The sequence below is a fragment of the Schistocerca piceifrons genome, chromosome X (assembly GCF_021461385.2).
Source record: "Schistocerca piceifrons isolate TAMUIC-IGC-003096 chromosome X, iqSchPice1.1, whole genome shotgun sequence".
In the NCBI taxonomy this organism is placed as follows: Eukaryota; Metazoa; Arthropoda; class Insecta; order Orthoptera; family Acrididae; genus Schistocerca; species Schistocerca piceifrons.
Window position 1 is genome coordinate 873,949,606 of NC_060149.1, and position 288,358 is coordinate 874,237,963.

General features: G+C 40.6%; 1 protein-coding gene and 2 non-coding genes across 4 annotated transcripts; 1 reads left to right on the forward strand and 2 right to left on the reverse strand.

Moving 5' to 3' along the window:
- Positions 1–44,302: 44,302 nt before the first annotated feature.
- LOC124721678 (exonuclease 1) lies at positions 44,303–211,023 on the reverse strand. Of its 2 annotated transcripts, XM_047246751.1 has the most exons (11): positions 210,780–211,023; positions 207,380–207,499; positions 165,954–166,215; positions 113,805–114,020; positions 112,098–112,382; positions 103,511–103,652; positions 100,392–100,499; positions 100,018–100,294; positions 90,396–91,134; positions 53,360–53,514; positions 44,303–44,857 (listed from the first exon to the last, which is right to left on the reverse strand). In XM_047246751.1, the coding sequence occupies exons 1-11, from the start codon at positions 210,938–210,940 to the stop codon at positions 44,845–44,847; spliced, it is 2,478 nt and encodes an 825-aa protein (XP_047102707.1). In that variant the 5' UTR covers positions 210,941–211,023; the 3' UTR covers positions 44,303–44,844. The 2 variants fall into 2 exon arrangements, with proteins under 2 accessions (XP_047102707.1, XP_047102708.1); XM_047246752.1 differs by lacking the exon at positions 210,780–211,023 and having other exon boundaries at positions 207,384–207,496.
- Trnat-ugu lies at positions 194,914–194,987 on the reverse strand. Its single transcript has one exon. It is a non-coding gene; the product is annotated as a tRNA-Thr (tRNA).
- Trnat-ugu lies at positions 195,336–195,409 on the forward strand. Its single transcript has one exon. It is a non-coding gene; the product is annotated as a tRNA-Thr (tRNA).
- Positions 211,024–288,358: the final 77,335 nt, after the last annotated feature.

Consider the following 288,358-nt stretch of genomic DNA (forward strand, 5'->3'; position numbering starts at 1 on the left):
AATTTTCTTGCTTGCCTTGTCTGTTTCTTGCATTTGTCTCTTCCAACATGCCCACCCCACGTATCCCAGCGTTAGATGCAACGTAGACAATGCAGATGTTTCAGTTTTAGAGCCAGCAAATAGCCTCGCTGCGAAACACGGTATAACAGCTCCTGGCGAACCAAACTACTAATGCAGTCCAAGCAACGCCTACACCAGCACAAAATGCTATACCGCCTTTTCGACAGTTTCATGAACTGGATGCGAAAAATTAGGGCTCATACAGAAGCATGTAGACAGTCGTTTTTCCTTCGCTCTATCTGCGTGTAGAACAGGAAAGGAAACGACTAGTTGTGGTACAGGGTATCCTCTCCCACGCAGCGTACGGAGGCTTGCAGAGTACGTATGTAGATGCAGAAGGAGGTGCCTTTCCGCTGGGTTCCAGGACACATGGGTATTGCTAGATGTAGCAGTCAAGGAGGCATGTCGTGATCCTCAGATACTTCACTGTGCCATCCCCCTACATGCTATCGTGTCACTGTTGACGTACAGAGTCATGTTTCGATGGGAAGAAGAGTGGCTGGCAGTGGCAGACAATAAGCTGCCTCTAGTAAAGTCTACAATGTGGCTGAGGTGTACATCCCTCCCATGCAGGTGGGATGAGATCTTCCTTTCAAAGGCCACACAATCCTTTTCTGGCGAAAGGACCCTTCAGTGTGTGGTGGCTGAGGCGTTCAGATCACTGTGCATCACATTTTATTAGACTGCGTTTTATTTTCAGTTCAGAGGGCAGCTACAGATTTGCCGACAAATCTGCCCCCTATTTTAAGTTAAGCTGAACGAATATGGTGAGAGGTTTAAGGAAGTGGCCAGCCAGTCACATTTCACTGTGGCATTAGTTTAGCTCCTCTTTTGTTTTACTTACGTTTGAATCCCAGGCATAGCATCTTTCGCACTTTCTCCGTTGTCTCAAGACGTGCTAGATACAATAATTGTGTGGGTCATCACAAATGAGGTGGCAGCCAGTGAAAGTCTTCTTGTCGGTATCCTCCTCTCTATGTGACAACAGTTTTAGCCATGTTACTCACATTCATTTTTTTTTTAAATTTGTACGACGCTGATAACCTCGCCGTTGAGCGCCCATTAACCCCCCCCACACACACACACACACACACACACACACACACGAGTCTCAGAGACCAATACTGCGAAGAGACAAACGTGCTCCCAGCAGTGTCTCATTAGCCCAGTGGTTCTTTACGTCTTGCGGTGCAAGAGCAATGTGTGTTGTCAATAAGGGTGCTGCTGTCCAGTGTACTCGAGTTCTTATTTTCAGTTTTATTTAATGGAACTGCAAACTGCTAAAAAAAATCCTCAACAAAAACCGAAGACAATCTCAACACATCAAGTCTTCTCACAAGCTCAACAGTCAACACAGTAAGATGTGTTAATGGTCATCGGTATGCATGCAACAACATGAGCTACCAATGAGTTCCAAAACGCTCCGCGTGAAAACGGCATTATTCCGGGGCTTGTACCTAGGGTTCTACAGGTGGTATAAAAGCATGGTCAACTGCTTTGGATAGCCCTCGGGATAAGCACCATTTATGTAACTAACAGAAGGGTCTTCTTAGTGTAACTATCCTATAGTACAAGGTCAAAGTTTGACTATTACACACTTACCCCAGCTTAGGCAAATGGAGCAAATAGGTTGGTTCTTTTGCATTAGATGTCGTCTACGGTGCACCTTAAGGGGCTTATGACTTATGAAGCCACCATTTAGTTCATAACTGAAACCTGAGAAAACCCGAAAAAAAGCGTTTTTTATCAATTTTTCGCCAGCAGCAGTGGATCTAGAAGCGCAATCTCCCCATTTTCAAAAATCTTTGCCTACTGTGCACTACAAAAGTTCCGCCTACCTCAGTACGGCGTCTGATCACCAGCCCGTGTTTCTGCATACGTAGATACTGTCCAGACGATGTTAAAAGCAGCGTTGAAGAAAACCACCGTCAATACTAACGTTAGCAAAGTCCGCGTAAACTCTGGTAGCAAGCTGTCCTGTAATATCTTATAACAAATTTCGGGTGGAGGGCGATTTCTACATCTCTTTAGAAAAATGGCAAAATTCTGCAACGAATTGTTTTATTTCTTTAGGTTCAAAAATAAACACATGCCATCAGCCCGAATTACTTAGCTAACCAGATCACTGTTCTCAGTTCACAGTCATGCCATACATTTCACACACAAAGCAGCTAGAAATGCACTTAAGTCCGACCCTATTGAATACGCGATTTCACAGTCAATACTCTGCTACTATATATGAGCTTCACATTCGGTCATTTTCAGAGGATTTCTTAAACAGAAACTGCTCGCCAAATATTCCATAAACGTACATGAAACATGCCACGTGGAATTTTAATAAGGCCGAAAGTTCACACGCGGTTCTCCTTCAAAAAAAAAAAAAAAAAAAAAACTTCCAAACTTCATGACACAGTCCGTAAATGCAACTGCTATTCTGGCCATCAATCTGGACGCGAGAAGCCAATTATTTCTTCATTTTACACATAATGAAGACGGAAGAGTTCATCATGACCCGCATGTCCGATAGCTGACTAGCGACTCCTCTTCAGTCTGCTTCTCTCCCAGTATAATTACCTAGCAGTGTGCGGGTATTGCTTAACTCTGATTGGTTGTTCAAAATGACCAGCAAATCAAAACAATCCTTCGAGTTCTTTTTCGCGCTAAAACTTTCTTACGCCAATTAACATTTACAGACGCATTTATGTCACTTCATCATGCAAATATTAATAAAATGTTTAAGAAAACCAAACGAAAAGAAAACTAATCTTGAAATAACTTTAGAAAACTGTTACTCTGCAAATGGCCATTCTAGCTGCCTTTTTACAAAAGCTACGTCATCAGCACGGTGGGGAAATTACATTTTTCATTGCAACTTGCTTGCTTAACATATTACCATGACATAGTTACGTAATGTTTAACATGAAATAATATTGAATTTTTTCGTACGTCCCACATACACACTCTGACTCATTCTCATTTACTCACACAACAACACATTAAATAAATACTGATCTTTTCTGAATTTTATATTAGGAAAATGAAAAATATTTAACATTTCTAATTATTAAAATTAAAACAAATTGACCTAACATTTTGTGTACTTCAGTAAATATTCCAAATGATACTAAAAGACAAACTGTTATGAATCCTAACTGACTTTAATCTTACAAGTGTCGGTTTGGGGTGTTTTAGGCCATTTTCTCTAACTATGAAAGTATTCCCGCTAGAAAGCTGAGTTTTTTTCACGATCTCCTTTTTAATAATGAAGGGCAGTATATTGACTTTTAACTACATTGAATAGTATTTAATATAGTTTATTTAGATTCTTAGGGTTCTTGAATATACTGTCGCTCGAATTGACACAGGTGCCGCTTCCCACGGCTAGGTTAGCGACAGGTGCGAATGCGTCACGCTAAGATACAAGCGGCTGTTTCTGTCACCGACAACAGCTACAAAGCTACGACCCGTACTGCAAAATAGTGCAATAAATGCTATTGCGTTTTGACTCGCGACATTACAAACCATATTTTCCTAGAATTCTCCCAATAAACCGAAGTCGACCACTCGCCTTCTGTACCACATCCCTCACATGCTCATTCTATTTCAAATTGGTTTACAAAGTAACGCCCAGATATTTAAACAATGTAAGTGTGTGAACCATGACACTACTAATGCTGCATCCAAACATTAGGGGTTTGTTTTTCCTACTTACCTGCATTAACTTACATTTTTCTACATTTACAGCTAGCTGTCATTCATCACACCAACTACAAATTTTGTCTAAGTCATCTTGTATCCTCCTACAATCACTCAGCTTCGATACCTTACTGTACACCTCAGATTTCTGCACACCCTGTCTGCCAAATCCTTTATGTATGTAGAGAAAAACAGCAGTCCTGTCACACTTCCCTGTGGCACTCCTGACGATACCCTTGTCTCGTATGAACACTTCTCATCGAAGACAACATACTGAGCTGTATAACTTGAGAAGTGTTCTAGCTGCTCACATTTACGTGAACCCATTATATATACTCATACTTTCTTTAACAGCCTACAACACTTCCCAGAAATCTAAAAATATGGAATCTGCCTGGTGCCCATCATACATAGTTCGTAGTATATCATGTAAGATAAGTAAACTGTCAAAATTTTACTGAGTGACAAGCCCTGGTGTAGCAGGGGAAAGAAGAAAATCAGTAGAAAAATGCTTTTATTGGAGCACAAAAAATGCGGATATCTTCCTGTTGGTTTATAAGACTCTAACTGAAAAGTGGGATACCAGCTGCCTCAATCTACCTCCCTCTGAACATTTAAAAATGTTTACAAAAATTTTGGCGTATGAACATATTCGCATTTTTATATGTTGAGAGACAAGGAGACAGTGGCAATGGTAAAGAGATGGAAAATTAATAAATATTGGACGATAGTAGACTACGGTTGTGCTATAGAAAGAATCATGGAGGTATTTGCAATGTGAGGGAAAGAGAGGGACACAGTGGCAGTGGAACATAGCTGACAGTGACAGAACAGCGCTAGGAAAAGAATGAAGGAGACAATATCAGTGGAAGAGGAATAAAGAGAAGGAGAAAGTGGAAGTGGGTGACAGCCAGTGATAATAAAAGGCAAATTATACGACAATGACAATGAGGAAGAGAGAGATAGTGTCAGTGAGAAGAGACAGCAGGAGTGTGAAGGAATGAATGAGATAGTGGCAGTAAGATAGAGTAAGAAGAAGACAGTGACAGAGGAGACAGTAGTAGTAGTAGGACAGAACGAAGGAGACTGTGGCAGTGAGACAGGAGAAAATGACAGAGAGATACAAAGAGTTAATGTCAATGAGTTCTTCTGAATGAGTGAGAGAGAAAGGACAACTAGTAGTGGGTGAGTATGAGCGACTTACAGTGATGGATTAGCGCGTGTGAGAGAGCAGTTAGGGGAGGTTATGGGTGTGAGAGCCGCATGTCAAAAAGAGTGTGCATATGTTCACATGCCAAAATTTTTGGGAGAATTTTTAAAGGTGCCGAGCAAGGTAGGATGGGGCAGACAGTACCCCACTTTTCTCTTAGACTCTTAAACAGGAGCATATTCGCCTTTTCTGAACTCCAATACGAGCACTTTTCCGCTGATAGATGTTTGCTTTACGAAAGTATAATAGTATAGGGGAACTTGCGGACACAGTAGGTCACCGACGACGTCATCAGTGACATCATGGGCTTTCCCTACCTCCAGCCTGCCCCCTTCTGAAAGAGGCCAATTGCCCTATGTAAAAAATCGCGAGAAATTCAAAAAATAGAACAACTGCGCTGGTGTATTTCCTATGGAAAGAGGGTGGTTGTCCTAAGTATAAATTGGCAGGAAATTTAAAATGGCGCATTGTCATGCTGGCTGACTTGAAATGCTGCCGTGGCTCTATGACATCACAACTCAGCTCAGATCTGTTGGGCTACTTTTATAACACTGAAGAATTCCGGCATGCTGGTCCACACTTGAGATACTGGCTGAGTCCTACTGTAAGCTACTATTCACTAAGACGTGTATGATCACTGCTTCTCCTAACTCTAAGTTTGAGTCCTTCCACCTGCATCTTTATTTAAACAAACACCAGGAGGGACAGACCCTCCAGATGCACTGCCTCGACTTATTCCCTGTGTTGAAGTCGAACCTGTATGCTTTGTAGCATGAACACTTGCATCTTTATTTAAACAAACCTTTTCATGGAGAGCTCCCTTTCCATGGTTGGGAAGCCTGCCATCGCATACCACTCCTGCTCGCCCAGAAGGTTGGTCAGAGATGTCAACTGCCTAACTCACCTAAGGCGTAAGAGTCAGACAGTCGGTAGTCGACCCACCGTCAATCAGTGGAAGCTTCGGGCAGAGAGGGACACCACATGCATACTACTAATTTGATAACCTAAAGGTGCGGTGTACACTTCTTCGGTGTCTCTGAATCATATAATAAATATAATTTGTTAAAGTGCTATGTTTGTAAAATTTACCACTAAAGTAAATTGGTGTGGAATGGATGATGGCTGATTACCGACAATGTGTAGCAACAACGTTTGAGAATAAAGTGCACTTATACTTACTGACAAGTTGAATCGTAGCCATCAAAACGTGTCAAATATGTATGATGGGAAAGTGCGATATTTTCTACAAGAACTGTAACCAGTAGCATACATGTGCACGACACTTCGAGAAGAAAAACTGAACTACCTTCATACCAGACTGCAGCTCCAACTGACTGCACATAACTGTATCCTCGCTTCCGACGCAGCACAGGCCACCAAGTCCATCTGGTGGAGGGAATTTGAAAGACGTGCCTCGAGAGTACAGCCAGAGGGCTGACAAGAATACGGTGTGAAACCTCTAGCGATCGCATATGACTAATGCACGCCAGCACTGAAGCTTACCCTCGAGCTCACCGGGCAGTGAGCTCTGGCTGCTGGGACGCGCATGCGACTCCCAAGATGAGTTGCCACTGAATAAGAGTTTGCAGAGTATACATAGGAGATTTTCTAAGGGTTCCATAAGACTGGATTTCTAAGTCGGACGTTGAAGTAATGCAAGCAAAGTGGTATCATTTCTACGGAAGTTATATCACATTTACTATGAGTTATTCAAAAATGGGAACAGCTATTGAATAGCATATCGGTATACATTACCGCATCAATTCTGTGTTACACAATGGTGAAATCAACGAATAACAAATTGAAGTCAATGAAGTTTCCATCTAAATAAGTGTTTATTCCTTTCCAGATGTAGCCTTATGCTTTGAAAACGAATATTGTACCGACAACATTGAAATTTGCCGTGTAGTTCACCTCTCCACCTCTTTTCATACCAAATACAGTGTCGCCATTCTGGATTAAATGGACTGGACAAGCTCTTGAGGTTGAAAGAGATGAAATACATGATATTACTCTGTCTCCAAAAAGGACATATGACGTTTTCCAAAAGTGAGCAGCCAATTAGCGATGTAGATCTTTGGTTGTATGCACCAACTCAATGATACCTAGTACAATAAATTTTATTTTTCTACTATAACTTCGAACTCACAGAACAGGTGTATATCTGACATACAGTAGTACTATACATTGAATTATCACGTTAAGGGATTCGCATTTTTACAACAGTTCCAAAACCACCACAACCTGGAAGCTGAACATTCCATAAACACTTATGACGAGCAGTGCAATTTTTTGAACCGATAGACCATTTTTCGTCTTTCTTGAGAAGCACGCAGATGCACAAAAGGTGGGAATGCAGAACACAGACAATGCAAACATGCTGATGGTGATTTAATCCAGCAGCCCTTAAAATTACATTGAGCTAGCAAGTTCCAAACACTACGGTCACAAACTTTAAGAGGGTGAAATTACTACCTTGGACACCAAATACAATATTGATCAAGTCGGACAGAAGTCATTTATAGGTTTCTGGAGATGCAAAACATCAACGTTCTACAAAGTTCACGTCCGATTACAGCTCGCAAATTATGGTATGTTCACATAATAGCTATAAAATGATCGTCAGTGACGGTAAATGTATGAGACATCCTATAAGAGTAATAGCCCATTACTTTCAAACAGCCGCCACTGCCAGACTGCAGCCCACAATGTACCCCGTATTTAACACAAACCAGAAGGCAGGAATGCTAACTCTGTGGTCCAACAAATACTTGATAACATTATCGAAGAACAGTTAAGATATGTCCACGATAGGTAGTCTCTCCATAGCGATACATATTGTAGAGTACAAGCCGTACAGGTTCACTACACTAGAACACTTAAAGTTTCTTGACAGAGACCTATATTCGTTCTTCCATTGTTGCATATGCAGGTGGAATAACAGAAGGGGTCAACTAGCAGTGCTATAAGATATTCTAGACGATGTGTTGTATGCAGGCTTCCAGAGTATACACAGTCGCCTTCCTCAGGTTTGATGCTTAGCAGAAGTGGCATTAGATAATTTAACAACAGACACCTCTCATTTCTGATTAACTGTAAGGGTGTTTGTAAAGAAAAATGTGCTATAATACAGACATGTGGGTCACTTTGGCTCAACTGGTATAGAATCATACTGGCATTTGTAGCAGTAGATTCAATAGATTGAAACATAGTAAACCACTGAGCACTGACGTCGCCCTGCAAGTACTAGACTCTGCATTCTTACACTAGGCCCCATGGTGAATTCAGATTTGAATAGGTTCCCAGCTAACTGTAGGATTCACAGCCAGCTGTACCACTGTGACCCACACACCCTTACGATGGGTGGCACACGCCTTGGTGTGATGGAAATTTGATATATATGTAGAAAAAGAGTTAAACTGCAATCCTTATTCCTACAAACAGAATGTGATTGATTATGATGATGATGATTTGAGGTGAGGGGCGCTCAACATCATGGTCATCAGTGAACTGACGAAAAGTCAGCATGCAAATCTCATGGGTGGGGACGAAGGCTGTCCCTACAAGCAGAACCATTTATAATATATTAAAGTCTGCCTCCCTTCCCCACCAATTTAGGGATGAGGCGTGACAGTTCACAAAATTTCACCACTCTTGTAACCCTGGAATCAGTATCTGCAACGATGGTGAGCAGATCTCCACCGAGACTGATGGCTACCCTAATATCAGTATATAGGACACACATTGCCATAATGTGCTGAACTGAAAGTGGCACACCAAAAGTTTCACAGAGTGGTGGATCTTCCCGCCAGAGGAGGAAGCCATATGTTAAAGGGCTATGTCTGATGTGCAGTCTGGTAAGCAGAACAACCTTCCAGTGATGAGGCTGACATGAAGTCTGCCATGCCTGTGTGGTCGATTGGATCAATCACAGTTAGTTTTTTGTCACCTGCAGCCATTCAGTCTACCACTGACACATGATGCCTCTGTCAGAAAATGAGACGATGGCATGTAATGGGATGGGACATTGATGGACAGCACCATCCCGAGATGCTTCCTTGGAAGTTTTATCAGCCATGTCGTTTCCCTGTATGTGGCCAGGTATCCAGCGAAAGATCATCTCCTTGCGACAGTGCTGGAGCCACTGTAAGGAGTCATGGATGAGCTGAACCAGCTGGTCTACTGGATACATTTGGTGAAGTACTTTTAGTACACTAAGCGAGTTGGAACAGACAAGAAACGTTGCATAGTGATGTCTGTGAATTCTCTCCAGTGCCATCAGAATCCCATATAATTCTGAATTATAATTGGGAGAAGTTTAATTCACTGGAGCTTGTTCCTCTGAAGAGAAGACCAGTAGTGATGCCAGAGTGACACCATCTGCCGACAGATGACACTGTGGAGGGCATCCAAAGGAATGTAGGAGCAAGCAGATTAAGGTAGGAGGACTGCAGCCTTGGCAGTAGAATTAGCAGCTTCATTTCTTGTCAGACCAGCGTGACAAGGAACCAACATGAACATCACAGTGGCTCCCTCAATAGGCAGCTAGTGAAAGCTTTCTTGGACCTGGTGTACAGCACACAGAGGATCTGAATAGCACTGTACTGGTTGCCCTGATAGAGAGCAAAGAGTCCTGCTGTAAAAATCGGGAAGTGTTGTAGAAGCCTATACCAAAAATGGTTGGTGACAATGACAAAGGCACATCCGACACCACAGTCAGTTTTAGAGCCATCAGTGTAGACGAAGGTGCTACCGCTAAGTTGTGTGCAAAGGCAGAGAAACTTACAGCACCAGACTGAATCCGGAGTAGTGTCTTTGGGAAGCAAATGAAGTCAAAGATGGACAGACGCCACTGTACATAGCCAAGGCGTTGGAGGGTTCACACCCATTGGGAAGGTGGCAGGTGGCGTGAAATTAAGCTGCAGGAGCAGTAACCGAAAGTGAGCTCTCAGAGGTAACAAAGAAGAAGGGTGCGCCCGCAGCTGGTGGTCACGAGAGTCATCAAAAAGGAGGGCATACAATGGGTGGCCAAGCATGGAAGACAACACACACTCCCATGCGCGAGAGAGGACTCAAACATCCGGCGGGAGTGGCCACACAGTCAGTGACATGAAATGGCATGCGAATCTGCTGAGGAAAGCATCATGCCAGTATGACAGCAGTAGTTCGACAGCTTCTGCAAAGAGACTCTCAACCAGGCTACTTTAAAAGGCACCAGTGGCCAAATGTATTCCACAATGGTGGAACGTGTTAAGATGGCGAAATAGTGGTGGACGTGCAGAGGAATAAATGAGGCAACCATAGTCTACTTTCGAACAGATAAGGGATCAGTACAAACAGAGGAGGGTGATACGATCTGCTCCCTAGGAAGTACCACCTGGGACATGCAGGACATTGAGGGACTGGCTACAGCATGTGTCCAAGTAAGACACATGGGAGGACCAAGAAAGTTTCCTATCAAGCACGTGCCTCAGGAATATCGTAGTTTCAGTGAACAGGTGCAAGATGTAAAGACAATGGAAGAAACCCACTGTGCTGCCAGAAATTCATAAAAATGGTTTTTTCAGTGGAAAAGCAAAAGCCATTGTCGATGCACTACAAGTAAAGACGATCGAGACATCGCTGAAGATGCCACTCAAGGAGATGAGTCCGTGGAGAACTGCAATAGATCGTCGTCAACGAAAAACGAGCCTGAGATGCCTGGCAGGAGGTAGGCCATAATAGGGTTAATGGCTGTAGAAAAGAGGATGATGCTCAGGATGGAGCCTTGAGGCATCCCATTCTCCTGGATAAAGGTGTCTGACAAGGCTGAACCCAATCGTACCTTGAGAACTCGGCCTTTTAAAAATTCCTGAAGAAAATGGAGCAGGAGGCCTCAGAAGCCATGTGTATAGCGCAAGGAGGATACCAGTCGTCCAGCAGATGTCATTGGCTGTCTCCCAATCAAAAAGCACGGTTACAGTCTGGCATTTCTGCAGAAAACCGTTCATGACTTGGATTGACAAAATGACAAGATGATCAACTGCAGAACGGCGGGCACAAAATCCACATTGTGCAGCAGTTAGCAGCTTGCAAGACTCCAGCCACAATACCAGTCGGCCATCAATCATACATTCTATCACTTTGCAAACACAGCTGGCGAGAGAGATACGATGGTAGCTAGAAGGAAGGTAATTGTCCTTACTGGGCTTAGGTATGGGTATCACAGTGTTTTATGTCAGGATCTGGAAAACATGCCATCTGCCAAAATGCGACTGAATTTATGAAGGAGGAAGTGCTTGCTGCAAGAGAAAAGTGCTGGATTTGAAAATCATCTGGCCCTGGTGCAGAAGACCGAGAGACGGAGATGAGGTGAGAGCTTGGTCAATATCCCCTGTAGTAAAGGCGGAATTACAGCATTCATGATTCTGAGAGGAGGATGGTATCACCTGAACCTCATCTACTCGTTTCCTGGGAGGAAGGCAAGGTGGTGCTCGAAATCTCCGCAAAATAGCGGCCAAAGGTGTTAGAGATAGAAATAGGCTCCACAATATAATTTGCTATGGTCAGGCCTGAAATCGGGGAACGAATCTTGGTCCCAGAGAGACGATGGAGGTTGACCCACATGACGGAAGAGGGAGTGAAACTGTTAAGGGAACTAGTAAAGGAAATCCAGCTAGCTTTTTTGCTATCTCGAAGAATATGATGACACTGCGCACACAACTTTTTATAACGAATACAGTTCACCATCATAGGATAACAGTTAAAATTCAGAGCACGTCTCTGCATGCAAATCACTTTATGGCATGCATCAGTCCACCAGGGGACCGGAACACGGCAAAGAAGAGGTGCAAGGTATGGAAATTTATGCACTGGTAAAGATAACGTACATAACGAACTCTACCTGGTCATCGCAACTGGGGAAATGTTATTTGTCGAAACTCGCCAGGGAGGAGTAAAGACTCCAGTCAGCTTTAGGAAGCTGACAATTGAGTTTACATGCAGGTGGGGTAGGAGTCGGAAAACTGATGGCACATGTGAAATGGTTGCTCAAGTACATGCCAGAAAGAATGGATCACTTGAGATGATGGGCGTGCTGGGCAGTTCAGAACAAGAGGTCCAAAAGGGAATAGGTGTGCATGAAGTCTGAAAGGAGCATGGGTGCTCCAGTGTGAAGATAAATGGCGTGAAGTGAATGAGAAGGTCAGCCAAGAGGGAACCTATGGGGCAGGTTCTCGAAGAGCCCCAAAGGGGATGGTGGGCGTTAAGTTCACCGAGCACCAAAAATGTGTGAGGGAGCTGACAAATAAGCTAGAGTAAATCTGCCCTGGTGACAGCGAATAATGAAAGGTTGTAGACATTACAAAGAGAAAAAGTGAAATGAGGAAGGAAAATGTGGACTGCAACAGCTTGCAGCGAAGTGTTCAATGAGATGATTTGGCTATGGTTGTCATCCCAAATGAGTATCATGACTCCTCCATGAGAAAGAATGCCGTCCTCTGGGGGAAGGTCATAGTAGACCAGAAGGAAAGACAAGAGGTCAAGGTGGTCGTGAGAACGCAGTTTCGTTTTTTGAAACCAGAAAATAACCAGAAGCTGCGATTCCAAGAGCAGCTGTAATTCCTCCTTGTTGGATCTAATGCCACCACCATTCCACTGCAGAAGATGATGATGATGTTTGGTTTGTGGGGTGGTCAACTGCGGAGTTATCAGCGCCCATTCAAATTCCCAACACTTGCTCAGTCAAATCTCGCCACTTTCAGGAATGATAATGAAATGATGAGGACAACACAAACACCCAGTCATCTCAAGGCTGGTGAAAATCCCTGACCCCGCTGGGAATCGAACCTGGGTCCACTGCAGAAGAGCCATAACAGGGAAGGGCAGTCACCAAGTGCCAGCCTTCGAAGACTCACTGCTACAGAGTGCAGAGGCTGGAGGACCCTGTTCCATGAAATCTACAGAGGCATCAACATTCTACTTGGGTTGGCCTGTGGATTCCAGGGCAGAAAAACGGTAACCAGTGCATACTGGCGAAATTGAAGTCAGCCAGATGAGAGTATCACGTGGCGAAACCACCGAAGATTTCCAAGTCAGGTAAGACCATTTTCCTTTGTCGATTTCTTAAAGCCTTTATGGTTAGCAGACGAAGACACTGACGTTTGTTGGCTGGAGGGACATACAGAGTCTTCGCGGGAGTATTCCTTTTGCCCTTTCCAACTTGCCAGTTGGGTAGCAGGTAATTTCGCCGCCAGGGGCGAAGATTTGGTGGCTTGTTGCACTTCTGTGGGAGAAGGAGAGAGGTATGCTACCGTGATGCTGGCCTATTTCACAACTGCAGCACTGAATTGGAGGTAACAAGCCTGCATGGCCATGTCCTTTGTGGGGCGAGGCATAGCAAGAATGGTACTATAGTTGCTGGATGCTAAAATGCAGTGCTTTCAAGTAGCCAAAAACTTGCGAGTAACAGGGCAGGGTACTTTTCCTTCATCCAGATCTCCTGGTCGGGATGAGTCTGCATGGTCACCATTACAATTGATACAGCGGGGAGAAGGAAGCAGGCAGTCATCCTCATGAGCATCTCTATCACAAAAGAAAGCTCTGGCCGTGTTTTGACAGGACACACAAGTGTGGTTACAATGTCGACACCGGCAGCAATGCATAGGGTCTGGAATGTATGATCGGATCATGATGACTTCATAGCCTGCCTTAATCTTCAATGGAAGCACTATTCGGTCATATGTGAGGAAAAGAGTGCGTGTCAGCATTAAGTTTGCATCAATCTTTTTCAGTTGCCAATGGGTCGCAGTGACACCCTGATCAAAGAGATAATTTTGGGTTTCTCCCTCAGTCTGACCATCAAGCAGCCAAGTGTAAATAAAACCATATGAAGAATTCAGTGTATGATGGCCTTGCTACGAACAGGATAGCTGTGGTGGAGGAAAGCTGTAAGCAGTTGTTGGCCTTGAAAATCACAATTGGTGTCCAGTGCCAAATTCCCATTATGGAGGCAAGAACAGAATTTCACAGGGCCTGCAATTGCATTAACAACTTTCTGAATAACAAACGGATTAACTGTAGTGAAAGACTGACCTTCTTCAGTACGTGACACCATGAGGAACCGAGGTGCAGCTGCGAGAGTCACTGAATCTTTAGCCTCACTCTGTTTACCACTTAGTAGACAATGTCTGAGATGAAGATGACTGTCTCATTCCGAAGAAAAGAAAAGTCTCTCAAATGGCGCACTGCTTGCTACTGGAAGGCCCCTCAGAGGGGGGGGGGGGTCACCCACCTTATGTGATTGTTTACACCTCTCGAACTTTAGACCCAGTGATCAAGTGGCTATTTGGAAGGTAATAGCTCAGGCAGTCACCCATACCTGGACCTATACAAGGGGTCGAAACGAGGCTGGGAATTATGCACTACCCAGTCACCTGTTATGCTTCAAATGCGTGGGCTGGCCTTCAGGTTGAGGGACTGTTCTGATACTGGGCTGCCAAAACTTCAGAGTGGATTCCCGAAAATACCCAAGACTTGTTCTCCAAGGAGGGGACAAAAAATAGCACATGGATAGACATCCAGCATGAAAGAGAAAAGGTGCTGCAAAGGCTGGCGTCCTGTGGTAGCCAAACATGACCTCGTCAAAGAGTGGTGAGCCTCCCGCAGAGATTCCCACTACATGCATCACTGGCGCCAATAAGTCAGAATGCAGACAAGCTCTCTCACTCACCACCTGATATTTTGAAGCAGGACACATGATTGTTTCTAGAACCTGACTTTCCACAATATCCAAAGACTGTACCACTCATCAAGTCTCTGCTAAGCCATTATGGAGTGCTGTTGTTCAACATTACTTGTCAGTTGACCACCAATGGATCTAAGCTTGTTAATGTTGGTTTAGCATCTGACATAGACTTTGAAGTTACAGTGGAAATAGAGCATGTCTGTTAGGGCACTAAGGTGCAGTTCATTGATATGGAATGGGATCAGCTATGCATCAAGCTGAAATACATTGAAGACTGCATGACAACCAAGCACAAACCATTCACTCAATACATCAGTAACTTTGGCAGCAATAGTGTATCCATCGTCAGCACATTTTAGAGTGATACAATGAAGTTAACATCCCAAGAATCAGCACAATGTGTATATTTAAAGCATCCAAGTGTCACAAACCTGCAAGGCCTGAGTACTGCAGATCAACAGGCAGAGAATGATTCTATGGTGAAGGTACGTTAAACTGCTCCTCAATGGTACTGTTAGGTATCTATTGGAACATGGAGTGCATGATACGGATGATGAGTAAAGTGTGTGTATATAGGTGTGTATGTGTACTATACCTAAGTGTGCTAGTATTATTCCTATAAACAGAGATTCCATACAAGCAGCAGTTTTACAAATGGCATTCCTTAGTCTATTAGTGCTCCAGTTGGTTTGCGTGAAATACATGCTGAATTTAAAGCACATGAAAGCGGTTGTTTGGAAAGTACTGCCCAGTGATGAATGAGGCTGATGTAGAAAAAACAGAATGATGTTTTTTTTGTAATGATCATTATTTATTTTCCACAGTTCACAAAGTACAAAATGTATATTAAAAATCTATAAAAGCTGTATATAATGTTTTTTACAAGTTGCATATTGTTTTACTCCATCATACTCATATCCTGTGAGACTTTGACAGTTCAGATGTTGGAGAGAGAGCCTTTACATTTGCAATACCAGACAGAGAGAGAGTTCACAGTCCAATTACTGCTGCTATGTCCGAGACACTCAGCAAATTTTACTCTAGATGAGATTTTTATCCTGAAAGGTCTAAGAATTATATCGTCTTGTACAGCTTCTCACAGTTCCATCCAACATATGACCATTATCAAGTATCTACCATCTTCCTATCACAACCCTACAGCAGTGGTAAGAGTCTGTGACACATGCAACTGTCAGAAAGGTAGATTTCCAATGAGGTGGTAAACAAATGTTTGAAGCATAGATATTGAAGCATACATGACAAATCACAAACGTACGTGTCATACAGCTGACCCACACAAAGCGTTTGTGGCAGGGGGAGGAGAGACAGCCCATCACAAGTGTGCAGGCAGTGCAGCACTATAGCTGAGAAGTATAGCATAGCACTTTACTCAGAAACAGTTACGGAAGGTGTGGAACAGTTCCTTAGATGGATGGCAGAGTATAGTACTGTAGCCGAATGCTGTTTCAGATGCAGTAGTACAGTGCTTTAGGCGGATGGTATAATATAGAGGCAAACTCAAACGCAGTTCCAGATGGGGTGGTACAGTGCCTCCGATGGGTGGTGGAGTATACCACGAAAACACGGTTTTATACAGGGTTGTACAACCCATTAGCCCGATGGTGTATTGTTGTGCTGTATGCGAATGCGGTTAAGGGAGTATGCGGCCCGTAATATGGCGATGCTCATGAAGAGCAGTCTCCTCTTCCTCCTGTCCCCCTCTGTGGCCACAAACATCTTGGGCGGTTCATCCATTCAATACATGTTTGTAATTTGTCATGTATGCTTGGGCATGACAATGTGACTGCAGGAAGAATACTGGGTAAAATCAGCAAGAAACCATCTAAAAGGGCCGTGAACAAACCATGTAACTAGGGGTAGGCTGAAGTTAAAACTATTTCTCTGATTGAATAACTGTCTGGAGTATTGCAGCAATTCTGTTCTTCTTTGATGTACATGATCAACTGTAAGTTTGTCTCACTCAATGTCAGTCCAGCCATCTTGTTCTTGGACTTACATTGCAATAGGTTCTTCTATATGTTGTTTTATTACAATTGCCTATTTTCTTAGAATTTCAAACATCTATTCACCACATTATTGGAAATCTACTTGCCTGACAGCTAAATGTGTCACAGACTCTTCCCACTGCTGTAGGAACGTGATAGGACGGCAGTTGCTAATGGCCATATGTTCAAAAAAAACTCTGAGAACTGTACAAGAAAACATAGCTCTCAGACCTTTCAGGGTAAAAAGCTCATCTCATGTATAATCCACTAAGTGTCATGGACACAGCAGAAGCAGCTGGACTGTAAAGTCTCTCTATGGCATTACAAATGTACCGTATGAACTATTAAGGCCCTCCCTCTCTCTCTTTCTCTCCAACATCTGAACTGTTAAGTCTCCTATGATAAGTACGATGGCGTAAAACACAGTGCAATTAGTAAAAATGTTATTTATTAAATACAACTTTTATAAATTTCAATAAAAATTACGTACTTTGTGAACTGTGGATAATTGATAACGATCATTAAAAAGAACATTGTCATCCTCTTTTTTCTACATCAACTGTATTCATCACTGTGCAATGCTTTCAAAATGACTGTTTTTTGTATGCTTTAAATTAAGCATATATTTCGTGAAAACCAATTGGAGCACTAATAGACTTAGGAATACTGTCTTTAAACTCCACTTGTATGAAATTTGTATTTATAGAAGTAATACTGGTAGATTCGTAATCCTCATCATACACTTCATGGTCCAATAGATACTTTACAATATCATCGAAGAGCTGTTTAGCATACCTCTGCCACAGACTGAGTCTCGCCATTATAATAAATATTGTATTGCACAGGTCATGCAGGCTCAAGACGGGCGTTTTAAATAAGCACATTGTGCTGGCCCTCAAGATGTTACCGTCATCGTATCATCCCCCAACACGTTAAAGATGGAACTGTCGTTGCTGAAAAAGATACTGGTGTGTTGAGTGAGTGATTTGTACTCCTGTTCTGTAAAGCTTAGCATTACTGTTTCGCGAAATAAACATCCGCACATCTCTGTAATGCTTTTTAATCAGTAGAATCAATGCGTTATATTCTTGCACAGTTATTTCTGAACAGAGAGATGAAATTTGGATCTTGCCTGCTTGTCAAATGAGCCTGAAAATTTTACGTATATATCTGCCATATAACCTCTTCAAAAACAACTATGCCATCAAACGGAAGTCACACCACCTATCAAACGGCCGGCCGATGTGGCCGTGCGGTTCTACGCGCTTCACTCTGGAACCGCGCGACCCCTACGGTCGCAGGTTCGAATCCTGCCTCGGGCATGGATGTGTGTGATGTCCTTAGGTTCTACATCTACATCTACATCCATACTCCACAAGTCACCTGACGGTGTGTGGCGGGGGGTACTTTGAGAATCTCTATCGGTTCTCCCTTCTATTCCAGTCTCGTATTGTTCGTAGAAAGAAAGATTGTCGGTATGCCTCTGTGTGGGCTCTAATCTCTCTGATTTTATCCTCATGGTCTCTTCGCGAGATATACGTAGGAGGAAGCAATAAACTGCTTGACTCCTCGGTGAAGGTATGTTCTCGAAACTTCAACAAAAGCCCGTACCGAGCTACTGAGCGTCTCTCCTGCAGAGTCTTCCACTGGAGTTTATCGATCATCTCCGTAACGCATTCGCGATTACTAAATGATCCTGTAACGAAGCGCGCTGCTCTCCGTTGGATCTCCTCTATCTCTTCTAACAACCCTACCTGGTACGGATCCCACACTGGTGAGAAATATTCAAGCAGTGGGCGAACAAGTGTACTGTAACCTACTTCCTTTGTTTTCGGATAGCATTTCCTTAGGATTCTTCCAATGAATCTCAGTCTGGCATCCGCTTTACCGACGATCAACTTTATATGATCATTCCATTTTAAATCACTCCTAATACCTACTCCCAGACGAATTCACAGAATTAACTGCTTCCAGTTGCTGACCTGCTATAATGTAGCTAAATGGTAAAGGATCTTTCATTCTGTGTATTCGCAACGCATTACACTTGTCTACATTGAGATTCAATTGCCATTCCCTGCACCATGCGTCAATTCTTTGCAGATCCTCCTGCATTTCCGTACAATTTTCCATTGTTGCAACCTCTCGATATACCACAGCACCAGCCGCAAAAAGCCTCAGTGAACTTCCGATGTTATCCACAAGGTCATGTAAGTACATTGTGAATAGCAACGGTCCTACGACACTCCCCTGCGGCACACCTGAAATCACTCTTACTTCGGAAGACTTCTCTCCATTGAGAATGACATGCTGCGTTCTGTTATCTAGGAACTCTTCCATCGAATCACACAATTGGTCTGATAGTCCATATGCTCTTACTTTGTTCATTAAACGACTGTGGGGAACTGTATCTAACGCCTAGCGGAAGTCAAGAAACACGGCATCTACCTGGGAACCCGTGTCTATGGCCCTCTGAGTCTCGTGCACGAATAGCGCGAGCTGGGTTTCACACGATCATCTCTTTCGAAACCCATGCTGATTCCTATAGAGTAGATTTCTAGACTCCAGAAAAGTCGTAATAATCTAACATAATACGTGTTCCAAAATTCTACAACTGATCGACGTTAGAGATATAGGCCTATAGTTCTGCATATCTGTTCGACGTCCCTTCTTGAAAACGGGGATGACCTGTGCCCTTTTCCAATCCTTTGGAACGCTACGCTCTTCTAGAGACCTACGGTACATCTCTGCAAGAAGGGGAAGTTCCTTCGTGTACTCTGTGCAAAATCGAACTGGTATCCCATCAGGTCCAGCGACCTTTCCTCTTTTGAGCGATTTTAATTGTTTCTCTATCCCTCTGTCATCTATTTCGATATCTACCATTTTGTCATCTGTGCGACAATCTAGAGAAGGAACTACTGTGCAGTCTTCCTCTGTGAAACAGCTTTGGAAAAAGACATTTAGTATTTCGGCCTTTAGTCTGTCATCCTCTGTTTCAGTACCATTTTGGTCACAGAGTGTCTGGACATTTTGTTTTGATCCACCTACCGCTTTTATATAGTTAGGTTTTAGTTCCAAGCCGGCCGTCGTGGGCGAGTGGTTCTAGGCGCTACAGTAAGGAACCACGCGACTGCTACGGTCGCAGGTTCGAATCCTGCCTCGGGCATGGATGTATGTGACGTACTTAGGTTAGTTAGGTTTAAGTAGTTCTAAGTTCTAGGGGACTGATGACCTCAGAAGTTAAGTCCCATAGTGCTCAGAGCCATTTGAACCATTTTAGTTCTAAGTTCTATGGGACTGATGACCTCAGATGTTAAGTCCCATAGTGCCCAGAGCCATTTGAACCATTTTTTTCCTATCAAATGATTATTACCAAGCAAACCTTTCACAGTTACAGTGGCACACTTCTTTGATTTCATAAATTACGCTATGCAAGGTGGTTACTACGCTTTGTATGACAAATTCAAAATGTGTCAATGTCATCAGCAACATTCTCACCATGTGTAAAACAGAATCGAAGCTGTAATGTGTACCAAGATGCTGTCCTACAGTCATTCCCATTTTTCAAGAAGTAAGTCTCGTATGTTTTCCGACTTCTGTAGAAATGCCCGACTTAGAAATTCAGTGGAAATGTCTTATGGAAGCCGTAGAAAAGCGAGTATGAGCAATCTGCGAAGCTTTATGCAGTTGCGAGTCATGACGTCAGTGGTGATCTACTTTGTCCACGATGCTCCTAGAATACCTACTTACGAAACCAAGCTGTATCACTATACAAACGTCTCTGAAGAGCTTCAACTCAACCATCAATGACACAAATCTGAGTTTAGTACATCATGTAGGACCAATATACATTGAGATGACAAAAGTCATGGGATACCTTCTAACATAGTACAGCAAGTCGAAGTGGCATGGCCCCGACAAGAAATATTGAGCCGTTGCTTCTGTAGCTGTCCATAGTTTTGAAAGTGTTGTGGAGCAGGATTTTGTGCATAAACTGACCTCTATATTATGTCCCACAAACGCTTGATGCGATTCACGTCAGGCGATTTGGGTGGCCAAACCATTCGCTGTTGTCCAAAATGTTCTTCAAACCAATTAAAAACAACTGTAGCCCAGTAACATGACACGTTGTCACTCACGAAAATTCCTTCATTGTTTGGGAACATGCGGTCCATGTATAGCTACAAATGGCATCCAACATAATCATTTCCATGCAACAATTTGTTCAGCTCGATCAAAGAGTCAAGTCCATTCTGTGTAACTGCAGCCCACACTAATATGGAACCACCACAAGCCTGCACAGTGTCTTGTTGACAACTTTGGTCCATGAATTCATGGGGTATGTGCCACATTTGAACCTTACCATCTGCTCTTACCAAATGAAACTGGGATTCATCGGACCAGGCCACGATTTTTCAGTTGTCTAAGATTCAAATGATGTGGTCACAAGCAGAGGAGAGATGTTGCAGGTAACATCGTGCTGTTAGCAAAGCCAGTTGAGTCGGTCGTCTGTTTAACATAGCCCATTAATGTCAAATTACGCCGCACTGTCCTAATGGATATGTTCGTTGTACATCCCACATTGATTTCTACAGTTATTTCACACAGTGTTGCTTGTCTGTTAGCACTGACAACTCTATGCACTCGCTGCTGCTCTTGGTCATCGAGTGAAGGCGTCGGCCACTGTGTTATCTGTAGCAGGACATTTTATTTCTATTTTGGTTATCAGTCGTCTGACTGTTTTGATGCGGCCCACCACGAATTCCTCTCCTGTGCTCACCTCTTCATCTCAGAGTAACTCTTGCAACCTACGTCCTAAATTATTTGCTGGATGTATTCAAATCTCTGTCTTCCTCTACAGTTTTTGCCCTCTACAGCTCCCTCTAGTACCATGGAAGTCATTCCCTCATGTCTTAGCAGATGTCCTATCATCCTGTCCCTTCTCCTTTTCTGTGTTTTCCACATATTCCTTTTTCTCTGATTCTGCTTAGAACCTCCTGATTCGTCTGTAGCGCCACATCTCAAATGCTTCGATTCTCTTCTGTTCAGGTTTTCTCACAGTCCATGTTTCACAAATATACAATGCTATACTCTAGACGTATATTCTCAGAAATTTCTTCTTCAAAGCCGATACTTGATATTAGTAAGCTTCTCTTGGCCAGGAATGTCCTTTTTGCCACAGCTAGTCTGCTTTTGATGCCCTCCTTGCTCCGTCCGTCATTGGTTATTTTACTGCCTAGGAAGCAGAATTCCTAACTTCGGCTACTTTGGGACCATCAATCCTGATGTTAAGTTTCTCGCTGTTCCCATTTCTACTACTTCTCACTACCTTTGTCTTTCTTCGATTTACTGTCAATCTATACTGTGTACACGTTAGACTGTTCATTCCGTTCAGCAGATCATGTAATCCTTCTTCAGTTTCACTCAGGATAGCAATGTCATCAGTGAATCTATCATTGATATCCTTTCACCTTGAATTTTAATTCCACTCCTGAACCTTTCTTTTATTTCCATCATTGCTTCCTCAATGTACAGATTGAACAGTAGGGGCGAAAGACTACATCTTTGTCTTACACACTTTTTAATACGAGCACTTCGTTCTTGGTCGTTCACTCTTATTATTCCGACTTGGTTGTTGCACATATAATATATGACCCGTCTCTCCCTATAGCTTACCCCTACTTTTTCAGAATTTCGAACGTTTTGCACCATTTTCCATTGTCGAAAGCTTTCTCCAGGTCGACAAATCCTATGAACGTGTCTTGAATTTTCTTTAGTCTTGCTTCCATCATTAACCGCAACGTCAGAACTGCCTCTCTCGTGCCTTTACTTTTCCTAAAGCCAAACTGATCGTCATATAGTGCATCCTCAAAAAAATGGTTCAAATGGCTCTGAGCACTATGCGGCTGAACTTCTGAAGTCATCAGTCGCCTAGAACGTAGAACTAATTAAATCTAACTAACCTAAGGACATCACAAACATCCATGCCCGAGGCAGGATTCGAAACTGCGACCGTAGGGGTCGCTCGGCTCCAGACTGTAGCGCCTAGAACCGCACGGCCACTCCGGCCGGCAGTGCATCCTCAATTTGCTATTCGATTCTTCTGTATATTATTCTTGTAAGCAACTTAGATGCATGAGCTGTTAAGCTGATTGTGCGATAATTCTCGCACTTGTCAGCTCTTGCTGTCTTCGGAATTGTGTAGAAGTCAGATGGTATGTTGCCAGACTCATATTTTCTACACACTAACGTGAGTAATAGTTTTGTTGCCAGTTCCCCCAATGATTTTAGAAATTCTGGTGGAATGTTATCTATCCCTTCCGCCTTATTTGACCTTAAGTCCTTCAAAGCTCTTTTAAATTCCGATTCTAATACTGGATCCCCTACCTCTTCTAAATCGACTCCTGTTTCTTCTTCTATCACATCAAACAAATCTTCCCCCTCATAGTGGCGTTCAATGTATTCTTCCCACCTATCCGCTCTCTCCTCTGCTTTTAACAGTGGAATCCTCGTCGTGCACTCTTAATATTACCACCCTTGCTTTTAATGTCATCGAAGGTTGTTTTGCCTTTCCTGTATGCTGAGTCTGTCCTTCCGACAATCATTTCTTTTTCGATGTCTTCACATTTTTCCTGCAGCCATTTCGTCTTAGCGTCCCTGCACTTCCTATTTCCTTCATTCCTCAGTGACTTGTATTTCTGTATTCCCGAGTTTCCCGGAACATTTTTGTACTTCCTCCTTTCATCAATCAACTTAAGTATTTCTTCTGTTAGCCATGGTTTCTTCGCCGTTACCTTCTTTGAACCTATGTTTTCCTTCCGAACTTCTGTGATGGGCTGTTTTAGAGATGTCCATTCCTCTTCAACTGTACTGCCTACTGACCTATTCCTTATTGTTCTATCTATAGCCTTAGAGAACTTCAAGCGTATCTCTTCATTCTTTAGTACTTCTGAATCCAACTTCTTTGTGTATTGATTCTTCCTGACTAATGTCTTAAACTTCAGCCTACTCATCATCGCTACTATATTGTGATCTGAGTCTATATCTGCTCCTGGGTACGTCTTACAATCCAGTGTCTGATTTCAGAATCTCTGTCTGACCATGATGTAATCTAACTGAAATCTTGCTGTATCACCCGGCCTTTTCCAAGTATAGCACCTCCTCGTGTGATTCTTGAACAGGGTATTCGCTATTACTAGCTGAAACGTGTTACAAAACTCAGTCAGCCCTTATTCTCCTGTAACTTTTTCCTCTACTCCTTCCCCTACAACTGCATTCCAATCCTCCATTACTATCAGATTTTCATCCCCCTGTACATACTGCATTTCCCTTTCAATATCCTTATACACTTTTTCTCTCTTCATTTGCAGCTTGCCACGTCGGCATGTATACCTGAACTATTGTTGTCGGTCTTGGTTTGCTGTCGATTCTGATAAGAACAACCATGTCACTGAACTGTTCACAGGCACGCTCTTGACAATGTGGATGTCGGAATACTGAATTTCTAACGATTACCGAAACAGAATGTCCCATGCATCTAGCTCCTACTACCATTCTGGATTCAAAGTCTGTTAATTCCTGTCTGGGGGCCATAGTCATGTTGGAAATTTTTTCACTTGAAACACATGAGTGTAATTGACAGTTGCACCAGTGCACTGCCATTTTATATCCTGTGTACGTGATACTACTGCTATCTGTAAATGTGCATATTGCTATCCCATGACTTTTATCAGCTCAGTGTATAAGGGGAATAGTTGTTAAGTGAACATCCTGATCAATATAGTTCCTCTGCGCTAAATCTCTGTGGTAGTAATTAGGTACCCCTGTACATGTTTGCTGATACTGGCGTTATCAGCTTCCTTCCACTCTGGGTAATTTCGAAAATGGGAGATTTTGTTGATTTAAAGTTGAGTATCTTAAACATCGCTTTCGATCAGCGTTTAGTTCTCCATGAATCTGTACATGGATCTCAAAATGTGCATTGCACATGCGTTGCTATAGAACATGCACTCCCAGGTATTCAAATGGTTCAAATGGCTCTGAGCACTATGGGACTTAACAAATGGCTCTGAGCACTATGGGACTTAACTTCTGAGGTCATCAGTCCCCTAGAACTTAGAACTACTTCAACCTAACTAACCTAAGGATATCATACATATCCACGCCCAAGGCAGAATTCGAACCTGCGACGGTATCAGTCGCGCGGTTCCAGACTGAAGCGCCTAGAACCGCTCGTCCCCCGTCTGCCAGGTATTCACACAGTTTATCACGTACGCTTATTGTAAAGAATCAAACAATGACAGAAGAACACATTGCACGACAGTTACTCACTCTGGCTTGACGAAGACAGACCAATTCCTTACGACAAAACTGCACGTAGAACTTCTTGTAAAAGGAAATCAGAGAGATATAAAGCATTAATAACAAAATTAAACAAGGTAGTGAGGTAGGCCTATTCTTATTGGATCAGGAACCTCACAATGAATTTTGAGCCACACTCTTGTCTTTCATATTAGGTTATGACAACACTCATCGTATTAAAATGGTTCGTTTGCATCCGTTGCTATCAATTGTGAAATGCAATTGTAGACTTTTTTGTGGAGCATCATTTAACAACACTAAAGCATTTTATACTATCCAGAGCAATGAGCGGCAGATGGCACTTTAGACATATGACGAGGCAGCGCAGCATTGCCTCTGCAGCCGCTGCTGGTTCCCAGCTAATGGGTCATGGAGAGATGTGCATGTGGAGTTCAGAGACAGTCAGACTGCGAAGAAATATGTCGCACAAATATTATTGCGTGGAACAGTAACTTCCGACGAGTGAGTCAGAAAGTGAAATACGTTGTGGCTATGCTACCATTACACTCACGACTTCAGTATTCAGACGAAAATCGCTACAGATAGTTATGGAGTGAGTCGTACTGATCGCCAGACGTCGCATTCAGACGACGACACTCGGTTTACTGCTAGATCACAAGCGTAGACCTTGCAGAAAATCTCGATCGTAAGACGAGACTGCCTCCAGAGACTGCTGCAGCCTCCAATGTTGCTAGATTGTGCAAATAGATGGACTTGAGTTTTATCAGCGCAGTCATGTTATTCGCCCCACGTTGGGATCAGTGTGGAATTACACTCTGCAGCGGCCGGCGGCCGGATTTATGTCAAAGAGTATACAGAGAGCTCACTGCCTGGCAACACTACAACCAATGCCAGCATACTGCCCAGCCACGATATGAGCACTGCCCTCAACCGCTACCGCCCCTAATATCGCCACTGATATCTATACCATTGTGTTGCAGCACGCTCACACCGAGGGAAACGGTGCGTGGGCCTTGACTCTTCCGTTTGCTGACACCAACCTACAAAAGGGTACTGCTAGGCAGCCAGCTGTTGCCAATGATGTAACTCAGGCTATGTTGGGTGACTTGCTGACAGCAATTGCAACACAGTACGCTAAATTTGAAGAGTGGGAGGCAAGTAAAATACAAAATTAGAAGTACAGAGTACTGGATTACGCGCATATTTGGAAGCACATAGTTCAAAATTAAGTTCAGAACTAACAAAGAAGTTTGAGCAGCAATTGTGAGCACTGGAGGAGGTCAAAAAGTCATTTTCAGACGCCGCTTAGGTGCACAATGAAAAGTTCTTTAGTTGCGTAGACTCTCAGGCTCTAGATTTAAGAAGACAGCGAGAAGTGTCAGACTAAATGGTTCTTGACAGCAAGGAGGCCTCGGGGGGAGAGAGAGAGAGATTATATTTATCTTTCTGATCTGTTAGTTCTATCCCGTGAGATTTTTTCTTTTTAAAAAGACAAAAACACTAATCAGCTACTGAAGCATCTTTATCTTCTATGGTTTGCAGGGGTTACGACCCCTGGGGAGGTGGGTATGCATGCATGGCTGTCTTCACTTACACGTTGTAGCTACGCAAGGCGTCTAAATTTGTTTATATTTAGTTTGCCCCCCACCCAAAACACCCCATTTCCAGCGCTTGTCCCGTTAGTGTCATTAGGCTTCTTGTGGAAAGTGTGTGTGTTTGTTTTTGTTTCCGCCATATTTGTGATGTCATGGGTCAAAGCAGACGGGCGGGATCGGACGCTTCCGTATTTCCCAATCAACAACATGCTACATGGCAGCTGATCTCAAAAGGTCTACTGCGTAAATGTAAATTCAAAGGTGAAAATTAAGCTTGTAAATAATCCTATGCTGAATTATTAGTATGAGACATATTTACATACACACCCGATAGGGAAGTTTGTGCAGAGGTGCTTAAACTAGTAAATCCTGCTCTCCAGGAAGTGTTAACAATTCCAAAAACTGTCAATACATTTGTTGCAGCACAGCAATCTTTTAATGAACACGACTTGTCTTGTATAAAACAGCATTACTATTCATATCACACTAAGAATGACTGGAACACAAGTTCGCTTTCTCACGGTACTCGGGATTCAGTCCATGACATGAAGTACATATAAGAAAGCCCTCTCCTGCATTTTTCTGTCTGTATGTGAAGGCTAATCTTGGGAACTACTGTACAGATTCTGATACAGTTTTCACTACTAGAGAGTCTGATTTGCAAGGGAGGTTTATGTCTATACCTCATTACCGCTACAACAGATAAGTCAATGCGAAGCCAGAATGGGTCGCTGGTAATATACACATAGTGTTCACAGTTCATCTTACACACTTTTAGAGGCTATAGAGGGGACTTAATAGATCAAAATTTACACAGGAACCCATGTCCGGAAACGGCATCCAACAACATTACAGAGTGACAAAGTTATAGGTGGCAGCGCTTGCAAATGTATGTATACAGGGTGTTACAAAAAGGTATAGACAAACTTTCAGGAAACATTCCTCACACACAAAGAAAGAAAATATGTTATGTGGACATGTGTCCGGAAACGCTTACTTTCCATGTTAGAGCTCATTTTATTACTTCTCTTCAAATCACATTAATCATGGAATGGAAACACACAGCAACAGAACGTACCAGCGTGACTTCAAACACTTTGTTACAGGAAATGTTCAAAATGTCCTCCATTAGCGAGGATACATGCATCCACACTCCGTCGCATGGAATCCCTGATGCGCTGATGCAGCCCTGGAGAATGGCGTATTGTATCACAGCCGTCCACAATACGAGCAGGAAGAGTCTCTACATTTGGTACCGGGGTTGCGTAGACAAGAGTTTTCAAATGCCCCCATAAATGAATGTCAAGAGGGTTGAGGTCAGGAGAGTGTGGAGGCCATGGAATTGGTCCAAATCCATCGGTCACCGAATCTGTTGTTGAGAAGCGTACGAACACTTCGACTGAAATGTGCAGGAGCTCCATTGTGCATGAACCACATGTTGTGTCGTACTTGTAAAGGCACATGTTCTAGCAGCACAGGCAGAGTATCCTGTATGAAACCATGATAACGTGCTCCACTGAGCGTAGGTGGAAGAACATGGGGCCCAATCAAGACATCACCAACAATGACTGCCCAAACGTTCACAGAAAATCTGTGTTGATGACGTGATTGCACAATTGTGTGCCGATTCTCGTCGGCCCACACATGTTGATTGTGAAAATTTACAATTTGATCACGTTGGGATTGAAGCCTCATCCGTAAAGAGAACATTTGCACTGAAATGAAGATTGACACATTGTTGGATGAACCATTCGCAGAAGTGTACCCGTGGAGGCCAATCAGCTGCTGATAGTGCCTGCACACGCTGTACATGGCACGGAAACAACTGGTTCTCCCGTAGCACTCTCCATACAGTGACGTGGTCAACGTTACCTTGTACAGCAGCAACTTCTCTGACGCTCACATTAGGGTTATCGTCAACTGCACGAAGAATTGCCTCGTCCATTGCAGTGTCCTCATCGTTCTAGGTCTTCCCCAGTCGCGAGTCATAGGCTGGAATGTTCCGTGCTCCCTAAGACGCCGATCAATTGCTTCGAACGTCTTCCTGTCGGGATACCTTCGTCCTGGAAATCTGTCTCAATACAAACGTACCGCGCCACGGCTATTGCCCCATGCTAATCCATACATCAAATGGGCATCTGCCAACTCCGCATTTGTAAACATTGCACTGACTGCAAAACGACGTTCGTGATGAACACTAACCTGTTGATGCTATGTACTGATGTGCTTGATGCTAGTACTGTAGAGCAATGAGTCGCATGTCAACACAAGCACCGAAGTCAACATTACCTTCCTTCAATTGGGCCAACTGGTGGTGAATCGAGGAAGTACAGTACATACTGACGAAACTAAAATGAGCTCTAACATGGAAATTAAGCATTTCCGGACACATGTCCACATAACATCTTTTCTTTATTTGTGTGTGAGGAATGTTTCCTGAATGTTTGGCTGTACCTTTTTGTAACACCCTGTATACAGCATAATCCCTTGGTGATGTTACAAACTTTCAAGGATGATGGAATAGATAGATGTATCAATTTGAGGTAAGAAATGAACAAGTTGAAAGTTACAAATGAAAATCATTCTGATACCTCTGACAGCGCATACATGTATCGGTACTGTTGTTGCTAAGAATGTATGGTATGCAACTTTTAGAGAAAGAAGCAAGAAAGAGGCAAGAAAAAAATTTCCAGTAACAATGGGCTATGAAATGCATACCTGAGGAGCTATAAGCACTTGGTCATCTTCACTAGTGTGAAACACATCTCTACTGAACACGTGCTCATAGTTCTTAAGGTATGCATTTTAGAGCCAATGTTTACTGCACATTGTTTCTTGTTTTGGTCCACACTACCACAACTGAAAGTTACCTGCCATTCAGTCTTAACAACAGTATGATACATTTATTCCACTATCATGGGAATCAGAATGGTCTTTGCTTATAATTTTTGACTCGTTCGTTTCCAGTACAGGGAGCCTCATCTCACAATGATTCATTTATCCTCCTCCATCATCCTTGAAAACTTGTAATATCATCATGGAATCATCCTGCACATTACATACATTTACAGGCACCAACCAATATTAGTTTTTTGGACAACATGGTTGTGCAGAGAAGCAGCGATTAGTATGATTAAGCAGCAATTCAAGAACAGTCTTAATCGCATTTATTATTGTTATAATACCGCCAACTGGTTTCAACCCGATGTAGGGGTCATCTTCTGGGCGTTTACACCATTGGTCAACTGCTGGTGGTGTCACTCCTATCTACATAACGGCAGGAAACTATAGGGATAGAAACCGGTTGGCGGTATTATAACAATAATAAATGCGATTAAGACTGTTCTTGAATTATTGATATTCCCTATTAGTTTGATGCTTTGTAGTATCGTCAGATCGCCTTTCCATATGTGGGTTTCTACATACAACTTGACCTACTAAATCCTCTCTGCAATGTCTAGGAGTGTGTAACATGAATTGTGAAACACTCTGTATAATCTGCAGCACCCATACAGCACATCTCAAGCTTCACAGGAAAATTCACCAGTGCAGCCTCAATGTAACAAAGCTTTTTCAAAGCATCTTTGCAGTCAGTTCCCATATAAAGAAAAGGAAACATAATGTGTGTGTTTGTGTGTGTGTGTGTGTGGGGGGGGGGGGGGGGGTTGAGGTGATATGAACATGGACATGTGGCACAGAGGTCTACCGCAACTATATTCAGAAAGCCCTGTCAGTTGACTCAACAACGCTAACATAGCTTAGATGTGCTTCAGCCACATCAACATAAATCTTTTTATAGCACTCACAAAAGTTCTCTCTTCCATTAATAATTCAAAAACATGCAACAAATTTTCTTGTTGACACTAGACGGTCACTTCCTGCCATGAGGATGTCTATGTTCAGATTTTTTCACTGCCACTCCAGCCTACATCAAAAAGACTAAAATACTATAGTAAACTATAAATGTTGCATGATGAAAGCACAATAACAATACTGTACGAAGAAATCTGTCCTTCACTTAGCTTTTTAGTAAACATATTTGGAATGGATATTTTCAGTTTTTGGGTTTCAAATTATACATGGTGATAAAATCGCATCTGTAACTGCACTGGCTGATGATCTTGAATCACTCACACTGAATTCTCTGATCTCTTTTCTCCAAGTTAAGGGTGTATCAACAATTATGAGGCTACTATTCAATTAAAATCTTCTACAATGCCTCATTGCTTCCATGCTTGACCAGTCGTAGTAACACTGCAACAGCATCTCAACAAAGTTAAATCGTGTAGTGAAATAAAGTATTCTCACAGCTATCACCTGTAGTCGACAGGAAGCCCCCTGGTAGTTCTACAGAAAGCAAATGGTTCCCTATGCATTTGTACTGATTTCAAAGGAACTACTGACATCCATCCAATTTCATGACCAGAAGAATTAATGTCAAAACTATCTGATGCCTAGTAATTCTCCAAAATAGATCTCGCCAAAGCCTGTTTGCAAATGCCTCTAAAAGGACAGTCATATCAATTCATGGTAATTACCTGGAACTTCAGATTGTATAGACATAACAGATTAACTTCCAGAATTATTAGGGCATGAATAATTTTCTAATGCTGCTTGGAACAAATAATTCGAAAGATTCTGAACATGGGTAACTACTTGACTGATACACAAGGATGTGCTGAAAAGTGATGCCTTCAAACTCTTTGTGAAAATCCTTAAAGCTTTTTAAATAAAACAAACATTATTAACATTTTACATCTTTAATCTTCACGTCTACATATTTATTTCTCAACAGTCACCCTGGCGATGAACACATTTCTCACAATGAGAGCCAAGTTTGTTAATACCATCACTGTAGAATTTTCGACTTTGTTGACGGAGCCACAACCTCAGCTCTGCTTGCACTGCTTCAGTACTATCAAATTGAAGTCCTTGAAGGTGTTCTTTAAGTTTTGGAAACAGATGAAAATCAGATGGGGTCGAGTAGGGACTGTATAGAGGCTGACTGATGACAGTGAACCCAAGGCGTCTGTCACAGATATTGCAGTGCTCATATGTGGTCTGCAAAAGGAAAGGATGCTCCATGTGTGGATGAACTCTTTGAATTTGAAACTCAATTACAGCACACTGTTTCTCACACACTGATATAGTTACGTTATGCACCACTATGTTACATACTACATTTCCAAGCCCTCTAGTGGCAGAGGACTACAAATATGGAGACATGAAGAATAAAGATGTAGAATGTTAACAATGTTTCTTTTAGTTAGAAAGCTTCAAGAGTTTTCACACAAAAAATTTGGGGCACTACTTTTCAGCATGCCCTCATAACTGTCACTGGTGCAACAAGAGAACAACATCTGATAAACTAATGTAATATGCTCTTCAACGCATTATCATAAATGGACTAAAATGTGATCAGTTCAAAAAGAAGCGGAATACCTAGGAAACATCTTCAGTCACAGAGGTTTGCAAAAAGCCAACAACATGTAAAAGAGGTAGACAAAATTCAAATGTCCGCAGACTTAAAAGATTTTCAAATACTTCTTGAAAAACTAATTATTATGCCAAATTTGTACCTAATGCTGCTCAGACTGCCAAACCACTCAATAATTTATACAAGATGTTTCTTGTGCAGAAAGTATGAATGATTCCAGCAGTGCTAGGCGGCTTTTCAAAAATTAAGTGTCTTAAGTCCGCTCCTTGTCTAGTAATATATAAGCCATCCAATTGACGCCCACTCATACATTTTAGTATGGCATTGAGACACAGGTGATACTATTCCACAGAACTGGCAATAAACAGTGCATTGCATACACCTTCAACTTGGATAAATTATTTCTAAATTCAAAGTGAAGCTCTTCTGATCTCGTGTAACACTCAGAAGTTTCACACATCTCCTCATAGTACAAAATTTCACCTAACTGACGATCACAAAGCTTGTGGCTGGGCACCTCCAATGACACACCTTCTTCCTAAGCAATTACAGTAACACAATTGACTATTGATTGACAATGCAATAAATACATGCCAACACTTTGTACAGATTCCTCATGGGGCTGGTCCCACATTTGAGTCTTTCTGTAAATGATGTACTCACAAACTGACAATTCCTTGCAAAATCGTTTACAAGATTTTCATCCCAATGCAGTCAAAGTTGTGTCTGCTACCAGGAGGATCCACTACTATGACAAATGACCAAGCACATTCAGTATGGTTGAACAGAGCACCTCCTGTCCCATACCGTTTAAAACTTTTAATACCTATGTCTCTTTTAAAAACAGAATAAAAGTGGTCCAAGGAGTACAGATACTGGCAACAAATGACGATGGAAAATGCTCGGTGGTCATCTGGCTATCTCTGCATCAGTGCATCGTTGAGCTTCTACATGTTGACTACAGGAAGATGATGAGAATAAGGTTCCCCCAAGACTGCATGCCTACTGCCCTGCCATCACGCACAGACAAGCGAAAAGACCGCTCCTGTGAAACCTGTGAGGCTATTTGAGTTGCCCCATGACAATGCTTCCATGCTTGGCTAACATTACTGTGGCTGTGGAAATGTGTACATGTCTACTTCCAGGATAACTGGCCGATCCGGATCAACAGATACGTGAAAATCCTGCATATACTCTTAGTGCGAATACCTAACACCACAGCCTGAGATTCTGTCAGTTCCCTATAAAAAAATAATTGCTGTAGAAGGCACCCTAGAAACCAAGTGAGAGACAATGGCCCACAATATGTTTACAATTTGTTTCTGGCATTCTGCACAAGAAACATCATAATCCACCTTACACAAGTGTCATTCCATCCAACCTCCAGTTGGGAGGCCGAGAAGTTCATCCACACATTCCAGGATTCCAGGTATAAATGTACATGATGATTGTGGCCACATCAAAATCAAAGGTCCTACTCAGTTCCATGCCTTATAGAGTGCCATACCAATCCAGGGGCAGACCCTGGTAGAACTGCTAAATGGTCATTGACAATGGATGTTTCTGAACCTCACATGATGTCCCCAGATCCTCTTGCTGGCCTGACTACCCACACCTCCCCTCCCCCTCCCCTTTTCAAGCTGGAAATTATGCTACCAGGAGGGGTAATTCCAGGGTGGTAAAGCCATATCTCTGTTTTTGAACAGCAAGATCAATAGCCTATGATCATTGTGGTATTGATAGCTACGATGCCACAATGTAGGTGCACTCCGACACCTACACCAGCAACAGCGCCCTCTAGCCGGCGCTGTACAGCTCTACGAGCGCCGCTCCAGATTCACCCCATTTGATTCCGAGCTGACGACCAAGCAACTTAGCCTTTACTTCATAAGGAGATAGCCATTACAGACTTTGTTACTTCAATGATAGTTTGGCCAACTACTAGTTGCTATTAGCGTTGATGCCTATCCAGCTTCGCACCTACGTGCTCTTCAGTGCAAAGTTAGGTATGTCATTGACTACTATTTGCTGTTAAATGTTCTGTAAAGTTAAACACAGTACCGAAGCATTTCACCTTTTCCTGCTCCTACTCACTTCCTACATTCGGCCTACCCTTCAGTTTACTGGAGCAGACCCTCGCACCGCCTTCCAGATGGGATACAAAAAAGTGGCAACAAGGGTGGGATTTAAAAAAAATTTTTTACCTCTCCTATAATTTCTTTTTTTGCTTGGTACTGGTTTATCTTTTTTGTGATATCCCCGTGTGACTGTACCTAAGTGCTCCCACCTTTTGCTTTAAGATTTTCATTTGTAACAACCAAGGCTTCACAACAGGAACAGGCTTCATTGTCCGATCTTGTCAGTTTCCAGGCTCAGAAAATTACGCAGCTGCTTACTGCCATAAATGGACTGGTCACACTACAAACTGCAGCTACTACAGCGCCTCTGACGCCACCGCCTGTACTGACACCGTCGCCGCCATTTTGGGCCTTCAATCCTGACGTCGAACGCTGACCAGAATACATCACCCAGCTCGAGGCACACTTTGCAGCATACAACATACCAGGTACAGAGCAGCATGCCTTTTTCATTGCTAATGCGGGTGTTGTGTTACACTGTGTGTTCATGAAATTGTTTCCCACCACACACCCAGAAACTAAAACTTACGACAAAGTGATTGTTGCTTTGAATTCTGTTGTGTACATAGTTCCGCGTAGTCAGCGTGTACACAACTTTCCCACTAGAGCGTGCTCCGCTAAGCACAACAGCGCAGGCGCAGCGCTCGTCCGTCTCCGCACTACGAGATGGCGCTGTCTTAGAGATGGACCAAATTCTGCTTCCGCCGATCCGCGTATTAATATGTCTCGCATCCAATGAGATTGCTGCTAACGTAGAACCTTTTCTCCTCGCGGATCACACTCACGCAGTGATACCTGAACGCGCAAGGTATTATAACGAGTGTACAGACCTCCGATTAGTCAGTCTGCATTAGTCTGTAGTCAAGTTTCAGTCTGCGCCTAATAAGATTACCGTATTCTTGTACATAGCCATGAAGATAAATGAATAGACACTTAGTCAAGTATCAGAGATATGTGAGAATAAGATTAATGTACCAAGACCAAAGGAACTTCAGACTGTCAATTGTAAACAGCATCCAGAATCAAGTTACGTACTGTCTATGCTTTTCATTATTTTAATAAATGTGTGTGAAAATTAATCAAGTTCTGTTTAAAGTTGGTCACCGTCAATCTGATACTCTAAGAGTGCAAGTGGCTTTTGTATCGTCTGACCTACCGACAGAAGATAAACACGCCACAATAAGACCATGAGACATATTGCCGACACTTGCTTACTTCGTTAGAGCCACAAATCAAATAATCTGATGGTGTGTGTACCGATGGTCTTACAGTACGCACACCACAAATTCCCACTTCTGTGACAGTGTGTAAATGTGGTAGCTGCACGCTACAAATTCTTTTGCCTCCGGCGTGGCCCTACTCAGTCCAACAAATCTTGGTTAGTGTACCTTCAGGGAATAGCTTCTGATTGTGACTTTAATTGCTCATGTGGATGCTCATATGCGGATATAATGATTAAAGACGCTATTGCACAGAATGTGGCAGATCACCGCATCCGCAAACAAATCCTAAGATTTAAAAACCCGTCTTTGCAGGAAGTAGTGGACTTGCTACACAGACAAGATACATTAAACATGGCTACTTCCACGTTCAACATGACCCCAGGTGTGTGTACTGTTAGCGCGGCACAACACGTGCCCTCCAGCCTGGCCCCAGCACAGCCAGCCACGCCGCTTGCGTGCACGTAAAGAAGTTTCACTCCTGGCACCTACACAGACACTGAAATCATGTCCGAACTGCTTTTGTGCCCACCCACGGGACAGTTCCCCATCCCATCAAGCACAGTGTTATTTTTGTAATAAGAAAGGACATGTGCAAGCTGAAGAACCTCTAATTCACAACTTGTCTCCTGTTTGCGTGACTTGTATGGGCGTCACCGCAACGGAAACCGCTGTAATTATGGTTCACTTCAGCCTATGGACGTTAATGCCATTTATTGAAAGCCTTCTGCTTCACGTGCTTCTACAGTTCGTTGTGTGAATTAAGTTTTACCAGACACTTACTCTCGCATTCAGTGCGATGTGAGGAAACTTTTTGAACATTTGTGGACGTTCTGTTCGCATGCAGCTGTACACTGGTGTGTCAGTTTCTTTACTGAACAAATCAACGTATGACTTGCTTGGTTCGCCCCCACTTCGTCATTCACATTTCACACTGACTGCATTTACTGGACAGGAAATCTCAGTGCTCGGTGTGTGTAGTTTGCAGACCACATATAGTGCAATGATGAAAACTGTGTCTTTTCATGTGCTCCACTCTAGTGATGCTACGAACATTTTTGGCATGAACGCACTTGAACTTTATGGCCTCACAATTCAGGACAATGTACTTTGCATCAACACTAGTGACCATGCAATGTTGCTGCCCTATGCGATGATTTTGCTGAACTCTTTTTTGATGGCCTTGGTTCTGCCACAGATTTTGCAGTGCCTGTTGTAGTTAAAGACAATGCCATGCCTATTTTCCAGCGTGCATGCCTGGTACCGCACACACCTCGCGATACCGTAGCTGCTGAACTTACGCATTTGCATGACAGTGGTGGCATTGAACCTGTTTCTGCTTCCCCACAGGCTTCGCCTATAGTGTGTGTGTGAAGAAACCAAATGGTCGTCTCCATATTTGTGCTGACTTTAAGTCTACAGTAAATCCCTAGACAGTGGTAGCTACGTTTTACTTACCGCGTCCTGAGGCTTGGTACGGGAAAAATCTTTCCCACGATTGACTTGTGGGACGCATACTTTCAAATTCCGCTTGAGGAACAGTCGCAGTGCTATTTTGTGATCAACACCCACCTTGGATTGTTTCGCTGCCTTCCGTCCAGTTGTGCTTCGGCTCCTGTTATTTGTCAGTCTTAGTTGCAGCAGTTGTGTGCCACTGTCCCCGGTTGTTCCAATTATCTGGACGATATAGTTGTATCAGTTCGCACCCATGACGAACATTTGCAGAATTTGCGTGCCCCCCCCCCCCCCCCCCTCCATGAACCATGGACCTTGCTGTTGGTGGGGAGGCTTGCGTGCCTCAGCGATACATATGGCCGTACCGTAGGTGCAACCACAATGGAGGGGTATCTGTTGAGAGGCCAGACAAACATGTGGTTCCTGAAGAGGGACAGCAGCCTTTTCAGTAGTTGCAGAGGTAACAGTCTGGATGATTGACTGATCTGGCCTTGTAACATTAACCAAAACGGCCTTGCTGTGCTGGTACTGCGAACGGCTGAAAGCAAGGGGAAACTACAGCCGTAATTTTTCCCGAGGGCATGCAGCTTTACTGAAATGGGAGATAAGATACTGCGTGGAGAGTTTGACAGAGCACTGAAAGACCTGAGTAGAAACAAGGCCCCAGGAGTAGACAACATTCCATTAGAACTACTGACAGCCTTGGGAGAGCCAGTCACGACAAAACTCTACCATCTGGTGAGCAAGATGTATGAGACAGGCGAAATACCCTCAGACTTCAAGAACAATATAATAATTCCAATCCCAAAGAAAGCAGGTGTTGACAGATGTGAAAATTACCGAACTATCAGTTTAATAAGTCACAGCTGCAAAATACTAACGCAAATTCTTTACAGACGAATGGAAAAACTGGTAGAAGCCGACCTTGGGGAAGATCAGTTTGGATTCCGTAGAAATGTTGGAACACGTGAGGCAATACTAACCTTACGACTTATCTTAGAAGAAAGATTAAGAAAAGGCAAACCTACGTTTCTAGCATTTGTAGACTTAGAGAAAGCTTTTCACAATGTTACTGGAATACTCCCTTTCAAATTCTGAAGGTGGCAGGGGTAAAATACAGGGAACGAAAGGCTATTTACAATTTGTACAGAAACCAGATGGCAGTTATAAGAGTCGAGGGGCATGAAAGGGAAGCAGTGGTTGGGAAGGGAGTGAGACAGGGTTGTAGCCTCTCCCCGATGTTATTCAATCTGTATATTGAGCAAGCAGTAAAGGAAACAAAAGAAAAATTCGGAGTAGGTATTAAAATTCATGGAGAAGAAGTAAAAACTTTGAGGTTCGCCGATGACATTGTAATTCTGTCAGAGACAGCAAAGGACTTGGAAGAGCAGTTGAACGGAATGGACAGTGTCTTGAAAGGAGGATATAAGATGAACATCAACAGAAGCAAAACGAGGATAATGGAATGTAGTCAAATTAAGTCGGGTGATGCTGAGGGAATTAGATTAGGAAATGAGACACTTAAAGTAGTAAAGGAGTTTTGCTATTTAGGGAGTAAAATAACTGATGATGGTCGAAGTAGAGAGGATATAAAATGTAGACTGGCAATGGGAGGGAAAGCGCTTCTGAAGAAGAGAAATTTGTTAACATCGAGTATAGATTTAAGTGTCAGGAAGTCATTTCTGAAAGTATTTGTATGGATTGTAGCCATGTATGGAAGTGAAACATGGACGATAAATAGTTTGGACAAGAAGAGAATAGAAGCTTTCGAAATGTGGTGCTACAGAAGAATGCTGAAGATTAGATGGGTAGATCACATAACTAATGAGGAGGTATTGAATAGAATTGGGAAGAAGAGGAGTTTGTGGCACAACTTGACAAAAAGAAGGGACCGGTTGGTAGGACATGTTTTGAGGGATCAAGGGATCACAAATTTAGCATTGGAGGGCAGCGTGGAGGGTAAAAATCGTAGAGGGAGACCAAGAGATGAATACACTAAGCAGATTCAGAAGGATGTAGGTTGCAGTAAGTACTGGGAGATGAAGAAGCTTGCATAGGATAGAGTAGCATGGAGAGCTGCATCAAACCAGTCTCAGGACTGAAGACCACAACAACAACAACAACAACAACACTTACTGTACTTCTGCAGGAAGGACTCAAGTGTAACAGAGACAAGTGCAAATGTTTTCAAACTGAGATTCAGTAAATGAAACTTCCTGGCAGATTAAAACTGTGTGCCCGACCAAGACTCGAACTCGGGACCTTTGCCTTTCACGGTCAAACGCTCTACCAACTGAGCTACCCAAGCATGACTCACGCCCCGTTCTCACAGCTTTACTTCTGCCAGTACCTCGTCTCCTACCTTCCACACAGCTTTAATCTGCCAGGAAGTTTCAAATTGAGAATTTGCTTGCTAACTGTTGCTCTTGCGCGGAGCATCAATCTTCTCCCCGCCAGCGCTTCTTTGCGTGACACACTCCTACTGCGCCTTGGCAGCGCTTTCATATTGATGTTGTGGGTCCTTTCTTGGACACCCGCTGGGTGATAGTTATTGATGCATACAGCTACTTTCCTTGTTGTGCCCATGTCTTCTACTGCATCTGCCAGTACTGTTTGGGTTTTGACATCTATTTTCTGCATTGAGGGCCTTCGTGAAGTTATTGTCTTTGACAATGGCCCCGCAGTTTGAAGCCTTCTGTGCTGCTAATGGAATTCGCTATCTGAACTCAGCCCCATTCCACCTCCAGTCGAACGGTGAGGCTGAACGCTTTGTGCGTAAGTTTAAGTCGCAGATGAGCAAGTTGCGCACCACGCACGCTCGCGAGTCTACGCTCGGGACTTTCCTTGCTTCCTATCACTCCCAGCCGCGTGGCACCCGCTCCCCAGTAGAATTGCTACATGGCCATGCCCATCAGTCATTCCTGCAACTATTGCACCTGCCGCTGTGCGCTCCCACCGCTTCGCCTCGTCTTGGCTTGGCACTGCATGATTTGGTGTTCTATCGCGTTTTCTCTGGCAGGCAGTGCTGGGAGCAGGGGCGCATTCTTTGCCAGCATGGCCGCACCTTATTTGTCATTTCTGGTCCCTCTGGCACTGTCAAGCAATGCCGGGACCAGATCCGTTTGTGCCGTCCTCGGTTTTCTGCCGCTGGTTGTTTTCTGGCAGTATTGGAGGCTTCTGCCGCGGCAGCCCACAACTCCACCGATGGTGCCTCGGCCCCTCGTGTCTCCGCTGCGGGCGCTCCTGCCGGTCCGGTCGCCCGCACCAGACGGATGCCTCTCGCCACTGCCATGGCCCCACCTCCGGCCGCTGCTGTGTTCCTCCGCAGTGCTGGAACCGATGGATGCTGAGGCTACCGTCACACTGCTGCTGCCGTCGCCCATGGAGGTCGTTGCTCCACCTCCTCATCCAAGCATACCCAGTGGTGGTGCGCGGCCTGGACAGGTTCTCCACGGGGCATTTTCCTTGGCCCCTCGCAAGCAATTCGGGGACAGAGGTGGGCAGTGCGCCACGGCAGTTCCACTCCCCACCCCTTCAGTTGCGCTGACCCTGGGTCCCTCCACCCGCTGTCGGAAACCCTACTCAACGATGTTGCGTCATTTCAGGGGGGAGGGATGTGGTATCGATAGCTATGATGCCACAACGTAGGTGCGCTCTACTAGGTTGGCACTATGACACCGACGACAGTGCCCTCTAGCAGGTGCTGTGCAGTTCTACGAGTGTCGCTCCAGATTCATCCCATTTGATTCCGAGCCAATGACCAAGCAACTTAGCCTCTACTTCATAAGGGGCTAGCCATTACAGACTTTGTTACTTCAATGATAGTTTGTCCAACTACTAGTGGCTATTAGCGTTCATGCCTATCCAGCTTTGCACCTACGTGCTCTTCAGTGCAAAGTTACGTATGTCATTGACTACTATTTGCTATTACATGTTCTGTAAAGTTAAATGCAGTACCGAAGCATTTCACCTCTTCCTGCTCCTACTCCCTTCCTACATTCGGCCTACCCTTCAGTTTACAGGAGCAGACCTATGCGCCACCTACCAGGCGGGATACAAAAATCATCACTGCCACGGACTTCAGCAACCATAGCAAGATGGTGTAAGAAGGCTGGCACATGGGACGAACCACTAGAGTCAGATGGTTAATAAAACTTGCTGTCCAGTGGTGTGAAATCACTTTAGACTGTGCTGCATTTCATTGATGACTCTTGCCAACACCGTGCACTGTTCTAACTCGATGTGATTTAGGACACTCTTATGGTTATTTATTTGGACTGTTTACTTGGCAGCTGCTTAGACTGCAAGAATACTGACTTTTGGTAGATCTTTGGCTGGTTATCTATCATTTTTATGATGTCAATGGGTGGATTAGTTTTAGTAAGCTATCAGAGTAGTTTGGTGTTGTACAAACTGTAGTGAAATAAATCACTTATGTTACACAGACCAGGTGTTACAATAATGGATAAGTGAATGTGTGTGCCTTACACAATCACGGTTTTCTTCACGCTAATGTTAAGACAAATTTCTCTACTGGCATCAGGTAACCTATTAATGAAACGGTGGACCTACAATTTAGTGGGGTCTATCAAAGCAGCATCACCAACATGTAAGAGCTCATGTACCAGTACCTTACTTTAGTTTTGTTTTTAGAGGCAACACCAATGAAAAGTTTGCCATCAGTCGTGTACAGATAAATGCCCAATGCCAGAAATTTTAGGAACCAGTACATACCTTCATTTGACATAGTTCATTACAGGGAATGCTTGTGATAATTTGACACTAATACATACGGTATCTTGCAATGTCTTCACTGAAGCAATTGCAGCTTTGTAGCCTGAGAGCAAGTAGATGTCCCAATTGTGACCCGATTCTGTATCTTTAACAAACATGCATGTACAAGTAGCATTTTTATGAATGTAAAGAGGATGATATTTGATGAAAAGAACCTTTTACAAAATTAGTTCTCCTTTCTATTCCACTCTCGTATTGTTTGTAGAAAGAAAGATTGTCGGTATGCCTCTGTGTGGGCTCTAATACCTCTGATTTTATTCTCATGGTCCCTTCTCGAGATATACGTAGGAGGGTGCAATACACTGCTCGACCCCTCGGTGAAGGTATGTTCTTGAAACTTCAACAAAAGCCCGTACTACTGAGCGTCTCTCTTGCAGAGTCTTTCACTGGAGTTTATCTATCACCTCCGTAACGCTTTTGCGATTACTGAATGATCCTGTAACGAAGCGCACTGCTATCCGTTGGATCTTCTCTATCTCTTCTAACAACCCTATCTGGTACCAATCTCACACTGGTGAGCAGTATTCAAGCAGGGGGCGAACAAGTGTACTGTAACCTACTTCCTTTGTTTTCGGACTGCATTTCCTTAGGATCCTTCCAATGAATCTCAGTCTGGCATCTGCTTCACCAACGATTAATTTTATATGGTCATTCCATTTTAAATCACTTCTAATGCCTACTCACAGATAATTTATGGAATTAACTGCTTCCAGTTGCTTGCCTGCTATATTGTAGCTAAATGATAAAGGATCTTTCTTTCTATGTATTTACAGCACATTACACTTATCTACATTGAGATTCAATTGCCATTCCCTGCACCATGGGTCAATTCGTTGCAGATCCTCCTGCATTTCATTACAATTTTCCATTGTTACAACCTTCAGTGCTGATGGATGTCATGGCTGTGAAATGAGGGTCGGGGCATGTGTGCGTATGCAAGTATTGAAGTCCTCTTTCTCGAATGGACGTTATTTCTGGCACAATGGCATAAAGGAGGGAGGAGTGTTGGGACACACCCACGACAACACCTTGAATGAAGTTGCCCAGTTTGTTTGTTTATCAATGCAAACTGTCTAGTGTCCCTCAAGGCATGATGTACCATTCACAGCCATACTACATGGAGTAAGAACAGTGGTCATAAACAGATTCTGACCAACAGGGACTAAAGAAGAGTGTCGTGGCCTAGTAATAACTTAGTTTCAAACCAACAGGAATTGCTGTTGTCAGTGAATCCAGGTCCATCTCAACAAATTTCCAGGCAAACACCGGAAAGTGGACAACATGCAATGGATGTTTGGAGTCAGGTATCTCACAAAATGGCATGGCTCACAGTAGCATGCAAAGCAGAAAAACTTCAATGAACCAAACAATAAAAACATTTGACTGTAGCTTACAGCAGGTGTGTAATACAGTAAGAAAAGTCGCAATTTTGTTTAAATGATGCAACGAGTCAAGTGCACTGGATATGGAGGTGGAGGGGGTGGGAGTGTTTTTTGTACGATGATGGGGACCCACTCATTTGGGTTTCCGTGACCATGAACCAGGCTGTTTATTTCAATGTTCTTGTGACCAAGTGTCGCCCTTCCTACTACATCTTTATGCTGAACATGTTGTGAACACTCTCGTCTTCCAAGAGAACAATACCCCAGTTCACAGTGCTGCACAAGTAAGTTCCTGGTTTGACAAACACTTGAGCATCCTATAGCCTCTTGACTGGCCCGTTGTATCACCTGATTTTAATCTCATAGAAAATGTCCGGCACTATGTGGAACAGTGGGTGAAACACAGCAATCAATATCCTAACAATTTAGCAGTTCTACAGGATCTAATATTCAACATGTCACTCAGCTCAATATCTGAAGAAATTTGTGGATTCTCTTCCTAGTCAAATTGAAGCAAATATCAAGATCAGAGGCAATGTTACACAGTATTAGTATATGTCTGCTGGAGATAAACTTTTTGTCTGTTGTGCAGGTTCATCCCTTTGGGAATGGTTCCTGTTTGTGAATGATGGACTATTGGTTCTGTTAGCGACTAAACATTTCTGCCAAAGTCCCACACACCTGAGCAAACAAAATGCATGTGGGATGAAGCATATGTGCCACAGGTTTCTTGCTATCAACTATGTTAGACAAGCATCCACTCAATGCACGTCTAATTTTGCCATTTTTGAATACAGATAGTTAAGCCAAAACTACTCTTTGCAGCATACACATCATCATAATGACTAAACGGGATCACAGAAGGAAGCTCAGAGCTTCAGTATAAAGGACTAAAAGCACTGCCAGTACCCAGCTCAAGAATTCTGGGTTTTACAAACTCATATAGGACTGATTATTTCCTTTTGGTGCTAACCCCTTAGCATCTTCCAGAGTGCAAATATAGCTCAGAAATTTTGCAGATGCTGTGAGACAGTGAGTCAGGATAATAGTGATCTGGATATGGATCTGAGAAGAATAAAATAAGATGTAAACTGAAATATGAGGAATGGGCGTTCGCAATATAATTTGGTTGTTTAGCAGCTAAGGTTATCAAAAAATTTATATAAATACTGACAATATGCTTCTTTTTTAAAATGTTCTTACTGACATTACTGGGGCAAAAAGGGTCAATAAGAATGGTCTTGGGCTGTATTGCAAACAAACTGGTCAGGGCATCCTACAAATGTTTAATGAGTTTTGTTTTCACATATAACATTTGCACAATTAATTATAGAGACAACTTTTTCTCAGAGTCTGTTACATCAGTACATCTTCTAGTTCATTCACAGTAGCTTTGCATGTAAATGTCTAGTTTTTTTCTACATTGGTGTGACTCTCACATTTTTTTCCCTATGCTGTACTGAGACAAGTGCTATAACACTGTATTTGAAATATTTACTCACGCTGCCATGAACACAAATACTTAGGAAAGAACATATTTACTTATGCTACCCAATCTTGTATAGGAACATAGCAATAATAGCAAACAAGTAAGTGACCATCATTTCACACTACCACACATAAAAAATGTAAATTATAAAGTAGACACTACAACAATACTGCAATAGTGAAAAGTCAATACACAAAATTACAAACATGATTAAACACAAAGATACAATAAAAGTAACTGTACAGCAATTTGATGGTACCAGGATCTTGAAATAATAGTTTTTCACGTAGATTCCACCACGAAATATGATAAATGCACATTACAGCTGTTTCCTGCAAGAGAAAAGAAATTATGTAACCGGAAAACTTTTCATAAAGAAGTTTATCATAATACACTGATAGATAACCCATTTATTTCTAATTTACATAATGATAGCTCTTGCCTGAAGACAACTGAATGCAGGTAATATGTGCATGGAGCATTTACACTATTCAGATGAGAATGGCACTTTCCAAGAAATGATTGAACAAAAAGTGCCAATGGAATTTCTTAGATTTATAATATAATTGATTATTGTCTGGGACAAAAATATTTCTCACAGTTATATCTTCTTGAAGCTTCGTTTTGGTATCTGCCCAAACTACATAGGGATCAAGTAGTTGTAAGTGATCATGGAAGTGTATTGTCCAGAGAGATTCAGCACCCTTTGGTTTTGTTAATTATAACTGCACGTTAGTTGAAAGACCATAAAATAAACGGCGATTATTGGTCATGATATTTTTGTTCACAATGGACATTACGGGCTTCAAAATTTTGTCTTCATATTAATTTGTGGTATATAGGAGCAAAATACTTCTAAGCTTCTACTGCTTATGAATGTGTAATTGCATTTATATTGATGCTTTTATGAACCACACATGATTTTATGAGCTATGTCATGCCTTTCTCATGGAGACTGGTATCTTTAACTTAATTCTTACAATATCATGATTTCAGTGTTAATGATTTGCAAAACCACTGTTCAAATGATTTAAAAAAAAATTTAAAAAAACATGAATTTTTTATTAAATAGACACCAAAAAATCAATTAAAACCCAACTATATTTAATTAGAAAAATTTAATTAACATATAAAATGTTACACAGTTAGCCTTACACGAATTAAAAAGAGCCACCATATTTGTTGAAGGCATCTATTTACTGCCACAATAATTTATTTTATTAATATTGTGTTTTTACATTTCTTGCAAGCTTTGACTTTATATAGAATTGTAATGACAGTAAAGTACAATTTAGTTTCAATGCATACATTTATAGATCTTCACTAACTTCTCTGGTCTTTTCTCTCCCAAAGTATTTCTAAATTTTGACAAAACAAACCTGTAGGTAGAGAAGATTCTCTAAATGTGTGCAGCGGTGGCAGGGAAAGAAATACGGCACTAATAAAGCAGTTGTAAGAATGGGTTAGTGTTTCGAGTAAATTAATCATAAAAATTTAAACTGAACTATTTAATCATCAATATGGAAAAAATCTCCCTTAAAACCAACACCACCTATAAAATCCCAATTTTATCCAATGGGATGTTTTTTTAAGTACCTGGTTTTTTCTCAACTCTGGTTTATTGGTTACCTGGAACCCACAGTATCAATAAACCACTCCTTCAGCCCATTTCCGTATTGTGTGCAAGACAGCATTTATGCAGTGCACATTAGCATACACTATAAACTGAATATTGTTTATGACTAATCATAAATGATAGGGAGGGAAATGACACTATTGTATCTCATTCTCTCCCACGTGTAATAATAATAATAATAATAATAATAATAATAATAATATGATCTTATTATTGAAGGCAAAATTCCACGTTTATTATTTCAACGAAGGAACAAAGCCTTAAATCCTATGCTATTGATGCAATCAATGTGGACCTGGAAGATACATTTTAGCATATTCTGTTGGTGAAGAACTGGTAATAAAACCTCAGTTGTGGTATAAATACATATGTAAACAAATATTAGAGGTATTCTACAGTCCAATATTGTCAGTCAGTGGCTGTATCTAATACAGTGTATGAATCTGAAACATTGCCTTGCGTATGTCTACAAATTGGAAGAAACATTACAGTCAAAAGTTTCACAACTAAATTAAGACTGAAAACAAAATGACGGTGTCAGTGATCAACTTTTTTCTCTCGTGTCAGCACGTCATTGCCCTGTTGTGAAAATATAAACTTCATGTATCTTCATACAAAATAACCCAGCCAGAAAGCCAAGCACATCAAAGAACCCACTACTTCTGGGACATCAGGAGCCACACTGGCCCTAGTTTGAATTTGCCTGGTGGATTATTGATGGACATTGCTGTGCTGCTCAGTCTGGATGAGGTTTTTAGGGAGTTTCCCCACATCCAACTGGGTAAATATTGGGCTGTCCCCCACACCTCACCTGAGATACACGTTATGCAAACAGTTAGAAAATATTCTCATACGTGAACTTGAGATTTACTCTAGATGTAGACAGATGGGGTACATGAATTCTGGGGGAAGTGGCGGCAAAGAAAGGGCATTGTGGTGACGTCACGAAGGGCATCCGTCATCAACTGCCATTAAAATTGCCACAACCGAGATAATATGTCGACTCCATAGAGAGACAAGATGACAATGATGATGAAGAAGTAGTTTATATGAAATGTTTTTACTTTTTACCAGAGTATCAGAGAGAAGTTAAAACTGTGGAACACATGGGAGTTTAAGCCTCACATAATGTAAGCCTTCATGGCCAGAAATGTTAAAATTATTATAATTTTCTCAATTATAATGCTATAGTTCAATGGATTTCCCTCAAACTGAATAGGTCCCTCATTATCTGTAGACAACAGAATTATGGGAAAAGGGGATGGGGGGGGTGGGGTCATTTATGACTTGGATTGATGCATACACTGGCTTGCTGCTGACAATGAATTTTCATGGCAAGGTACATCTGTGCTAGGTTTTGACATCACATGTTCTTGAAATCTGAATACAGGTGACCAATTTCATGCTGCTGTTACTGTCACATAATGGGTATATGCTGCACTTCTCTTTCAGTACCATAAACTAAATACTATTGGGCTTAACATCATCTTCCTCCTCCTGATGAAAATGACTTATGTTTGGCTGTCTCTAATGCTTCTGCTTAGCCTATCATGGCTGCCAAGATTTAAGCCTTTTCAAATTAAATTCTGTGGTTTCCTGACCTGACTGCGGAGTGTGTTTCACTACAGTTGATCTATCTGTATCTCCTCTTGGACAGTTGGCTTTATGTTCCTCTACATACTTGCTCAGAGTCAGCCTGAAATTTATAATGGTTGGTGAGAATCCTTGGCCAACTGTCAGTATTCCCCATTACCTTGCTCATGGAATTGTACACTACAGTGACACTCAGCTTTTGCAAGATATTTCTTGTACAGTCTGTGACATAAATAACGAAGGGTTAAGATACCACTGATTTCACAGCCTGTGATGTCTCCATGAGGGTCATAACACTTTTTATATGTCTAAGGAAAAGTACTCATTCTTTAACAATGCGCTGGTGACATATTCTAGTCGTCCTACAAGATTTTCCTCACTGTCAGAGTTTCTATGATTTGTTACACAGTTTGTGGAGTGATGGCATAAAGAAACTAGCTGTTTTTATGAACGCGCGAATAAAGCAATCTGAAGAATCAATTCACCATGGAAGAGGCAGACAACATATTAAATTTTTGGATGTATTAAATTTCAAGAAATGAGGTGGCCACTTAGGCCAAGAAGCATATAAAAATCCACACACAGATCATTACATATATTGGGATTTAAATCTCCATTTGTGGCAAAACCACGAGATCATGAAAAATTCAGTAGACAGAGTGAGAAAAATCTGTGGGTGTTGCTAAAAGAACAAGGAGATATGCTGTTCTTGTATGGTCATGGAGTCTACAATGAGTATGAAGTAGAACACCTGTAATGGCACCATTTGCTGAACTGACTGCAGGCATAACACAAGATATTTGTAGGAGTAAATAGTTGCAGGTGTATAACAGGCTAAGTACTGCCTTTCTTCACGTATGATGGTTGACCCCACTGTGAAAATTTTTTTGGCATGGGCGAACATGTTTTACAACGGGTGGACAATGTCCTTGTATGAATACACAGGTCAGCCGTGAACTCATGCTACAGTAATGTGCATAAGGGATAAAGTGAGACTAATATCTGCACTAAGACAGTACTACATCACTGTTTCTTTCACACGGCCACGTGTACACTGGTATTTGTGTCACCCAATTTGTCCTCCAACAAAACTCCGTTTGAATTAGAGAACATTGTGAACTTCCATAGCCAATGGCCTCACTACAGTGGTAACACCAGTTTCCATCAGATCACCGAAGCTAAGCAATGTTAAGTTCAGCTAGCACTAGGATGGGTGACTGTCCGGGTCTGCTGAGCACTGTTGTTAAGCAGGGTGCACTCAGTCCTCGTGAGGCCAATTGAGGAATTACTTGATTGAGAAGTAGCAGCTCCAGTCATGAAAATTGGAAATGGTAGGGAGAGCAATGTGCTGACCACGCGCCCTCCATATCTGCATCCAGTGATGCCTATCAGCTGAAGATGAAACAGCAGTCAGTCGGTACCGTTGTGCCATCTGAGGCCTGTTACACTAAACTGCCAAATGAATGGACAAGTATACTAGAACTCGCATCCACAAATGATGGACTTTTGTGACTCAGTGATACAAACAGACGTACTGTAAGAGTGACCGAATCACGGGGGTAACTGAGGAGAGATCAGATTAACATATGGTTCTTTTCAGTTGCTGCAGAAGCTACAGCATGGAAGATTGACTAACATGGCCTGGTAACATTAGCAACCACGGCCTCGCTCTGTTGATAATGTAATGAGCTGGAAGCAAGGAGAAACTAGTTGTTACATTGAAACTTCCCGGGAGATTACAATTGTGCCGGGCCGCGACTTGAACTCGGGACTTCTGCCTTTCGCGGGCAAGTGCTATACTGACTGAGCTATCAGAGCACGACACTCGACCCGCCCTCACAGCTTCAATTCTGCCAGTACCCCGTCTCCTACCTTCCAAACTTCACAGAAGCTCTTCTGCAAACCTTGCAGAACTAGCACTCTTGGAAGAAAGGAGAACTCATTCTAGTTGTTATATTTCCTGAGGACATGCAGCTATACTGTACGACTTAATTATAATGGCATCTTTTTGGGTAAAATAGTTCCCTATTTGGATCTCCTTACAGGAAGCACAATAAGAGGATGTTGTCACAAAGATCAACACATCTGGCATTCTACGAGTCCGAGTGTGGAATAGTAAATCCCTCAACTGACTATGTATGAGAAAAGGATAGGCTGAAGTTAGTTATACTGGGAATTAATGAAGTGTGATGGCAGGAAGAACAGGTTTTCTAGACAGGTGAGCACAGGATTATAAGCAAAATCGAATAGGAATAATGCAAGGATATGTCTAACTATGAATAAGAAAATCGGAATGCAGGAATATTACTATGAATGCATAGCCAAACAGAAAAAAAGCAAACATGCACCATAATAGTACAAGTTTATATGCTAACCAGCACCACAGGTGATTAAGAGAACATACAATATGACTGACTGCAGTGCTCCGCGAGCCGGGCAAGCAGGTGTATGGTGCGCCACTGAAGTCACAAGACGACAGCACCACCAGTCTCAGATGCACATGCAGCCTCTCAATAGTGCATCCTACTGGACAGCCGACGATTTACAGAATCGAACTCGGCCGGTAGAGTGCACTAAGGAGAGGCTGCACGCGCATCCAAGAGTGGGGGTCTCCAGCAGTATCACACTGTAAAGCTTGATGCCCGAATTGCAGGTGTGGAATCTTACCCGGGTTACTACGGCGATAAAAGAAACTATTCAGGTAGTTCAGACAGATGAAAATTTAAGGGCGGTGTGGGATTGGAATTCAATTGTAGGAAAAGGAAGGGGAGGAAAGTAGTTGGAGAATGTGGACTGCAGAAAAAGAACGAAAAGGGAAGCCCTCTGGTAGAATTTTGCACAGAGTGCTAACACATGGTCTAAGTACCGTCGAAGGAGGTTCTAAACACGGATGATGTGCAGTTCTATAGCATCGACTGCACACTGACCGGTGCAGCATCGTTGAACGGCATCAAGAAGGCAATGACCTGTGGGCCAAAGGAAAGAGTGAGCAGGAAGACACAGTTCAGCATCCCATGTCAATGCCGACATAACCAGCTGCCTATCGCTGGTACGGTGCAGTCCAGTCATAGACTTTGAGAGCGTTAGCACTGATTAATAGGATGGCAATACTTAGCCTGCTTTCTGCGAGTAGTAATGGTGCACAAAATTGCAAGTAGAAGACAAAGGAAGCACATAAGGCACCTCATAACATGAAGTTACGTTTCTTTCCTTTTTAGAAATAAAGTGTTCTATTAATCTGCTAGTGTTATGTACCCGAAAAGTGGATGTAGATTGCAGAGGATATTTGCGTGGAGAGCTGCGTCACACCAGACTTTGAACTGGAGACCACACCACCATTTGAACTTGAGGTAAAATCCACCTGTAGTACTGGAAAATGAGCCCTTGGTAGTTCACTGCACTGTGCATTTCCTATGCCATGTGTACCAAACACATTTCAGTTTGTATGCATGTCACTTTTTGAACAGCAAAATGGCAGAACAGCTAGTGTATTTGCACACTGGTCCTCTTGGTATCTAACCAACACACTAGTTTTGACAGGGACGTGTGGTATACACTTTTGCAGTTAATGGCAGTGAAGACTAGCTATAACATGTCCCTATGGCTATAAATCTGTTCAGCAGACATGTTTAACTCTTGTGCGTGTATCACAGACATGTTGAAAAACTTGTACTGGTGGACGCTTGAAAATACACATCAACTATCTCACAAATATCTACTAACAAAGTTTCAAGAAATGTTGATATGCAAGAAATCTATGGATATACTGCAGTCTTTTATGTATCACTCCGATAAAGACTGCAGTAAAAAGTTTAGACTACTGTAATTACAGTATGCACAGAGGCATTTAATCAGCAATTCCTCATGTACTTCATACACAGATGGAATGAGAAGAAACATGCGGTACAACGGAAAGTATATTCCGCATGGCAGAATGGGCTGAAGAATATGAATGAAGATGGACATGTGAGTACAACTGAGAAGATATGCTAGTCTGTGTTGAGGCAGCATCATGCAAGTATTGCTACTTGTGGTGACATGGTTACTTAACATGCAGTAACACTGTAATATGGAACTCAGTAACAGTGATTTGTGTAATATGTTTTGTTTTGTTTTGATTCCAGGAATTTGCAAGTACAAATATATTCCTTAGAATATATAAAACATTTTAGCATCTTGTGCTCCACAGGATGTTTGTATGATAAATACTTTTACATGTAAACAACATCGTGACAGCAATGTGAGTTCACTATGATGCTCCTCAAACCACTGTAGCACAGTTCTGACTCAGAGATGACCATTATACTGCTGGAAGAGGATGTCACACACAAAGGGATGCAGACGGTCCACAGCTGTCAGCGTGTCTTGGATTACTACCACAGGTCCCATGCAAGCACAGGACAATGCCTCCCATAGCATAATACTGCTCCCACCAGCCTGCGACCTTGACGCATTGCACATTTCGAGCCACCATTCACCTCGATGACAGTGTTTGTGGAGACGACCGTCGAACTAGTGTAGCAGAAATCTGCTTCACCCATACAGCCAACACATTTACATTGATTGATGATCGAATCTCAATGGTCCCATGCCCACTGCAGTCGTATTGGCGATGTCATTGGATCAACATGTGAACACGTAGGGGTTGTCTGCTGTGGAGTTCCACATTTAACAATGTATGATGAACAGTGTGCGTGCACCAGCATTGTGCTCCTCCAGTGGAGATGCTACAGATCACTACTATCCTACTTGACAGAGCAGAGAGACCTCCAAACTCCATGTTCTTTGCAGCCCATATCTTCACTAAGGTGATCCCCCGTGTCTGCTCCACTTACATACTTTTGTTACTGTGTCATGTGCCCACAGCGCCACCATGTGGAATCCAACATCACAGTGGGCAGTGGTCATAATGATTTGGCTGATCAGTGTATAAAGTAATGTTGTTTATGGTAATGAGAGAAGGTGAAGCCTCGTGCCACACTTGCCCATTTCCATGAGACACTGTGAAGAAATGTGAAATTTAACCCAAGACATAGGTGTTAAATATGGTGATCAGAAGGTTTACACCACCACCATTTCTACCAATGCCAACTAGATACTAGAAGATTTTTTTAACCACCAGGATTCAAACCAATAAACTATGACTCAACGACCACCCACCAAGGATAATTTCTCGTTTTACATAAAACCCGATATAAGTGTGGCCCGAGAATCTGCACTGAGGAACTAATTAGTAACTACAGAAAAAAAGCAACAGCAATTTTGATGCACTAAGCAATGCTTTTTTTACAGTATTATAAAACCAGTTTTTTACTCTGCAGTCTATACTGTATTTTACAGCTTTCAGTTTCTAACTTTGTTCGTAGCTCTATCGAATGAACATTTAAAATCTATGTATTCTAGAAGTCAACTTATTTCAGGTCACATTTCTCTGAAAAAACCATTACTCACACAGCCAGATCACAAAATAAAACTAAAATGGTACAAATGCAGACCAACACAGCTGAAAATGATTTGCACATTTTGTTAAATAATTATTTTTATCACAAGACATGTGAACAAACCTCGTATCTAATGCTGTGATATAGTAAACTGAGGTACTTACTCCTTTTGACATGCAAACAAGGTTAGAAGATTCTGCTGGAGCAGGGATTTTTCCCTTGGTCGATCCTTCTTGTTCAGCCCTTGCTTCCGACAACTGCCAATGCTCCTTGACAATGGACGCAGGGCAGGTGATTTTTTAACACTGGAAATTACGCCCTGAAAGAAAATGGATATTGGTATAAATAATGGATGCAGACAATACTTTAAAATATGGATCATCAAATATGTTTACATTTCAAACTTACTCTACTAAGGAGTATGGAAATGGAACATATAGAAACCTACCGAAAATACGCAAAATGGGAAAGGTAACCACTTACCTGCAGAGGATTGGTGGGTGGCACACAGGAGCATGTAATAGAAAAAGGTTAACACTAGTTTTTGAGCTCTTGCTCTTATTTTAGTAGGAGTTTGTGTGAATGTGTGCTCAAAAGCTAGTGTTAACCGTTTCCTATTACGAGTTTCTGTATGCCATTACGTGTTTTTTCATCCAAGAATTTCCATTATTATTTTAACATACATAATTTTGTATAAAAATTTCCCAAAAGAATTCAACAAATTTTTCCCAACCGAGTTATACATTTTGTACTCAAAGCATGAAGCAACTTATGAAGCTTATCAATTAACTAATAGTTCGAGCCACAAAACTCAAAGACTTGCATGTATTAGCCCAGACTGATGCCAGCACGTAGTAGCTTTTTTGCTGACTTAACTGCCAGTCAATCCTATGAAAAAGTTCCCCATTACAAAAGTAAGACATTTCATGTTTACATCTTCATGGACACTACCACTACAGTCTGCAAAAATTTAAACAACAACTTATAACTGTTGTGACTCGCCGATCTTTCAAAGTGCCGCCGCACAGTTACGTGCATCCTCTACATGCGGCGCTGTCTGCCAGCCATGCAGCAGCAGCGCCACCTAAGTGGCCAGCCAGCCAGCGGCCACTAGACTCGGACTCAGTTTAGGTTTTGACTGGTAAAGTGACACATGTCTTACTCTGTTTACTTGATCTGTGACTCATGTATTGCATCGTCCTAATCTTACAGAATGAGATTTTCACTCTGCAGCGGAGTGTGCACTGATATGAAACTTCCTGGCAGATTAAAACTGTGTGCCCGACCGAGACTCGAACTCGGGACCTTTGCCTTTCGCGGGCAAGTGCTCTAGTATCTGAGCTACCGAAGCACGACTCACGCCCGGTCCTCACAACTTTACTTCTGCCAGTATCTCGTCTCCTACCTTCCAAACTTTACAGAAGCTCTCCTGCGAACCTTGCAGGAGAACTTCTGTAAAGTTTGGAAGGTAGGAGACGAGATACTGGCAGAAGTAAAGCTGTGAGGACCGGGCGTGAGTCGTGCTTCGGTAGCTCAGATGGTAGAGCACTTGCCCGCAAAAGGCAAAGGTCCCGAGTTCGAGTCTCGGTCGGGCACACAGTTTTAATCTGCCAGGAAGTTTCAATAACCTTACACTTATTTTATGACACATAATGTACATATCTGTGAAAACAATCTGGAAGTTTGTGTCTCTTAAAAAAATGTGGAACTGGTTGAAATCACCATCCCATAGTCAAGTGAAAATAAAACAGAAGATCCCCATTTAGAATCACTGAATGTTTTTTTGTTTTCCATTCTCATGAAATCACCTGAATAATTGAAAACAGTAATCATATATCGCCTGTTAAATGCTTTGAGGTAGCAGATGGTAAGTTCAAAAGTCACTTGCCAAATCTTTGAAGAGAAAATGATAACAGGGATGGGGATTAGGGCATACTCTTAATAATCTCTGAAAATATTACTTAATACCCTTAACATCTTTAATTCTACAGAGTAAAATTCAAGAAAATAGTGTAGCAGTTCCCGAATGGCATCTCACTTGGTATCTCTGGAGCAGAATATGGAAAAGAACTTTCAAAAGCATATAAATCAGGCATAATGGCCTTGTAAAGCTGTCCTCAACCTGGAGGTTGGCTTCAAAAATACACTGCTTTACACGGTACGGAATTTTTAAGTACTCATCTCCCTTCAATCGCCTGTGTATCTGGGCCCGTAAAGCTGCATGTGGTTTCTGAAACATGGTATGGTTTGTTATTTTTCACAATAACAAATCTTTGCCACAGGTGAAACAATATGTGGAAAAAAAAAAAGAATGAAAGATAACTGGAGAAACATTGAGAAATGACTGGGTGCTGCAATTCAGGTGTGGTTCAAATTGGGAACAGTGTCTGCAGCAGGCATAACACAACAGAATGGAAGAGGCTTTTACACACTCACATCTGGCCTTCAGTGAAATACTGATCTACTGGTTAATGATCATAATTTGCAAACCCTTAACCAATACGATTTCTACAGAATGTATACATTATGTAATCAGTGAATCATGTTCAACTAACTGAAACTGTGCAGGGTCTCTTTTTGATTACTGTACTGCAGCACATATGTAAATTGAAAAATAAGAAAGGACAACGCAAGACCTTTTGACTGTGCGACTGGAAGGAAAGAAGGGAGGGAAAAAAATAGGGCTTAATTTTCTGCCAAACTCGAGGTTATTAAGGATGAAGCATCACCCTCGACTGGAAAAGGATTATTTTGTTGCATTTGATCTAGTAATATGTCCACTGATAGGTTCGTTAACAGATGTGTGTGGGAGTGTTGTAATGATTGATACACCATCAGTTTCATAATATAGTCAAGCACACATTACGTAACACTGACTTTCATGTCCTTATGAAGTTGGCTGGCATACAGAATGACAATATTTGGTGAGTCTAAACGCACTCAAGATTAGGAAATACTGATTCATAATTTTATAAGGAAGAAAGATTACAGCCAAATCACGTCACCACCATCAAGCACTTTGGAGACTAGTTGCTAGGTCAGTCGAACTAGAATGTATGATGAGATTTAGGGACACTATGGTAAACATAATTCTGGAACATTGGAGGGGGACAGCCGCATTCATTTAGAATATATGTCCATTCTTAACTAATGTCTCACTTAAATTAGTATATTAAAGAGATTTCTACATAGCTTGTGTATATTGTGTAAGAGTATTGTCAGCTAGAAGAATGGCTTCTATAACAGAGAGAAGAGCAACACTATCTGATACAGCCAGTATTCAAAAATGTCACAATAATGGAAAAGAAGATGTGCATTCATGTACAGGCAAAAGATTCCTTGGTTCTTGCTATATGAACATGTCACAAACCTAACATGGTACACATACAAAAACTCTGAACATGTGACATGGCTACTTGTCAACTTTTTGTTGTCTCTGAAGATTGTGATAACTTTTTTGCCCTAAGTTGGCATCAATTTTGATAACAGTTAACCACATCATACCTTGATCACTACACATGTATGTATTATGGATGTCAGCCTTTCAAGGTCACAGCAGTCTGCCTTTTATGATACATCAATCTATCATTTCTTTTCCTCATGGTGATTAACCCATTAGTTCACAGCATAACATTAATGGTGCACATGACACGACTAGATTTTTACTGATTTTTTGAACAATGAACTTCTATAACCTTGTTATATTCATTTAAGGATTGTTCAACGTTTTTCTTCTTCATTCCCCTATTAGTCACTGTGAGAATCAGTCCAGTACTGGGAACACTAAAACTAAACTAAGCTAAACTCCGTCTGAAAGGTCTTGGAAGACCCTAACAGTACTGACTGACTGCTGTGGCAACTGAAAACTGAATTTAAAACATTTTGAATACAGCCACGTATTTAGAATATGGTTAGTACGACAATTAAAATACTTTAATCATTCAGGTTCAAAAACAGTGAACAGTTCCTTTATACACCTACAATCACATACCATTTACTTAAATTTATGCAACATTATTTGTACTGCAGGGACAAATCCTGAATTTTCAGTGTTACATAAAAGTGCTTCTAAGAATTAATGAGAATAATTTTTACATGTTCGTCTATTATTCCTACTGCTGTTTAATTGTTTATTCTTCTGCGGCAGGTATTCTGTGAGAATCATATCCCCCAAAACTGCTCCCTTCCACAGAAGAAGGAAATGCAAAAAGAAGAAAGTGCTACTATTCATTCCACCACACACAAGGAACATTATTTGTTCCTGTGTAATTGGCATGACAACTCCTTTGTCAAATTACCTTCCACTAGGAAAGTCGAATGTGCTCAACGACTATGATATGACTTTCAAAATGGTAGAGAGCATCAGTCTGTAGTTGTTTCCATTCTAACTTTATTAAAGCAGATACAGATTTTGGGCCATATTTCAGAGTTGTTATACATGTCCTAGTATGTCTATACCTGTTGTTTGGACTCCTGTCCCAGTTCATTAAGGACTAAAGGTTTTAGTAGCCAACACCTGGATTTGCTTTAATACAGTTAGAACAGAAATGACGTCTGATTGCTGCTCTCTACCACTTTGAAATACAACTAGTGTGAATTAAGTAACTAATTTTAAAAGATATCCTTAGGAGTCGAGGAAACACACTGTTGTTCCCTGACCTTCCATCCTGACGAAATACAACAAAGACATGGGTGGAACTTATTAAATGGATCAAACTGTGAATCAGTTGAGCATAAATAACTGTAATAGTTTCAGTTGATTATTGAATACCACTGTAGACAATGTCTGGATACTTTACCACAGAAATGGAGATACAATGCCTCGTGTAAATTTTCAAATAGAAATTATGTAGTTACTTATGAAGAGGTATCCTATGCCGCCAAAAGGGCCTAGATAAATCCCACACTCCAGTACAGTAGCAGGCGTGTTTTGATTAGATGAAATGAAATGTTACACCACAACTTAGTCTGGAGCATTGTACAGCTTGGCACCAATGCAGCAAATTGATGGGATAAGGAGTGAGGTGCTATTATCATGGCATCTATATAGCGTGAAGTAAGAAGATATATTCAGAGTGCAAGGGTATTTATTCAGCACACCAGTGCCAAAAACTAGGTCTTCCACCACTTCTCAAAAGCGAAGTTGAGACATCTTTCAACTACAACAGGGTATGCACAAAAGCTGAATGGATGAGAAGCCACTACTGCTTCACGGTTGCGAGCAAGCAGGTTACCTTGTTTTTGTTTCTGGGCTAAGATGATGGTGAGAGAAAAACATTAGCTGACCTGGTTCACATAAATAGTACTTGAATTAGACACTCCCTATCAGTGTGCTCAGATGTTCTCAGACAGCATCCAGGTGTGTAAGTGAGGTCAAACTACACGACCAGTGTCAACCTCTAAATTCGAGACAAAGACTGTTCACATTGCAAAGTGATGCAGCTAGTCACCTACTCTGTACTTAGGTTTCAAAAGCTACATGCATCTGTCAGAGCAGAAGGTTGTATATGGGCTACCTGGCATCTTCACACAGCTGAATCACCTACTGGATGACTACCTCCCAGACAAGATATGTGTTTGAGTCTGGAATGGTTGCTGACTGGCCACCCTGTCGCTTCACTCCTTGTGGACCACCTCATCACTGGCCCCAGCCTAAAGCAAACAAATGCCTCCTATGTTGATCATTTTGGGGGCTATGCTTTGGACACACCTTTGGTATGACGTCACAGGTGGCAGACTGCTATTCACACCACTCTCCAGTTTTTTTAAACAGTTTTAGGTTTCAAATACTTTTTTAATAATTGGTTTTGGTAATACTTACTCTAAAAGTAATTAGAAGTGGACTTATATTCACATTGGATTATCTTGTACCATTACAGCTTTGAGAAGGGTGTTATATGTGAGTGTGTTTATCAGTATGTCATATCCTTCATTTCAATTATTGCTTCACAGCCTGTGCCATATTGATCCTTCCCACCAACATCAGCTTTTCTGAATTCAGCAGGTGGGAACTTTCCCTGCACTACATCCTACATTCCCATAACCCTCCTGGTCTCAGCCTTCGTTAGTCACTGTCCTCACCCATCCATCCCCTTCCCTGTTCCCATTCCAGCACTACAGAGCTGTCATTCCATCACTACACCCAGTCTATTAATTTATCTCCTTTTCCGCAACTTCCCCCTCCCCTCCCCACCTCTCACCTACCCTCAGTCTAACCTGCAGCATATCGCTGTCTGCCATCCCCACCACACTATTGCTCCTCCTCCCCCTCCCCACTCCAGCCTTCTCCTTACCCCTACCCAGTTGCCATTCCCATCATGTCCTGGTTCTGCTGCTCACAGTGAGGTTTCAGTTGCCTGAGACTGCAGTCGTGTGTGTGAGCTGCGATTGCACGTGTGCGTGTGCGTGTGTGTGTGTGTGTGTGTGTGTGTGTGTGTGTGTGTGTGTGTGTGTGTGTGGGGGGGGGGGGGGGGGGGGCAAGTTTGCTCGCACGCGTGTGTCTGCCTTTTGTTGACGAAGGCCTTAACGGCTGAAAGCTATAATTGTGTGAGACTTTTCATTGTGCCTATCTGCAACTTAGCATCTCGGCTATATGGCGAGTAGAAACTTTCCTTCTCATAATATTGTTACATTCCTTCCTGGATTTTCCATTGTTTGATTTTTGCGATTAAAAGCAAAGTAGTCGTAACTTAAGAGTTAGCTACAGGGGTTCCATAAATTCAACAATTTCTGTGTATGAAATTTTCTTGGGTTTTATAAGGTTCTTTTGTATTACTGTTACAGCTTCTTGTACGGGTATGTTTGAGTAAAGATCGGTGATATCAAGTGATGTAAACTGAGCATCTTGAGGAGCTTTCTGGTTCTTAGTTCTTTAGCTAGTATCATGCAGTCTTTTTTAATGGAATATATTCCTTCATATGTATAATTTTTTCATCACTATGTTATTCAGTTTTTGTGACAGTTTGTGTGCTGGGCTATTTGTAGAGTTCACCATGGGATGTATAGGATTTTATGTCTGTGGCAAATTGTGAAGTGTCAAGTACTCGTTGTTGACTATGTCTTAGATGTGCTTGCTTATGCTGTCATAAACTGTGGGTTCCATGTTGTTTCCTGCTCCTATCTGCATGTTAAAAGCTTTCTGTTTAGTAACTCCTCCTCCTTGTGTGAATGCCTTATGTCAGTTTTTAACCAGAGTTTTTCTGCATTAGGCTTTATAAGTTTTGCTATGCTGCTGCTAGAACACATTTTCAGAGCACTGGAGATATATTCACATTAAAGAAAAAATGAAAATAAAATATTAAACGAAAAACTTGAAAGTGTATCAGTGAATTTCTTCAAATATTTCGATAGTATACTTAAATAAAAATAGTAACACATAGAAATAAGCACAATTGTAAAATCGATATAAGTAAATTATTATTTAACTTGTTAAGATAAATAATCACTGTACAAAAGCATATCATACTCTACAGAAGACCTATAATGTTATCTGTCAACTATTTGTAGGAACATCTCTGTGTAACTGATTTTTTTTTTTTTTAAAATGCAAGATATTTTCTATGTTTAAAGTGTACAGCAAGTTATATGTGATGTTTAGTGTGAGTGAGACTCCATACAAATAGACCGTAAGAAAACTGTTAAGTACAAATTCTTCACAAAAAGATTGACAACCAATGAAAAATTTCATGTTTCTTATATATTGCAGTAAAGTCAATGAAATGAAGCAGACCCCCCCACATATCAACAACATCACACTGAAATGGCACAAAAAAAAAAAAAAAAAAAAAAAAAAAAAAAAAAAAAAAAAAAAAAAAAAAAAAAAACGCTCTTGATTCTCTCTCCATATGATCACCCCCATCCCAATACGATATTGCTGGCTCTTATCCCCGCAGTATTTCTTTTCAGTTAGTAAGTAATGTGTGTACCAGGTTTAGCTGATATGCTCTAGGGGTTTAGTAGTAGTTTTTTACTCATGGCTTTGCCTGGATACACATTACATATTTTACATATATTTCATTTATTTCATACATATTTGTACACATATTTCACCTGTATCTCTAGCAAACCCCCCCCCCCCCCCCCCTCCCCATGAACCATGGACCTTGCCGTTGGTGGGGAGGCTCGCGTGCCTCAGCGATACAGATGGCCGTACCGTAGGTGCAACCACAACGGAGGGGTATCTGTTGAGAGGCCAGACAAACATGTGGTTCCTGAAGAGGGGCAGCAGCCTTTTCAGTAGTTGCAGGGGCAACAGTCTGGATGATTGACTGATCTGGCCTTGTAACATTAACCAAAACGGCCTTGCTGTGCTGGTACTGCGAACGGCTGAAAGCAAGGGGAAACTACAGCCGTAATTTTTCCCGAGGACATGCAGCTTTACTGTATGAATAAATGATGATGGCGTCCTCTTGGGTAAAATATTCCGGAGGTAAAATAGTCCCCCATTCGGATCTCCAGGCAGGGACTACTCAGGAGGACGTCGTTATCAGGAGAAAGAAAACTGGCGTTCTACGGATCGGAGCATGGAATGTCAGATCCCTTAATCGGGCAGGTAGGTTAGAAAATTTAAAAAGGGAAATGGATAGGTTAAAGTTAGATATAGTGGGAATTAGTGAAGTTCGGTGGCAGGAGGAACAAGACTTTTGGTCAGGTGATTACAGGGTTATAAATACAAAATCAAATAGGGGTAATGCAGGAGTAGGTTTAATAATGAATAAAAAAATAGGAGTGCGGGTTAGCTACACCAAACAGCATAGTGAACGCATTATTGTGGCCAAGATAGACACAAAGCCCATGCCTACTACAGTAGTACAAGTTTATATGCCAACTAGCTCTGCAGATGATGAAATAGATGAAATGTATGACAAGATAAAAGAAATTATTCAGGTAGTGAAGGGAGACGAAAATTTAATAGTCATGGGTGACTGGAATTCGTCAGTAGGAAAAGGGAGAGAAGGAAACATAGTAGGTGAATATGGATTGGGGGGAAGGAATGAAAGAGGAAGCCGCCTTGTAGAATTTTGCACAGAGCATAACTTAATCATAGCTAACACTTGGTTCAAGAATCATAAAAGAAGGTTGTATACCTGGGAGAATCCTGGAGATACTAAAAGGTATCAGATAGATTATATAATGGTAAGACAGAGATTTAGGAACCAGGTTTTAAAATGTAAGACATTTCCTGGGGCAGATGTGGATTCTGACCACAATCAATTGGTTATGAACTGCAGATTGAAACTGAAGAAACTGCAAAAAGGTGGGAATTTAAGGAGATGGGACCTGGATAAACTGAAAGAACCAGAGGTTGTAGAGAGTATCAGGTAGAGCATAAGGGAACAATTGACAGGAATGGGGGAAAGAAATACAGTAGAAGAAGAATGGGTAGCTCTGAGGGATGAAGTAGTGAAGGCAGCAGAGGATCAAGTAGGTAAAAAGACGAGGGCTAATAGAAATCCTTGGGTAACAGAAGAAATATTGAATTTAATTGATGAAAGGAGAAAATATAAAAATGCAGTAAATGAAGCAGGCAAAAAGGAATACAAACGTCTCAAAAATGAGATCGACAGGAAGTGCAAAATGGCTAAGCAGGGATGGCTAGAGGACAAACGTAAGGATGTAGAGGCTTGTCTCACTAGGGGTAAGATAGATACTGCCTACAGGAAAATTAAAGAGACCTTTGGAGAGAAGAGAACCACTTGTATGAATATCAAGAGCTCAGATGGCAACCCAGTTCTAAGCAAAGAAGGGAAGGCAGAAAGGTGGGAGGAGTATATAGAGGGTCTATACAAGGGCGGATGTACTTGAGGACAATATTATGGAAATGGAAGAGGATGTAGATGAAGACGAAATGGGAGATAAGATACTGCGTGAAGAGTTTGACAGAGCACTGAAAGACCTGAGTCGAAACAAGGCCCCGGGAGTAGACAACATTCCATTAGAACTACTGATGGCCTCGGGAGAGCCAGTCATGACAAAACTCTACCATCTGGAGAGCACGATGTATGAGACAGGCGAAATACCCTCAGACTTCAAGAAGAATATAATAATTCCAATCCCAAAGAAAGCAGGTGTTGACAGATGTGAAAATTACCGAACTATCAGTTTAATAAGTCACAGCTGCAAAATACTAACGCGAATTCTTTACAGACGAATGGAAAAACTGGTAGAAGCCGACCTCGGGGAAGATCAGTTTGGATTCTGTAGAAATGTTGGAACACGTGAGGCAATACTGACCTTACAACTTATCTTAGAAGAAAGATTAAGAAAAGGCAAACCTACGTTTCTAGCATTTGTAGACTTAGAGAAAGCTTTTGACAATGTTAACTGGAATACTCTCTTTCAAATTCTGAAGGTGGCAGGGGTAAAATACAGGGAGCGAAAGGCTATTTACAATTTGTACAGAAACCAGATGGCAGTTATAAGAGTCGAGGGGCATGAAAGGGAAGCAGTGGTTGGGAAAGGAGTGAGACAGGGTTGTAGCCTCTCCCCGATGTTATTCAATCTGTATATTGAGCAAGCAGTAAAGGAAACAAAAGAAAAATTCGGAGTAGGTATTAAAATTCATGGAGAAGAAGTAAAAACTTTGAGGTTCGCCGATGACATTGTAATTCTGTCAGAGACAGCAAAGGACTTGGAAGAGCAGTTGAACGGAATGGACAGTGTCTTGAAAGGAGGATATAAGATGAACATCAACAAAAGCAAAACAAGGATAATGGAATGTAGTCTAATTAAGTCGGGTGATGCTGAGGGAATTAGATTAGGAAATGAGACACTTAAAGTAGTAAAGGAGTTTTGCTATTTAGGGAGTAAAATAACTGATGATGGTTGAAGTAGAGAGGATATAAAATGTAGACTGGCAATGGCAAGGAAATCGTTTCTGAAGAAGAGAAATTTGTTAACATCGAGTATAGATTTAAGTGTCAGGAAGTCATTTCTGAAAGTATTTGTATGGAGTTTAGCCATGTATGGAAGTGAAACATGGACGATAAATAGTTTGGACAAGAAGAGAATAGAAGCTTTCGAAATGTGGTGCTACAGAAGAATGCTGAAGATAAGGTGGGTAGATCACGTAACTAATGAGGAGGTATTGAATAGAATTGGGGAGAAGAGGAGTTTGTGGCACAACTTGACTAGAAGAAGGGATCGGTTGGTAGGACAAGTTTTGAGGCATCAAGGGATCACAAATTTAGCATTGGAAGGCAGCGTGGAGGGTAAAAATCGTAGAGGGAGACCAAGAGATGAATACACTAAGCAGATTCAGAAGGATGTAGGTTGCAGTAGGTACTGGGAGATGAAGAAGCTTGCACAGGATAGAGTAGCATGGAGAGCTGCATCAAACCAGTCTCACGACTGAAGACCACAACAACAACATCTCTAGCAAATTTCGCCCTGCAGTTTCATTTTCATGCAGTTCAATGTTCATGACATCATTTCTCCTGAACTGTGTGTCATACAATGATAAAATTTTGCATGTACATCAAGTGGCAAATGTGTCTTCAATACAGTTAGTAGTAAAGAAGTAATAAATTAAAACATCATGCAGATGTGGTAGTTTTACTGCATGAACATCAAAAGTGTTGTGAGCAATAAACTTCCTTCCTTTCACCATTTCGGGGTGTGAGGGTGCGTGGGTGGGTGGTGGGGGGGGGGGGGGTGGAGGGGCGTTGGTGGTTTGTCAGTGAGAAAAATTTTCGTAAGGGTTTGAAATTATGTGTAAAGTTCGTTGCAAATTACTAAGTGTTCTCATTCTCAAATACTCCAGGAACAAAGTCTGGGCATTCGTACATAATGGGCTACATTTCTTCTTCATCCCTACCTATGCCACTTTGATATCTAGGTTGTTCTTACCCCATAGCAATTCTTTCCAGACAGTAGCGCACACACACACACACACACACACACACACACACACACACACTTTTTTATAATATGTGTGGTTATTGTGTTTTAACTATTTTTGTCACATGAGAAACACAGCTAAATAACGTTTAACTTCCAGACAAAAAAAGACTTTCATTTCATGTATAATCATAATGACTGTAAAGCACAATTTAGTCCTTTAGAAACACGCAGAAATTTATATTTCTTCACTAATTTCTCAGCTATTTTCACTCCTAAATTATTTATTAATTTTGACCAAACAAGCCCGTAGGTGGAGAAGATTCTCTCAATGGACAAAGCGCTGGGAGGACGAGAAGTGAGACTTTTCATGAAAGCAGTAAGTCCTATTAGTTAGTAAGTTTCATTTTTTTGTTGTTTCCAACTGTGTGTCTTCCACCACTTACTTGGATGCAACTGTGTTACAACTGCATCAGAAAAGAGGGTGGCAGGAAAATAATCAGAATCTACATCTACATGATTACTCTGCTATTCACAATAAACTGCCTGGCAGAGGGTTCAATGAACCACCTTCACGCTGACTCTTTACTGTTCCACTATCGAAAAGTGAAAATGAGCACTTAAATTTTTCTGTGTGAGCCTTGGTTTCTCTTATTTTATCATGATGATCATTTCTCCCTATGTAGGTGGGTGCCAACAGAATGTTTTCGCAATTAGAGGAGAAAAGGTGACCAAAATTTCATGAGAAGATCCTGTTGCAACGAAAAACGCCTTTGTTTTAATGATTGGCACTCCAATTCATGTATCATGTCTGTGACACTATCTCCCCTATTTCACGATAATACAAAACAAGCTGTCCTTCTTTGAGCTTTTTCGATGTCATCCGTCAGTCCCACCTGATGCGGATCCCACACCACACAGCAATACTCCACAATAGGGTGGACAAGTGTGGTGTAAACAGTCTCTTTAGTAGACCTGTTGCACCTTCTAAGTGTTCTGCCAATGAATCGCAGTCTTTGGTTTGCTCTAGCCACAACATTATCTATTTGGTCGTTCCAATTTAGGTTATTTATAATTGTAATCCCTAAGAATTTAGTTGAATTTACAGCCTTCAGATTTGTGTGACTAATTGCATAATCAAAATTTAGTGGATTTCTTTTAGCACTCATGTGAATAACTTCAAACTATTCAGGGTCAATTGCCACTTTTCGCACCATACAGATATCTTATCTAAATCATTTTCCAATTTGTTTTGGTCATCTGATGACTTTACAAGATGGTAAATGAGTGCATCATCTGCAAACAATCTAAGACAGCTACTTAGATTGCCTCCTATATCGTTAATATAGATCAGGAACAACAGAAGGCCTATAACACTTCCTTGGGGAACACCAGATATTACTTCCGTTTTACTCGATGACTTTCCGTCTATTACTATGAACTGTGACCTTTCTGACAGGAAGTTGCAATCCTAAAAGACATAAAACTTGCAATCCACTCTGAATGCATCTCTATGAGCCACTTTTTTCTTGTTTGGCAGTTAACTGTCCCTCTGAATCTTGGATCTAGCATATCAGCAAGATAGTGAAATGGTTCTAGTGCTAGTTCCTTGTGTTTTTTATTACTTTCTTATGGGGTTCCACATTACGACTTTCTACAAGATTGAACCATGGCTTGGCAACTTGTGCAATATTTGTGCAGTCTGACTGAAGAAGGTCCAGGACTCTACAAACCTCTGACAATTGTTTGAGAAGAAGATGAGTGGCATCTTTATTAATTATATAACATTTCATTTAGGTTAGCAGGGACTTCTTCAAAGCGCTCTGTTACAGTTTCTACACATTAAGAATAAATTAGTTGTAAGACTGAGCTATTTTTTGGAAGAAATTAATTATAAGAATTTAAATTTAACCATTTAATTGTCAACATGAGAAAACCCAAATTAACCCACTGGATTGGGTTTTCCTCAACCCTTGGCCATATATGTGAAAAAGGTATTCCATTTGAATCTAGTGACATGTGAAAGCACTGTACTGAACAGGTCACTGAATATTGTGCAGGGGCTGCTGAATTTAGTGGAATTGCATTTTTAATTATATTTACTTATAGGTCCCATAACTCCGACTTCAGGATGTTTCTGTTTCAAGCTAGAGAGTGTTCTTGGTTCACGTGAAAAAAAGTACCAAAAATTAGTTGTTGGTGACTTTAATATTAATTTTAAAAGTGATTGTGTAAGGAAAAGTAGGAAGAGCCCCTAAATTCACATTATCTGATGCACACTGTATTCTCTCCAACCACATTTTTGTTCATTCTTCATTACTATAGGGACAGTCTGTTAGTGAAAGGGTAAATGGCCTTTCAGACTGTGATTCACAAATGTTAACATTAAAAGGAATTTGTGCACATACACGTTAAATATCATAACATATTATTCAGAAAAGTTAATCCAGTGGCAATAGACTTTTTAAACTACATTAAACAGCAAAAGTGGAAAAAAGCTTATAGTGCAGATAACACAGAAAATTGTGTAATGCTTTCCTGAACATTTCTCTCTTGCTCTATGAAAACTCCTTTCCGTCAGAATGTTTGAAACACGATACTGGCACTAACAGGCAACCTGGATTGCTGACTAATGTGAAAAGGATATCATGTAGAACAAAATGGGAATTATATCAAAACATTATGGATAGTAACAATCAAGCTGCTGTAGTCCATTACAAACAGTATTGTAAAGTGCTTAAAAAAATGTCACAGAACGGCAAAACGCATGTGGTATGCAAATACAGTAATTAATCCTCAGGATAAAATTAAAATCATTTGGGCAGTTACGAAGAAAGTGTTTGGCCAATGGCGCAAGGTCAAAGATACTTAGTAAAAATGTTTTTGTTAGTGATAAGTCAGATATATGCACAGTATTTAACAACCACTTTCTGAATACAGCAGATGAATTAAACAAAACTTAGTTTCTATGGGGAATGCTTTTCAAGACTTCTATCTGAAATTCACCTCCATGATACTGGCAAAGGGAAGATTGTGTCAATAATTAACTCACTGAAAACTAAGAACTCTCATGGATCTGACAGGGTGTCTAGCAGGATAATGAATCACTTCGCTGCATATGTTAGCATAGTACTTACCCATATTTGTAATTCTTCCTTCAGGAATAGGCAGTTTCCTGAATGATTTAAGTACAGAATAGTAAAACTGCTTTATAAAAAAGGAGAAGGGTATAACATAGGCAATTTTAGACCTATTTCTATGCCATTGGTATTTGCAAAAGATTTTGAAAAGGTTGCATAGATATGCGTAATTGATCATTTTGGTTCATATAAGTTGCCGTCAAACATACAGTATGTTTTCAGAAGAGGCTTAGCAACTGAAAACACTATATTCTCTTTTCTCGGTGAGGGGATGGATGGATTAATCAAGAAGTTGCAAACGCTAGGCATCTTCTTTGATTTAACTACGGTGTTTGATTGTGTGGTTCACAAAATATTAGTGCATAAATTGGACCATTATGAAATAAGAGAAGTAGCTTTCATGCTTTAAGAACACACAGGTATTCTCCACAGTAAAAAAAAAACCAGCTATGACATAATGTCTGATTGGGGCATAGTTAAGTAAGAGGTGCCTTCAGGGGTTGGTGCTGGGACCGCTCAGCTTTCAATTAGATAATACTACGCAGAATCCAATCTGCATTTGGATCACACCTCCTTGACTCTTATGCACAGACATGAAGTACTCTGCTGCATCAATCTTCAATAGAGAGCCACAGGAATTACAATACCTTAGCAGTAATGCTCGCACATTCAAGTCTAAACCAAAGAATTTCCTCATGGATCATTCCATCTATTCTGTCGGGGAGTTCCTGGAAAAATTAAGCTGATTCCTGTGTTATATCATCAATTATGATAATAGATACTCGCAACTTTTAATTTGCATAGGATTCCTCTACATTTTATTTTGTTTATGTTAATTTCATGTATTGACCCATTCCATGACCATGGAATTTGCTCTTCAATTTGGTCCTATGGAGCTAGACGTGTAAAACAGAATGACAAATAAAAGTGTCTGTTTTCCCATGCCGTATTCTGGTATATAATCTGGTATTCTGCAGCCAAAGGCGAGCAAGCAAACTGGCATGGGCTGCCTTTCATTGACCACAGCATGCAGTCACTTTCAGCAACTGCCGTCCTGCTGGACAGTGGGTGACACTCTATGGACACCGCTGCCCAGTCGGTCCTGCTGACAGAGGCTTGCTAAGTTTCTGCGGTTCACAATGTCATCTTGAGGCTGATGGCCACCACTCCAGCAGTGACCCCACCTCGTACATAACACGAATAAAAGTAAAATTCATTCTGGGATGCTTTACAAGTGGCCTGCCACTCGATTCCAGTCCCACCACCATTCTCAATCCATGTCCTCATGAAGGAAGTGGTGCTTCATCCTGATCTTTGTACAGCCATTTCCTACATCACTGTCGGGCTCACCTCTCAGCCCCAACAATCTAGTGTCAGAAGTGACTACTGCAACGTTGGCTGCTGCCATTTATCAAGAGGATGCATTGGCTGTGATGTCATCACCAGCTCTGGCTTGTGGTTTCAGTGGTACGAGCTTGGTGAGTAGGTTTTACATTTTTGGAGGCCTTTTTATGTTGTTCTTGTATTCTATCATGACAGATAGGGCTGAGGTTTATAGGAATTTGTAGGCACAGTTTGAGAAGCCACAAGAACCTGTGCAATTGTTGACTTTTAGAGGAAATTGTCGAGAGTGCTAATTATGGCCGGTGAGGTGTCAATGTTGTAATTTGGTGGTCACGCTTTTGCTGTGTGTGTGTGTGTGTGCAGGCATTACAAGCCAGATGTGGGACCTGCTGAAGTTGTGGGCACGAGGCACATTGGTGCTCAGTGTCTCGATGGGCTACAATTTGTCATAAGATTTAATATCATTTTTATGCTACCTCTCTGTCCGACTGTTCCTGGTAGCTGTCCTTGCTTGGCTGTTACGTGGTGTAGTTTAAGAGTGTTCTATTCCTAGACAGAGGTTGTACAAATGCCAGAAACATGAGCAGTGATGAAAAAAGCAGTTGAAACATTCGTGAAACTGATGACTGAACTATCGAAGAATGCCGCATTACAAAGGAGATGGTTACTTTAATGGTAATGAATGCGAATAAGCATAGTGAACTAGCTCGGACGGTACATGCAAAAGCTTCATGAAGTGTATCTGTTCCTTCTGTGGATCCCACTGTGGCTAGTCTCATGGCTCCTTTTTCAGGTAAACCAACTGAGGATGTGTCAGCCTTTACTGAGAACCTTGAAGCTGCTCCTTTTCTGGGTATTCGGCCAGGCGAGGAACGTTTCCACATGACCAAGTTACAGTTAGCGGGTGAGGCTGAGACATATGTCATGTATCATGAGAGGTTGAATGAGGCATGCACATTTGAACAACTTAAGAAGGGACTCTATCAGTGTTACCACAAGTGGAATAGTGTGATTCTTCAGGGAACAACTTAATGGGATGTCGCAGATAGGAAACGAGTCAGTGGAAGCATTCTTAGAGAGGATCAGGAAAAATCAATGTACAAACATAAGAGTTAACACAGAATGAGAAGGCGGATAAAACTGAATCTGAAAGAGACAGAACACAGAGCACGAGATGTGTTTTTGAGAGGTCTACCACCCTATATGTTGAATAAGATGAAGAATCCAAAGGAGTTGGCTACTGCCATTCAGGTTGCTAGGCAACTAGCAGAAGTAGGCATAGCGACTTGCGTGCAGGATAAATGGAGTGTTTTTCCTCAGAAGTGAAATACTATAGGTGTGTACCACATTCTGAAACAATGCCACCAATTGCAATTCTATTAATGTGATGTGGTGGACATTGGGTGTGAGATTGTCAAACAGAAAGCAAAGTGGACAGCATCACGTAAGGGTTTGTTCACTGCCAATGGGAATTCCTCCAACCTGGGACAGCACTTCCAGCAAAGCATAATGTTACGAATGTATGTGCAGAGGCAGAGTGCTACTTGGTGGGCATGGCAAACAGAATGGTATACAAATGCTTAGTGGACACAGGTACCTAGTCTGGACCACCTGGATAAGAAGAGACTGAATTCTCCACAATATAGATTATGTGTAGTATAGGTTAATGATGTGGCATCATTGTTGTTCAACTTCTGTACTGCAACAAGAAATTTCTGGGAATATATGGAAGTATTGCTCATGTTGGGACGGGTACTGCGCACCTCTAGTGCTGAATTATCTGAATAGGCATCAAGCAGAAATTAATCTTTCACAGCACACTAACTAATTTAGTGGGAAATTTTTGTGCCTGGGAATGACTGCCGCAAATGATACATTGTTGCAAGCTTGCTGATCATGAAGGAGCAGCCAAGTAAACTGCACAAACATTCATTGAAGCTCAATTTGCATGATGAAGTACTTATGGGTAAGGGAAAGATACTCTAGGTGAATGTGGGCGATTGTAGATACTGACTTACTGAACAATATGTTACGTGTAATAGAGCCACTGGAACACAATGACCAATTGCACATTTCACATTGTTTTGTATGTAGCAGTGTGGCACGTGTGCAGCAAGTAAATGGGGATTACGAAGTTTCAGTGAGCTTGGATAATTCTGGCTCTGACAGTGGAGCTGCCAAAGGAATTATCGATTGTCAATTTGGATGCTCTAGATGAGGACAACTTAGGCTGGTCAAGTGGAGACCTTTGCCACAAGCACACCATTGATGCATCTGAATTATGTGAGGAAGTAAAGCATTTACAAGGAAAAGATACGACAATTATGGAAATTCCGTTAATATGATTCGCAGATTTGTTCAATCCTAGTAGACAATTACCAGACCCACCTGTGACACAGCATAAAATTCCAGTGGGGAATAACCTCTGGTCTGCAACGAGCCATACAGAATACTGTACTTGCAGCTGATATTGGCAGAATTCAGCCATTAAAGTTGAGGATGGTGTTATTGAGGAAAGTGATACTCCATGACGTGCACCTGTGCCAAAGAACTCATCTGACAGTGTGAAGAAATACAGGTTTTGTTGCTATTACCAATATCTGAACACAAGAACGTGATGGATGCATAGCCTGTATTGAACATAACAGAAACACTGGAAAACCTTGGTCGGTGTAAATACTCCTTCATGATAGATTAAAGAGTGGATATCACCGTATTGAAGTGTTTGCAAAAGAATGGCCAAAGACTGCATTTGTCATTCCTTGGGGACACTACCAGTATCAACTAATGCCATTTGGGCTTAAGAGTGCACCAGCCATGTTGCAGATATTGTTGGATGGAGTACTACGAGAATTAAAACTATGTCAGTCTAGTTAGACAATACTGTTGTGTTTTCTGACACTCTAGAGGATGTGCAGCGACTGGATGAAGTCTTTAAGAGGTTGTGTTTGGTAAATTTACCATTAAATACTGCAATGTGCCATTTTGTGTCCACAGAGATAGAATATTTAGGTTATGTGATAGTCAAAATGGTATGGAGACTGGCCTAAGACTGATACATGTTCTCTGCAATTGCTTGCTGTCATAAGCAACAAACCAGCTTGTCACTTTTAGTCCTATGTAATTATTGCAGAAAAACTGTCAAGAGGTTTTGCTGACATTGTTAAACTATTGTCATTTGTTAAGAAAAAGGTGTGAAATCCCAGTGGACAACTGACTGGCCAGCCACATTTGAAAAACTGAAAGAAGGGCTAACAAATAATATGATATTAATATTGCCAAATTACAAAAACAAATGCATCTTATTCTGTGACACTAGTAACTGGGATCTGACATAAAACGACTGTTCAGAAAATAACAATACTTTATTTTTTCAAACCTTATTATTAATTTTGCAAATTATTGACCCTTGTCCCCTTCAAAGTGCTCCCCTCCCCTAGTCACACACTTTTCCCAGCAATGTCTCCATTTAAGTTGGTTGGTTTGGAGTATAAAGGGACCGAACTACAGGGTCATCAGTCCCTTTTTCCTGACAGAAATGAGGTTCAATATAAAACCACACCCAATGTATGTTTGAGAAAGTAAAATGGGAAAAAGGAATGGGGAACCACACCTAAACAGAAAATGAATGGAAAGAACAAAAAAACGGGGAAAACATACACCATAAGGAAAAGTAGGAGGAGGTATTAAAACCACATAGCAGATGGTCTGGGCTGGCTGATCACAAGAATAAAAGAGGATGAGCCAGCCACTCTGCGACACACAAAAATGTCCACCCCAAAAAGACAAAGCAAGATGAACACATGTAGGGAAAAGACGAACACAAAGACAAACAAATGTAAAGAAAGGGTGACAAGAGTTAAAAATGGAGGGAGGGTGAAGGCTTCGGAGATAGGGCCAAATGCCCACCCTTAGATGGTACAATAAACCTCCCCCCCCCCTCCCCTCATGAATAAAACGTAAAACTAAATCTGCTGTTGAGGCATTGTTGCCCAATACCGAAGGCAGGTTGCTGGGAAGATAAAAAATCCACCGCAGAGCAGCTAAAATTGGGCAGTCCAGCAATATGAAGATGACAGTCAGAAGGGACCCACAGCCACACTGAGGTGGGTCCTTGCTACGGACAAAGTAACCATGTGTTAACCATGTATGGCCAATGCGGAGCTGGCAAAGGACAACAGATTCTCTGCGAGTGGCTTGCATGGATCACCGCCACACATTCATTGTCTCCTTGATACCACAGAGTTTATTTGGTGTACACAGAGTGCACCATTCAGTATCCCCTATCGCGAAAACTTTGCTCTGGTAGGCCAATCTCCAGAGATGGTTTACTGGTGGCCTGTTTGGCCAGGCGGTCAGCAAGTTCATTGCCCGCTATCCCGACATGTCCTGGGGTCCAAATGAAGGTCACTGAGCGTCCTAGGGAAGCACTGGTTGAGAGCTTTTAGGCTCACGTCAACATCTAGTAGGTTCTTGCCGGGCATTGGCACTGGAATGACAACACTTTCCCACCATTGCTATGGGAATTCACCATCGCTCCAAATGAGGTTGAAGACAGCAAGGAGGCAGCATTGGGAATCCAATGACAGATGTTTTAACATTTGCGAATGGATGTGATCTGGGCCAGGGGATATGTCAGGACAGTCAGCAAGGGCACTGAGAAATTTCCACTCGCTGAAGGGAGCATATAAGGCTCAGGGTGGTGTGGAGCAAAAGAGAGGTGTTGTCCCTCCACCCTCTGTTTGAGGGAGACGAAAGGTGAAGTGGTAATTCTCTGATGCAGCAGATACAGCTATATATTTGGAAATTCCAGATACGCCTGCTGGGTTCTGATAACCGTGAAGTCGGTGGAGCTTGGTCCAAACCTGGGAGGGAGAGGTTCATGTTCCAACGGTGAAGACATAGCGTTCCAAACACTCATGCTTCCTTCGCTTGATGAAGAGGCGAACCTGTGCTCGGGGCCATTTGAAGGCATTAAGGTTCCTCAGGGAGGGCTGACACTTATGACATTGGAGGGCCCACCTACAGTCTCTAATGGCCGCAACGATTTCCGGTGACCACCAAGGCACTGACTTCCGCTAGGGACAATTGGAGGAGCGAGGCATTGCTGATCAGCCTTGGGAAGAACTGATCTGGGCAAGTGTCCAGATGAGGGACACTGTGGTAGGGGCGGGAAGAGTTGAAAGTGGTCACTACCACACAAGTTGTTATGTGCTCTCCAGTGGATAGACTGGAGAAAGCCAAGACTGCAAACCCAGAGATCAATGGCCGAATATGTGTCATATGCCACACCGAAATGTGTGGGGACACCTGTTTTTAGGAGGCAAAGTTCGAGGTGAGTTAGTAGGTCCTCAACATCTTTGCCACGGCATTAATCTCGGCTCCACCCCACCAAGAGTTATCGGCATTAAAATCACCCAGAAGAAGGGTGGGAGCGGGGAGTTGTGAAATGAGTGCAGCCAAACATGGGATGATACTTCACAATCTGGATGGAGGTAGATGCAACAGATGGTAATTTCCTGCATTGTCCTCACCCTGACAGCCACAGCTTCTAAAGGTGTCTGAAGAGCCACAAGTTCGTTAGACAGAGGTATGGACGAAAATACAGAACAGTTTTTGTAGTACACCTGTTAGCCACGAAGGGTGGGGGTACGCATTGCTGGAAACCAGGTCTCTTTAAGGACAATGCAGAAAGCAGGTGTACTGCTTAAGAGTTAACGTAACTCAGCCAGGTGGGATAAAAAAACCACCGCAGTTCCACTGGAGAATGACGCTTTCTGTCATCTGGGGTGGCATGGAGTGACCAAGGAGGCAAATTAGGCCTCAGCATCACCTGTTGCCAATGGTTGAGTGTTGGCATTCAGTACCACTGCATCCGAGGCATTGACGACATCTAGGTCCTTAGGCGATGCCAGAATCTCAACCTTGTTCTTGGATGCAGAGCCATGGAGGAGTGCTCGTGTAGGGGGCACTGGAAGCTCCTGTTTCTTAGTGGGCCTTTTCTTTGAAGTTTTGCCCTCTCGCTGCTCCTTAGGAGCTTGCTGGGAGGGCTTCTTGGAAGTACCTTCAGGGCCAGAGGAAGACCTTGAAACCTTTCGATCGCAGCCAGTGGCTCTTTCAAACACTGGCTGGTGTCCACTGGACCACTGGGGGGGACTGTGGAAGGTAAAGTCCCAAGGGACCCCTTCCACATAATAGGAGTCAGAGGAGGCCGTTGCTTCTCCAGCAGGGGGGAGGGAACCGATGTCCTGGCATTTTGGGGGGCAATGCTTCCAAAGTAGAAGCTTTGGGAGTAAAGGAAGAAGACGTGCCCCCAGCCAACTGGATGGGGGAGAAAGATGGGCGGCCCTGAGGGTCCACTGGAGCAACCTTAGATGATGGGTGTAAAACAGCATCATTGATGGCGATGCCGTCGCGGCGGCAGCATTAGAAGATAGCATGGAAACAGGGTATAGTCTTTCATATTTGATTACTTTTGAATACATTGTGGGTGTGAACAGTGATCAATGTGTTACAAATATTTACTATCAAAAACAGTCTTGATCACAATTTATTTATTACGGTGACCGCTTTCGACCACTACTGTGGTCATCTTCAGACCAATGAGTAAGAACCTCCTTCTGGTGGTAAATCACTGGTCTGGAGACGACAACAGTAGTGGTCGAAACCGGTCATCGTAATAAATAGATTGTGATCAAGACTGTTTTTGATAGTAAATATTTCATATCTGAGTTTAGCCTCATGGTAAGATAACCTGTCCACTGTCTTGTATTTCATAATTTTGCGCTCCTTTTGGAGTACCGGGCAGTTCGGTGAGCAAGGGGAGTGATGCTGTCCACAGTTCACACAGGTGGGAGGAGGCGCACATGGAGTATTCAGATGCAGCGAACGTCCGCAGTCTCTACATGTGGCACTGGAAGGGGACCGGGAGGAAAAGTTCCCAAATTTCCAGCACTTAAAGGGGTACGGACATAGGGTTTGACATCACATCAATACACCATCAGCTTGACCTTTTCAGGTAATGAATCACCCTCAAAGGCCAAGATGAAGGCATTGGTGGCAACTTCCTTGTCTTTGGGTCCCTAGCAAACACGCCAGACGAAATGAATACCCCACCGTTCTAAACTGGCACGTAGCTTGTCATCGGGCTGTAACAGGAGGTCGCGATGAAAAATAATTCCCTGGACCATATTGAGGCTTTTGTGGGGAGTGACCGAAACAGGAATATCACCCAACTTGTCACAGGCTAGTAATGCCTGCGATTGGGTTGAGGATGCCGTCCGAATCAAAACTGACCCACTGTGCATTTTGGACAGTGCTGTCACTTCCCCAAACTTATTCTCCAGGTGCTCAACAAAAAACAGAGGCTTCGTTTCTAGAAAGGAGTACTCATCATGCAAACTAAGTAATGTGGTGAATAAGGATCCTGTCTCTCTGAAGCCCTATGTTCCTCCCAAGATGTTTCTAGGGAGGGGAATGATTTAGGGTCATACCTGTCAGCATTGTAATCAACCATTCCTTTCTTAGAGACTGCTGGGGCCATTCACTCCCCAGCAAAAGATGACTTAGTCTGCTTAACTGCAGGTCATCTGCCCTGATGCCACCCACTCCAATCAGGGGCTCTCCCCACGGGTGCCGCCCAGCCACAGCAAAGGCCACCTGTCATGATGGCCCTTGCTGCGAGTCCAGTTGCCCCCTTAAGACGGGCATCTACTCCTTGGCATACGAGGGGAGTTTACAGCTCAGGCATCGGCAGTGCGATCCCTGTGTTGTCAGGGGGCTACCACCAAATGGGTAGATGATGGCTCTACCACAGTGGACTGGCTACCGGGCTGGATATTGTGTGCAGAGAAGTCCAATATTGTTATGGGGGTGAAAGAGGACAGGACACAACGGAAGAAGATAACATAACCCGGAAAGTGTCCTCCCCCAAATAATTGAATTGCAGGTGGAGATGCAAAGCCATGATGACAAGAGGTGCAGGAGATTGAATCTAAGGGCACTATGGACAACCCGTGCACCACGTAGGTGTCCTTCCCCATACGGCCAGCACTTCTGTGGAATTTGGAAAGTGGTAGGTCAATCCATAAAATGGGACCTGCACTTATAGGGGCGAAATGTGTGAAACTCCTTTTAGTCGCCTCTTACGACAGACAGGCAGGAATACCTTGGGCCTATTCTAAACCCCAAACCCGCAGGGGGGGGGGGTCACCATTTTGCAAAGCTCTCCTTGATAGCTTTGAGATATCCTTTAAGTAAGCAGAAAATATTGTTATATTTGAAGAATGAAAGGGATTTAAAAAGAGAGGTTTCAACCTTGTTGATGCGGTACACACATCAAGTGAATGGTTTACTCCTGCTGCTGATGTTTAACATAGTATCTTAAGAAATATTTTCTTACAGGTCTATGATGAATTTGTTTTGATGCCATTCGACACTCTGAAAATAGCCTCTGGTGAGTCAGGAGAATACAGGAGAAGAGTCACTGATTTTTAGCACAAAGCTGACAAACTGACAAAGCTGAGTGTTCAGGCACATTGTTGTGGAGCAAGAACCATGAATTGTCTCACCACAAGTATTTTCTCTTTCTGCAAATTTTTCAAGTAGCTGTTGCAAAATGCCTTGATAGCCTAAAGGGTCCACTGTTTCACCTTTTCTGAACAGCAGCATCAGTTGAAGTGGAAGGGCTTCCTGGTGAAAGATCATGTTCAACTGACTGACAACCACTTAAGTTTTCCTAGTTTCATGTAAAATTTTACATTTCATCACAGTTCCAGAGAACAGCACATTTAAGAAATCGCCATTAACACTGAAACACATTGCACTTAAATAACAATATCATGAAAATAAAAAAGATATCAACATTCCAAAGACATGTGGTTACAAAGGAGGTGATGCACAAGGTAGTGCTGTCAACTGCATGTTACTAAATATCTCCATTGGCACATAACTCAAAATGTTCGGTTATTTTCTCTACAGACTTTGTGTTCTTGGTTAGGATATAAATTGCACAAAATGCCCAGTAGCATATGCATCAAGGCAGTTGAATAAAGCCTTACAAAATTACTCAGCCACGGAGAAAGACATGCTAAGTCTCATATGGTATTATCTACTTCCTTCATTACCTGTACAGTACAAAATTTAAAGTTGTATCAGATCATGTGGTGTTAAAGTGGTTATTAGAATTGAAGAATACTTCAAGCAGATCAACCCATTGGGCACTACGGTTGACTGAGTTTGATTATGAGGTAGTACACAAACCTGGCATGACACATAGTAATGCCGATGGCTTGAGCAGAAAGACTGGGGTCATAAAAGTGCTTGGTAAAGCCCTGCAAGGTGGCAAGAGGAGCAGACTTCTGATGCAGACTGCCAGTTATTTAGTACACAGCTGTATTTTGTGAAGGACAACAGGCTGTTGTGTAGAATGATGATGTTTGGGTTATGCGTTATGGTACCCACATCTTTGAAGGACAAAGTATTGAAGGAAGCTCAAGATTGTGTGTCAGCAAATCGTGGAGGGCACAGGACAAATGATCGTCTAATAGCTGAGCAATATTGGTAGAGGACACGGAGACAGGACATTGACCAGCATGTGAATAATTGAGTACCACTTGTACAACATATTGATCTCAGTCATCATTGCATACTGCTGTCACTGGAAATGGTGGGAATGGGTATTTTGGGTCCATTCAACGCAACACCACAAGGAAATTGCTATGTGTTAAGCATCATAGACCACCTTTCATGTTATGTGGAGACAGCTGCGATCCCGAATAAACAAGCAAGTTGGTGGCATAGGCAATGGTAAACAACTGGTTATTGCAGTTTCGCGTTATCAGCACAGAAAGTACAGATGAGAGCACCAACTTCATATCCAAATTAATTAAGCTGTTGTACAAACTGCAAATCCAAAACCTAAGAACTAGTCCATTCTGCCATAAAATGGAAGAATGGAACATATCCATCACATTGTCAGTAACATGTTGTTATGTGAACAGCCATCACAACAACTGGGATATTTCCCTACCTTATGTCATAACTGCGTACAATTCTAAAGGACATGACACCTTTGGGGGTCATCTCTGCCTTTTAAAGTGGTTAAGCCCAAAGTTGAGAAAAACGGAGATTTGGCGAAGTAGTTTGTGAAGATATTATGAGATGTATGGAAGTGTGTGAAAACAGTGTGCGACATTATCTAAAGGTTTTCTGCTACTGAGTAGTTGCTTTCAAGACAGCATCCCATACATGCAAACCAGTTGCGACTTTACCTGCTGTTGCTCACGCCACAGGTAATTGGGCAATGCAAGGATCTCCTTAAAAAAGAATAGATCAGTAATGTCGTAGAGTTGAACCCTACATATCTGCTTTAATGCCCAGCAACTATCTTGCTGCAAATAATAACCTGAAGCCATGATCCTGCAGTCAAATAGTCTATGCATTGGGCACAATTGTAAATTAATGAAACAAAGACACACATAAAATAAAAGATAAATGAATAATTGATAAAAACAGTTCTATTCTAATGTTTGTAATTGATGTAGATGACAGAGAATTATGTTGAATAATGTTTATTCAAGAAAGTAAAACAAATAAACAGACAGTGTTCCTATGATATCCAATTAAAATATAGACAGAAAACAACCTTATCAAGTGGAGTTAAGCTGTGTTGAGAGTGTTATGAGAATGCTAGCAGAATCCTGAAGTTAAACAGTCATCCAAGATGTGTGAAAAACTAAATCTATTCCATGATCACAATACACAAAATATCTGCCAGCTCAAAATAATTCAGAGGTCAAAGTCAGTATGCCAATTTACATAATAACACGGGAGATAACAAGTAGAAAAACATGCTCTGTCTATTCTCAGTTCTGTAAAGCAACCAGAAAAAGTTATCGAGTGTTGTAGCAGCCGTTCACCACCCAGAATCCATCACCTACATGACTGAATAATTCACACTACCTCAGGCAGGTCTGCCTTCTTCCAGAACTAATGTAAATGTGTCCTAGAAGTTAAAGTCTTGTAGCGGCCATTCACCACCCATAATCTATCACCCACATGACCAAATACCACATGATACCACAGGCAGGTCTCACATCTTCAAGAACTCAACAAAGGGTCCAGAATTGCTCCCTTGAGTGCACCACTCAAAAAAATCTCTCTTCACTTAACTCCATTGGTGTTCTGCCACTGTCTACTTTTATGGTGGCTGAATACCATCCCCAACAAATATAAATCATTCTTAAGTTCTACAGACATTATTTGACTCAACTCGTGACATTCGCCTGCTTTATTTCTTCAATGATAGTCCTCAGTGTTGACATACTGCATTGTTATACTGGCCGAAAAAAGGGGGCTGGAAGTTCAACACTAACTGCTGTAAATGATGTAGCTGACACTTGCACAGTTGCATTTCACAGTTCTTTACTTTTACTGTTCGCAACCTCACAATATTACATAGTTATATGGCCAGTTCACTATTGGTTCACTTTTGATAAGCCTCATTCATAGTTTGCAGGCAAACATCGGCATACTGCTACAATAGTTTACCGTTGAACATCTACACGCAGTAAAAACCTAACCACACAGCTCTTGCAGAATAATACGGTACATGTGACGCTATTGAACAGACACTTTCATTATTTTAACATATGACCTATTTGTGTTACACTTATTTCACAGTTAAGTTGATGCATTGCTGTTGATCTAGCCAATACAGGTTTCTCGTCTGAAAATCGGCCGTGGACTGACTGTCTCGGGACCAAAATTGGGATCTATATATATCCTCACAATAACAGGCACTGACTCTATTCATTGTTTGATGTTAAAGTTACAGAAATTCCAATTAAAACATAACTCATTCAAGTAACTAAATATATATAAAAATTCCTTCTTTTTAACAGTTTCTTCTACTACAAGGGTTAAGCCAAATCATTTGCTTAAATAATGAAATTAACAGATATAGTTATACAAACAACAAACTTGGTAATTACTTTGGAATTAAATAAGAGAATGGTAGCAGAATCCTGAAGCTAAACAGTCATCCAAGACGTGCGAAAAACTGAATCTATTTTGTGATCACAATACACAAAATATTCACCAGGAAAAAATGAAAATAAAATGAATTTAAGGAGGCAGATGGCAAAACAAGAAAGGAAGTAAAAAGATCCCAGCTTGCTTCGTCACAAACCTGAGCACTTCCCATGCCGAAAATGTTTAGTCTTCTGTAGTTCTAAAGATATTGAAAAAATTGTTCTTTCATTGGATGCGCGCCTCATTTATCGGAGACTGCCGATGTATTCAGATTTGCTTTATTAATATAACTGTGATTTATTGTAAGATTTCTAAGAGCTGAAAGATGCCATCCTTCTGCTTGTCTGACACTCTGCCATTGCAGGTGCATCATCTCTTCTTCTAAGTGATTTACTATCATCAAAATTTCCTGTACAGGGATGTACCCCTCATCCAGCCCTTTGCTGTCACATCTACTCCTGGGCTCACCTGGAGAGGCCATGACATGCCACCGGATTGTCAATTAGCATTCAGATGCAGAAACAACTTCTCCTCCTCTTGTCCTCTTGTACCAATTCTAGACAGCCAAATCACTCGGCTACATATGCATAACATTACAAGTGAATACAGAAGTACTTGAGTGGCAAGAGCAGGAGGGACAACATGTTGGTAAACTATCTGAGAATAGAATCAGTCAATGAGTTATGCTGGTGCATCCCTACACACTGAAGGGCCACATCAATGGCCATATCAAGTCATAGATATCACCTGTGAATATGAAGTTACAGTTGGTGACAATAGCTTCCATAGTTCATGTAGGACACTTTAAGCCATTTAAGGGAACTTTACACACTTTCCCACATATGCCAGTATTGTTCCAGCAAGAAAAGTTAAAGCTAAGAAGGAAATGGAAAATGGCGAGTGGAAGGTAAGAGGAGAGCCTTATGCACTCAGATCACTCAGACAGATACCGATTGGGCAGGATATATGAAGTAGTTTTAGGGGTAAAATATATGCCAATTGTGTCACTGTCTTGTTGCAGTAGGGTTATATCACATTTTTTTAAAGTTTTTGTGATAAATGTTTAGTTTCTAAGTGAACAGGAGTGTGCTATAGTGATTCGATGTTGTTGTTGTGCTGTGTCGTGTACACTTTGCATCTTATGAGTTAAGGGATAGAGAGTGATGTGAATTCTTTGTCCCCAGATGATGTTACCACCAAGAACATCCAGAATGAGTATGACAATTTTGATGATACTGCACCTCTTTGATGGAGAAGTCGCGGATGCGTGACGGGACAAAAAACTTGAACTGGGAGTGCAGTTTTTCTTGCAGGAGGACGTAGTGCTAACTAGCCACCAGTAAATATTAACGCTAACCTACAACACACGGGAAGTAATAAATGAGATATGAAGAAACATTAATAGCTGCGAGGGAAGTAATATTAGAGGCATACAGGATTGAGGCTTCGTTTGAGTGGTTAGGGGATCAATTGCATCAAGTGATTGATCAGGTGCCGTGCACATTGTTGCAATGGAAGAGGGGATGGTTAAATGCAAGTGGAATGTTATTGAAGATGGAGTTTGGTAAAGCAGATGGTGACAACATTCAGGAATTAAACAGCAAGCTGGTACAAGTGCACGGAGTAACAAATACTAACAGAGAAACTATGGAATGGCATGCCATGTAGTTGAAAAATTTGGAGCAATATACACTCCTGGAAATGGAAAAAAGAACACATTGACACCGGTGTGTCAGACCCACCATACTTGCTCCGGACACTGCGAGAGGGCTGTACAAGCAATTATCACACGCACGGCACAGCGGACATACCAGGAACCGCGGTGTTGGCCGTCGAATGGCGCTAGCTGCGCAGCATTTGTGCACCGCCGCCGGCAGTATCAGCCAGTTTGCTGTGGCATACGGAGCTCCATCGCAGTCTTTAACACTGGTAGCATGCCGCGACAGCGTGGACGTGAACCGTATGTGCAGTTGACGGACTTTGAGCGAGGGCGTATAGTGGGCATGCGGGAGGCCGGGTGGACGTACCGCCGAATTGCTCAACACGTGGGGCGTGAGGTCTCCACAGTACATCGATGTTGTCGCCAGTGGTCGGCGGAAGGTGCACGTGCCCGTCGACCTGGGACCGGACCGCAGCGACGCACGGATGCACGCCAACACCGTAGGATCCTACGCAGTGCCGTAGGGGACCGCACCGCCACTTCCCAGCAAATTAGGGACACTGTTGCTCCTGGGGTATCGGGGAGGACCATTCGCAACCGTCTCCATGAAGCTGGGCTACGGTCCCGCACACCGTTAGGCCGTCTTCCGCTCACGCCCCAACATCGTGCAGCCCGCCTCCAGTGGTGTCGCGACAGGCGTGAGTGGAGGGACGAATGGAGACGTGTCGTCTTCAGCGATGAGAGTCGCTTCTGCCTTGGTGCCAATGATGGTCGTATGCGTGTTTGGCGCCGTGCAGGTGAGCGCCACAATCAGGACTGCATACGACCGAGGCACACAGGGCCAACACCCGGCATCATGGTGTGGGGAGCGATCTCCTACACTGGCCGTACACCACTGGTGATCGTCGAGGGGACATTGAATAGTGCACGGTACATCCAAACCGTCATCGAACCCATCGTTCTACCATTCCTGGACCGGCAAGGGAACTTGCTGTTCCAACAGCACAATGCACGTCCGCATATATCCTGTGCCACCCAACGTGCTCTAGAAGGTGTAAGTCAACTACCCTGGCCAGCAAGATCTCCGGATCTGTCCCCCATTGAGCATGTTTGGGACTGGATGAAGCGTCGTCTCACGCGGTCTGCACGTCCAGCACGAACGCTGGTCCAACTGAGGCGCCAGGTGGAAATGGCATGGCAAGCCGTTCCACAGGACTACATCCAGCATCTCTACGATCGTCTCCATGGGAGAATAGCAGCCTGCATTGCTGCGTAAGGTGCATATACACTGTACTAGTGCCGACATTGTGCATGCTCTGTTTCCTGTGTCTATGTGCCTGTGGTTCTGTCAGTGTGATCATGTGATGTATCTGACCCCAGGAATGTGTCAATAAAGTTTCCCCTTCCTGGGACAATGAATTCACGGTGTTCTTATTTCAATTTCCAGGAGTGTATATCGAACCAGACTGATATGAGAATTAACTACGGAATTGACAGGATACATTCAGGCAGCTCCGGGAACTAGTAATGGGGATATGGATAAAGTACAGGCTCGACTAAACTTATTGGGTGGGATAATGGCCGTAGAGGCTGCTGTGATCTCTGGCAGACAGCCTAGGTGATGTAAGGATAGAGGTGACAGCATTTCCAGAGACCGTACATCATGCAGTATGAGAACAATTAAGTCCTATGTTGCTACCTCAATGACAGTTCCTAACTGGCCTGTGGTAGCTGCAGCAAGAATTAATGGCAGCACATAGTAGAACCAAGCGAACAGATGTAGCCATTGTTTTATCGTATATCAACAGTCAAGAACAACACTGTTACAGCTAAGCTTTATGTACTGGTTTGGTTCTGAGTTGCAAGTATGGATGTGCATTACCAGTACACTCAGATGTTATCTGACAGTACCCAGGTTTGTGACGCCGAGCTATATCATCAGCGTCAACCTCTAACTTTGAGACGAAGACGGTTTGCAGTACAAATGATTCTGCCAGTTACCTACTCTGTACTTAGGTTCCAGAAGCTACAGGCATCTGCGTGAGCAGAAGATTGTATGTGAGCTACCTGACATGTTCACACTGCCGAGTCACCTACTGGGTGACTACCTCCAGAGGGCAACCACTTCCCTGGTCGGATGTGTTTGAGTTGGCATAAACATGCCTTTGAGGTTAATCGTGCTGGGACCTACAGTATGAGTACCATCCTTTCCAGTGCTGTATTCCACAGCCCGCGGCACAAGAGCAGCCCAGACATGGCTGCCACTCATCGACTGCAGCGTACAGTCCCTGTCACCTACTGTAATCTTGCTGACATCAGCAGGTTACACTGCCTATGCACGTCATTGCCAAGGCAGTCCTGCTGATGGCAGCTTGCTGAGTTTTTGCAGCTCATTACGTCATCTTGGGGCCAACGGCCTCCAATCCAGCAGCGAGCGCATCTCTGTGCCTAATATGAATAAAAGTCTGGCGCGTGAACAGAGTTCTGGCCGCCGGCCCCTGTTACCGTCCTGTGTGTTGTGCGATATACATCACGATCGGTCAGAGTGCCCCCAGCATTGGGCCATTTATCGCAAATGTAATAAAAAAGGACACATTGCTAAAGTTTGCCGATCAGCCTCAAAAGAATCGAAGGAAGCAGGTACAGAGGACATGGACATTGACATTCAGGAAGTTTCATCGGGCCAGGCTCCCGACGCATCAGCACACAAACTCCTTATCGAGGTGTCGGTTCGGTCGTGCCGATTACAACTGCAAGTAAATACGGGCACGGCAGTTTCCTTGTTGAATGCATAAACTTACTCCGACCTTGGGTCGCCCCCATTGGCGCCAGTTTACCGGCTTCTCTGCGGTTATGGTGAACAGTTCATTCCCCTACTGGGTCAAATTCACTACCGACGTTACTTACAAATCCATCACTCGGCCTCTTACTCTTATTGTTGTCAATGATGGGAGCTCCGCTAACCTTTTTGGATTGGATGCCTTTCAAGCTTTCGGTTTTTCTATCACATACACCATACAGTTGGTCTTCGAAGACGTTCCCTATCAATCATTGGAATCTTTGACCTCTGACTTTAAGGATGTCTTTGAGGGGGGCCTGGGGTGTGTTTCAGATTTTGAAGCTCACTTAATGTTGAAGGCGTCGGGCGTACGCGTTTTCTACACGCTAGGCAGATCCCCTTGGCTCTCCGCCCTCAGGTAAAAGCAGAGCTAGACTGCCTGACAGCCCTCGGGGTCGTACTTCCCATTTCTTCTAGTGAGTGGGATTCGCCCCTCGTTATTGTCAGGAAACCCTCAGGAAAATTACGTCTTTGTGGCAATTTCAAGGCCACCATTAATTCCCAATTGGTGGTGGACACCTATCCCTTGCCTCGTTCTGATGAATTGTTCTCCGACGTGGCGGGAGGCCAATATTTTTCGAAAATCGATATTTCGGAGGTTTATCATCAGATACCACTTGATGAGGACTCCAAACGGCTGGCGGTCCTCAACACACCGTTTGGCCTTTACCAACAACAGCGGTTGGCCTTCGGACGACGCCTATCTCGACGACATAATGGTCACAGGCCGCAGCACGAAAACACTTGCACAACCTTCGAACCCTCTTTCTCAAATTCAGGCCCGTAGGCCTGCGTTGCAACCTGCCTAAGTCGAACTTCTTCAAACCGTCCATTGAGTATGTGGGCTACACCATCTCTCGGCACGGCATCCAGCCGCTAGGAAGTTTGGTCCAAGGTATCATCGACCTTCCGCGGCCCGCTTCGCTGAAGGAGTTACAAGCTTTTTTAGGCAAGATTGCCTATTACCACTGGTTCATTCCCAGGGCTTCCACCATAGCCCGCCCCCTGTACTGCCTTCTGCGCAAGGGTGTTCCCTTTGATTGGTCGCCTGCATGCGAGCAAGTGTTCACCTCGTTGAAGGGCCTCCTCATGTCAGCGCCTTGTTTGGCTACTTTTGACCCGAATAAACCATTGGTCCTGGCTACAGATGCTTCACAGTATGGGGTGGGGGTGGTCCTGGTCCATCGCAACGCGGATGGCTCCGAGCCGCCACTGGCGTTTGCGTCTAAAACTCTTAGTCCCGCACAGGCCCATTACTCCCAGGTGGAAAAAAGAGGCCTTGGCCATTGTCTACGCTGTTTCACCCTTTCTTGTATGGCACGAAGTTTCAGTTAATCACTGACCATAAGCCATTAATATCGTTATTTGGCCCCACCTCTCAAATTCCGGATAGGGCGGCCCACAGACTGCAGCGCTGGGCCCAGTTCCTCTCTAAGTACTATTACAACATTCATTTTCGCCCTACTGGACAGCATGCCAGCGCCGACGCTCTTTCCTGTCTTCCGGTGGGCCCGGATCCTAAGTTCGATCGGGAGGAGATTGTGTGTTTTCATTTGGATGTGGCGTCCCGCCAAGTGGTTGATGGCTTCCCAATCACTAGTTCTAGAGTCGCCAGGGAAACGGCAGCTGACCCGGTTCTCCGGCAAGTAGTTCATCTTGTTCAGCAGGGGTGGTCATCCTGACCTCCAGGTCGGGCCTCGGACCCTCTTCGTAATTATTTTGTTCTACGAGACCACGTCTCAGTCTTGGAAGGAGTTCTCCTTCTGGCTACCGATGATATAGCTCCTCGTGTGGTTGTTCCTGCAAGTTTTCGAAGGGAGGTCCTCACGTTATTACATAAGAGGCACTGGGGTGTTTCCCGTACTAAAACCTTGGCTCGCAGACATGTGTACTGGTCCGGTATTGACAGAGAAATTGAGCACTTGGTAGCCCCCTGTTCCAAGTGTGCGAGTCAACATGCATTTCCCAGGTCAGCATTCTCTTCATGGCTGCCTGCAACCCAGGCATGGGAACGTGTTCACATAGATTTTGCGGGCCCGTTTCTCAATGGCTTTTGGCTCATTGTCATTGATGCTTATTTCCGATTCCCATATGTGGTTCGCTGCTCCTCAACCACTTCAGAAGTTGCAATCCAGGCACTTGCAAAAATCTTTTCTGTGGAAGATATGCCAGTCACCCTGGTATCGGACAATGGACCTCTGTTTATTTCGCAGACCTTCCACGATTTTTGTAGGCACTTTGGTATTTGGCACGTTTGCTCTCCCTCCTTTCATCCACAATCAAATGGGGAAGCAGAGCACATGGTGTGCACATTTAAGATGCAGATGAAAAAGTATGTGCACAAATTTCCTGCAGAGGAGGCATTGACATTTTTCCTGATGGCATACCAGACCACACCAATGGGAGAACGCAGCCCCGCAGAGCTCCTCCACGGGCGCCAACCACAGGGTAAGTCGGTCTGGACATGTGGGTTTGGTTGCAATCCACGTTGGATACTGGTGGTGGTACTGCACCGCAATGGCCGCCGGCTCTATACCTTGCAGGCACGGGACCGGGAGGTACGTCATCACCAAAATCAGGTACGACCATGTTTGGGCACCCACCCTCCGACCCCTCAGGTGCCGGCTTCCCATTGCCGGCACCCGTGTTGTTTTCTCAGGGGACACTATCACCCCTCCCACCGGTGACTCCGCCACACTGGGATGGTTCTCAGCCTTGGCGGCCTCCAGTAGTTCCAGCACCGGCATCGGCATCGTTAGAGATGCCCCAGCGAGAGCCGGGCCCCCTCGCGGGCCCCGTTTCTCAAGAGGCTGGTTCTCCTGTGGTCGTGCCGTCCCCGTCGTCCCTGCCACTGGGTCTTGCCCCTCCCGAGGTGGAACAGGATCCGGAGTTCGACAGCTTGTCATCCGTTCTGTCCCGGGCTCTGGTGGTGGGACGACGGGAACTCCTTCGTGTGGGTCACTTCCAACCATATTCGAAGGTTCCGGCTCGAGGGTTGGCAGATCCCCCCCGACTCCAGCATTCCACTAGACGTGGAGGTCACCGCTACTGCACGACACTCAACCTTCTGACGCAGTGGATCACAGTGGCTTCACCCCCCGAATGAGGAGGAGTGCAGTAGCCACCAGAAAGATCGTGGGACGCGCACATCAGCACGGCGTGTCACGGACAGTAGTTGCCGCAAGTAAAGTCCCGTCCACCAGAAGGCACGCGAGAATTCGACCACGCCCTCTGCCAGCGGAACAACAACAACTCAGGCAGCACGGGCCGTGCCCAGTCAGTTTTACATCGGACATGCCTAGCAGACAGTTCCCGGTCTACACTATGTGAAGTGCGACGGACAATGTGAATCGTGTTAATACAAGGGCTTAAGGTTACATTTATGGTATGGTATATTATATGAAACTAGAAAGGTAAAAATACCTTTTCATTTTAAATGCTTCTTACCCAATCTAATAAACAAGACAGAAGCAATAAATGTAAAAAAATAATAAAAATAATTTGTGCACTAACAGGTTAAATGCTCGTTAATTCCTGACTGCCTAGTCCATATCATTATAAATTAATGAGCTGTGCACTGATCTGCCCACACTGCCAGGCTCACCGGCTAGTAAGGTGGTCACTGTTACTGATCACTCAGTGTACAAAACAGTTTTCACAATGTCTGCTTTTCACTTAGGCAGCATGTGATCAACATGCTGACTTCTATATTGTCTGATTGGTGTACGGTGTGTAAGATAGTTGCCCTGTTGTACTTACGTCAAAGTCGGTGTTATGAATTAAGTCAGAGAAGAACTGAGCTCTCGAATGGGATGTATCACACACGAAAGCAGCAAATGGGATAACAGAAGACACAATTTTTCCATAACTTCTACGACATAATTTATGCAGCCACAGAGCTCTGAGTCCACTTATTTTGCAGTTATTCTGAGCACTAGACATTTTCATTTGTGTGGATACACTATGTTTCTTTGCACTGTCATTAAACATTAGCTAGTCGTTGCTATGTGTGCAACACTGTCACTGGATTTATGCATTGCTTATTTTTGAATTGTATTTCTCCTTATCATGTACATGTTGCAACAATGTACAATATTTCACACTGTTTTATGACTGTAGTAACTTATCATTAGGAGAAACTGCTCTACATGATGTGATATTTATAGGAGTTAAATTACATGGTGTCAACATTACAGGTGATGTAAAAGTCTCATCAAATTACAGTGAAGTATTATATTTGAAAATGAAATGCTGCAAGATTTTGTAATATATCTTATATCAGAAATAAACAGCAATTCTAACACATCAGTGGGCTACTGAACATATAGCAGTAGTATTTTTCTTACCTCATACTGAACTTTCTGGGACTTCAATTGAGAATGCTGGTCCACATTAAAACAAGCAACATCTTCATTGGATGAAGAAGTTTTGTTGTCCTTGCTGATGTGCTGATCAGACATCGTTGTCCCATCGTTTTCTCTTAATGTTTCGCTTACGTCAGGTATTTTGTTTCCCATGATCTCTGTATCTACTTTTCTCCACTTAAATACTGATGTAAAGGGGGTCTTCTGTACCATGGGGGTTGTCGCATCTGTCAATAATTTACTACCTGTAACTTCACAAGTCCTCTTTGTTTTCATCGAGTCATCAATTTCTCCTGATAAGCTGTCATGCATTCCAATCAGTTTGAAGGGTTTCTCAAGTTCTTCTGACATGCTACTGTTTGTGCCTGTTCCACTATCGAACTGAGTTTCTGAGTTACTACGCTGGGATGCCTGAGTTTCTAAATTACTTGACTGGGATGTAAACTGACTGCTGGGCTGAGTTAAAGAATCCTCTGAGTCAACATCACACTGGACCATTTCTCTGCTTTTCAAGGCAAAAAAAGCAGAGTTGCTCATCTCCACTGGATCCGAAACATCACTTAGTTTCCCCCGCTCATCTGTACACAGAGATTTCTCACTCACTGCTGAATAAAACTGCAGGACACTGTCAGATGGTGGATTGTTTTTATCTTCAGATGAGTCTTTCTGTGCAGTTTCAGTCGTATCACTATTACAGTCAAGATTGTTGGACGTAAAATACCTAAAAAGAGAATTCAAAATCAAGTCACAAAATTTGAATGCTGTTGCAATTTATTACATACATGTAAATTGAAAAAGGACAACCATGGCAGCTTTTGACTTTGTATTCCGAATGAAGGAAGGAAAAAAAATAGGATTTAATGTTGTATCAAGCATGGGGTCATTAAGGATGGAGCATAAGCTTCGACTGGTAAAATGTTATTTACTTACATTTATCTAGTAACATGTCCAACTATAGGTTCATTAATGGATATGTGGGGTTAATGAAGTTGTACTATTACACTAGTTTTTATCATTTTATTTTACTTTGATTTTCACACAGATTACATTTTCAACACAGTATGATAAACATTCACTTACTGATGTAAGAATTGGGCATGGATGTTTACAAGTGAGGTTCATGTGATGACAAACAATTTTGCAATATATTTTCTTCAATATTGGTCTTTTTCTGTAAATGTAGATAACTAAGTATCACATGTTGCATGAAAAAATGGTATTTCCAGTAAAGAATATCGATATACAGCTATGTTAGTGTTACTTCATAATTTCTGAAACTTGAAAGCATCTAAATTTGTCACATCTCGAATCGATCTCACAAGGAATACCTTGAGCGCAGAGTCACAAGTAGAATCATTAGTAAGGCTAATTTGAAAGCGCTGTGTTAACAATTATGGGAGGAAAAATATTAGCTGGTAATGGCTCGCTATGTGCATCAGGAGGGTGACAGAAAATCAGATGATGTGCGGGGGTCAGCGGGGGGGCAGAGATCAACCTTATGGGATGTAGTATATATTACACTTCACAAAATGGACATCATTAGCATTCAAGAAATGTTCAAAACAAATCATGAACTTGCACCATGAACATCAAATGAAAAATGGTGCGCCACAGTGATAACTCAGGTTTGCAGCATCGAGATTGGAAGCGAACTCCTAGGGAGTTACAAACCGTGTAGGACACTCAGCTAGGCATCCACTCTTAAAGAATGCATTGGTGTAACTGAGTGATGATAACTGATGGAATGTGATGGCAAGCAACCAAATCCTTTAAGATGTTGCTGCAGATAGTGTGATTACATGTTTTACAAGCACAGAAAAAAAAAAAAAAAAAAAAAAAAAACAGACGTTGACTTCGTCCTGTGGTTCCAGATGGTATGAACAGCAATGTCACGCACTTTTCAGGAGTGATAGTTTGCTCTAAAGGAGTACGATTTTTATATGCACACCAGGAATCAAGCAAAAGCAAGTTATTTTCACCAGCTATTGGCCAAAAGCAGTGTTCACACCATAGTTGTAGTTCCCTTATGCCCATTTTCCCACTCTTGCCTACTGTGACGTAAATATTCCCTACTGCCCTTGCAAGATCACGTCCACAAAAATTCTTGCAGCACAATAAATTACTTTCCATTCAATTTACCATATAGATTAACAGTCGCCTAATTGTATATGAATATGGCAAGGCACTGATGTTAATGAATCTTGATATAACACTCTTCGTATCTCTAATTTCCAGCATTCCTTTCATATGCATTTCCTCTTCACATCCTGATTGGTTGGAGATGAAAACAAATTTCTTACTGAACAATGAGATAAGTTTGTTTATCTCCCCTAAATTTTTTCATGCCTATTCCACAGTTTGCTGTGCATTGTCAAATTGACATTTGGTCTGAAATTTTGTTATCTTACATCTTCCAATTCTGTAGCACTATGAATTATTTAAGAATAAAGGAGACAACTCAGTCAAAGGCAGAAGCACTGCATCATCAGTAGGTACAAAAAGGGGGGATGGAGAGAGGTAGGAGGCACGAGGCAGGGAGGGGCTGGGAGGGGGGGGAGGGGGCATCTAGCAGCTTGTAGGAGAGGGGTGAGCCATCTGTGAGCTAATTAGGAGTGCAAGCAGAAGGGGCGGGTGGCAGACAGATAGGCACACAGTCTCATAGACTAGGGAGTAAGATAACAGCACACAACTAGCAGATGTGGGGACACAAATTGGATTGGGGGCAGGGGATGTGCACGTGCATAAGCGCGCCCCCCCCCCCCCCCCCCCCCACACACACACACACTCACTCTCTCTCTCTCTCTCTCTCTCTCTCTCTCTCTCTCTCTCTCTCTCTCTCTCTCTCTGTCTCTGTCTCTGTCTCTGTCTCTATTGGGTTTCAGGGGAGGAGGGGGGGGGGGCAGGGAGAGCGGCATCTAGTTACCTTAAGTTTAGGCCCAGAAGGTTATGTGAAAAAAATGATGTGGTGTAAGGATACCTCCCATCTGTGCAGCTCAGAAAAGCTGGTGGTGGGGAGGATCCAGATGGCACGGGTTGTGATGCAGTCACTGAAACCTCATATGTTGTGTGCTCTGTGGCAAGTTGTGCCACTGGGTGGTCCTCCTTGTTTCTGGCAACAGTTTGGTGGTTGCCATTCATTCTAATTGACGACTGGTTTTGTGTCATACCAATGTAAAATAATGTGCAGTGGTTGCAGCAGAGCTGGTATATAACATGGCTGCTTTCACAGGTGGCCCGGCCTCTGACGGGGTAGGATAAGCCTGTGATGGAACTTGAATAGGTGGTGGTGGTGGTGGTGGTTAGTGTTTAACGTCCCGTCGACAACGAGGTCATTAGAGACGGAGCGCAAGCTCGGGTTAGGGAAGGATTGGGAAGGAAATCGGCCATGCCCTTTCAAAGGAACCATCCCGGCATTTGCCTGAAACGATTTAGGGAAATCACGGAAAACCTAAATCAGGATGGCCGGAGATGGGATTGAACCGTCGTCCTCCCGAATGCGAGTCCAGTGTGCTAACCACTGCGCCACCTCGCTCGGTTTGAATAGGTGGTGTTGGGTGGGTGGAATGGGCAGGTCTTGCATGTGTGTCTTCCACAGGGGTATGATCCTTGTGGCAGGGGATTGGGGATAGGTGTGGCATAGTGGTGGACTAGGATGTTGAGAATGTTGGGTGGGCAGCTGAACATCACTTTGGGAAAGGTTGGAAGTATCTTGGGTAGGATGTCTCTCATTTCAGGGCATGATGATGACAAGGGGGAGGATGGGCATGTCTTTGTGGTTGATTCTTGGGATGGATGTTTGTTTTGTTTTAGGGCGCAAAAACAACTAGGGTCATATGCCCCCATGTCAAAACTATAGAACAAGAAGACAAAGAGGAGGTAAAAAACGACAACACGTCATGCCCAATAGATGTAAGAGAAGACAGCTAAAAACAGCGACATGCAGAAAGGTCTATAAAATACACCATAAAGAAACAGAGGTCCAGAAATATTATTTAAATGGCGTTCGCCATATTGCTATGATGGATAAAAAGTAAAACACAGTCGACAGCCCATGTGTCTTTTTCTAAAACGGACGATAACTCAGACGGCAAACCCAAGTGCAAACCTAAACAGTGAAGAAATGGGCATTCCATCAGGAAATGGTGGACTGTTAAAACTTGGGCGCAATATGTACAAATTGGTGGGGGAGCACCACTTAACAAATGACGATGGCTAAAGAGGCAGTGCCAAATACGCAACCTAGTTAAAATGACCTCCTCACGGCAGAAGGGCGGAGTGGAGGTCATCCAAGCTGCTTGGAGAGGCTTAATAACCTGGGGCTTATTCCCATGAAGGGATGATCAGTGGCGGTGCCGAAGTGACACCACCTCCTGACAGACAGTAACAAAGAGATCATCAGAAGGAATATAAGAACTAGTGGCCTGAGGTACGAGGACTCAGCCTTGGCACGAGCATCAGCAACCTCATTTCCAGTCAGACCGACATGACCAGGAACCCACATAAACAGCACAGTGGCTCCATCATGAGTGAGTAGATGACAGTTTCCCTGAACCTGTTGCACTAAGGAATGGGCAGTGTACAGCGCACAGAGGCTTTTTATGGCATAGAGTGTCTGAGCAGATGACACAATCGAAAAGCTTGTGTTGCTGGATGTACTCCATGGCCTAATACAGGGTGAAGAGTTCTGCTGTACATACTAGGCAGTGTGCTGGAAGCCGATACCGAAAAATGTTGGTGCCCATGACAAAGGCACACCCGACACCACAGTCAGTCCGAAGGCCATCAGTGTACATTAAGGTACGGCCGCGACGTTCCGTGTAAAGGTCGTGAAACTGGAGTAGTGACCTTAGGAAGCAAATGAAGGCCAAGGTGTACACGGGCCGCCGCACGAAGCCAAGTTGGTGAAGTATTTACACCAACTGGGAAAGTTGTGGGGAGCAAGAAGTTAAGCTGCCGGCACAAGAGCCGAAAGCAAACTCCAGGAGGTAACGGAGAAGAGGGACGCACCCCATACTGGCGATCAAAGGTGTCATTGAAGGATGAAGCATAGGACAGGTGGCCATGCATGGCAGTTAAACGCCATGCACACCTGCTGAGGAGAAAGTCACAGCCATCGGACAGTGGTAATTCAGCAGCTTCTGCAAACAGACTCTCAACCGGGCTAGTGTAAAAGGCACCAGTGGCCAAACAGATGCCACAATGGTGGACAGTATTGAGACAGCGTAAGAGGGACAGATGTGAAGATGCATAAACAAAGCACCCATAATCTAGTTTTGAGAGGACAAGACACCAGTACAAATGTAGGAGGGTGGTTCGATCTGCACCCCGGGATGTACCATTGAGGACACGTAGGACATTGAGGGATCGTATTCAGCGAGCTGCCAGGTACGACACATGGGAGGACCAAGAGTGTTTCCTATCGAGCATGAGCCTCAGGAATTTTGTAGTTTCAATGAACAGAAGAGCAACAGGCCCAAGATGTAAAGATGGTGGGAGAAACCAATTGTGCCACCAGAAATTCATACGAACAATTTTATCAGTGGAAAAATGAAAGCCATTGTCAATGCTCCTTGAGTAAGGACAATCAAGACATCACTGAAGACGGTGCTCAATAAGACAAGTCCAGGGAGAACTGAAATGGATGGCCAAATCATCAACAAAAAGTGAGCCGGAGATGCCCGACAGGAGACAGGCCATTTATAGGCCTAATGGGGATAGAAAAGAGGACGACACTTGGGATGGAACCCTGAAGCACACTGTTTTCTTGGATAAAGGTGTCTGACAAGGCAGAACCCACACGGACCTTGACAACTCGGTCTGTTAAAAATTCTGCAAGGAAACACGGCAGGTGACCATGTAAGCCCCATGTCTAGAGAGTACGGAGGATACTAGTCCTCCAGCAGGTGTTGTAGGCTTTCTCCAAATCGAAAAACATGGCCACAGTCTGCGATTTCTGCAGAAAACTGTTTATGACTGTGCAGTCATTAGTAAATTGCAAGACTTGAGCCACTATACCAGTCAAGCATGAATCATACATTCCATACCTTGCAAACACAGCTGGTGAGAGAGATGGGGTGATAGCTAGAAGGTAGGAGTTTGTCCTTACCGGGATTAGGTACAGGTATGACAATGGCTTCATGCGAGCACCTGAAAAATGTGCCCTCTGCCCAGACGAAATTGCATGTATTAAGCAGAAAGTGCTTGCCCACAAGAGAAAGGTGCTGCAACATATGAATGTGAACAGTGTCTGGCTGTGGGGCGAAGGATCGGGATGAAGTGAGAGCTAAATCGAGCTCCTCATAGTAAAGGCAGCATTGTAGCACTCACGATTCAGAGAAGAGCCTCCTCTGGTCGTTTCCAATGGAGGAAGGCAGGGTGATAGTAGGAAGAGCTCGAAATTTCCGCAAAATGGCGGCCCAAGGTGTTGGAGATAGCAATAGGGTCCATGATGACTTCTACTCCTGTCAAGCTGGAAACTGGATCTTGGGCCCCGAGAACCATCGTAGGTTGGCTCACACAACAGAGGAGGCGGTGGAACTGTTAAAAGAACTAGTGAATGAAATCCTGCTCACTTTTTTGCTATCCTGAATAATGCGACGACTCTGTGCATGCATCTGTTTATAATGAATGCAGTTTACCATTATAGGATGACAGTTAAAAGTGCAGAGAGTAGACCTCCACAAGTGAATTGCGTCGCAGCATGCCTCAGTCCACCAAAGGACCGGGACATGGTGTGGTAAAAAGGAAGTGTGGGGAATGGAGTATTGTGCAGCGGTAAGAATAATGTTTGTAAGATAGTCCACCTGGTCATCACAACTGGGGAAATTGTGTTTGTTGAAGGTCAACAGGAAGGAGTAAAGCCACCAGTTGGCCTGAGCAAGCTGCCATTTGTGTGTGTGCGCAGGTGGGGTAGGAGCCAGCAAACACATAGCACACGGGAAACGGTAGCTCGAGTACATGTCAGGAAGAAAGGACCACTCGAGACAATGGGCAAGCTGGGCAGTGCAGAAGGATAGGTCCAAATTGGAATAGGTGTGCGAGGAGTCAGAATGGAATGTAGGTGCTCCTGTGTTAAGGCAGAAGAGATTAAGTTCATTAAGAAGGTCAGCCATGAGGGCACCTCTCTGACAGGTTATGGGAGAACCCCAAAGGGAATGGTGTGCATGAAAGTCATCAAGCAGCAGAAACGGGTGAGGTAGCTGCCCAGTAAGTTGGAGGAAGTTTGCCCTGGTGACATTGACAGACAGAGGGATATGAATGGTACAAAGAGAAAACATCAGGTGAGGAAGAAAAAGGCGAACTGCAACAGCTTGAAGAAAGGTGGTCAGCGAGATGGGCTGACTATGAACATCATCCTGAATGAGCAGCACGACGCCCCCATGAGATGGAATGCTGATCTCAGAGGGAAGGTCAGAAGGCAGAGGCAGAGGCTGAGGCTGATTCAAAGATCCTCTTCGATAGTGTCGCCAGGTGATACCCTCATCCAGCCGACCTCCACGTCACCGGTGCGCACCACCAACCGTTTTTCTGCGTTGGATCCGCAGATTGACAGTACAAGAAAGCCGACGCTTCAGTGAACGCCATGGAGCAGGATCCTCCTGCCTCTTGGCTTGGTAAGCACTCATAATTTATAACATTGATGAAGGATAGCGATCTTATTGTGATAAAATTATATAAAAGCAGTCTTGATCGTAACCAATGTTAGCTTCTGACTAGTTTGTGATAACAATAAGTTCGCTGTTCTCTGACAATGTTATATAAAATTATGAATGCTTTACCAAGTCAGGTTTTGGTAGAATTGAAAATAATTAGAGGAGTCAGGTGCCATCGTCATTGTGGCAAAACAAGTGCTGTATCATTTGAGAGATACAGAGGCGAGTGAGTGTGCCGGAACTTACCTCAGTTCACTGCTACTATCACAACGCATCTTTGCGTAGCACCTACATACCGCACCATAATTTAAGAAGTTAAAGTTGCTTTTCCAAACTTTGTCAGCATGTGCTTTAGTATGTTAATGTTTAAACTGTCAAATCTCAGGTTGATCAGATGAATATCTTTTGCCAAATACATGTTTTTAAGAAAAAAATAAGTGTCACTAAACAATAAAGCTGGGAAGCCAAAAATTGGTCATAATGTGCAGATGTATGTCAAAATTAACTGGCACAAGTTTCAATGTGATTAAAGCAATACTTTGGTCATAATCTATGTTTTTAAGAAAAATTGAAGGTGCTAAATATTAGACTTACAAATATGAAAATCTGTATGAAGCTTTAGTTAAACACAAAAATAGAAACTATGTGACCCCACTGATCTACCTCTAATAGTTTTTGAGTAATTTACTGAAAACTAAATTTGGAACAAAAACATCCTTATTTGTAGTAGATTAAGTATCTGTTATATTAATGTTACAAAGTTCTGATTACAGCATGTGATGAAACCTATTAAATAATAGAGCTATAAAACGTTTCAACACCTTGATGTTCATAACAACTGAAACAAGGTCTCTTATTAAAGTTCTGTCAGTTCCATTCTAAAAATTCTAGATGGCAAAGTTTATATCTAGGCAAGCCAATTCGTTTCCTGCGAATATAGCCATCTTAACTACATTCACACAAAAATTATGAAAATTCAAAATTAATACACAACAGTGTTATAAAATATTGTGTCCGAGTAAGCAGCTGTTTAGAGGCTACTACCAGGGGCATAGAGCAGATGACAGCAGCTGTTCCCTTGGCTGTCCACTGCGCCCATATATAAATACAGCCTGATAGGCAAGGCTTCACTTCACATCCAGCTACCGTACGATCCGCATCAGTCAAATGCCTGAGTATGCACTGTCTTGGATGACGTCACAGACAGGCTGTTAATAAACGCGCATTTTCAATAATAATAGAAAGTGAATTCGTGAGGACTGTACACTGTCCCGGATCGTTTAGATTTGTGAAAGGACTTCACTTCGCACCCAGCTACCTTATGGTCCACGTCAGTCAAACGCTGGAGTACGCGATGCCTCAGATGACGTCACAACCAGACTGTAACTAAACTCATGTTTTCAGTACAGATAGGAAGTGAAATCACGAGGACTGTACGCCATCTTGGATCGCTTAGATTTTGCAGTAGTTACTGCTAGTGTGCCGCGCATAATGTTAACAAATCCGCGTGGCAAGTGGTGACAATTATTTTTCACTTTTGTGATGAGCAGTTATTTAGATTATCATAAATAACAGGGCGAAAGACCATTTAATGGTAGACATTTATTAATAGTAAAATTGTCAGGAATATTACTATGTTTTGTGTGTGAAAGTAGATCAAGCATATCCATCAATTACAACTCAAAATATTCATTTATAATCATAGTTCCTGCTCTCTTTTTTTCTTTTACAGCATTTTGAAACTGGAACTTTACTTAGAATCACCCTGTACTTTAGGAGTAATGGAGACCATTCAATGAAAAGCCAAGTTGTTGAGAGGCACATGTATAAAAGAAAGAAAACTTGCCAGCTTTCTGAGTAATCTTTTCTCAAGCTAGAGGACACACCCAAGCATGCATGCATGCGCAAATACACAAGCACACGCACACACACGCATAAATAATTAAATTTACCTGCTTCTTATAACTTGGACACCAGCTTCCACATTTTTTTTAAATAATTTAATCCTTTTACAGGATATGACTTCCCTTTCAATGTTGCAGATATTTTGAATTTGTTCTCTGTTAATGCTCAAAGCAAAAGGATTTCGTGCCTTTCTTTGAGTCAAAACAGGTGAAAGAGCATCAGGGAGTTTAGGTTTTCTCCGCGGTGATATACAATGATTCTCTTTCTGGCTATCATCAATACACTGCTTCTTCGGATGAGGCTCTTCTTCAGATGATCTGTCATCTAAAATAAATTAGTGTAAGAGTAAAAACTTAGTGTTGACTATTAGAAAATACTTTTTGTGATTTATGAAGCCTAGTAAGTTCATTTAAAAACTTACCATCTATTATCTCTGAATCGTCCTTTAAACGAGGTGATGCATTCAATTTCTTTGCGCCATATAAGGCCTGCAGCTCTCCTGACGTATGTATATCCTTTCCTGTATCAGCTAAAATGTAAACAAAGTGAACATAAATAACTCATATATTTATATCTTTTTGGTAAAATGAGGACATGCTGAAATATCTATGAATTTCTTATGTGAAAACTCTTAAAAGATTTTTAAATAAAACAAATGTTATTAACATTACACATCTTTATTCTTCATGTCTACATATTTGCAACGCTCTGTAACTAGAGGCTTCCAAATGTGTAACATAACTCTATGTGGTACGTGAGAAACAGTGTGCTGTAGTTGAGTTCGTCCACACATAGAGCACTCTCTGCTTCAGCATGGCAATACCAGACCACACATAAGTGCTGCAACATCTGCAACAATCTGACTGTAATCTACCATCCTCTATATAGTCCCAACCTGACCCCATCCGATTTACATCTGTTTCCAAAACTTAAAGAACACCTTCGAGGACTTCACTTTGATAGTGATGAAGCAGTGCAAGAAAATGTTCGGTTGTGACTATCAATGAAGTCAAACATTCTACAGTGACAGTATCAACAAACTGGTGTCTCACTGGAAGCAATGTGTTAGCCACCAGGACGACTATGTTGAGAAATAAATGACAGAAAGAATAAAGATGTAGAATGTTGATAATGCATGTTTTATTTAAAAAGCTTTAAGTGTTTTCACATAAACAATTCAGTGGCATTACTTTTCAGTGTGCCCTTGTAATAAAGATGCATACAAGGTAATTAATTTCTAGGCTGTTGTGGATTTTGGCATAAAAACTGCATGATACTGGAACAAAAAACCTTAAATTTGTGATACATATTTCTCTTTTTATTAGATGATAATTATAAAGTAAAATTAATTTTTCCTGAGAAGTTCATAATTATGGTACCATTTCCTAAGTTACACATGTCACAAACTCCAAAGGTCAATTCTTATTGATTAAACTGTTCATCAATCATTATCTTCTGCCATTAAGGACACTTGTGTCATTTAAAGTAGAGTTGCTGCTTGTGATTTGCATACAACTGTTATGTATCTAATTGTATTTAAATGAAGGCACTAGTTTTTAGTAACAAAAGCATATTGCACAGAAACTGGGGATGTACTTAACAGCCAATCCACAAAGTCAAAGGTCCATACAATTTAAGAAAGTGGCAGCACAAATGTGTGAGAGGTTAATGAGCATGTTCTTCATATCCGAGTACAGAAAGCCTCAGGTTTGTGGACTTTTTAGACAGTCAAATCCATCGCTTTCTATTATGAGAAAAATTCATGGCAATTAATTCTTTAGATCTACCATAAATGTATTTTTCATCCGCACTCCTTGCTCACTTTAGTAGCACAGGCAGGATTCAAATTGAACCATGTTCAGTTGCTGAGGTATAAAGTTAAAATCCCTGTTTGTTATCATCACATTAAACAAGACAAACAGCTGACATGGTTATCTGCAGGATAAAGTTACCTTCTACATCTAATGTAACCAGAAAAATGTTTGCCATGGTTGCGTTAGTTTCACTAACCATAAGTTATACCCTCCACTTCCAGTTCAATTAGCTCCAACACAAAAAAGACTGTCTTCTTCGACAATGTGGTAATGACGTGTCAAGGAATACCATATTATGCCACAAATCTTATTTGCATGTATATCAGATTGCTCATTTCCAGGGACCATTGTGTGTCAGTAAGCAAGGAAAGGATGTGGCAGTAACATCAAATTCAACAGATTATTTGTAATATTGGATCACGCAGCTCCATGCCCTGCTGATACCAGTATTTTAAGATAATGCGTGTTATCTCTGAGAACTGAAGGGCACTGATAGAGTGGTACAATGAAAATACTGAGGGAGAAACTGAAAAACAACATGTCACAGTAATTATGTAACAAAAAATGTTAAAAATTATATATAAAAACAAAGATGAGGTGACTTACCGAACAAAAGCGCTGGCAGGTCGATAGACACACAAAATTCAAGCTTTCGCAACAAACTGTTGCCTCATCAGGAAAGAGGGAGAAAGAGGAAAATAAGACGACAGAAAAGATTTCGAAATGCAACAGTGACAATAACAAACGTAATTGTTGGATTCAAATTAATGATATCAATATAATGGAAGGAAACATTCCACGTGGGAAAAATTATATATAAAAACAAAGATGAGGTGACTTACCGAACAAAAGCGCTGGCAGGTCGATAGACACACAAACAAACACAAACATACACACAAAATTCAAGCTTTCGCAACAAACTGTTGCCTCATCAGGAAAGAGGGAGATGAGGCAACAGTTTGTTGCGAAAGCTTGAAATTTGTGTGTATGTTTGTGTTTGTTTGTGTGTCTATCGACCTGCCAGCGCTTTTGTTCGGTAAGTCACCTCATCTTTGTTTTTATATATAATTTTTCCCACGTGGAATGTTTCCTTCCATTATAAAAAATGTTAAAACAAAGACATAACACAGGAATCGCTTGGGAGGGGGGGGGGGGGGGAGGAGTACACAAGAACACTAAGTTTTACTGTGGCCTCCTCCTTTTGATACAAACATAAACATGAATTACTTTCCAAGTTTTAAGTAAAATGTGGAACACATCATGATAAGTTAATTTTAATGTTTGATAATCTTAGCAATTTACTGCTAAGTAGCTGTATCAATCTATAAAATTTCTGTCTTCAAAATGTGTCAGTGTTGAAATGATAAACCCATCTAAGTCTACATGTAATGAGACTTGCATGCCAGTACTTGCTTCATTTCTTGATTTGTGGATTCAAACCATATAGCCTCCCATAAACTGAGAAGGAAAACTGTTATACCATTAGACAGATATACTACATTACTGCCAATGTTCTTCCTCCCATCACCAACTCAACCCCCTGTATGCACATGGCAAAATTTTGCAGTAAGACTATCATGTGAGCACAGATTTATGCTATGAGCATTATTCAAAATGTTGTTAGATCACTTTTCAACAAACATTCCTGTAATTAATTTGGTATATACATGGAAAAAACACAACTGCTTAAATTTGCTGACTACTATGGAGCTCAAGTTATGCTTACTTATAACAATCCTTTTGGGTTTCACTTGTGTATCTGTTTTCTTAGTTTGCACTGGCAGCAATTCATTGATGCTCAAAACAGAAGCAGATGTCCAGATGCTGGGCTGACTTTTATCTGCTGGCTGTCTAGTGGAAAATGAATGCTGAAAGCATGAAGCAAAAACAATACATAACATAAAATCTTCTTTGAAATAGGACATGTAAGCTCTTTGTCACATACAGATCAGTTATTATGTAATTATACTCTAACAACATTTATTCTTTTCCCGGTCACAAAACATCTAGCTTTTTTTGCGTTGGTCTAACAAACCTCAAAACTTCTCTGTCACAACTGCACAACGAGGTCTATATGCAGCATGAATCTCTCTAAATTAATCTCTAATATAAAACAATGACTTCATAAAATTTTATGTCTACCATTTCCACTTACTATATATTAAAACATAAAACAGAAACGTTGCGTCCCAGCTGTGTTGTCATGTGATAGACACAACTTTTGACACTGCGTCACTACTCTCTGAATTAGAAACAGGAGAAACATTTATGACTAGAGATAGTAGAACACATTTTACCTACTACAAAATATACATCAGATCTGGAAATAAATAACTATGTTTCTGTTGTGACTCGCTGATCTTTCAAAGTGCCACCGCGCAGTTATGCGCGTCCTCTACATGCGGCGCTGTCTGCCAGCCATGCTGCAGCAGCGCCACCTAAGTGGCCAGCCAGCGAGCAGCCGCTAGACTCGGACTCAGTTATGGTTTGGTTGTTAAAGTGGCACTCGTCTTACTCTGTTTACTTGATTTGTGACTTCCATGTATTGCATCGTCCTTGAAATATATTTGTTCAACTTGAAGTTATAACAGTTTCCTACCACCCATTCTCTAAATTCAATCCCCACTACTGTTATCATTTGCATATGCATCTCCTATGAGAAATAATTTCATATAACATTGTTGGAGAACAGCAATCTTTATTGTCGTAAAATTATTTAAAAACCATCTTGATTGCAGCCGATGTTAACTTCTGACTGGTTTCAGCCTTTTAATTACAGAATGTCATCATCAGAGTTTGCACTGTAATAACAAAAGTAAAAGTGCTATGTTACATAAAGGAGCCAATGATGTAAAAGTGTACTCTAAAACAGTGCACCATTACCCATCTGGATGATGTGCCTGACTCGCTGTGGAGGTCTCTGCCACAGAAACTGATGCTGATGGCTAAGCAGCCACAAGGGTGCTCCAGAGCCTAACGCATCGCCGTCAACCAACGGGGAACGAATTGCGTATTGTTTTGAGTCTTCATTTTTAAATATTTATCTTTTAAATTTAACTAACAAGAAACGAGTTTATACCCATTTATGGTTCATGTCTATGTTACTTGACTTAATGACATTTTAAAAGATTTTTATATATTTGAGGAGAATTATAGTGTAAAAAACAGTTATGAGTTAGCAACAAATATCTTTAACGTAGATATTTCACCAGGAGCTTGGTTTGCCTCACTAGATATAAAAAACATATGTACTAATATTCCAGCAGCAGAGACCATCGAAATTATCACAAACAACTTAGTCAAGCATTACCTGATGAACTGTGAAGAAATTTCTGAAATAACAACACCGTTGAAAACCACTTTCAATTTTAATAGTTTTACACTTAACAGTAAATTTTTGCACTCAGAGGGATGACAGCTATTTTTGTCAACAACATTGAAAAAAAAAAAAAAAATTTTTTTTTTTACGACAAACCACACATACGTAATAAAGTCATTTATTACAAATGTTATGTAGATGACACGTTATTGCCATTAATGGCTCTGAATAAGATCTTAACTCTGTAATGAGTTCTCCGAGTAATTTGCATCCAAATTTTATATTCACAATAGAACATGAAACACAAGGAACCATTGACTTTTTAGATCTGACTTTTTCTAATAGAAATGGAAAATACTTGTTTAGCATTTTTAGGAAACCAACAATGACTGATGGCATTATTAATGCTAATTCGTGCCACCCCATGAAATAAGAGAGCTTTCTTCTTAACCATGTTGAATAGAATGGTTGGTTGGTTGTTTGGGGGAAGAGACCAAACAGCGAGGTTATCGGTCTCATAGGATTAGGGAAGGATGAGGAAGGAAGTCGGCCGTGCCCTTTCAAAGGAACCATCCCGGCATTTGCCTGGAGTGATTTAGGGAAATAACGGAAAACCTAAAGCAGGATGGCTGGACGCGGGATTGAACTGTCGTCCTTCCGAATGCGAGTCCAGTGTGCTAACCATTGTGCCACCTCACTCGGTTGAGTAGAATGATCAAACTTCATTTATCTACCAATCAAATACAGAAAGAAATCGAATTTTTAAAACAAACTGTATCTGCTAACAACTAATTCTAGAATAGTTGATGATCTTTTCCAAAATCTATGATCAAAACAACCACGTGCTCCTACAAAACAGACATTTTCTAAAATGATATATATGGGAACAGTATCTAACAGAATAAACAGACTCTTTATAAATTCCACTTTTACCATTGCTTTTTCAACCACGAGCATGCTTTTCAATAAATTCAAACACATTATAGGCAAATCTGATAAACAATACTGTGGATCAGAAGTGTATAAGTTAACTTGTAACAATTGTGACAAAATATATATTGGCCAGACTGGTTGCAATTTTAAAACTTGCTTCAAAGAACACATCTCAGGTACATCATGAGACAAATCGGTTTTTGGGCAACACCTTACTTACTAACAGTAAATATTCAGAAGGTTACATCATGAATAATCTTCATGTAATAAACACCAGCCCTCAAGGTTTACTTTTAAATATGTTGGAACAATTAGAAATTTTTTTTCACTATAGGAAAATCATGCTAGCTCTGTTAAACGAACAGTTAGATTTTCATGAAAAAGTCCTTTTTGAATTATATGAAGACATCTTTTGAAATACAGGATACTTGCTCCTCCAATTATCTACAGTTCTATTTGATTTTGAAGCTTCTATGTTACAGCCATTTATGATTTTTAGTGTCATATAGACAATAAATCTTATAAATATACATTACTCTAATAGTTGTGACTCTCTCCTGATACACGATATGGAACAATCGCAAAAATATTACTTTATAATACCAGCAATGTCAACGATTTTTACAAATGACATGGATAAGATTGTAACATAATATCTACGTTTTTAATGCTCTTCTTATGATATATTTTTATTCTAAGCTCCAAACGATTCTAAATTATTTGTAACAAATAGTTTCATCTTGTGAACAGTGATGTATTGCAAATTATCCACAATAATATAATGTGGCTAAACTGGTGCCACTTCCGTGAACAATGCCCCTTTTATCTTTGGTAAGTGACATCAACTGTATTTTTATGATTAAATTACTGTCTACTAATACACAAAAGTCAATATGTATAATTTTCATATTAATATGCCACACATCTGGTTTTATTACGAATAAATAGCAGCAGCTATAGAATTAATGATATTTCAGTGCTACTTATATCCTCCAGACACTACTCTGGACCCCAGTTAATGAATTACACTAAATTTTAATGCATTTTATCAGGCTGGCTGTAACGTAGATTATGAACCATAATAAATATAAACTCATTTCTTGGCTAGTTGAATTTAAAAGATAAATATTTAAAAATGAAGACTCAAAACGATATATTTAAGATATTGCTTATTGGCTCATGGCGATGCCTTAGGTTCTAGAGAACCCTCTCTATACCTTATATAACTTGTGGCTGCTTAGTCATCAGCATCAGTTACAGTGACAGACCTCCATAGCAAGTCAGGCGCTTCGCCATCATCCAGATGGGTAATGATGTTTCATTTGGGAGAACACTTTTACATCATTGGCTTCTCTATGTAATATAGCACTTTTACTTTTGTTATTACAGTGCAAACTCTGATGACAGCCCATAATTAAAAGGCTGAATCTGGTCAGAAGTTAATATCGACTGTGGTCAAGGCTGTTTTTAAATAATTCTGTGAGAAACAAGATGACGGCTGGTCAATATGTGAGGACTGATGGTATCGCAACCAGCCGTGTGTTTTTAAAATGCCTTTATTCAATGCAGCCAGTGTCGGCGCTACACTGCACTGTCATCAGGCGCTATGTACATCAATATGACAACAACATTAGTCATACAAGAAACACAAAAACAATGTCATAATAAATGCTATCTAATACTCTTCCTACTCTTCAATTAATAAACATAATGATTCCACAAAATATTTACCACATTATCATTACATGAAAAAAAATTCATACATGAATCATAATTAGTTCTGTCCAGTAATTGAATTAATTATAAATCTCATACAGCTAGAACATGCATCTACTGCTTGATAAGAGTAGCCAGTCATTGAATACATTAACCTAAAACAGGATGTCCTAGTAATAGTTGTGAATTCAAACACATCACAAACTAAGACTGTCACTCAGTGACATTAGTAAATAGTATACACTGAGTACCCAAGCCAACCAAAATGAACTTGTACAAAATATCTCACCATCATTATATCCACAGTAGCAATCATAAGTTAGTCGAAAAGGCATAGACTGTATGATAAAGTTCTACTATCTGTGTTTGATACAGGTAAACAAGCATAAGTATAAAGCTCTAACAACAGCAAAGATTACAAATTCTCAAGTGTTACCCTCTTGTCCATAATAAACTGCCCACATTCCCCGCTCACCACAGAAACGCAGTTTGCGGTCACTGCAAAATAGGATCACAAAACAAAAACTTTCTATGAAATCTTATTATATCACCAGTCAGACATGACCAAACAACCCTCTACATGATACAGACAGCACAAAAGGAAGGTAAATTTGTATGCTACCTGAATCTGTGTTTGGCATCACGTAACACGATACTATACACTCAGTTCCAAAGCCTAATAGCAGTCACATGGCATATGCATTAACACCACATAAAACACACAATATCTCAGATGATGACAAATATTGAAAGAACCTGTGCAAATCCTAGCACATCTTGAAATGCATGGCTGGCCTGATTCCAAGGCAATACTATACTAGTATTAACAGTAAAAGAACTGAAACCTGTGCAGTGCCCACAGATCACACATAGAACAGGACACTGTCACATGACACAAAGGACATAATTTACCAGCATTAACAGGAAAAGGGAATGAAACATATTCATAGCGCCTAGATGTCACACAGATTAAAACTATTCCGTCATTAGATGGATAGCATAAGCAAGGCACTAAATGAACAAAACGTTTAGTATAGGTCATAAATGCCACGTGCAGTAGTATAACAATCATACGTGTATCAAAAATCACTCCTGTATTACTAAAAGGGCATTAATTTCTAGCACAGTTACATCAGTAGTCCTATGTTACTGTGTCAGAAATATATGATAATGTCGCCACCTACAGTTGCAGGACAACCTTGCAACATGTATGCCTACACCGGGACTTATCCAGTAACAACATGTCATGTATCTCATGTATGTAATTAACGATAACCTGCATGATCCATTAGGGAGCTACATATTCAGAAGAACTATGTACAACATATCATGAACTAATGTACAAATAGGAAGCCAGCCAGTAAACAAATGGTTGAGCTGTATGAAATGATACCACACTTCTTACTGCCTATCGTCATAAGGCTAGCAATTCCTCAGCCATGAATAAGAAAAAAACTGGCTATAGTACGATAATGTAATTGCACATTATTTGGCCACAAAATAACGAATAAGGTACACCATAGTTAGTGGAACCTCATATTCAACATATTCTGATAACCTTACTTGACATAGGCATTTGCATTGAGAATTTCAGTACACCCACATAAATTACCTTAAAGTCTAAGGTATGTTCGATACCAAGTATTATCATATCAGAAATAAAATATTTCCTGCTAATATTAGTGTATTATTGCCTTAGAATCTTACGGTAGTGTCCTGCTTCATGTAACACATGGATGAGTTCATGCCTATGGACACTTCATTCATTTTATCTTATCTGAAGTAAAACAGGAATAGTTCCTTTTCCGCGCATTCTGTAAATGGCTATTACAGGTACTACTGTCTATCTGATCTAGACAGTATTGTTTTTATTTTATGTATTGCTTCTAATAGCCATATAATACAGAATTTGTTCCATTATATGTGACCTACAGGCACTACGGAGGTTTCCGTTGTTTTACCGTTAATACTAGTGCAGTATTGCCTGGGAATCATCTTTCATGTGCACTACTCATATGATGTAGAGGACTGTTTAGCCATGTCTGATTGGTAATATCATAGGACTTTACTGAAAGATTGTGTTTTGCGATCCTATTTTGCAACGGCTGCAAACTGAACTTCTGTAGTGACCAGGGAATTGTAGCAGTTTGTTCTGTATGGGAGGGCAGCACTTAAAGAGAGGAAACATTGTGCTGTTGTTGGAGCTATATACTTAAGCTTGTTATTTATGAACAATTTCTCACATTTCACTTATATTAGACAAAGGCAGTGGATCGTCATATACAGTTCGTGCATTTTCAACTAACTTACGATTGCTACAGTAGATATATTGATGGTGCGATGCTTTGTACAAGGTAATTGCGACTGGATTAGGTACTTAATATATAATATTTATTAACGTCACTGAGCAACAGTCCTGTTTTGTGACCACTTTGAATTCACAACTACTGTTAGGGCATCTGCTTGAAGGTTGATTTATTCGATGACTGCCTACTCTTATTAAGCAATAGACGTATTTTCTAGCTAAATGAGATTTACAATTAATTTAATGAACAAATTATGATTTATGTATGAATTTCTTCATCTAATGATAATATAGTAAATATTTTGAGGTATTATTATGTTTCTTAAGGGAAAAGTAGGAAGAGTATTAGGTAGCAATTATTATGACATTGTGTTTCTTGTGTGACTAATGTTGTTGTCACACTGATGTACACAGGGCTTGATGATGGTGCAGTGTAGCACTGAAACCTTTCGCACTAAATAAAGGAATTTTAAAAACATATGGCTGAAAGTGGTGCCATCAATCCTCAATACTGTATCATGTTATCTGAAAACTTTATGTGAGCAGGCAGCTCACTCTGCATATTTTGGGTGAATACTACTGCTTAATGGTTTTACAGAGTACTCAATGCGTCTAAAAATTTGAAATGCTTTTCCATGTTAGATTTGGTCAAAGAAAGAAACTACTAGATGATAAATAATCCAATTAAAAAGCACTGAACACGCAGTGAGCACCACAAAAGCAACAAAATGCCTGGGAGGTTGAACAAAGTGACCAGCATATTCCAGAAAGTCATGAATCCTGTACTAGGAGAAAAGCTCTTCATTTATTTCTGTGGCATTATCATGGAAGTAAGTATACCAGCATCAAAAACTGAAGGATGAAAATAAATTTCTCATGAAGTGAGATTGCCAAGTAGCATAGTTCGTCGAATCTTGAACCGCACATAGAAAGAATTGCTACAGTGGGGAGATGTATTGCAGCATGTTCACATGCATCAATGACCATCCACATGAGGACAGAAGTTATGCACTTGGAACATACAATTCCATCCAAATGACAAAAGACCAATTAGGGTTAAATGTCTGTTATGGCAAAGAGTAGATTTCAGATTTCACTTAAAAAGAATTAATACAAAAAATAAGAGGGGGAAAAAGAACACCCCCCCCCCCACACACACACACAAGTTGGAATGGGTTAGTTAATTTACTAAAGACAAGAAGAGTATAGCAGCTTTTGATATGTGGTATTATAGGAGAATGCTGAATATCAGATGGGTAGATCAGATAACCAATGCGGAGGTACTGAAGTGAAATCGGGATACAAGAAATTTATGTCATAACTTGATTAAAAGGAGGGATTTGCTGATAAGACAAATCTTGGGGCATCAAAGAATAGCCAATCTGGTAAAGGAGGGAAGTGTGGGGGAAGACATTGTAGAGGGAAAACAAGGCCAGACTACAGTACACAGGTCCAAATTGATGTATGTTGCAGAAGTTCTGCAGAGGTGAAGTGGTTCGCACAGGATTACCTAGCCTCAAAAGTTGCATGAAACAAGATTTAGACTGAAGATGACGACGACAACAACAAAAACAACAACAACAACAACAAAAAACAAAACAAGAACTCAAGTCTACAGAGAAGAGATCAAAATATTATAGAAGATATGTGTGACTGCCTGATTATTATAAAGGGGTAAGCCAACCAATCTGCATCACATTACAGTTTATACAAATCATCAGCTAAAACTCTTAGGTGGTATGCTACATCACTGTTGTTCTAGCTACACTTTGTGTAATGTCTTTGATTGTGCAGCCCCGCAAACCCAATATGTTTTTACCATGGTACGATTTGATGAGTGCTTGGACTGACCCAAGTTTAATACTTTTAATGGGTTATATTTTACAAACATTTGAAAATAATTTCACAGCCAATGCTGTAAAGGAACAGAAACAAAATAATAGGTATTTTGATCCGACCAATGATAACCAGTATGGTCAAATGTTATCAGTCAGTTTTTTCAATACTAAAATTATACAAATAAACTGCCATGACACATACCTTCTGTATCCTGTCTGGGTTAAAATCATCCACTGGTTTCAAAGTGAATGGGTCTAAATTTCCAAGAGCCAACTGAAAAGCAATGTCATCAGGCATCATTTCACCAACATAGCTATTGTGCTCATATCCAGCTGGAGGCTCGTTCAGTGGCACTAACTTTCGAGTCATGGGGTCATAAACTAATTGATACTTGAAAGTTGCAACTGCTTGAACAAACTCGTCGCGGTATTCATTAGAAACAGACAGATTGTGCATGTTGAGATGAAGAGGTAACCGCCTTAATGCCTGTGAAAAAGATAAGAGGACATTATATAAGACAATTATCAATGTGAGCAAATTAGCACTACAGTCTGATTAAAATTACTTGATTGTTGACACATCACATGCTGGAGCTAGTTTCCTCCAATCAGAACACTCAAAGTCACACCCAAAAAGTTTGCCGTTGCCAAACTGCTACAACACAGGTCAGTTCACTTCCAATTCCTTGTCCAGCATTCTTTCTTGATATATTTGGATCTTGAATAATGCATCTGGCACTTTTATTCCATAGTTCATCACACATGATAACCAAACCAAAGCCCCCACCCCTCACACACACACACACACACACACACACACAATGCTAATGAGATATATATATGTTTCATATACAGCACTAACCAAACACAACTGGATACTTCTGCACCAGTCTTGATTCAGCGTGACATACAGTTATCATAATCACAGAGATTGTCTTACATTAAATAAGCTTTGCATGACATTGTGTGAAGCCAAATTTTTGAAGGCTGCAATTCATCATTGTGACTGGGTCAGCAGAGTCATAAATATAATTACTGAATGCAGTGTTGAATCGCACCGCACCAGTTAACGCACAAACCTAATGTGTAGAAGGTTGTAGGTTCAAGTCTCATCAAACAGAGAGAAAAATTTTTATTTATAAATCTAATCAAAGGAGTTTGATTATTATTTTTAGTAAATTAATTTGTTTACATGCATTTTTTATTTCTAATTCTTTGCCATGTCATTTTTATCATCATATTCACTTTTCTATTTGCTGATATTTTTCTCCCTGTCATTCTTTACTCATCTGGAGGCTGCCTGTGTTGCCTATAATCTGCAACCAAGTGTCAACAAGGACTGTTCATCAGTGTCTGCTCGTGTAGCCAGTGTGAGGATAGTGTCAGGTAGCCAATGATAGTGAGAAATTACAGTTTGTATTTAGTGCTGAAAATGACTTCCTCTCTGACTTGAGTTAGCTCATAGAGGCTATCTTTAATCGTTGTGAATAAAGCAATTATGATTGTAGTTCTGCCACATATTATTTACCGCCATTTCCTCAGATACATTGCACACTGTGAGATCGTGGTTAATTTATGACACGAGTTTAAATTCAGAGCTACAAAACATGTCGTCTGCCACAGAACAGTCATCAACCATCAAATAATTTTAATCACACTATAGTCGTTAGCATACTTTTCCAAAGTATGCCTGCAGTGACTGCCTCTGCCATCCAACCCACACTACGAGTTGTTCGACACCTCTTAAAGCTCTCCTTTACAATGTGTTTTACGGAAGACAATAAGAGAATGAATGAATGAATGAATGCTAGACTCACATTATCAACTGTGTATGAAATATAAATTTCCAGCCAGTGAGTATTTAAATCAAAAAATTGTGTATAATGCCGAATAATATCAGAAAACTTACCCTATGTATGTCAGGATCAGCTGTCTTTGTTACAAATTTTAAAGCTTTAGCAAGTCCTATACCAGGCAAAGAAGGTAAATAATCACAACCAGACAATATGCACATGTGCCTAAATTTATCAAACTCAAAATTCTCTGGGTTTGATCCCATTGCTAAATGCAATTTTTCTTTTTCTACAAGTAGTCCATTTCCACTTACATCCATCTTGAACATAACCTATGACAGAAAAAAAATTCTGCATTATATAGAATTTAAAATTTATTAATAAAATACATGAATAAATACATTAATGAGAAATACCTATAAGTGTGTGTGTGTTGGAAACTGACAAATATCATTTTTGAACACAGTTTAACTAGCAGTAAAACACAGTGAGTGGAAACTGGTGGTCCTGCACTAAAGAAAGTAAAGTATTTTCATCTGTCAGGAAGGTTACAAGCAGTATTTTCTGTGATGCAAAATGGGTTTTCATATTGATTATGTTGCAAAGGATAAATCAATAACTGAAAAATCACTAAAAAAGTAGAGTTTCGGTGAAATCGATGAAAAAAAGAATTGTGTGACAACAGGGAAAAAAGGAGGGGGAGGGGGTGGGGGGAAGCAGAACAATGGACATGCTTAAGAGAGAAAATTTAAAACCTGAAGGATTTGGAGAACACAACGTTGAAAAATTTTCTCTATTCAACAGATTTTGCACCCTTTAACTCCTAACTGCTAAACCATCTAAAGAAATTCGTGGCTGCTAAATACACTGTGTGTGTGTGTGTGTGTGTGTGTGTGTGTGTGTGTGTGTGTGTGTGTGTGTGTGTGGGTGGGGGGGGGGGGGGGGGAAAGAAGCACACAGAAGGGAAAGTGGAAACTAAGTGAAAATTCACTGGTTGACAGAGTATGTGATCTTATTTAAGTGATTACAAAACTGGGTCAAATTTACAAAGAACTTGGCAGTACAAGCCCATTTATCAGTATGACGTTGGCCTCTGAGTATGATGCATACACTGATTCTGTTGGAAGAGTATCATAAAACCAGAGTATCCTCTCCTGAGGCAAGGTGGCCTAGAACTTCTGTTAACTGATCCTTGATAATGGCACTGGGACAAAGTTGACATCCGAGCTGGTCCCACGTGTTCTATCAGTGACATATCTGGGGTCTAGCTCAACATCACACTGACAGTTCATACACAAAACATGTGGACAAGCATTGTACTGTTGAAAAGAAAGATACTACAGCAAGTCCACATACACCAATGACCATCCAGCCAATGTTAACAACTGGTGGACAAATGGAACACCCTACCACCACAAGAACTCCGTTGCAAAAAAAAAAAAATTATGTTGTACTTTCACAGTTTGCGCAGTCACTACCAGCCATGAACTGAAGTGATACCCAATGGCTTCCCATGACATGACACCCCATTAGTAATACCATTATTCCTCTCTAAGACATTGGAAAAATGGGACCTTCTCCCAAGGCCACCACCATACTCACCAGCTGTAGTCATTGGTGGTAATGCAGAACCATGATCCATCACCAACCGCAATGAGACGCCTTTGTCAGCAGTCTGTGCTTACTGGTCATGGCACCCCTCTAAATGAGGCATTTGTGTTGTGTGTTAATGGCAGCCTATGTATGAGGTGGTAATTCCCTAGTCCGGTTGCTGCTAGTCTCCGACATATGGTGCGAGATGTTACAGAATTTTGCTGGGAGTCCATTACTTCATCTCAGATGGCAGGTGCAGATGTGAAAGGATTACACTAGGTTTGGTGGAAAATACAGTGACCCTCCCTTGTGTGGTCAGATGAGGTTGACCATAACTTCATTGATGCATATGCCTGCACTTGTGTACCCATGCACTCCAACATCGGCCCATTGTCACATCTGAATGCTCCACAAATCTGGATATTGCACAATTTCACCAGCCAAGTGAATGGAGACAAGAGGAGGCCCCTCCCAAACTCTGCCAGATGCTGATAACACTGCTCACACAAGTATGTGGTATCCCCATGTCCTTCACAGTGACAGTCAACATCTGATTCTAGTTACACTCCTTATAAACTTCACCATACCTGGTAACGACACAAAACACGAACAACACTAATGCACTGTACTGATTGTTCTACCTGTCGTAGAGAATTGAAACTCTAATCATTTCCTTACCCATTGATGGCGTGTATGTGTATGAAGTTAAATTAACATCCAACCATATCTTCAGGGTGCTTCACTTTTCTTGTCAAACAGTGTATTTTGTGTTCAATTAAGATGTTATAGCAGTTTTAAGTGAATATTTTGCAGTCCATACAGAATCATACGTCACTGATGGATTTTACTCATTTGAAGGACAATGGACCGTGTACCAACTTATAAGGGAACTACATTGAAAAATAAGTGCATTTTTTAGCTAAAAATCAACTCCACTGAAAGTGCTCTCACTCTGTCCCATTTTCATTAATATTTCATTAGATAAAACATGAAACTGTAAAGATAGTCTGTTGTGTGTCCCTCAAGAGACAAACAGTCTTTGTGAAACTTTTATCTCTAATGGCTGTAGAACACTGAGACTGCGATGAATCAAGATTTCCAGAAATAAATGCAACTAGTTCTCTTTTGTGATGCTTAAATTTTTATTTACCATTATCAGTTTTAAGCTGCCACATGGAGAACCGTGGGGTCATGTAGCTGTGGCAAAACACAAAAACGAAACAAGCAAGCAATGAATGGGGCGAGAATTATTTACATCATAAAATCAACTTAAAGGCACTACTCACAGTTTTTAGCATCCATGAGTTTATGCCTGGTGCCCATATTATTCTGGAAAACATAATTTACATTTTCCATTTATGTTACATCTATAGCACTACACAAACTTTGTCACAGGCAGCAACTCCCATCTGCTTCACAGAAAGTGTGTGGTTAAGTCTAATGCTCAAAAAATTTGTGTTTGAGCAGAGTTCTTTTTTTCTGTCAACATACGCATTACTGAAAATTGCACACTGAAAACAGTAAATCTATATATTGATTTATATTACATTCATTATTGCAACAGTAACACGTATTCATTACTGCAAAATTATGTGCACTATTTATACAGTCTACCAAGTTAATAATTCCGAACAACATTTCATTGATAATTATAGTACTCATCACAGTCACAGTGTTCCACATCAATAAGGGATAAAGTTTTTATTTCACTATCTAGCCAGGTAAAAGGACCAATGAATACACACAGAAAGTGTAAACTGAAGTTAACGAAAACTATTCAAAAATTCAATAAACAGTATATCTCAGAGAACATTACTTTTAATTATGTCAAAGTTTTAATCAAAGAACAAGGTAGTTCAGCACAAGTAGCCAGCAGCAAATCTGAACTCACATGGATCAAAAACAAAATTAGGTCCAATTGGAAGTGAAAAGATCTACTCAACAATAGTATCGAAGGAAATTGACGGAGATCCGAAATGTGAAATGATTTGGGTGAAGGTCATGGTTAAAGCAGGCTCAGACATGGTAATTGGATGTCTCTATAGGCCACCTGGCTCAGCAGCTGTTGTGGCTGAGCACCTGAAGGATACTTTGGAAAATATTTCGAGTAGATTTCCCCCACCATGTTATAGTTCTGGGTGGAGATTTTAATTTGCCGGATATAGACTGGGAGAATCAAACGTTCATAACGGGTGGCAGGGACAAAGAATCCAGTGAAATTTTTTTAAGTGCTTTATCTGAAAACTACCTTGAGCAGTTAAACAGAGAACCGACTCGTGGCGATAACATATTAGACCTTCTGGTGACAAACAGACCCGAACTATTTGAAACAGTTAATGCAGAACAGGGAATCAGCGATCATAAAGTGGTTACGGCATCGATGATTTCAGCCGTAAATAGAAATATTAAAAAAGGTAGGAAGATTTTTCTGTTTAGCAAAAGTGACAAAAAGCAGATTACAGAGTACCTGACGGCTCAACACAAAAGTTTTGTCTCAAGTACAGATAGTGTTGAGGATCAGTGGACAAAGTTCAAAACCATCGTACAATATGCGTTAGATGACTATGTGCCAAGCAAGATCGTAAGAGATGGAAATGAGCCGCCGTGGTACAACAACCGAGTTAGAAAACTGCTGCGGAAGCAAAGGGAACTTCACAGCAAATATAAACATAGCCAAAGCCTTGCACACAAACAAAAATTACGTGAAGCGAAATGTAGTGTGAGGAGGGCTATGCGAGAGGCGTTCAATGAATTCAAAAGTAAAGTTCTATGTACTGACTTGGCAGAAAATCCTAAGAAATTTTGGTCTTATGTCAAAGCGGTAGGTGGATCAAAACAAAATGTCCAGACACTCTGTGACCAAAATGGTACTGAAACAGAGGATGACAGACTAAAGGCCGAAATACTAAATGTCTTTTTCCAAAGCTGTTTCACAGAGGAAGACTGCACTGTAGTTCCTTCTCTAGATTGTCGCACAGATGACAAAATGGTAGATATCAAAATAGACGACAGAGGGATAGAGAAACAATTAAAATCGCTCAAAAGAGGAAAGGCCGCTGGACCTGATGGGATACCAGTTCGATTTTACACAGAGTACGCAAAGGAACTTGCCCCCCTTCTTGCAGCGGTGTACCGTATGTCTCTAGAAGAGCGTAGCGTTCCAAAGGATTGGAAAAGGGCACAGGTCATCCCCGTTTTCAAGAAGGGACGTCGAACAGATGTGCAGAACTATAGATCTATATCTCTAACGTCTATCAGTTGTAGAATTTTGGAACACGTATTATGTTTGAGTATAATGACTTTTCAGGAGACTAGAAATCTACTCTGTAGGAATCAGCATGGGTTTCGAAAAAGACGGACGTGTGAAACCCAGCTCGCGCTATTCGTTCACGAGACTCAGAGGGCCATAGACACGGGTTCACAGGTAGATGCTGTGCTTCTTGACTTCCGCAAGGCGTTCGATACAATTCCCCACAGTCGTTTAATGAACAAAGTAAGAGCATATGGACTATCAGACCAATTGTGTGATTGGATTGAGGAGTTCCTAGATAACAGAACGCAGCATGTCATTCTCAATGGAGAGAAGTCTTCCGAAGTAAGAGTGATTTCAGGTGTGCCGCAGGGGAGTGTCATAGGACCGTTGCAATTCACAATATACATAAATGACCTGAGGCTTTTTGCAGATGATGCTGTGGTGTATCGAGAGGTTGTAAGAATAGAAAATTGTACTGAAATGCAGTAGGATCTGTAGCGAATTGACGCATGGTGCAGGGAATGGCAATTGAATCTCAATGTAGACAAGTGTAATGTGCTGCGAATACATAGAAAGATAGATCCCTTATCTTTTAGCTACAAAATAGCAGGTCAGCAACTGGAAGCAGTTAATTCCATAAATTATCTGGGAGTATGCATTAGGAGTGATTTAAAATGGAATGATCATATAAAGTTGATCGTCGGTAAAGCAGATGCCAGACTGAGATTCATTGGAAGAATCCTAAGGAAATGCAATCCGAAAACAAAGGAAGTAGGTTACAGTACGCTTGTTCGCCTGCTGCTTGAATACTGCTCAGCAGTGTGAGATACGTACCAGATAGGGTTGATAGAAGAGATAGAGAAGATCCAACGGAGAGCAGCGCGCTTCGTTACAGGATCATTTAGTAATCGTGAAAGCGTTACAGAGATGATAGATAAACTGCAGTGGAAGACTCTGCAGGAGAGACGCTCAGTAGCTCGGTACGGGCTTTTGTTGAAGTTTCGAGAACATACCTTCACCGAGGAGTCAAGCAGTTTATTGCTCCCTCCTACGTATATCTCGCGAAGAGACCATGAGGATAAAATCAGAGAGATTAGAGCCCACACAGAAGCGTACCGACAATCCTTCTTTCCACGAACAATACGAGACTGGAATAGAAGAGAGAACCGATAGAGGTACTGAGGGTACCCTCCGCCACACACCGTCAGGTGGCTTGCGGAGTATGGATGTAGGTGTTGATGTAGATCTAGATGTTGCAACTAGAGTTAAGCAACTACCTTATGCTATCCCAACTTGTAAAATTCTTAGACATAGTTCAACAATCTGCAGTTAAAGAAATCATAAAAATTTCACCCAAGCAAAAGAAAAAGTTCTCACTCCTGATTGCTAAAATAAATAAATAAATAAATAAATAAGTAAATAAATCCACCAGTTCCCAGTCTCAATCACCTGCTGAAAAGCCAAATTCTTTGACACAGTAGTAAAGACAACAAACATCACATCAATAAAACAGAACTAAATTTGCTAAACAAAGGGCTTAAACATAAACCAAACTTGATGAAAACACATTTAAAGACCTAATTACTAACACCAAAATAGGATGTCTATTGACAAAATTAAGTCAAAGTGATCAAAATGCTCTAGCCCATGAAGCAAATAAAATAATTAAGAAAATCATCATAGAAATACACATAAGGAAGCTGCAACACTAAAGCAAATTAATACGAAACTAGCTAACATTAATGCCCTTGTTGTTAAGGCTGACAAAGACAGAACAGCTGTGATAATGTATGAATCAGAAACACATTAATTAACTTTAGAATTAAAAAAAAATAACATCAATGAATTAGAATCTAATTCCACCTCGAAACATCAAGCTACAATAGAAAACCTGTTAAAGAACTGCAACTTCCTCCCAACGGCCACTGAAGCCAAACACTGTAACAATGAACGACATGCCCAGTATTCAATTCAATGAACAGTCCTGGATACAAAATAACTAAAACAATTCTACAACCCAATACTTCATAAATAATAGTTATAAATCGACTGACAGCATCACACCCATCACCATACCCAGATCAGCAAGATTCACATCCCTCAGAACAGTTAACCTTTACACCAACACACCTTTACAGAAACACACTGAATAATAAAAGATAAGTACTCAAACAATGGAAAATCCAGGATGGAATGTAACAATGTGAGTGTGAGTTGTGTTTCTGTGAGTGTGTACGTCTGTGTTTGCCGTCTAATTTTGACAAAGGCCTTCTGGCCGAAAGCTATTCATTGTGAGAGTCTTTGTGTGGTGCCTATCTGCGACTCAGCATCTCCACTATGTGGTGAGTAGCAACTTTCCTTTGCACAATATTGTAAAAGATAAGTACTGCATCATAAAAGTTAAGTAACACAGAATTCTATGTCATTGGATTTGCTTAAGCTGCTGCTATCTCACGATTACTATACCTTTAATGACAAAATCTATATTCAAAATGATGGTTTAGCACTGGGCAGCAGCTAAGTTGGGCCTACTAGCCGACATCTTGGCCTCAACCTTCGTTAGTCACTGTCTGCACCCATCCAGTCCCCTCCTTGTTCCTATTCCAGCACTACACAGCCGTCATTTCACCGCCACACCGTCTTTTTATTTCTTCTTTCTTCTCTCCTTTCCACTACTTACTCTCCCCCTTCCCCACTTTCTCTCCTGCCCTCTGTCTAAACAGCAGCACTTTACTGTCCACAACCCCCACCATACTATCCCTCCCCCTCCCTGCCCCAGCCTCCTCCTTACCCCCACTCAGTCACCACTCCCATCATGCACTGGTGCTGCTGCTCGCAATGTGGTTTCAGTTGTCTGAGACTGCAGACGTATGTGCAAGCTGCATTTTGAGGAGCAACTTTCCTTCTCTAATATTGTTACATTCCATCCTGGATTTTCCACTGTTTGATTTTTACCTTCAAAATTTTCTTGATATCTTCATTTGTTCACAAGGTACAGAGGTTCAAAATCAACCTAGTTCTACGTGTAAAATCTCGTATGAGGTAAAATCAAAATAATAAATAACCACAGCAAATTGCTAAAAATTTCAATGGTATATTCTCTAGGTATTTATCTACAAAAGCCATCCCCCTTTTTCAAAAATCTTTATCTATTATCAAGAAATGGCACAAAAATTTGTTTTTTGGGTATCAAAAACCCAGCTGCAGATTCCAAAATGGCTATGCACAGCTAATGGCTGAAAATTTTTATGACATGTCCCTAAGATCCCGATCTCAAACAACCCGGAAAGATTTTTCCGTATCTCTATCTGTTTCAGGGATACGGAGGTTCAAAGTTACCCTAGTTTTACACATGAAATACACAAGTATAATCCACTGCGCGTCCCCCCGAGAACCATGGACCTTGCCGTTGGTGGGGAGGCTTGGGTGCCTCAGCGATACAGATAGCCGTACCGTAGGTGCAACCACAACGGAGGGGTATCTGTTGAGAGGCCAGACAAACGCGTGGTTCCTGAAGAGGGGCAGCAGCCTTTTCAATAGTTGCAGGGGCAACAGTCTGGATGATTGACTGATCTGGCCTTGTAACACTAACCAAAACGGCCTTGCTGCGCTGGTACTGCAAAGGGCTGAAAGCAAGGGGAAACTACAGCCGTAATTTTTCCCGAGGGCATGCAGCTTTACTGTATGGTTAAATGATGATTGCGTCCTCTTGGGTAAAATATTCCGGAGGTAAAATAGTTCCCCATTTGGATCTCCGGGCGGGGACTACTCAAGAGGACGTCGTTAAAAGGAGAAAGACAACTGGTGTTCTATGGATCGGAGCGTGGAATGTCAGATCTCGGGCAGGTAGGTTAGAAAATTTAAAAAGGGAAATGGATAGGTTAAAGTTAGATATAGTGGGAATTAGTGAAGTTTGGTGGCAGGAGGAACAAGACTTCTGGTCAGACGAATACAGGTTCATAAATACAAAATCAAATAGGGGTAATGCAGGAGTAGCTTTAATAATGAATAGGAAAATAGGAGTGCGGGTAAGCTACTACAAACAGCATAGTGAACGCATTATTGTGGCCAAGACAGACACGAAGCCCACGCCTACTACAGTAGTACAAGTTTACATGCCAACTAGCTCTGCAGATGACGAAGAAATTGAAGAAATGTATGTATGATGAAATCAAAGAAATTATTCAGATAGTGAAGGGAGACGAAAATTTAATAGAGATGGGTCACTGGAATTCAGTAGTAGGAAAAGGGAGAGAAGGAAACATAGTAGGTGAATACGGATTGGGGCTAAGAAATGAAAGAGGAAGCCGCTTGGTAGAATTTTGCACAGAGCACAACTTAATCATAGCTAACACTTGGGTCAAGAATCATAAAAGAAGGTTGTATACATGCAAGAACCCTGGAGATACTGACAGGTTTCAGATAGATTATATAATGGCAAGACAGAGATTTAGGAACCAGGTTTTAAATTGTAAGACATTTCCAGGGGCAGATGTGGACTCTGACCACAATCTATTGGTTATGAACTGTAGATTAAAACTGAAGAAACTGCAAAAAGGTGGTAATTTAAGGAGATGGGACCTGGATAAACTGACTAAACCAGAGGTTGTACAGAGTTTCAGAGAGAGAATAACGGAACAATTGACAGGAATGGGGGAAAGAAATACAGTAGATAAAGAATGGGTAGCTTTGAGGGACGAAGTAGCAAAGGCAGCAGAGGATCAAGTAGGTAAAAAGACGAGGGCTAGTTGAACTCCTTGGGTAACAGAAGAAATACTGAATTTAATTGATGAAAGGAGAAAATATAAAAATGCAGTAAATAAAGCAGGCAAAAAGGAATACAAACGTCTCAAAAATGAGATTGACAGGAAGTGCAAAATGGCTAAGTAGGGATGGCTAGAGGACAAATGTAAGGTTGTATAGGCTAATCTCACTAGGGGTAAGATAGATACTGCCTACAGGAAAATTAAAGACACCTTTGGAGAAAAGAGAACCACTTGTATGAATATCAAGAGCTCAGATGGAAACTCAGTTCTAAGCAAAGAAGGGAAAGCAGAAAGGTGGAAGGAGTATATAGAGGGTCTATACAAGGGCGATGTACTTGAGGACAATATTATGGAAATGGAAGAGGATGTAGATGAAGATGAAATGGGAGATATGATACTGCGCGAAGAGTTTGACAGAGCACTGAAAGATCTGAGTGAAAACAAGGCCCCGGGAGTGACAACATTCCATTAGAACTACTGACGACCTTGGGAGAGCCAGTCCTGACGAAACTCTAACATCTGGTGAGCAAGCTGTATGAGACAGGCGAAATACCCTCAGACTTCAAGAACAATATAATAATTCCAATCCCAAAGAAAGCAGGTGTTGACAGATGTGAAAACTACCGAACAATCAGTTTAATAAACCACAGCTGCAAAATACTAAAGCGAATTCTTTACAGACGAATGAAAAAACTGGTAGAAGCCGACCTCGGGGAAGATCAGTTTGGATTCTGTAGAAATACTGGAACACATACTGACCCTACGACTTATCTTAGAAGCTAGAGTAAGGAAAGGCAAACCTATGTTTCTAGCATTTGTAGACTTAGAGAAAGCATTTGACAATGTTGACTGGAATACGCGCTTCCAAATTCTGAAGGTGGCAGGGGTAAAATACAGGGAGCGAAAGGCTATTTACAATTTGTACAGAAACTAGATGGCAGTTATAAGAGTCGAGGGACATGAAAGGGAAGCAGTGGTTGGGAAGGGAGTGAGACAGGGTTGTAGCCTATCCCTGATGTTATTCAATCTTTATATTGAGCAAGCAGTGAAGGAAACGAAAGAAAAATTCGGAGTAGGTATTAAAATACATGGAGAAGTAATAAAAACTTTGAGGTTTGCCGGTGACATTGTAATTCTGTCAGAGACAGCAAAGGACTTGGAAGAGCAGTTGAACGGAATGGATAGTGTTTTGAAAAGAGGATGTAAGATGAACATCAACAGAAGCAAAACGAGGATAATGAAATGTAGTCGAATTAAGTTGGGTGATGCTGAGGGAATTAGATTAGGAAATGAGACACTTAAAGTAGTAAAGGAGTTTTGCTTTTTGGGGAGCAAAATAACTGATGATGGTCAAAGTAGAGGGGATATAAAATGTAGACTGGCAATGGCAAGGAAAGCGTTTCTGAAGAAGAGAAATTTGTTAACATCGAATATAGATTTAAGTGTCAGGAAGTCATTTCTGAAAGTATTTGTATGGAGTGTGGCCATGTATGGAAGTGAAACATATACAATAAATAGTTTGGACAAGAAGAGAATAGAAGCTTTCGAAATGTGGTGCTACAGAAGAATGCTGAAGATTAGATGGGTAGATCACATAACTAATGAGGAGGTATTGAATAGGATTGGGGAGAAGAGAAGTTTGTGGCACAACCTGACTAGAAGAAGGGATCAGTTGGTAGGACATGTTCTGAGGCATCAAGGGATCACCAATTTAGTATTGGAGGGCAGGGTGGAAGGTAAAAATCGTAGAGGGAGACTAAGAGATGAATACACTAAGCAGATTCAAAAGGATGTAGGTTGCAGTAGGTACTGGGAGATGAAGAAGCTTGCACAGGATAGAGTAGCATGGAGAGCTGCATCAAACCAGTCTCAGGACTGAAGACCACCACCACAACAACAACAACAACAACAACAACAATCCACTGCGGGACGAAAACATAGTTTATAAAGTGATGTAGCATGGAGAAATAACCTGTAAACTGTCTCCTGTATCACCTGGGAATCCCATGTTGTTGTACTGAAGCACATGCAAAACTGTTTTGCATATAAAATTCGTTCTGAGGTGTAAAATTATTTTTGCATTATTTCAATCACACATGTAAACTATCTAAAGTTTAATGACGAAGTTTTCTTGGGTTATCAGCTGAGTCAAGGCATTGTTCTGTGGCCACAGAACCATGCCTTGGCTCTGCTGACAACTTGAGAAAACTTCAGCATTGAGATTCACCAAGAAAGCCTGCATTCCCATACACACAAATTTTACTGACCAATAAATTTCTTTTCACGTGATTTACATGTCCTGCTGCAGCACAGAAAAGGAGGAAACTAACAAAAAATTCTACTGTCAGAGCACAAAAAATGTAAATATGTACCTGCATATTTCCAAGACTCTAACTGAAAACTGGGGTACCAGTTGTCTCATTCTACCTTCCTCACCACCTTTAAAAATTTTCTCAAAAATTTTGGCACGTGAACCTATGCATGCTTTATTACGCTGAGAGAAGAAAACAGTGGCAGTGGCAAAGAGATGGAAAAATAATAAATACTGGAAAACAGTAGACAGTGGTCGTGTTATGGAAACAGCGAAGGAGACAGTGGCAGTGTGAGAGAAAGAGACAGACACAGGGGCAGTGGAACATTGCTGACAGTGACAAAACAGTGCTAGGAAAGGACAGAGACAGAGTGCTGGGTGGGAGAGGGAAAAAGAGAAAGAGGAAGGGGGTGCGAGCCAGTAATAATGAGAGACGGAGTATATGACAATGACAATGAAGAACAGAGAGATAGTGAGAGTGAGAAAAGATGGCAGCAATAGGAAGGAAGGAATCCAATATTAGCAGTAACAGACAGCAAGAGGGAGACTGACAGTGAGAGAAGGCTATAGTAGTCGGACAGAACGAAGGGAACTGTGGCTGTGACACAGAAGACAATGACAGAGAGACACAAAGAGATAATGACAATAAATTGGGCTGAATGAGTGACTGAGAAAGGACAACTGAGAGTGAATGGGTATAACCAACTTACAGTGACGGACTAGTTGGTGTGAGTTATAGTTGGGGCAGTTTGAGAAAGTTTAAGGTGAGTTGCATGCTAAAAAGAGCACAAATAGGTTTGCATGCCAAAATTTTTGGAAAATTTTTTAAAGTTGCTGTGGACAGTAGACTGAGGCAGCTGGTACCCCACTTTTCAGTCAGTCTTTTAATAAACAGGAACACATTCACATTTCTTGTGGTACGATGGGAGCATTTTTCTGCCAGTTGTAATAATGAATGTAACATAAATCGATACACGTATTTACTATCGTCAATGTGCAATTGTAGATAACACAAATGTTGACCAAAGAAAATCTCTGCTCCAACACAGACTCTTTGGATATTAAATTTAGTCACACTCTTTGGTATGTTTACATTCTGTGAAGCACGTCGGAGTTGCTGCCTGTGGCAAAGTTTGTGTGGTGCTATAGATTTATTGTAATGTGTGAACCGGGAATAAGCACGTGGATGTTAAAAACTGTAAGTAATGTCTTTCAATTGATTTTACCATGTAAATAATTCTCAACACATACATTGCTTACTCATTTCCTTTTCTATGTGGCCACAGCTACACAATCCCCACAATGCTTCAGACATTCATCAAAAGTGTGTACCAACTGATGATGATTTTCTAGGCTATTCAAAATAAAAACTTAAGCATCACAAAAGGTAAATGGTTGCAGTTATTCCTGGTAACCCTTAAACACACTGTTATATGTGCCAAATGAGTCCTGCAAAGCAGTGCTCGGGTTCAAATCCACAAATGTGAAATGCTGATGGGATACCTAATTGCTTTCAGTTACATTCAGAATTGATACCTGCCCTGAGATGAGGGTAAACAACTTCCCAAGTAAAGTTGTAAGCCAGCTGTTCCATGAACACAGCCGAGTACATCAACTACAAAGTAGCCACACGAGGAGAAATGCAGTACAAAATCCAAGTACACAGTGAGATTGTCAACAATATGCTAGTCCAGTGATATGCTCTGTGCTGGTCATATCAATCTGCTTACTCAGTGGTGGATCATACATCTCTGCTTCTTTGTTGCTGACAGACGAGGATACAATGTTTCTCCCTTCTTCAACTGGCATGTAAGGCTGGAAATGCCCCAGGCAGCACTTTGTGTGATGCTGTAGGAGTGCCAGTGATGCTGGTAACCCAAACAGCATCTCCGACATGATGAAGACAGAGATGGTGACATCTGCCTCATTTAAGGTAATTAACGTACACATGACTTTTTCTGGGCAGTCGTTGCTGGGGCCTGCCGCCACCAGTTCACCTTGTTTTACAGGACATGTGCAATGGTACCTAATGTGAGTTGTAGTTGTGGCACTGCACTGTGTGCATCAAAGATGGTGTGGGTATTGTATTATGAGGTCTGTGAGAGTAGCATAATTGTGTAACACCACCTTTAGCTTTGATAATGACCTTTAAGTTGGTGAGGATGATAGTCCACCCATTTCTTCACATATGCCATATGCATCTCAAGTCACTCATCGACGAGTCATCATGTAAAGCAACTAAACTGCTAGGATGTTGACTACTATGTTTCTCCAGCTGTTCCAAATAGTCTCAGACATTTTCTAAGGTACTGAAATTGGGTGTTTTAGTGAGCCAGTCTACATGCGAAGGGGTATCCAAGTATTCAGCAAATCATAAATGTACGCATGCAGCCCTGTGAACACAAGTGTTGTCATCTTGGAACACCTGGGTCACTGAGAATGTAGAAATAAATATTCACTTTCATATTCACAGTAAACTGGATGACTGAACCCAGGTAATGGTATGTAACACACATCAAAACATCACAAAACCACCTCTGGTCTGAACCATGCCCACCACAAACTGCAGGTTAAAACACATAATAGGGCTGTATGTGCACTCAACACCTTGCACAATTTAAAAAGATGCACAACTGGAGCTCATTAGGTCACAGTATATGCCTCCAGTCAGCTACTGTCCAGTTTCCATACCAGTGTGAGGAATTGCCTTTTGTGAAGTACCTAACTTTTAATGTTCATTGCATACAGTTCCCTTTGCAATGTTCATTTGGAAACTGGTTAAGAAGAACTAGCATTCACTGACTGCAGCAATTCATGCTGGGTTTGAAACTGATTATCACTGATAAGGTTAAGCACTTTACTCTGGTTCCTATCAGTTAAGGATTATTTCATGAGTACTGTTCTTATGCCATGTTACTTGATTGTGAGTTGTATATCATTCCTTGTACACACTTTAGCCGAACACGTCTATAAGCTGACAAATCTGACAGCTTCATTCACAGTGTTGTCACAGGCATATTCAAACACAATAGCTCCTTTCTCTATGTAGTCATGTTAACCTGCATTATTGCAGTGATTCTGTACAAATGACTGGCACATACACACAGCTGTGGGGGACAACAGTTCTACGAAGTGCTGTTTTAAATGGCTCATTATAATATTTCCGTTGAGTTTAACATTGTCTAATGTACCGCACGGATTGTCACAGCAACTGCTTGAAGATAACAATCCAGGAGACTGCAGAGGACTGGTAAATATCATCTGAAACATATCCATCCACCCTTAGTCCTATCCCCAGTAAGCTCATCAATGTGGTGCTGCTCACTAAAAGTGTGTCAATTACTTCAAAATGCATTTCCTGAAACAGCTAGCATGGTGGGTCTTCTCTGTGCTAAGCTTTTCAGATCACCCACATATCATGAACCCTTCATGTTATACTTTAGTATGAAATATGGAAGTCATCTGAAAGATTAGCTTTTTCATCTCCCTGTTCTTTTCTTTCCACTTACCTGGGGATGATGTGATGGCTAAGAGGAAGGCAGAGGTAGTTGTTAGTTCCTCCAGCAGACAATAGCTTCTGCGAGTAATGACAAGCGGTTGTCATCTGAATCATCAAGCAGTAGTAACATGGCATGGCATGATGGCTTTGAGTTTGTTCCCTTTATTTTGCTATTATTTTTCACCAAATGTTTTGTTTTATTTGGAGACGATGGCCCTTAACTGTTTGTCCAATAGTAATTGGATTTCCTTCATCTGCCTGTTGGGCTACAGTGACAACTTTCTTTGTGATGACAAAACAGAAAAAACTAAAGTTCCCAAGACATATGTGTCTTTGCAGCAACACGTGTGCATGCACACACATGCCCTCCCCCCCTCCCCCCTTACACACCCATTAATGTTGATACTATGGATGCGTAGAGATACTAATTTTGTGTGTGAGCTTCTTGAGCATCATAGAAAAATAAGCTGCAATGGATAGTGGTTGTTTCACTTCACACTCCTTTTGAACTTAAAAATACTTTAATATCCTCAGTTTACCTCTCCTTTAAGTAGATAGAACACTCCCCAGTTCAAATGGGATATTTACTGCCGTGGTTAAACATGCTTATGGAGGTGAATACAACCTTGCTGCTTCTAGACTTACATTTACATCTATACTCTGCAAAGACTTACATCTATACTCTGAAAACCACTGTGAAATCCATGGCAAAGGGTACTTTCCAATTTACCAGTTATAAGGACTTTTTCCCGTTCCATTCACATATGGAGTGCAGGAAAAATGAGTGTTTAAACACCTCTATGCACACTGTAATTAGTCTAAACCTATCTTCATGATCCGAATGAGAATGATACGTAGGGGTTTGTAGTATTTTGCTACATTCATCACTTAAAGTTGATTCCACAAACAAGTAGGGTTTCACCAGGTAGTTTGCACCTATGTACTGTTGTCTGCCAGTTCAGTTCTTTCAGCATCTCCCATGACACTCTTCCATGGGCAAATCATCCTGTGAACATTTGTGCTGTCTTTTTTTGTATACATTCAATATCCCTGTTAGTCCTATATGGTACGGGTCCCATACATTTCAGCAATATTCTAGGATGGGTTGTGCAAGTTTTTTGAATGCAGTTTTCTTTGTAGACTGATTGCATGTCCCTAGTAGTCTACCAACAAACCACAGTTTGCCACCTACTTTGGCTACAACTCAAACTATGTGATAGTTCCATTTCACATCCCTACAAATTGTTGCAACCAGGTTAACCAAATCCAGTTGCAACTCACTGATATCGCAGTCACAGGATATTAATTTTTTGTTTTGTTTTCTGAGGTGCAAGATTTTACATTAACGGACATTTAAAACAAGTTGCCAATCTATGCACCACTTATATATATATTATCAAGATCTGATATTTGCGCAGATTTTTTTTTTTCAATAATAGATAACTGCATCAGCTATGAAAAGTCTGGAGTTACTATTAATATTCTCTGCAAGGTCATTAATATACAACATGAACACAATGGTCCCAACAAACCTCCCTGGAAAACCTGTGGAACACATGAAGTTACATGTACATCTGTTGATGACTCGCCATCAAAAACAACATGCCATGTCCTCACCACCAAGAAATCCTCAGTCTAGTCACAAATCTCACTTGGTACTCCATATGATTGTACTTCACAGATATGTGTGGTATTAAGTGAAATGCCTTTTGGAAGGCGTCTACCTGACTGCCTTGAGCCATGACTTTCAGGACCTAATGTGAGAAAAACATGAATTAGGTTTCATATCATCAGTGTTTTTGGAATCCATGCTTGTTGGCACAGAGGTCATTCTATTCAAGATATATCACTACATTTGGACTTAGACTATTTTCTAAGATTCTACTACAAATGGCTGTTACGGATAATGGATGGTAGTTTCATGAATCACCTCTGCTGCCTTCCTTGTACATGGAAGTGACCTGTGCTTCCTCCCAACCAATGGGCACAGAGTTTTGTTCAAGGGATCTTCAGTGCATTATGGTTAAAACAGAGGCTAACTCTGCCACAAATTTAATATAGAATCTGACTGGGATTTCATCAAGGCTGAGAGCTTTGTTCAGTTTTAACAATTTAAGCTGTTTCTGAATGCTGCTGACACTAATATCTAATTCACTCATCTTTGCAATGGTACAAGAATGAAATTGGGGCAAACTCCTGGGTTTTCTTTTGTAAAGGAACATCTGAAAATTGAGTTCAGCATTTCTGCTGTTGCTTTGCTACTCTCAATTTAACTTCCTGTCTCGTCCATGATTGTCTGAACATTAACTTTGCTGTTACTAACAGTCATTCCATATGACCAGAATTTCTTCAAGTTTTGTGAATGATCTTTCAATAACATTCTCCTACAATAGTCACTGAAGGCTGCACACATTCCCCATTTAATTGCCAAATAGGTTTCACTTAGTACCTCTTTATCTATGATCCTGTGCATTATTTTACACTTATTATGCAGTAGTCTGTTTCTTTGCAGTGACTGTATACCATGAAGGCTCGCTGCCATAATTAATTGGTCTCAGTATGTGTTTTCAGTGAACTGTCAACTATTCCTTTAACTTGAGCCATAGTTCTTCAAAATGCTCCTGTCCTGAGCTGAAAGTTTCAAGTTCTTTGGACATCCTCCAAGATGGTCACGTCTATTTACTGACATTAGATCTAATATATTTTGATTTAAGTGGGGCTATGAACTATCTGTTCTAAGTAGTTTTCACAGAAGGCATTTAGCAATATTTTGCAAGATGTCTTGTCACACCACTAACAAAACTGTAATTACCTCAACTGGTTGTTGGATGATTAAAGTCTCCTCTAATAATTACAGTATAATCATGTAAGTTGGGTACAAGTGAACTGAGGTTTCCTTTAAAGCTTTTGGTTACATAAGGGGATGAGTCTGGTGGCTGATAGAAGGATTCAGTTATAAGTTATGCCCATCCTTGATAAAGAGTCTTATCCAAAACTCACATGCAGTTATGAGTTATGTCTCAGTGGAAATGTACTTCCTGTCTATCATGAGAACCACTCCCCCCCCCCCCTCTCCCTCAATCATTTCCCAATAGCTTATCCTGTCGGTAACTGCTTAAGTTTACCCAAAAAATTTCCTGGCAGTCAATTCCAGGTTTTAGACAGGTTTGTGTACCTAATACTATTGTGAGCTTCATTGCTTTTTACACACTTAAAACCCTGTCACTTTGTTGTGAACACTTCGGTAGTTAACTACTAGGATTTTGAATATTACACTAATACTTCCGGGTACAGATCTTGTATTTTACACTTATACAGGGTGGTTATAATTAAACTGACAGCATTCTGAGGGCTTCAGTGCGAGCAGTGTACATCGCAGGAGACTGAAACATCGTAGGTATGTTCACTAGTCAGTGCGCTCACAGAGTATTCTGAAAAAAGTGACAGTTTCACTTTCTGCCACTAGGTAAAAATATGGCACTATAAGCAGTCAGAAAGTGAAATTTTTACTGTTTGGACATCAGTATGCTGTTTGTCAGCTGGTGAAGCATATCAATTTCTCTTATGAAGTGGCTGTTATTGTAAAGGGTTATGAAGGGTGAAGTTTCCAGCATGAAACTCAATGGCTATTGAGAAGAAAAACCGTGCACTGCTGGTAAAAATGTTTTGTCAGAATGGTAACACCAGCAGTGCTGTATTGCGGGAACACTGTTGACAGAAACAGCTGTGAAGAAGACCCATGACAATAAATGGGCTAACGAATATGAAAAAGAAATCTGAAGGAAAGGTGAATTAGGCAGTGCAGCAGGTAGAGGGAGGTGACCCATTCGCATGGCAGTTGCTGATAAAGTTGCTGTAGCAACAGCCAACAGTGCAGCACATGCCTCAAATTCTGCAGCCAGTGCTTAAGCTGTGTCACAAGAATTCTCTCTCCTCTGGTTTAGAATTCAAAAGATTTTTTGGCACATTTTACACTGGTATCTCTACAAGATTCAGAATGTGCAGTAAATGAAGCCCCAAGATAGGCTACAATGCTGCAACTTTGCCCTACATCTTTTTGCACACAAATGGACATGTGGCATGGGAATATTCTTTGGGTGGACAAACCATATGATACTCAGCATGGTGCCATGAATGCACAGAACTCTCACACAAGGGGTCCTACTACACCACACGCAGGAACACCCACTGCACTCAACTTATGTGACTGTGGCGTGGTTTCACATGCTCCCTCATTCTTGGTTGTTTCTTCGATGAAATGACACCTCGTGGGCCTGTTAGGAGTACAGTGGCATCAACATGTTATAAGGACCTCCTTGCACAACACCCGATTCCAGCTTTCCAAGAATGCAATGGTGTCCACACCACTATTATTATACAAGATGTGGCGACATCACATGTTGCTTTCCAGGTGAAAGATCTGCTTTGAGAAACTTTCGGTAATGGCTGCATTATCTCTAAGCAATTTCAAGATTTGTGACCTTCCAGATCCCCCAATCTAAATCCATGTGACTTTTGGCTGTGAGGATATCTGAAAGATTGTGTCTATCAGGGATGTATTTGGTCTCTTCCTGATCTGAAGGGTAGCTGACAACAACATATCACTCTGATTACACCATATATGCTGTAAGCAACTGTCAACCACAACATGTTACGGATGCAGCATGTTGCTGAGTTGGGAAACCATATTGAACACATGTTGTAGCCTGTGACTATATCCTAATAAACAAGACAGAACCACCATCATCATGTGTTTGATCGTTCTCCCCTTTTCCTGCACCCACACCACATTCTGACTGCTTACAGCACCACATTTACAGATGGTGGCAGAAAGTGGAACTACTATTTTTTTTTCAGCACACTATGCAAGTACACCAAGTAATGAACTCACCTATGATGTTTCTGCATCCTCCAATGTATACAGCTCACAGTGCAGCACTCAGAACAGTTTAATTGTAACCACACGGTATTTCCATGTTCCATGCAAGTATCATTATCTGAATGGGGTGGAGAGTTGCGTAATCAATAAAACCATTGTGTGCACCCCACACACAGCCACCTACCTGGTTAACAGCCTCCAATGTGCAGTGATCACCTGACTCATTTAGGGGACCCTACAGTTCTCAATCCTATAGCACACGTCTAGGAAGTTACAGCCTAGCTTGTCACAGAAACTTCAGAATCTCTGGTTCAAGCTTTCCACTCAACCCAAAACCAGGAGGCCATGATATGTTCTGGGGAGATGGCTGCAGAGTGTGATCTTCACTGAAACTCCATGAGCTAGGCTGGCATTCTCAAACTACTTTGCCAGACAATGGAATGATCCAAGTATGACCTTGGAGCATAGACAACAGGTATCACTTGTCCGAACATGTGTCACGATCTGCAGCTAATTGCAGCCTGTACCCTCAGTGGCTGCTGGAACACCCTCTTCAACATGTTGAATGAGGCACCCAGGCACTTGGTAAAAACAGTGTTCTCTGCCATCCATTGCTGCCAGTTCCCTAAGAGATACCATTATCCACTGCACATATAAACTGCTGACAGTTAACAGACCCCTATCCTTTTGTGTTTTCCTTTCCTTGATGTGGTACACAGCATTTTATCCAACAGGTGAAGTGAGTTTCCGGGCTTAGTTTCAGTGGAAGACAGTCCTCGAACTTGGTGGTTGGGGGGGTGGGTTAACATTCAGAGTTCTCCCTGGCCCCTGTCTCCCCCATATAGGGTGCCTGGACATATCACTAACATGACAGTCCTAGTCGGGTGAATGTAAATGATGTGTAACTAGGGCATTCCATCGGGTGCAAGTCTTTCAATTTGACGACACTTTGGCGACTTTCACGTCGATGGGGATGAAATGATGATGATGAGGACAACACAACACCCCAGTCCCTGAGCGCAGAAAATCTCCAACCCAGCCGGGAATTGAAACGAGGCCCGTAGGATTGACATTCTGTCACACTGACCACTCAGCTACTGGGGCGGACAGTTGAGTGAATGAGCAGTGATCAACCCCGTACTTCCTCTACAGGAGACAGCATCCACAGGAGAGGATAGTATTACAGTATTAGAGGTACCTTTGGTATCTGTGGTATTTGACTGTTTACACACCCAGTTGCAGCAGCATTCAATAGCTTGACTGACCGAGGTCATGCAACGGTTAGCATAATGGACTTACATTCAGCAAGATGGCAGTTCATATCCCATCATTTCCCTGAATCCCTTAAAGCAAATACTGGGACGGTTCCTTTGAAAGACACCATGCATTCAGATATGAGGGGCGTTTGAAAAGTCCGTGCAAAGTATGAGAGATGGCACCACCAGCGCGTATCGAAGTCATGTTTAGTTACTAGCATCTTTGGAAAGAATGTACACCAAGTTTCAGCCATATTGGTCTATTTCTTTGTGTTTGGCATTCGTGTGAATCAAAGAAGTTGAGTGATTGTCAAAAAATGGACAAAAAGAATTTCATGTGGTGATTAAAATTTAATTTATGAAAGGCAAAACGCCTCAGGAGAATAAGAAACATTACGGTGACTCTCGACCTTTGATTAGAACAGTTTATAAGTGGTTTAAAAATTTTTGGAGTAGCCATAAGGGCACAAGTGATGCTGAACATTCTGGATGCCCTGTGGAGGTTACGACTCCAGAAATCATTGATAAAATCCATGATATGGTGATGGATGACAGAAGCGTTAAGGTGCGTGAGATTGCTAGTGCTGTGGGCATCTCGAATGAATGGGTGCATAATATTTTGCATAAACATTTGTACATTAGAAAGCTATCCGCAAGAGGGGTTCCGTGATTGCTCATGCTTGACCAAAAAATGGAATCTTGTGAACTGTTGCAAGGATGGTTTGCAGCTGTCCAGGAAGGATCCGCAGAACTTTAAGCATTGTTTTGTCACTGTGGATGAAACATGAACACATTACTATACTCCTGAGACAAAACAACAATCTAAACAATGGGTTACCAAGGTAGAATATGCACCAAAAAAGGCGAAGACCATTCCTTCGGCTGGGAAGGTTATGGCAACTGTCTTTTGGGATTCGGAAGGGCTATTCCTCATCGACTATCTGCAAAAGGGTGCAACTATTACAGGTGAATATTATTCATCATTATTGGACCGTTAAAGAAATGCCGGCGAATGGACTGCAAAAAAGTCCTTTTGCATCACAACAATGCACCAGCACACACCTCAGCACTTGTGGTCACAAAATTAATGGAAATAGGATTCCAACTCGTTTCACATCCCCCCTGTTCTCCAGACTTGGCTCCCTTGGACTACTGTTTGTTTCCCAATTTGAAGAAATGGCTGGCGGGACAAAGATTTTATTCAAACGAGATGGTGATTGCAGCAACTAATAGTTATTTTGCAGACTTGGGCAATTCCTATTATTCAGAATGGATCAACAAATTAGAACAGCATTGGATGAAGTATATAAGTCTAAAAGGAGACTATGTCAAAAAATAAAAAAACGTTTACCCCAAACATGTAAGTAGTTTTTATTTTCGCACAGACTTTTCAAATGCCTCTCATATAACTGATTCACCTTGATGGGCAATGAATTCACCACCTTCAGTGTGGAAGTACAATTAAGTTTGGCCTCCTGCAGGAATATTAAAGTAGAATGCATGGATGACATTGACGGGGACTGCAGATAGGTGGCACTAGATGAGAATGTGGTTCAGACAGCAGGTATGCCAAAATAGGCCATGCAATTGCGATAAACAGTGTGTACAAAATGCACACTGGTTAAGGCACCTTCTAGTAAGCAGGAGATCCTGGGTTCTAATCTCAGCCCAGGAAACATTTTTGCTTGTCGCTGCTGGTTCTGCATGATGTCCCGACACAGCTGACATTAATAGTTCCTTCCCTTTGCTTTCCTTTCTCCACCCTCCACCTTCAGTTTACATAACCAATCTTTCTTCTTTCCAACAGCTTGACAGTAGTTGGGGCACTTTCTACCTCCTTTACTGACAGAAACTAGCACAGCATACATAGCGAGGCTGCATTGTGGCTGTTGCAATATTTTACAGAACAGTAAACAAATAACTTTAAACTAAGCTTTCTGATTCTCGTTTAATTTACAGGCTCAATATGCTACAAGTATTATAAGTGACTTAAGAACTAAGCCAATTAAGAGCCAAAAATGAGGTATCTATTGCAACAACAAAAAACTTTGTATAAACTTGGCTTTTTGTCTAAACCGTCTTTAAGGTTATGGTCACTGACAAGTTCGACAATAGCATTAATCTATACCAGCAGTAAATCTGTAAAACCATCACATCTGTCTGTCTGAACACATTAATCTCCTAAAAAACTAGAAAAATTTTCACTGAGTTTTCAAAGGTAACTTGAACATAGCTTGGGGCAATGTACAGGCTTTATTCCCTCAAAATCTGAACATGGAAAAAATATATTGTAATTTACAGTTTCATTTACAATTATCTGACCAGCTTAGAAGGCAGATGTTTAATCATCATGCCGCCGTACGCCAAAGAACCAATAGATGGTATTATTAATTTTGCAGTAAAATAAAGAACGAATAAATGGCTCTGTTAGTCTTTTTAACTCAGTGACAGGTGTATTTTCAGAAGTTCACGACGGTGACAGAATTATGTGCGCAATCTTATCTTTATGAGTACAAAGTAACAGCGAATTTAATTGCCTAATGTACATGGATTTACTGGTTTTGGTTTGTGTATTAACAACTTAACGACATTGCTTTGCTTCTTTCAATAAGTTTTATGTATATTTTTTGCTAGGAAACACGAATTTATTTAGTTTGCTTTGTGATTTGGGTACCTACACATTACATTTTGATTTCATTTCATTTGAAAATAAAAATGCCTAGAAAACAGTTGAGTCTTTCTGAATACACCTGAGAACTAAAAGACTGAGGACTATGGAATCTCATGAATATAATGAAGATCATGAGGCGAGACTTGCTGTGGCTCAAGAACTCAGGTTATAGCTTGCTCTTCAGAAACATGTCGCAAAGTGTAGTATTGCCAGTTAGAACAGAACACTGAATTTGTGTTGTAGATTAGAGATGTATGAAGTAGGTAGTAGATGCACTTGTGCGATTGTTTGCTGACAGCATGACCGACAGGTGCCCAGTTGGACACAGCTTATGCAAACACACGGCAGTTGCAGGACAGGCAGCCCACAACTCAAAATTCTCGCAACGAGCGCGCGACCGTGACTTTTGTGCCTCGTGACCTGTCCCTAATGTGGTAACATCATGCACATGCCAGGCGTGTACACCATATGGAAGCGCCCAGAGGGATTGTAAACTGTATAAAAAGGGGTGCCACTCCAAATGAGACACACACAGTCCAGTAGTTGTCAGGCGAAACTACTGCTGTGACAGTTGGCGCAGGGCTATGAGCTTAGAGTCGTCAGAGCATATCAGATGAGAACATCGAGCAGAAGGTAGGCTGGGAACTGTGAGACAGACACAGAAAAGCAACTGGAATCACTCAACAGAGGAAAGTCCACTGGACCTGACGGGATACCAATTCGATTCTACACAGAGTACGCGAAAGAACTTGCCCCCCTTCTAACAGCCGTGTACCGCAAGTCTCTAGAGGAACGGAAGGTTCCAAATGATTGGAAAAGAGCACAGGTAGTCCCAGTCTTCAAGAAGGGTCGTCGAGCAGATGCGCAAAACTATAGACCTATATCTCTGACATCTATCTGTTGTAGAATTTTAGAACATGTTTTTTGCTCGCGTATCATGTTGTTTTTGGAAACCCAGAATCTACTCTGTAGGAATCAACACGGATTCCAGAAACAGCGATTGTGTGAGACCCAACTCGCTTTATTTGTTCATGAGACCCAGAAAATATTAGATACAGGCTCCCAGGTAGATGCTATTTTCCTTGACTTCCGGAAGGCGTTTGATACAGTTCCGCACTGTCGCCTAATAAACAAAGTAAGAGCCTACGAAATATCAGACCAGCTGTGTGGCTGGATTGAAGAGATTTTAGCAAACAGAACACAGCATGTTGTTATCAATGGAGAGACGTCTACAGACGTTAAAGTAACCTCTGGCGTGCCACAGGGGAGCGTTATGGGACCATTGCTTTTCACAATATATATAAATGACCTAGTAGATAGTGTCAAAAGTTCCATGCTGTAGTATACAGAGAAGTTGCAGCATTAGAGAATTGTAGCGAAATGCAGGAAGATCTGCAGCGGATAGGCATTTGGTGCAGGGAGTGGCAACTGATCCTTAACATAGATAAATGTAACGTATTGCGAATACATAGAAAGAAGGATCCTTTATTGTATGATTATATGATAGCGGAACAAACACTGGTAGCAGTTACTTCTGTAAAATATCTGGGAGTATGCGTGCGGAACGATTTGAAGTGGAATGATCACATAAAATTAATTGTTGGTAAGGCAGGTACTAGGTTGAGATTCATTGGGAGAGTCCTTAGAAAATGTAGTCCATCAACAAAGGAGGTGGCTTACAAAACACTCATTCGACCTATACTTGAGTATTGCTCATCAGTGTGGGATCCGTACCAGATCGGGTTGACGGAGGAGATAGAAGGCGGGTACTAGGTTGAGATTCATTGGGAGAGTCCTTAGAAAATGTAGTCCATCAACAAAGGAGGTGGCTTACTAAACACTCGTTCGACCTATACTTGAGTATTGCTCATCAGTGTGGGATCCGTACCAGATCGGGATGACGGAGGAGATAGAGAAGATCCAAAGAAGAGCAGCGCGTTTTCGTCACAGGGTTATTTGGTAACCGTGATAGCGTTACGGAGATGTTTAGTGAACTCAAGTGGCAGACTCTGCAAGAGAGGCGCTCTGCATCGTGGTGTAGCTTGCTCGCCAGGTTTCGAGAGGGTGCTTTTCTGGATGAGGTATCGAATATATTGCTTCCCCCTACTTATACCTCCCGAGGAGATCACGAATGTAAAATTAGAGAGATTCGAGCGCACATGGAGGCTTTCAGACAGTCGTTCTTCCCGCGAACCATATGCGACTGGAACAGAAAAGGGAGGTAATGACAGTGGCACATAAAGTGCCCTCCGCCACACACCATTGGGTGGCTTGCGGAGTATAAATGTAGATGTAGATGTAGAACAGAGTAGAAGAGTTTCCATGCCGAGTACATTAGCACCAGGCTTGAAGTTCATTAGTGTCCTTTTTAAGCCTTTTTTGGATACGAGTTCTGCATTCCTGCTCACTTGTATTAGCTAGTGAGGTTTCTTACAGTTGGAGACCTGCAAACTGTCCATGTGAATTGCCACTATACGAGTGCAACAGTCGAGGTAAGCATCCCTCGTCAATTGACAGTATCCTACTCACTCCCTTTCGGGGTACGACAAACTACTTCCAAAAATTTGGCGCGATGTAACTCTGATCAAGGGCATAATGCATTATGTTGCTCCTCTGAACCCATCACTCAGAGAGACTTAAAAGTTACTTCTCTCCAACATAATGTCATAGAAGTGGAAATTTTGATGGGAAGTGGTGAAGGCAAGATAGTTTTTACATCCCGAATCCTGACTATTCCTAACAACTTAACATTTCGCTTAAAACATGTACAATTCTGAATGAGTTTACGATATGCCATGATGAAAAACAAAGTGAAAGGCCAGATGCCAAGTTTTGTGGGCGTGGACCTTGGCATCAGCTGCTTTTCGCACAATCAGCTCTACGTGACTTTCTCTCATGACACTACAGCAGACAATTTCTTAACTCCTGTCCTCAATTATACTACTACAAACATTGTGCACAAAGAAGCTCTGTAAGTAAAAAATAAATTCCATGTGTACAAAGTCTTGGATGGTAGCAATAAATAAATATCCAGGCAATGCTGGATTTTTCAGTTAGTTTATGATAAAGGCAGACAATATACACTGCAGTTAAAAGAGAAAATTATGGCACTTGTTATGTCAGTTTATTTACAGTAACTGTAAATTAAAAACACCAATTTACTATGAGGTAAGTTATACACAACACTTAACTCACAAATATTCTGTAAATGTATGTTTGGAAGTATCCAAAAATTCTCAGAAAGATAACTTTTTTCACATAAATGTAGAAAGAAATTACGTAACAACTATTTCTGAAGGAGGACACTGTTGGCCCTAAATTTCTACATAAGAAGGATTTCCAGCCAAGGGCGAATTTATATAGAAATACAAATGGTTCAGTTTCGAGTAGTGATGAAGTGCTTTGATGAAATGTTGAATGATGGTACAGCTATAAATACAAGAAAATTTGGAACAGAGGGACAATTACCAATGGCTGAGAAAGTTGTTTGTTTGTTTTGTTTTGTTTTAGGGCACAAAAACAACTAAGGTCACATGTACCCATGTCAGAACCTCAAAACACTAATCCAAAGGAGCTAAAAGCAATTACAATAGAGAAGAAGGATGCACCCCATACTTGCAGTCAAAGGCGCCATCAAAGGAGGAGGCATAAGATGGATGGGTGGCCGTGTCAGACAAATGGCATGCATATCTGCTGAGGAGATCATCATGCTGGTATGACAGTGATATTTCAGCAGTTTCTGCATAGAGACTCTTAACCAGGCTAGTGTAAAAGGCACCAGTGGCCAATCGAATTCCACGATGGTGGATTGTATTTAGACAGCGTAACATGGAAAGACGTGCAGATGCATAAACAAAACACAAATAGTCTAGTATCGAACTGACAAGGGATCAGTACAAGCAGAGGTGAATGTTCACATTCCCTCCCCAGAACGTACCACTTAGGACACATACAACATCAAGGGACTGGGTGCGGCGGGCGGCCAGGTAAGACACATGGGAGGACCAAGAAAGTTTTTTACTGAGCATGAGCCCCAGAAATTTCATGGTCTCAGTCTACGGAAAAGCAACACACCCAAGGTGTAGAGATGGTGGAAGAAACCCACTGCACCACCAGAAATTCATACAAATGGTTTTGTCAGTGGAAAAGCGAAAGTCACTGCCGATGCTCCATGAGATGATCGAGACATTGCTGACGACGAAAGTCAAGGAAGCAAGTCCGTGGAGAATTACAATAGGTCGCAAAATTGTTGACAAAAAGGGAGCTGGAGATGCCTGGCAGGAGACAGACCATAATAGGGTTAATGGCTATAGCAAAGAGGATGATGCTCAGGACACAGCCCTCTTGCACCTCTTTTTCCTGGATAAAGGTATCCGACATGGCAGAACCCACACATACCTCAAAAACCTCAGTCTTTTAAAAACCCTTGAAGGAAATGGGGCAGACAGCCTCAGAATCCCCATGTGTAGAGAGTACAGAGGATACCAGACGGCCTCAGAAGCCTCATGTGTAGAGAGTACAGAGGATACCAGATGGCCTCAGAAGCCCCATGTGTAGAGAGTGCAGAGGATAGCAGTCTTCCAGCAGGTTTCGTAGGCTTTCTCCAAATTGAAAAACACAGCCACAGTCTGGTTTTCCCACATAAAACCGTTCATGACACGGGTTGACAAAGTGATGAGATGGTTAACTGCAGATCAACACACTCCAAATCCAGATTGAGCAGTATTTAGTAAACTGCGAGACCAGCTGGGCATGAATTATACATTCCATCACCTTGCAAATACAGCTGAAGAGAGAAATGGGGCAGTAGCTAGAAGGAAGGTGTTTGTCCTTACCAGGCTTAGGTATGGGTACGACAGTGGCTTCACGCCAGTGTCTCAGAAACGTGCCATCGGGCCAGATGTGATTGCACATATGAAGGAGAAAGTGCTTGTCTGCATGTCAAAGGTACTGCAACATCTGAATGTTAACACTGTCTGGCCCTGGGGAGGATTATCAGGATGAAGTCAGAGCATCGTCTGGCCCTGGGAGGATGATCAGGATGAAGTCAGAGCATGATCTAGCTACCTCGCAGTAAAGGCAGCATTGTAGAATCCATGATTCTGAGAAGATAAGAGTATCACCCGAGCCACTCACTGCTGATGGAGGAAGGCAATGTGATACTGGGTGGAGCTCGAAATCTCCTCAAAATACCGGCCCAAGGTGTTGGAGATAGCAATGGGGTCCATAATGGCGTCACCTACTATGGTCACGCCAAAAATTGGGCACTAGACCTTGGTCCTAGAGAGCCACTGAAGGTTGCCCCTCACGACAAAAGTGGAACTGTTAAAAGAACTAGCAAACGAAATCCAGCCAGCTTTTCTGCTGTCCTGAAGAATGTGACGACACTGCGCACGCAATTCTTTATAATGAACAGAGTTCTCCATTGTAGGATGACAGTTAAAAAAGCAGAGAGCACATCTCTGCACACAAATTGCATTGTGGCATGCCTCAGTCCACCAAGGGACTGGAACACAGTACGGTAAAGATGAGGTGCAAGATATGGAACATTCTGCGGGAGTAGGGATAACATTTGTAAGGTACTCTACCTGGTCATCAAAACTGGGGAAATGTTGTTCATTAAAGATTACCAGGAGTAAGGCCTCCAGTCGGCCTTAGAAAGCTGTCAATTGGTTTTTCACATAGGTAGGGTAGGAGTCAGCAATCAGATAGCACACGTGAAATGGTCGCTCGAGTATGTACCACAGAGAATGGCCCACTCGAGATAATGGGCAAGCTGGGCAGGGCAGAAGGAGAGGTCCAAATGGGAATAGGCGTGCATGGAGTCTGAAAGGAATGTGGGTGGGACAGACGAGGTTGGGTTGATTGAGAAGGCCAGCCAAGAGTACACCTCTTGGTGTGCATTAAAGTCACCGAGCAGCAAAAAGGGGTGACAGAGTAGACCAATAAGCTGGAGGAAGTCTGCCCTGGCGACACCAAATGATGGAGGAATGTAAACGTTGCAAAGAGAAAAGGTGAAATGAGGAAGGAAAGTTCAGACTGCAACAGCTTGCAGGCAGGTGTTCAGTGAAATAGTCTGACTATGAACATAATCCTGGATGAGCAACATGACTCCCCGGTGAGATGGAATGCTGTCCTTGGGGGGGCAAGGTCACAGCAGGCTGGAAAGAAATACGAGAGATCAAAAAGGCCGCAATTTTGTTTCCTGGAGGCAGAAAACAAGGGGACCTGTAATTTTGAGAACAGCCATAATTTCTCTCTGCAGTTGAAAGCTGGCAACAGTGCTGCGAACTGTCAGAGATCTACCTACTCTATCTTGACTATAGGAAATTTACAGGTAACTGTACTTTTTTTTTGGGTGAAACTGAGGGTTACTAATTTTCAATGGATTCTTTGTTTGACAATTGAACAGTCCATTGGAGGAGATTCGTGATGGGAAAAGCAGAGGGGGGGGAAAAGTGGAAGGCTGTCACCTCAGCGGCTGCCGAGTGCCTGCCTTAGAAGACTCACTGCTACAGGGTGCAGGGGCTCCCGTTCCATGAGATCTACAAAGGTATCGACAATCTCTCTGGGTCAGCCTGCAGATTCCAAGGCAGAAAAACGGTTTGCGGCGCACACCGGCAAAAAGGAGGCAGCGAGATGAGGGTGTCACATGTGGAAGAGGATCTCTGAGTTGGCAAAGGAGAAGACCGTTTGTCTTTGTGTGAGAGTCTTTGCAGGTTGGCACATGAAGACTCAGATGTCTGTTGGCTGGAAGGATGTAAAAAATCTTCACAGGAGTATCCCTTCTGCCCTGCTGGTTGTGTAGTAGGTGATTTCGCTGCCGGAGGTGAAGGTGGCTTGTTTTACAGCTGGAGGAGGAGGAGTGGGGATGCTACCATGACACTGGGAGATTTGACAACTGCAGTGCTGAAAGTGAGATTGCAAGCCTGTGTGGCCATGTCCTTCGTGGAGTGAGGCATAGCAAGTACGGTGCTGTAAGTTTCAGATGGTAAAACACAGAGTTTTTGACTAGCCAACAACCTGCGAGCAACAGGATAAGGCACATTTCCCTTCACACGGATCTCCTGAACAGCCCACTCATTGAGATACACAGGACATTCTTGGGATGAGGCTCCCTGGTCGCCATTGCAATTGACACAGGAGAAGGAGGTGGAGAATCACCCTTGTGAGCATCCCTGCCACAAGTAACACATTTGGCTGTGTTTCAACAGGACATTCTAGTGCGGTTGTAACGTTGACCCTGGTAGCAGTGCATCAGGTTTGGAATGTACGGTCAGACCATGATGACTTCATAGCCTGCTTTGATCTTTGATGGAAGCACTACACTATCAAATGTGAGGAAAAGAGTGTGTGTAAGTACTAAGGTTGCATCAACCTTTTTCATTACCTAGTGGACTGCAGTGACATCCTGATCAGAGAGATAAGTTTGGATTTCTCCCTTGGTCAGACCATTGAGAAGCCTAATGTAAATAACACCATGTGAATAATTCAGTGTCCCAGGGGCCTCGACATGAACAGGATAACCATGCAGGAGTGAAGCTGCAAGCAGTTGTTGGGCTTGAAAATCACAATTCACCTCCACAAGCAAAGTGCCATTATGTAAACAAGAGCAGGATTTTACATGTTCTGCAGCTGCATCAGTACCTTGCTGAATAATAAGTGGATTAACCTAGCTTCTAGCCGAAATCTAGATTTGCACAATAAAATATTAAAAAGGACAACTGCTCGCTGCAATCTATAATTTACAAGTAAATATCCCAGACACATTCCCCAAGGGAGGTGAAGATGAATAGCAGCAGGACAGATATGCAGCAGGGAAAGGGAAAAGGTGCTGCAAACACTGGGGCCCCATGGTAGCCAAGCACGAAAGAGTGGTGAGCCCCCTGGGGTGTTGCTGAGGAAGTGGAGGCAATCATCAAGAAGATGAAGAGTAATAAGGCCCCAGGAATTGCTCTAATACAAGCAGAACTCATTAAAATGCAGGAAAGAAATTTGTCAAACATTTTCACAAGCTGGTAGTTCAGATGGAGGGTAGTTCACAAAGTACTCCTGATGACTGGAACATAGGAATCATACACCCAATACAAAAGAAAGTTGATACTATGGCATGCTCTAACTATAGGGATGCCTATTACCTACAGCATATAAAATATTCTCCAAATCCTTTTTAATAGGCTTACACCCTATGTTGAAAATGCTCTTGGTGACTATCAATGTGTATTTTGGCAGTGAAAAATCTACTGTTGATCAGATCTTCAAAATACAGCAAATACTAGAAAAACACGAAGAATTTGAGTCTGACACACATCACCTCTTTATAGACTTCAGGGCAGCCTATGACAGTATTGACAGAAGGGAGCGGCATATAGTAATGGAAGAGTTAGACATTCCTTATAAACTGATTGCCTTAGTGAAGGACACTGTGGAAAACACCCGACGTGTAACTAAAATACTAAATAAGTTGTCAAGAGCTATGATCACGAAAAATGAAGGAAGACAGGGAGATATATTTCCTGTCTTCTGTTTAATCCAGTCTTGGAAAAGGTTATAAGAAATGTGGGCATCAATACAAGATAAATAAGTTCGCATGCTGGCTTATGCAGAGAATATTGATATAACTGCAGGAACGCAAAGAGCAATGAAGGAAACCTTTACAATTTTTGAAAGAGCTGGAAGAATGATGAATCTACACACAAATTAAGAGAAAGATAAGAATATGCCAGTAACTAAAAAGATTATCCAAATGAGCCTGAGCCGTAACTTATCTCTGGACTGGTTGTGTGTTGGCTCTTTCTTGTGCCCACACTTTGCCACAGTGCGACTGGCCGCAATAGCCTATTTAGGAATGCACGGAACGATTCGAAGGTCATCGGCATAGTAGTGAGATGTGGTGGAAGTTACCCTGGTTATCAAGAGAGGGCAGTAACCCTGTCAGTTGTTGTCAATGCAGTGGCGGGCCTTGCAAACTTGGAGTTTGTTTTGGCTGAATATGGAAGCAACACTCGTAAGTGGATGGCATGGCGTGAGACTTCACACTAATAGTGGAACTGGAGCCTAGCTACATCTGGAGGACAGTGTAGCTGTGCAGAGGCCAATAAAGCCTGAACACTGGTAAAGTCTGTTACGTTGTCTGAAGTATGTTGTATTGAGTAGCAGAAAGTGAAGTCTTAATTGTGAGTCAGTCAAATTACAGGTAACCACGGCCCTTGAAGTACTTGATTACGTACTGGTTACGTCTGCTCAATTGTGTGTGCGCAAGCACCTCAAATTATGCAATGCCATTTTAGTTGTAATTTTAAAGGTGTACTTATCTTAACCCTATAATGAGGTGTGCTTTTATTGCTTTGCGCACTGCTAGAGTATTTCAATAACCCTCCTACTTACATCATTTGATGATTAAAGTTGCAATGAAAGTGTCTTACGTGCTTTAAAGTGATGCAATTTGCTTTAAGAACTTTGGGCTGCACGTTAATATCTGATTTAATATCTTGCATGCAAAAGTTTGGCTGGCTTCTCAGGCGTAAAACAGGGAATGTTCTAATAGTTTGTCTGGTGTTTTATAGAATTAACTTTTTCTTTTCTAAGCCAGTTGGGCTGTGTCTGACGTATTGCTGCGCGACCAGTACAACGACCCTTTCAAAGCCACCAGGTTTGTTAGTCCTCTGTCAAATAATATTGCTACAGTATTTGCACTGAACATACATGTTATGGTTATTGCTTTGCAAGAGTTTTCAGAATTTTTGATTTTATGTATTATTCGTACAAATAGGAAGATGTAATATCTTTGTGTCTCAGTGCTATTGCAAGTGTTGGTTTTTTCAATGCCTGGTAAATAAAATTTGTTGTTGGGAATCCTCTATGGACTTGGTCCCTGCACTTCCTGCAGCCTTGAGACCTGTTAGGAACATACCATTGGTGGTAGATTGTGGTTGTGATTTTCACGAGGATGAGTATTGAGACAACAGTGGTAACAGCATAGCAATTAGCATATTAATTTTTTGTGATCTTTGGAATACTGTGCTGCTGCTGTTTTTATTGTGTGTTGCTGCATGGATACTCCAATAGTTAGGAAAGTCATCAACTGGGCAAACCTCAGAAAACCCTGCCTACAGTATGAGCTCCGCATATGCACACAAAGTGAAGAGGGCAACATGGGTGACGTTTGCCAGTGCTTACAAGCTGCTTTAACAGTTCTGGTAAAAATTACCACCGAACCCATCACGGAGGTGAGTGAAGCTGTTGAATTTTGTAAGAGGTTGTTGGGTGATCTTCAGGATGATGTATCAGCTTTCACATTGTCCCCTCATCTTGAAATCAAGAATGTCAGATTCAAGCTCTGTTAGATCATCTAGCAAACAGAATTGGCAATATATGTAGTGTTAATAAAGACCCTTCAGTACTGCCTGAAGTACAAAAACTGCAGGATGGAGTTGTGGCCCTTCAATAGTAAATGCTGTCTCTTAACTGGTGGTATGAGGAGCAAGCTGTTGATGTTGTTAACAATAAGGAGAGGTATGAAAGCAAACCTAGCAACCCGTTTAGTAAATTACCCAATCCACTCATGGCGATTCTTAAAGAGGTGTCACATTTGTCAGTAGATAGCACCAAACAGTTACTAGAATTGTTGTGGCTTTTGGTCAGTTTGAATGAACAGGCTAATCTGTTGCAGATTGATCATGGAATAGTTTTACAATTGATTTATCCATTGGCTATTGGTTGGTTGGTAGAATCATGGCAGAAGCTCTAGAAAATGGAGATACACTGTGGAATTCCCGCAAGGTGTTGCAAAGTAAATGTTTGGATGCTCATGAAGATAGGGATTTGGTGAGCAAACACGTGTATCAAGTACAATGTGAGCATGAACCTTTTGCTTACAATGTTAACCAGGTGCGCCTTGGTATTTTAGCATTTTAGCAGAAGATAGGTCAAGGCTATCGTTTAGCCAGATATCGTGCTGCTTTTCTGATTTAGATAGGCTTTTGGTTGATACTAAGAACATGCGCTATGGCGACTGCAAGCGGGGAGCACCAAGAGCACATATCTCATTGAGATGGGGACAGTGCTAGTTAGTCAAATACTGTTATTATGAGTGTGTGTGACAGATGTGGAAAACCTGGACATTTTGTCAGGCAGTGCCCAAATCCTAAAGAAAGGCAAACGAACAGTTGATGCCAGAAGCAGTGGAAGTGGTCAACGTTACACAGAGACTGCCGCATGGTTGTTGTAGAACTTGTTCTGTGACAAATGGACGGCTTCTCTTCATTTGCACAGTGCTAGGTACCGATCCCATGTGCGCGGTGTTGGATTCTGGGAGCGAAGTCACCCTGCTAGATTACACCTGGTATAAATGTTATAAGCAGCTAGCCCACTTGCCGGAATTGAAGGAAATTAATTAAGCAAACTATGCTGCTGATGGGCAACCCCTCAAGACTGTTGGCAAGGCTTGGTTCAAGCTTAGCATACAGGGTTTTTCTTTGCCAACTGTGTGTATAGTGGTTAAAGATTTAGCCCTAAGGTATATTCTGAGCTGTGACTTCTTGTAGTTGACAAATACTTATTGGATTCTGCTGGTGGTCACGTTTTAAATTTAGGCCAGAGGAAAGCATTCGGTTCTGTGTTCATGATGTTGGGGTGAAAGTCGGTAGGATGAGTACACCACAGACAAGTGTCAATGTTAGTCACTTGTCGGCAGATCAAGCTAACCAGATAAACGATGTGACAGGTGACTTTCCTGAAGTATTAACCAACAAGTTGGGGGTAACTAATAAAATCAAAGTGCGTATCCAGCTCATTGATCAGCAGCCGATGCGACAGTTCCCCTACTGATTGTCTTCACCTAAAATGCAAGAATTGCATAAAGTAATTGATGACTTACTTGTTGACGGTGTGATTCGTTCTTTTGTCTCGCCATATGAAGTGCCCATTTTTCTGGTACCTAAGCCTCATGGTCACAGATTTAGGCCTGTAGGAGACTACCAGGCATTAAATCAAAAGATTGTGCTTGAGTCAGTCCCACTTGCAGAATTACACAACTGATTCACATGGTTTGCTGGTGCTCGGGCTTTTACCATGCTGAAGTTGAACCAGGTTATTATTGAATTCCCTTGGTCAAGAATTCAAAGTCAGTGACTGTGTCCTGTACTGACTCTAATCTTTTTGAATTTAATAGAATACCTTTTGGTCTAGCTACAGGTGAAGAGGTTTTGTCACATCTGTTGGATTCGGTCCTGGGCCATTTTAAGTTCAAGTTTGTTTATAATTACCTTGATGATGTAGTCATATACAGTACCAGTTTTGATGAGTACCTTGATCATCTCTGTCAGGTGTTTGGGCGTCTGAGGGAATCTGGTTTGACTGTAAAATGGTCCAAAGTACGTGAGCCACGGATAACGTTTTTAGGGCATACTGTATCTCATAAAGGTATAGCCATAGATCACAGTCAGATCCAGTCCATTCATTCATTTATTCATTCATTTATTTCCAGTTCTGAGAGACAAGAAAGCCTTTGCTCGTTTTATTGGAACGGTGAATTTTTTTTCGCAAATTCACTCCAAATTTTGCCCAGATAGCTGCTCGTATCAACCAGTTATGTAGGAAAGGGTGAAATTTATGTGAGCTGAATCACAGCAAGCCTCTTTTGATGCTTTGAAGCTTACTGTAAGTACGGCTCCAGTGTTGGGAATTCCTTATTTTAATGCCCCAGTTGTTCTTCAAACCGATGCTTCCAATGTTGGGGTGGCCGAGGTCCTGTTGCAAGAATACGATGGGGAGAGGAGGCCCCTTGCGTATGCCTTATGGGCAATGTCACCAGCTGAGATTAAGTACTTGGTGTACGAATTAGAAGCACTGACTGTCATGTTCTTCTTAGAAAAATACAAGTTTTACCTGGAGCATTGTCGGTTTTGTCTCAAAACAGACAATCACACCTTGAGCTGGGTGTTGGCTCGACCTTGCAGGACAGGGAGTATAGCACAGTGGTCAGTATGGATTTCTGCATTTCAGTGTGATGTTTGTCATATCAGAGGGGGACAGAATTACACAGCTGATGCGCTGAGACGAATATTTCAGGTTGATGATGTGGGTGAAGAGCCGAAGGCCGACACACAGCTGGTGTGTCACATGTGTGTTTTGACAGACATTCCATCCTTGCTTGCCAACTTGAAAATGTAGCAACAGGAAGATCCTGAATTGCAACCCATATTTGATAAATTGAATGCATATGAAGTAGTTCCAGGATACTCCCTGGAGAAGGGTTCCTTGTGTTTCTGCCCTAATAAGAGTCAGGGGCAAAGTTATGCATCCCACCGAGCTTGAATATTTTCATCAATCCTTATGTGGAAGTCACCTGGGCTACCATAAGACACGACTTAAGATCAAACGTAATATAACTTGGCGAGGGCTAGACCAGGACATTCAAAAGTTGGTCGCAGAGTGTGATCAGTGTAAAGCAGCTAAGCCTGATATGGGTCCTAGGAAACGGTTTCTCCAACAGACTCATGAATCTCGACCAATGGACCAACTTTTTCTTGATTAGCAAGGTCCACTGCCCCGAATCAAGATGGGAAATCATTTTGTCATTGTCCTAGTCAATGCTTTCACCAGGTTAGTCTGGTTAATTCGTAGCGTTATGTCTGCCATAAATATTGAGCATCTTGAGAAGATATTCACCAGTTTTGGACCTCCTAAAACCATGGTGAGCAATAATGCACCTGCATTTATGTTCAAAGCATTTAGGCAGTTCTGCTTCAATCGTGGGATAGTGCATGTTACAACACCGCCTTATTATCCACAATAATCTTTTGCAGAAAGGATAAATCACAACCTGAAGTCCACTCTCATCACTTACCATTCAGCATCACACAAGCAATGGAATTTGTCCCTGAACTGGCTGTCTTTTGCCTTTAATACCGACCACCATGAAGCTCAGACAACCACTCCCGCCAAATTAATGTTATCTTTCTCATTAAACTCTCCACTGGACAATTAATTGTTGTTGAATGATTTGTTGCCAGAGCAAGTAGATGCGAAGGCAGCTAGGAACAACATAAAGCTAGTACATAATTGGGTGAAGTCCAATATAACATGGGTAGGCAGGCAGTATCCATTAAGGTAGGTAATGAAGCATTCTTAAAAAACTTTCGGGTGCAGAGTCAAGGCAGTCAAAGCATCATGGAAAAACTGTTACCGCATTTTGTAGGACCTTATGTGGTGGTTACGAGGCCTTCACCGATGAACTTCCTGCTGAGCGATAGCAAGACAAAGCTAAGAACTCACGCGCACTTGAACCAGTTGAAGGTGGCGCACGTACACCGTGACCCTGGGGCCTTAAGCAAAGGAGATTCTGGGTACCCACCCCCAGTTCCACTTTAAGGTGGAAGGAGAGAGGTTGAGTTGTAACTTATCTCTGGAGTGGTTAATCGCTTGGTAAGCAATAGCTCCTAGAGCGCTCTCAAACAAAAATTGGAGCAACTTGGATGGGAACCCTTCCTATACCCCACGCCTATTTTTGCATTATCACAGACATGCCAGTGTTTAGGAAAGTGGGCGCCAGGTGGGTTCCTCACCTTTCGATAACTGTTCAAAAACTGAACTGTTTGCAGGTGTGTGTGTGAGTATCTCTCTGTTAAATTTCAGGAGGATGGGATTTATTTCTAACTCACATTATCACCTGTGGTGGAATGTGGGTGCATCAACACACCCCTGAATCAAACGAAGCGAGCAGGGGATGGAGAAAGAAGGGAGAACCCAGACTGATGAAAGTCAAGTCATATCTGTCAGCTGGCAAGGTCAGTTCAATAATTTTTTTCAACTGTCATGGATTGTTGCATATCAAATTTTTGCACAGGCATGGAACAATAAACACGGAATACTAATGTGAGGTTAGACAGGCATATCACCACAAACGGCATGCCTTGTCAATGATAAAAGTGATTCCCCTCTGAGACAATGTGGATCCCCATACAGCAGCCATGATCAAACAAAAATTGGAGCAACTTGGATGGAAGCCCTTCCTATACCCCACACCTATTTCCCTGTGACTCAGATCTTAGGTTCACTAAAAGAAGCTCTGACAGATCAAAGACCAACAATGACACTGGAGTTGAAAACTATAACTGCAACTGCCTGCAGACAAAATCCACACCGTGCCCTGGGGCCTTAAGCAAAGGAGATTCCGGGTACCCACCCCCAGTTCCACTTTAAGGTGGGAGGAAGGAGATTGAGCTATAACTTATCTCTGGAGTGGTTAGTGTACCTGCTCTTTATTGTGCCACACTTTGATGTGATGCGATCGGTTGCAATTGCCTATTTAGGAGCGTGTGGAATGATTCGAAGGTCATCAGCGTAGCAATGAGATGCAGTGGTAGTTACGCTGGTTACCGAGAGAGGACAGTAACCCTGTCACTCGTTGTTGTTGCAGTATTGTTCACACCATGGCCGGTGGTGGGTAGCAATGAGATGCAGTGGTAGTTATGCTGGTTACCGAGAGAGGACAGTAACCCTGTCACTCGTTGTCATTGCAGTATTGTTCATGTCGTGGTCGGTGGTGGGCTGTGCGAGCCCGGAGTCGGTTTTTGCCAAGTACAGAAGCAACACTTGTGAGTGGACAACATGGCATGAGACTTCATACTAATAGTGGAACTTTAGCCTAGCTATGTCTGGAGGACAGTGTAGTCATGCAGAGGCTTGACTAGAACTGTCTGCAGCCTATCACTGTGCCAATATTTGTAACTGCTACTGCCACCTTCAGCTGTGTTAATTCTGATGGGTAAGTGGAAGGCTGCTAAGTTTGAGCAGTACTGTAACTGACCCATTGATTCTACCTTCATGAAATTTTTTTCTGACTTCAAACTGTTGCTTGTAAATAATGTTTTTGGTGTTTTAAACCATTCAAAAGATTTTCAACTCTTTCAGAGCTGCTGCACTTGTTAGTCCTCTGTCAAATAATTTTTCTGAAGTATTTGCACTGAACAAGTAGAATATCTGTAAAGTCGTTTCTTTCTTTTTTTAAAGTAAGTCATTGCTATTTGTCTTAAATATATATTCTTAAACATTACAATTGTTGCTTTGCAAGAGTTTTCTAAATTTTTGACTTTATATATTATTTGAACACATGGGAAGTTGTAATATCATTGTGTGTGTGTGCTATTACCAGTGTTGGTTGTTTTGATGCCTGGTAAATAAAGTTTGTTGTTGAGAATCCTCTACGGACTTGGTCCTTGCAGCCCTCCCACCCGTCAAACCTGCACACCCGCTAGCAACATACCAGAGCCCCCCCTTCACAGGAATTGGTTCATATAAGTTTGATGTCGTGCATAGTTTCATTTACCTTGGATCAGATGTAAACTGTAAGAACTATGTCAGCTCTGTAATCCAAAAACGAATATTGTCTGCCAGCAAGTGCTGCCATGGCCACAAAAAAATAAAAAATAAAATAAAAATAAAAAAATAATAATAACAACAACAACAACAACAACAACAATAATAATAAATGGCTCTGAGCACTATGGGACTTAACTTCTGAGGTCATCAGTCCCCTAGAACTTAGAACTACTTAAACCTAACTAACCTAAGGACATCACACACATCTATGCCCGAGGCAGGATTCGAACCTGCGACCGTAGCGGTCGCGCGGTTCCAGACTGAAGTGCTAAGAACCGCTCGGCCACTCTGGCCGGCGCCATGGCCACAGAAAATATCTGAAATCTAAGTTGCTGATTAGGAAAACTAAAGTAATGATGTATACAGTTTTAGCTAGGCTGCTGCTAACACATGGTACCGAAACATGGGCATTTACAAAATTTGATGAAATGCAACTGGGTGTATCTGAAAGAAACATCTTACGAGAAATTCAGGGGCCAGTGGAAGAAAATGGTGTCTGGAGGAGGAGATTCAACTACGAATTATATAGTCTGTATACTGAACCAGACATTGTCAGCTGCAATAAGACTGAAAGGCTGGACTGGGCAGGACTGTACTGAGAGCAAATCACAGGTTGATTAAGAAGATATTCAGCACAATGCCTGAAGGAACCAGGAAAGTAGGAAGACAAAAGCTAAGGTGGGAGGAAGGTGTCAGAGAGGACACAAAGAAAATTGGAGATCAAAATTGGATGAGTTCGGCACTAAACAGAGACAAATGGAATAATCTTCTACAAAAGGCCAAGGTTCAAAGAGGGCTATTGCACCGATGATGACGATTATGATATTGTTGCCCACAGTTTCTAAATGCACAAACTAGGTTCTAATTAACAATATGGTATGGCACTGGCAAACATTTGAAAATGTACAATATATCATGATACACACGAATACTGACACAGTCAATGAAAGATTATCTGAAAACAACACAAACAAATAAAACATTTATACCTAGAATTTTGTATCAGACCTATCTGGCATACATGGTCCCAAACAAAAACAAATTATGAAACTGGCTTAAATTTGTAAGTAAACATGTAAATTGCACACATTGCAAACCTAAACATTTTAGCAGTTATACTATATGGTTTTTATCAATATGCACATCAAAGAACTTACGATTATCTACCCTGTTCATTATTTTTTGTTGGTATACTGGGTTAATAGGTGGTGAAATATTTTTGACATTATATTATTGAACAAACTGCATTTTTTCACAGTTTAAAGGTAGCCTATTTGTGCAAAACTATTCAGCAACTTCCACAAAACATAATTTATTATTTTCTCTGCTTCTTTGCTTGGCTTCATAACAATGCTTGTATTATCTGCAAACAGGACTAATTCTCATTAATGATACCAAATGAACTGCTACTCTTATTTCAATTTGCCTGTATACAAAGACATGGTGTCCTTGAATGTTACAATGCTTTGGCTATAATTCAGCAGGTTATGTAAGTTTGTAATGAGCAAACATTCTTCATGGTTTTTAGCAATTACAATCCGAGGAAACGATGAGAGGTAGAAGATACTGTAAGGCGTTTTTAAGTCTCATCACAAAATTTTCAATATTGCTTTAATACAGTACAGTGCTTTCTGTGTGTATAAAAGTAATATCTATTCTAATGAACCCTTTTCTCAATTCATAATTAAAAATACATTCTGACAAATTATAAGTTCTGTTACTACTATCTTCTACTGCCTTAGATGACCAATCTTCAGGCAGACTTACCACACAAGCAAATTTGTTTGGATGTATGTAAACACTGTCTAGCATTCTATGTGAGTGTTTTGATGGGTATTAGTTTGTTCCCCAAGAGGAGCTAATGATATACATGTTGACCCAAGCAGAACCTTAGCCTTGGGCATGTCAAACTGATAACCTAGCATCATTGGCTAAATTTTGTTTGGTGTCCACAAATAGACAAAAATCAGGAGGCATGGTTAGCTCATCAAATACTAAAGACATTGTGAGCATTACTCTGACACAAGTTAGAAAAATGCCATTAATGACTCATTTACAGAAACCTATAGCCATCATTTACACCTCATTATGCACCGCAGAGATTTGTCATATAATTATTACATAAAATACAAAACAAACTACACAACTCGAAAACTAGAGAGACTGAAAAGCTTGTGGAAAGATTAAAATCTGCAACAAAACTAAATTCTATGGAACAAGAGCCTATAATCTTTTAAACAATCACAGGCTTTTGCTTTACTCAGTTTTAAGAGGTACATTACAATGTTTTCACACATGTTTATATAACTTCATTAAGTGTTGATCAAGTACCAGTTGCTTCTTGATTGTTACTATTACTTCTAAGCATGAAATGCAACTTGTCTTGTCTTTTGTACTGTCATGGTCTGGCTTTTATTTAAACAACAACAGTACACAGAATTGGATACAGTGTGGAATTGCTTACACAACCTGTGTGTGTGTGTGTGTGTGTGTGTGTGTGTGTGTGTGTGAGAGAGAGAGAGAGAGAGAGAGAGAGAGAGAGAGAGAGAGAGATATCAGAATCTAGTGAAGTTGAGTAGCAGTCATCATAAATAAACATTAGAAACTGACTGTGAGTGTTTGACATGGTACTGAAATAATCACTAGTGGGACTTTCAGAACATATATGAGTAAATCAATAATCAAATACCTGAGACATAGAAAAAGTTACATAAACAAACAAGTGAATAGCATAGCATGCACTGTTGCAAGATGCCACATGGTGGGCATGCACCCAGGATGAGATGTGGCAGGTGGAACTCTAAATCATGGTGGTGCTGCCCTACAGCCGCCACCACAATTTTTGTATAAAAATGTGAAGACCAAAACCATCTAGACATAGAAAGCATTTGCCCTTCTCTCACAAAATCATCAGCACTTGGTCACAAAAGGATGAAATTGAGTTTTGTGTATGTGTAGGTAGGTGTGTGTGTGTGTGTGTGTGGGGGGGGGGGGGGGGGGGGCTAGGAAATGTGAGGAGAGGTAACATTCACTGTCTTGCAGAGATTCATCAGCATTTTGTAGAATCTAGTACTGATGAGAACTCTGAGAGCTTTGTCAAACACTTCCTTTCTTAACATGATTCCACAAAATGTTAACACTAAAACAATATTTCCCCACACATTATTTCTAAATGAAACATATGTAATAACATATTGCTGAATTGTTCTCAAATTAGTGCAACACGACTTATTGTCACATCAGTGACATTGCTAAGTTATATACCTCATACTTGAAGGATTTGACAGCTTTCTTCAGTCACTGTAAAACAGCTCTTTACAGGGATGTCCCTCTTATTTCTGAAGGGTCACATCAATGTTAGAGAGTCATATGAGAAAGGGGATTAAGTGAAGGAGGAAAGAAAATAAGGATAAAGTTTAATATCCCATTAATACTGAAGTCAGTGCAGAGTACAGTCTCCTTAAAAGGGAAAAAATATAGTATTGCTGAATCAAAAGCTTCCAAAGCTGTCCCTTTTTTTCTGTGATATGATTTTGGAGGTTTTAAACAGAAATACGAGCTTGGAGGTTTTAAACCGAAATAAGATCACTGACTGTATTTTCAATTTATTCTCCACTCACTTAGAAAATGAGAAGCTTTTTACATCTATCACTTCATGGACAACTGTTCACCAGGAAGTTTCAAATGGTAATGGTAAAGAATCTGCAGGCTGAATGTGCACGCTGTAATCAATGTTTAAAAGTCTTGGAAGCTGATTTCAATGTGAAGAGAAGGAAGATGAATTAAAAACACAAAATTCTGTGTGGAGATGATACAGTACTGAAGAATTGAAATTTGTGAGTCAGTCAGTCATTGACATGGTTCATAGTCAGTCACTTCCACATTCCATAGATCATATTCTTGATAGACATTGTGGTATAGAACATTTCCATTGAAAATAAAAGAACTGTCACTAGATCAAAGATCAGTTGTGTTCTTAATGGTATACTGAGTGTAAATGTTTGCTGCTTTCATCCACATAACCACCAAACACAATTCACAACTGAAGGTATTTTTTGCAAAAAGACCCCTCTTTCAGATGGAAGATGAAGTACGTACTATAACAGTGTCACCATATTAGAAGAGCAACACAACCAGCAGGTACTAGCATGCAGACATTCATTTACAGCCAGAAGGCTGAAGCTTAGGAAGAGCTTGATATTGCAGTCATCTGTTTACATTCACTGAATACAGCTAGCCCCAGGATGGAATTGTTAACACTGAGGGGTCACAACTTGACCAAGATAAAAGGGGTAGTTTATTGATATCAAGATCAATGGTATAGTCAGTAATGGAGAGGCAATGAATGGGTGCAAGAGTGGAAAGCAGAAATTGTGAATTCATGAGGCATGTAGGCTGTGAGAACACTTGGGCCAGAGAACAAGATCTGCCATTATATATAAAATAGAGGGAAACATTCCACGTGGGAAAAATAGGTTGCAAAAGCTCGAATTTTGTGTGTGTGTTTGTGTTTCTTTGTGTGTCTATCAACATACCAATGCTTTCGTTTGGTAAGTTACATCAGAGATTATATATATATACAACTCTACCCACTTCAAATTATGTTGTGGAGAAAGATGTTAAACTGCTTACAGTTGACTTTGCACAGTCATTAACATAGTGTTTTCTATCTGTTACCTTAGGTACAACATTAGCTAGTAATCTCTGCAGATGATTAATCATTGTCTGAAAGCAGAAGAAACATCACACTGCCTATCAGACAATGCTACCACCTTAGGGAATTTTCTCAAAAGAGGTCAATCATAAGTTATTTGTACAACACACAAGTTGCAATACAGACATGCAATTAATGCATTAGCATTGTTATTTCCATCTCTGAAAGTGCATATTATATATAACCAAATCTCTGTGACCTCCTTAGTCAACAGGAAATCTTGTGCAAAATTAAAAAAGGATGGAAGGTTAGACTTTAACATTCCATCGACAATGAACTCATTACAGATTGTGCCCAAGTTCAGATTAGGAAAGGATTGTGAAAGAAAATGTGGGTGACTTTTCACTGGAAACATCCTAGTATTTGCCCTACATGATTTAGAGATATTGCGGAAAATCTAAATCTGGGTGACAAGATGAGGATTTGAATCACTGTACTCCAGAATTCTTGTCCAGTGCAATAATCACGGTGCAAACATTACATTCCAGGTGGTAGAACACTCAAATACCATCAATGACAGGCTAGGTGGTAGTTCGAGATACTCTAATGAACGCTTGCCAGTCAATATGCAGCAAGGGAAGTCAATATGCAGCAAGGGAAGTCAATATGCAGCAAGGGAAGTCAATATGCAGCAAGGGAAGTCAGACTGTATTCTGAGCAGACACTTTGATTGTCAAAATTTTAGTAGTAAACTGTCAAAGTATTCGTAACGAAGTTCCCAAGTTTACTGCTCTCCAGGAAAGTTCTCGAGACCAAGAGCTGGCTGAAATTCAAAGTGGAAACCTCTGAGATACTTAGTGAGTCATGGAACGCATATCGGAAAGCCAGATTAGAGGTCATAGGAGGGGGATCATTCACTGCAGTTGACAAATATACTGTCTTTATTGAGGTCGAAGTTGAGTGGGACAGTGAAGTTATCTGGTCACATAGAACAGGTCTAGGTCAAACCCAGCTAATTGTTGGACATTTTTACCAGCCACCTGACTATGCTGTTATGGTTCTAGAGTCATTCAAAGAAATATACAGTCAATATTGCAGAAATACCCAGATTATGCATTACTAGTTGGAGGTGACCTTAACCTACCAAGTATAGACTGGGATGTCGATGTGTTCATTGCAGGGGGGGTACACACAGACTGTCATGCAAAGTACCTTTGAACACATTTTCTGAAAACTGTCTGGAGCAGCTAGTTTGGCAGCCCACACACAACGCAAATCTACATCTACATCTACATGGATACTCTGCAAATCACACTTAAGTGACTGGCAGAGGGTTCATCAAATCACCTTCAAATAATTGTCTATTATTCCAATCTCTAACAGCGCGCGGAAAAAACGAACACATATATATTTCCATGAGATCTCTGATTTCCCTCATTTTAGAATTGTTTCTCACTGTGTAGGTCAGCATCAACAAAATATTTTCATACTTGAAAGAGAAAATTTGTGATTAAAATTTCTTGAGAGGATTCTGTTGCAATGAAAAACGCCTTTGTTTAAATGACGTCCACTCCAAATCCTGTATCATGTCAGTGACACACTCTCCCCTATTTCTCGATAATACAAAATGTGTTGTGTCTAGGCAAGACAGCCTAGACACAATGCGAGGAAGCCGAAAGGCACGCGTTTAGCTCACGCAGGCAAGAGAGAGGTCTGTAACAGGATACGTAATGAATGCTATAAAGAAAAGTACGTAGCTTCTGGAATACTTAACTTTAATCCATCCTTGGTACATCGCTATTGACGATATAAGTGAGACTCCATAGATACATGCAATGTTACTAATGGCGCCTTGCTAGGTCATAGCCATTGACTTAGCTGAAGGCTATTCTAACTATCTGCTCTGCAAATGAGCGAGGCTTCGTCAGTGTGCATCGCTAGCTACGTCGTCCGTACAACTGGGGCGAGTGCTAGTACGTCTCTCTAGACCTGCCGTGTGATGGCGCTCGGTCTGCTATCACTGAAAGTGGCGACACGTGGGTCTGACATGTACTAATGGACCGCGGCCGATTTAAAGCTACCACCTAGCAAGTGTGGTGTCTGGCGGTGACACCAGAAAATGCATTGCCATTCTTTGAACTTTCTCAATGTACTTTATTAATGCTATTTGGTAAGGATCCCACACTGCACAGCAGAGTAAGCAGTCTCTATAGTAGACCTGTTGCATCTTCATGGTGTTCTGCCAATAAAATGCAGTCTTGGTTCGCCTTCTCCACAACGTTTTCTATGCATTTAAGTCATTCATTCATAAATGTAGTTCCTAGGTATTTAGTTGAATTTACTGGCTTTAGATTTGACTGATTTATCATGTAACCGCGGTTTAAAGTATTCCTTTTAGCATTCATGTGGATGACCCCACACTTTTCATTACTTAGGGTGAGTTGTCAATTTCCACAAAATACAGATTTCTTTTCTAAATTGCTTTGCAATGCGTTTTGATCTTCTGATGAATTTTCTAGATGATAAATGACAGCACCATCTACAAACAACCTAAGACGGCTGCTCAGATTGTCTCCTAAATTGTTTATGCAGATAAGGAACAGCAAAGGGCCTATAACACTACCGTGGGGAATGCCAGAAATCACTTCCATTTTACTCCATGACTTTCCGCCAATTACTACAAATCCAGTCCCATAACTCAGACAATATTCCATAAGCCCGCAATTAGACTACAAGCCACTTCTGAGTTACAGTGTCAAAAGCCTTCTGGAAATCTAGAAATACAGAATCAATTTGACATACCTTCTCAATAGCACTCAACACTTTATGTGAGTTAAGCGCTAGTTGTGTTTCACAAGAATGTTTTCTAAATCCATGTTGACTGTGTGTCAATAGACTGTTCTCTTCGAGGTAATTCATAGAGCTCAGACACAATATATGTTATAAACTCCTGCTGCATATTGACGTTAATGATATGAGCCTGTAATTTTGTGGATTGGTATGGATCTTTTGTCAAGTGAGCTGTTGTAGACGATGGTTAAGTATGGAGCTATTCCATCAGTGATTTAAGTTGCTGCGCTACTATGAAGAGTTACTCATGTTGGCAGCTGTTCTTGATTCGAATTCTGGAATATTCCCTTCATCTTATTTGGTGAAGGAATTTCGGAAGGTTGTGTTTAGTAACTCTGCTTTAGCAGCACTGCCATCAATAGTATTTCCATTGCTATCGCACAGAGACGGCATTGATTGTATGCTTCTAGCATACTTTACATATGATCAGAATCTCTTTGGACTTTCTGCCAGGTTTCAAGACAAAGTTTCTTTGTGGAAAGTATTATAAGAATCTTGCATTGATGTCCGTGATAAATTCTGAGTTCCTCTGAAAGATCACCAATCTTGGAGATTTTGCATTTGTTTAAATTTGGCATGTTTTTTGTTGTTTCTGCAACGGTTTTCTGACCCATTTTGTGTACCAAGGGGTCAGCTGCATCATTTGTTAATTTATTTGGTATAAATCTCTCAATTCCTGTCTATTCTATTTCTTTCAATCTAAGCCACATCTGGTATACACTTACTGGTAAAGCACATTGTTAATTTGGAAGGAGTAGAGATTCTCTCTCAGGAAGGCATCAAGTGAATTTTTATCTACTTTTTCAAATAGGTATATTTTTATTTTTTTATTTTTAGAGGAATATCTTAGACGTTATAGCTACAAATAGGCCAGACCTTGTCAACAATGTCAGAAAGGAAACATGGATTAGCAATAATGATGTCATTATAGAAACTATGGTTATAGAAGTTAATAAATCAGCCAAGAAGGTTAGGAAAGTGTTTCTACTAGATAAAGCAGATAAGCAGTTGTTAGCATCTCACTTAGATAGTGAACTGACATCACTTCGTTCCAGTAAGAGGAACATACAGGAATCATGGGCAAAGTTTAAGCAGACTGTAAATCATTGTCTGGAGAACTGTGTGTCTAGTAAGTGGATTAAGGATGGAAAAGACCCACCATGGTTTAATAACGAGATTCGGAAAATGCTGAGGAAGCAGAGGCTATTGCACTCTTGATTCAATGACAACAAGCAAATGTTAGTAGAGATACATGTGTCAGTAAAAAGATCTATGTGCGAAGCATATAACTACTACCACCGTCATACCTTTTCCAAAGATCTGGCAGAGAACAGGAGAAAATTCTGGTCCTATGTAAAATTCCTAAGTGGGTCTAAGGCTTGCACTCAGTCATTTGCTGACCAGTCTGGCGTGGCAGTAGACGATAGATAAACAAAAGCTGAAGTTTTAAATTTCATTTCAAGAAATCGTTCACACAGGACAATTGTACAAACATACTATCACTTGACCATCAAACAGACTCCCGTATGGAATACATAGTAATAGCATCCCTGGCATAAAGAAACAATTCAACTAGTTGAAAGCAAGCAAGTCACCAGGTCCTGATGGAATCCCAATTCAGTTTTTCAAAGAGTACTCTATGGCACTCACCTCTTACCTTGCTTGCATTTATCACAAGCAACAACAAAAGTACCAAGCAACTGGAAAAACGCGCAGTAGACTCCAGTACATAAGAAGGGCAAAAGAACGGACCTGTAATATTACAGACTAGTATCCCCAATATCAGTCAGACGCAGAATCATTGAACATATTCTCACTTCACATTTAATAAATTTTCTTGGCACTGGGAAGCTTACGTCCATGAATCAGCATTGTTTTAGAAAGCATAGCTCATGTGAAACTCAGTTTGCCCTTTTCTTACATGATATACTGTGAACTATGGATGAAGGGCAACAGGAAGATTCCATATTTCTAGATTTCCAGAAAGTGTTCGACACGGTGCCCCATTGCACGCTGTATCTTCTAAACAGGCATATGGAATATGTTCACAGATATGTGAGTGGCTTCAAGACTTCATAAGTAAGAGAATTCAGTATGTTGTCCTTGATGGCGAGTGTTCATCAGAGACAAGGGTATCGTTGAGAGTGCCCCAGGGAAGTGTGATAGGATCACTATTATTCTCTATATACATAAATGATTTGGCGGACAGGGTGGGCAGCAATCTGCGGTTGTTTGTTGATGATGCTGTGGTGAACAGTAAGGTGTCGAAGCTGAGTGACTGTAAGAGTATACGAGATGACTTAGACAAAATTTCTAGTTGGTGTGGTGAATGACAGCTAGCTCTAAATGTAGAAATGTATAAGTTAATGCAGATGAGTAGGAAAAGCAAACCCATAATGTTTGGATACAGCTTAAATTATGGTCATAGATCTACTGCCCATCATCCATATTGTTTTGTTCAGCAGTCTCCTGACCTACAACAGTCAATTTCTTGTTTGTGCACCTCATTTCTCATCAGTGTCTCAAATGAGTCACTACTGCAAACATAACTTCATTACATTATACTCATTAGAAAAAGAGGATAGGTTGCTATGCAATGAAGTATTTTCCATCTAATATCCCAGGCTGTTTAGTGTCCACTAATGGTTGAGAAAGTGAATGTTAGATAATGTGTACCCTGTTTCATTCACTGAAAAGTCATCTGAACAACATACAAAGCACTGGAACAGAAGAGTGACTTTCCTAGTAATATATGAAATTTACCTTCAAAAGGTCAGATTCACTGCTGTTAGTACTCCACTATTGATACTAATGATTACTTGAGTTGTTTGCATCAAGAAAAGGTCCACCAAAGGAGACAGCAATAGTTGCCTATGATCTTCAACACAATCTCTTTGACTGTAGACAGTCATCAGTTAACACAGAAATAATCTCTGAACCACACTACCTAGACCTATGCTTCCATGAGGAAGTTAGTCACAATCTGAATTCAAAAGCATTCAGATTCACGACTAATTCTTAAGATGGCGTGTCACCAGCAGTGAAGCAAAGACAACCCTGAAAGAGTCCCATCAACAGTAGAAATCAAGGGTCGTTGAAAGGCACCATGAAGCTAGCTGCTTATTCCTGGGACCGATTATACTCCTCTTATTTCGTGTAAGTCAGATCCTTTAGGGGAGAACACGGTAATAAAGGCTGTAATAGATGGAGAAGCTGAAGAAAAGAGACCACTGGGACAGCCGAGAATGAGATGGAAGGATAATACTATGGGAGTCATGCAAATACTGGGTCTGGGAGATGAAGGAAGATGCAAATGACAAGAAAGTGTCAGCTGTGGTTTGTGTGCCCAGTGTAACAACAACAAAATGCATTTCGAAAGCAGAGGGCTATGCAGAAAAATTACCTGACTTGTACTTTTTAGAGTTCAAGAACAAAAAGTCTTGTTTATATTTGATTCATTCTCATACTGCTACCACATCTACAAAATCACTGATGTAATAAAATATCATGTGCTTGCTCTAAATAAATGATTTTTCCCCCATTTTTATTTGAAATTGTTTTCAGTAAACTAAGTTGATGCTGTTATTATAGCTTCTCAACTAAAAGACAAATACAAAACATAAAATTGTTAGAATGCATCTCTCTAGAAAAGTTTCACAATATTTGAAAGATTTTATAGAAAATCACTTAGCAAGAGCAGTTTATTATCTTATATGTGATTATTACTCTCTTACATGTGATAAGAGAGGAACTCCTCATGGCACTGAAGAACATAAAATGTGTACAGCTTGTGTAGTTGACAGTTTCAGCCATATCTAAAACTTTTTACATTGCCACAAGCCATGCCAAATGTGTAGTAGAGATTCTTTTAAAGGTGAGCGTATTTCATCAATATGGAGGGACAATGTCTTACTACTCCTGTGGCAATCCCTCCTGACAGTATGTATTGAAATAAACAAACTTCATTTCAACAGAAATGCACTGTGTCATTAACATTTCTATACAAAAATAGAAATGATGATGACTGAAGGCATGAATTTCACTTTCATCTTTAATCAAATACAAGGTCAAGTACCTTGGACAGCTGAAAAAGCCGAAAGATACGTAATTCCTAATCTTTCTTCTATAACCAAAAGCAACTATTACTCACCATATTACACCCAAACAGAACCAGATCTGAATCTTCTGTTATCACAACCTGAGCGATATTTTTTAAGTTCAGATATGCTAGTTGTGCATCTGCTTCATAAGGAGCAACAATACAGTCCACATTCTTGGCCCTACATTCACGCATAAGGTCAACTGCCATATTGTGTGTTATATCAATACTACGACGCAAATAATTCCTTGCTTCTTCTGTTCTACCCGCTCTAAGTAGTTCTGCTGCCCGAGCACGGCTCTGTTGTCGTGATCTGCAAACAGTCACAATGAAATTGTGTTTAATGAAAATACATACTGGAAAGAAAATTAAAAATAATTTAGAAAGCCTTCCCCTGGTTAACTAGTCTTACTAGGATAAATAGTTCTCTGTAATATTACTCCATCAAATTCTTACCAAAATTCAAGCTTTCATCAATTTTCTCGATTATTTTTGCCAGGAAAGCTGCTGATAGTTACAGAGATAATGGAACAGGTATTTTTCCACAGTTCCTAAAGCATACACGAATTATGCCTTTACTGAAGAAAGATAACGCAGAAAGTATTGAATACTACAGACCAGTTTCACTACTGCCTTCTTTCTGAATCTATTATGAAGGACAGACTAATGAGTTACATGTAAAATACAATCTGTTTAACAAACACACAGTTTGGTTTTCGAAATGGGAGGCGTACAATATTGACAGTTACTGAGTTCACAAAAGTGGTACTTGAACCTCTTGACAGGGATGACTCTGTTTCAGGCATATTCTTAAACATGTTGAAGATATACTGCTAAGCAAGCTACGAGGGCATGCTGAAAAGTAATGCCTATGAATTTTTTATGCAGAAATTCAAAGCTTTTTAAATGAAACAAATGTTATTAACATTCTACATCTTAAATTCTTCATGGCTACATATTTGCAACCCTCTGCCACACGAGGGCTCTGAATTACAGTGCATATCGTGGCGATGTGTAATGTAATTATGTCAATGCATGACAAAAAGCGTTCTGTAATGTAGTTTAGAATTCAAAGAGTTAATCCACTTACGGAGCACCCTCTCTTCCAGCACAACAATGCCAGACTACACACAAGCACTGCGACATCTGTAACAACCTGACGCCTTGATAACTGTCATCGATCATCCTCCATACAGTCCCGATTTGACCCCATCTGAATATCATCTTTTTTCAAAACGTAAGGAACACCTTTGAGGACTTCACTTTGATAGTGATGAAATGGTGCAAGCAGAGATTAAGCTGTGGTTTCGTCAGCAAAGTAAAACATCTACAGTGACAGTACCACCAAGCTGATTTCTCACTGGGAGCAAAGCATTCATTGCCAGGATGACTACGCTGAGAAATAAGTATGTAGACATGAATGGTAAAGATGCAAAATGTTAATAATATACGTCTTATTTAAAAAGTATTGAGAGTTTTCACATAAGAAATTTGGAGGCACTACCTTTCAGCACGCCCTTGCAAGAAGTGCTAGGTTGTAAATGCAGGTCTGGGTCCCTGCATACTACACTCATGGATGCGCTTTGTGGGCCAGGTACAGCCCCTGCTTTACCTCAGAAGGTTTGCTGTCATCAGAAGATAAGGTCGACTGTTTACCGCCAAGCCTCCTGCAGCCACCACAATCTTCACTGCACTGTTTACCACCATACCTAAGGGAACCACCACAGCATCTGGGGGCGCAATACATGTCAATACATGGTGTGTAGGTCGTGGTTAACAGCCCTGCATCACAGGTACATTTTTGTGTCCATATAGTCACTTTTACATGTGACACCGCACCTGTATTCTTCCACTGATGCGTACTTAGGGTGCTGCTCAGCCCCTAGACAGTGAGTTTTTGATTCAGGCTTCAGACCTACCATCAGCTAGCTACACTTCAGACCACAATGCCTGCCACTGCCCCTACTCGTCAGACAGACAGTCTCTTGCCTTTGACAGGATCATCAGCTGCTGGACATCTGTCAGTTAATCCCGAAGCCCGGACCTGCGTCTCAATGACCCACCAGTTTACAGCTGTGTGATACAGTGCCACTGATCATCTTCGGCACCTCCCGGCTCTTCACCACTACTGACAATTGTGGACTTATTCATAGTGGGCATCCAGTATACACAGTTACGGAGGACTTTTAAGTTGTACTCAAGTGTGGACTTCCGTCCTGTAAAGTTTTACTGAGATATCATCAGAGTTAATAACCAGAGATCTGTGATTGTGACACGAGAGTTGAATCACTTACCAATCACACCACTCAGTCAACGATATAACATAGGTTTAAGAGGAATAGCAAATAAGAGCTTCCAGTCTTACCTGGAAAACAGGGTGCAAAAGGTAGAGATAGCCCACACATCTACTTATGACACATTTTTAGGAAAGGGTAGTATATTGGGTCCAGTTCTGTTCTTAATATTAAGGATGGCCAGAAACAGTCTGAAAAGCTTGTAAGGTCGTTGCAGGGGAGGCTGTGCTGAGAATTAATCGATAAGAAAAAAATTCAATCTGCTGCACTGTTTCCATGTTGTTTTGCATTGAAGATAGTCAATCAGGCCATCACGTGTGCAAATTCAAGCAGCCCATGACAGACTGTCGTCAAACTACTTCTTCCTTTGGTTTCCTCAACTCAAACAAAAATAGCTTTTTCTCACCAAGTTTAAATTCATCACTTCCGAAAAAGGCACATTTTAACTGGTAATGAGTGTTTGAATAATTGCAACTCACGGACCCACAGATGTTTGTGCATTGTTGAATTTGCATGTGCAATGACCTGATTGCCTAACTTCAATGATAAACAACTTGAATTTTTTCTTAACAATTATTTCTCAGAAAAAACTCCCCTGCCACACCCTTACAAGCTCTTCGGACTGTTTCTGACGACCCTGTATATTAATGACTTTTCGGACAGCAACATCATAGTCATTGGTAAAACACCAGAGTCCCTATTAGAAAAAGCAAATGAAACTCTCAAGGGTGGGCAGTATGTAACAAACTGACACTGAACATAAAGAAATCTAACAGTATGCACTTCAGCATAAAGAGATAAAACAACTCTGTCACATTAGGCATAAATGATACAAATGTAGATCATGTAACAAGTTTTTAGGGATGAATATTGATCATCAGTTAATGTGGAATGAGCACACAAAGATATTGGCAAAAAGAATGTCATCAGCATGTCATGCTCTTAGGATTTTATCATCAGTTTGTACCAAGCAGTGTCTTGTAGCAACATGCTATTCCTACATACACTCAGTTCTTAGCTGTGGGATTCTTTTCTGGGGATCAAAGACATGAAACATGGACAGAATTTTTAAACTGCAGATAAGAGCCATACGAATAATAACTAGTAGTTGGGCTCATGGTAAAGAGCTGCTCAGAAAACTGAGCCTCCTTGCTGCACTAAGTGAGTACATCTACCCATGTCTGGTGCATATTAGGGATAATATTGCTATGTATTCCACTAATAGTTCTACACATAATCATCGAACAGGAGGCTGTATGGACTTACAGTGACCAAAGAAAAACAACAAAAAAATTCAATACAGCATTTTCTATCAGGGAATAAAACTGTGCAACAAATTTTCCAAAGAAATGAAGAACTTTTTACCAAAATACATCTGTTTAAAAAGGCAGCTAACATTCTTCATAACTAATGCATATTACACAATTAAAGATCACTCGGAGGACAAAGAGTAGTGGGTAATAATGAAAAGGGGTTATCTACAACACAATGTCACATTTCAATACACAATTACAGTTTGCCAGTTTTGTAAAAAGTCATGCGTCAGGATCTTAAGTGCATGGTAGTAATGCCTTACTAATGCAGTTTTTTTCAGGTGGAAAGAGGGAGAACAGGAGGTAAACACAGAGCATACTTGAATGATCACGGTCAGAAATTAGTTGTCCAGACGGGCTGGAGTTACTGCAAAGGGCATAGCAGCATCTTCACGGCACAGCATTCACCAGCGGGTGTCCTTATTGTGTACAGCAATGAAGAGCAAAACTATGTTTTTATATTATTAACTGTCAAGAAGATACACGTGTGTAAATCAAAGAATATTGTATAATAATGCCCGCAAGATCTGGGCATTCACAGTGGGTGGGATTACTGGTTGTTGAGAGTTCTTAGATATATGGCTGCCAAGGAGGGGAAGAGTTTCAGTGTGCACTACATACACATATCAGATGCCACGAAGAGCACAGTGTGCAACCAACTGCAGGTGGTGGCTCACATCGGCACTAATGATGTGTGCTGCTTTGGATCGGAAGAGATTCTCTCCAGTTTCGGATGGCTAGACGACCTGCTAAGGACTGCTAGTCTAGCTTGTGAGATGAAGGCAGAGCTCACTATCTGTAGTATTGTTGACAGGATCTGTGGTGTTGTCCAAAGAGTGTAATCCCTTGCTAAAGTTGGCACCTCGTGACAAAAACAAGGTAAGGACAATCGCTGTCAGATGCAGCCACGAATGAGGAGTCAAAGAAAACACGCCCTCAAGAGGTTCTGTATGCTGCCACTGCTGGAAATCTACTTGCATCAGAATGCAGTGCTGATTGCCCCACTCTTTGATAGCCCACTCGGATAGCAGCATCCTCACAGTAGTTCAGATCCAGGAGTGAGCTACTGTCATTAGTCAGAACTGTGTACCAAAGTTAATAGTTAAATGCAGTGTGATATTTTAATGTCATTCAATACTAATCAAAGTAGGGAACAGTTATCACTGTGTTTTGTGAATATAATATATGTATATAGTCCCTCATGCAGACATGAATGCCTTTCAAGTGAAGTATTCTGTATTAAAAAGCTTTACTGAAACTGAACTACTATTTATTATATGTTTTAGCTTCCACTCGACCTGCTCCAGAAGTCAAACCTATTGAGATGATGTCTAGGCATGCTATGATTTATATAAAAGCGGCAACAAATATGTTCTCACATGTTTTAAAGTGCGTTTTCTCATTCGCCATATATAACCACAGCAACGAGTAGTGCTGAATACACTTCCACTCCCACCTGCCTCTGTGGACATACTTGATGTACCATCAGTCGCAGTGGCAATAATAATTTGTGTTCTTGTATCTAATATAAAGTGTTTAATCGTGTCTACGCCCCCACATGAACTATCCCTAAACAAAGTTGTTAAGTTTCAGGCGCAACAGATTGAATGACTGCTGCTCAATGCTTGACAGATGATGACCTTACTGTCATAACAAGTAGAATCACAGCCAATTACTGAACCCAAGTTTCACCAGTTTAACGGCAAGGAAGTAGACTGTTTAGAATGGCGTGCTGAACTGGAAGCCCACTTCTCTCTATACAACATTAAAGGTTCGGCACACAATGCATTTTTTTCTGTCCACTGTCAGAGTCGACATCTATCGTCTATGTTCCAAATTGTTTCCCGACTCCTGTCCGGAAGACGTTGATTGCAAAGAAGAACTTGTTCAAAAAACTGATGAGCATTATAAGGCATAGATTCGTGTCACTGAGTTAGATTTAAATCTTTTCATCTTAAAAAGCACCCTGAACAGTCGTTCAAACGGTGGACTGCTAAGCTCAAAGGGTTAACAAGACATTACAGATTCAATATAGGGCTCATTCAACATAAAAGTAGAGGTAAAACCTTTTGGTCACACGGTACACTTCAGAATAAAGGGAGGAAGTCTTGTTCTCTATTCATGACAGAAAAGCTTGTCCTTGTCACGAAGTAAAACGTTTCAAGTGTGGTCAGCAAGGTCATATCCAGACCGTCTGTTTACAACACTGCCAGGCACGGTGACAGTCTAATACGAAGCCACAGAGTGGTTATTGGCACGTGAATGTTGTCACAGCCGAAGCAGTACAGCAGGAACAAATTAAGTCTCGCTTTTCTGCTTTGTGGAAACCTTCTGCTACCGTCTACAGTCAGAAGAACAAACTCTTTTCCAATGAAGAGTGGCTTACAAGACAGTTAAATTTCCATTTCCCTAATCAATAAAGATACCTATGATACGATCGGTGGCCCACAGTTAGAATTGCCTATTTCTGGTAATAACGGACACAAAATACCAGTGCTAGGCATGTGCAGTTTCCCACCAATTTCTCATGACATTACTAAGTGTGTTTCATTCCGTGTACTATGTTCTAGAAACAGTGCTAACATTTTTGGTTTCGAGTTGTTTGATTTGTTCAACCTGTGCATACAAGACAACGTGTTACAACTCAGTGAGTCAGTGCTTCATACTCATGTTTCTGACTTGCGAAAACAGTAAAATGATCTTTTTGAACCAAGATTATGAAGGGCTAAAAATTTTGAGGTACACATTACTGTTAAAGACAACATGTAATCACAATCTTATCGTGCTAGACCTGTCCCCCATGCCATACATGAGCAGATTGCAAAGGAACTGCAATGATGGACACATTCAGATGAGAGAACCAGTGCCCGTAAGCCAGTAGACAACCCCCCCCCCCCCCCCCCCCCATCTCGCGCGCACCAGGTAATTCCTAAACAGCAATCAAGAGGTTTCTGTCTGTGTACTGATTTCAAATCCATGGTGAATTCACAAACTGTCAAGAACTCTTTTTCCTCTCCCATGACTGGAGGAATTAATGGACAGGTGAGACAGGGCAGATTCTTTTTGAAGACTGATTTATGCAAGGCATATTTACAGTTACTGCTTGACAAGCAGTCCAAGCAAAAATTTTGTTATCAATACTCATCTGGGTTTGTTCCACTTACAAAGACTATCATTCAGAAATGCTTCACCTTTTGCTATTTTTCACCATTTCCTGGAACAATTAACAGCTAATGCCCCTTTATGTACAAACTGTCTGGATGATATAGGTTTCACAGACCATACACCTGCTGAATATTTGGCAAATCTGGAGTGTTTATTCCAAGTGCTCGCTGAGTCTGGCTTAAAGTGTAATAAGGAAAAGTTCTCCTTTTTCCACAAAGAACTTGAATTTTTAGGGCATGTCATAAATAAACATCCTGCTCATTCATACTTGACCACGATTAAAGATTTGCCGGCACCTAGCAACATCACGGAGCTACAGGCTGTCATGGGGATAATAACATATTACGTTAAGTTTGTTGTAAACAGTGGGCATACTGCTGCTCCATTGAATCAGCTGTGCTGGAAAGATATTCCTTTTGCATGGTCCCAAGAATGTCAGGACGCATTTCAGCACTTAAAGGACACTTTGTTAAGTCGTCGTCATCATCATTGTCGTCCAGTTCATTTTGATCCAGCTAAACCTTTTGTATTAGCTGGGGATGCATCTTCTTACGGGACTAGAGTTGTGCTCTCCCATAGAATTGGTCCATCTAATAGGTCCATTGCATTTGCCTAAAAAACTTTCAACAAGGTGCAGTACAATTATAATAAGCAACAAAATATGAAAGTAAAATTTAAAAAAATGCAATGTCTGAAAGATTGATGATGTTTTACTGAAGCTTGAAACTTAGCATGGACTTCAGTGTGAGACACTTTTTAATAGTTTCCACAACAAAACCCTGTCTTGAAATCTGGAAGAAAATCCAAAGTTGTGTAAGTTAAGAGTTTAGGGGCACTCAACAGCTAGGTTGCAAATACTAAAACACAATGATGCTCACTCACTCCCTATTCACTTGTGCTGACCCATAGAATCACTTCATCTCACATGCCATCAGGCAACGGAGAAATGGCGAAACATGCTATACATGGGATAAAAACATAAAATGACAAAGGAGTTAAAATAACAGTACAGAGAAATATGACTGGCTAACCACTTACAAAACATAAGGGTGAGCCAGTCACCCGGTTAACATGTCAAGAACATCTCCCCAAGATCCTAGAAAACAAGTTGGACATATCACAAAACCTTAAAACTCTTATCAGCCAACAGTCTTGCTGAAGTGGTACCACCGGTTCCCATCAGATCACTGAAATTAAGCACTGCTGCGATTGGCTAACACTGGGACTGGTGACTGTCCAGCGGGGTGCAATCAGCCCTTGTGAGGCCAATTGAGGTTTTACTTGATGGGGAAGTAGCAGCTCCAATCACAAGAACTGACAACGGCTGGGAGAGCGGTGTGCTCACCACATGCTACTACGTATCTGCATCCACCGACACCTGTGGGCTGAGAATGACACGGCAGTTGGTCAGTACCACTGGGCCTTCAAAAACTGTTCAGATGGAGTTTAGTTTAGTTTAAAATTCTAACCACAGTCATTTGAATGTCACTTAAAACAGACGGCAGGTCTGTCAGCAAATATGCCACTGCCCTCTGGTCTGGAGTTAAAACACAGTCTAATAAAATGTACCACACAGCGATCTACATGCCATAACACCACACGTTGGAGTGTCCTCTCACAGGAGCAAGAAGCCATGTGTTGTAGGGCTGTGGCCTGTGTGAAGACAAGTGAGGAGTACCTTAGCCCACCTGCGTGCCTGGAAGCAGGTACACCACATCTACATTGTGGACTTTACTAAACACAGTCTGTCACTTCCAGCCAGTTCTCTCCCGATCAATGGATACTCTGTACCTCAACAGCAAAGTGATATCATGGAAGGGGCTGGAACACTGAACTGAGGATTATGTCATGCCTCCTTAGCTGCTATATCTGCCCTTTCATTCCCTGCAAACCTATATCCCATAGCACCCAGCAGGAAGACACCTCCTTCCCATCTTTGTAAATGGAGAAGAGCATCCCGAATATCCTGAACTACTTTATCGGCTGGATACAAGCATTGCAGAAGCTGAAGAGTACTCAGAGAGTCAGAAGAGATGAGAAATTTTGCAGGCACAACACATCTCACACATTCGAGCACCCTCAAGATCACAGATAATTCTGCATCAAAGACTGTGAAATCTGCAGGCAACAGAATCTTGAGGACATGATCAGGGAAAACAACAGAGCAGAAAACAGAGTGCCCCAATTTAAACCCCTCCATGAATACAGCTACAAAGTTGCAGTGATAATTTAAAATGTCAGAAAATAAGGTTTTAAAAATATAAGCATGAGAGTAATCTCTCCTGTACTGCACTAAATCTAAAACTACTCTGGGCCCCTGCAGAAACCAGGTTGGCAGTCGGTTAAAACTCCAGAATTGAGCCAGTATGTGCCCCATACCAATGATCTACATCACACACTTCACATGGATCTTCAATGGCCTGAGGATGACCCAGTAGCAGTACAGAAATTATGCCTCCATGTAGTGTCATACACCTTACTGATGTCAACGAAATATCCCTAGGCAATGCTATTTATTAAGGAAAGCCTGGTGAATTTCCACCTCTAGCAAGATTGGGCTACCGACAGTTTATCACCGTCTCCTGAAGCCATAGTGAGAGTGGCTAAGGAGTTGCCCGGTCTCTAACATGCAGGCTAGATGGCAGTTAACCATTCGTTCCAGCGCCTTTCCCGCAGAGATCGTTAAGGCGATGCTCCGATAACAACTGGGACACATTCAGTCCTTTCCTAGCCACACGCCTTACATGGATTCCTCAACGGCACTCATCAGTCCACCAAGGGACAGTTTGTCTCTGAGAATGAGTGAAGGACTTCCTGAGGGCAAAGTCAGTGGCTTGGTGGATCACTTATGTGACATGGTTCACCCACTCGTGGGCACTGTCGTGGCATTCAAACGCTGCCGGCTGGCTGAAGAGCATCCAGTTAGCTATGCCAATCATCCAGTGTGGCTGTTTCCTTTCTGGGAAAGCTTCATCCCATAGGTGAATCCAGAGTGGGAAGAGATCACTGGAATGAAGGTCATAGTGACTTATTAAACAGAGTCCACAAGGGCTGGAGAGCAGAAAGAGAAGTCAATGGCTGAGGATGACCCAGTAGTCGTACAGAAATTGAGCTGAGTTCGTGAGACATCCTGAGGCTCTCCATAACCTGACTCCAAGGGCAAGTAGAGGTTGAGCCCTACATTACATAATGGGCATTGAAGTCTCCCAGTAGGAGAAATAGGTGGGGGGAGTTGTTCTGTAAGATCTGTGAGAGCCTCAGAGTCTGTTGCATCCTGCACAGGTAAATACAGCAAGCAAACAGTGATTATCTGGCATATGTGACTGGTTGGTTGGTTGGTTTAAAAGGGGGGGGGGGGGGGGAGGGACCAAACTACAAGTTCATCAGTCTCTTGTTCCAAAGGAAACAATGCCACAAGGGTGAGAATAAGACAATGAGACTTGCAACACAAAACAGAATGAAAGGAAAAACCACAACGACTGAAGGGCAACAAACACTTAAACAGACAAAAGGGACAACAAAACTACAAAGACGCAAGAAACAGGTAGAAGAGGTTAAAACAAGAAAGCAGGTTACCATGGCTGGCTGACCATGAAGATAAAAAGGAAAAGCCAGCCACTCTGCAGCACATTAGAACCTCCACCCTGAAAGCACTAGGGTGGAGGACACACAGGGACAAAGGACATGTGCTAAAACTTAGAGCAAATGATAAAACTCACCCTCACAAATACAACATAAAACTAAAGCTGCTGTTGACGCATTGTCACCCAACACTGAAGGTAAGGTGCTGGGAAAGTTAAAAGTCTGCCACAGAGCGGCTAAAAGTGGGCAGTCCAGCAAGAGATGGACGACCGTCATTCGTGAGCCACAGCGACACTGAGGTGGGTCCTCGCGATGCAGGAGGTAACCATGTGTCAACCACGTATAGCCAATGCGGAGCCAACAGAGAACCACAGAGGCCCTGTGAGAGGTGCACGGAGGTCTTCCACATATTCGTAGTTTCCTTAATGGCATGCAGCCTGTTGTGGATACTGAGGTTATGCCATTCCGTCTCCCAAAGCCGCAAAACCTTGCGGTGTAATACTGAACGAAGGTTAGTTTCAGAGAAGCCTATCTCTGTAAGCGGTTTCCGCGTAGCCTGTTTGGCCAGCCTGTCGGAAAGTTCGTTGCCTGGCATTCCGATGTGACCTGGGGTCCAGACAAACACCACTGAACGGCTGGACTGTTCCAGGGAATAGGTGGACTCCTGGATGGTCACTACCAAAGGATGAGGAGGGTAGCACTGGTCGATAGCTTGTAGGCTGCCTCAACAGCAGCTTTAGCTTTACGTTGCATGTGTGAGGGCGAGTTTTAACATTTGCTCTAAGTTTCAGCACATGTCCTTTGTCCCCGTGTGTCTCCCACCCTAGGGCTTGGATGGAGGTTTTAATGTGCTGCAGAGTGGCTGGCTTTTCCTTTTTATCCTCATGGTCAGGAGAAATGACTCACCTGGGCATGAACAGATGTGCTCAAGAGCACGAGATATGGCCACCAGCTCTGCAGTGAAAACACTGCAGCCATCTGGTGAGGAGTGCTGTTCTGTATGTCCTCCATGAACAGAGGCAAAGCCAATGTGACCATGAGCCATGGAGCCACCGGTGTAAACCACTTCAGGGCCCCGGTACATGTCGAGAATCGAGAGGAAGTGACAGCGTAGAGTCGCAGGGTGAACTGAGTCCTTAGGGCCATGTGAAAGGTCCAGGCAAAGCCGCGGCCTAGGTGTACACCGTGGAAGTGTTCGTGAATGAACTTAAGTATAGGTGGTAAAGGCAAGGACTCCAGTTTGGAGAGAAGGGATCACACATGAACTGTAATTGTAAGCCCCGACCTGGGCTGCCAATGAGGGAGATAAACCGCCATGGGCGGAGAAGAGGAGATGGTAATTTGGATGTGCGGGAGAACTACAAACATGTGCAACGTAACTGGAGAACAACTGCACACGCCTAACCTGCAATGGAGGGACTCTGGCCTCCACCAGGATGCTGGTCACCGGACTTGTCCTAGAAGTTCCTGTTGCTAGGCGAATGCCACAGTGATGCACTGGGTACAGTAAATTTAATGCTGAGGGTGCCACCAAACCATAAACCACATTCCCACAGTCAAGATGGAATTGAACAAGGGCTTTGTAGAGCTGCAGCAGCGTAGAGCGATCTGCACCACAGTTGGTGTGCTCAGGCAGCGGAGGGCATTGAGGTGCTGCCAGCACTTCTGCTTAAGCTGACAAAGGTGAAGAAATAAAAAAAGACAGCAACCAGGTGTTGGCATCAGGAAAAGGCTGTTCGGATGGCAGACTCGATGGATACTAGATTATCAGTGGTAGAGCCAAGGACCCAACCCAACCGCTGACACACCATACGTTCCAGCAGCTTACAAAGAACGTTGGTGATGCTGATGAGCCAATAGTTATCCACATCAAGTGGGTTTTTACTGGGTTTAAGCACCAGAATGATGGTGCTCTCCCACCATTGTGATGGAAAGACGCCATCGCACCAGATCCAGTTGAAGATGATGAGGAGATGTCGCTTGTAGTCAGATGAGAAACATTTCATCATTTGACCGTGGATCCGATCTGGCCCAGGAGCTGTGTCGGGGCAATGTGCAAGGGCACTGAGGAACTCCCACTCTTTAAATGGGGCGTTATAGGGTTCACTGTGGCGTGTAGCGAACGAGAGGACTTCCCTTTCCATCTGCCGTTTGAGGGTACGAAAGGCTGAGGGATAGTTCTCCGATGCAGAGGCTTGAGCATAGAGCTCAGCGTAGTGCTCAGCAACTGCATTTGCATTGGTAGATAACAAGCCATTGATGTTAAAAGGAACACCTATTGAGGTCTGGTACCCAAAAAGACGTCTGATCTTCATCCAGACTTGGGAAGGTGACGTATGGCACCCAATGGTAGAGACGTATCTCTCCCAACACTCCTGCTTCTGTCTTTTGATAAACTGGCGAATGCGGGCACGGAGCCGCTTAAAGGCTATGAGGTACTGCAGGGAAGGGTGCTGCTTATGCCGCTGTAGAGCTCGCCGATGCTCCTTAATTGCTTCAGCGACTTCCGGCTACCACCAAGGGACTGCCTTTTGCCGGGGACGCCCTAAAGAGCGAGGGATTGCATTTTCTGCCGCAGTAACGACTGTTGTAGTCACCTGTTCAACCATCACATCGATGTTACCGTGTGGGGGAGAGTCAACGGTGACCGCAGAGGTGAAAGTTTCCCAATCTGCCTTGTTTAAAGGCCATCTCGACAGGTGTCCATGAACCTGACACCGGGGCAGTGATAGGAAGATGGGGAAGTGGTCACTACCACACAGGTCATCATGTGCTCTCCAGTGGATAGACGGGAGAAGTCCTGGGCTGCAAATGGATAAATCAATGGCTGAGTAACTATTACAAGCCACACTAAGATGTGTGGTGGCCCCAGTATTTAAGAGGCAGAGGTTGAACTGAGACAGTAAAGTTTCGACATCTCTGCCTCGGCCAGCAAGCACGGTGCCATCCCACAAGGGGTTATGAGTGTTAAAACCTCTGAAAAGTAGGAAAGGTTTAGGGAGTTGATCAATCAGTGCAGCTAATACATTCGGGGTTACTGCACCATCTGGAGGAAGATATGCATTGCAGACAGTTATTTCGTGCGTCGTCCTTATTCTAATAGCCTCAGCTTCAAGAGGGGTTTGAAGGGGCCCAGTTTCACTACAGACTGAGTTTAGGACATACATGTAAACTCCACCTGACACTCGATTATAGTAGCTAAGATTCCTGTAATATCCCTTATAGCCGCAGAGGGTAGGGGTCCGCATTTCCGGGAACCTGGTTTCCTGGAGGGCAATGCAGAAAGCAGGTGTAAAGCTGAACAGTTGCCATAGCTCAGCCAGGCAGTGGAAAAAAACCACCACAATTCCACTGGAGGACGATGTCATTGTGAGACTGACAAGGCATGGAGCATTCAATGAGGCAGTTTACGCCCTAGGGTCACCTGCTGCCACCGACTTATTGCCCGAGCAGTCTATATCCATTGTGTCTGAGGGTCTGGCGAGATCTAGGTCCTCAGCAGATGCCAGAATGTCCACCTTATCCTCAGACACAGAGCTTGTAGGTAGCAGTGGTGTGGGTGCTACCGCAATTTCCTTGGTCTTAGGGGTCTTCTTTTTGGACTTTTCTCACTGCTCCTTGGGTTTCTCTGGCTGGGAGGGCTTCACTGACTCAGTCTCTGGGACTGAGGATGATTGTCGAGCCCTACAACCAGCTGCTTTTGGGCACTTCAGCCACTGGCGGGCGTCATCTTTCCCATTAGCAGAAACCTGGGAAGTCAGTGACTCAAGGGACCCCTTCCTGACGAGAGGAGCCGAAGAAGACTTACGCTTCTCCGGCTGGGGCAGTGCTCCCGAGGTAGGTGGTGCAAGAGCAGGGGAAGTGCCCCCTCCCCCCCCCCCCCCCCCACCACCATCAAGGAGGCAAGTGTAGCCTTCTGGCTCTGAGCGCCAACTGGAATTCATGGAACTGATGGGGCTACAACTGTTCTTGTAATGGTGGTGTATGGGGTGGTCATAGCCACAGGATGTAGGCACTCATATTTTCTCTTTGGCCTCAGTGTAGGTCAGTTGGTCCAGGGTCTTGTACTCCACGATTTTCCTCTCTTTCTGTAAAATCCTGCAGTCTGGCGAGCAAGGTGAATGATGCTCTCCGCAGTTGACACAGGTGGGAGGCGGGACACATGGATTATTGGGATGTGACAGACGTCCACAATCTCGACAGGGGACACTGGAAGTACAGCAGGAAGACAATGGGCCGAACTTCCAGCATTACATCGAGGGAGGAATATATGGCATGACATCACAGCGGTAGACCATCACCTTGACTTTCTCGGGTAAGGTGTCACCCTCTACGGCCAAGATGAAGGCACTGGTGGCAACCTGATTATCCCTCAGACCCCAATGGACAAGCCGCACAAAATGAACACCTCGCTGCTCTATATTGGCGTGGAGCTTGTCGTCAGACTGCAAAAGAAAGTCCCTGTGGAAGATAATACCCAGGACCATATTTAAGCTCTTATGTGGCGTGATGGTAACAGAAACATCCCCCAACTTGTTACAAGCAAGTAAACTCCGTGACTGGGAAGAGGATGTTGTTTTTATCAAGACTGACCAAGATTGCATTTTGGACAAGCACTCCACCTCCCCAAACTTGTCCTCTAAACGCTCTACAAAAAACTGTGGCTTCATCGAAACAAAGGAGTCCCCACCAGTTCTCGTACACACGAGGTACCGGGGTGAATAAGGTTTGCTGCCATTCTTAGCCTGGCGTTCCTCCCATGGTGTGGCTAGGGAGGGGAATTATTTAGGGTTGTACTTTCTTGCATTGTACTGAGACTTGGAATGCTTAGAGACTCCTGGTGTTTGATCACCAGCAAGTGATGGCGTGGTATGCTTCATCGCGCGTCATCCACCCTGATGCCACCTACTCCGATCAACGGCCTCCCCACGGGTGCCACCCAGCCGCAGCAAAGGCCACCTGGCAGGATGGCCATTGCTGGTAGTCCTGAGGCACCAGAATGACAGGCATATACTCCTTGACATACGTGGGGAGTTAACTGCACAGGCATCAGCAGAGCTATCCCTGTGTTGTCAGGGGGCTACAACCAACAGGGTACATGGCGGCCCCACCACAACGGACTGGCTACCGTGCTGGATATGAGGTGCAAAGAAGTCCATGGTCATTGTCAGCACAAAAAGCGACACTGCATAGTGCATGGTGGAAAATGCACCCAGGAAGGCATTCTCGTCCAAGAGATGGAGAATGAACTGGACTGCAGTGCGACGACGAGAAAGTGGGCTGAAGATCTCAAGGCAGACTGGACATGATGCACCATGTAAGGCGTGCCCTTCCCCAATTGGCTCACTCTTCGGGAAAATTTTGAAAAATGGTCAAACCCTACAGGGGACCATCACATAAAGGCCGAAACATGTGAGACTCGTTTTAGTCGCCTCTTATGACAGGGGGAGCATATGTGAATTTTAACTGCAACTGCTTGCTAGTCAGTGGCCAGGGAGAGAGCAGAGGATCTCTCTCTCTCTCTCTCTCTCTCTCTCTCTCTCTCTCTCTCTCTCTCTCTCTCTCTCTCTCCCCCTCCCTCTCCCTCTCTCTTTCGGGCACAAAAACAACTGAGGTTATATGCACCCATGTCATAACCTCGAACATCAAGGAGTAAAAGAAATTAAAAGCAACTACATGTTAAGTCCAATTGCTGGAAGGAAAGAGACCTAAAACCAAGTTAATTTTATCCATTGTTTGCAGTGTTTCTTCCATGACTGAACAACTTTTGTAATAGGACTTCCCCTTGGAGAAAGGTCCACAAAATATGTCACAGCAACAGCGGAGTTCCCAAACCAAAGGCCTTCGCCATATTGCTACAAATAAAAAGTAAAATGCATTACAAGGTTACCTGCTATGCGTCAAACGCATGGGCCGGATTTCAGAAGTACACACAGGGAGGTAGAAGAAACAAAGAGAGATCTCGAACACCAGAGCGGAGGAAGGGGAGGAGATGGAGAATGAAGGGAGAAGGAAAAAGCAGACAAGGGACTGTTCCGAAGCTAGGCTACCAAAATTTCAGAACACATTCCCGAAGATACCCATGACATGTTCCCCCAAGGGAGAGGGAAAATGAATAGCAGGAGGGTAGACATGCACCACAGAAAGGGTGCTGCAAAGGCTGGGGCCCTGTGGTAGCCAAGCACTAACTCACCAAAGTGTTGAGCCCCCTGCAGGGCAGAGGAGAGATGCTTCTTATTGACAAACATAGCTTGGCCCTTTCCCCAGTCAGGTCATCCTTGCACTGAAGGGTATAGCCCCATAGTGCAGAGGCATCAGATGCTTTAAAATGTGTTTCCTGCGAACACAAGCACAGGGGGGCATTCCTGTACTAGGAATTTCATTTCCACAACATGTGTCCTGAACTCATTAATGTTCCACTACAATAACCATTTATCATGGGGGTAGCACTTTAACCCCGTCTCTTTGCGAGGGAGGGGAGCCCACAACCGGTGGAGGCTCAGTCTTGCAGCGAGACGAGTGCCCCACATTGACATCAAGGTCCATCAGCTCTGAAGATGCATCGTGAGAGATGTCAGAGAGCGTGATGTCAACATCGCTGGAATGCTTACATCCCATCTCTGTCATCAGTTTACACTTGGCCTTCGATTTTTTCACCTGGGGAGGCTTTGGTGCCCCAACTGGTGCAGTGGTAGTGATAGTACTGGACACTGGACCAGACTGAACCTTTAAAGGGGTATGAATCTCTGCAACATCAGCAATCACACAGCCTTTTCTGGTGTTCTACTGTGAGGAGAGTGGGAGGTATATGCTTCAAAGTAACAGTGCATTGACAACTGCAGGTAGTAGTGCTGATAGATACAAGCAACCTTTGTTTGTATAGCAGCATTGGCTTTCTTAACAGACTTCAATCTACCCTCGATATGCTGGAAAAATTATACGTTTAAAGCCAGCGGCAGGCATAAAACATCATCCGAAATTGTACTGAATGCTTTCTCAGCAAATTATTTTGAACAATTATTTCATGAGCCTACTCGAAGCATAAATGGTTGCGAAAGCATACTTGACCTTTAACAACAAATAATCCTGGACAAATAGTGAGTATTGTGACAAATCCGGGGATTAGCAACCATATGGTAGTTGCTGCTAGGCTGAATACCGTAACACATACAACCATCAAAAAGAAATGCAAAGTATATCTATTTAAAAAAGCTGATAAAAATGCTCTTAATGCCTTTTAAAAGACAGTCTTCATTCCTTCCAATCTGATCATGTAAGCGTAGAAAAGATGTGGAATGATTTCAAAGAGATAGTATCAACGGCAGATGAGAGATATATACCACATAAATTAATAAGTGATGGTACTGAGCTCCCATGGTACGCAAAAGAGATCAGATCGCTGTTGCAGAAGCAACAAAAAAAGCACGCCAAATTTAAAAGAACGCAAAATCCCCAAAATTGGCAAAGTTTTACACAAGTTCGAAATATAGTGTATGCTTCAATACGAGATGCTTTTAATAATCTCCATAATGAAACTCTGTCTTGTAATCTGGCAGAAAACCCAGAGATTCTGGTCATACATAAACCACACCAGTGGCAAGATGCAATCAATACTTTAACTGTGCGATAACAACGGTGAAGTCACTGATGACAGTGCCATTACAGCAGAGTTATTAAACACGGTTTTCCGAAACTCCTTCACCAAAGAAGATGAAGTAAATATTCCTGAATTCCAATCAAGAACAACTGCCAAGATGAGAAACACAGAAGCAGATATCCTCGGTGTAGCAAAGCAGCTTAAATCACTTAATAAAGGCAAGGCCCCCAATCCAGACTGTGTACCACCCAGGTTCCTTTCAGAGTATGCTGATACAATAGCTGCATATTTGGTAATTATATACAACCGCTCACTCACAGGAAGATCCGTACCTAAAGACTGGAATATTGCTCAAGTCACACCAATACCCAAAAAGGGAAGTAGGAGTAATCTGCTGAATTACAGACCCATATCACTAACGTTTATTTGCAGCAGGGTTTTGGAACACATTCTGTGTTCACACATTATGAAGTACCATCAAAGAAAACAATTTATTGACACTCAGGCAGCACGGATTCAGAAAATATCGTACTTGTGAAACACAACTAGCTCTGTATACTTATGAAGTAAGGAATGCTTTCGACAAGGAATGTGAAATTGATTCCATTTTTTTAGATTTCCAGAAGGCATTCAACACCGTTCCTCACAAGATCTTCTAATCAAACTGCGTGCCTACGGAATATTGGCTCAACTGTGCGACTGGAGTCACGATTTCCTGTCAGAAAGGTCACAGTTCATAGTAACAGACGGAAAGTCATCGAGTAAAACAGAAGTAATATCCGATGTTCCCCAAGGAAGTGTTATAGACCCTCTATTGTTACTGATCTATATTAATGACATAGGAGACAATCTGACTAACCGTCTTAGGTTGTTTGCAGATGATGCTGTCATTTACCATCCTGTAAAGTCATCTGATGACCAAAACAAATTGCAAAATGATTTAGATAAGATATCTGAATGTGCCAAAATGGCAATTGACCCTGAATAAAGAAAAGTGTGAAGTTATTCACATGAGTACTAAAAGAAATCCACTAAATTTCAATTACGCAATAAGTCACACAAATCTGAAACTGCAAATTCAACTAAATACTTAGGGATTACAATTACAAATAACCTAAATTGGATCAATCACACAGATAATGTTATGGGTAGAGCAAACCAAAGACTGTAATTCACTGGAAGAACACTCAGAAAGTGCAACAGGTCTACTAAAGAGATGGCTTACACCACACTTGTCCTCCCTATTCTGGAGTATTGCTGTGTGGTGTGGGATCCGCTTCAGGTGGGACTGACAGATGACATCAAAAAAGTTCAAAGAAGAGCAGCTTGTTTTGTATTATCGCGAAATAGGGGAGACGGTGCTACAGACATGATACATGAATTGGAGTGCCAATCATTAAAACAAAGGCGTTTTTCGTTGTGATGGGATCTTTTCATGAAATTTCGATCACCAGTTTTCCCCTCTGATTGCGAAAACATTCTGCTGGCACCCACCTACATAGGGAGAAATGATCATCACAATAAAATAAGAGAAATCAGGGCTCACATAGAAAATTTTAAGTGCTTGTTTTCCCTGCCCGCCGTTTGAGAATGGAGAGCTAGAAAGACAGCTTGAAGGTGGTTCACTGAACCCACTGTCAGGTACTTTGTTGTGAATAGCAGAGTAATCACGCAGATGTAGATGACGAGCTGAAACAAAGGATGTTTTTTTTTTTTTTTTTTTTTTTTTTTAGGGCGCAAAACTTCTATGGTCATTAGCGCCCAGCCCGTGACGTAGAAAACAGGAAAAAAACGAAATTTAAAATCAGCAGCAATGGGAACAAAGTCATAAAATTTGAGAAACTAAAGGCAGAAGGTATGCTTAAAAATCCACTACAGAAAGGGGTTGGTTGTCCCCCAAAAAAAGGCTTCAAATGACTGACGTCATTTCACTGTCACTAATAAACTGTAGAACGCGGTCAGCTGAGCGCGTGTCATCTGCTAAAATCGACGATAGATCAGGCGATAGCTGTAGACGGGAGCGTAACGGATTAAAATAGGGGCATTCAATTAAAAGGTGTCTGACCGTCCACGGCTGAGAGCAGTGGGGACAGAGGGGGGGAGGATCACCGCTTAAAAGATGTCGATGACTAAAAAGACAGTGCCCTATCCGGAGTCTAGCTAAAATTACCTCCTCCCGACGACGCGATCGGGAGGAAGAGGTCCATGCGCAAGGAAGGGCTTTCACTTCCCGCAATTTATTATGGGGAAGTGTTGACCAATGCGCATGCCATAAAAACAAAGGATGTAATGAACATGGGGGCCAGCATGGTCTTGTGTATCTTTTTGGTCTCACCATACGGTATGTGTTTGGTCATACAGTTTTAAGCTCTTGAATCTTTCGTTCAAGATATGTGCTGCAGTTCCTACTACAGACAGAGTAATCCTCAGATTAATTTACACACTTCAAAGGAGATGAATAAATGACGACTCTGCAGGCAACATTACCACATTTGACACAGGTGGCTTCTCCCTTACATCCTAAAATAGTGTGCCTAAAGCACTGGCATTTAAAACAGCACATTGGTTAGGGACATAATGCTGCACACTTAAGCGAAGAAAACATTCCTTGACGTGCTCTGGGAGTTTAATGCTACTGAATGTAAGGATATAGGAGTCAGATTTTACCAGGTACCCATCCATCCTCTTCACGATATTATGCACATCGACTATCCCTTCTCAAGCCCACTCTTCATTCAGTTCTTCTTTAGAAATGTCCACTAGAGTCCCACATGTCACAAGACCTTTACTGTAGTTCAAGGTAGTGTGGTGCTCAGTTTCAGTGGTATATCACCTAAGGATTTTTGCCTTCTGCAGGTTTGTCACTTGTTCAGGTCTACAGGTTTTGACCATCAGTGTCCCACTGTGCAACCGCTTGACAGATTTTAATGTACCTGTGATGGCCTCTAAACACTTCTGAATGTACAAAGGGGAAACTTTTTCAAAGCTTCCTTCTTTTCTTCTAACTATCAAAAACACATTCTGAGCTACAGCATGCATTCTGCTACTAAAAACTGAACCAACCTGAACAAATCCAGTATCTGCAGGACTCACCACACAATGTCTTCTGAACGACTGAGTGTTAGTACCAGCCTGTGGCCCACCTATTCTACTGGAAGGAAGAGGAGAAAATTTTGATGGTTCCAACTCAGTCCCACAAGCAGCCAGCGAAATAAAACTCCACCCAGACAGAGCCCCGTGTGCCTCAGTAAGCCCTACACTACTCAGGTATGGCATGTTGCTGAGAGGTTGTCCACTAACAACTGTTCCACCTCAACAGCCATGCATATCATCAGCATGAAGCACATCTTGGGATTGAGAGTGTTCATGATCCCAGTGCATAAGCCAAGAGTCGTTTCCTATGCCACACAATGTACCACCGCTGCACCGCACAGTGGTCGCTGAAGCATGCCCAGAGCTTACTGTGACCGGAGGCTGGTGGTACTTACCAGTCCCCGGCTCAGGAACCCTGGGATCACCCAACCAATACCCAGCAAAGGAATGCAAAGCCCTTGGGTGCGAAATCCAAAGGGGTCAGTCCATATGAAGTGGTCCAGTGATGGTTGCTTGACCATTTTTAAATATTTACATTTTTTATTTGTGATTGCCCTATATTTGAGAAGTTCAAAACAGTTGTTTAAAATAATTTATCTTGCACCTTTACTGGATGGTGGCCATTTTTATTTGTAGGCGCGCGACGATTTTTCTGTCTGGAGACATTAGCGAAAATTTGAATCTCTCTCCACTGGGTTAAGTTACAACATTGCAATTGACATGATTGTTTTTAGAAAAGTGTCCTCTACAACATTGTCTATTACGCAAAATACCCTAAATTCAGAAATAACAAGTCAAAATGACCTCCAAAGTTTGGTATCCAAATTTTCAAAAATCTGCTTTTAGGCCCAAAAATAACAAACAAGGAGTGATTTATGAGAGTATAATTTTTCCTATAGTTAGATATTGTACACTACTAGCCTCATACACAGCAAAAACACTTACAAATGTTTCCTTAATTTTTTATGAATTTTTAAAATTTAAAAATTTTCGTTTTTTGTAAAGTTTGGGGTTAGTTATCTCAGGTGGGACTGAATATAAAAATATGATTTTTGCACAGTTTGTACACCTATATGATAGCAATATACTGTAAAAATTTCAACATTGATATCTATCAACAAAGATATGAATGTGACTTCTGAAATTTTCCCGGCGTATTTCTTCTTCTAATAATTTATTAGAAAAAGATATGAATATTTGAAAATGAGGCGTTAACTCACATTACTCTACAACTGATCTTATGGCTGTTGCCTATTCATGTGTGATATTGGCGGGATATAATCAATTATTATTGAAGTAAGGTACTGAATTATATACAAAAAGTGGAAACATCACTGAAATTAACATTTATATTATTTTGACATACTTAAAATAAATATTTTCAATTAACATCCTTCGAGATTTGACTGTTCCTAAACCTGGTGGTGAATGTTAAGAACACTTATTTCTTAAGACAGCTTCTGTGATATAGAATAAGACCCCCCTAGTTGCTGTGGTAAGTTCAAGCACTGAAGGTTTCCTTAAAACATTTTCATTGGTATCCAAACTTTGTCACTAGTAGATTTCTTGAATGATGTTCTTGGACCAGTAGGGTGATAAAAATGCACAAAAACCTTATTGTTTCCCAAACTTATTATTATTATTATTATTATTGGACCACATCATTTGGATTGACCCAAAGAGGTACTGGTCAAACATAAAATAAACCAGAGGCAAGATACAATTGATACCATCCCAGTGGTTAGCACACTGGACTCGAGTTTAGGAAGACGATGGGTCAAACACGTGTCCAGCCATCCTGATTTAGGGTCCCCGTGATTCCCCAAAATAGCTTCAGGAAAATACTGAGATGGTACCTCTGAAAGAGCGTGACTGATTCCTTTCCCATCCTTTCCTAAGCTGATAGGATCAATGACCTTGCTGTTTGGTCCCCTCCCACAAATCAACCAACCAAACTTCACAGCACAACACCAATGGTAATGTCACTAATGACAGTGCCAGTAGAGTGGAGTTACTAAATACGGTTTTCCGAAATGCCTTCACCAAACAAGACAAAATAAATATTATAGAATTTGAATCCAGAACAATTGCCCACACGAGAAACTTCCAAGTAGATGGCCATGGTGTAGCAAAGCAGCTTAAATCTCTGAATTAAGGCAAGTCTTCCAATCTAGATTGTATACCAATTATGTTTCTTTCAGCGTATGGTGACACACTAGTTACATACTTAGCACTCATACCGAACCATTCACTCACTGAAAGATCTGTAACTAAAAACTGTAAAGTTTCACTTGTCACACCAATACTCAAGAAAGGAAATAGATGTAATCTGCTGAATTGCAGACCAATATCACAAACATCAATTTGCAGCAGGATTTTAGAACATATGAGGTCTGATCAAAAAATTACAGAAAATCCGTAATTTCCGTAATGTTGGAGGAAAATGCAGTTGACATCCCTGCACACGCCTGTGTTTAATGTGTAACTGCCAGAAGTTTCATAGTTGTATGTCTGTTAGTTGTTCAGTGCTGTATTGAATAGAATGTTGTGTCACACAGTTTGTGAATTCTGAAATGGCGGATTTAGAGGAACAATGCGTCTGCATTAAATTTTACATGAAACTCATGAAAATCTTCACAGACACACCAAATGATGCAGAAAGCCTACAGCGATGAGTGCTTAAGTTGTACTTGTTGGTAAGTATGGTTCACACAGTTTAAAAATGACCATAAGGAAGTTAAAGCTGACCCTCATTCAGGACCCCCACTGACATCTACTGACGATGCTCATGTCAGGAACATCAATGAACTTGTGGTGTGCCAACTGAAGACTGACTGAGAGATTACAGAAGAATATAACATTTCAATTGGATCATGTCTTGAAATCCTGACACAGCATCTACATCTACATCCATACTCCACAAGCCACCTGACGGTATGTGACGGAGGGTACCTTGAGTACCTCTATCGGTTCTCCCTTCTATTCCAGTCTCGTATTGTTCATGGAAACAAGTATTGTCGGTATGCCTCTGTGTGGGCTCTAATCTCTCTGATTTTATCCTCATGGTCTCTTCGCAAGATATACGTAGGAGGGAGCAATATACTGCTTGACTCTTCGGTGAAGGTATGTTCTCCAAACTTCAACAAAAGCCTGTACCGAGCTACTGAGCGTCTCTCCTGCAGAGTCTTCCACTGGAGTTTATCTATCACCTCCGTAACGCTTTCACGATTACTAAATGATCCTGTAACAAAGTGCGCTGCTCTCCGTTGGATCTTCTCTATCTCTTCTATCAACCCTATCTGGTACGTATCTCACACTGCTGAGCAGTATTCAAGCAGCAGGCGAACAAGCGTACTGTAACCTACTTCCTTTGTTTTCGGATTGCATTTCCTTAGGATTCTTCCAATGAATCTCAGTCTGGCATCTGCTTTACCGACGATCAACTTTATATGATCATTCCATTTTAAATCACTCCTAACGCGTACTCCCAGATAATTTATGGCATTAACTGCTTCCAGTTGCTGACCTGCTATATTGTACCTAAATGATAAGGGATCTTTCTTTCTATGTATTCGCAGCACATTACACTTGTCTACATTGAGATTCATTTGCCATTCCCTGCACCATGTGTCAATTCGCTGCAGATCCTCCTGCATTTCAGTACAATTTTCCATTGTTACAACCTCTCAATATACCACAGCATCACCCGCAAAAAGCCTCAGTGAACTTCCGATGTCATCCACAAGGTCATTTATGTATATTGTGAATAGCAACGGTCCTATGACACTCCCCTGCGGCACACCTGAAATCCCTCTTACCTCGGAAGACTTCTCGTTATTGAGAATGACGTGCTGCGTTCTGTTATCTAGGAACTCTTCAATCCAATCACACAATTGGTCTGATAGTCCATATGCTCTTACTTTGTTCATTAAACGACTGTGGGGAACTGTATCGAACGCCTTGCGGAAGTCAAGAAACACGGCATCTACCTGGGAACCTGTTTCTATGGCCCTCTGAGTCTCGTGGACGAATAGCGCGAGCTGGGTTTCACACGGCCGCCTTTTTCGAAACCCATGCTGATTCCTACAGAGTAGATTTCTAGTCTCCAGAAAAGTCATTATACTCGAACATAATATGTGTTCCAAAATTCTACAACTGATCGACATTAGAGATATAGGTCTATAGTTTTGCACACCTGTTCGACGTCCCTTCTTGAAAACGGGGATGACCTGTGCCCTTTTCCAATCCTTTGGAACGCTACGCTCTTCTAGAGACCTACGGTACACTGCTGCAAGAAGGGGGGCAAGTTCCTTCGTGTACTCTGTGTAAAATCGAACTGGTATCCCATCAGGTCCAGCGGCCTTTCCTCTTTTGAGAGATTTTGACTGTTTCTCTATCCCTCTGTCGTCTATTTCGATATCTACCATTTTGTCATCTCTGCGACAATCTAGAGTAGGAAGTCATCTCTGCGACAATCTAGAGTAGGAACCACAGTGCAGTCTTCCTCTTGGAATGCATGGTGTTACCATCAAGTTCATCCCACAGCTCACGAGTCAAGACCAGAAAGACCTTCACCTCGCAATGTGTGAAGAGCTTTTGTATTGTGCAAATAAGAACAAGATGTTCCTCAAGAGAATCATAACTCACGATGAGACGTGGGTTGATAGTTATGATGTTGACACCACAGTTCAGTCTTCACAATGAGTCGGGAAAGGTCCTCCAAGACCAAAAAAAGCTTGTTAGGTCAGAGGAGGAGGAGGAGGAGGAGGAGGAGACTAGTGTTTAACGTCCCGTCGACAACGAGGTCATTAGAGATGGAGGGCAAGCTCAGGGTAGGGAAGGATGGGGAAGGAAATCGGCCGTGCCCTTTCAAAGGAACCATCCCGGCATTTGCCTGAAGCGATTTAGGGAAATCACAGAAAACCTAAATCAGGATGGCCAGAGACGGGACTGAACCGTCGTCCTCCCGAACGCGAGCCCAGTGTGCTAACCACAGCGCCACCTCGCTCGGTTTCTTAGGTCAGGTCAAACCTCAAAGTTATGCTGATAGTTTTCTCTGATTTTTGAAGGACTAGTTCATCATGAATTCATGCTACAGAGACAAGCTGTTAACTGATGGTACTATCGAGACATGTTGCGACGCCTGTGAGAAAACGTTAGAAGGAAACAGCCTGAAATGTGGCAAGACATTCATGGCTCTTGCATCACTATAATGCACCTACATATTCATCCCTGTTGGTGCATGACAATTGCACTAAAAATGAAATCACTGTGCTGCCTCATCCTCCGTACTCTCCACACCTGGTCCCTGCGGACTGTTTCTTTTATTTCCGAAGTTGAAAACTACAAGGGTGAGTTAGTTATTATTTGCAATTTAGTTATATTTTTGTTTATTTTGGTAGTACTGTCATTTTACAATTATGACGCATGCCTTGTTTATTTGTTATTATATCTTTGCAATTTTCAAGCTACTAGGTTAGTTTTGTTACCGCTGCCATGCTGTTAATCATGGTTGCTCCACTGTCTATTAGCACCAAAGAAGAGCAACATTCAGTGATCAGTTTTTTGTGGTCAGAAGGCATGTCAGGCGCCAAAATTGATTGGAGACTTTTGGTGCATTACAGGAACAGTGTTTTGCCACAACGGAGTGCCTACAAAAGGATTGAAAAATTCCGAAATAGTCATACAAGTGTTACACATGATGAAGGAGCCGGACAAACCTTTACTGCCACAAATTAAGAAAACATTGAGCGTTCACGTGAAATGATTCTCTTAGGCAGACGATTAACTATTGACGAAGTGGTACATTGTCTGCAAGTCAGTCACGGTTCTGCCTACGAAATTATCCACAACAGATGAAACATGGATCCATCATTACGAGCCGGAGAGTAAACAGCGGAGTATGGAATGGAAAAATCCAAATTTGCCGTGCAAGAAAAATTTCATGACCCATCTGTCTGCAGGAAAACTGATGCTTACAGTTTTCTGGGACACACAAGGTCCAGTATTGGAACATTATGGGGAAAGGGACACAACAATAAACAGCGTGCGTTACAGTGAGATGCTAAAGCCTGCAATTCCAAGCAAACACCAAGGTTTGCTGTCAAAAGGTGGTGTGTTGTTGCACTACAATGCCCATCTGCATATTGCTGCCCACACTGCTGAAACACTGCAGAAACTTAAATTTGAAGTACTGGATCATCCTCCATATAGTCCCGATCTTGCCCCTTCTGACTATCGCCTGTTTGGTCCACTCAAGCATGAATTAAGGGGCTGTCGATTTGCCTCGGACAAAGCGGTGAAAGAAGTGGTGCATTCCTGGCTCACAGCTCAACCGGGAACCTTCTTTTATGAGGGCATCAGGAAGCTTGTACAACAATGGAGCAATTGCATTGAAATGCAAGGAGATTTATGTCAAAAAATGATGTACTTGTAAGTTTCCTATTTGATTACAATAAAATTTTATAACTACTTTGCAGATAATAATTGACTTACCCTCGTACATTGAAAAGATGAAGATTCGCACCGACAGATGAGATAAAAGAAAATTGACACATGGTGCTTCACGCGATCCAGCAAAAGGCATACCAAGACTTATTTCAGAAGTGGAAACGGTGTTGAGAGCAGTGTATCAATTGCGGAGGAGACTATTTTGGAGACAATGCGTAATAAGTAAAAAGTAATCGTAGAAAATTTTATGGACAATGTTTCGGAATGTTTTGAACAGACCTCGTGTACTGTGTTCAAACATTCTGAATTACCTTGAAGAAATGACCTATTAACACACAGCCAGCACGAATTCAGAAAATACTGCTCTTGTGAAACACAACCAGCTCTGTTCCTCACACGAGACTTGTAATCAAATTGTATGCCTATGGAAGGCTTGCAACAGCATTCATGATCTGTCAGAAATGTCACACTTTGTAATAATTGATGGAAAGTCATCGAATAAAACAGAAGTGGTATCTGGCATTTCCTAAGGGAGTGTTATAGGCCCTATGCTATTCCTAAACTATATAAATGATTTAGGACCCAATCTGAGCAGCCCTCTTAAGATTGTTTGTAGATGATGCTGTCATTTACCATCTAGTAAAGTCATTAGACAATCAAAACCAATTGTAAAATAACTTAAGACTCAATGGCTGCCTGGTTTGAAAAGTGGCAATTGACTCTAAACATGGAAAAGTATGAATGAAGTCATACACATGAGTATGAAAAGGAATTCGTTAAATTTCAGTTACATCATAAATCACGGAAATCTACAGACTGTCAATTCAGCTGAATACCTAGGAATTACAATTACAAACAACTTAAATTGAAATGACCACACAGATAATGTTGTGGTGAAGGCAAATCGAAGACTGTATTTTACTGGCAGACCACTTACAAGACCCAAGTCTATATACGAAGACAGCAACTTGTTCTCGAAAGAACAGTTACTGTTGATGACCGTGCAGCTTTTCCCTGGAATAAACGATGACTAACTGACAACCTCAGCTGCCGACAGGTGGTGTTGATATACCTCGATGTGGACAGCTGAAAATGTGTGCCCCGACCGGGACTCGAACCCGGGATCTCCTGCTTACATGGCAGACGCTCTATCCATCTGAGCCACTGAGGACACAGACGAATAGCGCGACTGCAGGGACTTATCCCTTGCACGCCCCCCGTGAGACTCATATTCCCAACTGTCCACAATTCTACATATGTATTGTACCTTATAGACATTTGCCCAATCACTCATTACTCGCGCACGCTTTGGCGATTCCTGTAAGAGTTTGGGCAACCTGTGCGCATTCGCACAGACGAAGGTCAATGGCTGGGTAGCCTTTAACTATATATACGAAGACAGCAACTTGTTCTCGAAAGAACAGTTACTGTTGATGACCGTAAACGATGACTAACTGACAACCTCAGCTGCCGACAGGTGTTGTTGATATACCTCGATGTGAACAGCTGAAAATGTGTGCCCCAACCGGGACTCGAACCCGGGATCTCCTGCTTACATGGCAGACGCTCTATCCATCTGAGCCACCGAGGACACATCAAGGTATATCAACAACACCTGTTGGCAGCTGAGGTTGTCAGTTAGTCATCGTTTATTCCAGGGAAAAGCTGCACGGTCATCAACAGTAACTGTTCTTTCGAGAACAAGTTGCTGTCTTCGTATATATAGTTACAGGCTACCCAGCCATTGACCTTCGTCTGTGCGAATGCGCACAGGTTGCCCAAACTCTTACAGGAATCGCCAAAGCGTGCGCGAGTAATGAGTGGTTGGGCAAATGTCTATAAGGTACAATACATATGTAGAATTGTGGACAGTTGGGAATATGAGTCTCACGGGGGGCGTGCAAGGGATAAGTCCCTGCAGTCGTGCTATTCGTCTGTGTCCTCGGTGGCTCAGATGGATAGAGCGTCTGCCATGTAAGCAGGAGATCCCGGGTTCGAGTCCCGGTCGGGGCACACATTTTCAGCTGTCCACATCGAGGTATATCAACAACACCTGTCGGCAGCTGAGGTTGTCAGTTAGTCATTGTTTACAACAAGTCTACTGTCGAGAATGGCAACATCTACATCTACACATCTACATCTACATTGATACTCCGCAAGCCACCCAACGGTGTGTGGCGGAGGGCACTTTACGTGCCACTGTCATTACCTCCCTTTCCTGTTCCAGTCGCGTATGGTTCACGGGAAGAACGACTGTCTGAAAGCCTCCGTGCGCGCTCTAATCTCTCTAATTTTACATTCGTGATCTCCTCGGGAAGTATAAGTAGGGGGAAGCAATATATTCGATACCTCATCCAGAAACGCACCCTCTCGAAACCTGGCGAGCAAGTTACACCGCGATGCAGAGCGCCTCTCTTGCAGAGTCTGCCACTTGAGTTTATTAAACATCTCCGTAACGCTATCACGGTTACCAAATAACCCAGTGACGAAACGCGCCGCTCTTCTTTGGATCTTCTCTATCTCCTCCGTCAACCCGACCTGGTACGGATCCCACACTGATGAGCAATACTCAAGTATAGGTCGAACGAGTGTTTTGTAAGCCACCTCCTTTGTTGATGGACTACATTTTCTAAGCACTCTCCCAATGAATCTCAACCTGGTACCCGCCTTACCAACAATTAGTTTTATATGATCATTCCACTTCAAATCGTTCCGTACGCATACTCCTAGATATTTTACAGAAGTAACTGCTACCAGTGTTTGTTCCGCTATCATATAATCAAACAATAAAGGATGCTTCTTTCTATGTATTCGCAATACATTACATTTGTCTATGTTAAGGGTCAGTTGCCACTCCCTGCACCAAGTGCCTATCCGCTGCAGATCTTCCTGTATTTCGCTACAATTTTCTAATGCAGCAACTTCTCTGTATACTACAGCATCATCCGCGAAAAGCCGCATGGAACTTCCGACACTATCTACTAAGTCATTTATATATATTGTGAAAAGCAATGGTCCCATAACACTCCCCTGTGGCACGCCAGAGGTTACTTTAACGTCTGTAGACGTCTCTCCATTGATAACAACATGCTGTGTTCTGTTTGCCAAAAACTCCTCAATCCAGCCACACAGCTGGTCTGATATTCCGTAGGCTCTTACTTTGCTTATCAGGCGACAGTGCGGAACTGTATCGAACGCCTTCCGGAAGTCAAGAAAAATAGCATCTACCTGGGAGCCTGTATCTAATATTTTCTGGGTCTCATGAACAAATAAGGCGAGTTGGGTCTCACACGATCGCTGTTTCCGGAATCCATGTTGATTCCTACATAGTAGATTCTGGGTTTCCAGAAATGACATGATACGCGAGCAAAAAACATGTTCTAAAATTCTACAAGAGATCGACGTAAGAGATATAGGTCTATAGTTTTGCGCATCTGTTCGACGACCCTTCTTGAAGACTGGGACTATCTGTGCTCTTTTCCAATCATTTGGAACCCTCTGTTCCTCTAGAGACTTGCGGTACACGGCTGTTAGAAGGGGGGCAAGTTCTTTCGCGTACTCTGTGTAGAATCGAATTGGTATCCCGTCAGGTCCAGTGGACTTTCCTCTATTGAGTGATTCCAGTTGCTTTTCTATTCCTTGGACACTTATTTCGATGTCAGCCATTTTTTCGTTTGTGCGAGGATTTAGAGAAGGAACTGCAGTGCGGTCTTCCTCTGTGAAACAGCTTTGGAAAAAGGTGTTTAGTATTTCAGCTTTACGCGTGTCATCCTCTGTTTCAATGCCATCATCATCCCGTAGTGTCTGGATATGCTGTTTCGAGCCACTTACTGATTTAACGTAAGACCAGAACTTCCTAGGATTTTCTGTCAAGTCGGTACATAGAATTTTACTTTCGAATTCAATGAACGCTTCACGCATAGCCCTCCTTACGCTAACTTTGACATCGTTTAGCTTCTGTTTGTCTGAGAGGTTTTGGCTGCGTTTAAACTTGCAGTGAAGCTCTCTTTGCTTTCGCAGTAGTTTCCTAACTTTGTTGTTGTACCACGGTGGGTTTTTCCCGTCCCTCACAGTTTTACTCGGCACGTACCTGTCTAAAACGCATTTTACGATTGCCTTGAACTTTTTCCATAAACACTCAACATTGTCAGTGTCGGAACAGAAATTTTCGTTTTGATCTGTTAGGTAGTCTGAAATCTGCCTTCTATTACTCTTGCTGAACAGATAAACCTTCCTCCCTTTTTTTATATTCCTATTAACTTCCATATTCAGGGATGCTGCAACGGCCTTATGATCACTGATTCCCTGTTCTGTACATACAGATTCGAAAAGTTCGGGTCTGTTTGTTATCAGTAGGTCCAATATGTTATCTCCACGAGTCGGTTCTCTGTTTAATTGCTCGAGGTAATTTTCGGATAGTGCACTCAGTATAATGTCACTCGATGCTCTGTCCCTACCACCCGTCCTAAACATCTGAGTGTCCCAGTCTATATCTGGTAAATTGAAATCTCCACCCAAGACTATAACATGCTGAGAAAATTTATGTGAAATGTATTCCAAATTTTCTCTCAGTTGTTCTGCCACTAATGCTGCTGAGTCGGGACGTCGGTAAAAGGAGCCAATTATTAACCTAGTTCGGTTGTTTAGTGTAACCTCCACCCATAATAATTCACAGGAACTATCCACTTCTACTTCACTACAGGATAAACTACTACTAACAGCGATGAACACTCCACCACCGGTTGCATGTAATCTATCCTTTCTAAACACCGTCTGTACCTTTGTAAAAATTTCGGCAGAATTTATCTCTGGCTTAAGCCAGCTTTCTGTACCTATAACGATTTCAGCTTCGGTGCTTTCTATCAGCGCTTGAAGTTCCGGTACTTTACCAACGCAGCTTCGACAGTTGACAATTACAATACCGATTGCTGCTTGGTCCCCGCATGTCCTGACTTTGCCCCGCACCCGTTGAGGCTGTTGCCCTTTCTGTACTTGCCCAAGGCCATCTAACCTAAAAAACCGCCCAGCCCACGCCACACAACCCCTGCTACCCGTGTAGCTGCTTGTTGCGTGTAGTGGACTCCTGACCTATCCAGCGGAACCCGAAACCCCACCACCCTATGGCGCAAGTCGAGGAATCTGCAGCCCACACGGTCGCAGAACCGTCTCAGCCTCTGATTCAGACCCTCCACTCGGCTCTGTACCAAAGGTCCGCAGTCAGTCCTGTCGACGATGCTGCAGATGGTGAGCTCTGCTTTCATCCCGCTAGCGAGACTGGCAGTCTTCACCAAATCAGATAGCCGCCGGAAGCCAGAGAGGATTTCCTCCGATCCATAGCGACACACATCATTGGTGCCGACATGAGCAACCACCTGCAGATGGGTGCACCCTGTACCCTTCATGGCATCCGGAAGGACCCTTTCCACATCTGGAATGACTCCCCCCGGTATGCACACGGAGTGCACATTGGTTTTCTTCCCCTCTCTTGCTGCCATTTCCCTAAGGGGCCCCATTACGCGCCTGACGTTGGAGCTCCCAACTACCAGTAAGCCCACCCTCTGCGACTGCCCGGATCTTGCAGACTGAGGGGCAACCTCTGGAACAGGACAAGCAGCCATGTCAGGCCGAAGATCAGTATCAGCCTGAGACAGAGCCTGAAACCGGTTCGTCAGACAAACTGGAGAGGCTTTCCGTTCAGCCCTCCGGAATGTCTTTCGCCCCCTGCCACACCTTGAAACGACCTCCCACTCTACCACAGGTGAGGGATCAGCCTCAATGCGGGCAGTATCCCGGGCAACCACAGTCGTAGTCCGATCAGGGGATGCGTGGGACGAGCTGGCCGTCCCCGACAAACCCCCATCCCGACCCCCACAGTGATGCCCATTGGCAACAGCCTCAAGCTGTGTGACCGAAGCCAACACTGCCTGAAGCTGGGAGCGAAGGGATGCCAACTCAGCCTGCATCCGAACACAGCAGTTGCAGTCACTATCCATGCTAAAAACTGTTTTGCTAAGAACGTCTGAACTAATCTACAGAGAGCGCAAACAAATCGACAAAATTTAAACGGTTATTAAAATACAAGATTGCCTAGTAAATGCAGTAATGCTGCTACTTGCGCACTGCTGACACTGCTCGGCGGCGGAAGCAGACTAAGCGAAATTACACTATTCAGGTACTAAAACACGATGCTACACTCTCAAATACTACAATACGCCCGAAATTTATGAATTAAACAATGCAAGAACCAAAAACACGCAAAGAAATTAAGAATTAAACTATGTAACAAATGAGTGAGCTAGGAGTATACGACTTGCTGCTCAGCTGCTTATCCAACGGCGGCAGGGAGCACACTGACTGCGACCAACCGACACTGGCCGTTCAAAACAAAACAGTAGACAAACGACTACGCGAATTTACACTATTCAGGTACTAAAACGCGATGCTACAACTCTCAAATACTATAATACGCTCGAAATTTATGAATTAAACAATGCAAGTACCAAAAACACGCAAAGAAATTAAGAATTAAACTATGTAACAAATGACTGTCTGTCCTCTGCTGGAGTATTACTTTGTTTTTGGGATCCATACCAGATAGGATTGCTGGAGGACAAGAAAAAGGTCCAAAGAAGGGCAGCAGGAGGAGGTGGTAATCATTAAAACAAAGGAGTTATTCATTGTGGCAAGATTTTTTTCAATGAATCATATCACCAACTATCTCCTCTGAATGTGAAAATATTTTATTGACACCAACCAATATACGAAGAAATTATCATCATCATAAAATAAGAGAAATCAGAGCTCGCATGGAGAGACTTACATTTTAACTTTTCCCATGCACTCACTGTTCAAGAGTAGAAAAGTAAGAAATAGTCCGAAGGTGGTTTGATGAACATTCTGACAGCCACTTAAGTGTGAACTGTGGAGTAGTTACGTAGATGTAGACAGGGACCAACCAAATAAGCTTGTGCAACTGTTAAGGCACTGAGCTCGTATTCAGGGGGTTAGGGTTCACACTGACCAGCTATCATGATTTGGGATTTCCATGGTCTTTCTAGATCACTTCAGGCAAATGCAAGGATGGTTCCTTCATGAAGGGCATGGCCGACAATACTTCCTATCATTATAGAGCATACTCAGCTATTGTGTTGATCTGTATTTTGGGCTACTGATTTTTATTGGATTACTGTGACAAATCGTATATCATTTTGAGATGAATCCATGACGAAATAAACAAACAAATGAATGAAGGTAATGGAGGATATTTTTAAAATTCTAACTCAGTTTTACATAGCAAGCTAACTGTTGACTTTATTCAAGCTATCCACAAATACAAAATCACATAAACATAAATTAAGCAATAATTAGCTTCGAAGTTCAGAAATGGCCATTTTAAGTAGAACAATGACCTCTCTTTGAGGAGTTATATCAACATCTAACACTATGAACTCTTACAATATCATACAGTATTCTATATCTACATCTATACTATGGAAACCACCGTGAGGTGCATGGCAGAGGGTATGTCACATTGTACCAGTTTTTAGGGTTTCTACCTGATATGTTCACATATGGAGTGTGGGAAGAATGATTGAATGTCTCTGTGCATGCACTAATTATTCTAATCTTATCCTCAAGATCCCTGTTTGAGTGATATATAGGGGGTTGTTTATCCCTAGAGTAATAATTTAATGCCGGTTCCTGAAACTTGGTTAATAAATTTTCTCAGAATAGTTTACATCTGTCTTCAAGAGTCTGCCATTTCAGTTCCTTCTGTAACTCTGTGATGCTCTCCCATGGATTAAATACAACTGTGACCGATCGTGCTGCCCTTCTCTGTATATGTGCAGTATCCAACCCTATCTGGTACGGGTCCCACACACTTGAGCAATATTCTAGCATGGGTTGCACAAGTGGTTTGTAAGCAGCACTAAACAGTCCTCCAAAGTAGTACATTCAGTCAACGATTTAACAATTGCAAATTTCAGGGAAAGCCTACAGCAGTTAGACTGGGATGAGGTGTACCGTGAACCTGATGCCAATTTAAAATATAATTTATTTCGTGACACTTTTGTAAATGCATCTGAAAACTGCTTCCCCAAGAAAATAGTTAAATATACTCGTAAGAAACCATGTAACAAACCATGGCTTACTAAGAGTATAAAAATATCTTGTAACCGGAAGCAAGAAAGAGTAGTTACCCAGAAACTATCAAACATTATAAAAACTACTGTGCTATATTAAGAAAAGTTATTAAAAAATCCAGAGGTACGTGTATCATGTCTAAAATCAGCAACTCTGACAATAAAATTAAAACAATTTGGAATATTATTAAAAGAGAAACAGATCAACCAAGAGCACAGGAAGACGGTATTACCATAAAATTGAATGAAAACTTTACGAACAAAAAGTCAGAAGTTGAAAATATTTTTAATAATCATTTTCTAAATGTTGTGGATATAGTAGGATCCAGGTGTTCGTTAGAAGATGCTAGGCTGTTAATGGAAGAGGCCATACCTATGCAATTTGATACAATTGAAATCTCACCCACTTCTCCCTCTGAAATCAGGAAAATAATAAACTTGCTTAAAAGCAAAAACTCACATGGAATTTATGGCATTTCCAGCAAAATACTAAAAGCTTGTTCTCAACAGATAAGTAAGATTCTCAGCCATCTGTGTAATAGCTCTCTGGAACAGGGCATTTTCCCTGATAGACTGAAATATGATATTGTTATACCTTTGCATAAAAAAGGGGATAGATCTGATGTCAACAATTACCGTCCAATCTCCCTTCTAACAGCTTTATCCAAATATTTTTAGAAAGTAATGTATTCAAGAGTAGCTTCACATATCTGTAAAAATGAAGTACTAACAAAATGTCAGTTTGGTTTCCAGAAACGTTTTTCAACAGAAAATGCCATATATGCTTTCACCAATCAAATTTTGAATGATCTGAATAATCGAACACCACCCATTGGGATTTTTTGTGATCTCTCAAAGGCTTTTGATTGTGTAAATCATGAAATTCTGCTAGACAAGCTCAAGTACTGTGGCATGAGTGGGACAGTGCACAAATGGTTTAATTCGTACCTAACTGGAAGAGTGCAGAAAGTTAATATAAGCAGTTCTCATAATATGCAAAGATCAGCACATTCCTCAAACTGGGGAACTATCAAGAATGGGGTTCCACAAGGGTCAGTCTTGGGTCCTTTGTTGTTCTTAATATATGTTAATGACTTGCCATTCTGTATTCATGAAGAGGCAAAGTTAGTTCTCTTTGCTGATGATACAAGTATAGTAATCACACCTGACAAACAAGAATTAACTGGTGAAATTGTCAATAATATCTTTCAGAAAATTACTAAGTGGTTCCTTGTAAACGGACTCTCACTGAATTTTGATAAGACACAGTACATACAGTTCCGTACAGTAAATGGTATGATGCCATTAATAAATATAGACCTTAATCAGAAGCATATAGCTAAGGTAGAATATTCAAAATTTTTAGGTGTGTCCACTGATGAGAGATTAAATTGAAAGAAACACATTGATGATCTGCTGAAACGTTTGAGTTCAGCTACTTATGCAATAAGGGTCATTGCAAATTTTGGTGATAAACATCTTAGTAAATTAGCTTACTATGCCTATATTCGCTCATTGCTTGCATATGGCATCATATTTTGAGGTAATTCATGACTGAGGAATAAAGTATTTATTGCACAAAAGTGTGTAATCAGAATAATAGCTGGAGTCCACCCAAGATCATCCTGCAGACATTTATTTAAGGATCTAGGGACATTCACAGTAGCTTCTCAGTATATATACTCTCTTATGAAATTTGTTATTAACAAACCAAACCCAATTCAAAAGTAATAGCAGTGTGCATAACTACAATACTAGGAGAAAGCATGATCTTCACTATTCAAGATTAAATCTAACTTTGGCACAGAAATTGTACTGCCACTAAAGTCTTTGGTCACTTACCAAATAGTATCAAAAGTCTGACAGATAACCAACAAGTATTTAAGAAGAAATTAAAAGCATTTCTGAATGACAACTCCTTCTACTCCATAGAGGAATTTTTACAAATAAATTAAGGAAAAAAATTGTTATATTAACTTAATTATATTGTTAAATTAACTTAATTATGTCATGTATTGGAAAATTTGACTCGTTCCATATCATTACGAAATATCGTATTCATGATCCATGGAACTGGTATTAATCTAATCTAATCAATCTCTTTTGTAGACTCATTGCACTTTCCCAGTAGTCTACCAATCACGAAAACTACCACCTGCTTTACCCATGACTGAACCTATGCGATCATTCCATTTCATATCCCTACACAATGTTACACCCTGGTATTTGTATGAGTTGGCCAATTCCAACAGCGACTCACTGATATTATAGTTATAGGATACTACATTTTTTCGTTTTGTGAAGTCCAAAATTTTACATTTCCGAACATTTACAGCAAGTTGCCAGTCTCTGCACCGTGTTGAAATCTTATCAAGATCTGACTGAATATTTATGCAGATTCTCTCATATAGTACTTCACTCTGGATAACTGCATCATCTGCAAAAAGCCTGATTTTACAATTAATGTTGTCTACAAGGGCATTAATATACAACATGAACAGCAAGTGACCAACACACTTCCCTGGGGCACACTTAAATTTACTTCTACATCTGACAATGACTCTCCATCCAAGATTACATGCTGTCTCCTCCCTACCAAAAAGTCCTCAATCCAGTCACAAATTTTGGTTGATACCCCATATGACTATACTTTTGACAATAAGCATAGGTGTGGCATTGAGTCAAATGCTTTCTGTAAATCAAGAAACACTGCACCTACCATGTTGTCTTGATCCAAATGCTTTCAGTATATCATGTGAGAATAGTGCAAGTTAGGTTTCACACAATCAGTCTTTTCGAAAACCATGCTTGTTAGCATTGAGAAGGTCATTCTGATAAAGAAACTCATTATGTTAGAGCTCAGAATACGTTCTAAGATTCTACAACAAATTGATGTCGAGGATACTGGATGGTAGTTTTGTGGATCACTTCTACTATCCTTCTTGTAGACGGGTGTGATCTGAGACTTTTTCCAAGAACTGCAAATGGGTTTTAGTTCTGAGGTATGTATGATAGATTATAGTGAGAAGAGGAGCTAACTTAGCCACAAATTCTGTATAGAATTTGACAGGGATTCCATTGGGGCCTGGAGCTTTGTTCAGTTTTAATAACTTCAGCTGTTTGTCAACACCACTGACACTAATACTTATTTCATTCATCTTTCCAGTGGTCTGAGGATTAAATTCGGGCAATTCTCTGGGGTTTTTCTTCGTAAAGAAACATTTTAAAACAGAGTAAAGCATTTCAGCTTTTGCTTTGCTACCTTCAATTTCAGTTCCTGTCTCATTCATGAGAGACAGTACACTGACTTTGGTGCCACTAACAGCCTTTACATATGACCAGAATTTCTTTGGGTTTTGTGAAATGTCATCTGACAATATTCTATTACGGTAGTCACTGATGGCATCATGCATTGCTCTCTTGACAGCCAAATGTGTTTCATTCAGCATCTCTCTGCCTGTAGCCCTACACTTTGTTTTCACCTATTACGCAGTAATCTCTCTCTCTCTCTTTTGTAGTTTCTTTACAGTGGCTGTATACCATGGAGTTACCCGCGCAGTATGAACTGTTCTCATGGATACATATCTATCCAGTGTGTGGTCAACAATTCTTTTAAACCTGAGCCAGAGTTCCTCTACATGCTCCTAGCCTGTGCTGAAAGTTTCAAGTTCCTCATTGAGATATGACGTTACTGATTTTTTTATCTAGTTTGCTGAGCATACACACTGTATGTTCAGAAGTATCCGGACACCCCCAAAAACATACGTTTTTCGTATTAGGTGCATTGTGCTGCGAGGTACTCCATATCAGCAACCTCAGTAGTCATTACACATTGTGAGAGAGCAGAAAGGGGTGCTCTGCAGAACTCGTGGACTTCAAATGTGCTCAGGTGATTGGGTGTCACTTGTGTCATATGTCTGTATGCGAGATTTTCACGCTCCTAAACATCCCTAGGTCCACTGTTTCCGATGGGAAATGTTAAGGGACACGTACAGCACAAAAGCGTACACGCCGACCTTGTCTGTTGACTGACAGAGACAGCCAACAGTTGACGAGTGTCGTAATGTGTAATGGGCAGACACCTATCCCGGCTATCACACAGGAATTCCAAACTGCATCAGGATCCACTGCAAGTACTATGACAGTTAGGCGAAAGGTGAGAAAACTTGGATTTCATGGTCGAGCGGCTGCTCGTAAGCCACATGTCACACCAGTAAAAGCCAAACAATGCCTCGCTTGGTGTAAGGAGTGTAAACATTGGACGATTGAACAGTGGAAAAAGTCGAATGGAATGATGAATCACAGTACACACTGTGGTAGTGTGACGGCTGGGTGTGCGTATGGCGAATGCCTGTTGAATGTCATCTGCCAGTGTGTGTAGGGCCAACAGTAAAATTGGGAGGTGGTGGTGTTATAGCGTGGTCGTGTTTTTCATGGAGGGGGCTTGCACCCCTTGTTGTTTTGTGTGGCATTAACACAGCACAGGCCTACATTGATGTTTAAGCACCTTCTTGCTTCCCACTATTGAAGAGCAATTTGGGAATGGCGATTGGTATCTTTCAACATGATCGAGCACCTGTTCATAATGCACGGCCTGTGGTGGAGAGGTTACACGACAATAACATCCCTGAAATGGACTGGCCTGCACGGAGTCCTGACCTGAATCCTATAGAATACCTTTCAGATGTTTTGGAACGCCGACTTCGTGCCAGGCCTCACCGACCGACATCGCTACCTCTCCTCAGTGCAGCACTCTGTGAAAAATGGGCTGATAATCCACAAGAAATCTTCCAGCACCTGACTGAACGTATACCTGCAAGAGTGGAAGCTGTAATCAAGGCTAAGGGTTAGCCAACACCATACTGAATTCCAGCATTACCGATGGAGGGCACCATGAACTTTTAAGTCATTTTCTGCCAGGTGATACTTTGGATCATATAGTGTATATCTTTCTGCTTGCTTTGGTTCTCCTTTGTATTTTGGTGATCACTGTTGCCACAACCGCATCATGGTTACTAATACCAGTTTCAACGTGGACATCACATAGAGGTACGTCTATTTGTTGCCATTAGACCCAATACATTTCCATCACGAGTAGGGTTCCTAGCTTTCTGTTCTAGGTAGTTTTCAGAGAAGGCATTTAGTAAAGTCCCACAGGATGTCTTATCACACCCACCATTAACAAATCTGTAATTTTCCCAATTAACTTTTAAATGATTTAAATCTCCACTGATGATTATAGTATGACTGGGGAACTCACCTACAAGTGAACTGAGGTTTCCTCTGAAGTTTTTGGTTCCATAAGGAGATGAGTCTGAAGAGTGACAGAAGGATCCAAATATCATTTTACGCCCACCCCTGACACTGAGTGTTGCCCACACAATCTCACATGCAGCTTCAATTTCTATCTCAGTGAATTTGAGTTTTTAGTCTACTGCGACCAACACCACCCCCATTTCATATTTGCCTATCCTTTTGATATACACTTAAATTTTCACAAAAAATCTTTCTGCTATAGAGCAAAACTCATCCATAGCTGTATAAAATCACTGATGACATAACAAAAGAGTATTTTCTCAAACAGGGGAAAAATAATGATGAGAAACGAAGAGTAAGGTCGTGGAGTTAATGTATGATGAGATAGATTCATATTCTAGAAAAATGTTCATTATGAGCTGTTGATAATCAATAGGTAAAGGTTGAGAGTAAAATTTGAAAGGAATAAGTGAATGCACACACATTAAATTTTAATAGGCTACCAAGATTAATGTATAAATTAATATAGTCACTGAGTAACATAACATATAAAAATGACTTTGTAAATAAATTATATACTTACTCACGTCGTTTGAGTTCAGTTTTTGCTTTTGCTGGCAAATGGCGCCCATCAAATACAAGAATTGGCTTTATATTATGTGATAACAACATGTTTACAAGCTTCATACAATAAGTCACATACCTGGAATTAAAAGGACAGACAGAAATAAATGAGATGGCTACCACAAACAAGCTCCTTATCACAGCAGATGTCTATTTTAATATTTCATTTTCTTACTCACAAGTGCAAAATGAACACACACTAATTTTTTTTAAAGAATGGCATTATTTGTGTCAAGGCTATATATTTTTCTGAGAACAGTTTTTATTTAAACCACGTGACATGGATTTGACAAATCTGGGACCGAGTTCCTAAGCACAGGTCATACAATTCCCATAAATTACAGGGCAACAATTTGTGAAGGTGTAGCTGGTGACAAATAGTGTCCCACATGTATCACATCGAATTCAGATCAGGCACATTTGGTGGACTAGACATCACGTGAGTCGTCATGATGCTCCTCAAATCACTGTAGTAAGATTCTGGCCTTCTGACATGTACAGTCACCCTGCTGGAAGAAGCAAGCACCATCTGGGAAGACATCAAGCATGAATGGATGTAGGTTGTCCACAATAATATTCACATAGTCTGCAGCTGTCATGATGCCTTCAATTATGATCACAAGTGCCATGATTATAATTCAGAAGAAGAAAGGTGAACATCCTCCACAATATAATACTGCTCCACCAGCCTGGGTCTGTGTTTTGAGCAGCCATTCATTTAAATGATGGCATATCCAAATATGACCACTGACTTGGGGTAGCAAGAAATGTGATTTATCTGACCAGGTGAAACATTTTCGTTGATCCATAGTTCCATATGAAACAAAATATAAAAAAAAAACATTTGGAGAAAGGATAAGCAGCTTTATGAATATCAAGAGCTGAGACCGCAAGCCAGTATTAAACAAGGAAAGTAAGGTTGGTTCGTTTAAAGAGGGGGAAGAGAAAAGACGGTAAGGCTGAAAGGTGTAAGGAACACACAGAAGAGTCACACACGGAAACAAACTTGAATGTATGAATGAAAGGGAAGTAGCTGAAATGAGATGGGCAATATGATACTGCGGGAAGAATTTGAAAGAGCTCAGAGAGACTTACGTTGAAGGAGGTCACTGGAGCAGACTGCATACTCTCAGAATCATTGAGATTTTTGAGAGAACCAGCCATTGCAAAATTTATCTATTTACAATGTAAAATATACAAGACAGGCAAAATATCCTCAGACTTCATCTGTTACTCGTTGGCTAATGGTTAGCACCACTGCCTCTAGATTGTGTGGTCCCTGGTTTGATTCCTGGTAAGGTTGCAGACTTTTTTTGCTCAGGAACTGTGCGTGTGTGTGTTGTCCTAATCATTTCATCTCATATTCATCACAAACACATGCAAGTCACCATACTGGCGTCACACACCACAACACCCTTACGTCACGGGTCAAAGCCGACGCATGAGATCGGATCTTTCTGTTGACCCGAAGAGTGCCATGATTATAATTCAGAAGAAGAAAGGCATTGACAAGTGTGAATGCTACAGAACCACCAGTATATTAAGTCCTGGTTGCAAAATACTGACAAAGAGTTTTTACAACAGAATGGATGCAGTGGGTAGAAGTTGGCCCAGGGGAAGATCATTTTCAGAAAAGTGTAGAAACATGTGAGACAATAGTGCCCATACTACTTATCTTAGAAGAAAATTTGAAGAAAGGCAAGCCTATGCTCACAATGTTCATAGATTTACAGAAGGCTTTTGACAATGCAGAATGGAACAACACTGTAAAATTTTGAAGCTGGCAAGGATAAAATATAGAGAGTGAAAGGTTATGAATGACTTACGTGGAAACCAGAATGGAGTCATAAGAGTCGAAGTACATGAAAGGCAGGTGCGTGAAGATTAGAATTGTATGGTTTGCATGAAAATTAATTCACAATGTGACCATGACATAAGGGTGTTGTGGCGTGTGACGTCATTACGATGCCAAGTTTATGAGTTGGTTGTGCTTGTTGATGTCGATTTGTTGTGTTTTTTGTGTATCGAATGTATTTTAATTTAAGCAGGAATGTTTGACTTTTGAATTTTTGAGGTGTTGCGGTTTTGGTTTTCGTAGTTGTAGGTGGTGGTTTTTTCGTATCAATAGTTACGGTTGACCTATATAGGTCATGGGAAATGACCCATTCTAATTTTCATAGTTTTATATGTAGGTATCGGTGTTTTGGTCAAAGGAAATGTCTGATCCCAATTTTGTAGTTTTTGCTGCAGATGATGATGTTTGGGTATCGGCAGCAGCTGTTTTTGCTGTAGGAGTTGGTGTTTTGGTATTGGCAGCTGCGGTTGGCCTAAAAAAAGACACACCCCGAGCCCAACACACAAACATGACGGAAAAAAAAAGAATATCTACAGGAATCACACACTTCCCTTGACCTGGTGAAAACTAAAGTGGACTGCTTATGACAGTCAATGTAAATGTTAGTAGTTGATACATATATAAGTGAAATTCCATTTAGAGTGACAGGCTATGACCAGAATGTCCATGAGATTCGGAATTCTTTTCTACTTCATGCATATTTATCCCGCCCAACTGCAGCAAAGGGGTTAATGATGACGATAATCCAGGTATCAATAAAGAGAGATGCAACAGACAGATTACACCGTATCTTCAAAAACCACAGGTCAAGAGAAAAATAATACCTTTTATTATCTTGCATATGTTCACAGTCACACAATGTCATTTTACTTTGCTCTAAAACAGATATTACAAACGTTTCAGTGATCACAAATTGCCTACAGATTTTACAATGCAGGTAGTTGTTTACTGCAATATCCAATGACACATTGGTTGTGCTTTCCCTACGTCGTCATAATACCAATATATCATTTTATTAAGTGTTTTAATGTAAGTCTAGGAACTGTGCAAGGTTTATCAATAGGACAAAAGATCAGACAGGCATGTTATGCTTACATACACTGCAGATGGTGTGCTGCGAGATGAAGAGTGTACGATTGGCAGAGTGTAAATCCAAGGGCTTACAAAACATGAGAGCGCACGATATACAAAAATATTCAAAATCATATACATTTTAAGCCAACTTTTTGTCTGGTATTGAAATATGTGGTAGTGACAACAGCACATAATACGCTCAGGAATAAACCTATAATGAAGTCCAGTCGCAATCAATGCAGGTTTTATTTATGCATGAATGATAAACTATTAACCGTCAATAAATACAACGTATAACAGTGTATGCCAACAACGGTCTGTTCTTGTGGATAAATTTCAACTTGGACAAAGATTGAAACTAAGGCGTTAGATGACATGTAAAACATGTGAGGTTTTTTTTTACGTGAACACAACATACTGAAATACTTACGCATCGCAGGGTTCGCCTCTTGCAAGCTTTTCTACACATGCATAAGCACCTTTATGGAGCCAGCAATAAGCGTCAATAGCGACACATTGCCCAGAAAAATGAGATATGTGGGCGGATCTGGTACACTTTTTCAAGAACGGAATTAGTCCTTGTATGCCCATGGTATTCCTCACGCACCAAAACTATACCACAAAGTTTACACATACAACACATACATAAAACGCCGACTGTCAACACGATATTTCGCGCCAAAACCATAGATCCTCATTAACCTACGATTATGGCGTCTTCGACTTTTTATAAATTCGATATATAGAGTGTGCATTGCAGTGATTTGTTTTGCAAGGGGTCGGGTAACCACTGCTTAACTTGTAGTGCGCGTTGGCAAGACGCGATTTTCCCACTGTTTCGTTATTCCTAAAATAGCGTTCCCATCTTCGACCATACATATTCTATGTTCGAAGGGTTTTTTCGAAGATACTTTCCCGCACATCATTCACATTTATTTAATCTTCGTCTGCAGAAACAGCTTATTCCTGGAATAGCGTTCCCTTCTTCGATCATACATATTCTATGATCGAAGGTTTTTTTCGTAGGTATTTTCCCGCACATCATTCATATTTATTTAACCTTCATCTGCAGTAATAACTTAGCGTTACGCGTTCCATCTCTCAAAACTATTCTTTTGAAGATAATCTGAGGCTGGTCGATTCTGTAAACAAGTTCAAGAGCGTAATAGAATGGAATAGAAACTTTATTGTCACATAACATGTCATATAGAATCAGATGACTACGCCTGCTACATATTTCATTTATATCTCATAGAAAGCATCGAAGTTTTTTTTATTGTCAACGCCCTTTCGTTGGACGGCACCTCATGTAACTTGTTGACTACAAATTGCGTTGTTGTTGTTCTGTGGTATTGGGAAACGAGAGATTTAATTCTTGTGTTTACTTCATTACCCCCCATGCAAAGTAATGTACCATTTTTCTTTGTAGAGACTCATACTTCTTATACTTACGTTTAATATTTTTATAAGTATGACTTCGAACACTCCACAGGCAGTCCTCTGCCTTACAGTGTCTGACAAGTTCTTAAATTTTTCTTCTTGTCCATTCCATTTCGTAAAGGAATACATGGTAAGACAACACGAAACATTCCAGACAGAGTAAAGACATTTAGCATTTAGTGCTAACAGACAGGAACAAACTTCCTTTGATCCGTATGGACACAACTGTACGATACAGGTTTTGTGTTTCCAACAGCGGCAGTCCAGTACTATAATGACGTACACATAAGAAGGCAGGTGGGGGCAGAAGCTCAATGGCAAGGAGCAGTGTCCCATGTGATGCTCCAGGCAACAGCGTCATTCTGCTGCGTCAGCCTGTAGCATGCACAGTGGGGTGCCTGTGGAACATTTAGGGTTGATTTTCGTGTTAGTTTACGTATGGTGTGGTTACTGGAATACTACAGTTATTGGTGATATAAAGCAACAGGACAAATATGGTGTCGAGAAGCGACTGCAATGGTTTTCCGTGCATGTAAATTCTGCTAGGCAGGGTCAGAAGGAAAAACTGTGTTGCCAGTATCCATGGTAGGCAACAACTGGAGAATGATTCATGGGATAGACAGACAGACAGAGAGAGAGAGAGAGAGAGAGAGAGAGAGAGAGAGAGATGTCACACTGGTGAAGCTGCAAAGTATACTCTGTCTCTCTCTCCACAGAATGCTTCGTACTCTCCCCTTCTTATGTGCTCCCCGCTATAGCTGTGAACACTGTTGCAGAACTTATTTCAAACTCAGTGTAAATGTGCCTTAAGCCACGTTTATACTAAGCTTAAAAACATATTTCTATTCACAACATTGTTCCACCAAAGTTGGCAATATGTTGGCAGCAATGTTGGTTGTTCACATCCCTGTCTAAACTAGCGACAAACATTTCTACATATGTATTTGCACCAACTGCTATGCTGAATAGGCACCAAACACTTCACATTATCACTGTGGTTTGATGATGAAGCCTATCCCTCTTTGTCCTGGGGTTGACCCCTTGTAATACAGCAGATCGCCGTTTGATTTCTCTATGATAGCTTCCCCTGTTTTCCTTACTTCGCATAGTGCGAGAATTGCTGTACAAAACGTTATCAGATAATAGAAAAAGCAGAAGATCGCCACTTCAAAATATACCTTGCTTTGTTGATTACAGCAAATCATTCTATACCATCGAACAACCAAAAATACTTCAAGCACAAAGAAATCAAGGAATAGAAGCAAAATACATCGAACTAGTAAGAAACATTTAAATCCACAGCTTCGCTAGAGTTACAACCGAAAAGACAAACCAGCCTTTCTGCATGGAAAGAGGAGTTAGATAAGGGGATCCTATCTCCCCAAAACTATTTACTTCCATACTGGAGGGCATATTCAGGAAACTAAAATGGAATAAGAGAGATGGGATATTCCTCAACAGCAAGAGACTAACTAATTTGAGGTTCGCTGACGACGTAGTCCTCTTTGCCAAAGCTGCAAGGGAACTGCAATCAATGCCCCAGGAGCTAACTCACAAAGCAAGATGGCAGGACTCACAATGAACAAATCTAAAATGCAATTAATGACAAATAGATTAGAAACCCAAATATATCTTGAAGGAACGGAACTAATGTATGCATCACAATAAATATGCCTAAGTCAAATAATTTCCTTTAACAACAAAATGGAAAAAGAAATAAAATGAAGAGTTTCCTTAGATTGGAAAGCTTTCTGGGCCTTATAGTTCATATTACTAGACAGAACCCTGAATAGGAGGCTCAAAATGAAGCACTCGAAAGCTGCGTTTTTTCCATTGTTATTACATGGATGTCAAACATGGGCTCTAAAACCCAAGAAGATAAACACTCTACAGGTATGCCAAAGGAAAATGCAGAGGAAGATCCTTAGTATCTCTCTGAAAGACAAAATATCGAACACTTTGAAACACAAGATGTCAGCAACAATTGACATAGCACAACAGGCTATGAAAACCAAATGGAAATGGGACAGCCACGTGGCAATCCTGCCGGCCGGAGTGGCCGAGAAGTTCTAGGCGCTACAGTCTGGAACCGCGCGACCGCTACGGTCGCAGGTTCGAATCCTGCCTCGGGCATGGATGTGTGTGATGTCCTTAGGCTAGTTAGGTTTATGTAGTTCTGAGTTCTAGGGGACTGATGACCTCCAATGTTAAGTCCCATAGTGCTCAGAGCCATTTGAACCATTTTGTGGCGATCCTGCAAGATGACAGATAGACAGCACGAGCTACCACATGGGACCCCCATATCGGCAAGAGACTCCCAGGAAGACCAAGACGTAAATGGTTGGATTTATTCAGAAAACAAGCAGGAAGACAGTGGACCAGCAGAGCCAGAAAAGAGTGGAAAGAACTAGAACTACAACTAAGTGATCAAGTGTAATTCAATGTCTAGTGTGCATTAAGTGTGGTACCCTCTTACGCAGACTAGCTCACCACGTAAATCTTTAAAAGCAGCTCCCCCTACTTGTAGGAGGCATTTGCCCTCAATGGGACAACAAGGGCTATTTTCATTCATTTCATTCATTCATTCATGTACATGTAACATAGGACATGCCTTTATGCTTACAATCTAGACAATGCATACATATAATAGCTTGCACAGTAAGTGCAGATAATAGCTTACATAGTATATACATACTGTTGCATAATGTTAAATAATGACTTACATCACCAGAGTTAAAAAATACAATTTTGTGACATAACATTATCTCATTGTACATGAGATTCTAGTTTACTTTATAGTACTGATTTCTAATGCTAATTTATCTTAAAGAGGTACATAAAATTTATCACTCACAAGGTGAACTTCTGAATCACTGTCTGTTCATGCACACAGCCACACTACAGAATTCTTTTTTTAGGGTTGCAGGGAACATCTTCTCGGTTTTGGGGTTAGTAATTCTCTTGGCAATGCTGGTATTAACCTGATACCAGAGTGTAATCAGCAGATTGAGTTTCGGGTAATCTCACATTTAGGTCTATCCATTAATTTGGTATTTGCCAGTAGTTTTGAGCGGTCATTCTCTGATGCAGCATCAACAATGAACGTTGGACCCGCATTATGGACCCTTGTGTTTTTCACATCTTCTACTTCTCGCTTGATCAGGGAGACGAATTTCTTTTTCACTTCATAGCCAGTTTCTGTGCACTTTGACTTCGTGAAGAGTGGGCATTAGTTATTGTGGCCAGTCGTTCTGATACTGGTTGTTTTGGTGCAGTTACTGCCTGGACGAAGGTCTGGAGCTGTCTCTGTGGCGCTTCCATAGTCCTCGCCAACGCCTTCTCCACAGCTTCCACCTTGCGTGTTAGGGTCGTCTGCACCATCTCCCAACTCAGCAGTGTGGTCCTCAGCTGTCCCTTGAAGCTCCTTATATCTGCCTCCTCTACCAGTTCACCTGGACGTCTGCAACGTCTACAGCTCTAACAAGCCTTGCCAGGATCAGCTCCACAGTTGCTAGAGCATAAGGGTCTGCATCCTGGCATGACATCCTTTTTTTAGACTGGGCCACTGGGTTGCTGCTTGGCTACCTTCGCTGATTATAGTTGGAGCGCTCCAGGCTTTAACTGTGCTGGATCCTCTACTTTGCAGAGTGCACTTGACAAATGCAGCTCTAGCGATTGCTAGAAGTCCCATGGTACTTAGCAAAAAATGGCACATCCTGTGACCAACCGAGATTGGTCAAAGGATGCTCCACCCTTGGGCTAGAGAACCAATCTCATAATAGACAGCTAGAACACAGTTCCAGTAGACCTATCCTTGTAATAAGCACAGTCAGAACACAACTTTAGTCCTCACAGAGTGACACAATTGTAAATCCTACAGATGTCAAAACTAATTCACAGGTTCTGCTATTGGACAGAATGCACGTACCTGATTAGCTAACCTCAATGATCCTGTTTTACGTGGAAGCTATCTGTCCCATGCACTGACCAAGGCCAGCACAGAAGACACTGCCTCCATGCAAGTGATGCACCCAGCTGAGGCCTCAGTAGCAGGAAGCTGTCAGTGTGTGAGTGGTGCTCCATGAGGTTACCGAGAACAGTGTGTTAAACATGCCATCTGCATGGAAGAAGCTACCTTTGGCCAGAGCACTAGACACAACGCCATTTCAGAAGTGATGTCCCTCGCATACCAGCCAGGCTGTAGTACAGAACGTGCAATTAAGTACCTGATACAGATAAGCTTGGATTATAGACACTGTACACTGAGTCCAACATATTCTGATGCTTTCTGCTGCCAGGGGCGCTAACCTCAGCTTGAAGAGACCAGTTGCTCGATTTGAATGCTTCAGTGCTTGTATCTCTTTTGTTTCATAAGTTTCGCAACTACTGCTTCATCACCAGATATTTACATCCCACACCAATGGGAAGATAAGATATTGGACATTTTCATGTCTGTCATTTGATCAGATAATTGCTCACCGCCCACAATACAAATATTCACTCACTTTTGGCCCTTGTCAGGACTTTCATGGTGTTTCCACCAACCTGTCGCATTCATTTTATTGTCCCTTTGGCATGTCTGAAAAAGCTGACACAGCACTTCATCACAATGAATGAGTTGCTGAACTCCAGCAAATTAAAGCAGAATAGAATTATTCACTACAGATCCTGGATATAGGATATGACACTAAGGCTCATTAAACCATGATGAAGCTCTGTAAAATGTCAGTTGCACTGTTAAATAATGGTAAATTTTTGCATTCTTTACTCAGTGTAATGTAAATAATCCTTGTCTTTATAATATGAATAACTTAAGAGGTCCCAGTATGCTTGAAGTGACTTTTTATATGTTTGATTTTTAGTTGTCTTTTGGCTCTGGAAGCAGTTTATTGTAAAATTTTATTACCTTTGTAGATAATATTACTGTGTGCATTTCCTTTGTTTACTCATACTAAATGTAAGTTTCGTATTGTTCTTGTTCCATGATAGTTATGTATTTCTGCTGATTCTGAAGCAAAGAGCATTTCTGAGCCAAATCCTAGTTCACAGCTTCCCCCCAACCAAAAAATCTCATTTCCCTATATAAAAAACCTAAATTCTACATAAACACAATGGAAACACAAACCACAAACAAAATTGATCTATTTAAAAAGCTTAGGAAATTATAGCGAAGGAAATCTTAATTTGATTAAAAGATAAATACAAAATCTTTAAAATTTATTCAAATTCAGTAACATGTACAGGTCATTCTTTATTCGATTTCTTACCTCGATACACAAAATGTAAATTTACAATTTTATCTATTTTATCACCATTTTAAGATTTTGGTATAACACTCTGTAAGAGTAAGTTTATATTTTTCATATAATGGCAATAAAATTTTATCACCAAATACAATAGGTAAAAGTTCAACTTTTCAAGTTCTGATAAAATTTATAATTTTTCATTCATTTAACTAATTACAAATTTTCAGTAAGCTCTCTGTTGTGCATCAGAAGTTAAATTCTTTTAACCAAATATAATAATGTAACCAATTGTATCATTTGCAAGATTTTCATTAAAGAGTGCGCATAGTTTCATTGTTGTTTTTTGAGTAGTTAAAACATTCATTCTTGTAGACATATTAATTACATAAATTGGCTAATTTTGAATAAAATTGAATGGACTTACACTTAGATCTTTATTTAATTCAGTTATTCTTTTGAAATCTCTAAAGGAATAAGGTTTGAAGAAGTTATTTGGTGGATCAAAATTCCATGATTCTTGTGGAAAAATTTTATTTCTTCCATTTTTAACATAGATATTTTGTAATTTAACATGATCGAATAAAAAAGTTACAAGTAATTGATTATTTTTGATTAGTTCAGGAAACAATGAAAATAAACTAAGGCATATCAAATTCTCTAGAATTATAATAATTAGTAATATCTAGTTCAAACTGTCTTTTTCCATGACAACAAGCAAATTCAATTGTTTGGAGTTCAAAGAAAAAAATTGGAATTTTTGGATTTTTAAGTCTTTCTTGTTCTAATTCAAGTGAAATTTCATAGTTTTTACAATAATTTTACCTTCTTTTGGAAGTGTAGAATTATCTTTTTCTGTACTCCAACGAATAATAGAATCTACTTGACCTTTTATAGAACTGCAAGCAAAAATTACACTTAAATTACCTTCGAACATACTTTCTTTACAAATTTTAAAAACCCACCAAATCATTCTAGTTGTAACCTCCCCCTCACTTATCGACCTTAATGACAGTGAAAAATTAAACCACGTGTACCTAATGGAAATTTGAGAAAAGCAATCGTCATCGAAGTTAATTTGTCGGTAAAGAGGGAGGAAAGGGTTACATCTAAATGAAAGGAAAAATGCAAATGAAACTGGTGGAAATTAATTTTGAAAAGGGGTAAAGTTAATAAAGGAAGTAAATGTGCAGCTGTTACGTTAACAATTAACTAGCGGTAATTAGATATTTGAGATTTGGGGGGAATTACAGTCGCCAGTCCTAAGGACAATTACTATAGTAACTGAAAAAGAAAGGTTATTACACATATAATTAGCACTAGAAGCGTAGCAACTAAAGGTTGACACGTGAAGTGTGAGAACTGAAAGTTTGTCAGAAGTAATAAATTTCGCTACACTCTGACTTAATTTAGCAAAAGAATTAATAAAACTGGAAAATCGAAAGTTAATTTAGTGACTGAAGTTAATAGTGAGCTTTCTTTCTGAAGCACATCGAAATTCAGTAAAATACGGTTAGTCTTGGACTACCTCAACAATCATTTCAAAAGCTACTTGAATCTACGCAATTTAGAAATAACAGATTTAACTTTGAACTTGAATTAAATAATTTTGAACAATTAACAATAGTAAACTTTAGTATGTACCAAGCTGAGCTGTAGTCACAGGTAAGCTAAAATATGGTAACAAAACTCGCACTCATAATTTGTGCTTGTGTAATCTAAATATTGTAGCCAGCTATGAATACTTTAACTGAACTTTGAAATTAAAGCAGTGAAATAGAATAATATTGCTTTAATGCTGGCGTTTGAATTTCAACAACACTCGGGTTCATTCCGGAAAAGGAAGGGACCCTGCTTGGTAATGCAATTGGGACAATGAGCAACAAACGTTCATGCTACATTGCTGTAATTTTGTGATTTGAACAGTTTTAAAAGCTGAGGTCTGCCATACAGTTCTAAAACTTTACGTGGTTCCAGTCTTCCTTGTTGGTTGATTGAAGGTTTGAAGCCATTGATCGAGGAGGTGGCGACAGTCACTCATTGTCGGCCGTCGCTGTTGCAGAAGCTGGATGTTGGCGCGCCTTCTTCTCGACACGGTCACCAGGCGAAACGGGCTCTTGATGTGCGCCAACTAATGCTTCCCGTCCGCGACACCGTGTCAGAAACAATCATAGCAAGTTGAGCGCAATTACATACTGCCAAACCCCGAACGCGCGGCAACTCGTGGGAGCGTCACACAACACACCTCCTGCACTGCACTACCCCAGCCAGACTCCCCCTCTCCCTGCACTCCACGCGACAGAGTTAACACTACCAAAGATCCTAAACACTTTCGTTCTCCACATGACCTATCGATGTATTCGTTCGATAGCATAGTTTTCCCTAGGCCAGACCCAGCGTATAAATACAAATAATATTCACAAAACAAACCAATTATACATCGACATAAATGCATATATATCCAAATAGTAAAACAATTACAATATACAAAGACACAGAAATGTTATATCTTCAGGTAACAAAATAAGGAAAAAATTGCAGTGCAATAGATGGAAATAGGAGGATATGCATTTCCAGCGTTACACGTGCCCCACATTGTCTGAGGATGTTCGTGTAACCTAAACAGTCTCAGAAAAGTCCCAAAAAAGAAACAGCGGAAACGCATATGCTCAAAACATCCACAAAATTCGTCTAATTAAGCATAAATCAATTTTTGGACCATAATAATTGAGTGGAGACACTCCTAATCTTATTCCACTCCGTCATCTTGCACAAAATAAAACAGGTTGACAACATATTAAAATTCATAGAAAACTTAGAAAATGGTTTAGCTATTCTAAAATCATCAAACTTCCTAACAGCATCAAGAAATGGAATACTATTTACAAAATTAATCAGAGTACATGGTCATAAAAACAGGTAGATCAAAATATGCAAATTAATAAATAATTACATAGAATACACATTTTATATAACCTTTTCATAATTAATACTCTCGCCATGAGAGTCCACTTAACGCTAAACAAGAAAATAATATACTGCAGATTGACAAAAACATAAATATTGACAGCAGAATTCTTTCACATCAGCTGTCCGGGAAGAAAAACAACTCCACCTTCCGTAGTCGCAAGTACAAAGAATGCCGACAGCGGCACAAGAGCCAACAGCGACACAAGAGCCGACAGCAGCACAAGAGCCGACAGCGGCTCCGCCTTGCCAGTATTGTTGCGCCCGCCTGTGCGGCATGCTTGATCTCACTCGCCCTTTTAACGGCATTTCCAGAACGTGCGTTTCACTGAATTCTTTCGGAAAAACTCACTCCCGAGTAATCTCAAGGAGTCCATTAATACTATCACAGTGGATAACTCAACACTGTCCATCATCACACACATGTAATAGCCTGAAACTTAAAACAGCGTCTAAGTACATCGGCAATGACTAGTAAAACACATATTCATGAAATCTTACAGCTAGTTACAAAATCATATTTACATTGCTTAATCTACTGTGACTCAGCTGAAAACTTAAACTAGCAGTTTGGATTTTTAAATTGATTAATATTCAGTAACTCTTAAATCGTTTAATCAACATTAATTACTTATTAATTACAATTTCTTTAATGAACTCTAGGTCAGGCAAAAGCATCGCAACATGGCACATCCTTAAATCTTACACTCTATATTTACATACTGTACAAATTACTCTTTCTGTGGTATTAATCAATCCTTGGTTGGTACAATTTCAGGTCTACAATGTTCCGTATACCTAATAGTTTTCCAGAGCTTGGATACTCTAAGCAATAAGCATTTGTGTGAGGTATACCAATGACTTTATATGGTCCATTATACACAAACATAAATTTAGAGATTTCATCGTCTACCTCGCTCGATTTCTCATGAGCTTTTACAAAAACTAAGTCTCTGATTGCAAACTTAGCAAAACGCGCTTTAGCGTCATGACGACGTATGCAAGCATCGGCCTTTAGCTTAATTACTTCTCGCAAACGATCTTTTTTCACACCAATACTCAGTTTGTCTGGAAACACACTCTTATTCCTCATTATTACTTCATATAGGCCTCGTCTTTGTTTGTGTGTTACGTTTGACACACCGTCTACAATACTTTCCAATTCACTTTCTACACTATCGTCAATGCCGAGATTCCTCACGCTACAGTAGTTCAAATTCATACCTACGTCAATGGCATCCGGCCAGTTAACAATGTGTATAGGCTGGTATTGCCTATGCACACCATCTCCTGCCTCATCAAAACTAACTACTATTGTTTTATCTTGTGACGTACATGTCAAAGATTCGCTTTCGCAATTAATCACTGCACTGTACTTTAATAGCCAGTCTAACCCGATAATTACTTGTGTAGTTAAGTCTGGCACGACGACAAACTCTTGTTCAAATCGTGCCCCACATATCTCGAAGTTGACAAAAATCTGTTTTGTGCCCGGTTTACTGGCCTTCCCAGTAGCACCGATAATTTTCACCCCTGTTACTGGCATAACTACGATGCCGGGTCTGTCTTTCAGTAGCTCAAATATTTTCCCAGATACAGCACTCAATTCTGCACCGGTGTCAATCAACACGTTTAGTTGTAGGTCGTGCATATTAACAGACACTACTATCTGTCTACACTTGTCCTCGACTGTTTCTTTATTTTCCCATAATAAATCCCCGTCTATATCAATGTCATACCAGAAAAAACCATCCGGCTTTGATCCTAAATCCGGCTTATCTGGCGGCTTTTTCAGCCTCTGTTCACATACAGTTTTAATTTCAATACGTTTGTCCTGAGGCTTAGTCTGTAGCTTCGCCTCCAATACCGAAACCTTTTCCTGTAACTCGTCATCTAGTGAGTGTTTCTTTGCTATCAATTCACTAATTGTCACCTTCGTTGATTCCTCTTTGGTCAGATTGATCTCATCTGCCAATCTACCTGGAGGAATGTGCCCAGTAGTATCTGCAATTACTCCCTCTAGATCTGCGCAACCCACACTGCTATCGTCTGACCGTATAATGTCAGCTCTAACCTCATACACGCTGTAATCTATGTGCTTTTCTACCAATCGTGTCCGGCTATCACCAAAATTTTCGCAATCTTTCTCCTTAATACTCTGGCAATGTTTAAACTGGAGGTTTGCGTCGAATGGGTCGGCTACTTCTACCACTATAACTTTCGGTAAAGTTGGTTGGTTGGTTGGTTTGGGGAAGGAGACCAGACAGCGTGGTCATCGGTCTCATCGGATTAGGGAAGGAAGTCGGCCGTGCCCTTTCAGAGGAACCATCCCGGCATTTGCCTGGAGTGATTTAGGGAAATCACGGGAAACCTAAATCAGGATGGCCGGACGCGGGATTGAACCGTCGTCCTCCCGAATGCGAGTCCAGTGTCTAACCACTGCGCCACCTCGCTCGGTTCCGGTAAAGTCTGCCGGTTAGGACCAGAACTTTCCTTTACTACTTCAACATCCAACTCTTGCGGGACGAAACACGACGAATCTTACTCGCGCTCCCCATTAACATCAACTATTTCTAGTAAAGTCTGCCGGTTAGGGCCAGAACTTTCTATCACTTCACAAATACTGTCTTCCTGTGGGACGAGACACGGCAAATTCTGCCCGCACTCCACATAAACACTTCTCCCATACAGGCCACTATAATCTCTTAATTCGTTGTATAAACGACCAAACTGCCTTAACCAGACCTCATCCCTCACTGCATCCCCTCGGTCAATGACGGACGTGTTATCCGACATCTGACCTCCTCTCAACAATTGCGAATCATTCTTAAACTCAATTTCCAGTTCCGCTGTGGGTGTTACAGCTGCCACTTTACAATCGATTTCCGGAACACTACTTAAATTGTTCTCACTGACAGTGAATGTATTTTCTACTTCCGTGTCTACAACTGATCTACTACTTGTGGGTGCACTCCTTTCTCCCAACACTGGCACACTCTCCCGCCGTTGAATATTCCATACGGAATTTTCATGACGACGACACCTGGGTTTTCTTCTGTTATTGGGCCTCCAAAATTTCTCCACGCCCGGTGGGCCCCTCACTGGCGCGTCTAATGGTTTCCCTGTCTCGTCCCAGCAGATCTGCTCCCCGGATGCTGCTGAGGCGGCTGATCACACCCTCTGGCGTTATTACTATTCTGCGAAGCCTGTATCACGCTGGTATGATACTGGTTTCCGCCATTCCTGTTATTATTTGCATTGTACCCATTGTCATTACGGCCCAAACCACTATTGTTATTGCTGCCAAGATTTCGGTATGCATTATTCCCATAGTTATCATTGTTGTGATTGCTGTGGTACCCGTTGTCGTTACCACGGCCTCTACCAGTATCGGGATTATTGCGCCAATTATCCTCGTCCTCAACTCTTTCCAGGAAATCATTGATTGTCCTGTAATTGCTTCCTACGTATCGTTTTGTATCATCTGGAAGCTTCTTGTAGAGTTCCCAGACTATTTCGGATTCCGTGCGGCGATCACGCAAATATTCCAACTTGCGGATCCAGCCCTCACAAAACTCCTCCATCGAGCCGCGCGAATTCGCATCGAAAGGCCTCGATACAACAAATTCGCACCAGACTCTTCGTTGTTTTTGCTCTGACCAGTATTCAGTCAGAAATAAATTTTTAAATTCGTCGAAAGTCAGATTCGTAATGTTGAGGTTTAAGCCCCAACGATTGGCATCACCAGCCAACACATCAATAACCGCATTAATTTTTCTCTCATTAGTCCATGATCTGGGTAAAACTCTTTCATAATTTTTAATGAAATCCGTCGGGTGTATACCGCCTTTTTTCAAGGGGTCGAACCGCTCGTCTTTCGTCAACAATTCCGAACTATGTGCACAGATTGGCACATAGCTCTGTTTTTCGTCAAGTTTCTTTTCTAATTCCGAAACTCTTGTAATTACTTGGCAAGTGGTTGCCGCAAGCGTTTCCACTTCCCTTTTTTTTTCTTCGCAGGTATTAGCCTGCTTCGTCACTTTGGTATCTACTTCGGATACTAAAGCCTTTAAAGTTTCCACCTTCTTTTGATCCTCTTTTTTTTCACTAATTGAATTTGTTCCGCCACCTTATTCTTGATGACCGGAGCAACTGCTTCTCCTACACTTTTCTCGATTCTGCTAACTTCGGAATAAAAACGAGTATTTATGCTCGCAACTTCCGCCTGAACGCCTATCATTTCCTGTTTAAGATTACCGATTTCGGTATTAATCACAACAACATCTTCTTTGATTTTATCAACTTTTGTGTTAACAACTCCAACATAGTTGTTAACAACATCAATAGCTTTGTTCTGATTGTCTAGCTTCCGTTCAAATTTTTCAGACTGACTTGTGATTTCGTTAATCAAAACATTCAATAAATCAGTTAAATTCCCGGAAACTACCGGTTTTACTTCCGTAGCGGCTTCCTCTTCAATTGTCCCCCCGTATTCGTCATCAAGGGATTCACATTTGAATTTCACTTCCGATTCAGAAACATTTTCTAAAGTTTGGAATTCCATTTCTGCTCTTTGTTGCGTTTCGGCGGTCGCATCTTTCATGCCGCCTGCCCCTGAACAATGGGTTCCGCGGTGCGCATTTCCCACTGTTCGACCGATTGTTCTGGTTCCAAGTCTACCAAATTTTGGTATTGTTGCCTTCACTCATATTAATAATTTTCAATATAAATGCCAAATCTCAAATCTAATTAGTATTCCTCCCACTAATATTCTCGCTGACGTATCGACCATTTTGTAACCAGTACTTTGTTACGAGATTTGCACAATGCAAAATTCGTGTCCAGAACAACCTCAAATCTGAAGATTGTCCTGTCACCAGGTCGCCACGTGTAACCTCCCCCTCGCTTATCGACCTTAATGACAGTGAAAAATTAAACTGCGTGTACCTAATGGAAATTTGAGAAAAGCAATCGTCACCGAAGTTAATTTGTCAGTGAAGAGGGAGGAAAGGGTTACATCTAAATGAAAGGAAAAATGCAAATGAAACTGGTGGAAATTAATTTTGAAAAGGGGTAAAGTTAATAAAGGAAGTAAATGTGCGGCCGTTACGTTAACAGTTAACTAGCGGTAATTAGATATTTGAGATTTGGGGGGAATTACGGTCGCCAGTCCTAAGGACAATTACTATAGTAACTGAAAAAGAAAGGTTATTACACATATAATTAGCACTAGAAGCGTGGCAACTGAAGGTTGACATGTGTAGTGTGAAAACTGAAAGTTTGTCAGAAGTAATAAATTTCGCTGCACTCTGACTTAATTTAGCAAAATAATTAATAAAACCGGAAAATCGAAAGTTAATTTAGTGACTGAAGTTAATAGTGAGCTTTCTTTCTGAAGCACATCGAAATTCAGTAAAATACGGTTAGTCTTGGACTACCTCAACAATCATTTCAAAAGCTACTTGAATCTACGCAATTTAGAAATAAGAGATTTAACTTTGAAATTGAATTAAATGATTCTGAACAATTAACAATAGTAAAATTTAGTATGTACTGAGCTGAGCTGTAGTCACAGGTAAGCTAAAATATGGTAACAAAACTCGCACTCAAAATTTGTGCTTGTGTAATCTAAATATTGTAGCCAGCTATGAATACTTTAACTGAACTTTGAAATTAAAGCAGTGAAATAGAATAATATTGCTTTAATGCTGGCGTTTGAATTTCAACAACACTCGGGTTCATTCCGGAAAAGGAAGGGACCCTGCTTGGTAATGCAATTGGGACAATGAGCAACAAAGGTTCATGCTACATTGCTGTAATTTTGTGATTTGAACATTTTAAAAGCTGAGGTCTGCCATACAGTTCTAAAACTTTACGTGGTTCCAGTCTTCCTTGTTGGTTGATTGAAGGTTTGAAGCCGTTGATCGAGGCAGTGGCGACAGTCACTCATTGTCGGCCGTCGCTGTTGCAGAAGCTGGATGTTGGCGCACCTTCTTCTTGACACGGTCGCCAGGCGAAACGGGCTCTTGATGTGCTCCAACTAATGCTTCCCATCCGCGACACCGTGTTAGAAACTATCATAGCAAGTCGAGTGCAATTACATACTGCCAAACCCCGAACGCACGGCAACTCGCGGGAGCGTCACACAACACACCTCCTGCACTGCACTACCGCAGCCAGACTCCCCCTCTCCCCGTGCTCCACGCGACAGAGTTAACACTACCAAAGATCCTAAACACTCTCGCTCTCCATACGACCAATCGATGTATTCGTTCAATAGCATACTTTTCCATAGGCCAGACCCAGCATATAAATACAAATAATATTCACAAAACAAACCAATCATACATCGACATAAATGCATATATATCCAAATAGTAAAACAATTACAATATACAAAGACACAGAAATGTTATATCTTCAGGTAACAAAATAAGGAAAAAAATTTGCAGTGCAATAGATGGAAATAGGAGGATATGCATTTCCGGCGTTACATAGTGAATAAAGAACTTCATTTCGATTAGTTTTAATTCTCCCATTGCTAAGAATATGTCCTTCCATATTTAATTCATTTGCAAGGAAAGAAGTTAATCAAATAAGAGTTGAAGAAGAAATAAAAGAATGTTCGATTATAGATAAAATAGCATTTCTTATTTAACTGTAATAACACTGAAAAATTTTAAAACAAAATCATCAATTAGTTTAATAGATGACTTTCCTCCATATGCAGAAAAATCAGTCCCATCTGTGTGAATAACATCAAAAGTTATATAAGTTTGTGAACAATTAGGACGAATTCAGCCAAAAGAATTGTAATTATAATTTCTGTTTCTTTATTAGGAACAAATAAATTATTTTTTGTTTTCTCATTAGCAGGAAATGAGTAAAATGGATCACTTACGATTTGGTTCATAATTTATGAAAAGATATATTGATTAATTCAATTTTAAAATTACTTTTACATTAGCACAATTGAAGTCAATTAAATTATCATTTTCATCAGTTATAGTTATTTCTAAATTCTGAATAATGTCGAAAATTGGAATTTTTATTGGATGATTCAGATCATTAATTATTGGTCCACCAAATTCAGAATTAGGTTTAATTGATGCAATAGTAATAGTTTCTCAGCGAAAATGGTCATTGTGTTTAACAAACGTTCCATCAGCCAAATTAAATGGAATGATTTTATGAACATCATTGGGAATGGCTTTTATATTAGTTTCAATAATTTGAATTTTAAATCCTAGCATACTTGCTGTATTATTTTCTTTTCTATCCATGTATAATTATTATCATTGTCAATAAAAATTCTATTTAAAATTTTATCTGCATTATGAATATTTGGGTTTTTTGAGTGAATAAATATTTCTATATTTTTCAAACTATATTGACCAACATGAATTTCTATTGTTTCTCCATCACAGTAAAGTTTATTACTTTTCAATATGATATTCAGAGTTTAAAATGTTGAGTAACACCATCTAGTGAAACGTTATTATAAGTTTTTCATAATGGAACAGTTAATCGTTCTAACAGAATAGAAAATTATCACTGAATTGAAATAATCTATTAATTTATATCAGTAAATTTTATGTAAATAAATGACAGATCTGGAACCAAAAATAATAATTCCAGAAAAGAAACCAGAAAATAAATCTGGTTAACAGATACCAAATTCTATTTGATGTGAAATTATAGGACAAGTAGGTGTGGAAAAACAACACTGCTGATAGAGAATTATTTTTTAGTAACTGAATGGTTAAACTGGAAAGAAATTAATCATTTGTATGCTTATTCAAAATGTTTAGTTCAACCAAAATGTCAAGAATTCATAAAAAATGAAACAAATTAAGAAAAAGTAGCTGAACAAATTGTTAGTTTTAATTAAAATAATGATGAAATTATTCCAAGAGATGAATGTGAAGGAAATTCAGTTCCTATTTACGATGATTTCATTTTCGAAAATCAAGATACAGTTAGAGAATAATTTACTAGATGAAGACATAAAGGTATACATTGTTTTTATTTAAGTTAAATATATTCAAAAATCCCAGAACAATGGATTAGAGATAATTTTAATTTTTTAAACGTTTGTAGGTAAGATAATAGAAATTTAAATCATATTTATTAGGAATTTATTGGTGGAGATTTAGAATTTGATAAATTTATAGAAAGATGTAGTAATTGTTCGAATAAAGATAAATTTGTTTTCATTAAGATAGGTATGGCTTGGAGAGGTAAGATGTAGAGAAAAGATTAATAATTTTTTAACATTGGACATTATATGTGAACATAAACATAAATGTTAATCGTAAATGTAAACCATAAATGTTAAACATTAAGATTATATGTAAATATAATGTAAAACATAAACATTAAACATACATGTTAAACGAAAATCTAAAGATTAAGCGTAAAACATAAAGATTGAGCATGATCAGCGAACATAAATGTTAAACATAAAACATTGAATGTAAGCAATTACCATAACTGCTAAACCCAAAATAAAAAATGATTATTGTATTCGTCATTCTCAATTAACATTTGCGACATACGATTCACAAATTGTTAAAAAAGCCAATCGTAATAAGAAGTAAAAGAACAAGTAGAAGGGGAGTTCAAGAAATCGAAAAAACAACCAAGAACACCATATGAAAAATTTAAAAAAGATCAACAAGTCATTGATACAGTTGAAAAAGTTAATCAACAAATCGAAGGACAAGGGGAAAATGTTTTAAAAGCAATTTAAGAAAATAGAATAGTTGAAAAAGAAATGGGTCGTTGTAAATGAGATTATTTAGATGAATTTACTAATTTAGACTATATGAATGGATTGATGATAATCCTGATAAGTACGACTACCCATTGTGTGAATCATTAATACATAAGGTGTTAGAGATTTATGAAACAGAGAGAACAAAATTATAAGAAGATGACGATAAATCATAAATATAAGGAAAAAATATAATTTATCAATACACTGAAGATCCTATTTCTGCATTACGACCTGTTGGTCCCTATATATATATATATAGTGGCAAATTAACACTAGAAATAAAATTGTGATAAATTAAAAATTGGTGAAAAAATACGAAGGAACAGATGGATTAATGAAAATTAATGATAGATAACTATAGATGGTTTAGGAAAGGAATGATTATCTTGATTTACAGAATTATGCAAGATTTTTGTTTCCTTCAAATACAGTAATCAATGTAAGTAATTCAAATAAAAGTCAAGTACAGGATATCAATATATTATTTGTAAAAGCAATTGTTGAAGAATATTTTCCTATTGTTTCAGAAAGACATATTAATGATTCATTAGAAAATGTTGGCAAAGCCAGTACATTTGGCTAAATGATGTTAGAGATTGAATTCACAGATTGACAGTAATTCAGGGTGAAGAATTAACAAGAAATAAAAATTACTATTATGCAAAAAAGTTGGAATCAAGCAAACATTAACAACCAGTTAACTTATTTTATTATTATTAATCCCAAAAGGATTACATATTTCATTAGATATTTGAATAACTTAACACAAACATTTTGGAAATGTGAAATATATGGAAAAGGTTTAGTTAATACTTTAATTAACAAATTACCATTCGAAATGTGTCTTCCTGGCTATAAATTTTGTCGTCCGGGAACCAAGTAGAAGAAAGCGTAGCTAGAGGATATCAAGGAATTAATTCATTAGACGAATCATGTAAAGAACATGGTATTTCTTATAGAGACAATAAAAGACATGAAGCTGATAAAAAAACTTCAGTCAGTTGCAAAAGAAATACTCTATTTTAATGCAAATGATGCATCATTAAGAGAAAAAATAGCTGCAGTTGCAGTTAGAGGAATTATGTATGCAAAATGAGAAATAGGATTGGGTTTAGGACTTGTAATTAATGGATGGTTTATAAAATTTATATTTTTTAAAATCTATATAAATGAATAAGATTCAATTACTTATACCGTGCTGCCAAGTGGCAAAACTAAACCAATATCAAGTACAGCTGAATTAAATAATTAACAACTATGTAGTATTGAACCATTTTTCCCTGATGTACAAAAATGAAAGAGAGAGAAAAAAACGAAGTTTCAAAATTTCCGACATTCGGGCGTTCTAAAATACTGGCGGAAATTTACTAATTACAATAGATATTACCGTTGTAAAAAAGATTTTTGAGTGTCAAAAAAGAAAGAAATATCAGCATTAACACAACAGAGGGTGGATTTCTTCTAATAGCAATAGCTGCATTACTTTATTTAGAAACAATTGGTTCACTTGCTGGTGGTTCTGTAGCAATTGTACATGCATTCTAAAACAAGAAAAAAGGTGATAAGGAATTAGTAAATCCAAAAAGACATAATTTCGAGATCGAAGAGAAAAGAAAACGAGTAAAAAGAATTTTAAAGAAGTAATCGAAGAATTAGATAATCCCTTATCTAATTTTGACATTTTCATGGCATTATTATGACTGACGACTTACCTAATGACCTAAAATATTTTTAGCACTTCTGACAATGTTAGAATGAATTGGATTTGCTATTATACAAATTAACATATAACATTAATTTTTAATTTTTGTGGAGGAATTATTCCAAAACAACTAGTTAATTATGGGGGTAAAATGATTTATATTATAAGATCAAAGTAATTTGTGGACATACATGTTTATTTGTTTTAAAACCATCTTGCGTGAATTATAAGTTTACTGACATTTTAAATTTACTAAATGGACATTTTGGAAATAAACTAACTAAAGACTTAGAGAAAATAAATATTTTCAATCATTTCGTCCAAAAATAAATAAATAATTACTTTCAAATATAATAGTATTAAGTCATTTGTAGAATTAAAAATAGTTATTGTAATTAAACAAGTTTAGAAAGAATGAAATAACATTTTTAAAGTAGCTAAATATTATATTCATTTTAAAAATAGTAGTATTCTTAGTATAAAGGATACACATGATGAATTGGTTACAGATAGTAAAAGATATTTAGAAATAAGGCTTTTTGAATTTAAATAACAATATGTTAATGTTTTTACTGTTTCAGAATTATTATTCCAACTAAGATATTGAGAAAATTTTATCAAATCTTCTTTCAGAAACTGAATATAGCCAAATGATCACAGATTTATGACAAAGAAATGGTATTTATCGTGATATCATGAAGAATCATAATAAATAAATAACACAAAACAACTATCCATGTGCAATGGCTAAAATAAATTCGCTGGAAAGTAACCTTAAGTAACTGGATTCGAAATTTGATAATTTAGATGAGAAAGTTAATAAGGATCTGGAGCTACCGAAGTATTTAGCCTCAAACAATTAACAACTAAATTATTTATTTTTTTCTTCTATATAGATCAGGTACGGTAATCACATTTACTGTTCGAAGTGCAAATAGTTTATTCAAACATTTCATCGTTAACAACTAAAAATGGAAAACGAAAAATTGATGGTCTTTGTGCAACTTGTAAAGCCAAAAAGAGAGTACAGGTTAAAAAATATTGTAGATGAAGGGGTTGTTTCTAAGAAACTCTATTTAAATATTCATGAAAACTTTATTGATGAATTAGATAATACATTTAGAAAAAAATTTAAAGGAAAAAAGTAATTTTTCTTAGAACTACCGATTGATGGAAAACAGATTTAGTCGAAATGGATTCTGGAAAGTTGAAAGGAATTTCAAAAAAAGGTAAAGGATATAGATATTTGTTAACTGTTATTGATGTTTTTTGAAAATTTGCATTGGCAAATTCCAGTGGAAAATAAAAGTTAGAAATATTGTTGATTCTTTCGAAAACATATTTTAGTTGTGTAACACAAAATATTTGCAAACAGGAAATGGTAAACAATTTATAACAAAGAATCTCAAGATTAATGAGACATTTAACATGAATCATAATTCAGCTTTTAGTGAAATAAAAGAAACTGTTGTTGAACTGTTCAATTGAACACTGAAGAAAAGTAGTGACAGAAAATTGCGCCTTAGGGAAGTTATAAATGAGTTGACTTAGTTTCGACTTTAATTGATGAAAATATAAACACGAAACATTCAACATTAAAAATGGTCTCAAAAGGTGAAAAATAAAGAAACTGAAAGGATCTTTTTGAAAACTGTTTATGTGACAAATTTGTTAGAACCTGAACATATATATAAATTAGGTGATAAAGTAAGAATAGGTAAACTGTATGGAATTTATGAATTTCGATTTACAGCAAATAAGTCAACAGAAATTTTCGAAATTGATGTTTTTCATTGGATTCCAGTCTTGAAAGGTATAACTGGTGAACAAATAAAAGGGAATTTGTGAACAATAACTACTGAAAACGAATATTCTAGTTGTTTACCTTGTGGAAGAAGTTTTAAATAAGAAAGGCAATAAAAATTATATTAAATGATTAGGTTTTGATAATTCATACTACAGATGGGTAAATAAAAGTGAAGAAAATTTTTAAAATTTAATTTAAAAATTTTATGTATAAATGGAGTTTGTTATTGGAAATATAGAATTATTTTATATTGAATATAATTGTCATAACGTTTATCGTTTCATTGATGAAGATAGGGTTTACTTTCATGTTGAAGTAAAGGTTAACCAAAACGATATAATGTCAAAATTATGGCGGTTTTTAAATTTTAGTTGATGGAATTAAATGATGGATTTATAGAATTGTGTTTATTAGGTGATCATTAAAATACCTATGAATGTTATTTTCTATTTAATTATGAAAAAAACATTGAAAATTTAGTTTTATATTATAAGAAACGTTTATTGGAATACTTATATCTTATAAATATTGTTCTTTCTTCATTACAAATAAAATCTGCCTGAGAAGTGGGTCCCAAAATATCCTCTAAGAAACTATTTTAGATTATTTATATCTTCATACAATTGTTCTTGTGAATAAATATCTAATATAATAAAGTAATACGATGGTTAATGATTCGTAAGTTTTCTTTCATAAGGTTGTATAAATTTACTGAATTTGGTACATAATTCATTTTTAAAATTGGCATAATGTGTATGTCTAATTCTGATAATATCGAATTTAATTTGTACATTGTTTAATTGTGCTCAAACAACGTAACAATGATAATTATAATTGTAATCATATAATGTTAATATAATGTTAAATTTTCATAATTTATTTGATGCACTACATGTTGTATCAACTTTTTTATTTCTTCATTTCTTTTGTTTATTACTCCATCTTTTATATTATTTCAATTTTCAAGGTCAGCTATTTTCTCTTTCATTTTATGTTCACCATGTTTTCTAATGGTTGGTAACACTTCTTCAAAAACGCAATTTAGGAAAAGTTCTGCAAAAGATATTTTTGATTTCTATATCTAATGATTCTAAACCAAGTTAATTAATTAATTTTGTGTTGGGGATGAGTATTTCTTAAAAGCGCCATTGAAATTTTCATGTTTTTTGCAATGTTGTTCTTAAGATTTGTTTTGTAGAAACTCGAGGACATTCCTATCCTAAATTTTCAGCAACTAGATTTTCATAAAACCCAAGATAATTTTTTGTTGAATTATTATTATATCATTTTTGTTATTATAAATAAGATCACTAGATTTTAGATCTATAAGCGAATCCGATTATATGTGAAAACTTAAAAATTTTGTTTATTTTAATTATAGTAAATATTTTCATTGCCTGGTATAGGGGAGTTGTGGCCACTGTTAATATTACCTAACACATATTTGTGATGTTAACATCAATTCTTTTATATTTTAATACCATTAAAAGATTGTCTTAAAATGGATATCAAAAGTAAAATAATTTGTCCACTGAGCAATGAAGAAATAGAAATTCGATAAGAAAATTGAAATAAAAAGAAATAATTTGCCTTCATAATCAGGTTGTAAAGATTTTCAAAGAAAGAGACAAGAGAACTTTTTTGTAATTGTCAGATTATAAAATTTATTTTTAAAAATGTGAAAAGTAAGTTAAAAATTCTTCTAAATCCATTCATAACTTTGATCATTCAAAAGCTGAGAAACTAGCTTTAAAATATCAAAAGATGAAGAAAAGGTTAGCTAAAAGTTGAATGATTGTAAATTTTATTTAGCAAGCCATCAAAAATTACAATATAATGAAGAAATATTAAACGCTATTTAATTTTTTATGTAATTTTCTTTGTAGCCGTTTAATTTCTTTTAAGAAATCATTCTCTATCGTCTTCCATACAGTTGATTAGTTCTCACAAAAATAATTTTTATCATCTACCACATTCAATTTCGTTTAATTTATAATGACCATATGGTAACATATTAATTCCATCTTGTAATACACCACGTTAGTCATTATCAGAAGTCAAAAAGTATTATTATAATGAATTGTATACACTACAGGTTTAAGGGACCTAATAAAACTCTTTTTTCTCTACTGTTTTTTTTTGACATCAAAACAATTTTCATAAACATTAAAATAAATCTCATCTTTTACAGAAGATCTCTTAAGCCTTCACATTTTTATATGCTTTATCTTCTAATTTGTAAGCATACATTTTCGCTGTTTAACTTTGCCAAAATGTCCGTCTTTCAGTTTTCCCAGAACTTTCTTATTGATTTTCAGAAGCCGCAAAAAAAATATCTTTTGGATAATTACTCATATCAAATTCGTTTATCATCGATTTCATATCTTAAAGAAAGAATCAGCAGCCATATAACATAAATCAATAGTTTCAAAATATTTTGGTTTCATAACACTGTAGTGAAAAACATATATTTTTTTTCGAAATATCTAGAATACTCATTCCAAAATAAATTGCTTTATTGAACTCATTTTAATTGTCTTCATACGCACAACTATTAAATTTTCAGAAAGTACTGTACATTGTTCATAATTTATATTTTAATCTAATGTGTAAATTTTCCTAGATTTGTTGTAATTTTAATATATTGTCCATTTCTAATATTATCAGTAGTTTCTCGTTGTTCATTACCCTATAGAAATCGCTACTGGCCTTTTTTCTAATTTCTATATTAAAATCAATGAATTTTTCAACCAGTCTGAATGTTAAAATGACAAGATTCTCTGAATTTTCTTTTTTCGTAAGCAAAGATTAAAATATTGTTTAAGGGTTGTATAATGGAAAACATACTTTTTTCTTATTTAAATGTGTTAACAATTTATTTACTCCTTCAGGTGGTAAAAGTGAAACATGATGTAAATCTTGTAATTTTCTTCGATATTCTAAATCAGCTTCTAAATTATAACCACATTTATAATCATGTTGTATTTTATGCGTTTTTTCAGCATTAAAATATTTTCAATGCATTTTTAAAATGTTAATGCAGAGTTGAAGGATATCCATATAAATAATTAGCATTAAAAGACTTTAGATAATTTAATTGCTTCTTTAGATCAAAGTTTTTCGTATATTTATTACTTATTTTAACATATCTTGTAGTACTTTGACATATTCCTCTTTAAATTCCTTTCTCAAGAAATACTATTGTATGATAATCATGTAATAAATGTAATTCAACTTTTCTCATTTTTGACATAGAAGGGTCATGTTTATGAGATTTAATAGATGTATCTCTAAAATTTTCGAAAGTATCTTATAAAGTCAAAACATCAAATTTATTATATAATTTTCTGTATTCATCTAAATTTAAAATATTGAATTTTTTCCATACAAGTTTTGCATGTAGATAATCTTAATTAGAAATATTATCTTAATAAAATCTTACATAAAAATATTCTTTCTTGAGTAATCTAGTTTCCTCTATATTTTCTTCAGAATCCATATATTTTTAAATCTCTTTGCCACCTTCAAAATATTTTGCTGTTTCTTTAAATTGTTGTTTTGAATGACTGGAAGATAATTTATCAATATTTGAAGCCATAAATTTAAATGTCCCAAAAACTTAATCTTATTCCATTTCCAACATGTTCACAAAAGGAAATATATTTTTGTTGATTATTTGGAATTTCATCATTATCTTGATTATCAATTGATAATTCTTTAATAAACAGGTGAACAATGAAATTTGTTACATTATGAATACTATCTGGAATTAGTTTACGATTTTGGTAATTAATATTACAATCATGAAATGCAAAATGTTCATATTTTCCTGTTAAATGGTACTGATTTATTACTTTCTTTTCACCTAACTAGAATTCATTTTCGGAAATATCACATGTTTTCGACTTTTTTTATAGCTGATTACATCCTCTTTAGTCAATTTCATTGGAGCATTTTGACTGTATATTCGAGCAATTTCTCTTGATTCCCCTTTTAACATTTAAGCCAAATTTTGTACTGCATCATCACCTATATAAGTGACTGGATTTTTGTAATCATCATTTGAATATTCAACATAGTAACCGAATGAATTTGGTAAATGTGTCTCATATTTATTAATAGAAGGTTTCTAAGGATTTGGGTAAGAAGTTTGATTATCTTTTAATAAACATTCGAAATCTCCATAAATTACAAAAATTACGTGTAGTGATTGATTATGATTTTTAAATTGAATTTTTTGACCTTTAATGGCATTACGTTTTACTTCTTTATACACTTTACAATCGTTTTCACTGTATGTCTAATTTTTTGTGAATAAAACATCTTAAACATCAATCACGTAGTTAAATTTAATAACCATTTTTTGTTTGTAATCAAATTAATCAACAAAAATTATTTATCCAACAATAATGTGAATTTTTTTAGTTTCGAATTAAAGAAGATTAATATTTTTTCTTGTTTATTTTTTGTATGGTAAAGAGGATATAGAATAATTTCTTTTTTTCCCTTCATATACATTAAAATAAATTAAAATATATTTGATTACTTTTAAAAATTTTGATTTTCATTTAACTGAACACGAAAATTTGTTTTATCCTTTTCAGTAATTTGATTTAATTGTAATCCAATATTTTTCATTTAGTAACTCTGTCTGCATCATGTTCGATGGGCTATAATGCTTATTTTATTGAATAAAGAAAACATTTTTTATCTGAATTTTTATATTAACTATAGCTTTTTTTATCTTTAATTATTTTTTGGAAATCTTTATAATAAGAACCAAAATTTGGATTGTGTCCATTAACATTTAATTCTAAACTATCTAATTGAAATACAGACCAATCAGATTTTTTCCTTTGCATTTCTTCCATGTCAGTTAGTTGTTTACTCATTGATTTTATGATAATAATCTTCTAAATCAGTTGTTTTTAATACAACTTGATTACTTATGTCAAACACTAAATTTTTGTATTTCTTCTTGTCTTTTAAAGTGACAATGGAAAATTCTGTTAACCTCAAATTGCTCTTCTTTGAATTAAAATATTCTTTGAGTTGGTGATCATTTCTTCTTAATTTGATTAAAATATTCCACAATATTAATAGTATTAGTAATTCCATAAGTGATTATTCTTGATGTGAAACCAGAAGCTTTTTTATAAATTAGTTCCTTGGATTTGAAAAATCTTTAACATCTAGAAAACTGAAACCTTGTAAATTTTTTCTGATAGTTTTTTTGATTAATTTCTCGATATTTATCTGCTAGAAGTTTTTGAAATTTATTATCACTGTCACTATTGTTAATATTTTTCTGAGACCTATTTGCAGGATTGATTAACTAAGATTAGACCAATTTTTAAAATTTTTCATCTTAAAGATATTATGAAGTTCACTTAAAGAATTCTTCCTCAAATCGTTATCATTATTATTAATTTTACCCTCAGTCCTTTCGAAAATGAGCGATTAACCTCCTTTTTCTAAGTTTGTAATTTTTTTATTTTTTTCATTTCATAGAATTTTTTATTCAATTCATTATCATTATCATTGTTATTAATATTGTCAACAGTATTTAGAATACGAGTAATTAATTTTTGTTTATTTAGTCTTGAATAATTCTCCAACTTTTCTGTTTTAGTGAGTGATCGAATTTCTTTTATAGTTTTACATTATAGTCCTGTCTTGTTTATTTCATTATTCATTTCTTTCCTATTAAGATAATCAATAAGTTCGAACAGATCTTAACTAGTTGCATTGCAGTAACCATTTTCTTTACAGTAATTTTCTGCCTCATCCTAACTCAATCCATACTTTCATTTTCTGTAATTTTTTATGATCTTAAGCTGCTCGATAGTGTTTGACATTTTTTCAATAGTTCTTATGGAGAAGGAAATATGTTTTTTTTATTTTAAAGGTCTTTGGTTAAATTAACTTTGAGATTTTTTGGTTCTTATTTATAAAGAATAAAATTTCTTAGATTTGAAAATTTTTAAATGAGAAAATGAGGAATTTGGTTTTTTCAGTATGGGCAGATGAGATTTTTTTTGGTTGGGGGAAACTGTGAAATAGGATTCTAGGTTGATATCCTTGAAATTTGACATCGAAATGCTCTTTGCATCAGGATCAGCAGGACTATACTACTACGATCATAAATCCCATTGTTTGTGAGATGATTGATGTTGTACCACATATGCCAAAAAACTGAGATTCAATCTGGTATTATGTAAGTGTCCAAACAGTGTGATTTTTGACAGTAATAGTTCGAAATGGGAGCTGCTGTAAATGAGTAAACTTTGGTTCAAACAATAGTTGATGATGATTGGCTTGCAGGAGATGATGTTAAGTCTCCACTGTTCACAGATTTACTTAGACTGCGCAACTATAAATGAACTTACTGAAGTCCACTCTACAATAGACTGACGAGGTAAAGCAGTTCTATATGAGTTTTTTTCTGAAGGAGCACTTCTTTCAAACTTTATAATCGAAAGAAATTGTCCACTGCTGAAATAATGTGTTAAGTGAAACTCTCCACTGAAATTTCTAACAAGTGCTGGAAAATAGACGATTTAACATAAATGTTAAATAACTTGTGATGATTTGTATCCTAAATATAGTAATAATCACCATCCAAATCTACAATTGCATTGCTTGAAAAAATTATAACTATTTGGAAGTAGCATTTTATTCTTCTACATTGAATGTCATCTGATACTTTAAACAATTTATTCTTTTTACATGATGATTTATTTATACTTATAGCAATCAAGGATCTGGGCTGCTGATAGTCTGTGGATACACAATGGCCATTTCATTCGTTTTTTTGTTGCTACTGTATGTTACATTGTAACTAGTGTGTTGGGGGACTGGTGTGATGATGGAACTGATGCACGATGAAAACAGTCCTCTACAGATGAGCATTCCTGAGGCAAAAGCTACCATTGTTTGGTATGTATCACCAGGGTGACACGCTGTTCATAGATTTCCCATATTTCTTGAGCTTTTCATCTTGATCAGCCTATCCTCAACACTTCCCACCGCAAGTCAGTTAATATTTTACACTGAAGAAGATACTTCAGCTTCCTTGATAAGAGCAAACTGCTTGCAGGTAGATGGATCCTGCCTACAGCCCTAAAGCATCCGCAGCTACAGTTCTTCTGTTTCAGTTTTGACATCACCTTTCTGGAAAAAAACTGCATTCTACAAGACGGTACAATTCTGTTTTAAAGGTGATATGACAAGATTAATAATTTCTGTAATGCCCACCAAATGTTCTGTATTTCTTAAATGTTCCCACAGTTGCCCTACATATCGATTTACTTATTTTCCCTCCTATTTTTAGGGCAACTGTAATACTGTCACCCAATTATGCAACACATAATCAGATTATGCTTTGATATCCAATGTAGCTTGGTTCATCCCTGGTCAATTCAAGCATTTTTATACATCACTTATTTCTTCTTTCATATCTGGTAATGTTTCTTGATGTAAAAAATACCAAGTTATGACATGGTTCATGTTTAACTTTAGGTCCATCTATAACTGATTGAGTAAGTCAGGAAGGTCAGAGGAAGGCAAAGGCACACCATCTTCAACAGGATAACGACTAGTAACGTACTCTTTGGATTGATGACAGCTTTACTTTTACTTAAATAATTTATGTGAATGATGCTAAATGCAGCAAGCAGTATTAACAACATATACAGCAGGAACAACAATGACATCAATAATAAATACTAATAATAATAATAATAATAATAATAATAACTGTGTAGTCAATGGATAGAAAATTGGTAATTATTTCCTTATGCCATCAAACAAGTTGTCATTCAATGTATGGTCTTGCTTACCACTTGAGGTAAGTTTAAATGAAGAATAAAATATTATTAAACAGTTCATTTTTGAAGTATTTACTTGTTGCTGCAACAGTATTTGAATGTTTCAACAAATAAATAAAATTAGGTTCTGTAACATAATTGTCCATATGACAGAACTGTGTTTTTATCTGAACTATAAGTAGATCAGTGTATCACTTTCTTACTATCTTATTTTAATATTTTTATTGGTCAATATTATCTTGAATTTATATTCTATATTTTCCAATACTTTTTCGTAATTTAGTTGTCAAAGCCATTACTGATAAATAATTTTCAATATTTAGTAATTTTATAGAAATATTAGTATTTCTTGAGCTTTGAGATGTCATTTCATTACAATTACTTTTTTAAAAGCTATAATCTTTGTTGGTTTACACATTTTTTCTCTCATAATATTTAGATACTGATTGAGTTACACTTATCTGCCCCTCATCTACATTCTTTTATTATTATTCTCCTATAAAACAAATTCTTGATTGTATATACTCATTAATCTCTTTGTACATTTGTAGTGTCTGTTTCTGTTAGAAAAAAATGTCACTATAGATGCTCACAATATGATCCTACTGCTTGTGTAAGTAGGTATATCATCATTCAGACTGTATTAAAAAATTTTTTGAGATGCACAACTGTGTTAATTCATACACCTATGCATATGTGTCACTTATCATTTGTTTCACCTCTGGCAATGTTTAGCAGTCTGTGTGGTAGTTAGGTAGCAATCTCAATATGTAAAACAAACTCTTTCAGTAATTTATACATAACATGTAGGAGATAAACGTTAGTGGTACATACTATTTGTTCTGGTGTATCGACAAGTGCTGGCTCGAAGACAAAGTTAACGAGAACAAAGAAGGCGGTGAGACAATATCAGCCAATAGCCTATAAAACTTCCGTCTGCTACTACTATACCATAACCTCAAAGCCTAAGGCAGTTCGTATAAAGAAATTATTCTTATTCTAATAATTATAGTATGAAGAAGCAGAGCAGTGTTTCCCTCTGAGAGGAATTTTGTTATATTGACCGCGTTGTACCTAACGGAGGCGGCTTATCGGAAGTGAAAGTCAGAATTATGTAATTATTCAAACAGTAACAAATAATGTTTTACCTAGCTACAGTGTTTAAAAAATAAGGAAAACGGTCGCCAGCCTAATTAAGCAAGAGAAAGATTAACGTTCTTGTTTAAGAAAGTAGGTATGAGTAACTTTAATGGATAAACACAACCTATACTTTACCACATGTGAGTGCAATGAACTCTGACACATGCATATGTTAATGTTCATGTTGGAACTAACAGCTAGAGCAGCACAAACTATTTGCAAAAATATAACAGATAACGAAACACACTATTACTTTCAGAGCTTATTCAAACTGAATGGTCTTTATAACGTTACTATTAATATTCACTGCAGAATTATTAATTGGCCATAGGTTCAGTATTATTCTTCAAACATTTTCCTAGTAGACATAAAATTATAAATGTTGCTCACTGCAAAATTATGAACTGATCACAGGGTAAGTCTCTCTCAACTAAATACTTTTCTATTAAGAATAAAGGTTAAATGGAATTCATTAACAGGTTACTTCTCACTATCTTTTGAATAAAGAAATCAATGTTTTCATAGATAGTGGTCTTCCCGTTACTTGTTACCTAGCATTAACACAATAGACAAACTGTGGATCCTGTTATACTATTAATATGCACTTCCAATACACAAGGAAGACAAACACTTAGCAAACGAATATATAACTTTCCATAAATGCAATTCACGACTTTTACTACAGTCAGACACAATGTTGACAAATTTTCAAGAAACTAAGTCACCTTTTTAAAATTTACTACAGGTAGCACTATGACATTAACTAAGGAAAACTTTATAAGCCTGAGTTTTAAGAAATTTTAATCCATAAAAGAAACAGCAAATTGTCTTTATTACCACAGTCTTCTACTTTCAAGTAAATGATTAAATAGATGACTTTGAAACTCTACAAAACTTTAAATTGGACTGTTTTCATCACTGGGAGGCTTTCACAAAGCTACATTTACTACCTCCCACAATTTCACAAAATCCACAGTAAATTTGAATACTCCTTTCTTACCAAAGATCAAACAACATAATTCAATTAACTATCTGGCTTAGAGGCTTTCATTTTTTCCACAAACTAGGACACTTGGTAATCATAGTTCAAATGGAGAGGAATCTGAGAGGTGTTCTGATAAGGAAAAAATCAAGGTAGGTACATAAATTCAGTTATAAGTTATCTTATATCTGAGCACACTAAAACATCCAATAAGCTGATCCTTCACTGTACATTACTATAGTGCTCCATTATAGTGATTGTGCAATGTGGTGGCGATTGCATGTTGGTAGGTGGAATTGCAGGTAGAATTGCTGGCCTCTGTCATTTCTTGGTGGCGATGATAGATACCAGTTCCAGAATAATTCCAGCTATTTATCCGTCCATCCGAGGCATTGGAAAGCGGCAGGAAAAGCCTCTCTCAGAACCAGCACAATATACAACTTTTACATGGGCAGTGCACAGTTTGGTAGCTCGTCCCCGACTGACTCTTCTTCCACCTTTTCTACCTAGGCCAACCACAATTTGCGCACACTACTAAGTTCCGTTCCCGAGGTGAACCACACTATCTTTTACATACCACATAACTAAGTATCCTGAGTGAAGGTCAGCAGTTTAAATAAAACAGAACCTATGCACATACTGACATTTTTATAAAAAAAATTATTTAAACAAATTCCAAATATATACAGTAAGTTGTCTCTCCCTCCAATTGGGACAAAGAATTTAAATGACAGATACACTACATTGCATAGAATCAAATCATGACATCGAAGTTTTAACAAAGGAAGGAGTATACAATTTTGTGTTATCGATTCAAACACATTTACAGAAGCTGAACGATGTAACATCAAACAAAACAAAAGGAAGATAAATCAGTACATCATTAGAGCTATGGTGTTACAAGCCTTCTGACAAAGACCGCACTACGACAGGAGTGCCCTCTAGCCAAAGAGAATATAAGTACCCCTTCTGCCAGCCTTGGCTGGACAGTATTCACACAGTACTGGGAGAGTGCTATGATAGCAGTGACGTGCGATCCATATCAATTGCTTATATGGAAGATATATACAGCAAAGGACTTTGATAGTTTGCTTGTAGCCCATCGCTTGCGACACTGTTGTAAATTCTAAGTTAAATATTGTCGATCATCTTATTTGTAATAATAACTATTAATGTGATTTTGCTTGAATTGTTGTATAGCATTCCGAGAACGCAGCATCCTTTAGGTACCCGATTGGGCAACACCCTACATTTGGCGATGAGGTGTTACAACCGAACTTCGCGCCTGACGGCCAAAGAATTTTTTTTTTTATGCTGGTGCCTTAATGTTCTCTTGTCTTTCCTTTACAGAGGCGCTTTTTGCTTTAACAGTTTCCTGCCGTTTTTGCTAATCAATGTTTTCAGATGGGTGTTGCAGGAATTTTCTTTGCTTTTTTTGCATTATTGCCTTGTCTGCATTTGTGTCTTCCAGCATGCCTACACCACCTGTCCCACCCTCTGCTCAGGCGCCACAGCTGCGTTAGATGCCACATAGCTAATGCAGATGTTTCAGTTCCAGATGCAACAGATCTCTGCGTTACTCAACATGGTGCAGCAGCTACTGGTCAACGCTGCGTGCCTGATGGAACAAGCACCGCCTACTACAGCTGCTATACCACCATTCATGAGCTAGAAGAGGAATGGCTAGAGTGCTTGTCACAGTTCGAGGCACATTTACTAGCTCACAATTTATCAGCTACTGTGAATCTTCCGTATCTATTATCAGTGGTAGGAAGTGCAGTGTTCTGCCTCATTCAAAAACTTTTTCCTAACGCCACTCCGAGTGAACTGTCTTATGACCAAGTAATCGCTTCGCTAACTAACTACTATGACCAACAAGTGAATGTGGTAGCAGCTGGGTATCAATTCTTTAATTTCAAAAAACAGTCAGAAAAAACTTATCGCGAGTGGGTAACAGATTTGCAGGGTAGGACAAGGAAATGTAAATTCAAATGCCCATGTAGTACTTTATATTCAGATGTTATGTTGTGTGATACAATCGTGTACAATGTAGCTGATGTCAGACTCAGAGAACAAATTTTGAAAGAGGCCAATCCATCATTTCAGCAGGTAGATCAAGACGATTCCAGAACCCTGTCAGCCGTTACATTTGAGCGGCCAGCTATTTGTCGGGTTGAGTCGCTTAGTTCCGACCGGCCCATTCAACAGCGAGAGTTCGCCACGCCGAGTAAACACCTCTCCACACCGCGTAATTGAGAAGCGTATAGCACGTGTGACGTGACACGACACTACAGCGCGACACACGCACGTGCCGCACGGTCGCGCGGGTCCAGCGCATATTGCGACGCGTACACCATACTTCGCACGAGCCGACTGGCGACACTCTGCGCTGACTGAACCGAAGCGCGCGCAACCTCTTATCTTTCTCAAACGATTTTACAGAAACTATTATCTGAAAATATATGATTTTTGTCTTACTTGTAGCGTTATATGGCAGCTTCGTGACGAAGTGCCGATCACCTCGCTAATGACCATTCTTATTGTGATGTACACATTTTAGTAAGACCCTACGCAAAACTCAAAAAGTTTGCAAGGAAAATTAGGGGTCGCTGTGATTTTGCGTTTGGTGCGTATTACACCATATGTTGCTGTGTATGAAATTTAGCTAACATGCTGAATTTTTGTTTAGACTTGGGAGGAGATCTCTATCTGCCTCCGATCACGAGAAAATGGATCCCATGTAACGCGCTCACTTCCGATCTCACGCCCGCGAGAATGAAATACTCGCAACATCTCTCGTATCTCCTTAACCGCTCGAGACATCGAAACGAAAGTTTGGCGAATGATAGCACACAAGGAGGAGAGTGTTTTGCCAATGATTAAACACACGGAACTTCCTTATCTATGGCGATATATCACTACTTATACTTCTTTTATTATTTATTTCACTCCAGAGACTGTAATTTTTTAAGAGTTATCGACAGCTAGCGAAACAAGAGCTTCCTAGTACGAAAATAAACATGAAATTTCTTTTATGTTACTGCAAACCTATACTATGAGGTTTTTCGTAAGCTATTGAGCTCTGTGATTGCCAATTACTTGTTTAATGAGGCCCTCCGTTTCGGAATTCTGTCTCAATAGCTGCTGTGAGATGAGTTTGGCAAATTACACTGTGACAAAGGAAGTACAATTAAACCAGTCACCAAGAGAAATGTGGCCTTTACTCATAAATGGTGACGCTTCTTCGAATGAGAAAAGGTTAACAACTCACACAAAAACAGATTGGCAATTCTGTTGGAATTTCGGTGGAATCCCCGTAACCGATCGTATTTTTAACACTGAGCGACTGGAATGGAAATTTACCAAAGGATTTTATTCCTTCTGTTGATCTGAGCAGTATTAAAATAATGACGAGCGTTCCTTCAGGCGGAATGATAGGCACATGCCAGATACTGTTTACTCACCTAGGGCTTGCCAAACTGACAATACGTGATCGTGAATAAAATAGTTGTTATTGAGAAAAATAAACAATTGATCTGTCGCACAACACAATGGTCAGTGTATTGCCAGCAGCGAAGGATAATGCGCGCGATAGGAATGCACAAGCTAGCCATGTGTGCCTTGTGAGATGTAGTTCGAAAAACATTGTCATGAAAGTAGATCTGCCTTTGTCAGCAGCACATTTCAACAAATTAAATATGTTGTTGTTGTTGTGGTCTTCAGTCCTGAGACTGGTTTGATGCAGCTCTCCATGCTACTCTATCCTGTGCAAGCTTCTTCATCTCCCAGTACCTACTGTAACCCACATCGTTCTGAATCTGCTTAGTGTATTCATCTCTTGGTCTCCCTCTACGATTTTTACCCTCCACGCTGCCCTCCAATGCTAAATTTGTGATCCCCTGATGCCTCAAAATATGTCCTACCAACCGATCCCTTCTTCTAGTCAAATTGTGCCACAAACTTCTCTTCTCCCCAATCCTATCCAATACCTCCTTATCTTCAACATTCTTCTGTAGCACCACATTTCGAAAGCTTCTATTCTCTTCTTGTCCATACTAGTTATCGTCCATATTTCACTTCCATAAATGGCTACACTCCATACAAATACTTTCAGAAACGACTTCCTGACACTTAAATCTATACTCGATGTTAACAAATTTCTCTTCTTCAGAAACGATTTCCTTGCCATTGCCAGTCTACATTTTATATCCTCTCTACTTCGTCCATCATCAGTTATTTTACCCCCTAAATAGCAAAACTCCTTTACTACTTTAAGTGTCTCATTTCCTAATCTAATTCCCTCAGCATCACCCGATTTAATTTGACTACATTCCATTATCCTCGTTTTGCTTTTGTTGATGTTCATCTTATATCCTCGTTTCAAGACACTGTCCATTCCGTTCAACTGCTCTTCCAAGTCCTTTGCTGTCTCTGACAGAATTACAATGTCATCGGCGAACCTCAAAGTTTTTACTTCTTCTCCATGAATTTTAATACCTTCTCCGATTTTTTCTTTTGTTTCCTCTACTGCTTGCTCAATATACAGATTGAATAACATCGGGGAGAGGCTACAACCCTGTCTCACTCCCTTCCCAACCACTGCTTCGCTTTCATGCCCTTCGACTCTTATAACTACCATCTGGTTTCTGTACAAATTGTAAATAGCCTTTCGCTCCCTGTATTTTACCCCTGCCACCTTCAGAATCTGAAAGAGAGTATTCCAGTCAGTATTGTCAAAAGCTTTCTCTAAGTCTACAAATGCTAGAAACATAGGTTTGCCTTTTCTTAATCTTCCTTCTAAGATAAGTCGTAAGGATAGTATTGCCTCACGTGTTCCAAAATTTCTACGGAATCCAAACTGATCTTCCCCAAGGTCCGCTTCTATCAGTTTTTCCATTCGTCTGTAAAGAATTCGCGTTAGTATTTTGCAGCTGTGACTTATTAAACTGATAGTTCGGTAATTTTCACATCTGTCAACACCTGCTTTCTTTGGGATTGGAATTATTATATTGTTCTTGAAGTCTGAGGGTATTTCACCTGTCTCATACATCTTGCTCACCAGTTGGTAGAGTTTTGTCAGGACTGGCTCTCCCAAGGTCGTCAGTAGTTCTAATGGAATGTTGTCTACTCCTGGGGCCTTGTTTCGACTCAGGTCTTTCAGTGCTCTGTCAAACTCTTCACGCAGTATCGTATCTCCAATTTCATCTTCATCTACATCCTCTTCCATTTCCATAATATTGTCCTCAAGTACATCGCCCTTGTATAAACCCTCTATATACTCCTTCCACCTTTCTGCCTTCCCTTCTTTGCTTAGAACTGGGTTGCCATCTGAGCTCTTGATATTCATACAAGTGGTTCTCTTCTCTCCAAAGGTCTCTTTAATTTTCCTGTAGGCAGGATCTATCTTACCCCTAGTGAGACAAGCCTCTACATCCTTACATTTGTCCTCTAGCCATCCCTGCTTAGCCATTTTGCACTTCCTGTCGATCTGATTTTTGAGATATTTGTATTCCTTTTTGCCTGCTTCATTTACTGCATTTTTGGATTTTCTCCTTTCATCAATTAAATTCAATATTTCTTCTGTTACCCAAGGATTTCTATTAGCCCTCGTCTTTTTACCTACTTGATCGTCTGCTGCCTTCACTACTTCATCCCTCAGAGCTACCCATTCTTCTTCTACTGTTTTTCTTTCCCCCATTCCTGTCAATTGTTCCCTTATGCTCTCCCTGAAACTCTGTACAACCTCTGGTTCTTTCAGTTTATCCAGGTCCCATCTCCTTAAATTCCCACCTTTTTGGAGTTTCTTCAGTTTCAATCTGCAGTTCATAACCAATAGATTGTGGTCAGAATCCACATCTGCCCCAGGAAATGTCTTACATTTTAAAACCTGGTTCCTAAATCTCTGTCTTACCATTATATAATCTATCTGATACCTTTTAGTATCTCCAGAATTCTTCCAGGTATAGAACCTTCTTTTATGATTCTTGAACCAAGTGTTAGCTATGATTAAGTTATGCTCTGTGCAAAATTCTACAAGGCGGCTTCCTCTTTCATTCCTTCCCCCCAATCCATATTCACCTACTATGTTTCCTTCTCTCCCTTTTCCTACTGACGAATTCCAGTCACCCATGACTATTAAATTTTCGTCTCCCTTCACTACCTGAATAATTTCTTTTATCTCGTCATACATTTCATCTATTTCATCATCTGCAGAGATAGTTGGCATATCAACTTGTACTACTGTAGTAGGCATGGGCTTTGTGTCTATCTTGGCCACAATAATGCGTTCACTATGCTGTTTGCTGTAGCTAACCCGCACTCCTATTTTTTTATTCATTATTATACCTACTCCTGCATTACCCCTATTTGATTTTGTATTTATAACCCTGTAATCACCTGACCAAAAGTCTTGTTCCTCCTGCCACCGAACTTCACTAATTCCCACTATATCTAACTTTAACCTATCCATTTCCCTTTTTAAATTTTCTAACCTACCTGCCCGATTAAGGGTTCTGACATTCCACGCTCCGAAATTAAATATATCTAATCATAACACTCTTTTAGGATATTCCTACTTTCTTCAGCCGGCCGTCGTGGCCGTGCGGTCCTAGGCGCTACAGTCTGGAACCGCGTGGCCGCTACGGTCGCAGGTGCGAATCCTGCCTCGGACATGGATGTGTGTGATGTTCTTAGGTTAGTTAGTTCTAGGGGACTGATGACCACAGCAGTTAAGTCCCATAGTGCTCAGAGCCATTTGAACCATTTGAGTATTTTCTTCATTTGTGTAGCCTGTTGTTGTATAATTAGTTTATTAATGCTGATAATGTCCATGCAACAACTGAAATGCTTTTTATCTTCAAGGCGAACCAATTAAAATATTGTTATTTGTGACTGCTTTTCGACTGTTTCTAGCTTGCAGTGGAAATATGTCGTTCACATGCATGTAGTACAGCGTGTCGAATTACATTATTACATCCATATCAGAGTAATCACAGTGAAACTTCTATACTTCAGATCTTGGACGCTTTTTACCACAAGCACAAAGGGATCACACCTGTGGAGATTATCCCTTTCTAAATTTTTGTAACAGATCGTACAGATACGCTAGCTTACTAGGCAGCGAGAATATAATCTTGCTTTACTTTCCTGCCTTGATTCTTAATCACATGATTTTATAATATTCCTTGCTTCCTTATTCACTACCCTCTGTCCCTTCTTGCGATCTGAAAACATCGCAGAGGCATATGGTGCAATTCCAGCGGCCAATGGCTCATCAGTTACTGAAGTATACATTTTTCTTGACAGAAGAAAAACAACACAAAACTATGCAGATATAAATAACGGAAACCTATAACGTGCTAACGAAGAAAGCTGGAGCGTTTAAATGGCGAAAAACGAAACACTACCCAAAGGCAATAAAATTTAGTACACAGTAAGGCAAAATTTATCGTATTGGCAATTTGCGCCTAGCCTAAGCATTTCGCTAAACAGGCAGCTACGTGGGCGAACGGAATTAAGTCTTGTCCTCGCTGTTATTCACGGCACAAACACCAAGACAGCCCCTCCCGACAAGCTCAGTGTTACGCTTGTGATAGGAAAGGACACGTACTATCTGAATGTTTGCTACAGAACACACATAAGAATTCGGCCCACTCTCAAAAATCTAGTCACGAGGCCCATGTCATTAACGCAGTATCATCAAAGCCTAGAACGGGAATTAGCAAACCTAACAAGCGTGCAGTTTCTTCAGTGATATGCCAGTCAAACAAACATTTTGTTCATTTACTTCTTTGTGGGAAACGTGAAATTTCAGTTTGACACGGATGCCTCCATCACATTTCTAAAATCGTCACACATACGAACTGTTAGGCTCCTCGCGTCTGTCTAAAACTAGCACGCAACTGACAGCTTATAATGGACAAGACATTCCTGTTCTTGGAAAATGTACTTTGCCTGCCACATATCGCTCGTATACTTTTACAGTGCTACGATCACAGAAGTGTGATAACATATTTGGTTTTGATTCTTTTGATTTGTTTGGCTTTAACATTCAGGACGATGTGTTGTCAGTATCTGCATTCAATGCCAAAGACAGTGTAGCTAGCTTGCTAAAAGAATTCCCAGAACTCTTTTCTGAAGGTTTAGGCAAAACTAACAATTTTGTTGCACATATTACTCTGAAAGATAATGCTCAGCCGAAATTTTGCTAGGGCAGATCTGTTCCCATTGTATTACGGGACAAAGTCGGTGTGACCTTAAAGAATTGCAAGATAACGGAGTTATTTCACCCATATCAGCTACTCAGAGGGCAAGTTCACTGGTTTTGCTCCCCAAATATTCAGGTCATATTCTCCTCTGTGTTGACTTTAGGTCTACAGTCAGCCCACAAAGCCGGCCGGTGTGGCCGAGCGGTTCTAGGCGCTTCAGTCTGGAACCGCGCGACCGCTACGATCGCAGGTTCGAATCCTGCCTCGGGCATGGGCATGGATGTGTGTGATGTCCTTAGGTTAGTTAGGTTTAAGTAGTTCTAAGTTCTAGGGGATTCATGACCTCAGATGTTTAGTTCCATAGTGCTCAGAGCCATTTGAACCATTTGAACCAACCCACAAACTGTCATTATCCAATGCCACGCCCATAGGATCTCATGGATAGATTAGGCGGTGGACGCAACTTTTCAAAAACTGATTTGTGCGACGTATATTTTCAAATACCGCTCGACGAAGAATCTCAAAAAGTGTGTGTAGTAAATGCTCATTTAGGCTTGTTTAAATATTTACGTTCGCCTTTTGGCAGTGCTTTCACACCCGCCATTTTCCAACTGTATTTCGAACAGCTGAATGTGCAAGTACCAAACTGTTCAAACTATTTGGACGATACTGTAGCAACAAGTCGTACACCTGAAGAACATATTGCAAACTTACGTGCTTTGTTTCGTGTGTTATCAGAGGCAGGGCAAAAGTGTAGACTATACAAGTGTGATTTTTTTAAACCTGTGTTGCAGTATCTTTGTCGTGTCATAAACAGTCAAGGTGTACATCCTCTTCAGTCACATTTGTTAACTATACGAGACGTGCCAGTTCCTCACAGTGTCACAGAATTGCAGTCAGTTTTAGGGAAAATGAACTATTATATTCGGTTCATACCGAATGCTGCACACATCGCAGCTCCATTGCATTGCTTGCGTCGCAAGAATGTCCGCTTTGTTTGGACAGATGAGTACCAAGAAGCTTTTCAAAAACGTAAATATGCGTTGCTCACTGGTTGATGCTTAGTTCACTTTGATCCTGACAAACCAGTTGTATTACAACTTGACTCTTCCTCTTACAACATCGTTATAGTGCTTTCTCACAGGATTGATGATAAAGACAGGCCTATCACTTTCGCATCAAAAGTGTTGTCCAAAGCTCAGTGTAACTATTCACAAATAGAGAAAGAGGCATTGGCTCTTGTGTGACAAACAGACCCGAACTATTTGGAACAGTTAACGCAGAACAGGGAATCAGCGATCATAAAGCGGTTACTGCATCGATGATTTCAGCCGAAAATAGAAGTATTGAAAAAGGTAGGAAGATTTTTCTGTTTAGCAAAAGTGACAAAAAGCAGATTTCAGAGTACTTGACGGCTCAACACAAAAGTTTTGTCTCAAGTACAGATAGTGTTGAGAATCAGTGGACAAAGTTCAAAACCATCGAACAATATGCATTAGATGAGTATGTGCCAAGCAAGATCGTAAGAGATGGAAAAGAGCCACCGTGGTACAACAACCAAGTAAGAAAACTGCTACAGAAGCAAAGGGAACTTCACAGCAAACATAAATATAGCCAAATCCTTGCAGACAATCAAAAATTACACGAAGCGAAATGTAGTGTGACAAGGGCTATGCGAGAGGCGTTCAACGAATTCGAAAGTAAAGTTCTATGTACTGTCTTGGCAGAAAATCCTAAGAAATTTTGGTCGTATGTCAAAGCGGTAGGTGGATCAAAACAAAATGTCCAGACGCTCTGTGACCAAAATGGCACTGAAACAGAGGATGACAGACTAAAGGCCGAAATACTAAATGTCTTTCTCCAAAGCTGTTTCACAGGGGAAGACAGCACTGTAGTTCCTTCTCCAGATTGTTGCACAGATGACAAAATGGTAGATATCGAAATAGACGACAGAGGGATAGAGAAACGATTAAAATCGCTCAAAAGAGGAAAGGCCGCTGGACCTGATGGGATACCAGTTCGATTTTACACAGAGTACGCGAAGGAACTTGCCCCCCTTCTTGCAGTGGTGTACCGTAGGTCTTTAGAAGAGCGTAGCGTTCCAAAGGATTGGAAAAGGGCACAGGTCATCCCCGTTTTCAAGAAGGGACGTCGATCAGATGTACAGAACTATAGACCTATATCTCTGAGGTCGATCAGTTGCAGAATTTTGGAAGACGTATTATGTTCGAGTATAATGAATTTTCTGGAGACTAGAAATCTACTCTGTGGGAATCAGCGTGGGTTTCGAAAAAGACGGTCGTGTGAAAACCAGCTTGCGCTATTCGTCCACGAGACTCAGATGGCCATAGACACGGGTGCCCAGGTAGATGCCATGTTTCTTGACTTCCGCAAGGCGTTCGATACAGTTCCCCACAGTCGTTTAATGAACAAAGTAAGAGCATTTATGGACTATCAGATCAATTGTGTGATTGGATTGAAGAGTTCCTAGACAATAGAACGCAGCATGTCATTCTGAATGGAGAGAAGTCTTCTGAAGTAAGAGTGATTTCAGGTGTCCCGCAGGGTGTGTCGTAGGACCGTTGCTATTCACAATATACATAAATGACCTTGTGGATAACATCGAAAGTTCACTGAGGCTTTTTGTGGATGATGCTGTGGTATATCGAGAGGTTGTAAGAATGGAAAATTGTACTGAAATGCAGGAGGATCTGCAGCGAATTGACGCATGGTGCAGGGAATGGCAATTGAATCTCAATGTAGACAAGTATAATGTGCTGCGAATACGTAGAAAGAAAGAGCCCTTATCATTTAGCTGCGATATAGCAGGTCAACAACTGGAAGCAGCTAATTCCATAAATTATCTGGGAGTAGGCATTAGGAGTGATTTCAAATGGAATGATCATATAAAGTTGATCGTCGGTAAAGCAGACGCCAGACTGAGATTCATTGGAAGAATCCTAAGGAAATGCAATCCGAAAACAAAGGAAGTTGGTTACAGTACACTTGTTCGCCACTGCTTGAATACTGCTAACCAGTGTGGGATCCGTACCAAATAGGGTTGATAGAAGAGAGAGAGAAGATCCAACGGAGAGCAGCGCGCTTCGTTACGGGATCATTTAGTTATCGCGAAAGCGTTAAGGAGATGATAGATAAACTCCAGTGGAAGACTCTGCAGGAGAGACGCTCAGTAGCTCGGTACGGGCTTTTGTTGAAGTTTCGAGAACAAACCTTCACCGAGAAGTCAAGCAGTTTATTGCTCCCTCCTACGTATATTTCGCGAAGAGACCATGAGGATAAAATCAGAGAGGTTAGAACCCACACAGAGGCATACCGAAAATCTTTCTTTCCATGAACAATACGAGACTGGAATAGAAGGGAGAACCGATAGAGGTACTCAAGGTGCCCTCCGCCACACACCGTCAGGTTGCGTGCGGAGTATGGATGTAGATGTAGATGAGAAACACGCTAAGGTGGGGGAGCGCGAGTTCCCGGAATTGAAACTGGCAGGTATCTTCCAAGAAGAGGGAGGTTTTGTGACCAACGCCATTGGTGTTTGAAGCAGTCATTAAGCAGCTGAATAGTGACAAGAAAAGAGACTCGCTAAACACAGATACAATAATCTGTGCGCAGAAGTAATGAAAGCAAGACAAACGGAATAAAATCAGAGTGTACTATTAGTGCCGCTAATGACGAATAACAACAATAATATGATAATAAATTGCTAAATAAGTAAGTAGCAATAAAGACAGAAATTAGCAACTAAGTAAAACCAAAACTATTAACTTACTAGTTAAGTTATGGTTATCTGTCATCTACAGTGACGATACAAACACACAAACTAGCGACAGTAAGAGTGTAAGTAGGCTGTTTAGGTTTTTTTATTGGTAACGCCACCTCTGTATGAAAATCACTGGCTGTGCTGTGTGCAGTCTGTGGCTGCTTTGCATTGTTGTAATACTCGCCATTGTAGTGTTGGGCAGCGGCAGCTGGGTGTGAACAGTGCGTAGCGTTGGGCAGTTGGAGGTGAGCCGCCAGCAGTGGTGGATGTGGGGAGAGAGATGGCGGAGATTTGTAATTTGTCATGAACTGCTATATTTATATATGATGATATCAAGGTAAATACATTGTTTGTTCTCTATTAATATCTTTCATTTGCTAACTATCCCTATCAGTAGTTAGTGCCTTCAGTAGTTTGAATCTTTTATTTAGCTGGCAGTAGTGGCGCTCGCTGTATTGCAGTAGCTTGAGTAGCGAAGATTTTTGTGAGGTAAGTGATTTGTGAAAGGTATAGTTTACTGTTAGTCAGGGCCCATTCTTTTGCAGGGATTTTTGAAAGTCAGATTGCGTTGCGCTAACAAAATATTGAGTGTCAGGTTAAGCACAGTCCTGTATAATTGTTCAAAGGGGACGTTTCATATGTCGACCCTTAGCCTAGGATACCTCACTGGAATCTTCTGATTTTTTTCTTGTAGTTTGTGTAATTAGTGTAGCTATTGTTTATTGCTAGCGCGTAATTATAGAGAGAATTTCCTTTGTAGTTGTAGTTTTTCATTGTTGTACAGTAAAACAGTTGTGGCATGCATGTAGATTTGCACCAAGTATTTCGCAATGCGCTGGCAATTAAGTAGACATTATTTCCATTGCTATGTTATTTTATTTTGCTCTTCAAATTGCGCTTTTCTGTGTTATCGTGTGAAATACTGTGACAATAATGGCGTGTGAAAAACGTAATACTAGGCTCCAAAGTAAACTGAGAAATGACAGTGAAGACGAAAGCAGTGTGTTAGCGCCGCAGAGTAATGAATTAACTAATGTTCAAAGTAGTAATTTGGTAATTGCGCATAGGGAAATGGAGCGGGCGGCAAACAATGGTGTAGACAGTGAAACAGGTAGTGAACAGGGAAGCGTTATCGGTCGATTGGTCGGCAACAGCTCGCCTCAGGAATCGGGAATGACAGAACACAATATTGCAAATACTGCAGACTCAGGTTTTGGGTTTCCACCGTTTTCTCAAATGAGTCAAGACACATTTTCCACTTGTCAAAATGTGAATGTTTCCGGTGAAAATTCACTGCCGAAAAGCACTGAGGAACATGTTTCAGACACCAGTGCATTGTTATTACAATTAATGCAACAAATGGGACAGAAGCTTGAAAAGTTAGACACAATGGAACAACATCAGAGACAAACACAGCAACAGTTAGACACAATGGAACAAAATCAGAGACAAACACAGCAAAAGCTTCAAAAGTTAGACGCAGTGGAACAAAATCTTAAAAAGTTAGACTCATTGGAACAAACACTTGAACAAACACGTGAAGATTTAACTACTGAGTTACATAACATTGAATCGAAATGTCAAAAAGTCTGTAATGACGTAAAAACACAAATTTGTGAGCATTTTCAACCTATTTTTTCGCGGCATGAAAATGCATTACAGAATCACGAAGCAGCCATAAAAGAACTGCAAATTATTGTTCATGAAAATCATGAGACCTTGCAAGCTAAATTTGACTCAGTTGCATCTACCGATTCGGTTACGCAACTTGCAATAACTCAGGAAAACTTAAAGGACACAGTAGATTCGATTTCAACACAAATGGACACTCTGAAACTTGGTTCAGAAAAACACACTGAGGAAATGTGTTCACTATCGGAGAAAGTAGCCGAACTTTCGGATCAGGTCACTAACTTATCTACAAAGGTAGATGATGATCTGAATGACACAAGACCTGTAGCCTTCACTGACACAGAAGAGTATGAACAAATTAGAAAATTCAAACAGAATCAAAATCAAATCAATACACAGTACAAAAGAGAAATCCGGGAAGTGCAAGATCAGTTGGCACAAGTAGTACAAGAATTACGTGTTTCAGAGGACACTCGCGCCCCAATACGGGAAGAGGGACATAGAAATACGGAACAGACACAAAATAACAACACAGGGCACTTCGGAAATTGTGAAAGAAGTTGGCAAGGTACGCCGAATTTTGAGATGGAACCGCCGAAACGACGTAACAATGACCGACATGCGACTTGCCGACATGATGATTTTGACTGTAAGCTGTTCATTACTACACGTAAATTCAAAACATTTAAGAATTCTGGCAACGACATTCATCCACAAGCATGGCTCCATCAATTCTCTCATTGTTTTCCTCCCAACTGGTCGTTGGAACACAGATTAGAATTTATGTGTGGCTACTTAGAGAATGAACCAGCTGTAAGAATGCGATCGGTCATTCACGATTGCCACAGTGAAGGAGAATTTTATCATGCCTTCCTCTCAGCATATTGGTCTCAAGCTACACAAGACCGAGTAAAACATAGCATCATGATGATGAAACATTTCGAACAAACTGAATTTTCCAGTCTTGTGAAATATTTTGAAGACATGTTGCATAAGAATCAGTATCTTTCAAACCCATACAGCCCCTCAGAACTCATCCGCATTTGCTTAATCAAACTGCCTGAACATTTACGACATATTATTTTGGCAGGACGTTGCAAAGACGACATTGAAGCATTTCAGGGACTCTTACAAGAATTAGAAATTGACACTGACAATCGCAGAACGAGAAACCAGGAACACAACAATTACAGGTCACATCTGTCGCAATTCCGCGATGAAAGAAGTAATAACTTGACACGACAAGGCTATTCTCACAACACAAATCGTGACCAAAACAGACACCACCCGTACGACAACCGTTGGCAGAGTAGTAATAATTACAGGGAAAGATCACCTCTCCGCGGTAGCGACTATTACAGAGACAATCAGAGAAACAGACAATATGGGAACCAAAATAATTATTATCAAGGGAGACAGAATAATTTCAGACGCAACAGTTCAGCGCGCAGTTACGATTCAGGGAGAAATTCTCCACCACATGACCGACACGAAAGAAACTGTGTAAACTACCGACAAAACGACAGACCTGAATTCCATCAGAACTGGCGAGCTTTAAACAGAGCTGGGCCCTCTCGGCAAGGCGAATTTGTGGAAGTTAGGCCTCCTAATCCCAGTAACGACGCGCGGCAACAAAGAGACAGACAATGACTCGCACCGCAGGCATACACGTGCGCCGGCTGGCTCCGAGAAAAATAACATTATATCTGGTACTGCTAATGAGATTTTAATGCAACATTTTGGTTTACTTGAAAATACATTCTGGGTTTAAAGTACTTTCTGTGAGATACCAGACGACACAGTGGTTAGTTTATGTGACAACTACACGGTTTTATCACGACGCTACTAATGAGTGACAATTTACAATGTTGCTTTTGTAGTGTTTCTGTTTTATTTCTGCACAGTTTTTCTGTTTTATTCTGCAAAGTAAAACATGTTTAGTAGTAACTTTTGTGGTATAGCTACAATGAGATTGCCTTTTCCGTAGCACAACAATACGTTACAGCACAGTACTTTCTTCATCATGGCAATAAGCGTAATAACTAAGATATCTATACATAAAGCATTTCACTTTTGTTTATCATGAGGTAAGTACATTGACTTCTGCAGAACTTAGCTTTCGGAGGACGATAAGTACGACACTTCCACAGGATTATCTTACAGCAAGACGCACATTTAGCGCTACAGGACACGCATTTGAGTGATTAATTTTGTACTTAAAACACTTATTTTTAAAGATATTTGAAGTACAATGATACAAAGTTTTTCCATGATACATTTCATTCCATTGCAATAATCTGTAACACCTGAGGGTATAATTACATTAATCCTCAGGGGGGTACACACTTACTTTGTGTACCATGTGTATGGCAACCACAAGGAACCCTAGCTAATATGGTATTTGCTTATACAACTTTACACATCGGTATCATATTTCTCTAACGCACAAATTACACAGCTATCTGATCATGTAACTGAGAGATAAACTTTTTTTATTACATCAGTGACATATGTTTACGCAATTACAGAGTTGGATTACTTCACACTTACGAAATTGTATTTTGTCTGTACTGTGTGATCTGTTCATATTTTTACGGAACCATTGTGATACTATGAGAGCTTTGAATGATATATTTGGTAAGGGAGCATGATTTTAAAGTACGTTTGAGGTAGATGACACTATTGAAATGAGCAGAGAATTTTTTTTAGGTTTTGAAATTATTACAGAAAGCTACGACGTTTTTGAGATTTGACTGAGGTGTTATGATGTTATTATTACGACAACGATGTGTACTATGCTGTTGAGATATGTTTATGATCAATAAGATGATGCTACCATATATGAGGAATAAGAAGTATGTTGAAAACCAAGAATTGTACTTTAAGAGTTCTGAAATGTGCGTAAATGCGTAACTGTATCACAATGCTGACGAATATTTTATTTGGACACTTATATTTATGGGATTTTCTTTCTACAGATTTGCAACGCTGATTCTTGACCTGTGAAATATTTTTATGTGAGACTGTCACTGTAGCGGAAACTGGTGTCGTAAATATTTCCGTAAGAAAGTTAAGTGACCACCTGCACGTAATGCGTTGCGGGCACCCACCTGGGCGACAGCCGCCCAAAAAAAAGCCATTAGCCTTTCAGCGGCACAGGTAAAAAAAAAAAAAGGGAGGCCATTATCCTGGCTATTGACGTTCCTTTGTAGAAAGCATCGCAAATATTACACGCTCATTACCTGAAAACATATGGTTACTCGTACTTTGTGCTAATTATTGAAATGCTTATGAATTGATGGGAAATATTCGTACATCTGCACACCTGATTATGACAAGTGTCTTTCTACGAGAGTTGAGAGCTACTGACTTACGAAATGCCACATGACTATTGAATGATATTTTTATGCTTTGGTTTGCGTAATTGCTTATTTCATTTGACATCTGTTTTCCAGCTGTGTTGCAGCATTGGTTTCATAAAATAAAATTAAATGCATTTGCTAATGTGAACACTTTATGTCAACAGATCTGTTAAATAATAATTTTGTGATCCACATTCTTCAAAAAAGGAGCACTTGGAAAGGAAAGAACAATAAGAAGGGACTAGTAACAGTAACTGCATACATAATATTCTTTTCAAGTACATGGTAATATTTCTTTTTACAATAAGTTGTTGTGGTGCACCACTTTAATTACTTAGACATTAAGATGTGATTATACATTTCCCTTATCTGTATTGTTATCTTTAGTGTACTATTTTTTTTGCTTGAGCTATGTCATGTTTAGATATAAGCTGCTGTTTGCCAGGCATAGTGCTACTGAACTTTAATTTGTGTTACTCTGCTAAGCCAGATTGATTTTTTTCTTTGCTGCGCATTGCCTCATATTAGTTGTAATGTTGAATTGCTTGGTAATTTAGGTTTACTGTAGCTTGCTTTGCGATTTTCCATTTTTTTCATTGCTGTTTATATTAATTGTTTTATGTGCTGCTGCATTGCCTCGTCCCTTAGTTTAGCATCTGAGCTCAGTAGATTTAAGTTAGCTTAAGAGGGGGTAGACTATATAAGAAACTGACTATGGAGAATAGGTAAAGAATGCATTGAGAAGTTTACAAAAAAAAAGTACAGAAAACAGGTTTAGGTAGGATTTTCTTGGAAATAAATGTTGAGGTGAGAAATGTGTGAACATATAAATACAGAAAGCATGCTTAGATAGAATTTTTTTGGTGGAAACAAAGGATGAAATAAGAGGAAAGATATATGAAGTTTTGGGTTGGACTGCAGTACCAAATGTTACACTGAAAACGAACCCTATCCTTTCCTATTGGTGTTATCCCACTATGTGTTTGTGTACCCTTGTGTAGTTGTTTTCTTCCTGTCTCTGTGTAGTTTCATAGAATTTTTTCTTCTTTTAATATTAAGCTACATTCACTATGATGAGGAATACTGTTATCCTCGAATATAATTGGCATTAATAATATGTTATTTACTTTGTAAAGATGTTAGACATTATTTATTCTGTTTTGTGTTAATGCTCATGTGTGAAGTTGATGTTTCGAAAGTTATTCCGATCTTTTATGTATGTACTCATGTCATAATTCCTGTAACACTGATGTATATGTCTATTTCTATTCTTTTGTAAAGCCCCTATTACTACAAATGATATCTGTATTGTTATGTTCTTTAATGATGTATTTTGTACCTTTATTGTATTCTTATGTTATAAAATTGTAATTGTCACCAGTTCATGATATTATTAACTTGTTAGTTACATTTCACTGCACACGTTTCTGTTGGTCATAGTATATGGACAATATGTGAGAAGTAGGGACTGTTAGTGTTTGCACGTGTGTTAATAATTCAGCAAGGGACTGGATAACAGCATTGCTGGTTCTAAGGACAATTCAAAAACTTTGTGAGTGCACAAGTAATGGTTATGGACTTGCTATATTATCCGCAAGACTCTTCAATGGTGATTGTGCACCTGCACAGTCACAACAGATGGCTGCTGGCTATCTCTACAAGGACTACAGTGGGTCTGCATCTTTGATGACTCACCAGTACCATTATCTCTACAAGGACTACAGTGGGTCTACATCTTTGATGATCCATCAATACCATTATTTCTACAAGGACTGCAGTGGGTCTGCTCTGTGATGACCTACCTACCAATATTCTTCAAAACTTCGAATGACTCTGCTGTGGGTTTGCTCCATTGTGGCCCATTACCTGTCAGCATGTCAAGAGTCAGCACTGTCTTTCCGTTGGAAGGACAACACTATTTTTTCAAGACTGCATGGAAATCTACTACTTCTGTGTGCATTTTCTTTTACTGCTCAGACTTTGAGAAAAACTCTGCATTTTTACTGTGATGAACAATCTGGACTGTCTTTATGGACTGTGAGAAATTTTTTGCTTTTGACCAACATTGTATCAATAAGTGTGTGCCTTTGATTTCTTTGTTATTGTAATTGTGAAAAAAATTTTAACAAATATGTATTGGCCAGTGCCCAAAAAAATTTGTAAAATTATTTTGTGGGGAGCATGGGGGCTATGTAAGTAGGCTGTTTAGGTTTTTTTATTGGTAACGCCACCTCTGTATGAAAATCACTGGCTGTGCTGTGTGCAGTCTGTGGCTGCTTTGCATTGTTGTAATACTCGCCATTGTAGTGTTGGGCAGCGGCAGCTGGATGTGAACAGTGCGTAGCGTTGGGCAGTTGGAGGTGAGCCGCCAGCAGTGGTGGATGTGGGGAGAGAGATGGCGGAGATTTGTAATTTGTCATGAACTGCTATATTTATATATGATGATATCAAGGTAAATACATTGTTTGTTCTCTATTAATATATTTCATTTGCTAACTATCCCTATCAGTAGTTAGTGCCTTCAGTAGTTTGAATCTTTTATTTAGCTGGCAGTAGTGGCGCTCGCTGTATTGCAGTAGCTTGAGTAGCGAAGATTTTTGTGAGGTAAGTGATTTGTGAAAGGTATAGTTTACTGTCAGTCAGGGCCCATTCTTTTGCAGGGATTTTTGAAAGTCAGATTGCGTTGCGCTAACAAAATATTGAGTGTCAGGTTAAGCACAGTCCTGTATAATTGTTCAAAGGGGACGTTTCAAGAGTTGACATGTTCTTAGCCCCTAAGGCACAGGAATTCGAGTTTATTTACATTGCAAACTGATCTTATTCCATTTTCGGTCTTCACCATTAACTTGTCATCATTTTTCATACGTTTTGTAGCCCACAATCGCGCTGTTCAGTATGGTTAATCTTTCAGAGGTGCGATCCTCTTGTATTGTCAGACCTGACTTCGCGAGTTTCTCCTTCGCCCTGATGATTTCAGACTTTTTCCTGTACGACACTTACTATTATTGATCTAGATTTTGTAGATCCCGGCGTCCTACGTCCCGCTCTATGACTTCTATCACTGTCATCCAATGTCATGCGCAGGCCTAGCTTATCGCGGATAAGATTCGTCACTAATTCGTCTGTATTCTCTCTGCTATTCTCTGTAGTGCCGAACAATCTGAGATTATTGTGTCTCTGATATTGTCAAGTTCGTCAGACTTCTCGACCAGCTTGTGTTCGAGCAGTCGTACCGCTCTCTCGACGAAAGATCCATACCCAAAGACTGGAAAGTTGAAAAGGTCACATCAACATTCAAAAAAGGTAGGAGGAATAATCCACTAAATTACAGGCCCGTATCATTAACGTCGATATGCAGCAGGAATTTGGAACATACATTGTGTTCGAACATTACTAATTACCCCGAAGAGAGTGGTCTATCGACACACAGCCAACACGGATTTACAAAACATCGTTCTTGTGAAACACCACTAGCTCTTTATTCACACTAAGTGTTGAGTGCTATTGACTAGGGATTTTAAATTGATACCGTATTTCTAGATTTCCAGAAGGCTTTTGACACTGTACCAGACAAGCGGCTTGTAGCGAAATGGGATATCGTCTCAGTTATGTGACGGGATTCGTGATTTCCTGTCAGAGAGGTCACATTCGTAGTAATCGACGGAAAGTCATCGAGTAAAACAGAAGTGATTTCTGGCGTTCCCCAAGGTAGTTTCATAATTCCTCTGCTGTTCCTTATCTACGTATATAAACGATTTAGGAGACAGTCAGAGTAGCTGTCTTAGGTTTTTTGAAGATGATGCTGTCGTTTACCGTCATCAGAAGCTTACAACAAATCGCAAAACTATTTAGAAAAGATATCTTTATGGTGCGAAAATTGGCAGTTGACCCTAAATAATGGAATGTGTGAGGTCATCCACATGAGTGCTAAAAGGAATCCGTTAAACTTCGGTTACACGAAAAAACAGTGAAATCTTAAGAGCGTTATTCAACTAAATATCTAGGAATTACAATTACGAACAACTTAAATTGAAAAGAGCCCATAGAAAACTTTGTTGGGAAGGCAAACCAAAGGCTGTGACTTATTGGCAGAACACTTAGAAAATATAACAGGTTTACTAAAGGGACTGGCTGCACTACGCTTGTCCATCCTCTTTTGGATTACTGCTGCGCGGTCTGGGATCCTTACTACTCGTAGATAGGATTAACGGAGTACATAGTGAAAATTCAAAGGTTGAGCAGTACGTTTTGTACTATTGCGAAATACGGGAGAGAGTGACACTGATATGATACAGGATTTGGGGCGGACATCATGAAAACAAAGGTGTTTTTCGTTGCAGCGGAATCTTCTCACGTAATTTCAATCACCAATTTTCTCCTCCAAAGGCGTAAATATTTTGCTGACGCCGATCTACATAGGGGGAAAAATTATCTTCATTATAAAATAAGGGAAATCAGGGCTCGCACGGAAAGATATATTTGTTCGTTTTTTCCGTGCGCTGTTCGAGAATAGTAGATAAGTATTGTGTAGTTGGTTCGATGATCCCTCTACCAGGAAATTACGTGTGATTTGCACAGTATCCATGTAGATGTAGATGCAGCCTCACTTTATTTTTATTGATTTGTTTAGAGCACAGATCTCGCTCGTATTCACCTCCACTTTTTTGGCAATATCAGTCACAGTACTGGCATTTTATTTCCTCCTTGTATTTATTATGTTCTCATATTTATTTATATCGCCCGTATAACACTATACTGAACTGTTTTAGGTTAATGTTGTTATTGTTACTTCACTGAGAGAGTGGAACATATTGTCTTCTGTCATCGTCTATTCTGAACTCGTACTCGGTCTTTAATGGCCTAGATGTCGACGGAGCGTTAACCCCTAACCTTCTTCCCTTCATTCAACATAACTCTTACTTGTCACATCTTTTTAAATTTTTCTATTATTTCGCTGCGCATACATATGCGTGAGGCTCCACCTCTCGGCCCCTTGACACGGAGGAATTAGGGATTTCTGCCTTGTCACTCTGTTTTGTGTACCGGGATAAGGACAACATACTACACTGCTTCGGCTGATATTAGGAACTACTGCGAACAGCAAGCCAACTTGGAAAATTCGCGCACGCCACAAGAGACTTGTAAGACAAGGGGGTGTTCATTTTTTCATTGCACGTTTTTGTTGGACTTGAGAAGGGTCCGACTCCTTGCGCGGGAAAGATTTTATTTTTCTTTGCACGTGTAGCGTCCTATCGTAAACGACATCAGTAGGGACGATTTAGCATAATTGTTTCTAATGGGGGATGACAACGTCACTTAGTGTGTCAGAATCTTTTAATGAACATAGCGACCCACTTTACTAGCACCTTGTCACAGCCCACGCGCCTCTCCCCCTCGGAGGTTCGAGTCCTCCCTCGGGCATGGGTCTGTGTGTTGTCCTTAGTGTAAGTTAGTTTAACTTAGGTTAAGTAGTGCGTAAGCTTAGGGACCGATGACCTCCACAGTTTGGTCCCATAAGACCTTACCACAAATTTCCTTTTACTAGCAAACATTACAGGAACAATCTCCTCAACTTATAACAGTTTGCCATCATCTTTAGTACCGATACGATATAACTTATGAAGGAAAATACGCAAGGTTGAACTTTTGCATTCCATGTCTGCGTAAGTTCGTCGAAAACTCTTGATGATAATACAATTATTCAGAACTGTCATATGTTAGCAACGTGTTGCAACAAAGTACGTCAACAGCAATATTATGGAGCTCTAACAGCCAGTGACAAAAATAATTGCTTGGAGTGTTATCTTAGGTGAAGGAACTGAAATGACGTTGTACGTGCGGAATTAATTTCGGTCGCAAGCTGCGGGATATACGGAGAGTGAAAAGGTTTCCGACGAAATTATGGCAGCACGACGGGAGTTAGCACACTTTGAACGCGGAATGTGATTGGAGCTAGACACATGGGGCAATCCATTTCGGAAGTCGTTAGGGAATTCAATATTCCGAGATTCACAGTTATCAAGAATATGCCGAGAATACCAAATCTCAAGCATTACCTCCCGCCACGGAGAACACAGTAGCTGATGGCCTTCACTTAACGACAGAGAGCAGCGGCGTTTGCGTAGAGTTGTTAGTACTAACAGACAAGCAACAGTGAGTGAAATAACCGAAGAAATCAATGTGGGACGTACGACGAACATATCAGTTAGGACAGGGCGGCGAATTCTGGCGTTAATAGGCTACTGCAGCAGACGACCGACGCGAGTGCCTTTGCTAACAACACGACAGATGGATCTTAGACTGGAAAACTGTAGCCTGGTCGGCTGAGTCCCTGTTTCAGCTGATAAGAGTTGATGGTAGGGTTAGAGAATGGTGCAGACCACACGAAGCCATGGACCCACGTTGTCAACAAGGCACTGTGCAAGCTGGTGGTGGCTCCATAATGGTGTGGGCTGCGTTTACATGGAATGGACTGGGCACCCTGGTCTAGCTGCACCAATAATTGACTGAAAATGATTATGTTCAGCTACTTGGAGACCATTTGCAGCCATTCACCATGAAATTTTTATGAATGACAATGCGGCATGTCTACAGGGCACAATTGTTCGCAACTGGTTTGAAGAATACTCTGGACAAAAATGGTTCAAATGGCTCTGAGCACTATGGGACTCAACTGCTGAGGCCATCAGTCTCCTAGAAGTTAGAACTACTTAAATCTAACTAACCTAAGGACATCACACACATCCATGCCCACGGCAGGATTCGAACCTGCGACGTAACGGTCGCGCGGTTCCAAACTGTAGTGCCTAGAACCGCTCGGCCAAATACTCTGGACAGTCCGAGCGAATGATTTCGTCATCCAGATCGCCCGACCTGAATCCGATCGAACATTTAAGGGACATAATCGAGAAGTCATTTCGTGCACAAGATTCTGCACCGGCAACAGTTTCGCAATCATGATTGGCTGTAGAAGTAGCATGCCTCAGTATTTATGCAAGGGACTTCAAACGACTTGTTGAGTCCCTGCCACGTCGAACCGACACGATATTAGGAGTTCTCTCATGACTTCCGTCACCTCAGTGTATGTGTTAAAGCGGCATAGTATTTCGTAATGCAATCCCCACGTACTTTAAATTAGGAAGGGAAATGGATTCAAAGGTGGAAGGGATGTTATAAGAATAGTGGAGAAATGGTTGTGTAAAATATGCGAAGCATAATATAGGCCTTTGTATTGTAATTTCAAGGAGATGTATACTAAATCTGTAAATATTATGTTGCTTTAATACACGTATAAAACTTCGAGACTTAAGTGTCATTGTCGTATACTTATCATGATATTCATATCTGACAACTGTAAGTCCTTAAATGGTTCAAATGGCTCTGAGAACTATGCGACTTAACTTCTGAGGTCATCAGTCGCCTAGAACCTAGAACCAATTAAACCTAACTAATCTAAGGACATCACACACATCCATGCCCGAGGCAGGATTCGAACCTGCGGTCGTAGTGGTCGCTCGGTTGCAGACTGTAGGGCCTAGAACCGCACGGCCACTCTGGCCGGCGGTAAGTCCTTAGGAACGCATATTAATGATATCACATTTTGTAATTCGTAATATGATTTTTCTAGTCTACGGATTCCCTTATATTTAACTTTGATGTTTATAATATAGTTGTGGTTGGATAATCAAACATAGCTTTACATGTTTTTTTGGATGGGGTCCGCCTTTAGCAAAACACAGTTTTGTTTTACATCCCAAACATGTTTCACTGCAGTTGTAGCATCATCAGTGGGTTTTTATTTTATGGCTGTTAAACATAAAGGGCGATCTTTACTGTTCGTACACATGTAAATATTAGTTTTTAGAATCGTAATTACAAATTTTTGAAGAACACATAACAGTTATGTACTCATACCTTTTTACCACATGGTGAGGTTTTCCTGAGGTATTATGTTTTTTATAGTTCCTGTTTTCTTTCACAGTCTGTCATCTGCAACCATATACAACTTAATGTAGATAAATTATTTCTTCATTAAATTGTATATGGTTGGAGATGACAAACTGTGAAAGAGATGTATTGAGTAGTATGATTTTTTTTATTTCTTGATGGTGACTAGTTTCGTACATAAAAAAAGGTAGTACTCAGTCCAACGTATAACGTATTTCAGTTATAAGGCAAGTTACGGACCTATTTTTCACTTGCAGCATGCTGCAAGTTTGTAAATAATAATAATAATAATAATAATAATAATAATCACTCATATAAATACGTCGGCTACACCACTGCAATTTCATAACCACTTCTACAACCCTTTAGAACACATAACATCAACAGATACGAGGAAAGTAAATTGGAAAAAGAAAACACTACATGGCAAGCACACGTATCATCTAACACAGCCACACATCGATCAAGACGCATCCAACACATGGCTAAGAAAAGGCAATATATATGGTGAGACGGAAGGATTCATGATTGCAATACAGGATCGAACAATAAACACCAGATATTACAGCAAGCATATTATTAAAGATCCCAATACCACAACAGATAAATGCAGACTTTGCAAACAACAAATAGAAACAGTAGATCACATCACAAGTGGATGTACAATACTAGCAAATACAGAATACCCCAGAAGACATGACAATGTAGCAAAAATAATACATCAACAGCTTGCCTTACAACATAAACTTATAAAACAACATGTTCCCACATACAAGTATGCACCACAAAATGTACTGGAGAACGATGAATACAAATTATACTGGAACAGAACCATTATAACAGATAAAACAACACCAGATAACAAACCTGACGTCATACTCACCAATAAAAAGAAGAAAATAACACAACTAATCGAAATATCCATACCCAATACAACAAATATACAAAAGAAAACAGGAGAAAAAATTGAAAAATACATCCAACTGGCTGAGGAAGTCAAGGACATGTGGCATCAGGATAAAGTTGACATTATATCAATTATACTATCAACTACAGGAGTCATACCACACAATATCCACCAGTACATCAATGCAATACAGCTACATCCAAACTTATTTATACAACTACAGAAATCTGTAATTATTTACACTTGTTCAATTACCCGAATGTTCCTAAATGCAATGTAACATATACCGTACAGTTAAAAGGAAGTCACGCTTGATCAAGGTCCGCGTCACCTTCCATTTTTAACCAGACATAACGTCTGAGACAAGAAAGAAATAAAAATAATAATAGACATAACGTCTGAGAAAGGAAAGAAATAATAATAAAAGATGTAACGAAGAAAAATGTACATAACGTTTCACCAAACAACGTTTTGCCTCTGTTGCATGCTCAGTGTAACGTCAAAGCAGTTTGCTCTTTTATTCTTTTTCTTTTTGACGTAAAATGATATTCTCCAATGTTATACTCCATCAGGTGATTAGTTACTGACTAATACGTACTCTTCATCGTCGTCTTCCCTTGTTAACCTGTGACGAGAATCGCACATTGGGAAGTGTGTACTGACGCTACATATCTGGTTCCGGGGTAAGATTTAAGGCTCCAAGGTTGCAGTCACAAATAGTCGATGCTTACGCAAAATAAAACTGGAAATGGAAGAGGTCGAAGTCAAAAATCGAAAACTGAAGTATGTGGGGAAGAAAAATGCCACAACGGAAGAATATCGACTGCAGTTGGAAAAAGAAGAATCCACTGCAGATGTGCAAGCAAGGTTACCATATTACTTGAAACACAGGGAACGGAATAATCTAGACACGACTGGGGAATACGAGTTATCAATGTTTACTGTAAACACCAGTGTATAATGGCTTCGTACTGGAGTACTTGGGAAAATCAGTGGATCCAAGAACGTTTACTATATTAAAGGATACAAAAAAATCTGTTTATGAACATCCATTCCCATTTGGTAAATATGCAAGAATGTAGCAAAGAAGAGCAGACAATGTAAACCCTAGGAGATGTGGAATGCTTCAAAAGTAGCATAATGCAGGAAATAAAAGGCAAAATGAAATTCGATGAATACTCTTAGCAAGAAGTGTTGCAAGAAGGAATGGAGCTAATTGTTAAAGCCATGAAAGAGACAATTTATAGGAAAAAAATTAGATATGTATTGGAAACCGAGAACATGCCTTTTCTGTATTTATCGAACTACTGTGTGAAAAAAATTTGGTGATTCGGATGTATGAAGGGCGTTCAATATGTAATGGAACACACTTTTTTCTAAAAACAGGTTGATTTTACTCAGAATTCCAATACACCATACTATTCGTCACTCTTTTGGCTACAAAACCCTATTTTTCAACATAATCTCCGTTCAGTGAGGTGGCACTACGCCACCTTACTGGAAGGGCCTGCATGGTATCACTCTACTGGGGAGTGCATCCTTCACTGGGCCAAACGGATGGAAGTCGGCAGGTGCGAGATGTGGGCTGTAGGAAGAATAGCATTGACATGGGGAAGGAGAAGTTCGTTTGATTTTTGTGGCGACAAACATGCTGAAGTCGTTTCTTCAATTTTCTGAAAGTACCACAATAGACTGTTGCGCCATGAGGGAGGAAATCAAACAGAGTAACCCCTTCACAGTCCCAAAAGACTGTCACCATGAATTCACCGGCTGAGAGCGCGGCTTTGAATGTTTTCTTCGGAGGAGAGCTGGTGTGGCAAAACTTCACAAATTACCGTTTCGTTTCCGCTTCGAAGTGATGAACCTATTGACAGCTCTCTGCTTGGAACACACCTCTGTTACAGTTGCCATTTTGATGCCTACGTATTGGGCCACAACTATCACAACTTCGTGAAACTATACTGAGATGACAAAAGTTATGGGATAGCGGTTGTATTGCGCACACAAAGTGCAAGAGGGCAGCGCATTGGCGGAGCTGTCATTTGTACTCAGATCATTCGTACGAAAATGTTTCCGACGTGATTACGGCCGCACGATGGGAATTAAGTAATTTGAAAGAGGAATGATAGTTGGAGCTAGATGCCTGGGACATTCCATTTCGGAAACCGATAGGGGATTCCGTATTCCGAAATCCGTAGTGTCAAGAGTGTGCTGAGAATACCAAATTTTAGGCATTACCTCTCGCCAAGGGTAATGCAGAAGCCGACGGCCTTCACTTAACGACCGAGAGCAGCAGTGTTTAGTAGAGTTGTAATTGTTAACACACAGGCAACACTGCATGAAATAACCGAAAAAATCAATGTGGTACGTACGACGAACTTATCCGCTAGGACAATGCGGCGAAATTTGGCGTTGATGGCTATGGGAGCACACGACCGACGCGAGTGGCTTTGCTAACAGCACGACATCCTCTGCAGCGCCTTTCCCGGGCTCGTGACCGTATTGGTTGGACCCTAGACGACTGAAAAACCGTGGCGTGGTCAGATGAGTCCGATTTGAGTTGGTAAGAGCTTATGGTAAGGTTCGAGTGTGGCGGAGACCCACGAACACATGGACCTAGGTTGTCAACAAGGTATTGTGCAAACTGGTGGTGGCTCCATAATAGTGGGGGGTGTGTTTACGTGGAATGTACTGGGTCCTCTGGTCCAATTGAACCGATCATTAACTGAAAATGGTTATGTTCGGCTACTTGGAGACCATTTGCAGGTATTCAACGATGGAATTTTTATAGTTGGCAATGGGACAAGTCACTGGGACACAACTGTTTGTGATAGGTTTGAAGAACATTCTGGACGGTTCGAACGAATGATTTGGCCACCTACATTACCCAACATAAATCCCATCGAACATTTATGAGAGATAATCGAGAGGTCAGTTCGTGCACAAAATCCTTCAGCGGCAACACTTCCGCATTTATGGATGGCTGTAGAGGCTGCATGGCTCAATATCGCTTCAGGGAACTTACAATGACTTGTTGAGTACATGCCGGGAAAAAGGAAGTCCGACACGATTTCAGGTGGCATCACATGACTTTTGTCACCTCAGTGTAAAGGGGTTCAAGTGGGAATATTCCATGATGTCCAACAACAAATTCCGCATTAAGTCAACTGAATTTGGTTGAGAAAAAAAGTGTTGCATTACATATTGAACACCCGCTGTATATGTGAAGTAGCTTATAAATAAAAAATTAAATGGGATATTATGAAAACCATACCAAACAAAGATAAAGAAAGAGTTGTTTTGCGTACTTAAGCGTATATGCAAAAATTAATAAATATTTTGTAGAAGGATATGTGCTTTGTTGTCCATTACCCTACCAAAATCCTGAAAAAGTTTTCCTATTTTTGATGATCTACGTGGTTCTTTTGGACGGTGATCTTGCAAAGTAATCAAATTTAGGTAATCTACTGACCTCGAAAGGTAGCGGAAACTAAGTAGGCGAAAACACAGCAACCCTTGTATCTTACATGTATGAAGTAACGAGGCATGGGTAGCAGTGAAATACACACTGGAAGACTATCTGCGTTGGAGAAGGGGCAGTGCCATCTAATATCGAATGCGAGGTGCGTAAACTGAAATTTGGCGGGAGATGATTGTTTACCTGAAAGACTGAAAAGTACTGGGTGGTTGTAATTAAACTGATGGTGTTCCCAATGCTGCAGTGTTGGCTGTATACATCGCAGGATGCTGAAATATAGTAGGTATGCACTCGTGGAGTATGCTGAATAAAATGTTCCATTTTCTGATACCAGGTGAAAATATGGCAGAATGTGAAATGTTTCGTGTTTTGAAGTCAGAATGCTGTTTGTCATTTGGCAACGCGTGTTGACTTTTTTGTGAAGTGACTGTTTGGTGTAAAGGGTTAAGAAGGTTGAAGTTTTCCATACGAAGCACATGGCTATTGAGAAGAAAGGCCGCTCACTGCTGGTAACAATAGCACCGCTGCACTGCGCGAGGGTCGCCGACATAAACAGCTGCGGAGAGGCCCCATGTCAATAAATGGCCAAAGAAAATGATCAAAAAAAGTAGGTGGTGCAGCAGGAAGAGGGAAGCGGCGCATTCCCACGGCACTTGCTGATGAAGTTCCTATAGCCATAGCTCAAATTCTGCCGCCACTGCTCAAGCTGTGTCACGGCCACCAGCTCAAAAGAGTTTGCGGTACATTTTACTCTGGTATCTGTACAAGATTCAGAAAGTTCACCAAATGAAGACCCAACGCCCTCACTTTGCCCTTCGTTTCTTGGCACGCATGGAAATGGTTTTTCTTCGAGGAGATGACACCTCGCAGGCCTCTTACGTTTACAGTGACATCTTCACGCTATAAGGACCTCATTGTGCAACAGGCGGTTCCGGCTTTGCAAGAACGTAACTGTGTGCACAAGACTATTTATATGCACCATGGGGTGATACCACATGTCGCTTGCCAGGTCAAAGATTTGCATCGAGAAACCTGCGATGACCAATGTATCATCTCTAGGCAGTTTCAAGGTGTGTGACTCTCCAGATCCCCAGACCTAAGTTCATGTGACTTCTGCATGCGTGGGTATCTGAAAAATCGTGTCTGTCAGGGACATATCGGGACTCTTATTGATCTGAAGGATAGCATACGACGACATATCGCTCTTATTACACCGGAAATGCTGCTAGCAACTGTCGACCTTGCCATGTAACGGATGCAGCATGTTGCTGAGTCGGGGAACCATATTGAACACATATGTACATTGTGACCATATTCTAATAAATGTGCTAGAACCACCATTATCATGTATTTGGTCGTTCCTTCCATCCTCCTGCACCCACACCACATTGTGACTGCTTAAAGCGCTATTTTTTCAGCACGCTCCGTGATTGCGCCATTAATGAACACACCTACAATATTTCAGCGTCCTGCGATGTATACAGTTCGCCCTGCAGCAATTGGAACACAATGTCGGTTTAATTATAAATTATAGTCATCCAGTATATCTGAAGTCAAGATTCTAAACCATCAGTGATGGTGAATTTGACTTTGTCAACAGTGGTGGTGTGTGCATCACATATTGTGGCCGAGTGAACAACATGGACACAGTCGTTTTAGAAATAGCGATATAATTCAACATATGTATTCATATGTGTCTATTAAATAAACTGTTAATTCCCAAGAGTGGTTAGTTCTCAAACAGGAAGTCATTAATTGTGGTTGTGACCTAAATGCTTTTTCAGAAGCGAATGCGAAAACAATACACTTCATTAAGAGGGGAGGTTTCGCAGATTCTGAACACTTTGTTGCTTTTGAAGTATGAATGAACTGATTCTGTTTCAGTATAATAAACTGGTTGGTTGTCACAGTAATAAAATTTAAATTCATATTGTACACAGTTTGCCCTCAAAATGCAACTCAAAGCCAGTTAGATTTAATTAATGTGGATACAATAGTCCAAACTTTGCTGTCTAATGGAGAGATCTCAAATATTTACTCATTTACATCTACATCTACATCTGCATCTATACTCTGCAAACCACCGTAAAGTGCATGGCAGAGAGTATGTCCCATTGTACTGTGACGTCCCCTCTCCCCTTTTGTTGTCGTTGTTGATGTTGAGCCGCTGCTGCTACAGCTCTGTTGGTGGACTGGAGAAGCGACGCACAGTGATGGTTGTCCCCGTCGGATAACGTGGAACAGCATCTGAAAATCTCTAAAGAAAGTTGCTCCTCGCGTAATGTATGAAAGTCCGTTTGCGAGTCCACACAGTTTTCTCAGCGATGCGAACTGCTGATTTTAATTGTCTGTTATGGTTTTATGACGATTTGCTATGCCCGGTTAGTTAGTTATTGCAGTATTGAGCAAATCATTCATCACCGGCGTCGTTTCACACCACTGAAGCGAGGAAAAATTCATTTGCGGTTCAGTATCAGTAGTTGTTACGTTGCTAGGGAGAATTGTTCGCTACGGCACGATGCAAATCCAGAGATAATCTATAATACTATCTTCATTTCGAGCGTCGTAATATTATTTCGGCAAAACACTCCTTTCAATGCTCAATGTTCATCAAGTCACTCTTTCAATTAAAATGTTCACAGTTAATTAATTTTGATCATCAACTATCACACAGTTCAATTAATGATGGAGCCAACACGTGAGATTTCCGTTACTGACGAACAATTTTTATTGTTCCTTCTTAGCAGTTAGTTTATAATCATCACACCACACGCACACCGATGGATCAGATCAATTACGATTCTTTTCAGTTCAGTGATCGTGACAATTACAACTTTTACAATCGGCGTATTTATATTATCTTCGTGTGGTCGTATTAATGTTTCCTACTCAAGGCTAATCAGGTATTGAAGTCTTCGATACTATGTCCATTCTTCGTTGTAAATGTTCACTTTGATGAAGGTTGAGTCCAATAATAATATCTCCAATGATTAAAGTTCATTAACTCGTCGTACACTATCAGAATATCACTTCAGTTCAAGTTTTCAAGTCAGAATAACTGAGAACAAAGTCCGCGCATCTCTATCACGCAATAGTACCTTTTTTAAATAGAAACAATCTCGTAGCGCGGGCCGATGTGGCCGAGCGGTTCTAGGCGCTTCAGTCCGGAACCGCGCTGCTGCTACGGTTGCAGGTTCGAATCCTACCTCGGGCATGGACGTGTGCGACGTCCTTAGGTTAGTTAGGTTTAAATAGTTCTAAGTCTAGGGGACTGATGACCTCAGATGTTAAGTCCCATAGTGCTTAGAGCCATTTGAACTATTTTTGGATCTCGTAGCGTTCCGTTTGTAGTACTATAACAAACGGTGCTCTCTCACGACTTGACAGCAAGCAAGCTAGCAAGCGACTAACATTTGCATCTACATCTACATCTGCATCTATACTCTGCAAACCACCGTGTAGTGCATGGCAGAGAGTATGTCCCATTGTACCAGTTGTTAGGCTTTCTTCCCGTTACATTCAAGTGTGGAGTGCGGGTGGAATATTTTCGAATGCCTCTGTGCATGCTGTAATTATTCTAATCAAATCCTCACGATGGCGATGTCAGCGATATGTAGAAAGTTGTAGTATATTCCTAGAGTCATAATTTAAAGCCGCTTCTTCAAACTTTGTTGACAGTCTTTCTCGGGATAGTTTGTGTCTATCTTAAAGAGTCTGCCAGTTCAGTTTCTTCAGTTTCTCTACGACATTCTCCCACCAATCAGAAAACCCTGAGACCATTCGTGCTGCCCATCTCTGTATACTACATTCAGTACCCACTGTTAGTACTATTTGGTACGTGTCTCACACATCACCCTATATTCCAGAAACGGTCGCATGAGTAATTTGTAAGCAATCTCCATCGTAGACTGATTGCACTTCCCAAGTACTCTACCAATAAACCGAAGTCTAACCAGGGCTGAGCCTATGTGATCATTCCATTTCATATCCCCACAATGCGTTACAACCAGGAATTTGTATGAGCTGGCCGATTCCAATCGTCACTCACTGATATTATAGTTACAGGATACTATGTTTTTTTCGTTTTGTAAAGTGCATTTTACATTTTTGAACATTTAAAGCTAGTTGCCAATCTCTGCATCACTTTGAAATCTTATCAAGAGCTGACAGAATATTTATGCAGCTTATTTCAGACAATACTTCATTATAGATAACTACATCACCTGCAAAAAGTCTGAGGTTACGATTATCGCAGCACCCTTCCCTCCGTCCAAGATAACATGCTGTGTCCACCCTACCAAAAAGTCCTCAGTCCAGTCACGAATTTCACTTGATACCCCACACGATCGTAGTTTTGACAGTAAGCGTAGGTGTAGCACTGATTGGATTGTTTTGGGGAAGAGACCAAACAGCGAGGTCATCGGTCTCATCAGATTAGGGAAGGACGGGTAAGGAAGTCGGCCGTGCCCTTTCAAAGGAACCATCCCAGCATTTGCCTGGAGCGATTTAGGGAAATCACGGAAAACCTAAATCTGGATGGCCGGACGCGGGAGTGAACCGTCGTCCTCCCGAATGCGAGTCCAGTGTGCTAACCACTGCGCTACCTCACTCGGTTTGTAGCACTGAGTCAAATGATTTTCGGAAATCAAGAAATACTGTATCTACCTGCCTGCCTTGAACCAAAGCTTTCATTACGTCATGTGAGAAAAGTGCGAGTTGGGTTTCCGGAATCCAAGCAGGTTGGCATGCAGGAGGTCATTATGTTCGAGGTACGCTATTATGTTTGCGCTAAGAATATGTTCCAAGATTCTGCAACAAGTCGATGTCAAGGATATTAGACGGTAGCTTTGCGGATCACTTCTACTACCCTTCTTGTAGACGAGTGTAACCTGTGCTTTTTTCCAAGAACTGGGCACGGTTTTTGGTTCGAGGGATCTACGATAGATTGTAGTTAGAAGAGGGGGCTAAGTCTTTGAATTTTGTTTAAATTTCCTTCCATCACGCGTTTTTCAAATTATCGCCAATATCATCATGCATTTTTAGATTTACCACAATCGCTATCTAGTGTTTGAATTTCTAGCTATCCGTCATCTTGAATTTTTTATTTCCTGACTTCGTCAGTCACTGTAGAACCATGTCAGCAACGCCAACTAGTGGCAGAAACTTGGACCATGTTCTGGGATCGCTATGGAAATGAGTGTTTGGCGTCATTGGCCGGGAGGCCCCTTGCGGCGCAGGTCTGGCCGCCTTGGTGCAGGTCTTATTACATTCGACGCCACATTGGAACACCTGCGCACCGGATGGGGATGAAATGATAATGAAGACAGCACAACACCCAGTCCCTGAGTCGAGAAAATCCCCGACCCCGCCGGGAATCGAATCCGGGCCCGTATAATGGCAATCCGTCACGCTGACCACTCAGCTATCGGGGTGGACTGGGATCGCTATAGATATACTGATGTCACCTTCAAACTATTTAGTTGTAAAGTAAAAGAAAAAAAGAAGATGTAGTTTGATAAAAAGTTACACTAAAATCTAGTCTGTGGGGGATATGAATAATTCTTTATGAATCTTTTAAGTTGTGAAGTCCGTTTCAAGAGCACGCTGTATTGCAATTGCGGTTGCTGCCGTGTCGCCTATGCACCAACTACAGCTTTTATCTAGAATTACAAGGGAGCTTTGAATGATCACGTATAAAATGCGGTAAAGAAAAATAGTACAAGCCTCAGTAACTGTGACACTGGCGGTTTTACTTAAGTGTAAAACATCGGCATTATTCTTGAGGCATTATCTAAATACGCCTCACGATTTGCGGCGTTCCTCTCCATTCGGTAAAGTAGCCGTACGCATCGAGTTGCTCTGGCTGATGAAGGTCTCACAGATGGAAGTGTGCAGCGCGTGATATAGGAGGGAGGAGGAATATACAGCAGAAGTTTTCAGACTGTGAGAGGAGGGTGGTTACCTAGGAGGATTGCCGGAAGTATTCATATCATTCATAGACAATTTTTCTTCACGTGTTCAAGATATGTCGTACGGAACAGATGTTAGTTCGTGACATCGTCATGTTGGGTAGAGTTGTTTCCTAAATGTGCTACGGCATAAGGCATGACAGCTCTGAACTAAGAGCAGCCATTTCGGGCATCAGACCACATTTCGTTAAACCTCGTTCTCACAAATAAACACACGCTTCAAATTAAAGTTTGTATAATGTGTCACAACAACAAGGAGTATCTTAAATGGTGCCGCTCATATCGTCCTATCGTCATATCGTCTAGTTATCTCTGAGACGTGAAGTACTTGTTCTCTGAATCATGAAACTATTAATACATAACTTCAGTGAAAAAGAATTAGGGTAGAGCGAAGGACAACAATTCTGGGCAGAATATTTGTAATCAAAGTTTTTTTATTTGCTAATTGGAGTACCACAGATGAGAAATATTGGAATTTGTCCACCACCTGAGACTTATGTCGTGTGAATGTGTAATATAACACTGTCATCAACTTCATACGTGCATACAAAGTTTCATTTTAATCTGCATTCAGCAATTTCTATCCGTTAGCATGTTAGCCTTCGTTTGTTCAACCCCACATGTTCATCAATGTTTTGGAGAGACCTTAGTTCTCGGAATATTTTCCTTCTTTAAATTATGCCATGACAATTTACTTATGTGGGTGATTATTTCCACAGATTAAGCGAACTTTCGTGATTTTTATATTTTTTCTTGGTCTGACTTCATGTGGCTGGGGACACGTGCTTGAAATGCGAGCGAGCCTTCGCCTCGTCGTTTTTCAATTCTTGTTTTGTACTAGTAGGGCTTAAATTATATTCCCTGCATTTGCGTGTTTGCGTGCACTCCTGATCCAGTTTGCATTTCGGATTGTAATTTTTGCTCTGTCCCAAAGCTTGAGTTTTCCATGTTCGAAGTTAGGCCGGTGGAGCGAAACTTTTGCCGACTATATGTGTTTGTTCTTCTAGTTTCTTCTTTTTATCTTCTGCTTTCTGTTAGTGTGAATGTGAAGTGCGTGTGTGATTCATTATCTTTAAGTTACTTCTGTTTTATGAAGCGCTAATGACTTACAAGCCCATCAGTCAAGGTATCAGACTATTCGTTGAACTCGCGTGATTATTTAAGACAGGCACCAGCAACGATTGTGATTTTATATAAGCTTGTGGTTTTTTTCTAATTGTTTATGGTCAAACGAATATTCAGTATGAGTTAAATTGAATCTGATTGTTACTGCTGGTAATTCATCCCATACATCGCAAATTTTGTTCCTTGGGATTCATCTTGCAGTGTTCTTCCTTGTGAAAAAGTATGCTGGTTCATTCAATCATTTGCTTAATAAATGAAGATTTATTGTATAAAGTAATCAACCAAGGAACAGATTGGCTGTTTGATTGGTAGTGGATTTAAGTTATGACTCGCATATTTTCTGCCTGCCTCAAAAATAAAGAATTAATATTTTGGATGTGCACTATTTCTTGATGAGAAGCTGATGCTCTGTTTGTTAAATTCATATTTACTGTTGAGTAAGGCAATTACTTGGTGCTGGAGTTACTTATAATTAACCATAATACTTATTCAGCAATTGCAGCACTGGCTCATTTAATCTATTAATTTTAAATATGACATTTGAGATCATCGATTATTTTATTTAATGGCGCCTCTGAATTAAATTCACCTAGGATCAAATACAAATTTACATTAAATCATAAGTTAACATTGAATTAAATCTGCTTTGAATATATCTTTCAACTCAGTAAATTTCATAATGTAAATACAAATTTTATTTCAACAGATAGCTTTCATCTTATATTCTCAATAGATACCGTTCACACGGCCCGACGCTGTCAGAATTTCGCCCCTCCTTGCGGTCCTTGTTGAAAAACAGTTCGTTGTGTTTTTAGAATGTATTCATGTACTAATGTAAATACTTTTCAGCACTCAAACACCTCCTTTGTTGTCTCTGGGTAACACTGAGCGTAGATTTGTCCGTTGTGTGCATTCATCTACATTTTTTGTTTTTTTTTGTCGTATAATTTGGTGTGTGGGATTTTGTGTAAATTGCGTGTGACGATTTTTTGCTTTTTGTGTACATTAGGGTTGTGTGTAAAGATTTTGCGTCTGAAACTGTATTTTGGTGGATGTAATTCTGTGTAAGGGATACTTTTTGTGCAGCTATCTAATTTTGTATATAAAACATGGACACGCGCAGCCACTCAAACAGCAGTTCCATGCGTAATGCCGGCCAGTGTGGCCGAGCGGTTCTAGGCGCTTCAGTCTGGAACCGTGCGACCGCTACGTCGCAGGTTCGAATCCTGCTTCGGGCATGGATGAGTGTGATGTCCTTAGGTTAGTTAGGTTTAGGTAGTTCTAAGTTCTAGGGGACTGATGGCCTCAGATGTTAAGTCCCATAGTGCTCAGAGCCATTTGAACCATTTTCCATGCGCAATGCGACCGAGGGTAACATGGCCCAAGCAGAAGTCTGAGGCGCTGAACTAGAAGAGAAAGAGAATGTACGGAATAATGTTGCTGTTCTGTCTACTGAAAGACAAAACTATGGAGAAATTAGTGAACTGGATGTCAGTGGCATTGCAGCAATTCTAAACTTGGAAGATGCTCGGCATCCTCCAGCAAATAGGGCGCAAAGTTCTGAGTAGTAAGGAAGTCACGATAGAAATCGTGGCTAGTCTCTTTAGAAACCACCAATGACACATGCCGGACTTTGTTCAGATCATTTCGGAATTAGGAAGACGACTTAGTAAAGGCTTGGAAACCCAAATTACTAAAAGTCGAGAAGAATCAGCTGTGAACATCGGGAAGCTTCGAGAAGATTTGTCAGTGGAGAATGTGCAGGTTCGCGAAGAACTAACTGTGGACAATGAGAAACAGCAGGAAAATCTGATGGAAGAGATTGCAAGGCAAACACCGCGGCTGACCTCTTAGCTAAGTTTGAAAGTGTGGAGCAGCTTCTCAGGACTACATACCACGAAAAAATAGTGCAGCCATCCTCTTGCTGGGGAGGGACTTATACATTTAAAAGTAACCGGGAAGAGAAAACATTAAAAGTCTATCAAACCTTACCATGATGGAGAATAGTGATAGGACCGTACTAGGTGGCAGTGGTGAAAAAGAGCGGATATCACCGTTAAAATTCCAACAGTTGCACGTGACTGTGTTCACGAATTTTATCAGGCATTCTTATCGGCTTACTTGCCGGAGACAACACAGGATCGAGTGAGACATGACGTTATTATGCTACCGAACCTTAATCAGTCCAGTTTCAAGCGTCCTGCATGCTTGTTTGAACATACGCTGCAGTGGAACCAATTTCTGTATGATCTCTATGGAGTGACAGAACTAACCCGTACCTGCGTTACGAAACTGCCAGTACATTTCCACTACATTATTCTAGCGAGCAGATGTAAAGATGATATCGAAGTATTTAAAACTTTGCTCCAGGAGCTATAATATGATATAGGCGAGCATGCACAGAAAAACGCATAGGGGGTGCAAAGCCGTTACGGGCCATGCGGACGCAGTAGGACTAGAAGACGGGACCGCATGCGGCGGCATAATCAGGAGAACCACTGTCACTAGCCAATCAGAATAACTCGAGCCACAATAACCTAAATGGTCAGTATGGCAATGAGCGAAACAATGGGTGTGACAATGGTAACGCTCAGAACTGGCAAAGGAATAATTACGGAAACAACGACCGTTTCCGTGATGAGCATGGTGGGAACAACAGATCTTTTGCTCTACCGTCCGGTGTCGAAATTAGGCCAGCGGATCACCTTATAAATCCACCGGATGAGGGGTGATGGGTACAGCAATGACAGTTCCCCGATATGGAAGGCATTGTGGCGGGAACAACCATGGCGAGGGAGTGTTCAAAATGGTTCAAGTGGCTCTGAGCACTATGGGACTTAACATCTGAGGTCATTAGTCCCCTAGAACTTAGAACTACTTAAACCTAACTAACCTAAGGACATCACACACATCCATGCCCGAGGCAGGATTCGAACCTGCGACCGTAGCGGTCGCGCGGTTCCAGACTGAAGCGCCTAGAACCGCTCGGCCACACCGGCCGGCCGAGGGAGTGTCATGTGAGGTATGTTGCGAGGGAAGAGCTGAGAAAGGAATTATTACAAAAGGCTACCCAACATGAGAGTTCCGGTTGTTAGTCCCATGGCAATGATCCGTTTAGGAAGGTGCCACTTGCATGCATTATGGACACTAGGAGTCTCTTGAGCATTATCAGCGAGGCGGCGTTTCAGATCTATAAGGAGGTGGGACCTTAGCCATTGCGACGTATGAAGGTGAGGGGGTGATTCATGGAAAGAGTGTTGAAATCCGAAGTCTGGCTGATATTAATTTAAATGCCATGGAGATGAGTCTGAATTCAATTTTCTAAATGTTCCCTGATGAATGTGGAGGTTATTGTGGGAACAGACTTCATGCCTTCCCATCAGTTGGTGATTGACTTGGGTGGAGGATTTATGACGTTGGAGGTAAAAGGAAGCCCCATAAAAGCAATAATTGATAGGTGTATTGCGCATGATGAGTCCAAAGTGAGTTGCCTGAAGTTTGATACTCAATGCAGATTGTGACTCAAGCTGGAGGTCCTTATCAGCTGCATTGATGTGTTGCTCTCCCCATCTTACGAGGGCAGAAGAGACGCAGTCTTCGCTGATATATGTATATCGAGGGTTGGAACAATAGAGTCCGACCGAATGAGATCATTCTGTAGGCTTAGAGGTCACATGCTGAGGTCTTTGGATACGCCTGGCGCAAGTGAAGGTTTCGTTTGCTAGTTTAGGATGAGGTGCATCCCACATTTCAACGCAATGGAGGTGGAGAACCTTCGATCGTGACGATCAAGAGGGCTGTACCACACATCGAAGGTTAAGTCATCGTCAGGGCATCGACAGATAAAGTGCCTTGGAAATAATTCAGTGACACTTAGATCCTCTTTATTGATTATATTATGTTGTGTGGTCAACAGAAATTTTTCTTGAGTGATGAAATGTATTACATATTTGTGTAGGATGACGTACTGTTACGTTACAGGTGTGCAATGATTGAACATGAAGAATAGCTTATACGTGCCACTCTTCATCAGAAACCTGCAGATAATTGTCAATGCACCATAGTACAAAACACTGTCAACTCCAGTTGGACATGCAAGTGCAATCATCGGTATGGTATAGTTAACTATGGAAGAACAGGGTCCACACAAGCCATTGTAGGAGGTATTTCTGGTATATCGTGGACAGGAAATCCGCGTTACGTGAATGAGCAGTTGATACCCGCTGACAGCTGTGACAAGCCCCCACCCCCTTTTACTATTCTCACCAGTGTTATGCCAAGGTGTCTCCTTCAAGACTGTGTTTTGTGTCAGTGATAAGTGTGATAAGTGACGAGCGACGCATATAAAAAATGCGAGTGTTCCTTCAGCAAGGCTGAATATTATTCCTTGGTTAATTTAATTTACGCTCTCGTTTTTTAATTTCATTTTCTATCGTTGTAGCTACTGAACTTTTATGACAAATACGTCAGTCTTTTTTTCTTTCTTGCACACAAATGTGCCAAAGACATTTACAATCTTCGAATGATCGAAAGGGCTAACTCTTGCGTACCTAACTCAAAGTTTATGATAAAATTAATAATTATTTCTTTGGTTAGTAATATATTGTATTCTTATCTTTGTTTGATTATAATTTTGACATGTTTTTTTGTGATAATGTTTTACTTTAATAGCTATATTTTCTTTAATTCAGAGTGTTTGAAGTAGAGGCGGTTTAAATCGACATTCCAAAGTTAGGATCATATTATTTGCATGTTTAATCTTCCATTATTTTTTCTTGTCTTTATTTACTGATGTTTGTAGTATAGTCTTTCGTGTAACGTTTTGCTTTAGTTCATTGTTTATTTAATCCATTATTGTTCGCACTTTCGCTTTTATTGATAGTGTTTATGAATATTTTTTGGTTTTTGATGGCCCGTGTCTCTGCTTGCCGTTGCATTGAGCTATAAGAGGTGAACACCAAAAAAGTAAGAGCCTCCTGTTCATTTTAGTGAACAGTACAGCGGGCAGTTACGTTTTGCTGACTTAACTGAGGTCTGAATTAAGTACTGAAGTCAGGTGCCACAGAATTAACCAATTTGAATATAAACTGTTAATCCTAAGTAATATTTTAGACTATAGTAGTGGTTGTCTGTACTCTGTTTTTCATATTTATTTTAAATCGTTTCCGAGTCAGTTCACTGACAGTATTACATGAGAGGGATGAGTTCGCCGGCCGTAGTGGCCGAGCGGTTCTAGGCGCTACAGTCTGGAACCGCGCGACCCCTACGGTCACAGGTTCGAATCCTGTCTCGGGCATGGATGTGTGTGATGTCCTTAGGTTAGTTGGGTTTAAGCAGTTCTAAGTTCTAGGGGACTGATGACCTCAGAAGTTAAGTCCCATAGTGCTCAGAGCCATTTGAACCATTAGAGGGATGAGTTCAGAAAGCCTCCTTGGTTGTGTTCTAGTGTGGCCGGAACACTTCCTGCATAACCTTTCCCTCAGAGAATAAGGGCGATGCAAGGTCTCTGTATGAGCCATTTCATAATGTTTTGCTAAAATTAACTTCGCTTTCCATGTATTTAGTACCTCATACTTTCGGCGCTTTTAATAAATCAAGCTGAGATAAAGAGTTAGCAACTGAGTGTGACATTATCAGCCACATATTCATTAATTCCCTGAATTCATGTTTGTTTTGTATCTGTTAGAGACATGCATATACGTCGATTTACTATGTATCTGTGTTTCCTCCACCTTTCCCACACTTGATTGTGATGTTTTAATGTTGCACTGCAGTCCTCCTTTCACATTCCTACCATTTTAGAATGACAGAATGAGTGAATACATTTGGATATTGTGGTGGCGGGTACACTTCTTGTCTGCTGCAGTGGCAGTTTAGCCAACTTTTATGTAGTCTTAGAGAGAGGCAAAGAGGATTTGTTTCTTGTGGTCGAAACGCTCTTGTGCAGGGTGCGGAAAGCGTTTTCTCTGACGACTTCAAGCTACCTATGAGGATCCCGATTTAGTTTCGAGTAAAATTCTTGCTGCTTTTCAATCTTCATTCAGTAATTTATGTCTGTAGTATGTATGCCTTTGTTTGTTCGACCCCACGTGTTCGTCGTTGATTTGGAGAGCCCTCAGCTCTTGGAACCCGTTTCATCTTGAAATTGCGCCACGGTAATTTTCTCATGAGGGTAATTCCTTCCATAGAGTAGCCGACATTTCGAGATTTTTGTATTTTTTCTTGGTCCGGCTTTGTACGGATTGGGTCACGTGTTTGAAAAACGAACGATCCTTCGGCTAGTCGAATTTCAGTTCTCGTATAGTATTGGCAGGACTTAAATTATATTCCCTGCATGTGTGTGTTGTGACTTGCGTGCATTGCCGATCTGATCTGAATTTCGGATCGTAATTCTCGCTCAATTCTCGGCTTGAGTTTTCCGTGTTACACGTTAGGACGGCGCAGCGAACTTTTTGTCGAATAAATTGTGTTTGTGGTGCATGTTGTAGCTCTTCTAGTTTCTTTTCTATCTTCTGCTTGCCGTTCGTGTGAATGCGAAGTGCGTTTATGATTCCTTACGTTTAAGTTATTCCTATTTTCCGAAGCGCTAATGATTTACTAGTCCCTTTGGCAAGGTGTAGGATTATGCGTTGCACTCGTGTGGTTATTTAAGACAGACACCAACAACGGTTATGGTTTTACATAAATGCGTAGTGCTTTTCTAATTGTTTACCTGCTGGTAATTTATCCCACACATCTCATCTTTGTTCCGTAGTTTTCATCCTACCGCGTTTTCCCTTACCCAAATGAACACAGGTCCATTAATTCATTTTCTTACTTAGCAAAGATTTGTTTTATAGAGTAATCAACATGGAAACGGGTTGGGTGTTTGATTTGATAATAGATTTAAGATTTAAGCTGCGAGTCGCGTGCTTTTAGCCCGCCCACAACCCTAGAATTAATACAGTGAATATGAGCTATTTATTGATGAAAGATTTATCGTCTGCTTGTTGTTGTTGTGGTGGTCTTCAGTCCAGAGACTGGTTTGATGCAGCTCTCCATGCTACTCTATCCTGTGCAAGCTTCTTCACCTCCCAGTACCTACTGCAACCTACATCCTTCTGAATCTGTTTAGTGTATTCATCTCTCGGTCTCCCTCTACGATTTTTACCCTCCACGCTGCCCTCCAGTACTAAATTGGTGATCCCGTGATACCTCAGAATATGTTCTACCAAGCGATCCCTACTCCTAGTCAAGTTATGCCACAAATTTCTCTTCTCCCCAATTCTATTCAGTACCTCCTCATTAGTTATGTGATCTACCCATCTAATGTTCAGCATTCTTCTGTAGCACCACATTTCGAAAGCTTCTATTCTCTTCTTGTCTAAACTATTTATCATCCACGTTTCAGTTCCATACATGGCTACACTCCATACAAATACTTTCAGAAACGACTTCCGGACACTTAAATCTATACTCGATGTTAACAAATTTCTCTTCTTCAGAAACGCTTTCCTTGCCATTGCCAGTCTACATTTTATATCCTCTCTACTTCGACCATCATCAATTATTTTACTCCCCAAATAGCAAAACTCATTTACTACTTTAAGCGTCTCATTTCCTAATCTAATTCCTTCACCATCACCCGATTTAATTCGACTACATTCCATTATCCTTGTTTTGCTTTTGATGATATTCATCTTATATCCTCCTTTCAAGACACTGTCCATTCCGTTCAACTGCTCTTCCAAGTCCTTTGCTGTCTCTGACAGAATTACAATGTCATCGGCGAACCTCAAAGTTTTTATTTCTTTTCCATGGATTTTAATTCCTACTCCGATTTTTTCTTTTGTTTCCTTTACTGCTTAGCCGGCCACAGTGACCGAGCGGTTCTAGGCGCTTCGGTCTTTTACCGCACGACCGCTACGGTCGCAGGTTCGAACCCTGCCTCGGGCATGGATGTGTGTGATGTCCTTAGGTTAGTTAGGTTTAAGTAGTTCTAAGTTCTAGGGGGCTGATGACCTCAGCAGTTAAGTCCCATAGTGCTCAGAGCCATTTGAACCTTTACTGCTTGCTCTATATACAGATTGAATAACATTGGGGATAGGCTACAACCCGTCTCACTCCCTTCCCAACCACTGCTTCCCTTTCATGCCCCTCGACTCTTATAACTGCCATCTGGTTTCTGTACAAATTGTAAATAGCCTTTCGCTCCCTGTATCTGACCCCTGCCACATTCAGAATTTGAAAGAGAGTATTCCAGTCAATATTGTCAAAAGCTTTCTCTAAGTCTACAAATGCTAGAAATGTAGGTTTGCCTTTCCTTAATCTATTTTCTAAGTTAAATTGTAGAGTCAGTATTGCCTCACGTGTTCCAAAATTTCTACGGAATCCAAACTGATCTTCCCCGAGGTCGGCTTCTACCAGTTTTTCCATTCGTCTGTAAAGAATTCGTGTTAGTATTTTTCAGCCGTGGCTTATTAATCTGATAGTTCGGTAATTTTCACATCTTTCAACACCTGCTTTATTTGGGATTGGAATTATTATATTCTTATTGAAGCCTGAGGGTATTTCGCCTGTCTCATACATCTTGCTCACCAGATGGTATAGTTTTGTCAGGGCTGGCTCTCCCAAGGCTATCAGTAGTTCTAATGGAATGTTGTCTATTCCCGGGGCCTTGTTTCGACTTAGGACTTTCAGTGCTCTGTCAAACTCTTCACGCAGTATCATATCTCCCATTTCATCTTGATCTACATCCTCTTCCAGTTCCATAATATTGTCCTCAAGAACATCGCCCATATACTTCTTCCATCTTTCTGCTTTCCCTTCTTTGCTTAGAACTGGGTTTCCATCTGAGCTCTTGATATTCATGCAAGTGGTTCTCTTTTCTCCAAAGGTCTCTCTAATTTTCTTGTAGGCAGTATCTATCTTACGCCTCTACATCCTTACATACGTCCTCTAGCCACCCCTGCTTAGCCATTTTGCACTTCCTGTCGATCTCATTTTTGAGACGTTTGTATTCCTTTTTGCCTGCTTCATTCACTGCATTTTTGGATTTTCTCCTTTCATCAATTAAATTCAATATCTCTTCTGTTACCCAAGGATTTCTATTAGCCCGCGTCTTTTTACCTACTTGATCCTCTGCTGCCTTCACTATTTCATCTCTCAAAGCTACCCATTCTACTTCTATTGTATTTCTTTCCCCCATTCTTGTCAATGGTCCCATAATGCTCTCCCTGAAACTCTCCAAAACCTCTGGTTCTGTCAGTTTATCCAGGTCCCATCTCCTTAAATTCCCACCTTTTTGCAGTTTCTTCAGTTTTAATCTACAGTTCATAACCAATAGATTGTGGTCCGAGTCCACATCTGCCCCTGGAGATGTCTTACAATTTAAAACCTGGTTCTTAAATCTCTGTCTTACCAGGCGGCCTCCTCTTTCATGCCTTACCCCCATTCCACATTCACCTACTACGTTTCCTTCTCTTCCATTTCCTACTATCGAATTCCAGTCACCCATGACTATTAAATTTTCGTCTCCTTTCACTGTTTGAATAATTTATTTTATCTCATCATACATTTCATCAGTCTCTTCGTCATCTGCGGAGCTAGTTGGCTTATAAACTTGTACTACTGTGGTAGGCATGGCCTTCGTATCTATCTTGGCCACAATAATGCGTTCACTACGCTGTGTGTAGTAGCTTACCATCATTTTTATTTTTTTATTCATTATTAA

Excerpts from the sequence above, each read along its gene's own strand:
- LOC124721678 (XM_047246751.1), bottom strand. The coding sequence starts at position 210,940 with ATGGGCATACAAGGACTAATTCCGTTCTTGAAAAAGTGTACCAGATCC. Across the intron at positions 166,216-207,379 it reads ACTGAACTCAAACGACGTGA|ATCACGACAACAGAGCCGTG; the intron begins GTAAGTATATAA and ends GACTGTTTGCAG. Across the intron at positions 100,500-103,510 it reads ACCCAAAAGGATTGTTATAA|CTGATACAGGAAAGGATATA; the intron begins GTAAGCATAACT and ends TTTACATTTTAG.